General features: G+C 42.2%; 3 protein-coding genes across 5 annotated transcripts; 2 read left to right on the top strand and 1 right to left on the bottom strand.

The window, feature by feature from the left end:
• Positions 1-65885: 65885 nt before the first annotated feature.
• BTBD7 (BTB domain containing 7) lies at positions 65886-166315 on the top strand. 2 transcript variants are annotated; one of them, XM_061612011.1, is made up of 11 exons: positions 65887-66065; positions 100434-100622; positions 107785-108864; positions 136617-136825; positions 140249-140324; positions 142365-142525; positions 142802-142945; positions 144303-144492; positions 152139-152317; positions 155369-155797; positions 162709-166315. In XM_061612011.1, the coding sequence occupies exons 2-11, from the start codon at positions 100541-100543 to the stop codon at positions 163519-163521; spliced, it is 3363 nt and encodes a 1120-aa protein (XP_061467995.1). In that variant the 5' UTR covers positions 65887-66065; positions 100434-100540; the 3' UTR covers positions 163522-166315. The 2 variants fall into 2 exon arrangements, with proteins under 2 accessions (XP_061467996.1, XP_061467995.1); XM_061612012.1 differs by lacking the exons at positions 136617-136825; positions 140249-140324; positions 142365-142525; ... (3 more) ...; positions 155369-155797; positions 162709-166315 and adding an exon at positions 115771-115910 and having other exon boundaries at positions 65886-66065.
• Positions 166316-170784: 4469 nt separating this feature from the next.
• Positions 170785-194807, bottom strand: UBR7 (ubiquitin protein ligase E3 component n-recognin 7). Its single transcript, XM_061612005.1, has 11 exons — positions 194400-194807; positions 190777-190910; positions 190108-190168; positions 188403-188498; positions 182877-182930; positions 181997-182102; positions 179367-179539; positions 174527-174658; positions 173755-173917; positions 173385-173446; positions 170785-171808 (listed from the first exon to the last, which is right to left on the bottom strand). Exons 1-11 carry the CDS (start codon positions 194586-194588, stop codon positions 171716-171718), a joined length of 1263 nt encoding a protein of 420 aa, XP_061467989.1. The 5' UTR covers positions 194589-194807; the 3' UTR covers positions 170785-171715.
• Positions 194422-205751, top strand: GON7 (GON7 subunit of KEOPS complex). 2 transcript variants are annotated; one of them, XM_061612009.1, is made up of 2 exons: positions 194422-195183; positions 205438-205751. In XM_061612009.1, the coding sequence occupies exons 1-2, from the start codon at positions 194970-194972 to the stop codon at positions 205533-205535; spliced, it is 312 nt and encodes a 103-aa protein (XP_061467993.1). In that variant the 5' UTR covers positions 194422-194969; the 3' UTR covers positions 205536-205751. The 2 variants fall into 2 exon arrangements, with proteins under 2 accessions (XP_061467993.1, XP_061467994.1); XM_061612010.1 differs by having other exon boundaries at positions 194425-195156.
• The last annotated feature ends 3309 nt before the right edge of the window (positions 205752-209060 follow it).

The following is a 209060-nucleotide window of genomic DNA, read 5'->3' as shown; positions in this document are numbered from 1 at the left end:
TAGTATAATAACCTCAGTTTCATCATTTTGGCTTCTAGTGACAGTTCTGGTTTAATTTGTTCTGACACCCACTTATTTCTCTTTTTCGTGATCCATGGTATTGGCAAAGCTCTCCTCCAACACAATATTTCAAATGAGTTGATTTTTCTCTTATTCACTTTTTTCACTGTCCAGCTTTCACATCCATACATAGAGATCAGGGATATCATGGTCTGAATGATCCTGACTTTAGTGTTCAGTGATACATCTTTGCATTTCTAGTTTTCTCATAGCTGCCCTCCTCAGTCCTAGCCTTCTTCTAATTCTTGACTATTGTCTCCATTTTGGTTAATGATTGTGCCAAGGTATTGATAATCCTTGACAAGTTCAATGTCCTTGTTGTGAACTTTAAAGTTACATAAATCTTCTGTTGTCATTACTTTAGTCTTCTTGACGTTCAGCTGTAGTCCTGCTTTTGTGCTTTCCTCTTTAACTTTCATCAGCATTTGTTTCAAATCATAACTGGTTTCTGCTAGTAGTATGGTATTGTCTGCATATCTTAAATTATTGATATTTCTCCTTCCAATTTTCACACCTCCTTCATCTTGGTCCGATCCCGCTTTCCATATGATATGTTCTGCATATAGATTAAATAAATAGGGTGATAAAATACACCCCTGCCTCACACCCTTTCCGATTAGGAACCAATCGGTTTCTCCATATTCTGTCCTTACATTAGCCTCTTGTCCAGAGTATAGGTTGCATATCAGGACAATCAGATGCTGTGGCACCCCCATTTCTTTTAAAGCATCCCCTAGTTTTTCCTGATCTACACAATCAAAGGCTTTGTTGTACTCTATAAAGCAGAGGGTGATTTCCTTCTGAAATTTCTTGCTCCGTTATCTAGCGTATGTTTGTAGTATGATCTCTGGTGCCTCTTCCCTTTCTAAATCCAGCTTGGACGTCTGGCATTTCTTGCTCCATATATGGTAAGAGCCTTTGTTGCAGAATCTTAAGCATTACTTTACTTGCGTGGGATATTAAGGCAATAGTTTGATAACTACTGCATTCCCTCGGATCCCCTTTTTTTGGAATTGGGATGTATATAGAATGCTTCCAGTCTGTGGGCCGCTGATGTGTTTTCCATTTTTCTTGACAGATTCTTGTCAAAATTTGGACAGATTCAGTCTCAGTAGCTTGTAGCAACTCTATTAGTATGCCATCTATTCCTGGTGATTTGTTTCTTCCAAGTATTTTAAGAGCAGCTTTCACCTCGCATTCTAAAGATAGGAGAGGAGAGGAGAGGAGGAGGAGCTCTGGTGAGGTAAGCAGCTCATCTGCATACTTTCCTCCCCACCAGGCTCAGCGGCGCGGCGTGCAAATTAAACACACAGACACACAAACTACAATCCGTTCAACTAATTCCTGGTACTGACAACAGGAAAAACAAGACTGCCACTGACAACAGGAATAGTAAACAAAAAACAAAAAATGGAGGGGGATCAATCAGTTGTCACCTGCAAGGTGTGCGCTATGTTCATCTTCTTGACAGAAACCGTCCGCAATTACACTTGCAGCAAGTGCAGATAAGGAAGAAGAGGACTGCAACAGCAACAAATCCCCATGGAGGACTGTCATTGTAAGGGCAAGGAAAAACAGGAGGGATTCAGAACTGCTGCAACTAACAAATCGCTTTCAGCATCTCTCGGCAGACAGCACCTCTGAAGAGCCTCAACAAACTCACCTGTATCAAGAGCCGCTGGCTGCAAAGGAAGACTCCACACCCCATGCCAGCCGGAAAAAATGATTCGGGAAGTCTGTTGTCTCCCTGGGGCACGCATCCCGGATGTCACTGACAACCTGCCGAGGTTCATTGGGAACCAAGATAGGTACCCCTTTCTCCTCATCCATGTGGGCACAAACGACATGGCCAGAAACACCTTGGAACAGATCACCTCAGACTATGAGGCTCTGGGTAAGAAGGTCAAGGATTTGGGGGCGCAGGTGGTCTTCTCGTCAATTCTTCCCATGAAGGATGGAGGACTACAAAGGGAAAGGAAGATACTGCAGGTCAACGACTGGTTACCCAGATGGTGTCGACGGGACAGGTTTGGATTCTGGGACCATGGTCTAAGCTTCTTGGAGGGGGGACTGTTGGCAAGAGATGGGCTTCACCTCATGAGGACTGGGAAGAATCTCTTTGGCAGAAGTATGGCAAAACTCATCAAGAGGGCTTTAAACTAAAGCCTCTGGGGGATAGAGATGATAGCTTAAATACCAATCCAAAGACAGCGGGTTGTAAACACAAGGATTTGAAGGGTACAGGAGACACTGGGAGAGAGAAAGGGATGCATGGCAAAGCTCATGGTATATTAACGGAGGAATCCAATCAGGACAAAAGAGACTTCTGGTGTCTATATACCAACGTGCAGAGCTTGGGAAACAAGCAAGAGGAGCTTGAAGTCTTAGTGCATCAAGGCAAATATGACTTCATAGGGATAACAGAGACTTGGTGGGATGACTCCCATGATTGGAATATAGCCATTCAAGGATATAAACTCTACAGAAAGAATAGAAGCAACAGAAAAGGAGGGGGAGTAGCATTATACGTCAAAGACAAATACACCTCTATGGAAATCCAAGAGAGCGAACAAAGTGGTCCGATATAGACCATTTGGGTAAAAATAAATGGAGAAACAAATAAAACCAACATGATAGTAGGTGTCTACTACAGACCCCCTGGCCAAGAAGAGGTGGTAGACGAGGCCTTTCTCAAACAAATCTCTGAAATCTCAAGGAGGCAAGAAGTAGTAGTGATGGGGGACTTCAACTACCCGGATATCTGCTGGGAGACAAACTCTGCGAAGCACAAAGCCTCCAACAAATTCCTGATGGGCCTTGCTGATAATTTCCTCTTTCAAAAAGTAGAAGAAGGAACAAGGGGATCCGCAATCCTGGACCTGATCTTAACTAACAGGGACAAATTGGTCACGGGAATTAAAGCGGTCGGTACCCTGGGGGAAATTGACCACATAATGCTGGAATTCCTGATTCTGGGGAAAGCCAAAGAAGAATATAGTCAAATATGGACCTTGGATTTCAGGAAAGCTGATTTTAGCAAGCTCAGGGAAATGATGGGTAGGATCCCGTGGCTAGATAGACTAAAGAAAAAAGGAGCCCAAGAAGCGTGGGAGTTCATGAAGAACGTATTACAAAAAGCGCAATCGCAAACAATTCCAAAGAGGAAGAAAAACGGAAGACATCGGAAAAAGCCAATGTGGCTACACGGAAGACTGGTGGAGGAGGTAAAAATAAAAAAGAGCATGTATAAAGAATGGAAGGAAGGACGCATCACCAAGGAAGAGTACCGACAAGCGGCTCGGGCTTGAAGGAATAGCGTAAGGAAAGCTAAAACCCAGAATGAGCTGAGGCTGGCGAGGGAAGCGAGGAACAACAAAAAGGGGTTTTTCAGATATGTTTGAAGCAAGAGAAAGACCAAGGAAACGGTGGGACTGCTGCTCAGTGAGGATGGCAAAATGTTGACAGATAACAAGGAAAAGGCAGAAATGCTCCATGCCTATTTTGCCTCCGTTTTCTCCCAAAAAGGGAACAGTGTGCAACCTTGCATCGGTAGCAATCTCAGTAAGGGGTCGGGATTGCAGTTCAAGATTGATAAGGAGATAGTCAGGAAATACCTAGTTAACCTAAATGAGTTCAAATCTCCATGGCCTGATGAACTGCATCCCAGAGTATTGAAGGAACTTGCTGATGTACTCTCGGAACCTCTTGCCATCATCTTTGAGAAATCCTGGAGAACGGGAGAGGTGCCGGAGGATTGGAGACGGGCAAACGTCGTCCTGCTCTTTAAAAAGGGTAAAAAAGAAGATCCGGGGAATTACAGGCCGGTCAGTCTGACTTCAATACCGGGAAAGATATTAGAACAGATAATAAAAGAGTCCATTGGCAACTATCTAGATGACAAGGAGCCAGCATGGGTTTGTCAAGAAAAAATCCTGTCAAACTAATCTCATCTCTTTTTTGATCGAGTCACTAGCTTAGTAGATGGTGGAAATGCTGTAGATGTCATCTATCTAGATTTCAGCAAAGCGTTTGACAAAGTCCCCCACGACCTTTTGATTAGCAAACTGGTGAAATGCGGACTAGATGGAAATACTGTCAGGTGGATTCACAACTGGTTGGAAAACCGTACTCAAAGATTGGTCGTCGGTGGCTCTGCTTCGGACTGGAAGGAGGTTTCGAGTGGAGTGCACAGGGTTCTGTCCTGGGGCCGATACTCTTCAACATTTTTATCAGTGACTTAGATGACGGGGTGGAGGGAAGCCTTATGAAGTTTGCGGATGATACGAAACTGGGAGGGATAGCTAACACAATGGAAGACAGGAATAAAATCCCAAGGGACCTGGATAGACTAGAAAATTGGGCTGAAATTCATAAAATGAAATTCAATAAAGACAAATGCAAGATTCTGCATTTAGGCCACAAAAACAAAATGCACAGGTACAGGATGGGAAATACCCGGCTTAGCAGTAGTGCGTGTGAGAAGGACCTTGGAACTGTAGTGGATCGCAAGTTGAACATGACCCAGCAGTGTGATGCTGTGGCAAAAAAGGCAAATGCGGTTTTGGGCTGCATAAACAGAGCTATAGCTTCCAGGTCGAGGGAAGTAATAGTCCCACTGTATTCTGTATTAGTCAGGCTTCATCTGGAATACTGCATTCAGTTCTGGGCACCTCATTTTAAGAAAGATATAGACAAGTTGGAGCGGGTTCAGAAGAGGGCGGATGATAGCCGGTATGGAGAACAAGTCTTATGAGGAAAGGTTGAAGGAACTTGGCATGTTCAGTCTGGTGAAGAGAAGGCTGAAGGGCGACATGATTGCACTCTTTAAGTACCTGAAGGGCTGTCACATAGAGGAGGGTACAGATTTGTTCTCTGCTGCCCCAGAGAGTAGGACTAGGTCTAATGGTTTTAAGTTGCAGGAGCGTAGATTCAGACTGGACATTAGAAGGAACTTCTTGACAGTAAGGGCAGTTCGGCAATGGAACCGACTGCCTAGGGAGGTGGTGGGATCCCCTTCACTGGATGTCTTCAAGCAGAGGCTGGACAGCTATCTGCGGGAGATGCTCTAGCTGTGGATTTCCTGCTGTGAGTAGGGGGTTGGACTCAATGGCCTACAAGGCCCCTTCCAACTCTATGATTCTATGATTCTATGTTTCTTGAGCATTCATCCCTGATTTGTTTATACAAAGTTTGCTGGGAGGTTATACGATGGTGGGGAGGGAGGCAGAGCCCACTACTCAGATCTTTGCATGTCAAATGAAGTGCAATCCCCCCCTCTCAACCAGCAAGCATAATCTCTCTCACTTAACCACCTCCCGGACCCTGCCCTGCCACCAACTAAGGGACACTCACCCAAGTAAACATTTCCTCCTGAGATGCAGTGGAGAGACCACCATTGCTATCTTATGGATAAAAATAATTATTCTACTCCATTTGTATGTGTGTGTTTATTTTTAATGTTTTAGGCTACTTAGATGTGCAGCAGCCAAGGCCAGCACCTTGTAGGCATTTTTTTAAAAAAGTAACTGAGATGTAACTGTAGTGATTACTTTTGAGAAAAAGTAAAGTAATCAGTTACTTTCAGAGCAATTGTAGTTGTAATGGTTATTGCTACTTTTTTGGGCCATGTAACTGTAACTGTAATTTATTACTTTTTAAAAGCAATCTTCCAAGCTCTGTCTTCTCTCTTTAACCATTTTAAGAGTTTCGTCAGTCATCCATTGAGATCTTTCTTTTTAACGAGAGGTATTGTCTTTTTGCATTCTGCCCTGATAATGTCTCTGACTTCAATCCATAGTCTGGTTCTCTATCAGCTAGGTTTAAAGCCTCAAATCTGTTCCTTATTTGATCTTTATATTCTTCTGGGATATTATCTAAATTGTATTTTGAATTACCAGTTCATGATCCGTACCACAGTCTGCTCCTGGACTTGTTTTTGCAGAAAGTATGGAACTTCTCCATCTTCTGCTACCAATTATATAGTCAATTTGATTCCTATATTGACCATTTGGTGATGTCCACGTGTACAGTCATCTTTTTGGTTGCTCAAAAAATATGTTTGCAAGAAACAAATTATTGGCTTCACAGAATTCAATAAGCCTTTCTCCTGCTTCATTTCTATCTCCTAAGCCCCATTTTCCTACAATTCCTAGTTCTTCTCTGTTCCCTACTTTTGCATTCCAATCCCCCATGATTGTCAGCACATCTTGTTTTGGTGTGTGATCAATTTCTTCTGTACTTCTGCGTAAAATCTCTCCAATTCCTCTTCTTCTGCGTTTGCCATTGGAGCATTGACTTGGATGATAGTTATGTTAATAGGTTTCCTGTTAAATCTCACTGATATCAGTTGCTCAGACCTTGCATTACAGCTAATTGTTTTTGCTACGTCAATTCTCACTGTCTGCGCCATGGTCCAGACTTCAGCCATCTGGATTGAGTTCTCCTCAGCTGGCTCCTCCTTGATCCAACGCCATATCTCCTCCTACCCAACACCACGGAAACTGAACTCCCCGCTGCTACCCCAGCGCAGTCCAGAATTTGCTCTCCCAGGCAAATGATTGGCTATAATTACAGCTCCTGGCTGCCAAAGAAAAAAGAAAAGAATTCCTCGCCCACGCTCCAGCAGATAAAAATAAATAAAAATAAGCCATAAACAGCCCCCTCCCCAGCCCAAGGTCAGTTATGTTGTTTTGAGAATTTCCCACTTCTCCCCCCCCCCCAGTCAGGTGTCCTGGCCTTGAAGCCAGCTGCTGCAAATCAGTGGGGGAACAGGTCTTCCTCCTGAGGGCTCTCCTGTCCTGACTGGGAGGGCAGCAGCGAAGGCAGAGCAATAATAGTTTGCTCAGCAGATGTTCCAGCTACTGCACCTCTCCTGCTGCTTCAGGAATGTTTAGCAATATTCACTGCTCCACCCACTTTTGCCTCTGGCCCCATCCTCCACTGACATGCAGTTCCCGGACGGTTGTCCAGGCTGAAAAAGGTTCCCTCACCCACAATCTAGTGGCTCAAACATCACAGCAACAACCAATTAATGCAAAACTCCAAAGAGATAAATTCTCTTTGGTGAAAGCACCCATGCGAAAACCTCCACATAATGCAGACACTGAAAACAACAATTTAAAAGATTTTTTAAAGGCCTGGGGAAAATGTGAAGGTTTTTTCCTGGCATTAAGATAGGCACCAAGCAGGCTTCTCTGGGGAGGGCATTACTTCACAAGGGAGCCACCACTGAAAAGGCCCTTTCTCTCCTGGCCTCCTCCCTCCACATCTCTGATTGAAAGGGGCACTAGGAGATCATTGTTAGAAAATTGGACTAGGACTGGAGAGACCCAGATTCAAATCCCTACTCAGCCATGAAGCTTTCTGAATGAGCCTGGGCCAGTCATGGGTGTCAGGCTCCACATAAATCCCCCCCAAAAAAGAATATGGTGGTTTAAACATTTTGACTCAGGTCTGCTAATCCATCCAAGCTCTCAGACAGCTGCCATTGCCATTGGTAAGAAAGAATTCCTAATTATACTTACATGGATCCAAAAAGGAGAGTAATTCTATTCAGGCATCATGGAGATCAAACTGGGAGCGCTGCAGAGCAGGCACTGGTTTTCAGCTCCATACAATGCTGGTCGGAGGAGCTAACAGCAGAGGCTCAAACTGGGATGCTTCAATAGTAACCCAGAATCCTTTTGGCCTGGATAATCAGATGACACCAGAGGGCCAGTCGTCTGCCATTGTACTGGTATAAAGCTCCTAGCTCTGCTATACACCCTCACTTTAGGGTACATATTGTTGCAGGCCTCTGTGCCACCAGACTAAGCCTGCTTAGTTTTCCCAAGTTACTTAGGGCAGGGACCACAGCTCAGTGGTAAAGCAGAGGACCCAAGATCAAATCGTACCACTTCCAGTTAAAAGCATCAGGCAGCAGGTGAGGAGAAACATCTCTGCCTGGAACCAAGGGACATAGGAAGCTGCCTTATAGTGAGTCAGACCATTGGTCCATCTAGCTCAATATTGTCTATACTGTCCAGCAGCAACTCTCCAGTATTTCAAGTAGGGTCTGTCCCAGCACTACCTGGAGATGCTGGGGTTGAACCTAGAACCTTCTGCATACAAGCCCAATGCTCCACCACTGAGCTACAGCCACCAGACTAGAAAAGACTTGGCTATATAGACAAATTGTCTGATGTGGTAGAAGGCAGTGTCCTACATGCTTGCCCTTGGGACTCTGCTCCTGACGTTTATACCAGTCAGCCTGTTTTTAATGCCTGACTTAGAATGAAAGGATTCAGACTTGATATTAAGAATGGAAACATGCAGAAATGAATGAACACTCCATCTAGCCTAAGGACCACAGCCCTTTAAGAGAATGTTAAGATTGAAATGAGAGCCACAGGTGGTCCACCCACCACCACAAAAAGTAAATTAATATTTCATAAACATTATTAAGCTCAAAGTTTACAAATATCATCAAAGGAAAACATAAATTAATGACCCATCAACCTCTTTTACAAATACAATATTCATTATTTATTTATTTTATTGAATTTATTAGTTGCCCATCTGGCTGGCTGTCTAGCCACTCTGGGCGAAGTACAACATAGGCATACAATACGTAGGCATTAAAAATCTAAAAACAATAAAGATAAAATCTAACCCATAATAACTGCATTCTAACACCTCTTCCATAACTCCTTATATAATTCAGTTGTCTTTTGGCCATGCTTCCTGCGGCTCATGTGAGCTGCAGTTCAGTAACATCTGCAGGGCCAAATGTTCCCCGCACCTGGTTGGGTCCTGCCCTCTGGAGCAAGAGAAAACAAATTTGCTCCATTGTCTGTATGACAGCCCTTCCAATATTTGAAGATGGCTTGCTTGCTGGCTTGCTGGCTTGCTGGCTTGTTTGTTTGTTTGTTTGATTTATATCCCACCCTTCCTCCCAGCAGGAGCCCAGGGCAGCAAACAAAGCGCTACAAACACTTTAAAACATCATAAAAACAGATCTTAAAATACATTAAAACAAAACAGCGTTAAAAACATTTTTTAAAAAACAACTTTAAAAAAGGGTTAAAAACATTATTAAAAAAACATATTAAACAATTCTGACACAGATGCAGACTGGGATAGGTCTCAACTTAAAAGGCTTGTTGGAAGAGGAAAGTCTTGAAAAGATAGCAGAGATGGCGCATGCCTAATATTCAAAGGGAGGGAATTCCACAGAGTAGGTGCTGCCACACTAAAGGTCCGTTTCCTATATTGTGCAGAACGAACCTCCTGATAAGATGGTATCTGCAGGTGGCCCTCACCAGCAGAGCGCAGTGATCGACTGGCTATATAAGGGGTAATTATCATATTGCCTCTTCTTTACATCACAATTGCTAGACGGTCTAGGGTGCTTTTGTTTCATATATAAAGCAGCTTTGTGATTTTCAACAAACTAAACGTATGTGGTCATTAGATTTTCAACAAACTAAGTATGTGTGGTCATCATTAGATTTGTTCTATTTATCAGTATGTGAGATCATATAATTCTATCTATTCCTATGGCAACAAATTAAGCTGTGTGCTCCAGTAGCGTCTAATGAGATTTTTGCTGAGTACTAATTTGGGGAAAGTTGTATTTTTTCACAGATTGTAGATGAAAATAGTATCCCTCTGCAGACTAGTGAGTGTTCTCATCCAATTAGCTCTTTAAAAGTATACATGCAATACTACAGACTCTATCAATTATATTTTAATGCTATTCAATATAAATAGGTGCAAAGAAGAATATGAAGAAGTCCAGTTACATTTGCTACAGTTTATCTCAGGTGTCAAAACAACTTTATAATGTAAAACCAAGGCCTATTTAACCTTCAATGACATGGGTCAGTTCTGAGTACTATAAAACAGCAAAGGATGAATGATGTACTTCAGACCTTTGCAATCAATTCCATCTTCTTGCTATCTTGACGGCTAATCTACATGTTATAGTTGCCACATGGTGTAACTGCTATGTGGAGGTAAATTCAAGAAGTTATACAGGGCAATCCTATGCATGTTTACTCAAGAGTAAATCCCACTGTGCTCAATGTGGCTTACACCTCCTAGTTAAGTAAATAAGATTACAGCCACCTATGTGTTGGGCATAAGATGTATTAATCTTCAGAGCCTTTGTACACTACCTTCCCCCCCCCATGCAATGACAGTGTAATTGTTACTTATTACTCATTTGTTGCAGATAATCCAGGAAACTTTCCTCCCAGAAACCTGAAAGGAATATCACCTTCCCCGCAACTTTCAAACCACAATATTTTGCGGCTGAGGAAATGCAATACAGGCTCCTCCAGATGACCTGTTTATTGAGCATTCATCCTGATTTGTTTGTGCAAAGCTTACACTATATCTGGTATTTGCTGGATATTTATTCTGATTTGTTTGCAGGGAGATTATATGACAATGGGCATTCATCCTGCCTTTATCCCAATTTGCTTGTGGGGTGTTTATATGTCTTCCTATTAATCATTTGTTCATTCCACACTTTTCCAAACATTTCCCCATCACTTTCCTAACCGCAAAAAGTCTGTTTCTTTTTTAAAGTGGATTTGTTGTGCTAGGGTGATACAACACTACTTTTATTGTGCAAACCTAACTTTCCCAGTGTGCACTTGAATCCCTCCCACAAAATACTGACCATCTGGAGGCACCATTCATCTCCCAGCTAGCTAGCAGTTGTGTTGTGCTTGTGAGAGTTCTACAGAATGTTGCTGTGAGCACCCAGCCAATAGCACCTGCATGCTGGAACCCCTGGATGATCACATTGCAAAATGAGTTTATCCTCAGATGCATCCCTAATGCAGCCTCCTAGTGGCTCTTCTGATGACTGAGAGGCCAGTGGAGAGGGTGGACAAAAAATTACTGGTGTACTCTCACTTGAGGGAAGAGGAAGTTTCTTGTCTCTGAGAGAGTTGAGTAATTCAGGTCTCTTCCTAAAGGCTCTTCAGGCAAGAGAGCTCAATTACCCACCTCTCCCTGAAGTAACAGACCTACAAATATCGGAGCCAGGCCTATGAATCACAACAAATGATGAATGACACGGCTCCCCTTTTCCTACCATGTAATGGACATGCTTCATACTGTCAGACTGACCAAAAAAAATGCTCCCTGTTCTTTGATTCCAATCCACACTTCAAGCAACTGCTCAAGATCACAGTACAAGATCAATTTCAATGTACTTTCCCAAATATATTAATCATTCATCTCTTAAAAAAAAAGTTTCATTTCCTGCCATCCCCACTCCTCTAGTTTATATCCTTTGTTTACTTAATAATCAGCAGACAGGCTCATTGCTCATTATCATCACTTTAATGAAAGATAAATACTAGGCAATACTGACTAAGTCCCAGATGTTCTAAGCAATTAGGAATGCTTATTAACTCGAAGGGCATGAATGATTCCTTTGACCTCAAGGGATTGCAATGTGTGTCTCAATTCATGCATAATCACATTGGCAAGATCAGAGTTATGTACTTGTGCCTTGTCAAAATCTCTTTGATGTTAACTGATGAACACTAGTTTGTTTTGCAGTCTGCACTGAGGAGTACAGGCTTACAAGATAGGAATCTTACTAATTCTCACGACTTTTCTGCCTCCTTCATCCTCCTTGATGCATGACTGTTAATGACGACCACCCATCCGCCCAATGAGTTAGGCTAGAATTCCCATTTCAAAGAAGAAAAACTGAAGCTGCCCAATAGCTCCATAGCTGCAATGGACTTGAGCCCATGCATGCCAGAAACAATCCAACTGCGTAGAGAAGGGACATAATTCAGTAGGAGAGCATCTGCTTTGCATGCAGAAGGTCCCAGGTTCAATCTCAGACATCTCCAGGTAGGGCTGAGAATGTCCACAGTCTGACACCCTGGAATGGCACTGCCAGTCAGGGTCTACCATATCAAGCTTGATGGAACAATGGCCTGACTTGGTATAAAGCAGCTTCCTGTGTTCTTAACTGCTGGTCAGTTGGCTTTCTTTCAGACAGCTGAACCACCCTGCAATCTGAGGTGGTTTTGCTTGTGTTTGACAAATGTTTTGAAGGACGTTTCCTGCCTTTAAAGTATTTCATCTTCCCTTCTCTAATATGCAGGACACTGGAGAGTGGTGGCCCCAATGTCAGTGGGGCAGTGAATCTGCTCTGGGTTTTAGGCCAAACTTTCAAAGAGCTGTCCAAAGTGCTTTGGACAGCTCCTTTACAGTTTGGACTAAAACCTCCAGCGGATTCACTACCCTGCTGACATCAAGGCCACTAGTCTCCACTGTAAAGGGTAAAGTTTAAGAACACGCCTTTCACTCCACCCTCCATCAGCAGCAGCAGCACCATCTTGGAAATCTCAGTCTGAATATGGCTGGATACCTCCACGTCTCATGGCTTTAAGAGGTCAGCAAGGCAGTAGTGGTAGTAAACAGGGACCTGTAACCCAGATTGTCCAAATGTAAGCAGATATACATATTAGGATGCAATTCTGTCTCAGTTTATCTAGAAATCCCATTGAATTCAATAGGACCTATTTCTGATGAGACATGCATAGGATTAGGCTGTTACTGGGCTGCAATCCTAAGCACATTTACTAGCACAGCCTTGTCACTTAGCCTGCAAAAAGAATTATTTGCCCTGCTTAGAGGAGGAAGCCCCCACCTCCATGGTCTTCATGGAATTTCTGGTTAGTATGTAAATTACTTTCTAACAAAGAAAGGATAGCTTTTCATTTCTCTGCAACCTATACAGAAACCAAGTGGACCACTCACCTGCATGGAATTCTTGGTCACCTATGGTGACTAAGTGCATTGTTAAACACAAGGCTATGCTAAGGAGTAGGTCTCATTGAACTCAGTGGGACTTATTCCTGAAGAGACAGGCATTTTAATACTTTAATATTTAATATTTTAATACCTTTAATATTTAATATTGTAATTTTTAACACCTTAACATCTTCACATCCTAATATCTTAACTAATTTAATTTAATATTTATTATTTTGTACTGAGTTTTTTAGTTACTTCTGTGTTTAATTATGTTTGATTTATGATATAATGAATCTATTTTAAAGTTGTTTAACATACGGTTTTAATTGTATATTGGTTGTCTGTCTGTTGTGCACCACCCAGAGAGCTTCGGCTATGGGGAGGTATATAAATTTAATAAATAAATAAATAGGATTGTGCTGCTAGGCGGCAATTCTAAGCAGATTTACTAGGGAACAAATCTCATTTGACACAGTGGCATTTTTTACTTCTGAGTAAGCATGCTTTGGATTGCACCCAGGCTGTTAACAGCCACGAAAAGTACTGGCAGAGTATGGAATATTGACTTATCCTACTCTCTCTCCACTGTCTTGAAATGAGGCTCTGCCAGAGTGAAGCAAACCCTACTGATCTTTTTCTGTGGAATGTGCAACCACAGTTCTAATACACAGTTACAAGAGAATGTGGATAAGGGATGTACAGTGCAATCCTAACCGTGTCTACTCAGAAGTAAGCCCCACTGAATTCAATGGGACTGCAGCCTATGTTATGAATCTTGAAGTCCCCAATTGGCACTACCAGCTGGGGAATAATAAATCTGACCTAACTTGCAGGGTTGTTGTAATAATTACTGAGCTTTGAACACTCTAAAAGTGCTACAGCAATGCTAAACACATTTCAAAATACATTGTGATCTACTGTGTGAATTATTATATGAGAAAATACAATTAAAAGTTAAAAAGAAAAATAAATGCTAAACATGATTCTAAACAGTTCTTGTTTATAAGCATTTGCTTTTTTTTTTTACAAAGTAACAATAATGTAGCAATGATGCAGAACCTGGAGTCCCTTATTCTGTTTTTAGCTGATAGGTCTTCAAGGTGACTTTTTTCCAGGGCTGTTGATAGCTGCTCTGAAACCAATGCTTCATGCATCTCAGATTTGGAAGGATGTCTTCTACCTCATTTTACAGCTTGTAATGTGGGACAAGAACCATCCTATCAGTCTGAGTACATCCAATGAAGGGACCATTAAATCAATGATAGTTTCCAAAATCAAGGGAAAGGAGGGTCATGCAAGGCAAAATAGAAATACAGGGCTGCCAGAGAGAGGAGAAGCTTTTTGCATTACAGAATCACACAATACTACTGAACATTTAAAGCTGTAATCCCAGTAATGTGAGAGATGCAAGAGCCAGACACAGTGAAAGATGACCATAGAATCATGGAATAGTAGAGTTAGAAGGGCCCTATAAGCAGAGCTTGGAAAAGTTACTTTTTTAAACTATAACTCCCCATCAGCCCAATCCAGTACCATGCTGGCTGGGGCTGATGGGAGTTGTAGTTCAAAAAAGTAACTTTTCCAAGCTCTGCCTATAAGGCCATCAAGTCCAACCTCCTGCTTAATGCAGGGATCCAACTGAAAGCATGGTTACCTTACAAATCCAGTCACCAGCTGAAGTAGTCCACGTCAACTGAAAAAGCAAAGTGTGATTTGTCATTTTAGATCACTATGGGCAACAAAAGAGGGAAGATAATTACTTTCAAAGCCTTGCTAGAGCTTAGCATTTGTTGTTGTTGTTGTTGTTGTAAATAAAAGGATTTTGAGGGTACACTGCTGCAACTATTCAAATATAAAAACTATACAGAAACACATCCTTTTTCCTCTTGCACTGCCCAATAATTCACAGAACTTTTGCCTCAGAGTTCCATATGAATGGTGACTGACATGTAGGTTCTCTTACCGTTGCCAGAAAAAAGAGGAAATGCATTATCCCAGCCCCCACAAAAGAGATCACATATTTGCATAGAATTTGCATGTGCTAATTTATATTTTTAGAGGCAAATTAGAAATATCCGCTTTTTTCACTGTCCAACTTTCACATCCATACATAGAGATCGGGAATACCATGGTCTGAATGATCCTGACTTTAGTGTTCAGTGATACATCTTTGCATTTGAGGACCTTTTCTAGTTCTCTCACAGCTGCCCTCCCCAGTTCTAGCCTTCTTCTGATTTCTTGACTATTGTCCCCATTTTGGTTATTATCTGTGTCAAGGTATTGATAATCCTTGACAAGTTCAATGTCCTCATTGTCAAAATCAGCTTTAATTGCACAACCTGAATTTGCCAGGATGCAATTGAATCCCGCCTGAAAACAGCCTGGAAGCACCCTAGATCAGAAGGTAGCTAACATTGTGCCCTCCAACAGCTGCTGAACTACAGCTCTCATAATCCATGACCATTAGGCATGCTGGCTGGGGCTGATGGGAGTTGGAGTCTAACAACATCTGGAGGGCACTGAATTGGCTACACTTGCCCTAGATGATGATGTGATAAATAAGAAGCCAACTCACCATTGGACCCACATTGCCCTTTTCTGGCTTGTGGAGGAGATGGCAGCAGCTACTTACGGTCCTGAAGAAGAACAGCCCAGAATGGAGCAGGAGCTTTGGACTGTAGCTAAGACCGTCATCTAGATGAGCAGGATGAAGAGTTTGATCAACAGTCCTCTGTCAAGGTGGCAGTTCCAGCTATATTGAACAGGGTGCTTTCTTTAGCAGAATGCTAGTAGGAAGCCCAGGAACCCAAGAGCCAAGATCTTGCACATTCCAAATGTATGTGCCTACCACCACATCTACATAAGATGCTACCGGAAAGGGAGCCTTCTGTTCTGTGAGTCTGCTCTCCTCTCTGGCCTCCCGCAAGCTTACTTAACAAGGTCAGCTGTTTTGCCCAAGGGATGGGAGGAGCCAGTCTGTGCTGCTGAGGGAGATTCTAGGATGCCCAGGACAGCTAATAAAACCAAGAGATGGATGCAGGTTGCCACCTATGCAGTGTCAAAGGCATATTGTGAAGGGGAGGTAGCAAAAGGGGGGTTAAAGATTTGCTCCTTGAGTTGGAGCCCCCTTGCAGCACCCTCTGCTGTCCTTAGAGATGCCTCGTAACTTTTCCACAATACCAAGCACTGCTACATCAGGGGCATTTGGGGAAATGGCAGCTCCAAGTTGGAACCAGGCGAGCACAGCTATGAGAGGGTCCACCAGAAAGCACAAATCTGGAGCTGGTACAAGACTCCCCCTGTGCTTCCCCAAACAAAGAAAACTCTGTATCGTAATTTCCTTCCTGTTCTTTTCCTGCAATCAGGGCAGGCCAATCCTGCTGTCTGCCTCCAGCTTGAAGAGGCAAGACTGAGCAAAGGTGGTGCAAAGGACAGCTAGTACCCAACCAGCAGTCACCTATCAGTGGCTTCAGAGGCAGTGCCCCACCACCACCACCTCTCCCCTACCATAAAGTGGCAGGCAGGGGAGAACCCATTTGTTTTTGTTCTACACTAATGTAAGCAGTGGGGGTTGGTCCAAATGGGGCTCCACCCCACCAGCTTCAGCCTCCCCTCTGCCAGCCTTCACCCACCTGCCTTCTTACTTACAGCCAGTCCAATGGTGCCATTGTCAGACTCCTCCTCCTTAGTCTAAACATAAGAACACAAGAAGAGCCTGCAAGATTGGGCCAATGGCCCATCTAATCCAGCATCCTATTCTCACATGGCCAACCATTTGCCCATGGGAAACTCGCAAGCAAGACCTGAGCACAAGGGCACTCTCCCCCCCTGTGGTTTCCAGCCACTGGTGTTTGGAAGCATACTTCCTCCGCCTGTGGAGGCGGAGCATAGCCATCATGGCTAGTAGCCATTGATAGCCTTTTCTTCCATGAATTTGTCTAATCCTCTTTTAAAGCCTTCCAAGTCGGCGGTCGTCACTGCCTCTTGTGGGAACAAATTCCATAGCTTCACCATGCGCTATGTGAAGAAGTTATTTCTTTTGTCTGTCCTGAATCTCCCAACATTCGGCTTCAATGGATGTTTCCTTTGTAGAACTCAGCAGGATGAGGAAGATGGGACAAAACTAGAACAAGTTGGCTCTGCATGTCATTGGCTCTGGCTCCACCTACTGTTTGGGCTTCCTGCCTTCTGCCCTACTAGCCCCAGTGGGCACTGGCCAGCACTGGGTGCTTGAGCCCCAGGTCCTTTGAGAGCAAAAAAACCTAAAAACCCACAAAAGAACAGAAGGAATAGAAAGGGAGGTGGAGTTGCACTATGTGTTAAAAATACATATTGCTACACAGAAATACAAGAGAATGAGTTTGGTAGCTCCACTGAGAGTATCTGGATTAAAATTAATGGGGCAAGGAATAAAAGGAACATCTACCACCGACCACCCAATCAAGGAGAAGATGAAGATGAAACTTCTGGGGGGGAAATTGCCAGTGTTTCAAGGAGGTATGATGTAGTAATAATGGGAGACTTCAATTACCCCAATATCTGTTGTGAGACAAACACAGCTCCTCCAAGAAATTCCTGACTTGTGTAGGAGATAACTTTCTCCTACAGAAAGTGGAGGAAGCAACTACAGGATCAGCTATCCTTGATTTGAATCTAACCAATACAGATGACTTGGTGGATGACGTGGCAGTTATGGGAACTCTGGGAAAAGTGATCATGCTATACCTGAGTTCTTGATTTTAAAGGAAGCAAAAGCTGAGAGTAGCCATATGTGTACCCTGGACTTCAGAAAAAGCTAATTTTAATAAACCCAGAACAATGTTAAGGAAGGTTCCATGGCAAGCCACCCTAATGAGAAAAGGAGTCCAAGATGGGTGGGAGTTTCTCAAAAATGAAATTCTAAAGGCACAATGGCAAACAATTCCATCAAGGAAAAAATGGGGAAGAGAGAAGAAGAAGCTAATGTGGCTTCACAAAACACTTAGAGATGACCTGAAAACAAAAAAGGACACATACAGGTAGGAAGGCCAGGCCACAAAGGAAGAGTACAGACAGGTATCATGGAATTGCAGGTATGAAGTTAGGAAGGCTAAAGCTGAGAATGAGCTGAGGTTAGCAAGAGATGCTAAAAGCAGCAAAAAAGCTTTTTTCAGGTACATCCATAGTAAAAGACAGAGAAAAAAATGGTGGTTCAGCTACACAGTGAGGATGGCAAAAGGATAACAAATGACAAAGAAAAAGGCAGAAGTGCTCAGTTCTACCTTTGGCTCAGTCTTCTCCCAAAAGAGGGGCTATGACCCTCCTGGGAAACATGACGTTGGAGGGGCAGGATTGGAACTTTAGACTGATAGACAAACAGTCAAGGAATACCTAATCACTTTGAAAAAGTGCACCCAATGAACTACATCCTAGAGTATTGAAGGAACTGGCTGAAGAATTCTTGGAACCATGTTGTCCCAATCTTCAAAAAGGGCAAAAAGGAGGAACCTGGGGACTACAGACCAGTCAGCCTGATATCAATCCCTGGGAAATTTCTGGGGCAGATTATAAAGCAGTCCATCTGTAAACACCTTGAAACCAATGCAGTGATTATTAGAAGCCAACATGGATTTATCAAGAACAAATCTTGCCGACTATTTTTATCTCATTATTTTTTGATGGGGTAATCTTCCTGGTAGACTGTGGGAATGCTGTGGACATAATATATCTCGACTTCAGCAAAGCTTTCGACAAAGTGCCCCATGATATTCTGATTAACAAGCTAACTAAATGTGGTCTGGATGGAACAACTATCAGGTGGATCCACAGTTGGCTACAGAACTGTACTCAAAGAGTGCTTATCAATGGTTCCTTCTCAAACTGGGAGGAGGTGAAGAGCAGTGTACCGCAGGGCTCGATCCTGGGTCCAGTGGTCTTCAATATTTTTATTAATGACTTGGATGAGTAAGTGCAGGGCATGATTATCAAATCTGCAGATGATACAAAATTAGGAGGGATAGCTAATACCCTGGAAGGCAGAAACAAAATTTAAAGAGAATTTCACAGGCTGGAGCATAGGCTTTGCTGCTTACCTAAAAAGGGCTGGATCAGGGCAGACAGGCAGGACGGTTAGAGAGGCATTGGTGGGAGCACTGGATTGGCACCACCAGTGCACCTCCATAGCCCTGATCTCACCACCACCTGCTTTGCCCCCATCCCCATCCAGATAAGCTGCAGCCACACTGGTGTTAAGAGGGTAGCTCCACTCCACTCAGGGGCCGCTGCTGCCTTGGAGCAACAATCATTTACTTTCCTGCACTGGCCTTTGACACCCAAATAGTGTGTATGTAGTATGTGTGTATGTAAGAGCGCGCTTGTGTGCACATGCGTGTTAAGGGGAATGTAAGTTGAGCAATTAATGTACATAGTAACTGGCATTGTGGACATTCATGAGGCCTTATGGAGAATGTGGACATTAACCGTCCATGAAGAGGGAATTGTGCATGTTTCCAAGTCAATATATATAATCTCCAACAGGTTTGAGGAATGTGCATATATCAACCAAATGTTGTACATTCTCTGGCCATTATGTGTAATCATCAACAGACCTTGGGGAATGTACATATCTAGACTGTATTTTGTGCATTCTCCAGGCAACATGCATATTCCCCTTGGCAGTATGCTGCTCAACTGACATTGTCTTTAAAATATACATTATTAGGACCCACCCAATTCTCTTGATTGTAATCTGTTTTAACTTTTTTCTAAGGGTGGGATATAAATCAAATCAAATAATAAATAAATAATAATAATGCGTTTTTAAATTGTTCTAACCTGCCCTGGGACCTCGAGGTGAAGAAATCGGAAATCATCTTCATCTGCAACAACCAGCAGCTCCGCCATCCTAAGAGGCTTTCTCATTTAATACCAATATATACTATTAATGACTTGTGGCCTTCCAGTTTGTATGAGCCCCAGCTCCCCTGATACACTCTTGGTCCATTTGTACACTTTGCACAGAAGGAAAAAGGGCGAGGTGGTTTAAACCCTGTCTGGATTATTATATTTCCCGAGGAGCTTTATTCACAATTTCCTCCCACAATTATGGCAAGAACGCTGGGAAACGGTGACCTGTTAGCACAGCTGAAGCTTGAGAAACTGATTCTCAGGGCTCTGCATACTTGCATTTGGTGCCTGCCTACATGACTAGGGATGGCCAAGACTTTTGATTCATTTCGCATCTATCAAATTCGTACTTTCCAAAACAATATGAGGACTGAAACACAGCCATCCTTCAAAATTTGCACTTATTCAGATTCCGTGATGCAGTTCGTCAACCAATGTTTACAAAGATGTATATATTAGAGGAAAGAATGTATGGGTGAAAATAACATGCAAAAATGCATTATGATGAGAAATTGCAAAACGTGTCCAGTAGTCAAAACTGCCTACAAATACTGTGACAACAAGAGGTCTGTCGCTCTTCACACTGGGAAGTAGGGCTGGGGCTGATGGGAGTTGTAGTTTAAAAAAGTAACTTTTCCAGGCTCTGGGACAGAGGCAGAGCCCTTTGTGTGTGCTGCTGTGAGGCTGCATATCATATTTATCCAGGCACTTCTCTCCTCCTCCTCCCCCCCTTCTCATCTCACTTCATTTTTGGATTAACTCTTTTGGCCATGTAATCAAATTAAAAGACTGAAGTGAGTAGCATGTAAACAGTTGCTTAATGTTTATGTGGGATTTCCACGTAAACTATAATTGATAAATAAATGTCAAGGCAGTTACAATCAGGGTGATAATGCCAGAAGCCAGAAGGCACTATCTTTTAGCCCTTTTTCAAAGCCTTCCACTTCAACATAATGGATTTCCACTTCAGCCAGTCCCTTAATTATAAGGGCACATCCACACCATATCTTTAAAACACATGGCTTCTCCCCCCAAGAATCCTGGGGCTGCAGCATGCTAATGGTGCTGGGAATTGTAGCTCTGTGAGATGGTAAACTACAGTCTCCAGGATTCTTTGGGGGAAGCCATGTGGTTTATATATATTATGTGGGGGTGATCTAAGTTAAGAATGAAAGAAATTGAAGCTGAAAGTTGTTTGAGAGAGGATTTACTTCCCAAAAGCTAAAGAGATGGCTGGCACCAGGTTTAGGGGGACACTCCACTGGGACCCCTTCTACATCAGTGAGCCCCCAGCTATGGGCTGATCTGGTAGTAGTATTGTCTGAGGGCACTGCAGAAAATCTGGCAACACAGAAACTGAGCCATCCAGTGCAGGTGGGTCTAGGGCAGGGTTTAACACCAGTGGAGCTCTGCTGGGGCATTGGGCCCTTGACAGCTGCCCAAGGATGCCAAGTGTTAATGCCAGACCTGGGTATATGTACATTTATTTTATCCTACTCTTGCCTCTGGTCAACATGTTCTGAGCTACAAGGATCTGCAAAAAGCTGCTTACCAGGGAAAAGTGCAAAATGAATGTGCATGTCAAAAGAAGTGACCCCTTTTTCAAACTGCCTTCAACTGTCGGGGTGGGTGTGGGTGGGGATTTGTCTCTGGGACTGACAAATGGCCAGATTTTTTTTAAAAAGGGCTCTGACCATTAGCAGTAGATCAAATTACAGAAACCAGTAGGTGAAATTTTTCACAGCTTGGAGATAAACATTCAAATGAGATGCTATCAGCCTATCAAGGTGCTTTTAAGACACACTGATGTGGCTGTTTAAAAAGTTGGCATCCCTGTCAACCTCAAGCTTCATTCAGTCCCAGTATAGGCCGAAAGGCATATCCAGCTGTTGGAAACAGTGCCACCTACTGATCCCTACTTGTATTGCATAGGATTTGTACTCTACCCTTAAGGCCATCCCAATGATGGTTAGCCCTTATTTTGTTTATACATATATGAAGTTGGGAAAATTTGAAGCCACAAGCTTTTAAGAAGCACTAGATGCATGAGCAAGCAAGCTGTAAGCGCACTGAAGACACCATTTCCTGTTGACAGTGAGATCATTTGAATTGTCTGTTATTTTAGTCTCTGTGGTGTTTGCAGCCTTTCTTATGTGATCACTGGTTTTTGCAGGTGCTAATATATGTAGAGTTTTTTAATGTTAGGTTTCATTTGGTTGAAAAGGAGAAAAGCAGAAGCTCATGCCTTTTTATTTATCAGCTAGCAAAAATCTCACCTTTGACTTATATTTGCACACAGAGGGGGGGGGGGATGGTAGAAATGGCCAGACATCTTGAACACCTGTTTCCTAGGGTGGCCAGATGAAAAAGAGGACAGGGCCAGCCCTAACATTAGGTGACCACCTCAGGCAGCGGATGATGGAGACAAGAGTGGCATTCCCCTGTTCCTTCATGAGAGGCTACGGTCCTATATACATTTACCTGGGAGCAATGGGTCTTACTTCTGAGAAGTCATGTTTAGGATTGCACTTCAACATTTCTTTGAGTGACAGAGAGCCAGTGTGATGTAGTGGTTAAGGTGTTGGGACTACAACCTGGGAGACCAGGGTTCGAATCCCCACATAGCCATGAAGCTCACTGGGTGACCTTGGGCCAGTCACTGCCTCTCAGCCTCATGAAAACCCTATTCATAGGGTCACCATAAGTCAGAATCGACTTGAAGGCAGTACATTTACATTTACGACAAGTTAGACGGCTTATTAATTTCCAAGTGCTTTCACCACTGACGTTCATCAGTTCTTGGCTGGATTGCAGCTGCTCCAGGTTTTCCTCAGCTAGTTGATTCTATACCTAGTTGATTCACTACAATCCCTAACTGCACTCTAGACATTCTCTGCAACTTGTGAGGAAAGTTGACTCAGCGCCCACTTCCGGGCGCAGTAGCCTCAAACAGGAGAGGTCTTGGGGCGTAACTTCTCACTCCGTCGCACACACGCCCCCTTCTGCCCTGTCCGCTTCTCCCGACGTTGTGAGCGCAGTGAGGGGGGGGCGAGCCTCTGAGGGCTCATCGGAAAGCACAGGTTCCTGATCAGCAGGCGGCAGAATGGAGGGCGGGGAAACATCGGGTGTTTCTAAGATACTGCTTGGTGAAGGAGGAGTGTCTGCTCTCTCAGGAGCATCCCCCAACAGTCCTGTGGGAGTGTTGGGGGGCTGAGTGCTGTCCCATTGAGGGGCAGGACCAGCCATGGGAACTGGCGGGGCGGGCGACTCGCTTTCTTCCCCAAGGTCTGAGTTAGACTCAACAACAGCTGGATCGTCCATGCTCCCTAATGGCTGAGGCTTCTGAAACTCATGCCTTCCCCCTCCTTCCTCGGGAAGGAGGCTGGGTCTGTCACCCCTGGGCTCAACAGTGGATTGGAGATCCTCTCCTGTCAAGGTCAGCCAGTTCAGGTCTTTCAAGACCTGAGCCAGGAAATGCTGAGGAGGAGAAAAACATTTTGCCCCTTCAAGAGGTTCTACGAAAGGCAGGAATCCCATATCACTGGGGATTCCCTTTTCAATTGATTGTCCGCCACGCTGCATGGCTTTTGACAGCGTCCTTGCGATCTCAAGCCAAAGATACGTTTACTGAGTTACACCTGGACTTGCCGGGATCTGATAGTGCTGATAACAAGAAAGGAGAAAGCCGTGACTTTCTGAAGGTCCCAGAGAGTGGAAAGAAGAAAAAGAAGTGAAAGATTACACACCAATGGCTTGTCTTCCCTTTCAGGCTTTCTTTATTTCTACCAGTTTCTCATGACAGCCCGGTTAGGATCAGATGTTCCTACTGATTCTTCACACCCGCTCCTGCCTAATCACCACCAATTTCATTTGTAAGACCAGAGAATGGGAGTGCTGCCTTTTCTTCTAAGACTGACCAGTACCTTATCATTTCCTTTTTCTATAGCTAAATCTGCATTGCCCTTTCAAGTTGGGGAGGAGGATGAATTTATTTGGTAACTCAAAAATCATATACATTCATGCTCCTCTCCTTTTGCTTCCCTGGGGTGTGGGAAGTTTTAACTCCCTGACATGGGGTCCTGATACCTCAGGAATTCCTCCTGGGAGGTAACTGTTTATATGTTATGGTTCTATTGGTTTCCAGGGGTTGGTTGGTTTGTTCCTGTTCTTGGGGGGCTTCTCATTCTCCTATTTTGGGAAAGAGTCTTTGACAGGTTTACTTCCTCAGCTCTATTGATCTTGGATATCCATGGCTAGTGCTATGCTTAAAATAGTCTCATTTAATGTTAACAGCCTGGGATCTGTGGTCAAGAGGGCCAGAGTGGAGTATATTGTTAAAAAAATTAAGTCCAATATTCTTCTGTTACACACCATAAGAAGAGGGCAAGATCTGTGCTCAAAGGCTCCTGGCTAGACGAGCGATATTTAGCAGTGGGAAATTCAAAATCTAGGGGAGTGCCATTATTTTGTGATGCAATGACCCTTTGTTTCTGAGACATGGAGGTTTAGTGTGTGTCTGGTGTTACCCACAGCCCCTTTTAATCCTCATGGTTCACATGACGTTACTGGCAAACAGAAGCTATCACGCAGTTTCCCCCCTGTAAATCTGTACTAACCCAATCCTTTTAAAATCTGAAAAGGGAAGAGGGAAAGTCTCCACTTTGTACCTCTAGTGCATGCAGACACGGTGCTCTGATGTGTTTAGATGGGTGTGCCAATTGTTCCCCTGGCCACGCCCACTCCCTCCTCCTCCCTTCTTTCATTTCATTTGGTCTGGGCTCAACAGCAAAGTGTGGATGCTGGCTCCCATTCTGCAAGCCTGCTGCAAACGGTGCTTTATTTTTCTTTCCCCCCTAACTTATGCAAAAAAGCATAACACTGTTAAACCAAATATTTGTATTTCAGCTGGATGATGAAAATACAAATAATCACACTTCAGGGTTGTTGTTTTTACAAAACTTACTGTGGAATAAACTGAGCATGATTGGTTACCAAGGTAATCAGGGGAAGTGGAATTTTGACCTTAAGAGGGCTTGATCATTAGGAAGCTGCATGATTTATCCTTTCCCTTCAGTGTGAATAGAAAACAGTGGATTGGAAAGTAGGAAGTGTGAACCTTGCAAATCTATTGCGATGGCAAAAGCTTTGTGTTTAATAAAAAACTTCAGCTCCCATGTGAATCAGCCCACTGTTAGATGAAAAAGGGCACTATGTTTTGGTTAGACAACTGAGGAATGTTGGGGGGTCATTCGCTTGCTATATGATCCAAACGTTGCACAGACAAGCTTTTTGAATGAATTTCTTAAAATATTGGAAGAATTTAAAAGAGGCCAAGTCATAATCAGATGTGACTTAAATGCAACACTAGACAACCAGTTGGACAGGAGTCAGGGGGGCACTTACTGCATCTTCAGAGTTAATTGCCAACTTTATCCAGGATGTGGGTCTGGCATCTACAGCACACTTCAGTCTGCAATTTCTCTTTTTTCTTGGGAAGGTTTACCTCCTACTCCCGCATAGATTTTATCCTCACCTCAGATTCTTTAGCCAACAAGGCTTATGACGTGGATATTGGAAACATCACAGTCTCTGATCACACCCAGTGTCACTTTCCCTGGATCTTCAGGGTCAGTTGGCTCATTCTTGCTTACGACACCTGAACTTGCAGCTTCTATGCAACCCTCTGATAGTGACCAGATTAGAGCAGGTCCAGGACTATTGACCTACAAATTCTACTTCCAAAGTTTTCCAGGTCACAGTATGGAACTGCATTAAAGCAGTATTGAGGGCGCACTGTATTAGTGAACATACAGCCCTAAGGAAGGCTAAGGCATTGGATAAGGAGTCTATATCACTGGAGATTAAGTCACTTGAGCTTAAACATAAAACCACGGGGAGTGCCAGAGTACTTTGTTTGTTCCAAGGTAAATTAGCAGAACTCTGTTTACTTGAAATTTATAAAGTTACTACCCACCTGACTTACGTAAAATGTAATTACTATTAATTCAGCAATAAGAACTCAAGACTCCTTGCAAGAGCAGTTAGGAAAAAAGTGTCCAGGTCAAAAGAAGGGGGGCTATGGTTACTGATCCTATCAAGTTCTGCTTCTCATTTGGTTCTTTTCTTGAATGGCTTTACTCCTCCCAACAGCCTGCCCTGGGGAATGTTGCTTCCTATCTCTCTGACTTAAAAATACTCCCTTCTATCAGATGACCATAGGAAACTTCTTGACCGACCTGTTTCCACTGAGGAGGTCTACAGAGTGATTATAGATATGCAGACTGGCAAATCTCCTGGATTGGATGGACTTCCTGCAGAGTTCTATAAAACTCTTTCGGATCAGCTGGTGCCCAAATTAGTGGAATATACAATGGTATTCTGTCGAGGGCGGGAATTCCTGAATCTAAGAAGAGCTCCCGGATTATAGTGATTCCTAAGCAGGACAAGGATCCAACAGAACCCTCCTCCTACAGACCCATATCCCTAGTCAATCAAGATGCTAAAATTTTAACTTCCATCATGGCTACAAGACTTAACTGTTTCATAACTTATCCCGTCCAGAGCCGAAAGAATGAGGCTGGAGTGTGTGTGCAAGTAAATCTCATTTTATTAGAGTAATGGATACATCAAAGACATTGCGCTTCATAGAAAACCCTACGCTAACTCACTAGAGTCCCTAACTATACTCTAGACATGCTCTGCAGCACGTGAAGGAAGTTGACTCAACGACCCCCCACTGGGAGCGGCAGGCTTATATAGGAAATGTTTTCGAACATAATCTTTGACTCCGTCGTAATTCCTGTCTCTGCCCTGTCCATTTCTCGCGGCGACGGGAACGAGGAGACAGGGGACGCGCATCCAACGGCTCATGTGAAGACACCTGCTTCCGAGCAATGAGCTTGAGGTCAGTGGGCGGGGCCACACTGGAATCCTCCTGGGAACTGCTTGGCAAGGGAGGAGCTGGCACTGTCTCTGAAGCTTCCCCCCACAAGTCCTCTGCATCAACTGGGGGTGGTGCACTCGGCTCCTCGGAAAGGGCGTTACTCGTGTGAACTTACTGGAGAGCAGGCTGCCCCCCTCCCGCACGACCCTGCTCAGACACAACAATCCCCAACTCTACTTCTTCTGGCTGCGGAGGTGCCTGAAACTCATGCCTCCCCCTTTCCTGTTCCTTCTGAGTTGGCTGCAGCGCAACATCATCCCCCCCTCCATGCTTTAACCCTTCCCACCCCTGAGGTCTAGGTTTCTCTGGATAAGCCTCATGGAATTCTCTCACCAAAGTCGGAGCGTGCACATTCTCCTCTGTTTCCCAGGAACGTTCAGTTGCATCGTACCCCTTCCAATGAATCAGGTACTGAAGACGCCCTTGGCGTTTTCACGAGTCCAAAATCTGTTCTACTTCGTATTCCTCCTCCCCCTCTACCAACAATGGCGGTGCGGGCTCCACTCGTGGACGGTGAGGGTCGGGGGCAGCGTCCTTGGTCAACAATGCCCTGTGGAAGACTGGGTGCATCTTGAAGGTGGGCGGCAATTTTAGTCTGTAATCCACGGGGTTAATCTGTGCCTCCACCTCAAAGGGCCCTACACGCCGATCCTGCAGTTTACGACACCGGCCAGGCATAGCTAGGAAACGTGTAGAGATCCAGACCTGGTCTCCCACTCGTATGAGGTTCCCCTCTCTCCGATGCTGGTCAGCTGTGCGTTCGTAATCCGCTTTGGCCTGTTCTAGTTGCTCTTGGAGTAGCTGTTGCATAGCGTGAAGTTCCTGCAAGTAATCCTCAGCGGCTGGGACTGAGAGACTGTCTTTTGGGGCAGGGAAGGCTCGGGGGTGGTAGCCAAAATTGGCGAGGAAAGGAGTCTGTTGCGTGTACGAATGCACAGCATTATTATAGGCAAATTCTGCTAAATGCAGGTAGGACATCCAGTTGTCCTGCTGATACCCCACAAAACAACGTAAATATTGTTGCAACACTGCGTTGACCCTCTCGGACTGCCCATCCGTTTGGGGATGATGGGCAGACGACAGTCTCAGCTCACTTTGCAGCAACTTCCACAACGCTTGCCAAAAACGCGAGGTGAATTGTGTGCCCCGATCGGAAACCAGGCTGTCTGGCAGACCGTGCAGCTGATACACATTTTGCACGTACAACTTGGCAGTGTTTTGAGCGCTTGGGAGCCCTGCGCATGGAATGAAGTGAGCCATTTTCGAGAAGGCATCAATGACCACAAAAACTGTGGTTTTCCCCTGCGAAGGTGGAAGGTCTGTTATAAAATCCATAGTAATCATTCGCCAAGGTCCTCCTGGAGTAGGAAGGGGTTCCAGTAGCCCCGGTGGCTTCCCAGTGGCATGTTTAGCCCTCATGCAAGTGGGGCAAGAGCGAACGTAATGCTCTACGTCCTTCTTCACCTTGGGCCACCAGAACTCCCGAGTGACAGCTTGAATGGTCTTAAAAACCCCAAAGTGGCCTGCCATGGGGGCGTCATGGTACTGACTTAGTACCCTTACTCGCAGTTCTCCGGGCGGCACATAAACAGCTTCCTGATGGTGCAGTATGCCATCCTTCCATATAAGGTCCTTCTGTTGTGCCTGGGGTGACGCGCCCTCTTCGACCTGCTGCTTCTGTACGAAAGGGTCCTGTTGTTGTGCTTCACACACTTCAGCTTCCCAAGAATCTTGGCAGGCCCCTACTACTCCCCGCTCGGGAGGGATTATGTACTGTAATGGTCTTGGGGTGGGATCCCTCAGAAATTCTGGCTTCCTTGAGAGGGCATCAGCCTGCTTATTCTGTGCTTGGGAGATATAATGAATTTTGAAATGGAACCGTGCAAAGAACTGAGCCCAGCGCAATTGCCTCTGATTGAGTTTACGGGCAGTATGAAGACTCTCTAGATTACGATGGTCCGTGCACACCTCAATTTCATGCTGCGCCCCTTCCAGATGGTGTCTCCAGGCTTCAAAGGCATCTCTAATGGCTAATAGCTCCTTTTCCCACACAGTGTAGTTTTGTTCAGAGTCGGTTAACTTTCTGGAAAAGTAGGCACAAGGCATCAGTTCTCCCCCTTTCTGGGCCGGTTGCAAAAGAACCCCTCCGATCGCGACGTCCAACGCATCCGTCTCTACCACAAAAGGGAGCGCCGGGTCGGCATGCTGTAGTATGGGTTCGGTAGCAAACCTTCGCTTCAGGCTCTCGAAAGCCTCTTGTGCAGCTTCTGTCCATTGGAAAGGTCCTGAGCCCTTCAGACAATCCGTGAGCAGTGCGGTCTGATGGGAGTAGTTGGCTATGAAACGATGGTAGTAATTTGCAAAGCCCAAGAAGCGTTGCAAATCCTTCTTGGTCTTGGGGGGTTGCCACGTGAGTACACAATGAACTTTTTCTGGGTCCATTTCTACTCCTGCTGGAGAGATCCAATACCCCAGAAAGTCCAACGTGGTTAGGTCAAACCCACACTTTTCCAGCTTCGTGTAAAGACAGTGTTCCCGTAACTTCTGCAGCACTGCATGCACATGCGAGTTGTGTTCCTCGGGAGTATTCGAATAAATCAGGATATCATCCAAATACACTATCATAAAGCGGTCCACAAAGTCCCGAAAGATGTCATTCATAAAATTTTGGAAGACTCCAGGTGCTCCCGACAACCCGTATGGCATCACCAAATACTCAAACTGACCGTAACGGGTCTTAAATGCAGTCTTCCATTCATGACTTGCCTTAATCCTCACCAGGTTGTAAGCTCCTCTCAAATTTTGGCGGAACGCAACCTCTCCAACATTTCCCTAATGAGCGGCAGTGGGTAACTATTGGGGATAGTGAGCTGGTTTAGGGCTCAATAATCATTACAGGGACGGAGCTCCCCCCCTTTTTTCTTCACAAACAGCAGGGGTGCACCAGCTGGGGACTGTGAAGGGCAAATGAAGCCTTTCTTCAAATTGGTGTCCAGAAACTCCCTTAACGCTGCCAACTCTGGTTCAGATAGAGAGTAGATCCGCCCGGTGGGGATGCATGCCCCAGGCACCAAATCAATGGCACAATCATAGGGCCGGTGAGGAGGGAGTTGCTCCGCTTCCTTTTTATCAAAGTCATCCCGAAAACTCCCATACTTGGTGGGCAAAGTTATCTCCCTTGGGGGAGGCGCCCCTGCCAACACCTGTGGCTCCTCTTCAGGCTGGCAATGTTGATGGCAGTACTTGGAGGTAAAAACCACCACAGCTTCATCCCAAAAGATTGTGGGGTTGTGCCTAACCAGCCAAGGCATACCCAACACCACTGGGAAATGCGGCAAGGACGCCACATAGAACGACAGGTCTTCCCGATGCCCAGGGACCTTCACTTCCACAGACTCAGTCACCCGAGTCACCCCCCCAGACTTCAGAGGCCGGCCATATATAGTTTCCACTGCCAACGGCTGACTCAGTTCTCTTGTGGGAATAGCGTGGTGTAGCGCCAACTCTCGGTCTATGAAACAAGAGGATGCTCCGCTGTCGATCATAGCCTTGGCTGAGAAGCTCTTGCCTGAGGATAGGGTGATGCGAATGGGCAACAGAAGGGCCCCTTGGGAGGGAAGGGGTCGTAACGGAGGCTCAGTGTCTGTAGCACCCCCCAACTCTCTAGCCTCTACGAGAGCTGGGATGTGAAGTTTTCTGGCGGCTGGGATCTTCCGGTTTTGGCTGCACAATTTCTGGCGAGGTGTCCAGACTTTCCGCAATAGAGACACAGTCCTTCCCTCCAGCGTCTTTCCCTCTCCTCCTCTGTCAATCGCGGTCTAGCCCCCCCAATCTGCATGGGCTCCTTTCCCGAGACAGTAGGGATGCCAGGATTGGGCACGGGGTGCGCACGGGGCAGCGGAGCAGCAACCTGACTCCATGAAGGCTCCATTCTTCGCTCCAACTTTCTTCCTTCTAAGCGGCTGTCTATCTGCAAACTCAGTTGAATCAAACCCCTCAGTGAGTCGGGGTGTGTGGAGCGCGCCAGTTCATCCAACACTTCTGGACTCAGTCCATTTCTGTAGAAGTACATCAAGGCTGGGTCATTGTACTCCGTCTCCTGAGACAAAACACAAAAAGCATTCGTGTATTGCCCTACAGACCCCCTTCCCTGTCTCAGGGTCCCTAACTGGCGGGAAACCGTCTCCTTCCTCTGGGGGTCTCGGAACATGTCCCCCATCGCATTCTTGAAGGCGTCAAACTGGCGCAATATCTGGTCGTTGTGAATCAAATACGGGGTGGCCCATTTTGCCGCTTCCCCTTCCAATAAACTGATGATGAACGCCACCTTCGCGTCATCAGTTGGGAACTCAGCTCTGCGCACTTGAATGTACAACTCACATTGGGCTAGAAATGTGGCAAACTGTTCACTCTGGCCCCCGTATCGCACAGGGAGACCCACTGGAGACTTCAAAGGGGCTGCCACCCCGGGGGGCGCAGCCTGGACTTGGGTGACCAAGGCATGGAGATTCTGGTTATCCACTTGCAAGGCTTGCGTTGCGGCTCTGAGGTTTTGGTTCTCGGCTTGTAGGGCTTGCATAGTCACTCGGAGGTTCTGGATCTCGGTATACAAAGCTTCCATGGTGATAGGTACACCCCCTCTTGCTCCATTCTGGTCCATGTCATCCGCCATGGGAACAGGTTTGAGTAGGGATGGTGGTTGAGTCAATCAATCCCATCCAGAGCCGAAAGAATGAGGCTGGAGTGTGTGTGCAAGTAAATCTCATTTTATTAGAGTAATGGATACACCAAAGGCATTGCGCTTCATAGGAAACCCTACGCTAACTCACTAGAGTCCCTAACTATACTCTAGACATGCTCTGCAGCGTGTGAAGGAAGTTGACTCAACGACCCCCCACTGGGAGCGGCAGGCTTATATAGGAAATGTTTTTGAACGTAATCTCTGACTCCTTCGTAATTCCTGTCTTTGCCCTGTCCGTTTCTTGCGGTGACGGGAACGAGGAGACAGGGGACGCGCATCCAACGGCTCATCTGAAGACACCTGCTCCCGAGCAATGGGCTCGAGGTCAGGGGGTGGTGCCACACTGGAATCCTCCTGGGAGCTGCTTGGTAAAGGAGGAGCTGGCACTGACTCTGAAGCTTCCCCCCAGAAGTCCTCTGCATCAACTGGGGGCGGTGCGCTCAGCTCCTCGGAAAGGGCGTTACTCGTGGGAACTGGCTGGAGAGCAGGCTGCCCCCCTCCCGCACGATCCTGCTCAGACACAACAATCCCCAACTCTGCTTCTTCTGGCTGCGGAGGAGCCTGAAACTCATGCCTCCCCCCTTCCTGTCCCTTCTGATTTGGCTGCAGCGCAACATAATTAGGTATATCAACAAGGCCCAAGTAGGTTTCATTCCAGGTCGCCATACAGAGGATTCCTTTGGAAGAGTTTGAAATATTGCCCATCATTGCCATGCCTATGGATCCTCAGCGGCTTTACTCTCTCTTGACATATTGAAGGCATTTGATTCCCTTGAATTGCCCTTCCTCCTTGCTCAAATTAGGGGTGTCGGGGTGGGAGAACAGGAGCACACTATCAACCTTTTCGCAGATGACACCTTAATCTTCCTCTCTGATCCATGCACAAACCTCCCAGCACTTCAATTAGAGCTGTCTAGCTTCCACAAAGTAGCAGAATTAGAGGTCAACTACTCCAAATTCCAGTTGTTATGTCTGAACACAACAAAAGTGGAGCAGAACCATCTTACTACTGCAAGGGGCCTGTTCTTGCAGGGAACCTGGTTTAGATACTTAGGGGTCCTCATCACTAAAGATTTGATTCAATTGCGTAGACACAGCCATGGACCTGTCATCCTTAACCTCAAACGTAGCATCAAGTCATGCCACTCATTAAACCTCTTCTGGTTGGGCAGGATCACTGCAGTCAAGATGACAGTGCTCCCAAATATCTTGTTCTTGTTTCAGACACTTCCTACTGAGCTTCCCTTATCCTTATTGCAGCACTAGCAAAGATTTCTGGTGGCATTTTGCCATGGGGCAAATAAGCATGCCTAGGGAGCAAAGTCATGTACAAGCATTCACAGGAGGGGTGTGTGTCTAGGAATCCCAAAATTAAAACTCTATTGGTGTGTCAACTTAGGCAATAGCTTCCACTTATTAGCCGCAGGCTATGGTCTGAAGGCACATGAGGCCAGCACCCTACAGGGTCAGGTTTGGTCAGTGCCTGGATGGGAGACCACCTGGGAAGCATATGTAAGCTGCCTTGGGTTTCTAATATGAAAGAAAGGTGGGGTATAAATGTAATAAATAAATAATATACAATGTGGATTCGATCCATTGGGTTTCCATGGAATACTGTAGCACAATATCTCAGCTGATGGCTATCCACTTTGGAACATTATCTAATACCATTCTTAACTCTTTAACAAATCCTTTCTTATGCAACACCTTTAAAGTATGGAGATGCTGGAGAAAGCACTTCACTCCCTCCCTCTCCCCTCCCTCACCCCTCCCTCACCCAAACTTCACTCGCCCAGATCGTTATAAGCAATTTCAACACTGGGAGCAGGATAGAGTGCAGCGCCTTCAAGATCTTGTACAGGATGGGACCCCAAGTCCCAGGATCAGCTATTGGCACTCTCCCTTTAATCTGGATGGTTATGGCTTCAAGCTGCCCGGCTCTGTAGCTTCGCTCTGAAACGAGTAGATAGTGAAATACCAAACACCCTTTGAGAGGGACTATATGCAGTATATCCCAATAAATCCTAGAGGGACTATGGTACATGTACTTTTTGGAAGCTTAGGAGGCTTAAAAACTGCCTGGAAAGGGGACTTGGGAGCTACCATTCCAGAGACTGCTTGGAAATCAATCTGGCACAGACCTCCATTTAAAACCGTTTCAGCTTCAGTTCATGAAGCCACCCTGAAAGAGATCCATAGATGGCATTTAATCCCGGTTCGCCTGAGTTACATGAACCCAACTATGGTCCTGAATTGCTGGAGAGGTAGTGCTGGAGAGGTAGTACCTTAATGCATATGTGGTAGTATTGCGACCACATGGCAGACGTCTGGGATAAATTGTTTGATCATATCACTAGGATTACATCACAGTCGGTGCCCAATCCCCAGCCCTAGCCCTCATCTCTCTGCAATTGGGCCCTGCGTTGTTGCACATGGATCTCATCAATTTCCTTCTGGTAGCTGCCCGCTCAACAATTGCAGGGGGCTGGAAAACATCTGCAGAGTTTATCTTGGAAAACTGGTATGGGAGGATGTGGTCTCTTGCTCTTTCAGAAAAATTAACAGGTTCAGTCCACCGGGCAAGAGGCCTTCCAAATCTTCATGTGTTTGAAGAAGTACAGCTTCCCTTTTTTGCATTTATTAACAATTCGGCCAAAGGTACATCTCCCCCATAAACCCACAAACAATTTTAGAGAGGCTTTCTTCATTGAAGCCTTGTGGAATTATCTGTTCTATGTTCTTCTACGGTTCTTCCCTTTTTATTCTGTCCAAATTATTGTAAACGTGAGACCCGATTTCTGTATTATCATTTTTTGTATTTATGTCTTGTTCATTGTATTATGGAAAACAATAAAATACATTTTAAAAAATGTTTAGATATCCCCTGGTTGTTCCTGTTTTTAAAATACACACAGAAAGGGCACATCCTACTATTTGCGCAATGGATAGAGCAGTTTGAATCATTTCCATTATTTCTTTGTGAAGAAGTCTTTTGTTCCAGTGGTTCACCATACAAGGTCAAGGGCACACCAAAGTGGCACCAGGTAATTGTTTGAACATGATGTTGCTCTGGCAAGGAAGGAGGGATTCAAATATAGTTGATGGAAATTTGGGGAAAAGAAGACTCTTCACTGAGGCCAATTTTGGGAAAAGCCTATTCCTATCTCCCTACCTGTGGCCCTCTATGTGTTGTGGACTTCAACTCCCATTTTCCTTGACCATGCTTGCTGGGGTTGATGGGAGTTAGAGTTCAGCAACATCTGCAAGGTGCTGCATTGGCAACTCACGACCTATCCAACCCTGGGCTCTGTTTCTTCTTCATATTTTTATTTTATGCTAGTTTACAGAGTAACAGACAGAAGGGCAGGTCCCTGCTCCAAGAAGCTTACAATTTAAAATTTTAAACAGGGAAAATGAGTAACAAGGAAAGAATAAACTAGGGATAGGTGAAAATTTCAATTCAGTTCACATTTCAAGCTGCATTTATCAAATTTGCGCTTTTCAAAACAATGTGAGAACCAAAACACAATCCTTCAAAATTTGCATTTATTTGAATCTTGTGATGCAGTTCGCCAACCAAACAATGTCTACATAAATGCATATATTAGGGGGAAATATGCATAAAAATATGAGTGAAAATAACATGCAAAAATGCATTATATGACAAGAAATGACTAGCAAAAATGTGTACTTTGGTCAAAACTGCCTACAAAAATGTGTTTATTAGGAGAAATTTGCACTAAATTGTGGGATAATTTTCCATTCGGATTTTTTAAATAAAATACTGCTGCAGAAATGTGGAGAACTGAATTTAAGATTGAAAAAAAATGAGAAACTGAGAGAACCAAAATTGACAATCTTTCCATCCCTAGAATAAACACAGGCTGAATTTCAGGAGGGATAAGAAATATGGGACTAAGCCAAAGGCTTCACAGAAAGCATGCATTTTGAGTAGAGATGTGGAGCAAGAGAGTGTAATTTGTTCAATCTGTGGTGCCTCTAGGTAGGGCTAGGAAAGATTCCTATTTGAAGAGCTGCTGTCAGTCACTGGTGACCCTCAGGAATGGTGAGGGTGGTGCTGGGGTGCGCACACCAGCATTACTGCCACTTACCTGGACAGTATGGATGAGGGCAGGCACACCAGCTGAGACAATCCAGTGCTCCCACTGGGATATCCATCCTGCCCTGCCCTCGCACCATCCAGGTAAGTGGCAATGATGCCAAGTATCAAGAAGGCCGCTACATACTGAATAAGATGAACCAGTGGGCTGGCTGAATATAAGGCAGCTTCATATGTTCCTGTAAATGCAACAAGAAGACTGTGCAAGTCTTCCTTTTTCTTAAAATTAAATCAGTGTGGCTTGATCAAGAGTATCCAACACCACACAGAGAAAATTAAACAGAATTCTCTTGAAAGAAGGATGAACTCATTCATATCAAAGTAGGGATTACAAAAGATGAAGCTTATTAAATAACAGGAAACCCTTCTGTTTATTCTTTTAGAAATCTGCTACAGTGTTTTAATGTTCCTTTTGTCATTTCATCTGCCTTTTACAAATGGAGCTTCTGTTTCTGCTTTGGGTTGTTTTGTTTTTTAAAGTAAAAGTTTGGGCATTATACCCACTTTTCATGTCCTGACTGCAGATGGCGCTGAATTATCGCATACACAGAATACAATTGTGGGATCATAGCTACCAAGTAACTTGAGATGGATTGAAGGAAGGAGGAGGGATGATAAAAGAGTGAGAGAAGTACAGTGTTTTCATCTTGTCCTATTCATAGGTACAGTTGCCTTTGTCTAAGCAATGATACACAGATTTAATACACCACTCAGACATTAGGTACAAATAATTATGTTCCACCAAATGACATAATTTGGAAAGGTTCAGCTCCATTTAATCTGGTCAATTTGACTTTAGAGAGCAGTTTATTCCAGGGTGAACAGATCAGCTGCTAACTCTTGTCGACTTTCGATGCGCAGACTGATCTACCTGCCTAAAACACTTGGGGCCTATCTTCACAACATACATGCAGATCATGTTCATATTAACTCAGAAACAAGTCCTATACAGTCCCAAAGAAGAGTACATGTATTAGGCTTATAGGGTTGGGTTAATTTTGATAGTTGGGCCCTGTTCCTATGGAAGCCTGCGAATTTTACTTCTGTGAGAGTTTTAACAAGAATGCTCAACAATCTTGCCATACTACAACTCACAGAATTCGCTGGAGGAAGTCCAGATAATTAAATAAAACCCATATGAATTTGCAGTGTAGATATGGCCTTAGAACCCAGACTTAGGCCCCATCTGCACTATACATTTAAAGCAGTATTATACCACTTTGAAAAGTCATGGGTTCTCCCAAAGAATCCTGGCAAGGGTACTTTGTTAAGGGTGCTGAGAGGTGTAAAGAGATCCCTATTCCCGTCACAGAGCTACAATTCCCAGAGTTCCCTGGGAAGAGGGATTAGCTGTTAAAGAGAATGTTGTTGTTACGTGCCTCCAAGTCGACTGCAACTTATGGCGACCCTATGAATCAGCGACCTCCAAGAGCATCTGTCGTGAACCACACTGTTCAGATCTTGTAAGTTCAGGTCTGTGGCTTCCTTGATGGAATCAATCCATCTCTTGATTGGCCTTCCTCTTTTTCTACTCCCTTCTGGTTTTCCCAGCATTACTGTCTTTTCTAGTGAATCATGTCTTCTCATTATGTGTCCAAAGTATGATACCTCAGTTTCATCATTTTAGCTTCTAGTGACAGTTCTGGTTTAATTTGTTCTAACAGCCAATTATTGGTCTTTTTCGCACTCCATGGTTTCCGCAAAGCTCTCCTCCAACACCACATTTCAAATGAGTTGATTTTTCTCTTATCCGCTTTTTCACTGTCCAACTTTCACATCCATACATAGAGATCAGAAATACCATGGTCTGAATGATCCTGACTTTAGTGTTCAGTGATACCTCTTTGCGTTTGAGGATCTTTTCTAGCTCTCTCATAGCTGCCTTCATCAGCCCTAGCCTTCTAATTTCTTGACTGTTGTCTCCATTTTGGTTAATGACTGTGCCAAGGTATTGATACTCCTTGACAAGTTCAATGTTCTCATTGTCAACTGTAAAGTTACATAAATCTTCTGTTGTCATTACTTTAGTCTTTTTGACGTTCAGCTGTAGTCCTGCTTTTGTGCTTTCCTCTTTAACTTTCATCAGCATTCTTTTCGAGTTATTACTGGTTTCTGCTAGTAGTATGGTATCATCTGCGTATCTTAAATTATTGATATTTCTCCCTCCAGTTTTCACACCTCCTTCATCTTGGTCCAATCCCGCTTTCCGTATGAGATGTTCTGCGTATAGATTAAATAAATAGAGTGATAAAATACACCCCTGTCTCACACCCTTTCCGATGGAGAACCAGTCAGTTTGTCCATATTCTGTCCTTACAGTAGCCTCTTGTGCAGAGTACAGGTTGCACATCAGGACAATCAGATGGTGTGGCACCCCCATTTCTTTTAAAGCATTCCATAGTTTTTCCTGATCTACACAGTCAAAGGCTTTGCTGTAATCTATAAAGCACAGGGTGATTTTCTTCTGAAATTCCTTGCTCCGTTCCATTATCCAATGTATGTTTGCAATGTGATCTCTGGTGCCTCTTCCCTTTCTAAATCCAGCTTGGACGTCTGGCAGTTCTTGCTCCATAAGCTGGAACACCAGACTAAGATGCATCCAAACTCAGAGGAAGGCAATGGTAAACCACCTCTGAATACCTCTTTCCACGAAAACCCTGTGAACAGAGTATCCAAAATGCAACACAAGCTACTGGGGAAGAACAAAGGACAAGTATGAGTAGTGCTGTGACTAATGACAGAGCTGGGTCAAAGCCGAAAGAAAGCCGAGAGGCACAGATGCGAAAAGAGAGTCCAGAGTTGTACAACGCACACAATAGGAACATGGAATGTGAGAAGCATGAACCAGGGAAAGTTAGAAATTGTCAAGCAAGAAATGGAACACATCAACATTACAATACTTGGTGTGAGCGAACTAAAATGGACGGGAATGGGACATTTTCAATCAGGCAACTACAAAATATTTTATGCAGGAAATGAGAAATTAAGAAGAAACGGGGTTGCTTTAATAGTGAGAAGTGATGTAGCAAAAGCAATTAGGAGTTACAACGCAAGGTCTGAGCGAGTTATATCAATGAGATTAAATGGGAAACCTATCAACATAACCATCCTCCAAGTCTACACTCCAACAGCAAACGCAGAAAGAAAAGGAATTGGAGAGATTTTACGCAGAAGTACAGGAAGAAATTGAGCACACACCAAAACAAGATGTGCTGATAATCATGGGGGATTGGAATGCAAAAGTAGGGAACAGAGAAGAATTAGGAATTGTGGGGAAATGGGGCCTAGGAGACAGAAATGAAGCAGGAGAAAGACTTATTGAATACTGTGAAGCCAATAATTTGTTTCTTGCAAACACATTTTTTGTACAACCGAAAAGACGACTGTACACATAGACATCACCAAATGGTTAATATAGGAATCAAATTGATTATATAATTGGTAGCAGAAGATGGAGAAGTTTCATACTTTCTGCGAAAACAAGACCAGGAGCAGACTGTGGTACAGATCATGAACTGGTCATATTGAAAATCAGAGTAAAGCTAAAGAAGAACAACAAAACAATCATAATGCCAAAATACAATTTAAATAACATCCCAGAAGCATATAAAGATCAAACAAGGAAGAGGTTTGAGGCTTTAAACTTAGTTGACAGAGAACCAGAAGAACTGTGGAATGAAGTCAGAGACATTATCAGGGAAGAATGCAAAAAGACAATACCTCTAGTTAAAAAGAGAGAAAGACCTCAATGAATGACTGAAGAAACTCTTGAAATGGTTAAAGAGGGAAAGCAAAAGCAAAAGGAGACAGAAACACAGTCAGAACCCTAAAAAGAAACAATACAGCGATTAATATGTAGGGACAAAGAGAGCTATTACAATAGCTACTGTATAGAAATAGAAGAGGACGACAAAAGGGGTAGAACAAGAGCGCTATTCCAAAAGATTAGAGAAATGAAAAGGAAATTTAAACCACGAGTAGGGATGTTGAATAATCAACAGGAGAACACACTGACTGACCAAGATGAAATAAAAGGAAGATGGAAGCAATACACCGAAGAACTTTATAAAAGAGATGCCCGGATGACAGATTCATTCGTGGAGGAACCGTATGATGAAGAACCAGAAATTTTAGAATGCGAGGTGAAAGCTGCTCTTAAAATACTTGGAAGGAACAAATCACCAGGAATAGATGGCATACCAATAGAGTTGCTACAAGCTACTGAGACTGAATCTGTTCAAATTTTGACAAAACTTTGTCAAGAAATATGGAAAACTAAACAATGGCCCACAGACTGGAAGTGTTCCATATACTTCCCAATTCCAAAGAAAGGGGATCCCAGGGAATGCAGTAATTATCGAATAAGAAACAAAATAATTCCCAAGCCTAGAAAATAACTCAATTTATAACAATGAGAAATTTATTTTGCAAAAGTATAAAGGATTACCTCCCTTTCTTTTTGCAAACGAATTTCTCATCATTTATGATAAATTAAATCATTTTCTAGGGTTGGGAATCCAAGTGAACTTGATGCATAAAAAGATGCTCTGATCCATCAGTCAGTGGACTCACAGAGTTTCCAGTCCACATAGAGAGATATTATAAGACAAAGTAAGCTCTTTCTGGCTGCTGCAATAATAAGAAGGGTGTGTGTCTTCAGCTATTTATTTGTTTCTGCAAAACCTGCTCTCTGTTCTTGGCTCCACTGGACTATTACTTCTTTCTGCAAAAGCTGGGTCTTATATCTTCTCTACTAGATCTGAGTCTGCTCCATCAATGTTACATCCCAGATATGAAACAAGGGTTATTAGCTGCTATGAGTACTATGTGGAGAAGGATTTTGTTAGAGGTGATTGCGTTTCATGTAGCTATTTGGGCTTTAAATGGGAATCATTACATATTTTCATGGCTGGCGCCAGAGGGTGGCCAAGTTGGGCCTTGACCAAGGGCCCCTGCAGCCCAGAGGGGCCCCTGAAAGCCCCCTCTTTAGGGTGGGAGGGTGGCATTCCCATTCCATGATCTGCAGCAGTGTTGGGTCCTGCAACCTGACCCTAACACTGATTGTGGAGAGAGAGCTCTCAGGTAGTCCCCAATACAGACAGTGTGGGCTTCAATAAGCCCTCTCGCATGACCCATCTGCCTCTCCCCATCAGTGTGAATACTGTGTGCACATGCTTGCTATCACCCAGTATGGTGGCAGGGTCTTCCCTAAGGATGCCACCACCGTCATTTTGGTTGATGGCTATGCATGCATGTCATTCACAAAACATGAGAGGTAGGTGAGGCACATAGGTAGACTTATTATCCCTGTGCTGTCTGTATGGGGGGTGCTGGACTATGGCACTGTGGGCCTGGAGCAGGCTAGTAGTGCCCAAGGGCCTAGTCATGCCTGGTGCCGGCCCTGCATATTTTATTATTGCTTTTACGTTTGGGGTTGTAAGTCACCTTGAGTTTCTTTGAAAAATAGGTGGGGCATGCATTTTAATAAATAAATAACATGCAACATGATGGATCCTTCTCTTGTGAAGGTCTCCCCCACCCCTCATTTTGGTGTCCTTTTTTTAAATGGCACATTTTTTACTAGATTCTTCAGACAAATCCAGCACTCACTGTTCCTGTGGGAACAGGGGCTACAATTCCAATCACTTCCTCAAATGATTTGTCACTGTACTACCAAATAAAGATGGAGAAGATATACTGTTCAGTTTGCATTTTAATGCAAACTTATCTAAGTCGTTCTTCCTGAAACAAAACACACATAGAAACACCCTTTCTAAAGTCGGTTTGAACTTGAAGTTCATTGTCAGCTTGCTAAGTTATTACAAATCATTTTTATCCTCTTTGGCATCAATATTAGCTTCATTACCCAGCTTTTGCAGAAAGAATTTTGTGGTGCATTTTTCCAGCCAAAAAGTGTAAAATGCACATGTTAGAGGAAAGTGTGCATAAAAATGCATATATTCGTGAAAATAACATACAAAACTGTATTAAGGAAAAATTGCTTGCAAAAATGTGTATATGAGGCAAAATTGCATACAAAAATGCAAACATTAGGAGAAATGTGTATTAAAATGTTGACAAATGTTCGTAAGTTTTTTTTTAATCACAAACATGAGTTGGAAATATGCTGAACTGAACTTAAGATGGGGAAAATAAAAAACAGAAACCAAAATGGACACTATTTCTCTACTATCACATTTCTCCGTCAAATTCCTCTTAAACCATATAGTTTTTGAGCCACAAACATTCAGCAAGATTGCACATTTTCTGCTATCATCCTCAGTCATGATTATTTATTATTTTTCCATCCTGTGCTTCTTCGAAGACAGAGAAAGGTCTTCCCCATTACCTGCTGTCTGACCCTTTTTAACTGGAGACACCAGGGAGTGAACCTAGGGCTATCTGAGTGGAGAGCAAGTACTCTGAGCTATGGGCCTTCCCCAATGTTGTTTGCTTGTTAAACAAGAGCCTGTAACACTTCCAATCTAGCTCCTGTCTTGAATGACTTCAGACCTCAGTAGGCCCAAGCTAAAATTTGGTGTGCTGAGGAGGGTCAGTGCCATCCTACTTCAGCCTATGTTGGCATGCCTGGTCTTTGAGGAAATCTAGAGGCAAAGAAAAATGTGTGGGCAAGTTCTAGACCAGAGGCTCCCAAACTGTGATCCATGGACCACCACTAGTCCTTGAGCTTCATTCAGGTAGTCCATGGCATAGCCATGTAAGAAACGTGGTTTTTTGTGGTTTTCCTTAAGGGAAAAAAAACCCCCATGGGACCCCAAAATGGTCCCCTGTGGAAGACCCATGACAGAGACAATTGTGAATCAAAATTTAGAGCTTTATTTCGTACTTGCAAGGACGGGTGTCCTACCAGAAGGCAGACACACCCAAATGACATTGGTACAAATCTTTTATCCCCTAGCCCGACGCTTCATGCTCTCCCCTGTTTTCCCCATTGGTCAGGTACTTCCAGGGTTCACAGCCTATCAGATCCGCCTGTCCCTGTCACATGAAACTCCTCCCACTCCTCAGTTTTAGGCTACCTTATACCCTTATTTATTATTTCCCATATATGGTATTTTATTCCCCTCCCCTCCTCATTAACTAAGCATAAAAACTCCCTTTACATCAAATAAAGCAATGAAGGGCTAAAAACAGCAGCTGAATTAGTCAAGTGTAAATCCCCTGTCTATTTTAAAGTGGAACTTTGACCACAAACTGTCTGTTCTGGCTGCTTTGTTTGAACTTCAGACAGATGTCCTATTCTAAGAAAAAGCCCCTTTTCTCTATCTACGTTAACTCCAGCTTCTATAGAATTATCTACTGCAAACAGTCTGTTAACCTATTAACCATTTATTCTTAACAATCAAAATCACACATTTTATTTATCCTTAACATATTCTGAAAAAGCAACACAATATATACACTTCTCACAGCCATGTTAAATGTATCACGGAGACCTGGTTGGACGAAGCCTCAGCTCCCATTCTTGAGGCCATGTGTCCACCAGGTTTCCATTGCGTGCAGCAACCGAGGGTAGGAAGGCGGGGAGGGGGAGTGGCAGTCATCTATCGGGAGTCTCTGGTTTTCACCAGGCCTCTGCTCCCAAGGACCAAGTTCATTGATTGCATGTACTGGAGGTTGGGCCCGAAGGGCAGTTTGGGGATTCTGCTTGTGTACCGCCCACCCCGCTGCACGGCAGACTCCCTGACCAAGGTGCTTGAGGTGGTCTCGGATGTACGAACACTGACACCAGAACTGTTAGTGTTGGGGGACTTTAACGTGCATGCCGAGACCACTCTCATTGGAGCCCCTCGGGATTTCCTGGAAACCATGGCTTCCTGGGAACTGTGCCTTAGTAATATTGAGCCCACACATGTAGCCTGTCATGCTCTCGACCTTGTATTTGTCCTGGGAACGGAGGTGAGTGGTCTGAAGTTGGGGGCTATTTCTTCTACCCCCGTGTCATGGTCAGATCACTATCTGGTGAACTTTGATCTCTCGATGCCACACACCCTCCGCAGGGGTAAAGGACCTATTAGAATGGTCTGCCCCAGGCGCCTGATGGATCCGTTTGGATTCCTGACTGCGCTTGGGGACTTGGAACCTGCTGAAGGTCACCTGGTCGAAACACTGGTGATGGAATGGAATGAGGGAATCACCAGGGCATTAGACCGGGTGGCTCCGAAACGTCCTCTCCCCCTGAACAGAACCCAGACAGCACCGTGGTACACACCCCGGTTGCGCAGTCTGAGACAGGAGGTGAGATGACTAGAACGCCAGTGGCGGAAATCCCGTTCTGAGGATGTTCGAACACAGGTTAGAGCAGCAATAGCTGCCTACCAGGTGGCAATAAAGACAACAAAGAAGGATTTCTTTGCTGCCTCTATTGCATCCGCAGAGTGCTGTCCCAGGAAGCTGTTCCAAGTGGTCCGAAGCCTGGTCGGTCCAGTTGCCCAGGAACCCCTGGAACATTCTAAGGCTTCCTGTGACAAATTGGCAAGGCACTTTGCCGATAAAGTCGAACACCTAAAGAACTCGATTCCGTATGCCGTGGATGCAGTAGATGATCCAGAGTTGGCCAGCTGCAATCCGGTTCAATGGGATCGGTTCCGGCCTCTTCCTTCTGAGGATGTGGACAAGGTACTTTCAACTGTAAAGCCTACCACCTGTCTGATTGATCCTTGCCCTTCATGGTTCCTTATGTACTGCAAAGAGAAATTGGGTGAAGGGATCAGGGCGGTGGTAAATGCATCCTTGAAGGAGGGTGTAATGCCATCGGCCCTCAAGGAGGCAATTGTAAGACCTATCTTGAAAAAGTCCTCCTTGGATCCCCAAGATTTGAACAACTTTCGCCCTATTTCGAATTTGCCATTTTGGGGCAAGATCATTGAGCGAGTGGTGGCAAATCAACTGTCAGCACACTTGGAGGAAACGGATTATTTGGATCCATACCAATCGGGTTTCAGGACTGGACATGGTACTGAAACAGCCTTGGTCTCTCTGGTGGATGATATGATGAGGGCATTAGATAGGGGAGAATTCACCTTTCTTGTCCTCCTGGATCTCTCAGCGGCTTTTGATACCGTTGACCACGGTATCCTGATGGATCGCCTGGGAGGTTTGGGAATAGGAGGCACTGTTTTACAGTGGTTTAGTTCCTTTCTCTCTGACAGGCATCAACAGGTAGCATTGGGGGATGAGGTTTCAGACCCTTGGCCCCTCACTTGCGGAGTGCCACAGGGTTCTATCCTCTCCCCCATGCTATTTAACATCTATCTAAAACCGCTGGGAGCCATCATCAGGAGATTTGGGCTGTGATGTCACCAATATGCTGATGACACGCAGCTCTATCTCTCGTTTAAATCTTCACCAGAGTTGGCTGTGGAGACCTTGTCCAAGTGCCTGGAATCCGTGAGTGGACGGATGGGAAGGGACAGGCTGAAGCTCAATCCTGACAAAACCGAGGTGCTACTCGTGGGTCACAGGGGAAGGTTGGGTATTGTTGACCTGGAACTCAGTGGGATAAGATTACCCCTGAAGGATCAGGTCCGCAGCCTTGGGGTTGTTCTTGATTCCAAGCTGTCCATGGAGGCTCAGATTTCGGCAGTGAGCCGGGCAGCTTGGTATCAACTACATCTTATCCGGAGGCTGCAACCCTACCTCCCTATTCATCAGCTCCCACTGGTAGTACATGCCCTGGTCACCTCTCGATTGGACTACTGCAATGCGCTCTACGTGGGGTTACCCTTGAAAACAGTCCGGAAATTACAGCTGGTACAGAATGCGTCGGCTCGTCTGCTCACAAATACCCGCCGCCATGACCACATTACGCCGGTGTTAGTTCATCTACACTGGCTTCCAGTTGTTTTCCAGGCCCAATTCAAGGTGTTGGTATTAACCTTTAAATCCCTATATGGTCTCGGCCCAGTTTACCTGAAGGAACACCTCCAGTACCACCAATTAAGCCGCCTGACCAGATCAGCCACGCAGGGCCTTCTCTCAGTACCACCAACAAAAACAGCTAGGTTGGTGGGAACTAGGGAGAGGGCATTCTCAGTGGCGGCCCCCACTCTCTGGAACTCCCTCCCGTTCGATCTTCGACATGCCCCCTCCCTGGATGCATTTCGCCGAGCATTAAAAACTTGGCTTTTTGAACAGGCTTTCAGGACCTCCGGGGTGGGCTAATCTTTATCAATATTACTGAATGCCCGTTGTTTATACACTGTTTTATGATGTTGTATTGTATTTGCTCTGTATTTTAAATTGTAATTTTACTGGAATTTAATTGTGTACGTCGCCTAGAGTGACTTCGGCCAGATAGGCGACACAAAAATTAAATTATTATTATTAAATTATTATTATTAAATATTATTTTGATTTTTAAATGCATTTTATTGCTTTGTTTATTTCTTATCTTGTATTATATTACAATTTGTATTGCAATATAATAAATACAAAAAAATACAATATAAGAAGCAGTAAAAATACAATTAAAAATCATACAGTATCTACCTCTGGTGCTGGCCCTGCCCTCTGTAATTTTCAAGTGGTCTGTGGGGGGAAAAGGTTTGGGAACCACTGAACTAGATGGACCCCTAAATCTATGGAGACAAAAGACAGCAAAACTCTCCACTGGATTTTGGATATTTCAGGAAATTGTCACGAGCAAATCTAATGCCTGATAGATGTATTGATCATACTATCACAATGATATTCTAGCATTACTCTAATGTTTGTCATCTATAATTTTTGGGTTGAATCTAACAAAGTCACTGAGCAAGTAAAACAACTTCTGCTTAAGGTGCATGTGAATGCTAAATGTTCAGTTGGTGTTTGATACTTGAATGCTAGCCCCCCCCCCCATGTAACAAGATACTATTCAAGAAGATAGTGACTGGAATGTATTGCGTTGGGGGAGGTAGGCGCAGCACGGTTGAACGCTCAAGGCCAGGATGTTAGCTCAATGCAAGACAATGAAGAGACTTGGGAAGGTTACTAACAAGAAGGGAGGGGCTGTGTGAGGAGGCTTGAAAGCATATATCACTTGCATCTGTATAATCACGCTTTAGACTGGTTTTCAGGCAGGAGCCAAATACCTGGTCTCTCTTTTGCAAAAGATATTGGTAATCAATAAAGGTGTTGACTTATTTTCTGGTTTCCCATCTGGTGTGTTATTGGAGTTTCCTCCAGATGTAAAGAGCCATTTTTTGGTGTAACAATTCTGGCGAGCCAGCCACGAGGTCTGACTGACCTGCTGGCCTCCTGGGTCGCCCCAGGCAGGCCAAAGAGAGTGCTCCAGGTTGTTTGAACCCGCCTTGGGGCCAAGTGTGCGAAGAGCAGAAGGCACAGCAGTATCAACCAGAGCTCCAATAAGTGAGACCAGAAAGCCAACACCTCAGGGGAGTAACAGAAAGCTGTTGGTGACTGTGCAGTGGAGTCAGAAGGCCTATTGAGAAAGCCTGGTAAGATCTGCTTGCAGAATCAGGAGTAGGGGTGACTTCACAGGGGGGGGCTGTGAGACGAGAGCCTGCTGAAAAGCCCAGGGAACTGACCTATAGCAGGCAGTTGAAAAACCCAAGTAAAATGGGAGCAGGGGCGTCGCACGAGGAAAAACTGCAGAATCCGTTGGGATGTTTTTTGAGAAATTTTAAAGATTTTAAAAATGCATATGGTAGAGGTGTTATGACTAAATGGGGTTTGATTAAGTTTTGCAATAATGAATGGGTAATGTGGGGTTTGGAATGGCCTCAGGGAGGAACTTGGGATAAAAGTATTATAAATGCTGTACATGCAAAAGTCACAAGGGAGGGAAGATGGGATCAATTTCCCTACATTGATGTGTGGCAGGATTTGGTGGAAACAAACCCACTTTGGATAAAAAAATGTAAAGGTGCCTGTTGTAAAGCCATGATAGCCACAACCGTGGGGGTTAAAAAGTCCCAGCCCCAGCCTAAAAAGCCCGATCCTCCTGCAGTTTTAACTCAGCCAGAGGAGGATCTTTTTGTGGATGATTTATTGCCCACTGCTCCCCCTCCGTATAACCCCCCATGGAGGACCCCTTCGGGAAGTGGGTCTGGCATATTAGCCTCACCACAACAAGCCTCAACCCCCCCCCACATCTCCTCTGTTAGCCGAATACATCAAACAGCTGGAGACTCAGAAGCGGAGATTTCTGGCGGCTCAGAATCAACAACAGCTGATACAATTACATAGGCCACTTAGTGAAATGCAAACAAGTCTGAGAGAGGAAATGGGACAGGAATTAGCTTCAGGTGTGAGTGACAGTCCCATATGGCCAGGAGTGACGACGAGATTAGAGGCAGCGAGGAGGCAGGAAAGGGAAAGAGAAGATATGGCTGATCTGACATGCCCTATGAGAGAGGTGGCAAACCCGGCTGCCCCTGCTGTAGCCCCAAGATCATATGTATACACCCCTTTCTCCACCTCAGATTTGTTTAACTGGAAAAATCAGACCCCAACCCTGAGGGAAGACTCAACCAGAATGCAGGATTTGTTCCAATCAATATTTTTAAGTCACAACCCTACATGGGCTGATGTTCAGACCTTACTCCAAACACTTTTAAGCCCAGAAGAACGCACAATGGTGATAAGCCAGGCTAGGCAGCAGGCAGAGATAGATGCAGCCCAGCAGAATGGAGTCCCAGTGGTGCAAAGCTTTCCAGATGTAGACCCTGGGTGGAATTGCCGAACAGGAACCCCCCAGCCCCTTGAAAATTATAGGTGCCTGATACTCCATGGGCTTCAACACGCTGTTCCACGAACCTGCAATTTGAGTAAAATTTATGAGATTCGACAGGGTGCAGGGGAGGATCCAGCAGCATTCTTACAAAAGTTACAAAAGGCGTTCCGGCAGTATAGCACCATGGATCCAGACAGCCCCGATAACCCTCGTCTCCTTAACACTATGTATATTGCGCAGTCAGCCCCAGATATTAGAAGAAAGCTACAGAAGCTTGAGGGAGCCCCGGCAATGCCTATAGCCCAATTGGTGGAAATCGCCTTTAAGGTGTATGTGAATAGAGACCAAGTAGAGAAAAAGGAGGGAGAGAAGCGTTGGAGGAAAGAATATGCCATCATGGCAGCAGCAATGGCTACTGAACTGAGAGATAATACACAGAGAGGGAATACTCAAAGAGGGCCTAGACGTAAGTTGGAGAAAGATGAATGTGCAAGATGTCATGAAAAGGGCCACTGGGCCAAGGACTGTCCCTGAAATAGGGAAGGGCGCCAAGAGCGAACACCAGGCCCCCGTCAGCCTAAAAAGCAGGAGCCTGGAGCTCACCAAATTGAAAGGGAAATTGGCCAGCTTGAAAGGGAAATGATGGGGCATGAGGAGGATTCAGAATGAAGGTGGTCAGGCCTGTCCCCTAAGAGGCTAGAAGAACCAGTAGTGCCTCTTACAGTTAGGGGACAAAAGTACAATGCCCTTATTGACACCGGGGCAACTTATTTTATTTTGCCAGGGGCACAGCCTGACCAAATAAGCCCCCACGTTAAGAAGGTGGAAGGCATTGATGGGATAAAGCAAAATCTTCACTTCACATGGCCTCAGTTGGTCAAGATTGGAGATGGACATATACAACATGAATTTCTGGTATCCCCAAATTGCCCTGTTGCCTTACTGGGCAGAGACATTTTAACAAAACTGCAAGCTTTCATTTCCTTTGAAGGGAACCAGATGAGAGTTACTATTCCTAAATGTTGTAGCTCTTCATACCAGATGGCCCTGAGGGGGGTGATGCAACATAAACCTGCCTCAGTCTTGGAATGGGAGACAGAGGCAGAGAGCATCCCAGATATAATATGGGCACACAAGAATAACCCAGCCAGGGCTTTAGAAGCAGAACCTGTGAAAGTCACCTTAAAACCAGGAGCAAAGCCCCAACCAGTGAAACAATACCCCCTCAGGCTCGAGGTTTGAGAAGGTCTCCAACCCCTTATCCAACAGTTCTTGAAGGATGGATGGCTACATGAGACAACTTCACCCCACAATACACCCATAATGGGGGTCCCAAAGGCAGGCAAGCCAGGGGTCTATCGTTTGGTCCAAGACCTCCGAATTGTTAACTCTAAAGTGGCCAGAGACCATCCTGTAGTTCCGAATCCACACACCATTCTGACACAAATCCCAACCACAGCCTCCCATTTCACTGTTTTGGACTTAAAGGATGTGTTTTTCTCGATTCCCCTCCACAAGGACTGTCAGAATTTGTTTGATTTTGAATGGGAGAACCCCCAAACAGGTAGAATCTGCCAGTATACTTGGGGAGTCTTACCCCAAGGATTTCTGGGGTCCCCCTCAGAATTTACAAAGGCCCTGCAAAAAGACCTGGAAGCATGGAGAGAAAGGAACCCCCAAACCCTGATCTTGGTTTATGTGGATGATATTCTGGTCTGCGGGAAAAACCGGGGGGCCTGCCTAGAGGCTACTAGGTCTCTTCTGAAGGAATTGGCTAAAAAGGGATATAAAGTGTCTAAGGACAAGGTGCAGTGGTGTCAGAAAGAAGTCACGTTTCTGGGATACCAAATCAAGAAAGGCAAAAGGGCCTTGGGTCCTGAACAAAGGGAAGCAATATGTGGTATGCCAAGCCCCAGAACTCCAAAAGAACTGAGAGCTTTTTTGGGACTAGTGGGGTTCTGCAGGCAATGGATCCCTGAGTTTGGAGTAAAAGCGGCTGTTTTGTATGAGTCCCTGTATGTGAGCGAAAACAAGGGAGTAGCTTCAGGAGTCCTGACGCAGAAGTGGGGAGACAAATGGCGACCCATAGGATATTATTCTAAAGTACTAGATCCTGTTGCCAAAGGGTGGCCCACCTGCTTGAGAGCGGTAGTCGCAGCAGCGTGCTTATTGCAAAAGGCTGAGAAAATTGTCATGGGGGCACAGCTAGAAATAACAGGCCCACATGATGTAGCCAGAATATTGGGGACAAAGGCAGACAAAGTTCTCAATCCTTCAAGACAGTCTTCCTATGAGAATTTGCTAACTGGACGTAATAATCTGACCCTGTCAGTTTGCAATACCTTGAACCCAGCTACCTTAATCCCTAAACCAGGGGAGTTGTTACACGATTGCCTGGAAGTTCTGGATCAAGATACCTCCATAAGGCCAGGACTGAAAGACATACCGATAGAAGAGGCAGATAATGTCTTTGTAGATGGGTCCAGCCGAATAGTGGAAGGCAAGCGTTGTACAGGAGCTGCAGTTGTTAAAGGCAAAGAGATCTTATGGAAACAAGCTCTCTCTCCTAGCTGGTCAGCTCAGCAGGCAGAACTGTGGGCTGCAACCAAGGCTTTGGATTTATATGCAGACAAAGAGATTAATTTATACACTGAGTCTAAATATGTTTTTGGCACAACACATGCTTTTGGGGCATTGTGGAAGGAAAGAGGATTTTTAGGAAGTAATGGACAACCCATCCAGAATGGCAGTGAAATTAAAGCATTCCTGTCTGCATTATTAAAGTCCAGGAAAGTGGCTGTCATACATGTCCCAGCGCATGGCAAGTGCAAAGACCCCATCTTCCGCGCAGGCAACTGTTTGGCAGATCAAGCCTCAAAGGAAGCAGCGTTAGAGACAGGAGAGCAAGAGAAAGAGGGAGCATTAATTCCATCACTTGACTTATCCAGCTATCAGGCAATATATTCACCAGAGGAAATCCAAAGAACCCAAGAGGCAAATGCTAAACTTCTCCCAGGAGGATGGTGGAAAATACCAGGAGGCCAGATTATTATTCCCCGTCCTCTGTTAAGAAATGTAGTGCTCAATATGCACAAAGCCACGCATTTGGGAGGAAGCGCCTTGGGAGATTTGATGATTCGTTATGTTATTGCACCAGGATTGTATGTAGAGACTCAAAGGGCAGCCAGCCAATGTCCTACTTGTGCAGCCATTAATACAGCAGGGCCTAAGCCCCCAGCACCCATGGGAGGCCGCCCTTGGGCTTTCTATCCCTTCCAGCATATTCAAATAGACTTTGCTGAACTTCCAAGAACCATGGGGTGGCGTTATTTGTTAATTATTGTGGACCAACTTACTGGATGGGTGGAAGCTTTTCCTTGTCATCATGCTACAGCGCAAACTGTGGCAAAGATTTTACTAAAGGAGATAATACCACATTTCTTGTAGCCAGAATGTATTGAATCGGACCAAGGGCCACATTTTGTTTCCAAGGTTGTTCAACAAGTAAGTGACTTTTTAGGAATCCAGTGGAAACTACACACTCCATGGAGGCCACAATCATCTCGGCAGATCGAACGAATGGTTAGAACCACCAAACAGACTTTGACCAAGATCTGTAGAGAAACCAGATTGAAATAGCCAGAGGCACTACCGATTGCATTAACCAGAATTCGTTGTAGTCCCCGGGGAGAGACTAAATTGACACCATATGAGGTTTTGTATGGCAGACCACCACGGTTGGGGCAGGGAAAAGGTAGTTCTGTAAATACATTGTTAGGTGACAATGCTGTGGTTGAATATGTAACTGCCCTGCAGTCTGTTTTACATGATCTCCACAGGTACACAAGAGAGTTCCAGAGATTGCCGTTGGAGGGACAGATCCATTCCTATAAGCCTGGAGACTGGGTCCGAGTTCGAAAGTGGCAGCAGGAACCTCTTAAAGACAAGTGGAGTGAGCCGAAACAGGTCTTGTTGACAACCCATGTAGCGGTCAAGATCCAAGGAACATCCAAGTGGATCCACGTCAGCAGACTTAAGGCGGCATCATCACCAGTGGAGCCAAGGAAGGAAGTAGCGCAGGACCTCCCTGCTGTTGAGGGACAGGAGAAGGGTCCTGAAGAAAAGTGGCTGTCAGAGATTGTGCCAGGTCTCAGCCTGAAGATGAGATTCAAGAAGACAAAAGAGTAAAATGGATTTTCCTTCCTTAATTCCAGTGGCTTGGGAAATCAATTGGGAAGGAATAATAGGTGGACTTGTGGCAGTTGTGATTGTGTTCATATTCTTGTATTGCTTTTGCTGTAAAAGATTGCCTTAAACAGAAAAGGGAAGAGTACCGCTTTGAGGATGTATAATAAGATGTGGTTGTTATGGATATGGGGCCTTCTTCTATTTACAGGAGCAGAAGAACCAGAAAGCCCAGAAGGAGAGCCAGCAAATTCAGTTTTCCATTTGATGCAAAAAGTGGTGAAGGAATTCAATTTTTCCAGTTGCTGGGTGTGTGTGCATGCAGGAGGGAATAGCATAGATCCCCTCCCCTTTAGGCCTCTTCCCCTGACTGCATATGGACATGTGTATAATGAATCTGTCCTACATGTGCAGTATGAAAATGTAAATGACACATGGAAAACATATAATTTTACCACCAGAAGAGATTGGTATTGGGTAGTCCCCACGTTTGGAACTTGGTGTTTCCAAAGAACCCCACGTCAAGATGAAACAAGTGTTTCTGTTGGGACTTCTAAATGTTATATTACTCTCAAATGGCATCCAACTCCATATTGGGATAAAGGCCTCAATTGTACTCAGTACAAAGGATTATGGAATGAGACCCATATAAATGGCACCAGGATTTTTAAGACCCCCAAGGGGGACGACTGTTGGAACCATGACACGTATGAAATGACTTGCATATGTGTGTGTAGATATTTCAAGTCCACTACCATGTATTTTGATAATTCCCAAACTCTTCATTGGGTATGGTCAAATGGTACAGGGGTGGATGGGTTCAAAGAATCATGGTTCGAGGTGGGAGCAGCATATCGATCCCAACCATGAGAAGGAGTGTCATGCCAGGGAGACAAAGATCAGCCAGCGCTTTGTGTGAAAAATGATAATATGGTAGGATATGGTAGCCCTTTTTATGATGGATGGTATGATCCAAAAAGACACAGAGGATCTCCCATTTCACACCTTAATGGCTCTTGACCTTGGGATAAGGGACCTTTTCCCCATGGCATTATAGCCAGGTTGGGACATCATTTTGTCTGTGACTCATGAGCATATAAAGTGCTCCCAGCCAATTGGACTGGAACATGTTATGTGGCCCTATTGCTGCCCCCAATTTCAATTCATAATGGGACCAATGTAAAAATATATGGTCCAGTACTCCAAAGAATAGCCAGAGAGGCTGAAGGTGTTATCTCCAAAGTAGCACATTCAGGTCAACAAAAGTGGGGAAAAGAAATATGGACTGCTCAAAGGATAATAAATTGGGTTGGCCCTGCAACTTGGGAGTCCAATGTTGGTGGCAGAACTGCCCACTATTTGACCAATCGTGTTATTCGTCTACAAGCAGTGGTGGAAATTGTTGCTAACGAAACTGTGGCAGCTTTCAGACTGCTAGCTGAGGACATTAAAGCCCTGAAGCAAAGTATTCTCCAAATTAAACTTGGAATGGATTTTTTATTGGCACCGCAGGGTGGCCTCTGCGGATTTTTAAATGTTTCTGATTGTTGTGTATTTGTAGATGACAATGGGGAATTATTGGAGAAACATCTTAGGAGAATTGAGGAAGTGGCATATGTAGAACCCCAAAAGTGGGATGGTTGGAATTGGAACTGGCTAACGAACTGGCTTCCTAATTTTAGTTGGCTAAGAAGTGGATTTATGATATTGTGTGTAATCTTGCTGATTTTACTAATTTTGCCTTGCTTTATTCCATGTATTCGCTTGATCATACAGCGCATGGTTGAGAGTGTAACACATAAACAAATGCTTATGATGTATCATAGCCTTCCAAAAGAGGAAAATGATTAAGTTTCAACCCCCAAAATGCTTTTGAGGGGGGACTGTAATGAAATCAGGCATATATAGTTTGGGAATTGTAGTATGTAGTGTTAATTTGACACGGTACAGAATGTGTTAACTTGAGATAACATAGAAGCAGAAAAACAAAATTCCTAAGGTGCATGTGAATGCTAAATGTTCAGTTGGTGTTTGATACTTGAATGCTAGCCCCCTCCCCCATGTAACAAGATACTATTCAAGAAGATAGTGACTGGAATGTATTGCATTGGGGGAGGTAGGCACAGCACGGTTGAACGCTCAAGGCCAGGACGTTAGCTCAATGCAAGACAATGAAGAGACTTGGGAAAGTTACTAACAAGAAGGGAGGGGCTGTGTGAGGAGGCTTGAAAGCATATATCACTTGCATCTGTATAATCACGCTTTAGATTGGTTTTCAGGCAGGAGCTGAATACCTGGTCTCTCTTTTGCAAAAGATATTGGTAATCAATAAAGGTGTTGACTTATTTTCTGGTTTCCCATCTGGTGTGTTATTGGAGTTTCCTCCAGATGTAAAGAGCCATTTTTTGGTGTAACAGTTCCACTGCAAGTGCAAGTTGTTCCACTTGCACAATGACTTCACAGGATGCAACAAACTGTATTTAATTAGAGGTTTGTGATGATGTATGTAAAATTCAATTAGAAACATTAAGATACACACATGCACAGCTTGGTCCTCTGATCTCCTGACTTGAATTCTGATCTTATGCTCTGCTACACAGCAGTCCAAAAATAGACATGTCAGGCAGGTTGAGGGAGACAGAGCTTGCTGGGAGGCACATTCCTACTGCTATAGGAAGAGTTATTGACCAATGTTCAGCTTTGTGATATCTTTTGTATGGGCTGGCGCCAAGCAGGCCAGGCTCGGCAAATTAGCTGTAGTTTTATTTCACCCTTTTTTGGGCAGGGATAAGGAGTGGCTTTTAAGGTTACTTATTTACGTTAGAATTTAGAAACTGCTTCCCAGCAAATGAGCTAAAGTTTTCAATAGCTGACTGAAAGCAAAAATGCTAGACACTTGCCTAATTTTACGAGAGCTGGGGCCACAACGCTAAAGGCCCAGTCTCTAGTTGACATCAGCTGTATCTCTGGGGCATGCCTGGCAGAGGTATATGAGGCAAGGTGGTCCCTTGGGTAGCTGGCCTTTGTGTGATCCTTTCCTTCAGTCTCTGGCTATTTGCTCCTACCCTGGGTCCTTCATATACTTAGTGATTGTTGGTGTCTTCAGAGTTTTGGCTATCTTGCTGGAGAGCAGGTGGCTCACTGGGTGCGGGTGGAAGTGCTGTTCTCGCTTCCCAGCAGGTGGGTTGCTGTTGCTTACGAGGAAGGAGAGGATGAGGTGGTGAGCAATATTGGGAGGCAACAGCGAGGCACCTGCTGGGAAGCTAGGGTAGCAGTTCCACCCCACACAGCAAGCAGCTTCTGCTTGGATCACCCCTCCTCTTTTGCTTCTTTGGCTCAGGAGGACTCAGGTTTGGTGCCCAAGCTGCATCGTCAAGTCAAACGATGACAAAGCTAAGCTACATTGGGTTGCACTGAGGTGTGGTGTAAGCAGACGATGCATGACTCATGCTCCATGCAACAAATTTATTCCCCTTTGCTATAGTCAGCATTATGAAGCTGAACTGTAGGCATGGCAGCCACACCCAGCTGACGGGTGCTTCTGAGTCACTCCCCAATCATATTAAAGTAAATGAGTAACCAACAATCTGGCTTGCTCTGCTGCCTCTGCCATTCTCAAACAGATTTGTGTTGTATTTTTTACCACCTGAGTTTTCCCCACTTCTTCAGCCTATCGTTTAGGACCCTTAGGCACTGAGACAATATGTGGCCTTGTAGGCCTCTCCATCTGACCCTCAGGATTCTTCCCAGACCATACCCCTCACTGGCCCTGCTCTGCACCACCCTCAAGTAAGACAGAAGAATCCTTCTGGATCAGATCAAAGGCCCATCTAGTCCAGCACTGATATTATGAATATTTTAAAGTTTCAAATATATAGATTTTTAACTGTTATATTTATTGTTTGTTTGATATGTTCTGCGCTGTACAGTGCTGTCAAGACATGTTTGTCTTACTGCCACAGGGATCTAAAAAAAAGAACTGCTGACAGCCAGGAAAAAAAGCAATGTTAAATTAAACTAACATTCGTTGATCCATCACACAATAAAGTCACAACTTTGGTGACTGAGGAAAACCAAACTGGAGTGGGTAAAAGGCCAGTCCTATGAATGATTGTTGCATCAAGGCTACAGACTCCAAGTGGTCTGGGTATTTCCCCAGAATGGATATATTCATTCTTCACTCGGCGGTTACCTTGTGTTATATGCTGAATCGAGACCACAAACAACATATTTTTGAGAGAATGAGCCAACTTTTAGTTATGTCTCTGCAGCATACACCACAAAGGGACCCTAACGTTGACTCCAAACAGCTGGCATTACTTAGTTATGAAACTGTCCAACCATATCCTACCGATGCACTTGGAGAGGTCTGCATACAAAAAATGCAGAAGACAAGGTCCTCTCAGCTAATAAATTGCTATTAGTAAGAGTGCGGATTTGGAGGCTGAGTGTTTCCTGAATGTGTTTGGTAAAATGAATGCCAGCAGCTATACAGTCTGATTCTGTGTACATTTACTCAGATGTAAATGACTTACAGCACAGTCCTGAAATGAAATTAAGGCTGCAATCCTATGCACTCCTATGCAATCCTATGCACACTTCTCCAGGAGTAAGTCTTACTTTACAGTGCAACTTTATGCATGGCTACTCAGAAAGAAATTCCATTGAATTCAGTTAGGCTTACTCACAAGTAAGTGGGATTAGGATTGTAGTTTTCTGCTGCAGAGCTATGCACACTTATCTGGGGGAAATCTCCATTGAGCACAGTGGGAAGGAGAACTTACTTCTGAGTAGACCTGCATAGGTTTGCTCTGTAAAATAAGGTTTATTCTTGATGTGCATAGGACTGCAGCCTTAATTTTCTATTTCTTAGTGCTAATAAGCAATCTTTCTGGACTAGCGACAAAAAAATATTATTTTGGCTCGATATGGTCTCTGGATTTAGGAAGCAACAATGCAATTGCTAAACATGTGCAAAAATGTGTCTTGAAATGTTGCTATAAAGAACAGCTGGACATGGAATCGATCCATACTTGCTAGAAGACATTAAAAGTGTGCAAAATAAGGAACTCATTGCGCTTCTGTCAAAACATTTATTTATTTATTTATTACTTGATTTATATCACACCCTTCCTCCCAGCAGGAGCCCAAGGTGGCACCCTCCAATATTCAGGCGGAAAAACATTTACACCCTCCAATATTCAGGGGGGAAAACATGCATACTCATTTTGCCTTAAGTGCATGGGGAATGGAGGGGGGTGGGTCCAGAGTAAGATTGCAACAGTGAGTCACATCCAAAGAACGGATACCACCTTACAACAGGGATTATGCAGTCAGTAATGATGGTTGGGGAAGGTGGGAGGGCTAACCATAGGTGCCCCAGAGCCAATGACAGGTAGAACCAAGTAGTTTTAGTCGTCTTCCCCCCTGAGCTCTGCAGTGGCAGCACTGTGACTAAGGGGGAGGAAGTTGACAGGCAGGGCCATCCTCTGAAATGGTTATAAGTAAGACGGCAGGCAGGTAGGAACTGGCTGAGGGCAGACTACAGTTAGTGGGTCACTGTCCCATTTGACCTAATGGACCAGCCTAGTCTATGTTTTGGAATGTGCAACCATCACTGATCCTGGCAGGACCGGTCTGCAGTTTGGACTAGCCGTGAACATGGGAACTGGCACAGTTTCTGAGGGCTTGGAGGTGTCATGTGCCCGATTTTAAGAAAAACCTTAAGAGCAAGTCTGCTTCATTTAATATGATAGAATTACGTTTTCATTCATTCTCTTGGGTGTTACTCATAGGCAGCACAAGAGCAGGGGGGCGGGGGGGGAAACGGTCTCTCATTGTCCCTGCACCTTCCCCCCCCCCCCGGCCATCATTGCTAGAGCTGTGTGGTTAATTGAAGGAAAGGCACTTTCTATATACAAACTATAGATGAATCATAAACTGGCAATTAAAATTAGGTTGCAACCTTAAGCATGCTTATTTGAATGTCTGTCGATAGGACTTACTTCCATCAACACCTGGGATCCTCGGCAATGCCTGGGCCTCAGTACCCTGACACAGTCTACTGCTGAGACCAGGGCCTCCTTTCAAATGTTTTTTCTTCTAGCTCAGTCCTTTGAGCAGCCCTGGGTGACTGGCTCTTGGCCACCACTTTAACTTATCGCAATGCTCTGAACGGACACTTTAGTCACATTTGCCCCATATATTTAAAGCACATTGTTGTTGTTATGTGCCTCCAAGTCAACCACAACTTATGGTGACGCTATGAATCAACCACCTCCAAGAGCATCTGTCATGAACCACCCTGTTCAGATCTTGTAAGTTCAGGTCTGTGGCTTCCTTTATGGAATTAATCCATCTCTTGATTGGCCTTCCTCTTTTTCTACTCCCTTCTGTTTTCGCCAGCATTATTATCTTTTCTAATGAATCATGTCTTCTCATTATGTGTCCAAAGTAGGATAACCTCAGTTTCATCATTTTAGCTTCTAGTGATAGTTCTGGTTTAATTTGTTCTAACACCCAATTATTTGTTTTTTTTCCGCACTCCATGGTATCTGCAAACCTGTCCTCCAACACCACATTTCACATGAGTTGATTTTACTCTTATCCGCTTTTTTCCCCGTCCAACTTTCACATTCATACATAGAGATCAGAAATACCATGGTCTGAATGATCCTGACTTTAATGTTCAGTGATACATCTTTGCATTTGAGGACCTTTTCTAGTTCTCTCACAGCTGCCCTCCCCAGGACTAGCCTTCTTCTGATTTCTTGACTATTGTCTCCATTTTGGTTAATGACTGTGCTAAGGTATTGATAATCCGTGACAAGTTCAATGTCCTCATTGTCAACTGTAAAGTTACATAAATCTTCTGTTGTCATTACTTTAGTCTTTTTGACGTTCAGCTGTAGTCCTGCTTTTGCGCTTTCCTCTTTAACTTTCATCAGCATTCGTTTCAAATCATTACTGGTTTCTGCTAGTAGTATGGTATCGTCTGCATATCTTAAATTTTTAATATTTCTCCCTCCAATTTTCACACCTCCTTCATCTTGGTCCAATCCCGCTTTCCATATGATATGTTCTGCGTATATATTAAATAAATAGGGTGATAAAACACACCCCTGTCTCACACCCTTTCCGATGGGGAACCAATCAGTTTCTCCATATTCTGTCCTTACAGTAGCCTCTTGTCCAGAGTATAGGTTGCGCATCAGGACAATCAGATGCTGTGGCACCCCCATTTCTTTTAAAGCATTCCATAGTTTTTCCTGATCTACACAGTCAAAGGCTTTGCTGTAATCTATAAAGCACAGGGAGATTTTCTTCTGAAATTCCTTGGTCCGTTCCATTATCCAATGTATGTTTGTGATATGATCTCTGGTGCCTCTTCCCTTTCTAAATCCAGCTTGGACGTCTGGCATTTCTCGTTCCATATATGGTAAGAGCCTTTGTTGTAGAATCTTGAGCATTACTTTACTTGCATGGGATATGAAGACAATAGTTCGATAATTACTGCATTCCCTGCAATCCCCTTTCTTTGGAACTGGGATGTATATGGAACGCTTCCAGTCTGTGGGCCACTGACTAGTTTTCCATATTTCTCGACAGATTTTTGTAAAAATTTGGACAGATTCAGTCTCAGTAGCTTGTAGCAACTCTACTAGTATGCCATCTATTCCTGGCGATTTGTTTCTTCCAAGTATTTGAAGAGCAGCTTTCACCTCACATTCTAAAATTTCTGGTGCTGCATCATACGGTTCCTCTGTGAATGAATCTGTCATCCTTGCATCTCTTTTATAGAGTTCTTCAGTGTATTGCTTCCATCTTCCTTTTATTTCATCTCGGTCAGTCAGTGTGTTCCCCTGTTGATTATTCAACATCCCTACTCGTGGTTTAAATTTCCCTTTCGTTTCTCTAATCTTTTGAAACAGGGTTCTTGTTCTACCCTTTTTGTTGTCCTCTTCTATTTCTATACAATAACTATTGTAATAGTTCTCTTTGTCCCTATGTACTAGTCGCTGTATTTTTGCATTTAGGGTTCTGACTGTGTTTCTATCTCCTTTTGCTTTTCTTCTCTTCTTAACCATTTTAAGAGTTTCTTCAGTCATCCACTGAGGTCTTTCTCTCTTTTTAACTAGAGATATTGTCTTTTTGCATTCTTCCCTGATAACACCTCTGACTTCATTTCATAGTTCTTCTTGTTCTCTGTCAACTAAGTTTAAAGCCTCAAACCCTCAGTTGGCTGGCATGTGTGACGTGCAGTGGAGAGGCTGCGACGGCCTCAGTTACTTAAAGCCAAGTCCCTCAGTTGGCAAGCACGTGTGACATGCAACGGAGAGGCTACGACGGCCTCAGTTACTTAAAGCCAAGTCCCTCAGTTGGCAAGCATGTGTGACATGCAGCGGAGAGGCTACGACGGCCTCGGTTACTCAGGGCAAGGCCCTCAGTTGGTGAGCATGTGTGACATGCAACGGAGAGGCTACGACGGCCTCAGTTACTTAAAGCCAAGTCCCTCAGTTGGCAAGCATGTGTGACATGCAGCGGAGAGGCTACGACGGCCTCGGTTGCGCTGGGCAAGGCCCTCAGTTGGTGAGCATTTGTGACATGCAGCAGAGAGGCTACGATGGCCTCAGTTACTCAGGGCAAGGCCCTCAGTTGGTGAGCATGTGTGACATGCAGCGGAGAGGCTACGACGGCCTCAGTTACTTTTGGGCATGCTCCCACACAGGGTTTGGCGAACGAAGGCTAACCGGCAGATTCGGTTGGCTCTTCTTGGGCATGGGGGGTTAGCCATGTAGTTTACCCATCACAGAGCTACAGTTCCCAGCACCCTTAACAAACCACAGTTCCCAGGATTCTTTGGGGGAAGCCATGCACTTAAAATGTATGATGTGGATGTGACCTCTGGTCAGAGGCATTGGGGGAATTACATTGGCGGCCAGCCACACAGCGCTCCTAAGGGCACTCTTGCCCATCCCCCCTGCACCAGGTAAGTTTACCAAGGCTCACCCATGAAGGAGGAGCAGGAGGCACACCAGAAGACACTTTGCCCAGGGTCTCTTCATATGTAGAGCCAACATTATCTCAGAGAAAATACATTTAGTATGGGACTGTTAATGTACCATAGACTGTTACTTCTTTTTAAGAAATTTAACATGTGGGATAAAGACCTCTGCTAAAAGCAATTTGTCATTCTGTGCCACTTAGTCTTTTCAACTTTTCCCAACCTTCCAGAGTGCCTCTCTCAAATATGGGCATGTGATGAACTATTGAGATATGGCTGCATACTGAAGCAATTGCATTACGGAAGAACGCTGGCTTCCTATCCCCTTCCAAATCTGGCATAAACTCATTCTGACCTTCAGTCTACCCTCCTACCCTTGTTCTCCCCTCCCCCAGTAGCGTCTGTAGTGATTAGAATGTTCAACTAGGACTGGGAGACAAGGGTTCAAATCTCCCCACAGCCATGAAGCTGACCTTTGGCCAGTCGCTATCTCACTTCTTCACCTACCTCACAGGGTTGTTGTGAGGATCAAATGGTGAAAGGGAGAACCATGAATGCCACCTTGAGCTTCTTGGAAGATAGGTGAGTTATAAATGTAAGAACAATAACATATCTCTTCTCTTTTATCCCAATACATTCCTGCCTCTGATCTTCAGTTCTCAAGCCCCACCATCCTCCACTATCCGAAGGTCTCCAGCTCCCTTAGAAGACACTGTCCTTTCTTTCTTGCTGGCCATTTTGTCTGGATCTGCCTCCACAACATCTCTGTGGTGTCACTTCTCTGGCTTAAGAAGGGTGTCACAGTGGAGTGTCAGCAGCATATAGAGTGGAATAACTCCATACTGAAGTCGCTGAAATACCAGCTCCTTCCGTTCTTCAGCTGTCATCCGAACAGCAGTCATTCCAGCAGGCTATAGCAGTGGCAGAAATGGGAAGCAAGGCCCATTCCAGCTGTTTGCTACAACATTTAACTTTAAGAAGTGGTGCCTGAGTTTGTCGTCCCCCTCCCCTCCCCTTCTTCCTTTTGTGTGAACTCTCCCCCCCCCCTTTCTGTGTAATGATGTTTGCAGACAGGTATGTCTGCACATTTTTTTTTCTCCCAAAGAATCCTGGGAACTGTATTTTACCCCTCACAGAGCTAACATTCCCAGCACCCTTAACAAATGACAGTTCCCAGGATCCTTGGGGAGGGGTTGGTATGTGTTTTAAAGGTATGGTGTGTACGCAAGCTGCTCTGGGAACCTTTCCAGCTGAAGAGCAGAAGGGCATACTCTAAAGAAATAAATGGAATCATGGCATCGAAAATCCACTGGGTGCTCCGGAGCTGACTGACAGTGGAATGACAGGGGATCTGGGAAGGTATGACGAATGGAGTGGCAGCAGCTGGGGAGGAATGACAATGGGATGATGGTATCTACAATAGAATGGCAGAATAGATGGTGTCACGACAATCCAATGGGCATCTAGTTTTCCGGTTCTCGCTGATTAAATTTACATCCCACCCTTCCTCCTAGGGCAGCAAACAAACAATAGTTTTCTTCCCTCCTCTCTCCACCCTTGGATAACTCCTTCAAGGGGAGTCGTATAACACAAAGCAGGATCAGAAAGGGAAGGGCCCCAGCATGGAGGAAGCAGTAAGAACGAAACAGGGCAGGCAAACTCTGGCGACGAGTAATGGGGGGGAAGGCTGGAATTTGCTCCCATAAGAGGCAGTGATGGCCACCACCTTGGTTGGTGGCTTTAAAAGAGGATTAGACAAATTCATGGAGGATAAGGCTATCAGTGGCTATTAGCTATGATGGCTGTGCTCTGCCTCCGTAATTGGAGGCAGTATGCTTCCAAATACCAATTACAGTACTGGAAACTGCAGGAGGTGAGAGTGCTGTTTGCATTCAGGTCCTGCTTGTGGGCTTTCCATGGGCAACTGGTTGGATGCTGGACTAGATGGGCCACTGGCCTGATCCAGCAGGCTTTTCTTATGTTGCAGCCTGGAGCTCTTCGCCTGCCAGTGGTGATGATGCTGAAGTTGGTTCCTAGTTCACAGTTCCTTATTTGCTTGAAAGTTCAAAACACTAAAAAAGAAGAAAAGTTGACAGCTACTGTAACTTCAAGCCAAAGTTAACATGTCTCTGAACCCCAAAATATATGTTGGGGTACTCCATATCATATATTGCTTTGATCAGGGGACTCTCCCCATCTAGAATAACAATACATTTATTTAATCAAAGTCATCACACTTCTGAAATGGTCATAAATGCATAATGATCTCTTAAAACCATAAAAAATAAGTACCTGGGGGTGCTTGTTAACTTTGGCTTGAAGTTGCTGTAGCTGTCACCTTTTCTTCTTTTTTTAGTGTTTTTAAATGGAAATGGACTGCCTTCAAGTCGATCTTGACTTATGGTGACCCTATGAATAGGGTGTTCATGGTAAGCGGTATTCAGAGGGGGTTTACCATTGCCTTCCTCCGAGGCTGAGAGGCAGTGACTGGCCCAAGGTCACCCATTGCGCTTCATGGCTGTGTGGGGATTCAAACCCTGGTCTCCCAGGTATTCATGCAAATAAGGAACTGGGAACTAGGAACCAACTTCAGCATCATCCAGTGCTGGCCCATGGCACAAGCAACCCCATTCCTCCCTCCCAGTTTGCTCAGAAGTAACTCCCAATACGTTCAACAGGACTTGCCGTATGACTGGAGGAGGGCTAATGTTATCCCTATCTTCAAAAAGAGCAAAAAGGAGGAACCAGGGATCTACAGACCAGTCAGCCTAACATTAATCCCTGGAAAAACTCTGGAGCAGATTATAAAGCCGTCAGTCTGTAAGCACCTTGAAAACAATGCAGTGATTACCAGAAGCCAACAGGGATTTATGAAGAACAAATCCTGCCAAACTAATCTTATCTCATTTTTTGATTGGGTAACCTGCCTTGTAGACTGTGGTAATGCTGTGGACATAATATATCTCAACTTCAGCAAAGCTTTGACAAACTGCCCCATGATATTCTGATTAGAAAGTTAGCTAAATGTGGGCTGGATGGAATAACTATCAGGTGGATCCACAGTTGGCTCCAAAATCGTACTCAAAGAGTGCTTATCAATAGTTCCTTCTCAAACTGGGCGGAAGTAACGAGTGGGGTACTACAGGGCTCAGTCCTGGGCCCAGTGCTCTTTAACATTTTTATTAATGACTTGGATGAGGAGGTACAGAACATGCTTATCAAATTTGCAGATGATACAAAATTGGGGGGCTCAGCAATATGACATGTGAGGAGGATCTTGGAATTGTCGTTGATCACAAGCTGAATATGAGCCAACAGTGTAATGTGGCTGCAAAAAAGGCAAATGCTATATTAGGCTGCATTAACAGAAGTATAGTTTCCAAATCGCGTGAAGTATTAGTTCCCCTCTATTCAGCACCGGTTAGGCCTCATCTTGAGTACTGTGTCCAGTTCTGGTCTCCGCATTTCAGGAAGGATGCAGACAAACTGGAACAGGTTCAGAAGAGGGCAACAAGGATGATCAGGGGACTGGAAACCAAGCCCTATGAGGAGAGACTGAAAGAACTGGGCACGTTTAGCCTGGAGAAGACTGATGGGAGATATGATAGCACTCTTCAAGTACGTGAAAGATTGTCACACAGAGGAGGGCCGGGATCTCTTCTCGATCGTCCCAGAGTGCAGGACACGGAATAATGGGCTCAAGTTGCAGGAAGGCAGATTTCTACTGGACATCAGGAAAAACTTCCTGTTAGAGCCATACAACAATGGAACCAATTACCTAGAGAGGTAGTGGGCTCTCTGACACTGTAGGCATTCAAGAGGCAGCTGGACAGCCATCTATTGGGAATGCTTTGATTTGGATTCCTGCATTGCGCAGGGGGTTGGACTTGATGGCCTTTTAGGCACTTCCAACTCTACTATTCTATGATTCTGTGATTCCATGCTCCAAGTAAGGCCACGGATCCTAACACCACTTCTGAGCAAGACGCGATTAGGCTTGCACTGTAAACGCGTCAACGTGCGCTGCAATCCCTATAGAAAGCCTTATGCCTTACACCGCAGCAAAACGTGCACAGGATTGGGCTACCGCAAGCCTATGCACATTTACTGGCGACTAAGGACCGGAGCTGAGTAGTGGAGCACCTGCTTTACATGCAGAAGGTCCCAGGTTGTCCCCGGCATCTCCAGGCAGGGCTGGGAGAGACTCCTTCCTGAAACCCTGCAAAGCTACTGCAGGTCAGTGTACACAATACTGAGCATGTCCCTAAGTCTGTAGGATTTCCCCGCCACTCAGCTGTAACCGTGCCTAAGGGGGTGGCGAGCTTCCCCAGCTCTCCCCAGGCAACTTTTTGTTGTTGTCGTTGTTGCTGTTCTTCATCCCCACCATCCTCGTTATTCGTTGCCTCCCTTCGCCAGCAGACCACGTGTCAAGGGCGCTGCTGCGCAGGCTCTACACTCGCTCTTCTTCCCCCTCCCTTCCTTTCCCCCTCCTCCTCCTGAACGAGTCTGGCCGGAGCTGTGGATCAAAATGGCGGCTGCCGTGGCGGCCGGAGCAGACCGAGGAGGGGGTACCGAGAGCCGCTGAGTCGGGCCGGCGTCTGGAGCCCAGCCGGGGATCATGGAGGCTCCGGGCTGCGGTTAGAGACGCGCGCGGTGAGTGGGGAGGAGGGAAGGGAAACGGGGGAGGGGGTCGAAAGTGGCACCTATTGGGGGGGCATGTAGCCCCCTCCTCCGCCTCCCCATCTCTCTTTCCCATACCCGGCGCTGTGTTGGGCTGCAGGAGTGGCCCCCAGTTAGTCTTCCTTCTCCCTCCTTCCCTCCGTGCCTACAAGCAGCCCCGAGTTGCTGCCCGAGCGCTCCTGTCCCTGTAGGGTTTGGGTTGCAAGATCCCTCCCTGCCTCCTCGCCTCAAGACCCAAACAAGGTTTGGGAGGGAGGCAAGCGACCCCAATGCTTAAGGCTCCAGGCAGCGCTCGCCTCCCTTCTTTTGATGGTCACTTTACTTTCCCAGATACACTTTGGCGCCTTGGTGGTGCGCTTCTGAACAGCCCTTTGCTGTGCACTTGTGGCGAACACCCACCCTTTTATCTCTCTTCCCCCTTTTCTTTTCATGCCTCTTATCCCACGGGGTGACACACAAGCAAGCTCATCCCTTCTCTCTTCTTCCTTTCACATTTTTCTTCAGCCTTTGTTTTTTGCCCGGTTCCCATTCCCTACTTTTAAGGAAGGATACCCGATGCTTCTTAAGCATTTGCCATCCTAAACTGGGTTTTGGTATGCTACTTTTTCTCTCCCCCCTTCGTTAACCTTTGCAATCATTTGGGATGCAGGGGGTTTGAATATGGACCTGGGCTCACTTTTTCCTTAAGTTTTGTACTTACACAGGCACTTCTTCCTTTAAGTTGGCGTTAAAGTGCCAAAGCAGAAATCTGCCCGAAAATGACATGATTTGTAAGGGGCCTTTAAATAATAAGCATTTGTACACTTGGAGAGCCAGCAACATTCCTTCCTCTGTCTGAAGACATTGGACTCAGCCCTGTTGAACACAGTAGGATTGACTTCTAAATAAATGCACAGGATTGTGGTGTAAGTCAGCAAAGAACCAGCACAGGGCTCATTGTATGGTGTGTCATTTGTGTGTGCTGCATGAGTGTATCCAAAGTGCACCCCTCCCCAAGTTTTATTCATGTGTTTTGCTTCTTGTGGATTTCAACTCAGAAGATTTGAACAGTTCATTACTTCCCAGTTCTAGGGTAAACCAAAACTTAACACTGGTCTACTTTTTAGAGTTGTGAGAATGAGTAATGAATTCTAAAGCATGTTTACTTGGGGCAGGTTTATTCTTTAACATGCCTGGTAATTGTGGCTTTCCCCAATGAATCTCCATGGCTTTGTTGTTTGTAGGGGGTAATGGTTTTGCTTAACAGTTTTGTGGTAATAACAACCATTCTCTCCCCAGAGAGGCCTACAGGTATACTTGTCTGGGAAAATTTAGAGAACAAGACTGGTGGGATAGCTTCAGTATCCCTGAAAGTTGCGGGTGGAGGTTTGTGGGGAACGGCTATGGAATACATGGATCTCTTAGTTTATGCAACATGTGGCAGTTTTTAGGTTTGTTAGCTGCCTTGGGCATCACTAATTAAAAGCTGGGATAGAGATTGAATCAATAAACCATGCAGTGGAGAGGAGCCACTGAGTTAAGTAGCTAGTACATTTAGTCTGTACCATGTAGTAATCAATTACAGTCCAAAGTATAATCTGGATAGGGAGAATCTTCCTGACAGTTTGTCAGCAGGACATCTACCACTCCTTTTCTGCCTCATGTGGACTTCAGGGTGAAGTCCCCTCCCAGGAAACCTACCTTATTGAAGGCTAAGAGGGTTTGCCTTACAGGGCCTGGCATTTTTTACATCCTTTCACTGGTGAGGTACAGCATACATGAATATGTAGTGTTACAATTACAGCTGTTTCAGGATCTCTGGGATCAGCTCATTTTTCACATAGGACGCACTGTAGCCCACATGTCCAAGGATCCTATGAGCATATCTTTATTTACAAGAACTCTTAAGTCTGTGCATTAATCCTGTATTCATCTATACGGAGAGCTTTCCTGTTCAGTGATCACATCATCGTGTTTTCTTCCGTGAACCAAAGTTCTAGGGTAACTTTTCTCATTTTGTGCAAAGTTTCTCATCTGTATCTGAGGCAGGCTCTCTATGGACTCTTGAGATTCTCAAGCATGAAAGGCAATACAGAAAAGCAGCCTATTATCCTGTTAGCATCCAGAAGAGTCATCAGCCTTATAGATGCAGACTAGATATAGACACCTTTGGAACAGAATGATGATGATACAGTTCATTTCTCTTGTACTGGATATTTTGGCACAACTGGATTTTTTTGGGGGGGTGTTCTGTTTGGAATAGTTTTATGTATTTTATAATTGTAATGATTTTATCTTTTGATAATTGTATTTTCTGTTGCTGTAACCTGCCCTGGGACCTTATGGTGAAGGGTGGGTAAGAAATCTTATAAAGAAACAAACATTATACTGAATAACACAGTCGCAGTAGCATTTTTCATTGCCATCTATTGGAAGTAGTTAAAATATTTTGTTTGGTATAAACAACTGTGCTTTGTATGCCTGTAATTCTTACTTACCGCCCAGAGAGCTTCAGCTGTGGGGCGGTATACAAATGTAATAAATAATAATAATATATTGTTTTAAGGTGTTTTTATATTGTAGTGCTTTGAGATATTTAGGGTGCAATCCAACTCATTTACACCGGGCTGAGGGGAGTTGGATATGGCAGACTCCCGGCTGAGCCAGCAGGATCCTGGCTCCGCCAGCAGAAGCCCCTCCACCTTTTTTTTTTTTTTTTTTTTTCAATAATTTTTATTCAGATTTTCATAAAACATACAAGACGAAATCATAAAACATTCAAAGACAAAAAACAAAATCAAAAATAGTTAAACAAAAAAAAAAAAGAAAAAAAAACAAAAATAAAAAATAAAGAGTAAAATATTGACTTCCCATTTGTCAAAGATCAAATCAGTTATAAGTCTATAATATATAACAATCCTGTCTCTTAAGTCATATTATAAAATCACTTTCCTCCAGTAGTTATCTTACTTAATCATCAAATCTCATAAACATTACTTTATTCTTTCCACAAAAAGTCAAAGAGAGGTTTCAATTCTTTAAGAAATATATCTATCAATTTTTTTTTCCAGATAAGCATATCGATTAATCCATCTCATTACTAATTATGATAATCTTATTGTCATAACCATAGTCAAAATAAACATTTCAATTAATCCATCACATCAGAATCTGTTAGGTTCAGTAATTTCAGTAGCCATTGTTCTATTATCCCTATTAGTTCCATTTTCCATCTTCCATCTTCAGTAGTCTTGTTAAGTCCAGTAATTTCAATATCCAATCTTCCATTATCAGTATTCCATAATAATCTTGCTGTCAAAGCCATAGTCATATAGTAAGAGTCTGATGGGAATTACCTCTATCCCAAATATTTTCTTGCCATCCATTCTGAATAGGTTGCTGAAATACTGCTGTAAAATCATATCTCTGTTCTTTTTTTCAAAATACACTGGGTCATCTCTTAAAAGTTTTTCCATTGTCACATGGCTGCAGTTAATTCCATAGATTTTCTCTATATTGGGCTCCATCACATCATTCCAGTCCAGAAGATTATCCATGCCATTGATAACTTTATCTCTAGAATCTTCATTAATTTCTTCAGAGATAACATTGAGTTCCAAACAATAGATTTTATTTCTAAAGTCCATAGACTCCAAATCTTGTTCCTGTTCCACGTTTGTTCCAATCTCCGGGATCTCCTCTCTCACAGGGACCCCTGTTCCAGTCTCCAGGGTCTCCTCTCTCACAAGGACCCCTATGTCTTTAATCTCCTGTGTCTCCAAACAATAGATTTTGTTTCTAAAGTCCATAGACTCCAAATCTTTTTCCTGTTCCACGTTTGTTCCAATCTCCGGGGTCTCCTCTCTCACAGGGACCCCTTCCAGGGTCACCTCTCTCACAGGGACCCCTATATCTTTAATCTCCTGCTTCATTTTACTCAATTCAATTTTCAGCTCCTTACAACCCTGTCGCAGGTTTTGTTTCGTTATCTCAATCTCATCCATTATTTTCTGAAACATAGTTATTTCCAGATTCTCAGCCACTTTCTTAATTGCCATTTTAAAAGAAAAATATAGGAAAACCACTTCTTATTTCAGCAACAATTGGGTTAATACTCCAAACTTGGTGACATCACAGTATAAACAGAGCAGACAGCCTTATCTCTCCATGCTTAAGTAAACAAAATGCAGTTCCCAGGATCGAAACAATTAATGGCGGTCGTCAGGAAACAGATTCGTCAAAATAAAATAGACCAAAAAGAGAGTAGTCTCAGACAATATAATATTCTTCAAAATAAAAATCTGGAATAGAAATCCCTCTTCTGTGTATATCTTTAGAATGCAAATCCAGGACAGCTTTTTGCAACAAAAACAGAGATAAGCTATTAATTAGTGAGTAGCAGAGAGAAGTTATGGCTCCCCAGTGAGATGTCAAAAACCGATCAATCTGGCAAATCTCTTTTAAACAGCAACAATTTAAGTCAAGTAAAAGAAAAATATAGAAAGAAGGGTGCTTGCCTGTTAGTGCGTTCTCTCTTAGAAGATAAGATGAACGTTCGCTTTATCAGATAGAGCTTGTTGTTGAAAATCCGTCCCACCTTCGTCGGCTGGACCTCGTCCCATAAATTAATGAGATCTGGTCGTCCCAACAAAAATAGGCTTTGAGGTTAATCTCTTCGTTTCTCCCTACCCGGGAGAAGTTTAATCAGTCAAAAAAAAAAAAAAACCTGACTGATATATCTGAATAAGCTTCTTTTGAGGCAGGAGCCCGTCTCAAAAGCAGGCACAGGCTAAGTCACCCTTCCCGGAAGTCAGAAGCCCCTCCACCTTGATGCAGCTGGGACCCTGCTGGCTCAGCTGGAGGCCAACTGGGAAAGTCCAGCCTGGCAGAATGGGTACCAGCAGAAGCTAGCATAAGGCCTTGAAAAGGGGCATTCTGGGGGTATGTAGGAGGAGGAGCCGTGAGGTGGACATGCAACATCCAACTCTCATTTGGAGCACTCCCGCAGGTCCCAATCCGGACTAAAGTTACACCAAGAAAAAGGTTGGCCTAAGAAAATAATTCTAATGGAAGTTAAGGGGGAGCACTTCCTCACTGGTGGAGGTATTCGTAAGAGCTGGCTTTTTCTTTTTCACTTGTGAACTCAGCTCCCAGCAGAGCTGATGTTCCGCTGGCCTGGAGGTTCCTGAATGGGAAATGGATGTTGCGGAACTTCCCACAGGCTCCTCCTCCGCCGGCACCCCTTCCTCCGGATTCCCATGAGTTGGATTGCTCTGTTAGTGAAGATCTCATAGCTCTGTGCAAATGTTAGTTTGTTCTCTCACCTTCCATGTGACTGGGCATTTGAGTCCATTTTGAGAGCTACTGTGGTGTAGTGGTTAAGGTGTTGAACTACCACCTGGGAGACCCGGGTTTGAATCCCCACACAGCCATGAAGCTCACTGAGTGACCTTGGGCCAGTCACTGCCTCTCAGCCTCAGAGGAAGGCAATGGTAAACCCCCTCTGAATACTGCTTACCATGAAAACCCTATTCATAGGGTCACCATAAGTCAGAATCGACTTGAAGGCAGTCCATACATACATAAATGGTGAGGGATATTTTTTCATACCTAGTAACTTTTTCCTACTTACCAAGTTCTGGTTTGTTGAACTAGAGTCTATTTGTTTTGTAGTTAGGAATTGTTGCAAAGAAATTATTTGTAACAGTAAGTTATAAACCTTGAGAAGAGTGTGTCCTAAGAGCATTTTAACAAACTCAGCATATTAACACAGTTCAGAGATAGTGCCAACCCAGGGTTTGGTGATAGGGAGCAGTCTTCTGGGCTTCCATGCTCCTTCATCTCTGATTTGCCAATTTGGGTTTCATGACAAATAATGGTTAGAGTTTGCCTCCAAACCACAATTTGAAATCATGATTTGCAATAGGTTTACAAAAAATGGCTGTAGAGGTTAACACTAACCATAGTTTGCCCATTAGGATGTCATGTTAAACTGTAGTTAAAGCAAACTGGGACAGGGAGGTGGGAGAGGAGTAAGTATACGGTATTATGATGTGCTTAGTTGCCAGATGCAGTTTGGCATTACCTCTGGATAAAGCTGGATAAAGAAGAGTAGTAGTTCCTGCATAAAGAAGGGTAACATACACCCAAACCATTTAGATGATTAGATAAATTGTGATGAAACAACAAAGGTCTAAATCTAACTATTGCAACGCTGCATGGTATAACAGGAATGGGAAGCTAGTTCAATGGCAGATTGCATCAGCAAATTATGCCATTGTATATTAATAACTTTTCCTCTGCAATTTTGAGGGCTAGACATTTTTTGGAAACACATCTGGGAGTATAAGAGACTGCAGGTTACCCATCACTTGCTTAGCCAAGTACAAAACAATTGGTCTTGCAAGTAGAAAAAAACCCAGCTATCTATCCGTTCTGTGAATAGCATTTCTGATAATCTGATTAAAGTGTTGATCTCACGGAATTTCACAGGGTGCAATTCAAAATATTGTAAGCAATCATTTGCTTGGCTAATACCATAGATTTACAAAGTTCATTTATATTGTACGATACCTTATCTTGTAATGCAGTGGCATTTTTAGCTGCTATCATTTTATTATTTTTCTCTGTGTACAAATTACTTCAAAAAATTCTTCTTTCTGGGATATAGGTTAAGCTGAAAGGTAGCATGCGTTATGCTATGGAAAATTAGCATTTGCACGTATTTTTAGTACCCTATTGATTGCACAACATTGTTTCCTTGGTGAGTTTGTCTCTACATGATGATGTATCTGTGGTATTTGCTCTTTGGTTTTCAAGTGTACGTGTAAAACCATGATATGTGAAGTGGACCAGAATTTTTGTGGCAATGGAAAATCTGACAAGGAGACTCGTGTATCTAAATAATTATTCTGGTTTACCTTAATGTCCCCTATTTTTATTTTGTCTATTCCCTCTTTCTCTGCTTAAGAGAACTTTCCCTTTCTCTACTTAATGTCATTGGAACAATCGGGTTTTTTGATGGTGCTGGGCATTTATTTCAAATAAGTTGCATTATATATTCAGATTTTGTTACTGAGCCATAAATATGTTTCTGTTGTAATTGGATATGTTGTTCAGTGTTGGTTGATCTTAAAGTTTGATAGTGATACATGAAATGCAAGATTTGCTTTCACAAATGATCCTAGCATACATGCACAGACACGCTACAGCATGGGTTTGCCAGCCTGTTTAGGAGACTTTCTGAATTTTTTTCTGTAGTAGAAGGGAAAGTATTTTGTTTGAGACAGCAATAGGTTCTCCAAGTTAAATTTAATAACTATATTAGGGGCCAGAAGACAAGTGTGAATAAATAAGCATCATTCTGGAGAAGAGAAACACCTGAATTCCTATCCTTGTCATGACTTTAGCATCTATTTATTTTTTAAAAAGTATATCCCGTTCTTCTCCTGTAATGCAGTTCTTGGGGCAGGTTGAAACAATTTAAACATCATTTTTTTTAAAAAAAACCCCACAGATAAATATTATTGCATAATAAAAATGGTAAAAACAGATAGGTATTGCTGCCAAAAAAAATTAAGTAAAATAAATAAAAACAGAACAATCCTCTAAAATAAATGTTCTACTGGAGTCTAAACACCCCACCGCAAATTGGTTGGGTTTCACCAGCATTTTGCTGTTGGATTCTTCCAGCTCTGTCCATACCATCTGTGGGGGATATCCAACCTGCAGGCCTAGAATATAGATGTACCAGGCCATTTTGGGGGAAACCAGACTCCTTTCTTGGGTCTGACATCATGTGGGAAAGTTATAGGGTGGTATTCAATGCCAGTTCTACTCAGAGTTGAACCACTGAAGTTAATGGATATGACTAACTCAGGTTCATTAATTTCAGTGGGTCTTCTCTGAATAGGACTTAGTTGAATATAACCCAAAGTACCAAATTTTGACTGCGAAGGAAGAATCAGCAGTGCTCTTGGAATGTTCCTTTGCAGCTGTGGCTTGAACTTCCAATGACCTGTCATCCAATGACATCAGGTGATTGACAGGTAAGCCACGCCGCCCACCTGTCAAAATGGCCCCTGGAGGGTTGTCTTGCTTCTGGAGCTGACCCTCTGGCCAGATCCAATTCCCCACCCCTGGTTTACACACACCATCATCTTATGTTTTCAATGCCACCTGTGTTACACTCTTTGTTTTGTATGTATCTTCTGGAATCTAATTTTGTATCTCTAGCTGTCTCTGTTTCTTCCTAGGTATTTTATCACTATCTCAAACTCAGTCCATCCAGGACATTCCTCTTAAGCCTTCCTTTCTGCTCTGTATCCATTGACATTTTTCCTTGTTCTGGCACAAAGGATTGACTTTACTCTTGAGCCTTCCTTCTCTTTTGCTGCCGGTACTCAGTCTGTTGCCAAATCATGTTTCTTCTCCCTATACAGCACTGCAAAAATCTGCCACTTCTTTTTTTGTTCTCTCTGTTCAAACTCTGGGCCATGCTATGGTTATTTCTCACTGTGACTGTGAGGAAACCACCTTTTACTTCTTTCTTCTGTCCCAAATTCTGCTGCCCAAGGCCACCTTTCTCACTGTTGAGACCATTTTGAATTGTGACCTTTATTTCAGTATTTTCAGTCCCACCTTCCTACATGAAAATGTACTCAAGACATATACCACATTGTAACTAACATGCAGTAACCCTGTTCAAATCCCTATACAGGTTCCCTGTCCCATTCTGAATCCAGCACAAACTCCTTGCCTTTTACCTTCAGAGCTCTGCACTACCTTTGCCCCCACCCTTGCTCTTTGTTCTTATTTTCCATCTTGTTACCTTCACTCTTCCAATTCCACCGCTGCAAATTCTTCTGCCTTTGCAATGGACTCTGGCTATTCTGTTACTTCCCCTCTTGCCTAGCCCTCCCTCCCATATCACTTACTTTTGTCACCTCCCTTCCTTCAACCCTGTCTCAAAATTCACCTCTTCTGTTAAATGTTTGACTATAGCCCCTTCTCACCACCATGTAAAACTGAAACTGAATAATCCCCTTCAGTTCCATTTTGCTGTTGGAAGTTACCTTGTCAGCAACTCATGCTAGAGGCCAGTCTTTTGTTGTAAAGTGCCATGTACATTAATAGCACTATAAAAATAATGAAAGGGAATCTGCTCTCATACTGTGCCACAAATTATTAAATGCCCATTTTGGAAGAGCATAGTTTAATCGCATGGGGTTGTAGTCATTGTTGGTTTTGCAGTAGTGCTCTTGGAAGGCAGGGCACCAACTTTTTCCAATCCCCTTACCTGCTCTCTTACTGTGTTTGGAGAAGGGCTGTACCTCAGTGGTAGAAAACCTGTTTTGCCTGCAGAAGGTCCCAGGTTCAATCTCCAGGTAGGACTGCGGGAGACTCTCTGTCTGAAGTCCTCAAGAGATGCTGCCAGTCAGTGCAATCATTACTGAGTTAAATGGACCAATGGTCAGACTTGGTATAAGGCAGTTTCCTATGTTGCCTATGCTGCAGCCCTCTGCATCGTATTCCATGCTATTTGGCAGGGTCCCTCCCAAATCCTCAGAAGTAGCTCTTTGTAGGACATGGGAGGAGGCTGCAGTGGATCGGAGGGTTGGGTGAAAAGCAGTTGACTGGCCTTACACAAGTAGAAATGCTTTCTTTTAGCACAAAAAATATGGAACCCATGATGATGGATGTGATGTATGTCCAGCTAGGTTTGTGTTATTTTGGGTATGATTGTGGAAGTGGCAGTTCTTTAGATGTTTCTGAAAACAGCTATTAATTTCAGTTCACTGAAATATAATCAAACTAGTTGAGCTAAAATTAATGTTTTAGGGAGGCTTAATGACTGTAAAATGTCAGCTGATAATTACATACACTTGAAGTGAAAGTTCACTTTTCACCAAGCTTGAATATTGGAATGTTGCCAAAAGTCAGGTAGAATTCTAGCAAATTAGGTATTTTTCTTCTTTTTAAGGTATTTTTTCAGCACTTCAAGCAGTAGTGCATGTCTATTAATTCTGCTGAAAGCTATGATCCAGTGTTAATCAGTTGGAATGAATAAAAGACTTGGCACTGCCAAGCTCCAATGTTCAAAATAATGGGTTGTTTCCAACAAAGTTGGCCTGTTAGCACAAAGATGTCTGATTGTTGTGCAGTGGAACATCCCCTTTCTTCCCCCCCCCCCCCCAATGTACCTGCAAATCTGTATTGGGTTTCCACCAACCCTGCATAGCAGATTTGGGTGTTGGGAGAGGAGGAGGAGGCAAAATTCCTTTACGCAAGCAGAAGTCCTTGAGCTAAGTGGATGACTATACAACCCAGTGAATCAGACCTCATCAGATAAATGAGTTGAAACTATGACATTTGTGCACTATTCTATTTAGAATATGTTTATGCTACTTTTCAACAAAAAATATCAAGGCAGTTTCTTTTAATAATGTTAGGCACAGTGAAAACATCCTGAAACATCTTTACTATATCTTTTGCTCTCTTCCTTATAGGGGCTGTTTGTGGATTTCTGTGCTTTATAGATAAGATTTTCTTGATTTTGTTACTTTGTTACTGAGACAATAAGGGAGAGCTAGTTGAAGCAGGTGATGGAAAGCCCCTAGACCCTGGAGAGCTACTGTGAGTCAGTAAACAATGCAGGGCTAGACGGATCAATACTCTAAAGCAGCCCTACTGTAAAGCAGCTTCCTGTGTTTCTAGCAGACGTGGGCATGTGGTGACAAAACACAAAAATGATCCTTGTTCTGCATGGGTTTCACCTCTGATGCATTTTCATGTGAATTATACTTCCCAACTCTGCGACTTGTATCTTAATTAACTAGATAACATAGACACTTGTCAAAGAATGACTGGTGGATCTGCAGGTTTACCAGTATGGGCCATAATATGGAGAATCTGTTCTATATATATATAACACATCTTAAGTGTGTGGAAAATATAGTTTGCCAACGCTACCTGGGGCATGGGGAAAATGTGTGGCAATCCAGATTAATAGTAAGGTATGTTATGTGGGATGGGCTGTTTGCTTCAGAGGTAGAAAACCCTTGTAACAGGATGCTGTTTCTTTCCCTGTTGTTGTGATCCATGCAGGGAGGGGGCGGATAGATGAAGATGAAACAGATAATGAGGACTTGGACTGGGAACCTGGGGAGAGGGCAGGCAGCGGGGTGGACTGACAGGGTGCCCCAGCCCCCACCTTTGACAGCTCAGCCCCCACAGCTCCTGACCCACCTGTGGAAGCACCACCTGGCCCATCAGACACTCTTCAGTTGGACACGCCCCCATGCCAGAGGCTCAGCCTTGCACACCAGATGTTTCCCAGCTGAGTGCTGCCCAGCTTCCCACGCCCAGACTGACTGTTAGCAGCCCCCCTTCATCGGTGGGGGAAGTTGAGATCAAACCACCTTCACCAGGCGCTTGAGGCGGGAAGTTCAACAGTCAGAGCTGAGGCGGAGTCTGCGTTTGTGCATGTGATCCCAGCCTACTTAAGCTGACTTGGGGGGGGGGAAACCCGGTTGCTGAGTCAATGTCTTAGAGTCGTGAAGTCTGTAGGGGGCCTTAAACACACATAGATGTATGTGTAGATTCCCTCAGACTGGCACCAATTGTATGTTGGCCAAGGGGCATGGCTGGCATGCACATTGCTTAGGCTTATATCCAAAGTAGTGGTAAGGCTCTCAGTTCTTGTAGTGCAAGGATTTATGATTTATGCTTGTGCAACATGACTTCCCCCTTCCCCTCGTGCACCCCTTAAATCCAGAGCAGATTTAGGGAGAATGGGGGGAGGAAAGTTCTGTTGTGCAAACATAAATCCTTGCACTAATGAAATGAGGGCATTTGAAACCACCCTTAGTATCTAGGGACAAGGCTAGCTGAGCGTGTTATCAGAAGCACCGTCGTGTAGTTGGTACATGCCTGAAACTAATTTCCATTTATGTGCTTTATATGTGTGTGTGTGTGTGTGTGTGTAATATATTTTAAAGTCTCTTTTTATGATGTTTTAGAGTGCTTTCAGTGCTTTTGTTTGCCTCCCTAGGCTCCTACTGGGAGGAAGGGCAGGATAAATAACTACTTAGAATTATTATAAAGTTAGAAGTTGGCCGTTCTGAGTCCCATTTTTTCAATACTTGGATACTAGTATTTCTGTGACTTATGTTTGATTACAAAATCCATGGCCAGAACAAAATTAAAGACTTGCTATTTATTTAATATTGTTTAACTGTGGGATCAGAAATGTGTAGTAAAGACCCCTATGATTAAGTGCTCAATTGTGCATGTAAGTTACATACAACAGTAGTATCAAATTACTGAGAACTTGTCTGCCTCTTTTCCCTGCTTTGAAAACTTCCTGAAATATTCATATTTTAAAGTCATATCCGTAAATAAGAGTTGATATTTATATACCACCCAGAGGCTTGTAAGGTAGGTTGGTATGCGATCCATATTGCTGATGGGAAGTTGACACTGAGATAAAGTTTTACTTAAGAGTTCCCAGGTAGCCATTTGAGGTGGGGACTTCTTGACTTGCATCTCACACTCTTGGCCACTGTAATGCACTACTCTCTAAACTCCTGTCTTGATAAAACAATGTTTGGTTTCTTCTGTTGATTACTGTTTACCTATTCATGATTCCTCCCACTTCCAAGGCTGAGTATTCAAATTAGTGGTCCCCAGTTCCCGACAGGCCTTGACAAGACAAAAATTACAGCCAGAAGCCCCTCCCCTTATTGGCTTGGCTTCATGGTTCAGGCACTTGAGCTGGGAAAAAGAGCTATGGAGTCTGCCTATGTGGCTGCTACTTGGCCGAGGTGCTCTGGCCACCTGTCACACAGTAGCACCCCCCCCCCAAACACACTTCCATCTTCTATGAACCAGGCAAGGATAGCATAGGGGCTTGCCAGTTTGTTGCTGTACAAAGGGGGTTTTCCAAGCATCTCAGCAGGCAAAATACTCTCAGCGTTCCTCCCAGCCTTGGAGCTGGGGAGGAGGCAGCTATTACTGCACAGCTGCCAGGATAATCCCTGCCTACCTCTGCAACTCAAAGGCTGGAAGCAAGGACTCGGACTTATCATGCTTGCAAAATGGCAGCAGCACACTTCCCATAGCAAGTGAAAGTGTAGAATTTTGCCAGGACATTTCTAACTGCAATGTCTCCTCCACCTGTCTAAGTTCTTGCTTCCTTTTAGCTGTTTTAAGTCTGCTGGTTAAAGTTCTTCTATTTTTGTGTGTGACTAAAACTCTAGCAAGCTTTGAGCTTTTATATTAATTATAGTGTTTTCAACCTCAAAACATGAGTTGTCTGTATAGTACATGTGTACTTATGTCTCTCTCTTTGCCTTGGTTATTTAAAATAAACCAGTTGGTTGAATTTCAAAATTTGCTCTAATGTAAGTGCCTGCATAAAAGTTGCAATGTATTGTAATGTTGGCATAGCTGAAAACATTTTCCATCAAAAGGACATGGCTGACAGAGAACTCAACAAGGGACCCTCCCCTGCCAAATTGTGTCCCATATTTTTTCAGTCAACTTGTTAATTATATAGCATTTATCACAAATATGTTGTAGATGCAGCCAAGATGTTTCATAAAGCTGCTTACACAGTATGTAGAATATGAGAAGCAGTTCCTGCATTATTAGGAAGACCTGCTGCTGCATTTCCAATAATACATTACATTGCTCATTTTAAAAAAATATTTACAACAAGCTGCCCTGCAGCCATATTGGGCATGGAGCGTTGTCAGTTCCTTCTCTCTGCTTGTTGCAGGCATACTTTGGTATGTTGGTTTTATGTGATCGCTTTCTCATTCCGTCCAGTCCTGTGGGCTGCTGAAAATCAACCACATGTGTGCTCAGACAAATTTTCCAAAAGGCTAAATCTGCCAAGTTTTCTAAAGAGGAATAATTAAGCTTTCTCAGCTTTGATCACTTGACTACTAAAACTGTCACAACTTCTCCCTGCTCCAGCCACAAAGAGTTTGAAACACCTTGTATGTTGGAGAAGGGGGTCGGGATTCTGACAGTTGTGACAAGTGACATGTTCATGTCTACTGCCATGGGTTGCTTTTCTACAAAACGGGGACAGAGTTATGCCTGCTGACGTGAGCTTATTATCTTCAGCAGAAGTCCTGCTCCCCCAACGTAATATGTTTGCAGTTTTGCTGATACTTGCTTTGGTCTCTTCGCTGCTTATGGCATGGTCGCTCTGTCCCCAAGTGCGACCTGCTTTTCCTCTCCCAACAGCAGTTGCTACTGGCAGCTGCCAAAGAGTATCCCATCCTAAGAGTATTGATGGGTTTTTTTTCTGAATTCCACCTTAAAATCTTTGAGAAGAAGAGTTCACTGTCAAAATGCTGCTAAGTTCATACTTCTTGGAAGGGCTTATTCCTTAATGAACTGGTAACTGGGAGTGAGCCTTACTCATCTCAGTGAGATTTTCAATTGAGTAGGCATGTTTAGGATTGTGCTGTAAGTGCTTCAGAATCTGACCCCTTCCTGGCAAGGTCTTTTGCAAGTGTCACAGGATTTTGTCACAGTAGCCCTCAAAGCTGACAAATATAATTTTCAGAACTTGCTTAACTCCTCCAGTCATTTGTGTTTGACTTTCAGAAAACGGCATATTTATGTCAGTTTTAAACTTAATATGTTAAAGGTCTGCAGTTGGTTTCCATGCTTTAAAATCATTAAAAGAGTATGCAGACAGACAGAATGAGATGTTTGTCAAAATAGTCTAGTCTCTCAGCTATGTGCTTCTAAAACAATTCTGACAGATTGTTGTAGAACTGTACGTTGTTTGATTGTAATTTGCTATGTTTAGTTAGTAGGCTGGGAGTTCTTGGTGTCTCTAGGGATGTTATCAGTTGAGTTTTTTCCCCTCAAAGTGCCCTTTATTTGTCTATAAAGTTGCATATCTGTACTGAGAATTATTTTTCAAAGTGACAGGGTCTGTGCTAGTAGACTGTGCTTTACACCAAGATAGAACAAAATGAGATGCTTGGTATGCTAATAGCAAACGGCCTATTTGTTAAGTTTTTCCTCCCTATCCCATTAAGAAAATAATTTCTAGATTGCTCTTTGAACTTGGATAAGTGCAGTATTAAGGTAAGATTAGTGAGCACCTCCTTACTGTTTTCTTGTCACTTGTAGCACCAGCTATGTAAATGATGCTTTATGCAACATAAACAAAAGACAGGTCCTTGCCTTGAAGGCTAAATACAGGTGTTGTGAGAGGCAGAGAACAGAAGAAGAAGAAAAGTCCAAGCCAAGGATAATATTGCAGTTACTTGTAGTAAGTAACCTTCAATTTTTGGAGGCAAGAAACTATACCTGGCTGGATCCCTTTACTGTGACCCATAGTAACCCATTGGCCATGCTCATAAGATAGTGCTAGACCAGTGTCTGGAGGCAGTAATGGGCTACCAAACTGAATCTGAATCTGAATCCTGACAAGAAGGAGATATTGGAGATTGGCGGTTCTCATCTTTGGAAATTGGGTATAAGCCCTGTTCTTGAAGAGGTGGCATTCCTCCTGAAATATCGGGTCCATAGTCTGGAGGTATTCCTAAATTCCACCTTGTCACTGGAGCCCTAGCTATCTTCACTTCTCTTCAGTGGTATGGAGTACCTATTTATAGCTATGACTAGTTCACCAGCTACAGCTATTACTGGACAGTGACAGCCTGGCCGCTGTGATCCACCCTCTAGTAGCTTTCCATTTGGACTATTTCAGTGCCCTCTACTTGGGGTTGTCCGTGAAGATTGTTTGGAAGCTGTACCCAGTGCAAAATACAGCTGTGAGAGTTTTATTAGGCTTATTGTCTAGGCACCATAAAGCTTTGGCCCTTAGATATTTTCACTGGCTGTCATTTGGCTACTGAGCCCAATTCAAGGTTTTAGTTTTGACTCACAAAATCCTACACAGCCTGGGACCCACTTACCTGAGAGGACGCCTCTCCCCTTACCAACCAACCTGTTACTTGAGATTTACTGGGAAGGCTGTGCTGGTAGCACCATCCATGAGGAAAGCTCAAAGAACTACAACATGTCAATGGGCCTCCTTAAGTAAGGCATGCTAGCTATACAACACACATCCCTTGGAGATTTGGTTCAGCCAACCAACCTTTGTTTCGCACACTAACTGAAAGCCTCCACCCCAATAAGGCCTTTTGATATAAGATATGCCTGTGGATGTCTTTTATTGTAACTGATTTTAATATTTTGACTGCTGATTGTTGTGTATCATATTATTCTAACCTGTATGGGGGTCTATGGATGAAGGGAAGAATGTAACTTTTAAAAAAGAGTAAAATAAATAAAATAGTTGTTTCCTTTTCATTCCAATCCAGACAGATCTTCACTGGCTTTTTCTGCCTATCCATTTAACATATAGATTAAACAGACTTTGATCTGGCAACTTTCTGGCAGTTGCATAACTAAATTGGTTGGGATGAGTGATACTTTTTTTAAAAAAAACTTGGAGCAGGTTCAGATTAGTTTAATAGCAAATCGTTAAGGCAAGTGAGAAATAGAAAATGGAAAATAAAGCACTTTTGTTCGAAGTTTATCATATCTAGCACCAGTTCAGCTAGGATTAATGTACCTGTGATAAGTATCTTTAAAGGCAAGATGATGAGCTTTCAAACAAACAAAAGTCCCTGAAGTGTCCGTTTGCATATCCTGGGAATTGGATGTTGCTGCTGTGTGTCATGTTGTGCAGCCTATGCTCCATATTTTGGTAAGAGATGTAGTTGTTTTAAGGTGGATACTCATTTCCAAATCTCATGAACCTGACATTTAATAGGCCTTTCTGCAATCTCTAGCTATAAAGGAGTAAAGTGATGGCATTCAGAAAATGATTAACAAATGGAGTCAAACTGTGGAGTACCAAAGGATCTATATTGTCCCCAAGGTCTGCTCTGCTCCCTCCCTGATGGTTTTCTGGAGACTTCTGAAAACGATCTTGTTCTGGAGAGCCTTTGGGAGGGACTGAAGGTAGAGCCTGACACTGATTTTATGATGTTATGCCTTCTACGTTGAATTTTACCCTTGTAGTCCCCTTTAGTACCACTCCCTATATATATGTGTGTGTGTGTGTATGTATATGTGTATATATATATGTATGTATATGTGTATATATAGTATTTTATCCCCACCCAGTCATGAAGCTCACTGGGTGACCTTGGGCCAGTCACTGCCTCTCAGCCTCAGAGGAAGGCAATGGTAAAACCACCTCTGAATACCGTTTACCATGAAAACCCTATTCATAGGGTCGCCATAAGTCGGGATCCACTTGAAGGCAGCCCATTTCCATTTTCAATCCCAAACAGACTGTGAAGAGCTCTAAAATGATTTCTGCAAACTAGATGAATGGGCAACAGAATAATAAATAAGATTGACTGTGAAAAAAAGCTAAAAGACGCTCTGGTTTTTGTAGCTTAGACCACAAACCTTAAGTGAGGTTGGGATTGTTCAGAATCCTTTAACCTCTGTGGGGGAAAGAAGTTTCCCCATCTTATGACAACAGATCTTGGGGGTTGCCTTGTAAAATCAGTTTAGGTGAAAATACTTCACAGAACGCATAATTGATGTATGGAATACACTTGTAGAGCATGTGGTGATAGCTTTAAAAAGATTAGAAAAGCAATATAGGGTAAGCATATTGGTGACTCCTAGCCATGCCGACTAAATAGAGCCACCACTTTCAGAATCGGCTTTGTTCTGGTGATTTAAGAGCTGGGAGCAATAGGTGAAAGTCATCTCCTTTGTCTTTCTGCTTGTGAGCTCCCAGAAGCATTTAACTAGCCACTTTTGGAAAAAAATAGTGTTGGATGAGATGGATCATGGTCTCTCTACCCTCAATACCAGCCTATAAACCTCATGGAATATATTTGTCTCGCACCAACTTGCAAGCCTACACAATTTCTAATCTGCTGCACCTTTTAAAATACCGCTTCATCTCTACTCTTGATGGTTGTATCCAACATTAGTCAAATTCAGAGTAGACCCATTAAAATTAATACGATTATGCTAGTCATGTCCCTTAATTTTAATGGGCCTACTCCGAGTTTGACTAATGTTGGATACACCTCTGAGAATATTGGGCTTGCAGCGTTTGCATAATCACAGTTACAGTGTAGTTGTGACCCACAGTCTAAGAATTCCTGAACTTTGTTTATACTCCTGTTTTTCCAGTAAGGCTTGCAAATCAGTTTTCCCCTTGCTGCTTCTAAGGGGTCTCCCTATCAGCTTGAGAAGTAGTGCTTTACACTGATAGGATGCACCAAGTGGCCAGTGTCTTAAGTGTTTATTTAGAAGGGTTTAGCAGCTCCCAAGCCTAATTCAGTGAACATGTAAGCAAGACAGTTGAAATGACTTGGTATTTGAGGAGTACAAGCATACATAGACTAGAGGTTCTTTTCATTTCACAAAATGGAAGAAAACCTTATCTCAAGTAGGAAAGATAAAGAAGGTAAACAGAACCTTTTTAAAAAAGATGTTTTTAAAGCTTTTAAAAATGTTTTTAAAGATGCTTTGTTTTAATATATTTTCAAGTCTGTTTTTATGATGTTTTTAAGTGTTTTTAGTGCTTTTGTTTGCCGCCCTGGGCGCCTACTGAGTGGAAGGGCAGGATATAAATAAAATAATAAATAAATACATAAAATAAAAACTGGGAAGCTTAACTTGTGATCAAGTATCAGCAAATGTTAACTGAAACAAAGTTTATCCATTTAAAGATCAGAGTAGTGCTGCAAAAGACAAACCAAATAACCCTAATAACTAGGATGAGATTACCTGTGATAGCCGATGAGCAATTCAGGTGCAATAAAACCCTGCAGTGCCTATAGCGAACTTAAAACAGGATATATAAATGTCCAATCTATAGAAAATGCATGTGGGGAAATCATGAAAGGTCTAACATTGAAGGGACCATGTGCTGGCAACATGTGAACTAGTCTGGCATTTTGAACTTTAAAAAACATAATTTGAGTTACATTCATTTTCTGATCATAATACTTTACAATTTTGCAGTATTGAAAGGCAAGAAAATTAGCTTGGGCTTAAATCTTGCAAACCTTTTTAGTGAAAGTGACAAACTAGTCCCATTATGTACAGTAGGGTCCCACTGCGGCGATCTCAGTTAGACGCAATTAGACTAAAGCGCCACTCATACGGCGCTTGTTCTGCTTTTATGGCGGTTTTCGAGCATCGTGCGCCATTCTATTCAGTGAGTTCCGCTTTTCAGTGTTTTTTGCTTTTCGGCGGGGGTCTGGAACGTAACCTGCCATATGAGTGGGGCCGTACTGTACTGTAAATTTATTTGAGACTTCCAGGAGCTTTTTTCCCCCTTGATGCTTCCCCTACCTATATATTTTATTGTATATAGTTTCTCTCTCGGTGTGCATGCACATATGCTTACACTGTGTCAGATTAAGTAATATATAAATAAATGTAATGTGAAAATACGTTATTCTTATAAGTTTAAATGTTAAGTGAGTAACAAACTCAGAATGGCACTCCTTGTGAATCCTGCACTGCTTGCAGCAGTTTGTAGTGTGGATGTAGAGAAGGAGAGCAAAGTATCGTCTCATTGCCAGTTTGGGGTGTGTTCACACATGTTTTGAGCTATGTAGTTCCTATAACAGTTAGAATGTGTGATGGTATCTTTAGCTAAGCAGTCTTCAAACAGTCAAAATAAAGATGAGAGGCCAATGGCTATGAATTAGACCTAAAACTTTTTTTAGAAGTCAGGAATATAGAAGTTGATGTCCAGGAAACAATGCATTAATACTACGAGATCTGTTTAGTTCTGATTCTACCCAGTACACAACTTGAACCTGATTGAGGCATTGTTGATTTATTATGTAACTGCTTCGGAGCATTTTTGAGTGCTCACTCAACATGAGCAAACTTGCTAAGCGTACAGGGCAATCATGATTAACTGTCAGCAGCTCTTGTGATTTTTGAGACTGGGAGTCCAAATATGAAATTGCAGAATCTGCTCTTGGCCCATACCTGTGATGTCCTGTTCTCATGTTGCTTGTATATGCATATGGGTATCAAGGGTGGTCAAGAGAACTAATGACTAGGAAAGGTAATATCTGAATGGAACTTTAGATGCCTAACAAAGACCAATAAAATGTAAATAGAAATGGGCTGTAAAGAGGACTCCCTTTCTTCAAGTGTTAATAGGATGGTGTAAAAAGATATTTGGGTGATTAAAAAGTGAAATATATAATGGAGATAAATGCAAGAATGAGCATTGCTACGCACCTATGGATAGGTTCCTGGTTGCTCATCTGCTGTGCCCACTGGCCTGTGTGTGTTGTTGTTTAACGCCAGATCGGTACACAGTAAGACCACACTCATCCATGATTTGATCGTGAATGAAGGTGCCGATTTGGTGTGCGTTACCGAGACCTGGGTGGGTGAGCTGGGAGGAGTTGATCTGACCCAGCTTTGCCCACCTGGATACTTGGTGCAACACCAGCACAGGCTGCGGCAGGAGTTGCTGTTGTCTACAGAACTTCCATCTCTGCCACCAGGAAACCTCTCTTGTCTTGGAGTTGGCTGTGAGGGCCTGCACCTGGTGTTTTGGCCAAGGAGACAGTAAAATAGGGTTGCTGCTGGTGTACCATCCACCCTGCTGCCCAACAGCTTCTCTTACTGAGCTGGCAGAGGCCATCTGGGCTGTGGTGTTGGAGGAGTCCAGAATGATAGTGCTGGGTGATTTCAGTGTCCACGCTGAAGCTGCCTCTAGTGTTCTGGCTCGGGACTTCATGGCCTCCATGATGACCCTGGGGCTCTCTCAAGTTGTCACCAGCCCGACACATAGGGCAGGGCACACCCTTGCCTTGGTTTTTGCTCCAGATGGAGGAAGGGGTGGTCTGGAGATGGGGGGTGGATGTCACCCCATTATGGTCAGACCACTTCCTAGTGAAGTTTACACTTATGGTTCCGATCCTTCCCTGCAGGGATGGTGAACAGGTTAAGATGGTCCGCTCCCAGAGACTAATGGAATCCACTGGATTCCTGAATGCCCTGGGGGAGTTCCCAGTAGATAGAGCAGGTGACCCTGTTGAAGCCCTTGTCACACTGTGGAACAGCGAGGTGCATCAGGCTCTTGACACTGTTGTCCCTGAGCGCCCTCTCCAGCATCGTGGAGCCTGGTTTACACCTTAGTACACCTGTGAGCTAAGGGCAATGAAACAGGCTGGACAACAGCTAGAGCGCAACTGGCAAAAGACATGCTGTGAGGCTGATCAGGCACGAGTAAAACATAACTGTGGTGGTGAGGGCAGTGAAGAAGGCCCACTTCTGTGCCTCTATCGCATCCTCAAGTAGCCGCCCAGTGGAGCTTTTCCATATTGTCAGGAGTCTGTTGACATTAACTCCAGGAAATGGAGTTTTAGACCCTTTGGAGGCCCACTGTGAATTGTTTGCAAGGCACTTTGAGAGTACAGTTGCTCGCTGCCATAGCAGTCTTGATGCTCCATCCATATCTACTGTGGCCCTCAGTGAGGTGTCCAGTGCAACGTCTGCTTCAACTTCTTGGGAACGGTTTCAGTTGATGTGGCCTGATGATGTAGACAAGGTGCTTGCGATGATGCGGCTAGCAACCTGTTGACCCTTGCCCTTCTTGGCTTATTAAAGCTTGCCGAGGAGGTTTGACTGAGTGGATCCAGGGTATGGTCAATGCATCATTGTGGGAGGGAGTGATTCCAGCCACCCTGAAAGAGGCGGTGATCCGACTGCTGCTGAAAAAGCCCACCCTGGACCCATTGGTCTGCGACAATTACCGACCAGTCGCAAATACCCCCTTCTTAGGGAAGGTGATTGAGAGGGTTGTGGTGCAGCAATTGCAAGTACTCTTGGATGAAACAGATTATCTTGACCCATTCCAATCTGGGTTTGGGCCTGGTTATGGAACTGAATCAGCCTTGGTTGCCCTGATGGATGACCTTTATTGGGAGAAGGACAGGGGGAGTGCGACCCTGTTACTCTTACTTGATCTCTCAGCGGCTTTTGATACATTAACCATGGTATCCTTCTGGGACGACTTGGTGAGATGGGTATCGGAGGCATTGTTTTACAGTGGTTCCGATCCTATTTCCAAGGTCGTTTTCAGATAATAGCATTGGGTGATTGTCTTTTGGCCCCCTGGAAGTTGTGCTGCGTGGTGCTGCAGGGTACCATGTTGTCCCCCATGCTGTTTAACATCTATATGAAGCCCTTGGGAGCGCTCATCAGGAGATTTGGGGTGAGGCGTCAGCAGTATGCTGATGATACCTAGCTCTGTTTCTCCATAACATCTGAATTGGGAGAGGCCGTACAACCCTAAACCAGGGTCTGGACTCAGTGGTGGGTTGGATGAGGGCCAGTAAACTGAGTCTGAATCCTAGCAAAATGGAAGCGCTGTGGGTTGGTGGTTCCGGAGTTCAGATAATTGGTCAGTTGCCTGCTTTGGATGGGGTTGTACTCCCTCTGAAAGAACAGATCCATGTCTGAGGGTGCTCTTGGATCCATCTTTGTTGCTAGAGGCCCAGGTGACCTCAGTGACTACGAGTGCCTTTTACCAGCTTTGGCTGGTAAGACAGCTACAGCCATTTGTGGACTGGAATAGCCTGACCACTGTTGTCCACACACTGGTTACCTCCAGGCTGGATTACTGTAATGTGCTCTATGTGGGGCTGCCCTTGAGGTTGGTCCGATAGCTGCAGTTGGTGCAAAATGTGGCGGCGAGACTGCTCACTGGGGCATGGTATCGCCAACATGTCACCCCGCTGCTGAAAGAATTGCATTGACTGCCCATTTGCTACCGGGCCAAGTTCAAGGTTCTAGTTTTGGTGTACAAAGCCCTATACAGCTTGGAAGCAAGATATCTGATAAGACCATCTTATCACTTATATACCCAATCGATCACTGCACTCTGCAGGTGAGGGCCTCCTGCAGATACCATCTTATCACGAGGTCCGTTCCACACAACATAGGAAACAGACCTTTAGTGTGGCGGCACCTACCCTGTGGAATTCTCTTCCTTTAAATATTAGACAGGCTCCATCTCTGCTATATTTTCGGTGCCTTTTGAAGACCTTCCTCTTTCAACAAGTGTTTTAAGTTGAGACCTTATCCCAGTCTGCTTCTGTGTTGGAATTGCTTTTTAATATGTTTTTAAACCTTTTTCAATCTAGACAATATGTTTTAAACCTTTTTTTAAAGATGTCTTGAAAGCTTTTAAAAATGTTTTTAAAGATGTTTTGTTTGAATGTATTTTAAAGTCTGTTTTTATGATGTTTTAAAGTGCTTTTGTTTACCGCCCTGGGCTCCTGCTGGGAGGAAGTGCAGGATATCAATAAATAAATAAAGGAGGGCACCATCTCTGTTATCTTTTCAGCGCCTGCTGAAGACCTTCCTCTTTCAACAAGCCTTTTAAGTAGAGACCTTATCCCAGTCTGCGTCTGTGTTGGAATTGCTTGTTAAGATGCTTTTAAATATGTTTTGTTAATATGTTGTAAAGTTTTTTGTTTTTAAGATGTTTTAGAATATTTTTAGTATTTTCATTTGCTGCCCTGGGCTCCTTTTGAGAAGAAGGGCAGGACATACATTTAATAAATAAATAAATAGTAAATCAAGTTGAAGAACATTTAGATTTTTAAGCATAGAAATGGTACCCAGGCATCTTCTATTTGAGGAAACTTGTATTGTCTATATTGGGGACATAATGTGGCGTGCAACAGTAGGAGAAGTAGTAAAAACTAGTGTATTTTATTCTTTTTAGTAGGACATAGTTGGGGGGGAGGAAGGATGTCATTGCTTCATCCTAGCATTAATGAAGTGTTAAAACATGTTCACCCATATGAAATGGATGGAGATTTTACCCATTGTTTGTCAACCCAATTTGATATGCTACTATTTCTGTGCATGTGGTTATGCTAAAAATGCTTCTACTATCAGTTGATGGGGTGCTATAGAAATAAGTTCTGCTTTGATATAACATAGTACAGACTTAATGACATTTAATTTTTGAGGCAGATAATTTTATCTGACATGAACAGTTAGCAGGACACATGTATTCATGCATGTAATTGGAACAAAGTTATAAAAGGTAAAGATGCCTTTTGGCTGGTCTTGCAAGGAGGAAGTAGTTGATACTATTTTATAGATCTTATCGAATAAAATAGGAAGTTTTGTATTTCTGTGTCTTCTTTTCATTCCCACCAATAACTCATAGTTCTTGTATTTTCTAAATTCCCAGAATTAAAAAGTGGATGCCAGAAAATAATAATGCAATTGTAGTTGAGTAGATGCAGAGTTTCCTCTAGCCTTCTTATTCGCTGCAGTGTGAATTATGCCCTAGCTCCTTCTTTGCCTTTAGAAATATGAATTTCCTAAATGTCAGCTGAGCTGTAGTGGAATTAGAGGGACAGGAAAGTTCCTGAGACTGCTGAGATGATCTGTGATCCAGAGGGGTATGAATGTATCTGATATATTCCCCAAGCTTCTCGCCCAGTTTCCAAAATAGTTGGGTCAAACTAGAAAAACAGCATCTTTTGTCTAGTTTGCAGCTGTCTGATTTATGCTCAACTCCTTGATCATACTATATAGACAGCTAGAGTTCAACTGAAAAGCTTAATTGGGCAACATATATTTTATTCAGATTTTCATTAGATAGTCCCAATTCAGGGCTTTAAAATAGATTTTTACATAGAGAAAAATGTTGCCTAAGAAAGAAGTGAGATGTTTGCTTTACCTGAAGGCTCACCAGGGGATGCCTGCGACATTGAAAAGAGGTTTAGGTTGCTACTCTGCTGAATTTGGCATTCTTGAAACATCTAAGCAGCTGGGGAAACCTGTTTGAATTTATTACAAGCTATTGAGGGGCAAATCCTCCCTTCCACTAGATGTGCTGTACAGAATTTGGAGTGAGGAGGCACAAATTATCATCCAGTGGAAGAGATTACTGGCATCAGTTCAAAACATCCAGTATAAGCTAAATTTTAATTCAAATCCACTGGGGGAGAGAAGGGAATAATACAGCCCTGGAAATGTCATATGGCCAGTGGTCACCTAGCACATTGTCTGGAAATGTAATGTAATAGCCGCTGTTTTGGAAGTTGTAGCTTCTTCTGTTTCCAATTGTATTTGCACATTCTAAAATATACTGTCAAAATGTGGAGCTGTATTGAGGGGGGGAGGGATATTGCCAAGAAGCATGTCCTGAGCTGTTCAAATGATATACTAAGGCTTGGTCACATGTTATACTGAATTCAGGGACAAACCATCTCTATACATGCACAAGTGTTTGTGTGAAAAAGTGTAGGCTTTTTAAGTAGCTCAACTACTGTATACAGAAAATTGAAAATGGACTGCCTTCAAGTTGATCCCGACTTATGGTGACCCTATGAAATAGGGATTTCATGGTAAGCGGTATTCAGAGGGGGTTTACCATTGCCTCCCTCTGAGGCTAGTCCTCCCCAGCTGACTGGGGCCTGCTCAGCTTGCCACAGCTGCACAAGCCAGCCCCTTCCTTGTCTGCAACTGCCAGCTGGGGGGGGCAACTGGGCTCCTTGGGACAATGCAGCTTGCCCACGGCTGCACAGGTGGCCGAGTATGTAACCTTTGAGCCGCTCACTGTGGGGGTGATCTTTAGCTGGCCCTTGACACCCAGGAGACACGAGCAGGGATTTGAACTCACAGACACTAGACTCCCAGCCAGGCGCTCCTCCCCACTGTGCTATACCAGCTGTATTACTGTATACAGGGGTAGACAAAATGTACACTCATTGAATATAATGTCTGAACATCCCTCTGGCATCTTGGAATTCTGGGTGTTTGCCTGGGTGTAATCAGAAATTCAGTCAGGTCATGAAAGAGGCTTGCAAATGGTGGCCAGTGCTATTTGGTTTATACTTAGAAATTTTCATTAAAAAATAATACTTCTCTGATTCTTCTTGATTTGCTCAATTCAAAAGTCTACTGCAGTAGTCACCAACTTTTTGGGAACATGTGTCTAAAGTTCCAAGAATATACAATCTATTTGCAGCTTCCCATATCCTTGGGTGGCTAGTCGGCCTTATCATAACCAGGCTCATGGGCTTCATCCTATTAATATTATTAATATTATTATTATTAATAATAATAATAATAATAATTTAATTTGTGTGTCGCCTATCTGGCCGATGGCCACTCTAGGCGACGTACAATGCAATTGCAATGATGCATCACAATAAAATACAAATAGAATACAACATGACAGTAAAATAGTAACAGTTCACAGTAATAGGCAATTTGTCCTAAAAATTAGCCCTCCCCGGAAGTCCCAAAGGCCTGTCTGAAGAGCCAGGTCTTCAAGGCTTTGCGGAATACGTTCAGGGAAGGGGCATGCCGAAGATCATATGGGAGGGAATTCCAGAGAGTGGGGGCCGCCACTGAAAATGCCCTCTCTCTAGTCCCCACCAACCTAGCTGTTTTAGTTGGTGGGACTGAGAGAAGGTCCTGAGTGGCTGATCTTGTCGGGCGGCATAATTGGTGGCGCTGGAGGCGCTCCATCAGGTAAACTGGGCCGAAACCGTATAGGGATTTAAAGGTTAATACCAACACCTTGAATTGAGCCCGGAAAATAACTGGAAGCCAGTGCAGATCGAACAACACTGGGGTGATGTGTTCTCGGCGGCGACAATTTGTGAGTAGTCGAGCCGCAGCATTTTGTATAAGTTGCAATTTCTGGACCGTTTTCAAGGGTAACCCCACGTAGAGCGCATTACAGTAGTCTAAATGAGAGGTGACCAGGGCATGTACTACCAGTGGGAGCTGATGAACAGGGAGGTGGGGTTGCAGCCAACGAATGAGGTGTAATTGATACCAAGCTGCCCGGCTCACTGCCGAAATCTGAGCCTCCATGGACAGCTTGGAATCAAGAACAACCCCAAGGCTGTGGACCTGGTCCTTTAGGGGTAATCTCACCCCATTGAACATCAGGTCAACATCTCCCAACCTTCCCTTGTCTCCCACAAGTAGCACCTCAGTCTTACCGGGATTCAGCTTCAACCTGTTCTTTCCCATCCATCCACTCACAGATTCCAGGCACTTGGACATGGTCTCCACAGCCAACTCTGGCGAAGATTTAAATGAGAGATAGAGCTGAGTGTCATCCGCATATTGGTGACACTGCAGCCCAAATCTCCTAATGATTGTCCCCAGCGGCTTCATATAGATATTAAATAGCATGAGAGAGAGGATAGAGCCCTGTGGCACACCACAATTGAGAGGGCAAGGTGATATCTAGTGGCCCCCACCTTGGCAGATTTGTGTTTTACCATATTTACATTGCAAGGGAGTGGGGGCAGGTATGGTGGAAAGGTAGTAAGATTTTAAACGATTATAATTTATTTAATTTTTTTTATTTAATTTAATTTATATACCGCCCTAAGCCCGAAGGCTCTCTGGGCGGTGTACAAAAGATAAAACAAGCACAGTGTATAAATACAATAAATACAATAAATCAAGAAACAAAAACAAACAAACAATAAAAGAACCAAACAACGTCCAAAATATCCAAGGAGGGCTTCTTTAAGATTGGTTTTATTACCTCCTTGAGAGTTGATGGCATCATGCCCTCTTCCAAGGATTTTAATATTTCTACCCCTCCTTCCGGCCAAAAGGCCCTCAAGGCGGCTTACAAAAATATAAAAATACACCAATAAAACATCAATAATACATCAATAAAACAATAAACAATAAAAACAATACAATTTGTAATACAATTCAATGTTAACACAAACTACCTGCCCCCTCACTTTGGCAAAATAGGTGTTATAGGCATTGGGCTACTTTGCAAGGCTAGCCACACTCTCTCAGTCATAGTCCTATCCCCATAGTTCTGGGTGTGGCGCGGCCCTCTTAGCCCGCGGAAGCCAGGGCTCCTCCTTATGATGGCGGTGGGATGGCAGTTCTGGCCCTGGAGCCGCCGGTTTGCCTTGCGATGGTCCCAAAGGTGGAGCCCGATGGGGGGGGAGGGAGAGTGAGAAGCCTCCGGACATACTCTTTTAGAAGAACATGATACAAACATGTTTTGTAATTTATTAAGAAGTTAATAAACAGTTCATAACAGAAAAAAAACCTTTGCAATATATGATCTAGTATAGTGCATCTGGATTGCTTTTCACTTCCTTTGACTTCCACATTATTGTAACATTGAAAATCCATCTATCTAAATAACATTAATTCACACATTAAAAATCCTTGCATATTCTGAAGATTTTGGCTACTTCAGTCTTCTGCTGAGAATGCCCAGTTTCTTTCCGGAAGAAGGAAAAGTTTGAAGTATTTGGCTGCATTTTTTTGTTTTGCACCTTGTCATTTAATCTCTTTAAGTCCTCCAGTAGAAAATGGTATGAAAATGCTGGGCGTTGAGAAGAAACTCGTACACAAAACCATGGCTTTTACTCAAAGCCCAGTTTGCTCACAGAGTTTTTGTTAAATTAAAGACTCCTGGCTATAAGCCCAGATGCCTCAGATTAATGCTAGTTTTCTTAGATGTTCTAAAGTTGTGAGGAGTGGTGGGAACTATTGAGATGTTTCTTGTACTGCAGACCTAGGTGTAGACTGCTTACAGTTTGTCTCCCCTACTTAAGTTCATATTTCCCAAATGAGGTTTCCTGTTGTTTGGCTTACAACTAATTTTTAAAATACCAAATTCAAAGACTGTTAAGAATTTGGAAAGAGTCATTTGCATGTTTATTGTTGCGCAAGCATGTACATTTGTTTTCCGCTGAGTATTGTATTTGTTTGGGAGGAGCTGCCACATCCTCATACTTTAATTAGCAGTAAAAGTGAGTATCTATGAATATATAACCATAATCTTAGAAGTCAGTGGAAAAATATTAGCTGAGGTTTGTTCTTTTTCCAAAAACTGAAGGAGGATAACTTTTAAACATGACTGCTAGGGCTGGATAAATACTTCAGATTCCTCAGCATCAGTACTGTTTGGGTTTTTTTATGCTGCCGATTTTACAATACTGAGAGAATGGTCTAAATTTCTGGGTGCTGCCATTGCATTTTTAGAGGATCAAGCACATTTGACTTTACCAGACATGGTGTGTGGTAAATGATAACTTTGAAATAAGGGTTTCGGATCTGGAGCTGAAGGAAATCTTGCAGATAAGCAGATACATTTTTATGTGTATGCTTCCCTCCATTTAGTTTCTTCAAAAGCTGCGTTACCTAAATGCTGGCTGGCCTTCGTAGCCAAGCCAGAAATTGTCATCAGGCCCCCGCCCTTCCCTATCAGCACATACTTACATGGAATTAAGCCCCATTGTGTTCAGTGAGGCTTACTCCCAGATAAGCGTACATAGGGTTGCTGCCTTAATCCCTTAATTTGAGGAGGGAAGTGTGAGCTGCCCAACCAAGGTGATTGCAGAGGAAAGGTCTGGGGCTTAATTGCGTTGAAGAGGCATGAAGATTTTCTTTGTTACGTTGTGCACCCCCCAAGCCAACCTTCCTTCTTAGGTGGGGCAGCCACATTTCTAGTTGAGGCATTGGGGGGAGTTGTTGTTATGTGCCTCCAAGTCAACTGCGACTTATAGCGACCCTATGAATCTGTGACCTCCAAGAGCATCTATCATGAACCACCCTGTTCAGATCTTGTAAGTTCAGGTCTGTGGCTTCCTTTATAGAATCAATCCATCTCTTGATTGGCCTTCCTCTTTTTCTACTCCCTGCTGTTTTTCCCAGCATTATTATCTTTTCTAATGAATCATGTCTTCTCTTATGTGTCCAAAGTAAGATAACCTCAGTTTCATCGTTTTATCTTCTAGTGATAGTTCTAGTTTAATTTGTTCTAACACCCAATTATTTTTCTTTTTCACAGTCCATGGTATGCGCAAAGCTCTCCTCCAACACCCCATTTCAAATGAGTTGATTTTTCTCTTACCTGTTTTTTTCACTGTCTAACTTTCACATCCATGCATAGAGATTGGGAATACCATGGTCTGAATGATCCTGACTTTAGTGTTCAGGGATACATCTTTGCATTTGAGGACCTTTTCTAGTTGTCTCATAGCTGCGCTCCCTAGTCCTAGCCTTCTTCTGATTTCTTGACTATTGCCTTCATTTTGGTTAATGATTGTGCCAAGGTATTGATAATTCCTGACAAGTTCAATGTCCTCATTGTCAACTTTAAAGTTACATAAATCTTCTGTTGTCATTACTTTAGTCTTCTTGACATTCAGCTGTAGTCCTGCTTTTGTGTTTTCCTCTTTAACTTTCATCAGCATTCGTTTCAAATCATTACTGGTTTCTGCTAGTAGTATGGTATCGTCCGCATATCGTAATTTTTTAATATTTCTCCCTCCAATTTTCACACCTCTTTCATCTTGGTCGAATCCCACTTTCCGTATGATATGTTCTGCGTATAGTTTAAATAAATAGGGTGATAAAATACACCCGTCTCACACCCTTTACGATTGGGAACCAATCAGTTTCTCCATATTCTGTCCTTACAGTAGCCCCCTTGTGCAGAGTATAGGTGTGCATCAGGACAGTCAGATGCTGTGGCACCCCCACTTTTTTTAAAGCATTCCATAGTTTTTCCTGATCTACACAGTCAAAGGCTTTGCTGTAATCTATAAAGCACAGGGTGATTTTCTTCTGAAATTCCTTGGTCCGTTCCATTATCCAATGTATGTTTGCGATATGATCTCTGGTGCCTCTTCCCTTTCTAAATCCAGCTTGGACGTCTGGCATTTCTCGCTCCATATATGGTAAGAGCCTTTGTTGTAGAATCTTCCAGGGCACAATAGTACTCAACATCAGAGCTTGGAAAAGTTACTTTTTTGAACTACAACTCCCATCAGCCCCAGCCAGCATGGCCACTGGATTGGGAGTTGTAGTTCAAAAAAGTAACTTTTCCAAGCTCTGCTCTACATATTTGTAGTTCTAGCTTTCTCCTAGTTTGTGAGTTTGGTCATATAAGCATTCCTAAAACTCTGGAAAACCAGAAATTTATTGATGGCGGAAGAGGATTTTTAAAGTCTTTCCAATTTAATATTTTTGCTGCTATTAATAAGTTATAATCTCTTGGTTGTCTTCTGAAATTATGCTCTTGAGATACCTAAATATTGTTTCAAAACAGTATCTAGGGAGGTCCTGACCAAGGATGGTGTTTATTTCTGTCAATACAGACTCCCAAAATATTTTAATTAATGGGTAAACCCAACTTATATGAAATATTGCAGTTGGGGTTTTCAGTGTAGCTGGGGTCAAATACCCCCTCCTAAATTATAGAGTTTTTTTACATGTATGCAGACCTTTTTTAAATAATTTGTTTCATCTCAGCCAAATACAGCCCAAAATTAAGAAGAAAGGCTAATTGGCATGATTGTGGAGGCAAGGTGGGAAACAGATCAAATAAGAAGTCCACATGTAACAGATTTACTTACGGGGAAAAAAAGAATAATTTCAAACATTTGGTGTTAGCATATAAGAATATTTACATTTCCTCCCAATTGTTTACCTTTCAGACTATTGTAAGTTTTAAAAAACATTTTCTCATGGAACATTGAGGTGGCTGGAAAGATCCTATGTAGTATGAGAAACACACTGATTTGTAGCATTGTCCCCCAGCCACCCAGCCCAGCCAATGTGTAGAGGTGGATCATAAGTACTTTTCTCCCCCCCAGCCCTGATAATTGACAAACTCTTGTAAATATAGAAAGCAGCTTATGATGCGATATGGTATATTGCCTTTGGGAAAACATAAAGTTGTGCTTTCCTGGAAGAGGGTGAAATGATCATGTCTATATCACAGCATTGGTGTCAGTAGTCCATTTTAATAGAACCTCAGTGAATTACTTTAATCAATGTTTTTCTGTAGGCAGGAAAGGCCCAGCATCCAACAAAAAGTGATGACTCATTGCCAGAGAGATTTCTTACTTGCTCATGTGCATGGCTTGGGGTAGGGTCTTGTGCCCAGAACTGCACGATATCTCAAGATCTCTGCCAATTTACTCACCCTGTCATGCACCCAACTCCCTAGACTCAGTGTTACAGGGAAGGGAGTACCTTCATCGCTTCATGTACAAGATCCTACATGCTGCACAACACATATTGCAGCTATGTTACGTTGATTCCCAACCACATGCATCTCTATTTTTTCTTTATTTTATTTATAAAATAATTTCCATGCTGCTTTTTATGTGGGTACCAAAGTATTGTGCAGCTTTATTAAAACAATATTATGTTAAAGCAAATTGGAATATACAAAATAAGTCGCATAATAAGCACAGTAAACACAGTAAGCAAGCCAATCATCAGGAATCCACAAATGCCTGGGGGAACAAATATTTTTTTAATTGCTGGTGGAACTCAGTACTGAGTATGCCTGCCAGATCTCTGACAGGAGATTGTTCCACAGCCCAGGTGCCACTGCAGAGAGACCCCTTTTGCTGGTTATTGCCAGATGAAGAAGATTAGGCTGAGGCACCACAAGGACTCCTCTAAAGATACTATTGCTTTGGTAGGTTCCTGTGGAAGAAGGCATTATCTTAGATAACTTAAAGCCCTTAACAACTTAGGTCAAGTTGTTTAAAGGCCTTAAGTCAATAACAGAACTTTAAACTTAGCTCAATAACAAATTGGCAACCAGTGCAGTTTCTTCGAGGTACTAGATGCGTGATGTAAGGTGCACCTGTAAATTGCTTAGCCGTAGCATTCTGCACCAGTTGCAGCTTCTGAACAAAGCCCAAGGGTAGCCACACATAGAACACGGTACAGTAGTCTCATCTTTGCAGTGTAAGTAGATTTAAACAGCACCTTTTGTGCATATAACCACTGAACCTGCATAATTTATAGGAATTGAAATTTCCTCAAACATTTCCTTAACCATTGTGTATCAATTTTTTTTTTTAGTGTTTGAAAAAGTGATGCACTTCTTTACCCTGGCCTTTGACACTTGAGTGTTGTTTTTAGGACCCACCCTAGTTTTTGTGATGTGATTTTAGGTTGCTCATAATGATGTATTTTAAATCTGTTGTGACCAGCCCTGGGACCTTGGGTGACGGGCAGGCAATAATAATAAATAATAATAATAATGCAAAATTAATTAGCAGACAAGTCAACCTATTTACCAACAACTTTGTTTTTATGGTAAAAGTGGTTTAATGATTGAAGACTCACTAACAGAAAACTCATAGTGAATGTGTTGATTAGAAACATTTTTGTCCTGCTCTTGTACTGAAAACTGCTCCCATAATGGCTTACAAAGATCAGTAATAAGACAATCCCATCCCCGCCCTCAGGCTTACCATCTAAAAGTTACAACACAAAAAGAAGAGCCATTGGGAAGGAGGAAAAAAACAATCAGAGTCAAGCAGTAGTTCTTAGTTTTGTTGTTGTTATGTGCCTCCAAGTCAACTACGACTTATGGCGACCCTATGAATCAGTGACCTCCAAGAGCATCTGTCATGAACCACCCTGTTCAGATCCTAAATTCTTAAGATGACCAGCTGGAATGGAAGCCTTTCAGGAAGAGGAGCCAGAACTCGCTTAGTTTCTCAACCTAGCCAGTGGAGTGGCCCTGCCTCTCTCCTGTCCCTGTACTTTAGCCTGGTGGAATGGCTGCTGCCAGGTGATGGTTGAGGGAGGGAAGGGCCAGGTGCAGCTGATCTCCCAGCAAAATTGATGGTCGCCTTATTTCTCTTCTTTCCTTGGCCATTGCACAAGGGAATGGCTGCCCTCTCATAATGATTTTTTTATTAAAACCCAAATACATCCTTTAAAACAGAAGTTAACCAAGGTAGTGTACCGCATAATAGCTTAAGACAATGTACAAAAACTCATTACTATAAACATTTATATGTGCTGTATTTAAAGAACAATTAAAACTGGGGTTATGACACCAAAGGCCTAGGAAGGCCTGAGTTGAATAGAATAGCTCTTACTCGCTGATGAAATATTTTCAGCATACGGACTCTGAGTTAGAGCTGTTCCCTCTACAGCACTTCATTACATTTATAACCTGACTTTTTCTCCAAGTATCTTAAGGTGGTGAACATAGCTTTTTCCTCCATAGCAATCTCATAAGATAGCTTAGGCTGACAGATATAGTGACCGACGGACGGACAGACACACAGCCCCATTAAATACAATAAGACTTAGTTCTGAGCAAATATTCATAGGATTGGACTTCCAGCCTGTTAAGTGCAGCAGCATTGGTGACTTTGTTTTTCTGTTCTAAATAAGTTTTTTCCCCCCTGGCATCTGTCATAATGGATGTTCTCTTCCTGAATTAAGCTAAGTACAGCTCTGTACCTGGGAAGATAGTAATGATTATGATTATTATTTTTTGTGCAGAAATGAAGGCAAAGGACCCGTTTGAACCATGCCTTGAAGTTGTATAATGGATTATGGAACTGTGCGCTGATGAGCCAGCAAGTGGAATGCCTGAGTGACTGAAGAAAATGGGTGCTAATGCTTCAAACTACCCTCATTCGTGTTCCCCAAGGATAGGGGGAAATTCTCAGGCTCAACAGACATTCATAGGTAAGCTTTGATATTTCCCTCCTGTCTTTAAGTTTTAGTTTGCACATTTCCAAGGATAGGTCTTTTTTCAGTATCTGTATTGAAGACTGGCATGTTAAATAGATCTGAAATAGTTGGGTGCTATGGCTTTTGTGGATTCACAGAATTTCCATTTATTATATTTCTGAGTTCTATAACAATGTTCTCTGAGCAATGAACAAATAAAATGGCTTAAGAGAGTCATAAAATAGACTCAAACACTAAAAGCAAGGCAGCACAATGTAACTCAAAACATATTTGCTGATGTAAAACCATGAGAGCAATCTCATAAGGTTAAAACACGAATCCAACCAGCAGAGGTTAAAATTCTTTCAGCACTAAATTAAGAATATTTCATCAGCAAACAACAAAATCTTATGAAGACTGGGCAAACAAGGTATTTGGTACTGAAAAGTTATTAATGTTTGTATCGGGAAAGCATTCCATAATTGGGGGCCACAGCTGTGATGGCCCTCTCCTTGTGTACTCAGTCTCTAAACCTCATGAAGAGAAGCTTTGTTTTTATAAAAAAGCATTTATGTACCACTTAATATTTCAAAAATCTCTAAGCAGTGTACAGTCTAAAAAACCCGACAACATTAAAACAAAAACACAGCCGAAAACCTGTGAAACAGCAATGTAAAAGCCTAAAAGTGAATAAAAGGTAATTTTTGACAATCTCTCAATTACCTGTGTTCACAGTATTCACTATGTTGTTAAATAGAATAATTTTTCAAGGGAATACTTTCACCTTCATCAATATATTATGCCAAAGTTTTCATTTTAAAATAAACACTGGTACAAAATTATATTTTTTGCTAACACAAGATGTGTCAAAAACAAAGAGTAATATTTTACTAAAAGGTTTGCTACTTAAGCTGATAGTTGCTATTCAGTGTTTCCCTCTTTACTTGTAGTAAGACAGACATTCTGACATTGTAAGTAAAGTATATGTGAATTAGAAATAGAAGTGAACGGGGCTCAATTTAGCTTTATTGGGCAGTCATCTCCCCTTTAAAGATGATTTGCTCAGCAGCATATATAGGCTGTTGTACATGGAAGTTGTTCTAAAGTTCACAGCGTTCTGCTAGTTTCTCTGCTGCCACAAAAGAAAAAGGCAAATCAGATAAGAGACATTTAACCAAAATAAGTTTTTTTCCTCCTGCGTGATTGGAAGCTGGTAAAAGACTGAAAATTTCAGAATTAGAAACGAAGCTTGCTGAAAGTTTGGTGTTAGAACTCCATGATTTTGTCATTTTGCTTCTGACAGTACATTATCAATGTAATGTCTCATTGTCAGCCCACCAGACTTCCTCAGCAAGATTGTTCTTGCTCAAGGTGAATCTTGGGGATTAACCCTAAAGCCTGTGGAGGCTCCCCTTGAAGCCTCATTTGCTACCTGAATACTTTGTAACTTCCAGCAAGCCTATTTTTTTGTTCATTGTTCTCTGGAGCATTTTTTGAAAGAATCTAACATGCCTTTTAGAGTCATGGCCTCAGGATGAAGCAGTTGGACTTTTATGTATATATTTTTCATGCTTTCCCTTAGACAGTTATAACCCACTTGTGGGATTAAACTGGATACAAATCCATCTAAAGTGGGAAATGAACTATGAATTAATTTGTGCTTGCAGGGTAGCTTTAAAATGGATGTCAGGACAGATCAAAAAGTTTTGTTGTATGGAAATGTAAGACGCCATAGAGTTATTTTCTTGGTTCTTAATTTGTGTAAAAGTTTTATATGTAAACAAATCAGATTTGTTTAAAGCTTGTGTGAGACATGAACAGATTACAACTAGAGATTAGTTTTCTACTACAACATAACATAATGTGATGGAGTGGCCTTTTTGGCCATGTTGAGAGCCATCCCTGATAAAATCCCTAACTCAGCAAAACTAGCAAATTAGTGTAATTTAGTAATCTAATCCTGTTTGTCACACAGTTGCCCTATCCTCCTGGACCGCCCAGGTTGAAATGTTAATTTGTTTTGTTACCTAGCATGGTATGTGGTAGACATTCTGTTCTGTCCTGGACTCCCCAATGTGAATGATAATAGCTGCTGCCAGACTGACTTCAGGAGATTTGACTTAGTATGACGTTATTATAGGCCACACTTTAAATATATCATTAATATTTTATTCAGAGTTAGATGCAACATGTGCAGTTGGCTGGACAACACACATAGGTGAAGCTGGCAGCTCCTCTTCATTGGATGTCTCAGTGGTCAAAATCTAATTGATTATGCTTTCCTCATTATCTTCTTGTTGTGCAAACACATCTCATGGAACTATGATGTCCTCCCATTGTAATAAATGTCATCAGTGTAACAGTGACAAATGTAACAGTGTCATCCCTGACTTGCCTTGATTGGCCTTTCACATGACCTCCCTCTAGCAATAATTATTGGTTCACTTTATAGAGGTGGAGCAACGCTTTTGCCAAATTTTGTAGTTTGTTTTAAACAGGAGGTAGATCAAGGGTGTGTATCTTGCTTTTTTATCCATTCTCCTTGGGCTATATAGTGTGGCATTTTGTTGTTGATTCTATATTTGAAATAGTTTAGAAAAAAATGGCTTTTTGGCACTTATAAGTTTGAGTTCCTGCTCCATATTAGTATCCAATCCACCATAGAACGGATTTTGCGTAAGTGAGATTTGTCTATTTTTGTTGTTTCTATCTGCTTCTATCTAACATTCCTTTATTTTTGAAAGAGTTCTTACCAGCTAGATGTCAGTATTAGATTTCACTCATGTTGTTAAGACAGTTATCTTAACACTGCTTGATTATACACCTGACTTCATGCCTAAATAAGCAAGAAGGTCCAGAATCTTGGCTAAGTCAAATAGCGGTTTAAGCCTTGCATCCCGCAACTTGTGTTTCTGTTTTGGGGCTATCCAGGACACCTTAAGGTGGTGGCAGCTATGAAAAATAGTCTTGGCTAGTGGATTAGAACTTTGTGGAGTCAGGAGCTAGGCATTTAATACTTATGCAAAAGCACACAGGAGTGTAAAAGCAGTACAGAAGTTGAAGGAAACCGTCACATGAGGAATAGAAGAATCATAGAATCATAGAGTTGGAAGGGGCCTATAAGGCCATTAAGAACATAAGAACATAAGAAGAGCCTTCTGGATCAGGCCAGTGGCCCATCTAGTCCAGCATCCTGTTCTCACAGTGGCCAACCAGGTGCCTGGGGGAAGCCCGCAAGCAGGACCCGAGTGCAAGAACACTCTCCCCTCCTGAGGCTTCTGGCAACTGGTTTTCAGAAGCATGCTGCCTCTGACTAGGGTGGCAGAGCACAGCCATCATGGCTAGTAGCCATTGATAGCCCTGTCCTCCATGAATTTGTCTAATCTTCTTTTAAAGCCATCCAAGCTGGTGGCCATTACTGCATCTTGTGGGAGCAAATTCCATAGTTTAACTATGCGCTGAGTAAAGAAGTACTTCCTTTTGTCTGTCCTGAATCTTCCAACATTCAGCTTCTTTGAATGTCCACGAGTTCTAGTATTATGAGAGAGGGAAAAGAACTTTTCTCTATCCACTTTCTCAATGCCATGCATAATTTTATACACTTCTATCATGTCTCCTCTGACCCGCCTTTTCTCTAAACTAAAAAGCCCCAAATGCTGCAACCTTTCCTTGTAAGGGGGTCGCTCCATCCCCTTGATCATTCTGGTTGCCCTCTTCTGAACCTTTTCCAACTCTATAATATTATTTTTGAGATGAGGCGACCAGAACTGTACACAGTATTCCAAATGCGGCCGCACCATAGATTTATACAACGGCATTATGATATCGGCTGTTTTATTTTCAATACCTTTCCTAATTATCGCTAGCATGGAATTTGCCTTTTTCACAGCTGCCGCACACTGGGTCGACATTTTCATCGTGCTGTCCACTACAACCCCGAGGTCTCTCTCCTGGTCGGTCACCGCCAGTTCAGACCCCATGAGCGTATATGTGAAATTAAGATTTTTTGCTCCAATATGCATAATTTTACACTTGTTTATATTGAATTGCATTTGCCATTTTTCTACCCATTCACTCAGTTTGGAGAGGTCTTTTTGGAGCTCTTCGCAATCCCTTTTTGTTTTAACAACCCTGAACAATTTAGTGTCGTCAGCAAACTTGGCCACTTCACTGCTCACTCCTAATTCTAGGTCATTAATGAACAAGTTGAAAAGTACAGGTCCCAATACCGATCCTTGAGGGACTCCACTTTCTACAGCCCTCCATTGGGAGAACTGTCCGTTTATTCCTACTCTCTGCTTTCTGCTTCTTAACCAATTCCTTATCCGCAAGAGGACCTCTCCTCTTATTCCATGACTGCTAAGCTTCCTCAGAAGCCTTTGGTGAGGTACCTTGTCAAACGCTTTTTGAAAGTCTAAGTACACTATGTCCACTGGATCACCTCTATCTATATGCTTGTTGACACTCTCAAAGAATTCTAATAGGTTACTGAGACAGGACTTTCCCTTGCAGAAGCCATGCTGGCTCTGCTTCAGCAAGACTTGTTCTTCTATGTGCTTAGTTAATCTAGCTTTAATCATACTTTCTACCAGTTTTCCAGGGACAGAAGTTAAGCTAACTGGCCTGTAATTTCCGGGATCCCCTCTGGATCCCTTTTTGAAGATTGGTGTTACATTTGCCACTTTCCAGTCCTCAGGCACGGAGGAGGACCCGAGGGACAAGTTACATATTTTAGTTAGCAGATCAGCAATTTCACCTTTGAGTTCTTTGAGAACTCTCGGGTGGATGCCATCCGGGCCCGGTGATTTGTCAGTTTTTATATTGTCCATTAAGCTTAGAACTTCCTCTCTCGTTACCACTATTTGTCTTAGTTCCTCAGAATCCCTTCCTGCAAATGTTAGTTCAGGTTCAGGGATCTGCCCTATATCTTCCACTGTGAAGACAGATGCAAAGAATTCATTTAGCTTCTCTGCAATCTCCTTATCGTTCTTTAGTACACCTTTGACTCCCTTCTCATCCAAGGGTCCAATTGTCTCCCTAGATGGTCTCCTGCTTTGAATGTATTTATAGAATTTTTTGTTGTTGGTTTTTATGTTCTTAGCAATGTGCTCCTCAAATTCTTTTTTAGCATCCCTTATTGTCTTCTTGCATTTCTTTTGCCAGAGTTTGTGTTCTTTTTTATTTTCTTCATTCGGACAAGACTTCCATTTTCTGAAGGAAGACTTTTTGCCTCTAAGAGCTTCCTTGACTTTGCTCGTTAACCATGCTGGCATCTTCTTGGCCCTGGCGGTACCTTTTCTGATCTGCGGTATGCACTCCAGTTGAGCTTCTAATATAGTGTTTTTAAACAACTTCCAAGCATTTTCGAGTGATGTGACCCTCTGGACTTTGTTTTTCAGCTTTCTTTTTACCAATCCGCTCATTTTTGTGAAGTTTCCTCTTTTGAAGTCAAATGTGACCGTGTTGGATTTTCTTGGCAATTGGCCATTTACATGTATGTTTAATTTAATAGCACTGTGGTCACTGCTCCCAATCGGTTCAACAACACTTACATCTCGCACCAGGTCCCGGTCCCCACTGAGGATTAAGTCCAGGGTTGCCGTCCCTCTGGTCGGTTCCATGACCAACTGGTCTAGGGAATAGTCATTTAGAATATCTAGAAACTTTGCTTCTTTGTCATGACTGGAACACATATGCAGCCAGTCTATGTCCGGGTAGTTGAAGTCACCCATTACTACCACATTTCCTAGTTTGGATGCTTCCTCAATTTCATATCTCATCTCAAGGTCTCCCTGAGCATTTTGATCAGGGGGACGATAGATCGTTCCCAGTATTAAGTCCCTCCTGGGGCATGGTATCACCACCCACAACGATTCTGTGGAGGAGTCTGCCTCTTTTGAGTCCAACCCCCTGCTGAATGCAGGAATCCGAATTAAAGGATACCCAACAGGTGCCTGTCCATCTGCCTCTTAAATGCCTCCAGTGTTGGAGAGGCCATGGCACTGATTTAACCAGTTACGGTATATTTATGTAAACAGTAAACACACTTCATTTTGTTTCAAGCTACAAAAAGTTTGACAGAAGTGCTTTCTAGGTCTGTCATGGGGCTATAAATACTTGAAAATTTTAGGTGTTAGCATGATGTTTTAGGAATTAGCCTCAAGTTTTTGATGCCAGGCTTACACAGAAGGTCATGTGCATAGAAGAAAAGAAGGGCTTCTGAATTGTTCAGAAAGTTGCTAAGTGGTGCCAGCAGAACACAGTAATTATGTTTTTAAAATTCATCTTTTGTAAGATAGCTCACTGTGTTTACTTTCCACAAGATATTGCATGACTGGCAACCATGGCTAATCCCCAGAAATGGGAGAATGAAAAGACATAAAATTGATACAAATAGTAAAACCACAGGACGACTAGGATTTTTCCACTTAGTCACATATTCCAGATAAACTATTACAGTTTCAGGTCAATTCTCTTTTTCATAGCTGATGCAAAAAGGAGGGGACTAAACTTTGTTCTTTTTAAAGAGAGATTCCTATCATCTAAGGCAGCCTTTCCCAACCTTTGTGTCCCCAGATGTTGTTGGACTGCAACTCCCATCAGTCCCAGCCAGCATGACCAATTGCTCAGGAATGATGGGAAGTGTAGCCCAGCCATATCTGGGGACCCAAAGGTTGGGAAAGGCTGGTCTTAGGCACTGGTCTTCAATTGATGGCTTGGTACCGCTCTGGTCTAAGATAGTCCTGATGGCTGGCAACAGCAGCACTAGTGCTGTTTCCTTTCTAAAAGAATTGGAAAAAGGAGAGGGGGGTCTGATGAGAAAGAAATGGAAACATTCAATGTTTTTTTAAAAAATGATATCTGTGTTGCAGGTTTGGGCTAAATGTGGGTCCAAGATCTGAAAAAGTTGAAGTCTACCAACCTAAAGTTATTTCCGTGTGTGTTACCACTTTTGAGTCCAGGATAGTTGACTTCTTTAGGTTTTCTACTGCTTATGCCCTACTTTGTGCTTTTATAGAAGTCTTTCTTTTTGGCAGTGTGTTATTAAGTCACTTGGATATGTTCAGGATAATTGTTTTGAAAAAGTGCTAGCATAATAATGGAACACTCGTGCATTTCATACTTTTCCATATTAGATTCATGCTTTAATTACACACAACTCTCCTTTCTCTTTCAGGAACATCCTCCTATTCCCATCAAGGCTATGGCTGTGAATCCAAACTGTATAGCCTCGACCATGGCCACGAGAAACCTCAAGATAAGAAAAAGAAAAGTTCTGGCCTTGCCACTCTCAAAAAGAAGTTTATTAAGCGCCGAAAGTCTAGCCGGTCTGCCGATCATGCCAAGCAGATGCGTGAGCTTCTCTCAGGCTGGGATGTTAGAGATGTCAATGCGTTAGTGGAAGAGTATGAAGGAACGTTAGCCTTAAAAGAGCTTTCTCTGCAAGCTAGTTTGGCAAGACCAGAAGCAAGAACGTTGCAGAAAGACATGGCTGAACTGTATGAGTTTAAATACTGTACGGATGTAGATTTAATATTTCAAGAGACTTGCTTTCCTGTGCATTGTGCAATTTTGGCTGCAAGGTGCCCGTTTTTTAAGACCCTGCTTTCTTCTTCACCAGAATATGGTGCAGAGATTATAATGGATATCAACACAGCTGGCATAGACCTGCCCATGTTCTCTGCTTTGTTGCACTATCTGTACACAGGAGAATTTGGAATGGAGGACTCAAGATTTCAAAATGTTGACATCCTCATGCAGCTTAGTGAGGAATTTGGAACACCAAATTCTTTAGATGTTGATATGCGAGGGCTGTTGGACTATATGTGTTATTATGACGTGGTTCTCAGCTTTTCATCTGACTCTGAACTAGTTGAAGCTTATGGTGGAAGTCAGAACTGCTTAGATGAGGAGCTCAGAGCACACAAAGCTGTAATTTCATCACGGTCCCCTTTTTTCCGCCATCTACTGCAGCGAAGGATACGGACTGGTGAAGAAATCACAGATAGAACGCTAAGGACTCCAACAAGGATTATACTGGATGAGTCAATCATACCAAAAAAATATGTGAGAGTAATTTTAAACTGTATGTATACAGATTTGGTGGACCTCTCTATTTTGCACAGCAGCCCCTCAGTGGGGAGTTTAAGTGAAGTTCAGGCTCTTGTAGCAGGAAAGCCAAACATGACGAGGGCTGAAGAAGCTATGGAACTTTACCACATTGCGCTTTTCTTGGAGTTCAGTATGCTTGCGCAAGGTATGTAGTAATTTTATTTCTTTCAGAACATGTTCCCCTACTTAAATCTAAATGCAGTTTTTATGGTCCTCCCCCCCCCCCTTGTTGAGAGAATTTTCTTGACTATAATTTCACACATTGAAGGCTGTGCTATAGCCATCTTTCAGTAGGGGTGTCAACATTGGAATTGTCAGTTGATTAAAACAATCCTCAATAAAACTTGTACAGTTAATTGATTAAGTTCTCTCTTAGGCATATATTACTCAGAAGCAGTTTGCACTGTGTTCAGTGAAACTTGCTCCCAGATAAATGTTCATAGGATTGCAGCCTTAATTTGTATAAAGCTGAGTAAAAACAGTACATCTGAAGGAAAAGGATAATTCCTTTGCTTTTATATCACGCATGTATGTGTTGCAACAGGCACAATTCTCCCAGGTGTGTGTGCATGTGTGTATGAAAGAAAGAAGGATAATGCCTCTTGTAAGATGGCACCAGTCACTTGTGGCTTTTGTAAGTAATTGCATGGATATATATTAGAGGTACCTGCTTCCTGACAGGAGCTCTTCAACTGACAAGACTAATCAACTAAACATTTCCTAAAGAATATACAATAACATCCATTGGAACATGGAAAGCTGCCCTTTGCCAAGTTAGCCCATGAGTCCATTTAACTCTGGATTGTTCACACTAACTGGCAGCTGCTTTGTGGGGTTTCAGGCAGGAGCCTTTCCCATCCCTACCTAGACATAGCAGGAATTAACCTGGGGCGTTCTGCACTGAAAGTAGATACTCTACCACTAAGCTGCAGCCACTCTCAAAAAAGTGAGCATGTGATTCAGCAGCTCTCTTGGAAGCACAGTACCTCCAAAACATCTTTAATTTCAAGAGGTTTGATAGAATCGTACTTGGCCATCTGCTTTTTGAACAAAATGGAGGTGTTTTTCACACTGTAAAAATGGCTTTGTTTTGACTTCAGAAAACCAACTAATGAGATCTGTTCTTCACATAAGAAACTGCATTTCAAGATAGCTTATGTAAATCAAGAGAATTTATTTTATATGAATTGGATCCATAGTTCCTTTCACACGCACATGACCTTGTGTTAGAATGTTGAACAAGAAATGTGAAACTAAGGCTGCAATCCTAAACGTGTGTCTGTGAGTAAGCCCCACTGAATACTGCAGGACTTGCTTCCAAATAAACATGTATAGGATTCCACTGTAAAAGTTTTTTCTACTTGTGAAAGAATTTGTACATACCTAATGTCTGTGTAGAAACAGCACTACTGGATATGTTCCTTTCGCTGGTCTTTTGCATCCAACCAAATGTTTTGCTAAATTACTTTATTTTGTAATAGGAGTTTAGAAACTCCCCCACATACACATTACTTGGGGCACAAAACATTGTGTTAGGGAAAAATCAAGGCTAGTTGTTTTATTTTTTTTAAAAAATGAGCCTTTCACAGAAATCCTTGCATGTTTTTAAATATTGTCTACCAACTTCACTGGAGGTTCTCAAGAATGCAAATTCGATGCCAGTTATGCAAATTTAAAACCACAGAAGACTTTTTTTATTAAGCTTATGTGAGATGACCCTGTGGGAAGCATGCTGTGCTGAGAGACCATTTTATAGTCCTAGGGAAGATTTGGAAGCAAACATTTGCTGTCTAGCGCTTGTGAATTGTAGTGTTAATTGCTGTTCCATTTTCCTAGGGTTCTTGGGTTTAACAGTACCGCAACATGTTCCTCATCAGATTGCAGAGTTTTCTGAAGTAGAGCTGCTGCTGTAGCACAGAGTGAAGTAGGGAGTGGATCTTCATCATTTTAGTTGCAGAGATTACAGTGTTATGCCATGACTTTAGGGTTCTTTGATGATAGAATGTTACTGTGTGAAGATTTAGGTACACAGCACTCAGATTAGGAATTAGGCCCATCCTTCATGCATTTTACAATTGACCAATGCTTGGGAATTCAACACAAAACCTAGTAGCAACAGCTCAAATCCTACTTGAATGACGGTATTCTATGCTGTGGGTAGAATGAGTGTTGGTAGTGAAAAGCTTGGGCACCATCTTCATAATGTTTGTTTTTTAGTAGATGCTAGTCCATGGAGGCTTATGCGTTATTTGTTCATCTTTAGGGTGCCACAATATTGTTTGTTTCTGATGCAACAGGCTAACCCTTTGGAAATTATACCAGCGAGGAAGCATTTACAAAGCTATAGAACTGGTTGCAGCGCTTCAGGGGAAAGGCTAGTGAGAATAAAATGCTATGTTTGAAACATGCAAGGAAGTGCTATTTTTAAATTGAATGTTGAACAGCTCGCTAGAATTTGATCACTTTGGACACATCACTGGCCAACCAGGTTTTGTTCTTGTTTTGAGCATCCAATTTGGTGAACAAAAGAATTCTGTGCAATAGAACAGGGATACTCATCATTTAAAAAGATGCATCTTTTTCTTTAAAAAAATGCAGTTTTCTGTATGAAGGAACAGATCTCACTAAAGGGTTTTCTGAATCTGGGGCGGATGTGAATGTACTTGCACTGGGAGAGTGTGTGACTACCTGGAGTCCTGTTTCAGGGGCTGATTTAAGGAATCCCTGGCGTCACTCTAATGTGGACTGCATGCTGCCAACTGACTATTTCTCTTCTGAATGATGGTCATCTATTAGTGGAAACACCAAAGCAGGGGGAAATTTTAGTTGTTATGGGAATGTCTGAAATGTCCCTACTTTTGAACCTGTAATTCGTCATCTATAACATCAGCATACATTTCATTTGAGTTTTATTTCAAATAACATTTTGCCCCATAATTCATGGAAGCTATTAAATGATTTTTTTATATTTTTTCCCCTCCTTAAAAAAAAAATCTCTAAATGATGTAGTACTTTTATCATAGGGGAAGCCACTAAACTGTTGTTTCGTTTCTGCCTGTCTGTGTGTGTGTTGTATGATTTCTGAGAAACTTTCAGGTGTTTGGCACAACAAATAATAATAATGATAAGATTTATTGAATTTATATCCTGCCCTTCCTCAAAAAGGACCCCAGGTTGGCAAATAAGTGATAAAACAATATAAATGTCTTGACGTCATTAGGTGGCTGAGGAGTACATATGTGTTAACTTTTTTTAAAAAAATCCCCAGGTGAGCCTTGAGGTGGCTCCCCACAGCCTCACTGGCTATCAATACTTCATGGACTGAATTTCCCAATGGGAGGACCCATGGGCAGTTGGAGAGGCTGCCTTTTGGAGTGCCTGAGAGCAGCTTGAAGTCTCCCCCTGTCCAGCCCAGAGTCCGAGAGACAAGATAAAGGCGAGACTGGAATTAATTCTTGTTTTATTAGAGTAACAGTTGCATCGAAAGCAGTGCGCTTCGTAGACCTCTCTATGCTGACTCACTACTTACCTAAGCATGCTCTGCAGCATGTGGAGTAAGTTGACTCAGCACCCCAATCAGGGGGGCGCCGCCTTAAATAAGAAAGGTCTTTACCCGTAATCTCTGACTCCTTTGAAGTTCCACCTTCTGAGCATCTTGCACAGAGCGAGGGGGGTCGAGCCTCCGCCTGCTCATCTGACAGTGCAGGCTTGCTAGGTGCCGGCTCAACTTCAGGAGGCGGGGAAGCATTTGAAGTGCCAGGTGGGGTGTCCTGGGGGTGGTGGAGTTGGCACGCATGTGAGGTCATCCCCCAACGGCTCTGTTGGGGCGCTTGTATGTTGAGTGAGCTCTGCGTTGACCGGAGGACTGTCCGTGGGAACTGGCGGGCTGTCAACTTCACCCCCTCCTTCAGTGCCCTTGAAAACCTCATCCATCCTCTGGCTCCTCTCCCTGATCTATCGGGAAGGTGGGGCTCGACCGACTCCTCTCTCTGCTCCTCCTGGGGGAGTTGGGGCTTGACACCCCCTTCCTTGAACTAAGCTCTTTGCTAAGTCTAGATGCTTTCAGTGTAGTATTGGTATTCCCCCACTCCCCCTAATAGTATGTATTAAATGCTTGTTGTGAACTCTTTGGGCACAGTATTACAGGTCTTCCCTTTGGAGAATGTTATGCAGAAAGTGTGGGCAGCTGGTGAGGCTACAGAGAGCCACACAAGGATTATGGGATTATTTTAGTTAAAGGGTGCACACACAGAGAGAGGTGACCTTGTAACAATATGTTTAAGTTTTGGAATTATTTTAAAGTGCGCGCACACACACACTGGTGACCTTGTAACATTACGTTTAAGTTTTGTTATATTCCACTTTTCCACAGTAAACTATGCCCAAAATGGTTCACAATAAAACATTTCACGCTATCAAAACACATACCATTGGGAGATAGGGGAACAATAAAACGAAACCAACAATCAGTAAACATAGGGTAACATTCAATATTACATTAAAATAATCTGGACTTAATATATACTAAATCAAAAGTAATAGACAAATAAATAAAGCTAACTGTGTGCTGCGTGAAGAAATTATTTTCTTTTCTCTATTCTGAATCTTCCAACATTCAGCTTCAGAGGATGTCCACAAGTTCTAGCATTATGAGAGAGGGAGAAAAGATTTTCTCTACCCACTTTCTCTATACCATGCATAATTTTATACACTTCTGTCATGTAACTTCTTACTCATATTTTCTTTAAACTAAAAAGCCCCCAAATGCTGCAACCTTTCCTCATAAGGGAGTTGCTTCATCCCCTTGATAATTCTGCTTACCCTTTTTCTGAACCTTTGAACTTTGCCTGTTGTCACCATTATTTGCTTTGGTTCCTCAGACTCCCTTCCTGAAAATGTTCTTTGTAACTCAGGTATTGGCCCTACATTTTCCATAGTGACGACAGAAATTATTTAGCTTCTTTGCAGGCTCTTTATTCTCCTTTAGCATGCCTTTGACAATGGTCATCCAACGGTCCATCCATCTTCCTATCAGGTTTCCTGCTTTGATGTATTTGTATAATTTCTTTCTTAGTCTTAATATTTTTAGCAATGTATTCCTCAAATTGTTTTTTCCCCATCCTTTATTTTCTGCTTGCATTATTTTGCCAAAGTTTGTGTTTTCCTCATTTGGGCAAGAAGACCTCATTTTCTGATAGAAACCTTCTATCCTCTTAATAGATTCCTTGACTCTGCTCATTAACCATGCTGGCATCCTTTTGGACTTGGTGGTCCCATTCCTTATCTTTAGTAAACATTCTAGCTGAGCTGCTGCTATTGTGGTTGGCAGTTCAGGGCTGATGTAATGCTGAACTATGGTTAGGGCAAGCAAGGAAAAAGTGGAAATATCAGCTGGGGAGGGGCAAATGGGAGACTACAGTCTACTCCCTGTCTTGACTAGGTTGAGAAGTAGTACTAAATCTGCACCAAACCTCTATCAGAAAAATGAAGATATTAAGCATTCTTTTGAAATCAGTAAATGAACTTTGCGTGAACCACTCTTCTCCTCCTCCTCCCTCCCCCCATCGCAGAAGAGCTGGGTGCTTTTAAATGCCCCATTCTCTGAATTTCCATATGGAGGCACTGCGATTTCTTAAAAAAGACTGAAGTTTTTAAAAGGGTGATTGGCTCTGCAGATTATGCAAAAGAGCTGACATAATTTTCTTGTCATATTGAGGGCATATTTGAGAAACTTGAGAGTGGTAAGAGGCATTTAAATTAACAGAGAAAGGCTGTTGCTCAAAATGCAGTGCAGGAAGAACAGTGCTCTGGCATCTCAAAACTCCAGATGTCAATATCACATTAGACTGGGGTGGGAAATCAATAAATAATTAGATTTGGGTGAATAAACCCTTGCTTTTGCTGGCTGTGTCTCCTGAGCACTTCATGGATACATCAGACTGGGGCTGCTGATATTCATCAAGGTGGGCACATTACATCATGAAACAGTCACTGTTGTATGCTTCCACTGGGAAAAAGTGATCTGCAAAATCTAGTGTCTTCTTAGAGGTTCAGTGGTTGGTTGAACAGAAGTGTTGCGCTATCCTTCTTTCTGGCTTTTGCCTTGCCATAGGTCCATCTAGGCCAGTATTGCCTCCCCTGACTGGCAGCAGTTCTGCTGTATCCCTGGTGCTGGTCTTTCCCATCACCTGACCATTTAACTGGAGGATTGAATGCGAGACCTTCTGCATGTACAATATCTGCTCTGCCACTGACCTGGCCTTTCCCAGTTACTGTTGGATCATCTACGTGGCAATTTATGTTGTGTTTCTGGTCTTTCTTCCCAGTTTCCCCCAACTTGAGTATTTAGCAAAGACAAGTGTTCTTAACTGCTTGCTTGCTTGCTCAGAAGTAAGCCCCTCAGACTTCAGTGGCAGATACTGCCAAATAACTGAACAGGATGGAGCAACTTCTCAGGCTGATAATTGTAACCCTTTCCAGTAAATTCCCAAGTGCTGCCTACTCGACGTGGCCAATGAAAGGTGGCGGGGGAGACCAGGTGTTTGTATTGCACAGAGTGTCTTGAAAGACAGCTATATTAAAATAAGGTGTACTTACCTGCACAGCTTCTCATGAAGCCCCTGAGAGAAGTTCATGTAATCTCTGTTCCTAAAATCATGAGGAGAAAGGAGTCACTCCCATCATCTCTCAAAGAAGTAGCAATGTTTGCACTCCGTGGCTATACAACAGTAAATACATGACCCAACCAAAAGCCTATCCAATAAGAAAAAAAAAGACATTGTTGTTTGGCTTGCTATGAAGGCATTTTACTCATTCACTTTGCCTTTGTATTTTAACTTTTCCAGTAAAAGCTAAATTAATTCTGTGATCCTTGCTGCTTTCTGTGCCCAGAAGGCTATGGAACAAACAAAAGCAGAACAGAAACAGTTTGCAAGCACATGCTTGTGTCTTAGATTGCTATAAAGATGGGACTGGAAATAAGGTGGAAGAAAATGTGACAGTACAAAAAAACAGGTTCTTGGTTTAAATATTTTACTGCATTCTTCTTTAGAGAGCTGAAATTGGAACTGTTATGGAAACTGCGGTAGCAAACAAACTTGAAAGGCTTGAAACATGACCTCAGTTGCGGAAGATCAGATAAACACTGCTGAAATATTATGGTACATTTCTCTAGCTCTGCTTTTGAACTTCTTTGCTGTTACCACTCCTAGGCACACTGTCAAACTCCTGCCTTCCTCTCCACCCCCAACTGTTCCATCAACTGGTCATCAAAACCCTTCTTGGAAGCCTACTGTTGGAGGATAAAGGCTGTATTTTTTTGGTCTGTATTAAACATATTTGAGAGATGTGTGTTTGTGTGTGTATCATATTCTATCCTAGATTAGTAGCTTTACATACTACTTTGCTGGCTGGGTCCTTGCCACAAGAAGGATGCATAAACAAGCCACAGCAGGCTCTATTTCATAGAGCTAATCTTTCTAGAAAGTAGTTATTTGGCACAGTAATGGGTACAAGATGCCAACTTACTGTAGAGATCCAGTCTTTTCAAGGCAGGGTTTCTGTTGGGGGTATTTCACTTCTCCAGCCCTCCAACTATAATACTTTGAGTACCAAGCAAACCTGATTCCACTCTCTCCTCCCTCTTTCTGCTTGAGCAATGGTATAGGGCAGTTTGCTGTTGGTACTACTTTATCATATGGATAAAACATTAATAGTAGTGAACATTCTGTCTCTTCCACCGCACAAGGCTGTCCCAGTTCCCCCACCTTCTGCCTTTTTCAGTTCCATGGAGCTGAGAGGACATACTTCTCCCTTTGAAAGAGACTTGCAGGGGTTTTGCAAATGACACCCAGCTTTATCTCTGTTCTATTTGAATTGGGAGAGCCAGCTGAAGAGTTAGACCAGTGCTTGGACGTGGTGATGGGCTGGATGTGGGCCAATAAATTGAAGAAAGCAGTGTTATGTGCCCAATTTCTCAAGTCGAGAAAGTGGGAAGATGACTGTCCCAAATGGGGTGGCACTTCCCTGGACAAGGCTATGGCCTCTTTTGAACAGAAATGTGTTGGCCACTGTACTCCATGCTCTGGTAACTTCCAGACTTGATTATTGCAATGCACCCTGTGTGGGGCTGCCCTTGAAGATAACCAACTAGCCCCCAAAGTAAAGGCTTGATTACTGGCTTGGGGTTCCATTTAGAACTTGTATAACCCGTGTTTTAAAACAACTACATTGATTGTCAGTTTGTTTCCAGGCCTAATTTAAGCTCCTCACAGTAGTGTTTAAAGTACAAAATGATTTGGGCCCTGAATATCTGAAATCCTACAGATTCTGTCAGATATTGGATCAGCCGAAAGGACCTTCTGAGTAGTTCTACCATCCATCTTCAGCGCAGGGGGTGGTGTCCCCAAGTTGTGGAATTCCCTCCCCACAAAAAATTTAATTGTGGGTGCGTGTTTAGTGAAGTCTCTTCCACTAGAAGAAATAGAGAATCCCAGATTTTGCTGTGGCCAGTATCTTAATTCAGATGCTATACATTGATATCTGGAAAAAAACACCCATTCATCATCTCCCAAGTGTCTTGACTTAAAGAAGTCAAAATAACTTAACATGCCTTTAGAGAAGCACATTCAGGTAGCAGTGAGGGAAGCCTCAAAAACAATAATTTAAATTAGTGACATTTCACTTTGGTAACTTAGCTCAGAATAATTCTTTCACTTCCTTCACACTCCTGCAGATGCTCTGAACTTTTAAATATCCATCCAATTAATAGTTTTATCAAGAGTAATTCCCAAATTAGCAGCTTTAGTACTTCAGTGATTGGAAGTAAAATGCATTAGGCTGACCATAAATCCAACAATTTTGGAATATTGAAAGTTACAGAATTAATACTAACTGTCTTCATATGGTGATACAGCAATCAGTCTGTTTTGATTACATGCCATGAATAGTCTTTGTAGAAACAATACACAAAACACCTCTATTCATGCATGCTGTCTATTCACATGGGCAGTATAGTATTTGAGCTACAAGATCATGGTATGTGTTCCATAATACAAACATCTCAACTTGCAATTTCCCTAGTTCCCTGAAGAGATGGGGTCATCCTGGGTAAGCTAGTTGTTCCAGTGTTAACACTGGTCATGTGAGTAGATAATTGATTTGTTGTGCAGTGGGTAGAATTCATTGTGGGCGCCGTAGTGGGCTTCCACTCACACCTTTTCTCTGCAGACCTCATGGGCTACCAGGCTTATTCAGGGAGCCTGTAGCTTCTAGGTAGAGTCTAAAGTACTTCTAAAAACCAGCGCTTAAAAAGCTATGGTGTTTAGGTATTTAACTATTCATTTGTTTCAACAATGGTAATTTCAAAGATGAAAATAGTATGGATAGCAGTCATTTTGAATTGCTGTCATAGTCAGTGATGACGTGAGTTCACTAAGAAGGCTGCTGCTTAGGCTATTAGGAGCAGAAGCATAGGTCCACACCGTCTCCAAAGTCACTTGTTTTGTTACTGTGTAGCAACCCTTTTACTGAGTACAGTAGGGCCCCGCTTTACGGCTCTTCACTTTACAGCGCTTCACTAATGTAGCGGTCTCAATTAGACGCAATTAGACTAAAGCCCCACTCATACAGCGCTTGTTCCGCTTTTACGGCAGTTTTCGGGCATTGCACTCCATTCTATTCAATGGGTTCCACTTTACAGCGGGGGTCCGGAATGTAACCCGCCATATGAATGGGGCCATACTGTACAAAAAATAGGAGGAAAAATAGGTGTTCTAGTTGTTGCTGAAGACAGCTGATATAGCACAGTGGGGAGAAGGGCTTGGCTGGGAGTCCAGTGTCTGTGAATTCAAATCCCCACTCGGGTCTCCTGGGCATCAAGGGCCAGCTAAAGATCACCCCCACAGTGAGTGGCTTAGGGGTTACGTGCCCTGCCACCTGTGCAGCCGTCGGCAAGCTGCATAGTCCCAAGTTGCCCCCTAGCTGGCAATTGCAGACAAGGAAGGGGCTGGCTTGCGCAGCTGTGGCAAGCCAGCTGGGGAGGACTAGCCTCAGAGGGAGGCAATGGTAAACCTCCTCTGAATACCACTTACCATGAAAACCCTATTCATAGGGTCACCATAAGTTGGGATCGACTTGAAGGCAGTCCATTTCCATTTCCAGTTGTTGCTGAAATGCAAGATTCACCCCTTTGTCTCCCTCCCCCCTTGGAACAGGGAACACAGCAAACTCAAACATGCTGAAGTATGCATTCAGCAAGGCGAGGCGCTCTTGGTAGCTGGCTGCAGACATAAGAAGAGCCCTTCTGGATCAGACCAAAGGTTCATCTAGTCCAGCCTTTTCCAACTAGTGGGCCACCAGATGTTGTTGGACCACAACTCCCATCAGCCTCAGCCAGCATTGCCAATGGTCAGGAAAGATGGGAATTGTGATCCAACAACATCTGGTGGCCCACTAGTTGGGAAACGCTGATCTAGTCCATCATCCTGTTCTTACAGTGGTCCACCAGATGCCTATAGGACATCCACAAGTAGAACATACTGCCTTTTGGAGTTGAGCCAGTTTGACCATATTGAGTAAATAGTGGCTTGAAATTGCATGGTAAAGTTGTTCTGAATTTTTGTGTAAACAATTGTATGTGTGTCACCAGATTGCCACTTGATTTCTGAAATTATCTGTAATATCTTTCCTAGTAGCCCATGCGCTTGGCCAGTTGGGATGCAGTGTGCAGGAAAGATTGCTAGGTCATAAGACCAAATGGCGCAAAACCAAGGTGTATGTGACTTTCCATTCAAAAACTGATAAATGTATTTACACAATATGAATTAAGTAGGGGTATGTAATTAATTCAACAAAAATAATAGAGTAGCTTGCTAAAACTTATTATAGCAGAAGCTTTCATGAACTAGAGTCCACTTCATCAGCTGTTGCAGGTATATGTACCGACAGTGGGGCAGGAGGGATTATAGATTAGAGAGAGAGAAAGAGAGGTTTTAACCTGTGAAATTTCTTGTATGCCACCTTGTGACGGCAATGTGTCCCGAAAGTGGTTTAAAAATGCTTTAATAAAGAAACTTTAGTTGGCAGGTATATCATATCATCGACAACAACATATATATTGGTATGGAGGAAAAAATTAAATAGACAGATATTTTTGCTGCAACTGATAACCTGAAGAATGTGACCAGTTAAAACCTCTCTCTTTCTCTTTAAATATATAGTAGTCACTGAAGGTATCTAATTTATTAGACAATATATAGTCCTGTTTTCTTAAGTCTCTACTTTTGTGGCAAATAGAAGTGCAGGATGCTGACAAACAGGTAACATGTTTTGGACCATGAAAGCATCACTTCTTGCTGCACTAAGGAGAGGGTAAAATTACTCACCACTGACAGACTACCACTCACAGCACTAGTAAATTGTCATGGCAAACAAAAGCCTTTTTGAATGTCCCCATTTTGTATATTCTCCCTTCTTAAATTGCACACATGAAGCAGTGCTTGTTCCATAGGGGTACTTTGCCTTTTCTTGGGGTAGAGAAACACTCACTGTTCTGCCAGTTTTAGTGCATCTCCACCTCTCTTCTCTGAAAATGGAGGCGCACAACTCTAGTGAAACCCGGTCCCTTTTTACTGTAAAACCTGACAGGATCAGCTTGAGTGTGCCCCCCCCCACAATTCACTTAAAAGAGATCTCGCAACTGATCGGCAGATCAACCTGTTCCCCCTCCAGGTGTGGCTAAAACACTTTGCTATAAGTGGCTAGTGTGCTCACAGCCTTGGTCAACCTTTTCCCGTCAATATTTTTGTACTGCTACCATAGGCTTGTCCTGGGTGGTCCTGCAATGATCCCCATTTATGTTGGGAAAGAGCAGGGATAGCACACTCAGGTGATGAGTGCCAAAACAGGGCCACTGGGAAACAAGAGGAAGTGATGAAGTATGAAATATCTTTAAGGAAAAAGCCTCCCCAAAACAGCCCAATTAGGACTGACCATGTGCAGCAGCTATAGGATGTAGAGCATCAGTCAGAAAAGGAAAATGGAAAAGGGGTGGTGGTAGAATACCATGTCTGAGCTCCCTATAGCAGGGGTAGCCAATGTAGGCAGTGTCCACCCTAGGGTGTTAATACGAATATGGCTTACTGTTTCTGTGTGTGCGTTTGCACACCATGGTCCACAGACACAAGCACTTTCAATTTAATGCCTTCAAAATCTGTATAGTTGTTGCCAATCCACATAAGGGGGTGGTGCTTGATGGGACGCATTCACACTGTGTGTTATTTCATCCTCCCCTCAATTAGTGCTTCCACACAGCTCTGGAAACCAGCAAATGTCTTACAAAACAAAGTTTAAAATGCCATTTAAAAAAATCTTTTAAATGCAGAATATCTGATCTCTCAGATTTGCACAAAGTAGCAGGTTAAAAAGTAAATAACATGTATGTGTGTGTTTGTGTGCCCTCTAAATGTTGTTGGCCTGTAACTCCCATATACTCTGACTACTGGCCATGCTGGCTGAGGCCGATGGGAGCTGGAGTTCAATATCATCTAGAGGGCACTCCTTACCGTATCCTGCAGAAGGTCATAGCTGGCTGGCAGGAATCCTGAAAAGGAACGCTTCTGCTAGCAGGTGAAGATACACTACAATATGTAGCCGATCCCACTTGTATACTTCTACCATTGAAGCAGTGATAAGAAAGTTTACCATAAACACATGTGTTATAAAAAACATAAATGAGCAACACATAGAAAAAGGGTGATCTGCAGGGCAGTCATAAGTCTAAGAAGTCAGAAGAACTAACCTGGGAAGGCAAAGGATCTGCTACATTTACAGTTCCAGTCTTGGTCTGAGCATATAGAATTTCATAGTCATTTACGTATTGTGCTTGATGTGGTTTTCAGTGTTTTTGCATTTCCCATATTTCACAAAACCAGTATAAATTAGCACACTTTTGACTATGATCTGCCAAAACTACATGGATGTATAAAGGAAAACCACACTAGCTCCCACTGCAGTTGCTTGAACAGCTAAACAGGCAAGCCACATTTCAGTGTAAAGCCAGAGCAGGGAACCTCTGACCCAATCTGCCCTGCCAGCCTCTCCTCCTACGCCCTGTGCACTCCCCTCAACCCTGTGTCACCTTTGCCAACTCTTCCCCCCCCCACTTCTCAGCTGTTCCTATCAACCAGCTGTAATAAAAAATATGATTAATTGGGTTCACAAATAATTCCCCTTTATTACAGTTCTCACAAACACTGCAGTTCCCACAGGGAAATTTACCTCTTACTGCTGTACCAATCAATGTTTGATCCCTACTGGTTGACCTGGGTCTACACATACTGTGGACCAGTGTATCTCTTGGGTTCCTCTATCTTCTATATGTAAAATGGCTCCTTATTTGCATATGGAAGATAGAGGAGCCTGGGAGAGGTACTGGCTCGTGGTATGTGTGGACCTGGGTCGACCAGTGGGGATCAAACATTGATGGGCCTATCAATTAGCTGAACATGAGTGTGACCAGGAGGGGCTTGCCCATTGGGTTGGAGCCACAGCAATAGCCTCTAAGCAGCAGCGTTGCTGCCACTTACCAGGAGAGGAGGGTTATGGTGACAGTAAGGTTGCAGCTGTGTGGGTCTACCAGTAGAATCCAGTGCTTCTGCTGATGCACCCACATAGCCCCTCCTGGTGAGTGGCAGTCATGCCCATGCTGTGAGGTTATGAAAGTATGCAACTCCACCACACTGGGCTAGCTGGCTCCTAAGTATGAAAAGGGTGTGTTTGTGACTTTGGCTCCGCTCACTACTGGCATATAGCCCCTGGGTTAACTACAAGGGAATGCAGCCCTTGAGCTAAAAACAGCTTCAGATTTATGGTTTAATATATTTTATTCATTTATTTATTATTTAATTTGTATCCCGCCCTTCCTCCCAGCAGGAGCCCAGGGCAGCACACAAAGCGCTAAAAACACTTTAAAAATCATAAAAACAGATCTTAAAATACATTAAGACAAAACAGCATTAAAACATTAAAGAAAACCAACTTTAAAAAAGGGTTAAAAGCATTATTAAAAAACAATTAAGCAATTCTAACACAGACGCAGACTGGGATAGGTTTCAACCTAAAAGGCTTGTTGAAAGAGGAAAGTCTTCAAAAGGCACCGAAAAGATAGCAGAGATAGCGCCTGCCTAATATTCAAAGGGAGGAATTCCGCAGGGTGGGAATTCCACAGGGTAGGTGCTGCCACACTAAAGGTCCGTTTCCTATATTGTGCAGAACGAACCTCCTGATAAGATGGTATCTGCAGGAGGCCCTCACCTGCAGAGCGCAGTGATCGACTGGGTACATAAGGGATAAGACAGTCTTTCAGGTATCCTGGTCCCGAGCTGTATAGGGCTTTGTACACCAAAACTAGAACCTTGAACTTGGCCCGGTTGCAAATAGGCAGCCAGTACAATTCTTTCAGCAGCAGGGTGACCTTAATTTTATGAAGTATACTAAGGTTTCAGGGGATTTTTGCTGCTAAATATCTAAAGTTGGTATAACAATTACATATTTGAAATTCTTTAACTATTTCTTGCTGGATTCATGGGGGAATATTTGTTGTTGTTACGTGCCTTCAAGTCGATTACAACGTATGGCGACCCTATGAATCAGCGACCTCCAAGAGCATCAGTTGTGAACCACCCAGTTCAGATCTTGTACGCTCAGGTCAGTGGCTTCTTTTATGGAATCAATCCATCTCTTGTTTGGCCATCCTCTTTTTCTACTCCCTTCTGTTTTCCCCAGCATTATGGTTATGGTCTTTTCTAGTGAATCCTGTCTTCTCATTACGTGTCCAAAGTATGATAACCTCAGTTTCATCATTTTAGCTTCTAGTGACAGTTCTGGTTTAATTTGTTCTAACACCCAATTATTTGTCTTTTTTGCAGTCCATGGTATGCACAAAGCTCTCCTTCAACACCACATTTCAAATGAGTTGATTTTTCTCTTATCCGCTTTTTTCACTGTCCAACTTTCACATCCATACATAGAGATCGGGAATACCATGGTCTGAATTATCCTGACTTTGGTGTTCAGTGATACATCTTTGCATTTGAGGGCCTTTTCTAGTTCTCTCATAGCTGCCCTCCCCAGTCCTAGCCTTCTTCTGATTTCTTGATTATTGTCTCCATTTTGGTTAATGACTGTGATGAGCTATTGATAACCTTGACAAGTTCAATGTCCTCACTGTCAACTTTAAAGTTACATAAATCTGTTGTCATTACTTTAGCATTTTTGACATTCAGCTGTAGTCCTGCTTTTGTGTTTTCCTCTTTAACTTTCATCTGTATTCGTTTCAAATCATTACTGGTTTCTGCTAGTAGTATGGTATCATCTGCATATCTTAAATTATTGATATTTCTCCCTCCAATTTTCACACCTCCTTCATCTTGGTCCAATCCTGCTTTCCGTATGTATAGATTAAACAAATAGGGTGATAAAATACACACCTGTCTCACACCTTTCCTATTGGGAGCCAATCGGTTTCTCCATATTCTGTCCTTACAGTAGCCTCTTGTGCAGAGTATAGGTTGCGCATCAGGACAATCAGATGCTGTGGTATCCCCATTTCTTTTAAAGCATTCCATAGTTTTTCATGATCTACATAGTCAAAGGCTTTGCTGTAATCTATAAAGCACAGAGTGATTTTCTTCTGAAATTCCTTGGTCGGTTCCATTATCCAATGTATGTTTGCGTATGATCTCTGGTACCTCTTCCCTTTCTAAATCCAGTTTGGACATCTGGCATTTCTCGCTCCATATATGGTAAGAGCCTTTGTTGTAGAATCTTGAGCATTACTTTACTTGCATGGGATATTAAGGCAATAGTTCGATAATTACTGCATTCCCTGGGATCCCCTTTCTTTGAAATTGGGATATATATTGAATGCTTCCAGTCCGTGGGCCATTGTTTAGTTTTCCATATTTCTTGACAAATTTTTGTCAAACTTTGGACAGATTCAGTCTCAGTAGCTTGTAGCAACTCTATTGTCATCTGTTCCCAGTGATTTGTTTCTTCCAAGTATTTTAAGAGCAGCTTTCACCTCACATTCTAAAATTTCTGGTGCTGCATCATACGGTTCCTCCGTGAATGAATCTGTCATCCTGGCTTCTCTATAGAGTTCTTCAGTGTATTGCTTCCATCTTCCTTTTATTTCATCTAGGTCTGTCAGTGTGTTCCCCTGTTGATTATTCAACATCCCTGCTTGTGGTTTAAATTTCCCTTTAATTTCTCTAATCTTTTGGAATAGGACTCTTGTTCTTCCCTTTTTGTTGACCTCTTCTATTTCTATGCAATAACTATTGTAATAGTTCTCTTTGTCCCTATGTACTAGTCGCTGTATTTTTGCGTTTAGGGTTCTGACTGTGTTTCTATCTCCTTTTGCTTTTCTTCTCTCCTTAACCATTTTAAGAGTTTCTTCAGTCATCCACTGAGGTCTTTCTCTCTTTTTAACTAGAGATATTGTCTTTTTGCATTCTTCCCTGATAATGTCTCTGACTTCAGTCCATAGTTCTTCTGGTTCTCTGTCAACTAAGTTTAAAGCCTCAAATCTGTTCCTTATTTGATCTTTATATTCTTCTGGGATGTTATTTAAATTGTATTTTGGCATTATGATTGCTTTGTTGTTGTTCTTTAGATTTACTCTGATTTTCGATACAACCAGTTCACGATCTGTACCACAGTCTGCTTCTGGTCTTGTTCTTGCAGAACGTATGGAACTTCTCCATCTTCTGCTACCAATTATGTAATCAATTTGATTCCTATATTGACTATTTGGTGATGTCCACGTGTACAGTCTTCCTTTCGGTTGTTCAAAAAATGTGTTGGCAAGAAACAAATTATTGGCTTCACAGAATTCAATACAGTAGGGCCCCGCTTCCCGGCACTCCGCTTCCCGGTCTTCCGCTAATGCGGCGGCTTTTCTCCCCTTTTAAAGCCGCTTTTGTGACATTTTGCAGCATTTTCGACCGATGCGCCCCATTAAACTGAATGGGGTTCTGCTTTACGGCAATTTCCACTTTACGGCGGGCCCCTACTTTCTCCTGCTTCGTCTCTTAAGCCCCATTTCCCCACAATTCCTAGTTCTTCTCTGTTCCCTACTTTTGCATTCCAATCCCTCATGATTATCAGCACATCTTGTTTTGGTGTGTAATCAATTTCCTCCTGTACTTCTGTGTAAAATCTCTCCAATTCCGATTCTTCTCTGTTTGCCTTTGGAGCATAGACTTGGATGATGGTTATGTTAATAGGTTTCCCATTTAATCTCATTGATATCGCTCGCTCAGGCCTTGCGTTGTAGCTCCTAATTGCTTTTGCTACATCGCTTCTCACTATTAAAGCAATCCCATTTCTTCTTAATTTCTCATTTCCTGCATAAAATATTTTGTAGTTGTCTGATTGAAAATGCCCCATTCCTGTCCATTTTAATTTAGTCATGCCAAGTGTTGTAATGTATATGTAACAGGGGAATATTACTAAACATTATTTCAGATTTGCCACATTTTACTCTTAAACCAGCAACCCTATAATACTCCTCCAATTCTTCCTTTATTGCTCCTACTGCTTCCTCTGGGTTTTTTAATGTAATAAATATATAATCTGTGTGCATAATCCCAATTTACCTTCATTCTTGTTTGTTTCTATTGCTTTGACCTGAATATTTGTTCTTATTTTAGTTGCTAGGGGTTCCATTATAAGGGCAAATAGAAGGGGAGATAAAGGGCATCCTTACTTGATACCTCACAGGAGCTGAAGTTGTTTAGAATCTAGATTACTGATTGTTACATGGCATGGGACCACAATACCTGATTGAACGCCTCTCCCGATATGAACCTACCCGTTCACTATGTTCATCATCGAAGGCCCTCCTCCAGGTGCCTACTCAGAGGGAAGCTCGGAGGATGGTAACTAGAAAAAGGGCTTTCTCAGTGGTGGCCCCCGAATTGCGGAATGATCTCCCTGTTGAGGTACGCCTGGCGCCAGCACTATTATCTTTTTGGCACCAGGTTAAAACCTTCCTCTTCTCCCAGGCATTTTAACATTTTAACATTTTGACACTTAATATCTTACATCTTAACTTTTTAATATTTAATATTAGCAGGTTAGTATACTAGTCTTTTAGTATTTAAGTGCGCTTAAATTGTTTATATTTGGTTTATTGTATATTGATGTTTTGTTGTTGTGAACTGCCCAGAGAGCTTCGGCTATGGGGCGGTATAGAAATCTAATAAATAAATAAATAAATAAAATAAGTTACCAGAGAGGATGTTGGTGATAACACAAACATTGCATTGTGAAGAGTAACTGTTAAGCTAAGTGGTTGTCACTGCTGTCTGTACTTCTTCCATTTCATTTTCATCTGACCTCACTGCTTATAGTGTAATATGTATAATGTGTGTGTGTATATATGTGTGTGTGTGTGTGCAACTTTGCACTTCACACATCTGATAAAATAGGCTCTAGTTCACAGAAGCTTCTGCCAAAATAAATGTGTTAGTGCTTAAGATGCCACATGACACAATCAAGTCATACTTGGACTTGACCGATTGAAATCAGTGGTCAAGTTACTTAACTCCATTTATTTCAGTGAGTCTGCTACGATAATGACTCGTGTTGGATATCACTGTCTGTTGTGTTTGCTACAAAAGACTAACACAGCTATCCCTCTGGAAATGGTTGTGAGTAATTCAGAAACCATAGCTTTTAATTTCAGAGCTATTTTTGTCTTTAAAAGTCAGAGCCACCTAATTTTGCTTGCTAGGAACCTGTTCCAACTTCAGTTTCAGTGAAGTCTTTCTGGTGACATAGATTCTAATAGGGAAATTGTATTTCTGGTCTATAAGAACTTAAGAAAAGCCCTACTGGATCAGGCCAAAGGTCCATCTAGTCCAGCATCTTGTTCTCACAGTGACCAGCCAGATGTCTACATGATGTCAACAAGCAGGACCTGAGTGCAAGCATGCTCTCCCCACTTGTAATTTCCAGCAACTGGTATTCAAATGCATACTGCTTCATATAGAGTCCTCCAAGTGCATTTTAATTGAACTGTCTAATAACACTAATATTTGCACAAAGTATGTTAATTTCAATTGTTTCCAGATGAGTGTATTTAGAATTTCAGCTTTCTTTTTTTTTTTTCCAATAATTTTTATTCAGATTTTCATAAAACATACAAGACAAAATCATAAAACATTCAAAGACAAAAAACAAAATCAAAAATAGTTAAACAAAAAGAAAAAAAGAAAAAAAAACAAAAATAAAAAATAAAGAGTAAAATATTGACTTCCCATTTGTCAAAGATCAAATCAGTTATAAGTCTATAATATATAGCAATCCTGTCTCTTAAGTCATATTATAAAATCACTTTCCTCCAGTAGTTATCTTACTTAATCATCAAATCTCATAAACATTACTTTATTCTTTCCACAAAAAGTCAAAGAGAGGTTTCAATTCTTTAAGAAATATATCTATCAATTTTTTTTTTCCAGATAAGCATATCGATTAATCCATCTCATTACTAATTATGATAATCTTATTGTCATAACCATAGTCAAAATAAACATTTCAATTAATCCATCACATCAGAATCTGTTAGGTTCAGTAATTTCAGTAGCCATTGTTCTATTATCTCTATTAGTTCCATTTTCCATCTTCCATCTTCAGTAGTCTTGTTAAGTCCAGTAATTTCAATATCCAATCTTCCATTATCAGTATTCCATAATAATCTTGCTGTCAAAGCCATAGTCATATAGTAAGAGTCTGATGGGAATTACCTCTATCCCAAATATTTTCTTGCCATCCATTCTGAATAAGTTGCTGAAATACTGCTGTAAAATCATATCTCTGTTCTTTTTTTCAAAATACACTGAGTCATCTCTTAAAAGTTTTTCCATTGTCACATGGCTGCAGTTAATTCCATAGATTTTCTCTATATTGGGCTCCATCACATCATTCCAGTCCAGAAGATAATCCATGCCATTGATAACTTTATCTCTAGAATCTTCATTAATTTCTTCAGAGATAACATTGAGTTCCAAACAATAGATTTTATTTCTAAAGTCCATAGACTCCAAATCTTGTTCCTGTTCCACGTTTGTTCCAATCTCCGGGATCTCCTCTCTCACAGGGACCCCTATTCCAGTCTCCAGGGTCTCCTCTCTCACAGGGACCCCTGTTCCAATCTCCGGGGTCTCCTCTCTCACAGGGACCCCTTCCAGGGTCACCTCTCTCACAGGGACCCTTATATCTTTAATCTCCTGCTTCATTTTACTCAATTCAATTTTCGTTATCTCAATCTCATCCATTATTTTCTGAAACATAGTTATTTCCAGATTCTCAGCCACTTTCTTAATTGCCATTTTAAAAGAAAAATATAGGAAAACCACTTCTTATTTCAGCAACAATTGGGTTAATACTCCAAACTTGGTGACATCACAGTATAAACAGAGCAGACAGCCTTATCTCTCCAATAGTTAAGTAAACAAAATGCAGTTCCCAGGATCGAAACAATTAATGGCAATCGTCAAGAAACAGATTCGTCAAAATAAAATAGACCAAAAAGAGAGTAGTCTCAAAACAGTATAATATTTTTCAAAATAAAAATCTGGAATAGAGATCCCTCTTCTGTGTGTATCTTTAGAATGCAAATCCAGGACAGCTTTTTGCAACAAAAACAGAGATAAGCTATTAATTAGTGCGTAGCAGAGAGAAGTTACGGCTCCCCAGTGAGATGTCAAAAACCGATCAATCTGGCAAATCTCTTTTAAACAGCAACAATTTAAGTCAAGTAAAAGAAAAATATAGAAAGAAGGGTGCTTGCCTGTTAGTGCGTTCTCTCTTAGAAGATAAGATGAACGTTCGCTTTAACAGATAGAGCTTGCTGTTGAAAATCCGTCCCACCTTCGTCGGCTGGACCTCGTCCCATAAATTAATGAGATCTGGTCGTCCCAACAAAAATAGGCTTTGAGGTTAATCTCTTCGTTTCTCCCTACCCGGGAGAAGTTTAATCAGTCAAAAAAAAAAGAAAAAACTGACTGATATATCTGAATAAGCTTCTTTTGAGGCAGGAGCCCGTCTCAAAAGCAGGCACAGGCTAAGTCACCCTTCCCGGAAGTCTAGAATTTCAGCTTTCAATTGATTGTGTACATTTGAGGAGTTTCTTCAAGTGAATTTTGAGTACGTTCAGAGCACACATAACTTAGTTGCCGTGGCTGTAGCTTTGTCTAAGCTGCAATATATTTGCATTGTGCAATGTTAGTGGAATTTCTTTCAACTATGAGCAAGGTTTTGTCTGCACTGACTTGGCAGAGCCTTGTATGTGTTTGCATTGCTAAAAGTAGGAGAGCACAGCAAGAAATTCTGCCCATGATTCAACGTTGACATATAATGTGAACAGTATGTCAAGAGTAAGTATAGCTGCTGAAAAATCTGTGTCATGTGATTATTATGTTCCAGAGTTGGCAGCAATAACTTCTGCATTGTTCGCTTCAGTGCCAAAATTCCAACCTCGCACTGCATATAAAGTGTTTCTTTTACAGTACCTACTTGCATAAGTAGCTTATGCCTCATCATGTATGACACTAAGGAAAATATTTATAACATAGTCCTTATAAATGTTTGAAGAATTTACATTAAATTATTTGCAAGCAGTAAAGTTTTCTCTTAATATTCTGAACATTTAAAATATTCCAAATTGGTATTTAAGTATTGTTTATGTGAATTTTCCTTCATGATTTTCCTGCTGTATCTGTTTTCTGTTCATTTGCATGCATTAGATATCCCAGAGAAATGGCCAATACCCTGAATCATAGAACTGCCTTCACAACAGTTGATATATGCCAAAGTTGTAGTTCCGTGGAGCGGGAATACTGAAAGAGTCAAATACACATATCATCACATATCCTCCTGCTGGGAGGAAGGGCGGGCTATAAATCAATAAATCACAAGGCACTTTGCTTATTCCTTTTATTCAGTTAGTCTCAAGCTGGCTTTAATTGTTTGGTTATCTTTTGAGATGCAGAAATAAATATGGTATACAGTAAATACACTCATGCAATGAGACTGGAAGATCTGACCTGTGACATAGCCAAGTTATAATTGACATCTCAGAGAAATTGAGCTCTAGCAGGGAAGCCATTTGAAAGCAATGACCTATTTTTTTCTCCCTCCAGCAGCCTGTTTGTGTTCTAGGAATGCAGGGCTTCAAACAAATACTCATGATCATTGACAGACTGCGTCCCTGTTTGCTAATTCCGCTGCTGCCCTGCTGCCATTCTTCCCATATTGAAGCTCTTTCTTCTGTTTCACTTTGACTTAGCAGTGCTGGCTCCTGCCCCACATACCCTCCCCCAGCAATGCAGATTCATTGTGTGGTGATCATTGTGATGTTAGAAAGTAAGGACAGGCTCTACCCCACCCTTTCCTCCACAGGGATGCTTTTACAGTGATTCCTGGAGAACAATACAGTAGGGCCCTGCTTATACGGCGGGTTAGGGACCAGGCCCCCGCCATAAAGTGGAAATTGCTGTAAAGCAGAACCCATTGACTATAATGAGTTGCGTCGTGCGAAAATGCAGCAAAATGCAGCAAAAGCGCAAAATCGGCTTTAAAACGGGGAATTTCCCCTAATTGAAAGCCACCGCATCAGTGGAATGCCAGAAGACGGAACGCCATAAAGTGGGGCCCTACTGTACATGTGGAAGCTGGATGGATTTCTTAGAAAGGGGCTCCTATTCTTACAAAGTACATTAGTACAGTTTTTAGACTAAGGCTTAGTTCAGGCATAACTTCAGGCCAATAAATCATGGTTTATTGGCTCAAGAATGAGCCATTTGCCTCTGATCCTGGTTTCATATATGGCTTTTAACTAACAAATAATAGTTTCCAGGTTCAGATGTCTTGGGAAACGGTCTTAACAAACCAGGGTGGAAGTGTCAATGCCAAGAGGGGTGAAGAGGGAGTACTTGGAGATATGGCTTGTTCTTGAACTGATAAACCATGGTTTTAGGAGCCTGAGATTGTTATATTTGAATCTGGCCTAAACAGGTACATTTTTTTAAAAAAAATCACACACCCTTTTAACTCAAGGGCCCCTAACCTAAGGCAGTTAACAAGTTAAAAATAATAGCATGTCATAGTAGAATAGCAGAGTAACAAAAGCAGAATGGAGCTGTGACTGGACTTAGGTGAGAACACCTTCAGTCTCTCTTCATAGATCTTTCCTAGAATAACCTTAGCAGCTCTCTGGACCACAGCCAGTGGCCGGGTTTGCATGACACAGTAAGTTAACCCATTGCCTAGTGAGACTGCACAAATGTCTGGGCTCCTGGTGGGGAGCTCACAGCTGCTTTGCTTCTCCCCGGTTCTTTTTGCTAAGCCAAGGTTTGGCTTAGCATGTTGTCTGAGCCCAGGCTTGTGGTTAAGTTCTCTCCTTGCTAACCACGAGCTGTAGCCAGAGTTTGTGATTAGCATCTATAGCGCTTTGGCTTAGTGTGTCATGTGGACCAGCACAGTGACTTGCAGGTTGTCTTCCATCTTGAATTATTCACCAATCTTGTCTGTGGGGACTGTGTTCTGCTGACAGAACAAGGATCAGAGCCCTTGTGGATCTTGCTGATGACTTTAAAGGGAAAGCTATGTTGTAGAGCTATATATAGGGGTGCAACTTTTTTATCCACAATTTTTTTATGCTTTTTGACTGTCATTACTGCATGCATAGCTGACAAATGTAGCATGTTAGAGACTGGCTGCTGAAGTCTTCAGTAACTAGAATTCTGAACAAGCCTGCTCTGTTTTGAATTTGCCACAATGTGTGATATTTCAGGATTATCCGTAAATGCAGGATACTGTCCTGATCGATTATTTAAAATGGGTCCCTTTGCTTTTGACTTGAGAGTTGTAGATTGCACATTGTTCAAAGCAGTGTTCATTGAGTTAGTGATTGGATAATGGTGGCTCCTATTAACAAAGCAAATGCCAAGTTTCAGTTTGTCAGCGCTGTGTAAAATATATGTGAGAAATATTAACATTCTGTGACAGTATAAATTACAAAAATGAAATAAATCCCCCCCCCATCTTGCATAATCTGCCTTGTTTCCTCTGGCTGTTGAGAGAAAGGAGGAACCATGAAGGACACTTGATACGGTAAGGCCCTGCCTAGTTTCCCCTCACACAGCCATGAGATCTAGAAATGTATGCTTTAAAAAGAAAAATGCTAAGGTTCTCAGGATGCTGTTATATGAATCTTTATTTTTCAGTGTGAGCCCTGCCAAACATCTTTGGTCACTAAGAACCTATCAGGGTTATCAGTTGGTTACCAGCTTTCATTTCTGTTTGAGTGCTTGGCTTTTGAGACCTGGACAAAATGTTTTATCCCTTAGCTTTGCACAAGTGCAGATTTCTCCCTCTTAGGAACAGATTTTGGCCAAAGGCTTTTTCTACAGCAGCTGTTTAGAAAGTGTGGTGTGGTGGATGAAAAATTGCCACTCCATATTAATCACTTTGAAACAAACATATTTAGAACAATTGAGAGATGTCTTGTTTTGAGTGCTGTTTCAACCAGCTGCCTGTTCCATTCCATATGTGCAATTTTTAAATCTGCCTTCTAGAAAATCTTGGGAGCTGTTTGCCTGTATGCATGAAATGTTTACAACCAGCTTGTACACAGTTGCAGTGGAATTAAGCAAAGAGAGAATCCTTGTGCAAGATTAGATGCAGCATCATGTCTTTGATGAAAATTCAAGTCCCTTGTTTAGAAACATTAACCTGTTCTTTGAATATACTAGAACAGATCTCCATCTGGGCCTTGTTGATCTCATATCACATTTGCCAGTAGTGTTTTTCTGATTCCCCCTGTAGCCGAAAGGAAGTTTACAGTAGATCAGCAGTTTAGATATGGTTTAGATATGGTTTAGATATGGTTCTGTAGCTGTCATAGTTGTTCTTGTGTGTCATGCATCACTGGACTGCCATGGTTGGGATTAAGCAGCCTGTGAAACATGTTTGAATATTTCAGGACAGGGATGAGGAACCTTTTTGGCCCAGTGAGCCAGATTGTCTTCTCTCCCTATCCCTGTGGACCAACTTTGGCAGATGGGCAGGACAGACCACCTGTTGGTCACCTGATGTCACTTAGCAGTCCCTTGTGTGACACTTCCCAAGAGCCCAGCATCCAGCTGGTTGTCAGGCACTTGGGAACTGCAGTGCAGAGGACTTTGCTCGGCAACGCATTGAGCATAGGGCTGGCAAAACTGCTTTCTTCAGGGACCAGCTGCATGACCAAGTTCCCTACAGAACTTGGATGCACAGCCGATCCAGCAGGTTTAAAGTCACTGCTCATAAGCTGATTTAGAACTTAGGGGGAGCTGAGTTGCCTTCTATAGATCGCAAAGGGGAAGTACTTTAATTAGTTAAGGAGTAGTAAGGCAGATGCAACTATTGTTTTTAATTACACACACACACACACACACACACACAGAGAGAGAGAGAGAGAGAGAGAGAGAGAGAGAGAGAGAGAGTATTTAATGTTGAAGGAATTTCTTGTTAATGGAACTAATGCTGATCTACCGAACTTCACAGTCAGGAGAAACTCCCTTGTCAAGTGAAATTAGTGCATCTAATGTTCCTGCGTTCTAGTGTGCTCAGGGCATCAGTTCATGCTTCGGCCCAGCCATGGATTGATAGTGCAGCCTTCCCCAAAGTTGTCATCTACATATTTCTGTCCATCATCTGCAAGATTTTTAGAATGGGCTCTCCAATAGCTTTTTGAGAAGATAAATCATTCTGTATACATCATTAGGTGTGCTCAGTTTGGCAGCTTGTGCCCAGAAGTTGGATAGAGGACATAGGAAACAGCAGATAACCGGCGAAAGCATCAGTTGTCAACAAGCTTAATGCAGAAATGATCCAACTGTGAAATCAGCATTACTGCAGTTTGACTCGCTGTCACACAATTCTTCATTGTTGAAACCCTTCTGTTCTCTGTCAGATTTCTGTGTTTTGTGCAGTAGCTTAACTTGTCTAGAATATAACCTCTGTGACAAGGATGGATGGGACTTGAATTTGACTTTGAAGTCCAACGTGTTCCTAAGCATCTCTATACTTCCCTATTTTCAGTGATGTCCATAATAGTACACTGGCACAGTAACTGATTGTGTATATACTATATTGTTTTGGGGAGGAGTAAAATAATCTATTGCAATCAGTTGTGTTTGCAAGTTGCGTTGTGACTTTCTCTTTTGTAAAGCAAACTTGCCTGGATTGGCTTCATATGATCTGTCAGAATGTTTTTCAAATTGTGGTAGCTTGTAGGCTATTCAAGTGCCATTATGTGATTAACATAGATACTGATATGCTTGTGAATAATTTTAGAGGCTAGGGGCTGTATTCGAAGTAGCGCTATTGCAAATGTTCTGTCAGTGCAAGGATTTCTTCTTGCACAACAGGTTCTTCCCCTCTCCTCCCACCCCTCCATCTCCTCTAAATCTATTCTGGGGTTTCCCCCATCCTGTTCAAGCACATTTGGAGATGGTACAAGGCCCGCACAGGGAGAGGAGAGGGAACTTGTGTTGCACAAGTGGAAAAATCCTTGCGCTCATGCAGTTATTTACTTGAATACTGCCTAGAAGTTTATGTAGACTTTTTTGGGGGTGCTAATGTGTCTAAAATATTTGCACTAGCAGTACTTTGTTCTCCATGCAAAATCTGTGTACGAGAATTTTGCTGAAATAATATACTGTCTTTCCATTTTGCTTAATTAGCCATATGCCAGCCCAGACTCTTTCACAAATTGATTCAGTAAGACAGTGTATTGCCTGGTTCTCATAAAAATATTTAGTGTCTTTTGGACAATCTCCTGCTTTTCTCACAGTTGAGTCCTTTAGAATACTTCAGGGGCTAAGCTTTGATTTGCAAAACTATTGCTACTTTTCAAATATACAACTGAAGGAAACTGTGGTCTTCTGAATAGCATTCGGGGTTATCTAAAATATATGCATAATTGGTATATAGTAATCTTGTTGTTTAAAGTGTGAATTCTGAACAACAATTATCTGACAAACTATTGGTGGCTGAAGTATATGTTTTATTTAGTAAAAGCTTTGAAATACTTGACGTTTACTGCTAGAATACTGCACCACTGACAATAAACAATAAATAAATAACTTGGCATAATTTTAAGAAGGTTAACTGAAGCATGGATGGAAAAGGGCATTTAAAATGATTTGAGACAACCTAAATATTTAAGATTATTACAGGAAGTAATCTTACAAATTGCTTCTTGTAGCAAGTACCAGGCGTAATTGAAGCAGTAAGCTTTTACAAGAAACTTTTGAGATAGCACGTACTTGTGTACCGCTTTTGCACAAGAACTTCCTGGAGGTAACTGGATTTATGGTACAGCTTAATTCAGTGTAAAGTGAACTACAAAATCTTTTATTAAGAGATCAAGGGCATTTATACATGTATAGTTCTAAATTGTACGTGAAGGAGCCATAATTCAGTGTACATTCTCTGAATATATATAGCCTGGATTCAGTTTTGACATCTTCAGCAAAGGGATCTCTAGTAGTAGTGGGAAAGAGCTCTGGCCAACATGCCAGGGAGCTGCTGCTAACAGAATTGACACTATTGGATGACACATATACCATGAATCTGACTCTTGCGTTGAAATTCTGTACCCCATTCAAAACTGGGTTAAGCACTAAGTCAATATTGGTAGCCCGATCCTTTGTTAGTCTTGCTTAAAGATCAGGTGTAGTTTTATACATGAGATCCCCCAATTATGATACTTTGTCTGAACAGCGGTGCTTAGTGTTCACTCTAATCCTCGTTGAACAGTGTTTGGTGTTCTGCTCTTTGTAGGCTGTGAGGATATTATCGCAGAGAGCATCTCACTAGACACCTTAATTGCCATTCTCAAGTGGAGTTCTCAGCCTTATGGCTCCAAGTGGGTACACCGCCAAGCACTGCATTTCCTCTGTGAGGAATTTACCCAGGTCATGACTTCAGATGTCTTTTATGAACTCGGCAAAGACCACCTGCAAACTGCCATCCAGTCTGACTACTTACAGGTAATCATCTCTCTCTCTCTCTCTCTCTCTCTCTCTCTCTCTCTCTCTCTCTCTCTCTCTCTCTCCCTCCCTCTCTCCCCTCCCCTCTCTCTCCCCCCCCTCCCCCCTCTCAAATTGTACCCAATTATATCTTGAACCAGGTTTTGTGAATCATTTACTGGTAGTATAGCATTCTTAAATCTGAAGTGCAAAAGAAAAGGGGGACAGGAAAGGACCCTGCTTGAATATATGTGTGCAGAAAGGGCTCTTTCTCTCTTTTCTCTGGCATATGTACACACAAGCCTCTAGCAGAGGTAGTGATTAAGGAAAGTATTCTGCTTTCTTGGCACATAACCCAACCCAAACTGGCAGTATAAACTATTTTTTGAAAGCCTAATAATAGTCTGGAAGCAGTTGCAAATTATTTTAAGTGAAACTCTTCTAGGTTTAATTTTTGCCTTGCCTATTCAGAGGTTTATGGAAATTATATAGTAGTTCTCATGCTGAAAACATATGTCTTGGGGAAGAAAAAGGGAAATCCAACTCATCATTTAAACACTTTTCGTGTAGGAGCTGTATAAAATTCCTTTCAACTACTCAGTGCCCTCTTCCCCCTCCATCCACTACCCCCACCCCAATTCTGCAATTTAATCAATGGAGAAAACACCTTTGGTTTGTGTTACCACATCTGAAACAAACCTTACGTGGTTATTTAATTACCTTGATGCAGTTTTAATATATGCTTATATTATTTTGGTTCTAGATGCACAGTGAGGAAATGGGAAACTTTTTTTGGCCCATACAATTAGCTTCTTTTCCCATCATCAAAATATCAGAAGACGTAACTGAGCATTCTTAACTAGTGAGACAGACTCCTAGTCATATTTCCACACACATTGTTTTACGTTAAGTTAGGGGCCCACAAAAGTTAATTGGTCTTAGTAGACAGTCGTCATTTGTGGTCAGTTCTCGCTGTTCCTACCTCTGGCGCCCTTTGGCAAAAGATTAGGGAGGGTTCAGCCCAGGCCCGGTGCCAGTAGGTGGCCAGGTTGGGCACTGGTTGAGGGCCCCTGGTGCTGAGAAGAGCCCCTGCTGCTGGGGCTGGGTGGGTATAGCTCACACTCCACAATCCGCACTAGTACCAAGTTACAGAGCATGTGACCCAATGCTGGCACAGGTCACGGAGTGGCAGATTCCTCATTGCTAATGGTGATCTTGAAACAACCTTCTGAGTTAAGCTAAACGATTTAATTGGCCCTTCTCATATAAGCTTCAGCTCTTGTTCGCCCGTGTTCATATTTGCAGTTTCTATGTGTGAGCTTACTATAGAATCCAAGGTATTAGAGTGACACACTGTGAAAAAGAAAGTTAGGGCCCGTTTTTTTAATTCATCAAAGCAACTGCTAGTGTACTAACTTCTACAGACATAATGTGTAAACCACGCAATCATGGATTGACCAGCAATTCCCATGACTGTGATAGCACTGCATGCTTGTGCTTAGCATAAACAAAAAAAGGTATAAATCATCTCTTGACCAGCAATGTATTCAACATTTCTGTGTATTCATTCCCTTGACTAGCTGATTCTGTGGCCTTGTGCTATTTTTTTAGAGTATTCAAAAGGACATGCCTTTGTAGATATAGAGCTGTAGCCAACAAAGCTGTGCCATTCATGCAGGGACTTCTGCTTGTGCAGCAGACCTTTCTCTCTCTTTTCTCCCTCTGCATACCCCCCAGATCTGTTCTAGGTTTCCCCACAACCCTCTGGAGCACATTTAGGGTAGGGAAATTCTAATGTGCAAGCGGAAATCCTTATTTATTTTATTTATTATTTGATTTATATCCTGCCCTTCCTCTCAGTAGGAGCCCAGGGCAGCGAGTCCTTGCAGAAATGGGACAACTTTGTTGGGTACAACATAATACGTGCCATCTTGAGCACTTTTTTCCACTGTGAGATTTTTATAACTGCATTTCTTCCTCATGTAGCATTCAATGCTGTACCTTTAAAATCCCCCAAGGTACATGCACTAGATATTTTTATACTAAAGGTTAGAACTTATGCGCAATTCTCTCAGTTAATGGGACAATATTTAGGATTATGATCCCACTGTTTGAGGGGGAAATTGCTATAAAAAGTGGCCAGGCTGTAGTGTGCCCAGCATGTGAGCGGTTTGTAAGCTACATGCATCAAAGTTCTGATGTAAAGATTTCTTTGGAAAGAATCTGAATGAGTATTCAAGAATGAAAACCATTCTAGCCTGGTTGTTGTTAGTTGTTGTTTTTCCAGAAAAATAAAACTCAAAACGGCTTACAATAACAAACTAATTTGAACTTATTGCACTACTAGTATAATGTGATCATTCTTGATTATCACATTTTATCTATCACTTAGACACTTGAACATTTGACTATATTATGTAAGAAATTACAAAACTGTAAGAGTGGAAAGATACCATTATTTTATTTTATTTTATTCAGGTAATGAATAACAGAATGCTGTGCTCCAGGAAAGTTCCTTCATAGAAACAATGATGTCAGGATTAATTTTTGTTTAGGGTTACTTTAGTTTTTTTTTTAAGTGAAATAAATTACAAAAGAAATAAAATATTTTATCTATATATTTCAAATTTCATATATCCCTATACAAAAAGTGAATTATGGTTTAAGGAGTGTTACGTAATGTTATTACACTTCCTGGGTTGTTGTTATATTTTAAGTAGAATATCAGATTATATGAGTGAAAATTATATATAAAACTGAACATTGTCTTGGAATTTTACTTCCAATGATTAACTAACACACTCCATTTGTCTGTAAATTTGTTTACTGCTTATCCTTCAATATCTCTTCTATAATGCATAAATTTTGTGAATACTGCAGCCTATACATTTTTATATTATTGCAAGATGTCAACTGGTTTCCAGTTTCTTGTTATCGCTAGCTTCGCTGCAGTGATCATTGCTGTTGCAAGTTCCAAATCTTTCTTGTTTTCTGTGCCCTTCAGATATTTCAATAAATAATATTTTAGGTTTAAGATTATATTGCTACCAATAATTTAATTTATAATGTTCAACATCCTTTTGTCAAAAGTTTATAATCTTAGGATAAGTCCAAAGTATGTTTAGATATCTGCTCCTTTATTTTTGCATCTCCAACAATTGTCCCTTTGCAAATTATACATTTTAATTGATTTGATGTAAGATACCATTTATATATAAATTTGAAAGAAGCTTTCCTTCAGGAATAATATTTTTTGCCACATATTTATAGTATTTTCCCCAATGTTTGTCGTCTTGTGAGTAAAAGTAGATAAAAAATGCCCTTTGCATTGAGCAGCTTGGTTGGCTGTAATTTACTCTTGCTCCACAAACTGTCTGCTCAGTGATGTTATATAGCCCCAAAACTGAGTGTGTTCATCCATTGTCTTGAATGCCTCTTTGATAGGCGAGTGAGCAAGATGTCCTGAAGTACCTTGTTAAATGGGGCGAACATCAGTTGATGAAAAGAATAGCAGACCGAGGTAAGTACTTCTTAACATGCATATCTGATTTTAATCATTAATAGAGAAGCTGATATCCTTACGTTTAAAAGCTGAACAAACCCTAGATCCTCCTCTGTAAAGATGCATAGTATGTATGAAACTGCCTTATACTGAGTTGGTCTCGTCTTGTCCACCCTGACTGGCAGCACTTTTCCTGAGTCTGAGGCAGGTGTCTTTCTCAGTTGTGCCTTCTCCTTTACACTGGAGATGCCAGAGACTGAATCTGTTTGGATCCTTCTGCATGCAAAGTGTGTGCTCTACAACTGAGTTATGGCCATTCCCTTCTCTTGTTTTAGCATCTCTTTCCCATTTCAGCAGACGTTCCTGATGGATTATGCCTCAGTGCCATAGTTCATGACTTCACTCTTGCATCTTGGGCCTAAACTCGCTCACCCTGATCTCACAATTTCTTGCAGACGTAAGAATTCCTGTATTCACACAGAACTTTCCTGCCCAAAAGAATGTTATATTCACTTTGATGGATGGTGATGGGACAGCTTAGAGATAAGAGCACTGGGAGATCCCTGCTTCACTTTGATGAATGAGGATATTCACTGACCTGGGCTCATCAAAGGCCACATGAAGCTTTGGTTAAGGGTTGGATTTAGATGTGCATTTTCCTAACATTTCAGTATCCTACCTCTGCTTGGGACACACTGTGCTCTCAGTTGTGTTTGGTTAATCTTTAGAAGCTGATAGATGTTCCATCCTCACATCTGGGAGGTTGGATTAGATGGACTCTTTGTTCCTGGCAATTTTACAATTATTTTCTTGTGGCACATTTTATTTTCATTTTTATCTCTGCATTTTGACGATGGGGGGAGTTCTGATCTTTATATTCCCCAATATGTATTTCAACAAAATGTGTGTGTAGGCTGTCATGCCTTAAATCTCCTTCATCAATACCCTTCTTTATCTTCCAGTGCAAGGTAGAATCTCTGCAGATATTTTTTAACACTGAAACCTTTCAGAATGTGTTTCAATGCTATTAATTCTACCCATAAAAACATCAGAATTAAGCACTAGTCAAGGCTTAACCAGCTGCTAAATTTAACATGATTTAGTATTTGAATAAGAATGTTCTACTGCAAGCGTTATGGCTATTGCTGGCAGTCCTGTGTGCAAGCTGCTTAATATTTAAGTGCAACAGAACACATGTCCAGTGTTGGTGCAAGACATTGTGCCATCTGAGACAATGGATCACCATTGCCACCACCTCTCTTCCCCCTCCTTCCCACCACCCACCAGCTCAAACACCAACCTGCTGCTGACAAAAGCAGAAAGGGGAGTGCTCCAGGATTCACTCTCTGAGGAAGGGGTCATTCCCGAAAGCGAGATATCGTGGTCATGCAGTGCGCACCTGTACCACTGTTCCTTTGCTACAACAGTGGCAAACTATTTAAAATTACCAAAAAAATTATAATAAGTTTGTAAGGGATTTTAAACAGTAATTTACAGGAAACCCACAATGGCACAGGCACTATCTGAGTGACCTCACCCACAATACCTCACTTTGAGGAAGATTCATGCGTGGGAGCAGGAGTAAGTGGCGGCAGCAGTGGTGACCATCTGGCCAATTGTTTCCGGCAACTGATAGAGGAGTGGGGGCATACACTGCACTGTCCCTCCCAATCTGCCACTTGAGCCACATGGCTCATGGTAGGGCTGGCCCTACACACGACCAATACAGTGCTGACTTCATTGTTGACTTGCATGTGGCCAAAAACCTGAACCATACAATTTTTTTCCTGAGCACGTAAGATTTCCTTTCTAGAAAAGAGTCTCGTTTCTTAGGAGATCCTGGGATGATATGCATATTTAACTCCTGGAAGAAGCTCTAAATACTTGCAGCGTTAGTAATAATGCCAGTTGGGTAGAAAATAGTTTTGCTATAGATGACTTTGCATGAGACATGGGTGCTTGCTTTTTTTAAAATTTGGCTTTCATCCTTTGCTGTAGCAGAAATACAGATTTTTAAAAACACTCAGGTGAAACTGTCTGCCTATTTCCCCCCTGCAGAGCCCAATTTGCTGAGTGGCACAGCTCACAGTGTGAACAAGCGAGGTGTAAAGAGGCGAGATCTTGACATTGAAGAACTAAAAGAGATCCTTTCTCCTCTCCTACCATTTGTCCGCACTGAGCATATTTTGCCTATAAACAGTGAAGTGCTGACTGATTCTGTAAGTGTCTCTTTAAACTTACTTTAGGACATTATATCACACTGATAAATGTCTTGTCTTTGAGGACATTATAGAAGATTCTTACTTGTATATCTTCGACAGAGTTTTTTAAATTTTGTATAGAAAAAGCTTAGCTCTGGCATGGCTATTCTGCCTCAGAGTGGTTTCATCATGCGCCTGCCCATACCTGTTGCAAAATAGCTTACTGTTTTGTGTCTAAAATTAATTGAATCATGCCTGACTTGTTTCTTAAATTGTCACCGTTTTCTTTTAAAGATGAAGAGAGGTCTCATCAGTACCCCTCCTTCGGATATGTTGCCAACAGCAGAAGGTGGGAAATCCAATGCGTGGCTGCGACAAAAGAATGCAGGCATTTATGTGAGGCCAAGGCTGTTTTCACCATATGTGGAGGAGGCTAAGGTGATAAGACTTACTACTTAGCGTTTCTGATTGCTCCTGTCTTGTAATTCACCTGGCAGTTTGCAAATCTGCTTTGTAACACATCTGATTAAGGTGCTCTGGATTCACAACAGTGTTCAAGAAGAGGTTGGGTCACCCTGCTTTAGACTCTCAATGTGGTACCCTTCAGATATTTTGGATTGTGGACTGTCATCATCCCTGATCATTGGTCAACATCTGGAGGGCATCACATTGGCTACATCTTTCCTGCTTAAGATGACTTCAACATCCAGATCTGGTTTATAGACAAAGACAACCCTCTCCTTTTTCTTCTAAGTTCTCTGAGACTTACCACTTACTAGCCAAAGTGGTGCCCTGCAGGATGTTAGACTCCACCGCCCATCAGCCCGAGCCAGCATGGCGAGTTATCAGGGAATATGGGAGTCATAGTCCAACGACATCTGGAGAGCACCACAGTGGCTACACTGCATAGTGTGAGCATCTGGCCAAAAGGCACACAAGGTCTGTCCATCTCTGTAATTCACTGATACATTGGTGCAGTTATCCCCAGTAGAACGGGTTCTGCTGTCTTTTTCCATGGCTGTTCCCTCACCCCCTCGTATATATGTTGAAAGGGCTGGCTTGCTTTTTCCTTTCCTCTTCAGCTTTTTCCCTCCCAGGCTGAAAATGCAGGTTTGCATTCTAATTGAAACACACATTTGCTGTGACTCATGTTTGTAAGTAAGGAAGCTCTGGATGACCAGAATGCAAATCCAGAAACAATAGTGGGGCTTGGGCACTCAGCAGGCCACCCAATTCTTGGGCATAGAGAATGGAGTTAGGGTCCCTTTTACTGCAGCAGTTATGCAACAAGACAACCTATACTCATAAACGTGCTTCTTGTGATTTTATAGATAGATGAGTGTGCACCCCTCTTCCTTGAACAGAGAACTATTCAGATGTGTCAATGAGGGACTTTACAGCCTTCAGTAATCCTTATGTGTTAAGAATTGCTTCAGATTTTCTGCCGATTGGACTGAGGCATGATGTTTTTACAGCAGTAGATGAGGATTATTATAGTGGGTGGTGGTGGTGTTGAGTTGGAATGTATCTCATAATCTGATACGGTTATGAGCAGGGGCAACGATCAGTGAGTCAGAAGAGTAAAAGCAGCCTTCATTTAACTGTATACTCCTGAACCAAAGTAAGCTATTGCTTCTGTTAACTATCCTAATATTGTCAGGACATTTTATATACTTCATATCTGGAAAAGAAAGGTAATATCTGTTGTGTCATACTGAAGATATTTTTTTCTGGTATTTGGTAAATCGGAGTAAATGTTAAGTAAATTACCTTGTTTTAACTTATATTGTTTCAGTCCATTCTAGACGAGATGATGGTGGAACAGACTGACCTAGTTCGTTTACGAATGGTTAGAATGTCTAATGTACCAGATACCCTCTACATGGTAAACAATGCAGTTCCACAGTGCTGTCATATGATAAGCCACCAGCAAATAAACAGTAACCAGTCCAGCCCACCTTCAGTTGTGGCCAATGAAATCCCAGGTGAGTCTATAAGATGATACATAATAAATTGCTTATTGTTAACAATATCAAATGTTAAATATAGGAATCTCAGAATCTGCATGACCAGAGTTTTGCAACAGAGTGAGTAAATGCTATCTAGGACTTTTTGCAGAGCCTCGGGGTGCAATCCAACTGCTATTTATGCTGGGCTGAGGTGAGTTGGATATGGGAGACCTTCGGCTGAGCTGGCTGGGTCCCGGCTGAGCTGGGCTACACCAGCATAAGCCCCTCATCCCGGCTCAGCCAGAGGTCTGCCAGTGAAGCCCAGCCCGGTGTAAGGGAAGCCAGTGGAAGCAGACAGAAAGCCTGCAAAAAGGGCATTCCAGGGGTGTGTCGGAGGAGGAGCCGAAGGGGGAAACTTATGTGAAATCCAGGCTCCATTCGGCTTCCTCCTGCAGCGCTCTGTCATGGCAGCTGGTATGCCGGGAAAAGGGGTGGGGAAGGAAACGTGATTTTATTTCCTTCTGCCATGTCCTGCTGGCACAGCCAGCATCCTCCCTGCCAGGAAGCCTCCAAATGGCAGCTGGCTGTGGTGGCCCCTTCTGCCAGCTCTGGCTTCGCTGGCTTCGCTTCCGCTGACAACCTGCAAATTGGATTGCCCTCTTAGTTTTTTTAAACTTTTCAAAATAAGGTTTCTAGTCCTCATAGTTTCAAACGAGGAAACTGAGCATACTGGCTGTGATGTAGGTTTAGAAACCAACAGACCCCTGTTGGAACATGCTTTTGTTTCTAACTTCTAAACCAGGAAAGCAGTTCTGGGGCATGTGTTTTGAGAGGGACAGCAGCATGCTGGTTCATGTGGTCTTTGATGTGTAAATCTGTGAATTCTTGCTAGTCTGTCTAAGCTTCTGTTTTAAAAAGCAACAACAAATTAAGCCCGCATAAGTTGCACAGATAGATTTTGAAAATATAATAAAATAACTTAGCCCCATGATGTGCAGTAAACTCTGTTTCTTGTTCCATTTATAAAGATTTATCAATGACTGATTTAAGACTTTTGCTTTCAGGGGTATCAGTTTCTGAATAAGACTTTTGTAGAATGAGAAACATGAATACCAGTTGGATCTTGGCATCTGATCTGACACTATTGAAATGGATTGCAAATTGCTTTTAATCACACACAGCCAAAAAATATAGAAGAGTGAAAAAGACTAGTGGAAATGAAAGCAAAGAACTCTTCAGACTAAAAGTGCTGCAGAGACTGTTAATATAAAGAAATGAAGCTGTTGTTCTGGTTATTTGCTTCTGCTTTGATGTAGAAAGAAGCTTCTTCAAAATCAAGTTAAAGTTAAAAATCACTTAAAATCAGAGTTATGTCAAAAAAAAAAGTTAGACATTCTGTGGTCCATAGTTGATAATGTTCAATGGCTTTAGTGATGTAAAAATGCATAGAGAGACCTTCATTTGAAATTATTGTTGCTTTTGTGATATTTAATTGAAAAGAAAAATGAAAGATTATAAAGTAGTAAATCTGCGTAAATATGTATCTCTGACAGAAACGAAAAAAAGACAGACTTACAATGATTGACACCGTATGGCTGTATGTTATCTTGAAATTTATCAGTCTAATACATAACATTCATAGCCAATTTTTCCATAAACCTATTTGGCTTATTTTTCTTTGATTTCTTAAAATAAGTTAATTTAATCATTGTTACAGTAGACCAAGTTTTCTGGATCCATTCAGATAAAGATGGTGCATTCTTCCTTTTCCAGGTCTTTGCAATAACTTATTAACAGCTGCAGAAATTATTAGCTATTGCCTCTAAATCATATTCTGGGACTAAACCTTTCAAAAATCCCCAAAATACATCCCAGGTCCTGGTGGTGGTCCTCCCCCCCCTTCCTTATTATTCTTGTTCTTATTTGATTTAATACCTGCCCCTCACCACAAGGTCCCAGGGTGGGATTGCAACAATTTAAAATACAATGTTAAAAACAGTTCACAGCAAATAACAATCACAAGGAAGGGGTGGGTCCTAACAGTATATATCCCAAGTGTCAAAAGCCAGGGTAAAGAGGTGCATCGTCAGCATCTGATGAAAACTTTATAAGGAAGGTGCCAGACCCACTTTGTGGGGAAGGAATTCAACTACTTAATGTAAAGGCAAGGCACCAAATAATCCAGCAGTTTAACTTCATTAAACTGCCAAGGTAAATGGTTTCCAGAGACTGCCAGCACTCAAGGGATAGTCTTCATCTTGTCCAACGTTCACTTCCTGTGTGGTATTGTGAGCACAGGTGTTGGGTACTCTTCTGGCCTCTCATCTCTCAGCAATCCATTTCTGCCAAGTAAAAAGATGGTTTTGCCAGCTCTGAAGAAAACAGATAAGCTGCTTTTTCATGTGCGTTCTTTTTTTATGCAGATAAATTGTTGGGTGTTGTAAACTACATAGCAGTAAAAGCTGGTTATATGGATGTTTTGTCCGTGGTTGTTGTTGTTATGTGCCTTCAAGTCGATTACGACTTATGGCGACCCTATGAATCGGTGACCTCCAAGAGCATCTGTCGTGAACCGCCCTGTTCAGACCTTGTAAGTTCAGGTTTGTGGCTTCCTTTATGGAATCAATCCATCTCTTGTTTAGCCTTCCTCTTTTTCTACTCCCTTCTGTTTTTCTCATGTCTTCTCATGATGTGTCCAAAGTATAATAACCTCAGTTTCATCATTTTAGCTTCTAGTGACAGTTCTAGTTTAATTTGTTCCAACACCCAATTATTTGTCTTTTTCACAGTCCATGGTATGCAAAAAGCTCTCCTCCAACACCACATTTCAAATGAGTTTATTTTTCTCTTATCCACTTTTTTCACTGTCCAACTTTCACATCCATACATAGAGATCGGGAATACCATGGTCTGAATTGTATTGTTGCATTTAGGGTTCTGCCCGTGTTTCTGTCTCCTTTTGCTTTTGCTTTCCTTCTCTCTTTAACCATTTTAAGAGTTTCTTCAGTCATCCATTGAGCTCTCTTTTTAACTAGAGGTACTGTCTTTTTGCATTCTTCCCTGGTAATGTCTCTTGCTTCACTCCATAGTTCTTCCGGTTCTCTGTCAACTAAGTTTAAACCCTCAAATCTGTTCCTTATTTGATCTTTATATTCTTCTGGGATGTTATTTAAATTGTATTTTGGCATTATGATTGCTTTGTTGTTCTTCTTTAGCTTTACTCTGATTTTCGATACGACCAGTTCATGATCTGTACCACAGTCTGCTCCTGGTCTTGTTTTTGCAGAAAGTATGAAACGTCTCCATTTGCTGCTACCAATTATATAATCAATTTGATTCCTATATTGACCATCTGGTGATGTCTATGTGTACAGTCGTCTTTTCGGTTGCTCAAAAAATGTGTTTGCAAGAAACAAATTATTGACTTCACAGAATTCAATAAGTCTTTCTCCTGCTTCATTTCTGTCTCCTAAGCCCCATTTCCCCACAATTCCTAGTTCTTCTCTGTTCCCTGCTTTTGCATTCCAGTCCCTCATGATCAGAACATCTTGTTTTGGTGTGTGATCAACTTCCTCCTGTACTTCTGTGTAAAATCTTCCCAATTCTTCTTCTTCTGCATTTGCCGTTGGAGTGTAGACTTGGATGATGATTATGTTAATAGGTTTCCTGTTTAATCTCACTGATATAACTCGCTCAGACCTTGCGTTGTAGCTCCTCATTGCTTTTGCTACATCACTTCTCACTATTAAAGCAACCCCGTTTCTTCTTAATTTCTCATTTCCTGCATAAAATATTTTGTAGTTGACCGATTGAAAAGTCCCATTCCCATCCATTTTAATTCACTCACGCCAAGTATTGTAATATTGATACGTTCCATTTCTTGCTTGTCTATTTCTGGCTTTCCCTGGTTCATGCTTCTCACATTTCATGTTCCTATTGTGTGTGTCGTACAACTCCGGACTCTCCTTTCGCATCTGTGCACATCAGCCTCTGTGCTTCCTTTTGGCTTTGACCCAGCTCTGTCATTAGTCACGGCGCTACTCGTACTTGTCCTTTGTTCTTCCCCAGTAGCTTGGTGAGTGCCTTCTGACCTGGGGGTCTCATTTTCTAGCACTGTCTTGTGTTGCATTTTGGATACTCTGCTCATAGGGTTTTCGTTGTAAGAGGTATTCAGAGGTGGTTTACCATTGCCTTGCTCTGAGTTTGGATGCATCTTAGTCCGGTGTCTCAGCTTTGACCATTCCACCTTGGGTGCCCTGCTAGGAGTCTAGCCTCTTGGCCTAGACTCCTGATGGCTTTGCCTTCTTCAACACTCTCAGACCCTCTCACCATGTTAAGGTGTGCATCCTAGAGGTGCCAAATCCAAAAGTGCATATAACAGAATAGGACTGGGCACCCGAAGAGACAAATAGCATTCTCCAGTTGTTTCATTTACTTCATAAGCTTGCGTCCCCCGCACAGGAATATTTGAGCTAGTTCACAGAGCCAGCTTTCTCCCATAGTCACTGCAGTTATCAGGATTGTGTGGTTTAGTGGAATGGTGGTTGTATTTTATCGTATCAAGAAACACTAGTTACTACAAGCAAGCTTACCAAGTGGTTTCTCTGTTACATCTGAACCTGAGGTGGCTGTACACATTCTGAACCAGTTCCCGGATTCAATGATGGATTGAATGAAGGATAATAAATTGAACATAAATCCTGACAAGGTGGAAGACCTGTGGGTGAGTGGGTCCAAGATTTGGCAATATGCCTACCCTGTATGGGGTTGCACTCCATGTGCACTTTTGAGGTACTCAGCTGGTGCATCAGCTGCCACCGTTCCTGGACAGAGTGAACTTGGTCACTGTGACTGATGGACTGATAACCTCAGGGTTAGACTACTGTAATGCACTCTGTGTGGGGCTGCACCTGACATTGATCTGGAAGCTCTGGCTGATGCAGAATGTGGTGGCTAGGCTATTCTTTGGGGTGCCTTATCACATATACATTGCCCTACTCTTAAAAGAATTGTATTGGTTGCCAATAAGCTACCAAGCCGAATTCAAGGTTTTGGTTTTGATTTATAAAGCCTTAAATAACTTTGGATCAGGTTACCTACAGGAATGCCTTCTTCTCTTCATTGAATTCATCTGGTGAGACCCTCCATGTGTTATCATAGCCAATGGAGGCTTGATCAGTGGCAAGCAGTGAGGGAACCTTTTCTATTATGGTGCCCCTTATGTGGAGCCACCTTCCCACTGAATTGAGGCAGCTGCCTTCATTGTTCAGTGCCTCCTTAAAACTATGTATCCAGACCTTCGGTGGAAATTGGTTCCAATATCTGCTGGAGAGTTTCTCCCACAAGTTCCAAAGAGCTCAGAAACCTGCATCACAGTAACTTGGAACAGCTTTCCGTGTGGCTGCCCCTATTCTGTGGAACAGCATTCCTGTTGAGATATGACAGGCACCCACTGTTTGCCCTTTCTGGAAAGTATTGAAGACATTTTTGTTCTGGCAGGCTTTTCTGACTGGATGAATGGGTCTCTGCCATGGGTATTTACTTTGTGTTTTAAACTTTTTAAAACTGTTTTTATTGTACATCACTTTGAAACTATTGTAGAAGGCGATTAATTGATTATGATGTTGATGATAATCTGAGCTGTTTAATTCCTGTCACTGTTCAGAAGCATTTATTTTATTGCATTGTGTTTTTATTAATGTATTATATTTTAAAATTTTGTACACCAGCTCAAGACTTTTGTGAGAGGTGGCATAAAATTGTAGTAATAAGTAAACAAACTTACATAAATCTGTATTTATCTCCTGATTGGATCAATGGTCTCCCCACGTCACATGGGACCTAAAAGAATTGGTAAATTACCTGCCAGCCAAGCTGTGTAGCCTGGTGATTGCTTTGGGGCAACTTGGCTGGTCTTTACCTTGGGATATGTTTTTTAAACATTACAAAGATAGCTAAAGTCTCCAGTTTCAGCTGGGAACCTTTCTGTCTGTCCATGAATTAGCAACCGTTATTCATAGCTTTCATAACATTAAGGTTAGACTTTTGCAATGTGCCCTGTGGGAAACTGCCTTTGATGACCATCTGGAACTTTGCCCTTTTCATTGTGTTATCCCAAAGTCAGATTTTAATGGCAAGGGCATGTATGAGGTTCTCCAAAGTGGTGGGTCTCCCTGCCTCTGAAAGTTTGACATAGCCTAAACCTGATGATATTTTCTGGGACTGCTGTAAATCTGGGCTCAGTTTTCGTGACTAGGAAATATGAAGCAGTATGATAATTTTAATTAATTTCTTTCTCTGATATATTTTTAATTGAATATACAAGTCTTCAGTGTCTTACTGAGTTCTGTTACTCCCCTGTGGGGTTAAAATAAATAAAAATCTACATACGCAAATAGTTTACTTTTGATTTCTAATTCTGCAAGCATAAATATTTCCTGTCTTTGCTGGGTACATAAATGTTGCTCCTCAAAGTATCAATGAGAGGTTGGCAAGAGCTTTCTTGGGACATCTTGCAGTGGGTGTCTCTGAATAACTTTTCATGTGATTTCCTCTGAAGCAAGTCAAAATAAGATGAGCCCTCTATAAAGAATGGAATTTTTGCAAGCGTATGTTGGCTTAGAAGCTGTATTTTTGTTATTAATATATAATTTTCTGAAGTTGTTATTTGTGCTCTAATGGTTTTGTGATTTTATCCTTCAACTAGAATTATCAAATATGTGCCAAGAAAACCAAAGTCGAGTTGGCTGGTTCCATCCTGGAGGAAATGCAACATTGAGATATTAAAATATTCTGCATCAAGCCATTTGATAAGGGCATGATCAGGGATTTAAGGAGACAATTTAGTGAGATAGAATAAAAAAAATACTATTTTTGGTTGCTTTAGTAGAAACCTATAATGTAGCAAGAGGTTTTACTGCTAGTATTGTGTACATTTATTCCATTCTTATGTTTAAGGAAGAAGTTCTCAAGTGTGTGTTGATGGTGGGGGAGTTCACTTCTAGGAAACAAATGAGAGGATCTTAACAATCTCAGTTTCATTTGTTTCCTGGTCCTCCCAAAAATGTGTCTCAGTTAACATTGCAACCATCACATAACATTCTCATAGCCTCAGCAAGCTTTTGAAAGTAATACATGGAGGAGACAAAAACACTTTATGGCTGAAGGTATTAGCTGGGAGGTTGCTGAAGGAGAGGAGGTAACTTCCTAGATGTCTTCCACAAGATATCATAGAAGGACGTAGCTAGAAGTCTAGGAGCAAAGAGGCCTGTTGGAGAATGTTGGCAAGGAAAGGAAGGGGATGGGTTTTCATTGGATTCGTGTAGTTAACTTGAAAAGCCCTGTTGGATCAGACCAAAGGCTCATCTAGTCTAGCATCTGATTTCAACTTTTAGATGCCTTTCCTTTAGTATCAGTTGCTCATTGCCACATGCAGAACAAGAGATAGGGTCCTGATGCCTTGCCTTACCACCTCCTGCTGAACTCAGTAGCCCAAGGCCATTGCTGCACTTACCCTTCCTAACACACTTTTCTGTATGGCTTATTTAGCACAAGCAAGTCCAGACTCGGATCTTTAGAAGCATTATCTCAGTGGTCTGTGGAATATATTGTTGCTCGTTACAACAGTGCAGGAAATCAGTTCCATGTGGATTCTTTCCTAAATGTTCTTCTTTTTTTAACAGTTCCTTGTCTCTCAGTTGTTAAAGAGATGGTCAAACGGCTGCAGGAGCTTCGCCATACTGAACAAGTGCAAAGAGCTTATGCTCTTAACTGTGGAGAAGGGGCCACTGTCAGTTATGAGATTCAGATCCGCGTGTTGAGGGAATATGGACTTTCTGATTCTGCTGCTGAGCTCTTGCAGGTATGAAACCCTGACCATAAAGGCAGCAGACACTTACAGTGGTGAGAAGAAGTTTGTGAACCCTGATGTTTATTATGGAAATTCCATAGTTTTATCGTGATAGGCTTTGTGAATCAAAGCCAGTCCTTTTCTAAACATCCACTAGGGTTTATCTTAACCAGTTCTCTGTGTCTTATGAAATCAAATGCTGCGTAAATTAGGAGAACAATGAGTATGTAAGAGTCAGGGTAGATGCAAAAGTAAGTGAGCCTCTGGTTGCATCAGCTCGATTAAAGGGAATGATTGGAATCATGTGCTTAAGTAATTAGGTAGGTCTGCATGGGTGAGTTGTTTATGAGGCCCCACCCTACAAAAGGATCAGAAGCTTTGAGTTGAGTCTTCACTATACGGTTGTGTGGAAATATGTCATGCCACGATCAAAAGACATCTCTGAATTATTCTTGCTCATCAGTCTAGAAAGGGCTTCAAAACCATTGCTAAGGATTTGGGGCTGCACCTATCCACTACCAGACAGACCACAGTCACTCTACCCAGGAGCGGTCATCCTACCAAAACCTCTCCAAAAACAAATTGGTGCATCATCCAGGAAGTCACAAAGAACCCTAGAGTAACATTCAAGGATCTGCAGGCCACTTTCACCTAATGTGACTGCTTATGACTCAGTGGTCAGGAAAAGACTGAACAAGAATGGTGTTCATGGGAGGATAGCCAGGAGGAAACCACTACTCTTTAAAAAAAGAACATTGCTGCCCATCCCAAGTTCACTAAAGATCACATAGATGATCCCCAAGACTCCTGGAACAATGTTTTCTGGACAGACGAAGCAAAGGTAGAACTTTTTGGTCTCAATGAGAAATGTTATGTTTCGCAAAAAAAAAACCACACTGAATTTGAACAGAAGAACCTCATCCCCACCGTAAAGTATGTGATGGTTTGAGCCTGCTTTGCTGCTCTGGACCTGGACAGCTTGCCATCATTGACACAATCATGAATTCTCCAGTGTATCAGAAGATTGTAGAGCAGAATGTCAGACCATTAGTTTGAGAGCTGAAGCTGAACCGAAAGTGGGTCACGGAGCACAACAATTATCCTAAACATACAAGCAGATCTACCGAAGAATGGCTGTGGAAGAAGAAATTCCGTGTTTTAGAATGGCCTAGTCAAAGTCTGGACCTAAAACCCATTGAAATGTTGTGGCAGGATGTGAAGCGAGCGGTTCATGCAAGGAAGCCCTCAAATGTCACTGAGTTGGGGCAGTTCTGTAAGGAGGAATGGGCCAAAATTCCTCGAGACCCATGTAAGAGACTGACCAACAGTTACAGGAAATGCTTACTTGAAGTCATTGCTGCTCAAGGGGGTGCCACCCTATACTGAATCTAAAGGCTCACATGTTTTTTCACACATGGATAATGACAGTTGAATCAGTTGTGGATGCATAAATTTTGAAAATGCATCATGTTTGTGTGTCACTTGGTTAATCAGGTTATCGTTCAACCAGGATTATAGGGTTAGATTAAGATCTATTGTGACAATCCTAAAGGGTTCAGACTTTTTCTTGCCACTGTCACTGTCCCCAAGTTGACTAGTTTATAAATGATCATTTTTTTCCTGTACTTGAAAATGGGACTTTGCGTTTATGTGTATGTAAGTATCTTTTAAGGATACAACAAGGATGATCAGGGGACTGGAAACAAAGCCCTATGAGGAGAGACTGAAAGAACTGGGCATGTTTAGCCTGGAGAAGAGAAGACTGAGGGGAGATATGATAGCACTCTTCAAGTACGTGAAAGGTTGTCACCCAGAGGAGGGCCGGGATCTCTTCTCGGTCGTCCCAGAGTGCAGGACAAGGAATAATGGGCTCAAGTTGCAGGAAGCCAGATTTCGACTGGACATCAGTAAAACCTTCCTAACTGTTAGAGCCATACGACAATGGAACCAATTACCTAGAGAGGTAGTGGGCTCTCCGACACTGGAGGCCTTCAAGAGGCAGCTGGACAGCCATCTGTTGGGAATGCTTTGATTTGGATTCCTGCATTGCGCAGGGGGTTGGACTTGATGGCCTTATAGGCCCCTTCCAACTCTACTATTCTATGATTCTATGATGTGTAACAATTTTGGAGTGACCGGAGGAAGTGTAAATGGGAATGTTAGGGAGCATTCCTGCTATATTTTTAGGCAAGGAAAGAGGATGATGGATATGTCGGATGACGGAGGCGCATCAGATTTCCTCCTGTCTGACTGAATAGCAGGTTATTCCCACTACTCCTTTGTACTGCTCTGCCCTTAATGTTCCAACTGAGAGATCCTCAGAAAAATAATCCTGCACCCAACATACAAGTTGTTGTTGTTAATAAAGTGATACCAACTTGCGTGTCCCATCAGCACAAGGACTCCCACTTGTGCAATGAGACTTGCCCCCTCTCCTCCCCCCATGCCCACCCCAAATCCTAGTGTAAAGCCTACATTATCACGCAAATTTGTTCGGGGGAGGGGGAATAAACAAATCTGACAATTTCTGTTCTAAACAAGAAAGGCAGATAGCTTTTTAAAAAACAATGTACTTTCTAAAGAAATCATAGAAGGAGCCACCCAGTGGTGGTCTACAAAATAAAGATTTGCAAAGAATTTTTTTTTATGCTGTTTAAAAATGGAACAGGAGCACCATAGTTGAGTCTGTATTTTTGCACTGTCCAGAACTTTAGTCAGATGCTCCAAAATTATTGCAACTGTCATGTGCATTTTTGCTTGCAAAATAATTATTGTTCAAAACCTCCATTCCCTTACCTGCTTATTGATGTGGAAGAAATGTAGCTAGGAATTCAGCTGTGTTAGCAAAACTGGTCATGCATTAGGATGCCTTGCTTAACTTTTTGTGTTGTTGCAATATGGGCTGAAGACCAGGATTTCATGAACAGATTATTTAAAAAATGCACACAGGGTGGGGACAGATAATGCAGAAGGAGGCCTAAAACCAAACAGTGCCCTGGCCCCATAGCAGAAGTTCATACAGATTTCTCCATCTCTTTTGTATGTTTTGTCTTTCTCTTGCAGAATCCTCACAAGTTCTTTCCAGATGAGCACTTTGGAGATGAAAGCCCACTTTTGACCTTGAGGCAGCCAGGGCGGTGTCGTGTGAACAGCACACCCACAGCAGAAACCATGTTTACAGAATTAGACTCTTTTGTGTCCTTCCATCCACCGCTGCCCCCTCCTCCGCCTCCTTACCATCCACCTGCTACTCCAGTTCACAACCAGTTCAAAGTCGGATGGAAGCAAAGGGCACAGAGTCAGCATCCCTCGCGTTCCTTTTCTTACCCTTGTAACCATTCACTGTTCCACACCAGAACAGCACCTAAAGCTCCCCCTCCCATGTACTTAGCTGGTGTCAAAGCCACACCTCCTGATTGCACTAACACCACAGGACTGGGAAGACAAACAGTTGCTGCTGCAGCAGCAGTGATGGCTGCTGAAAAGCAAGCAGTAAGTATCCTCTACAGGCTCACATTATGCACATTCCAAATGTATGGATGTTAAGGAAGAGTGATGCTTTATCTTGGCGATGTGAACAGGACTTGATATTTACAAGAGCCATTTGGAACTTACCAATACAAAAAGCCTTCAGTTTCATCACAGAGCAACTGTATAGTTGTCTGGAAGTATACTTGTTACTCCAGAGCTTGGAAGATTACTTTTAAAAAATAATAAATTACAGTTACAATTACTTGGCCAAAAAAGTAGTAATTACAGTTACAATTGCTCTGAAAGTAACTGATTACTTTACTTTTTCTCAAAAGTAATCACTACAATTACATTTCAGTTACTTTTTTTAAAAAAATGCCTACAAGGTGCTGGCCTTGGCTGCTTCACATCTAAGTAGCCTAAAACAATATTAAAACTAAACACACACACACAGGGGGTAGTAGAAGGGTTTGAATCCCCACATAGCCATGAAGCTCACTGGGTGACCTTGGGCCAGTCACTGCCTCTCAGCCTCATGAAAACCCTGTTCATAGGGTCACCATAAGTCGGAATCAACTTGAAGGCAGTACATTTATTTTTTTTATTTTGAAGAAGATGATTATGATAATGCAGCATTTCAAATTAATTCTGTATGACAAGCATTCCATGCCAAGCTTGGAAAACCAAGGAGGAGGTATAAAATGTAGGCAAAAATACTTTTGACAAAATGCCATTTATCCTTTATATCTATATCTATAATTAACAATACAGCTGAATGATGTATGTAAAGTATTTTTTCTCTTTCCCTTTTTTATTAGTATTTTAGTACTACTGCTAAAGTTCTGATGAAAGAATAAAACATTCATTAGCCACATTCAATTGGTTAGAACACATCACATAAATTCCACTGAAGTTGGAGTTTTTGCCATAGAAAAGGCAAAAATACATACCCTATGATAGCCCAATAGACAATCAGAACTAATATAAAACCCTATTGCTTCTCATTTGCAAATGTTGCAAGATCTAAGGTAACTCTAGATCATGTGAGTTCAGGTGATGAATGTTATGTAAATTTGTATAGATATTAGCAGAGATTGTCAACAGTCTGAGATGTGTGAGTGCCAATGTGTGCGTTTACCTAAGTGGCAGGCTTTTACCCTGCACTGAGATCACTGAGACTTAAGACTTAGTAAAATAAGAAAAGCTATTTTATTTATAGAAATACATAGTAGATAGGAAAGGCATACCTAGTTCTAACTAACTTGGAGGCGCAACACTCAGGTTTGGGAGTTGCCCTCCTGGCTCAGGAGGGAGAGAGCAGAGACAAAGGTGTCTCCTCTCTCTTGGATTACTTTATTGCTTAACTGCATTCTGTGTTTGCCTCTGTAATTCTCACTTTTTTTTACCCACTGTTTGAATGTCTTTTGGGAATGCCTACTGATTATTTGTTATCATTTTGGGCTGATTACCTTCAGCTATTATCTCACCAAAGTTACATACACATGACAGATTTAAAGCACATTTCCACCACCACCCCAAAAAAGAATCCTGGGAACTGTAGTTTGTTACGGGTGCTGGGAATTGTAGCTCTGTGAGGAGTAAACTACAGTCCCCAAGATTCTTGGGAAAAAGCCATGTGCTTACATGTATGGTGTCTACTGGGAGACCCTTACGGATTGATTCTATACTCCCAGAAGTAAATCCTATTTACTGCTATGGGAATTACTTCCAAGTAAGTATGCTTGGAATTGCAGCTTTTAGGTCATGCTTAATAGCCACCTTGTATCAAATTGAACAGTTTCCAATCAGATTTAAATACTAACCACTTAAACTGGTCAGAGTGTCATTCCCTCTATTTCTGAAGCTCAGGCTGGAAGTGTTGTTGCTTATGTAGCCATGGTATCACCATCCATACCACACATAATAAGGAGTATTAGTGGGCAAGAGGGAACCCCAAGCATTGCAGAATACAAAAAAGTGAGAGAGAAAACAGAAAGGGGATGACTCCCAAAACAGCCCAAATGAGTACTGAGCATGCTCTGTTATGAAATGCTCAGTGGCTGTGTGAGTGAGTGTGTATGTGTGTGTGTGTGTGTGTGTGTGAGAGAGAGAGAGAGAGAGAGATCTCAGCTAACAGAAAATTATAGAATAGTAGAGTTGGAAGGAACCTTTAAGGTCATCGAGTCCACACCCCTGCTCAATGCAGGAATCCAAGTTAAAGCACACCTGACAGGCCAATTCCCCCCACAGAACTCCAGCCACAGAATTGTCTGAGAAGAGGGGCTGACTGTTAAACCACTCTGGACATTGGAGCTCTGTCGGGAGAATAGGAGTCTCCTGATAACACTCAGCACCCGTCACAAACTACACTTGCCAGGATTCTTTGGGGAAAGTCATGACTGTTTAAAGTGGCATAAATGTCTGGCGTGGGTGTGGCCAGAAGGTCATCCAGCGAGTTCATGGCTGTGGTAAGATATGAACTCAGAACGTCCCAGCTGCACCCAGCATGGAACTACACTTTCAGCAGCAAATACCAGAAAACCAACTAAATGTGTGCTGTCAATGTGCAAAGCATTTGCTGGGGTGCATTTGGGTAGGTGAAGCAGGAGATAGATGGAAGGGGCTGTTTTCCATGCCTGCCACTTTACCAGTGCAATGCTCCATGTTTTTCCTTATTGACCTCCATCAGCTAGGGAAAAGTGGCCAGGGAAGGGGTTGCAGATAAAAAGTTTCAGCAGCAAATTACCCCCTCTCATCACTTCTCCCTAACAAAATGTCCCCCACATCAGTAGCAGACACCAGCAAGAAAGTTCTTTTTTGAGTTGTAATTCAGCTCTCGTTCTGTTAATTCCCAAACTACACCAGTTGTCATTTTGACCTACATGCATAGGGAGAAAGACAGTGTAAAGGGTGTGCACAAGGGGGAGGGGATGACAAAGGATTTAGGACTTAAAGATTTAATATTCCATGAGTAGAAAAAAAATATCCTATGCAAATGTCTATATTATTGCAGAAAAGTTCAGTTCTACATATGTTTGCCATCTTTTCCTCAAGCACAACTGTTTTTGAGATAACAGTCTTATTCTCTCTTGCCCTTCACCAAAAAGCCATGTTAGTTGTCCAGTATGTGAAATGACTGCAAGCAGGTGCAGCCCAAGACATTTTGCTACTTGAAGCAGAAGAGCAAATGGTGCCCTGCCCCCAAGTCAAGGTACCATAGTACCATAGTACCATAGCTTGAAAAGTTATGTTGGCATTTGAGGCAGAAAATCTCACAAGTACCTTTTCCTGACAGTAAATATACAACAACCAAAAATTAAAGTAGCTAATAGTTTGTTGCATGGTGCCCCAAATTAGTTGCTTGGGGTAGTCATCTCTTGCTGCCTAGTGAGAGTCTCTCTATGAGAGGCACATAACTGAAGCAAAACACACAAACAGAAGTATGAGACTGCACCTACCTCCTAGTCTCTTGCCAGTTCCCAATTTTCACCCTCTCTGGAGGGGTGCAAGGACAAGTGGAGGGGATGCAAAGAGGGTGCAAGGACAAGCGGAGGGGATGCAAAAAGGATGCAAGGACAAGCGGAGGGGATGCAAAGGGTGCAAGGACAAGCGGAGGAGATGCAGAGAGGGTGCAAGGACAAGCGGAGGGGATGCAGAGAGGGTGCAAGGACAAGCGGAGGGGATGCAAGGACAAGCGGAGGGGGTGCAAACAGGGTGCAAGGACAAGCGGAGGGGGTGCAAACAGGGTGCAAGGACAAGCGGAGGGGGTGCAAACAGGGTGCAAGGACAAGCGGAGGGGATGCAAGGACAAGCAGAGGAGATGCGAGGACAAGCAGGGGGTGCCAGGAAGAGCAGAGGGGGTGGGCGAGCAGGCTGAGGGAGGCAGGATGAGCGGGGGGGCAGGGAGTGTAGGCTGGAAAGGGTAACACATACACTCACCTCCACAGCTCTTCACTTCCATTCTGCTGCTTCTGCCTTCTACTCCTCCTTGCCCTCCAGCTCTGTCTGACTCTCCACTTCCTCCCTCGTGCCTCCATAGAGCACGAGGGAAGAGCTAAGCAGCGCAGAAGCCCAGTTTGAGGCACATATCTTTCCTCCACCATTCCACCAATCACAGCAGCAGATGATTTCCCCTGCTTCCCCCCCCAGTAACATCCAAATGTAACGCAAAAAAGTTACATTTGCAGCTCAAAAGTAATGAAATTACCACACGTGCTGTTACATACAAAATGTAACGAAGTTACCCACTCGTTATGCAAAAAAGTAACAAATTACAAGTAACTCGTTATTTCTAACAAGTTACTTCCAAGCTCTGTGTTACTCCATAGTGGTCACATAGACAACCATTATATACCTTCTGTCTTGTTTTGTATGTAACAAAATAGCCCAACAGAACCATCCGATGAGGTGGATCTTTGTGATACACATAGGGACACTGGAAGCTGCCTTATGCAGAGTCTGTCCACTGGTCCATCTAGCTCAGCATTGTCTAGACAAATGGCCAGCAGCTCTCCAGGGTTTCAGATGGAGGTTTCTCCCAACCCTACCTAGAGAAGCTGGGGACTGAGCCTGGGACCTTCTGCATACAAAGCAGATGTTCTTCCACTTAGATGTGGTTCTTCCTCATGGCTTAATCCAGGTGTGGGGACCTTTGGCCCTGCAGATGTTGCTATACTCTACAACTCGCATCAGCCCCATCAAGCATGGTCAATGGCCAGGGATGATGGGAGTTGTAGTTCAGCAACATCTGGATGGCCAAAGGTTCCCCTCACCTGGCTTCTTGGATTTATTCAGGTACTTGCCATGTATGGTGCCAGGCTTGGCAGGGAGTACCACCTGCGTAAAATAAACGTATTTGTAAGTACAAGTGAAAAATCTACATTTGCTTTCATGGAGGGGGGGAAAGACTAGCATAGCTGGTAGCAAAATGAGTTCCTGCTCTCCTTTCAGTTTTTATTTTTGTTTTGTTTTAATCCCATCTTTAAGGGCTTTATTCTTTTCAAAACTCCTTAGAAGTTAAATGTCAAGGACCACATAAAAAATGGAAGAACTAAAAGAGTGGATTTTTGCTATAGCTATCATTGCACCACCATGTTTTACAAGCTTTAGAAAGTAGTATAGAAGGCATCCAAAGCTGAGGATTTTTGTTTCATGATTTCACTCATATCATCTTGTGTTCAGCTGAATAATGCATGGCAACATGCTGAAGAAGTGGGATAGGCTTAAAAGAAAATTCATGGCTTAAGGAATCAAGGCAAAGACCTATTTTTTGTACATACCAAACCTGATGATTCTCATGCAGGGAAAATACAGTGTCCAATATAAACATTTAAAAGTGGCTTGTTCTATAAACATAGAAAAGTGGCTTGGCCGCTGCTATATAAAACATGATGCAGACAGTGAGAAAGGCTGGCCTGGAACAAAGTAGAAAAAAATTGGTCACTGATGTATTAGCCAGGTGATTTTGGTAACATTTGGGTAAAATGTAAACTTGAACACTGGAAGTGCGTCCTCTTCAGTTAACAATTCCTCTCCCATAATAGGAATAGGTCAAATGCACTTCCCCTTCATTATTTTTGAAGAGTTGTCTACCCTTGTAATTATTCTTAAGAAAGTTGTGTTCAAGTCTAGATCATTTTCTCTTGCTAAATCCATATTGTTTGCTTGTCTGAGTAACAAGAAAAGTATTTTATTGGACAAAGCTGACTGTGGCTGCATGTGTGTGGTAGCTGGATTGGAATCCAGCAGCTTTTAAATCATTTGGAGCAGGAAATAATCTGCCATTGCATTTTTAGAACTTCTGGTTGTGCTGAGCACTCTGTCGCTGAAAACTATGCATTTCTTTTGGATATCTGCAGGTTTAAATCTTGCTTAACTCTGATAACTAAAGGTTTGTCAAATCAAAAGTAGCAGAGTTGATTGGGAGGTGGGGGTGGGGAATCAGGATTGTTTAAGTAGGTTTCCATGGATTTGTTTTGCAAATCAAAACTATACTTTGTTAAGTGTTCAGAAATGAAGTATGCAGAATTCAGACTGCCTGACCACTAAATTAACAGCCAGATGAGTGCTTGCTCAGTAGAGTTTGCTGACAGCTAGTTGTGTTTAAAAACAAATGCATTGTTTGACAGTGCAGTCCTGTGTGTCTCAGAAGCAAGCACCATTGAGTTCAGTGGGATTTACTCCCGGGTAAATATGTGTAGGATTGCAGCCTAAATTTCCAACAGATATTAAAGAATTCTTAATAGTACTTAATTCTTCATATCTGACTAATGAATTAACAAACCCAGTATGAACCTCATAATTACCAGTCCAAAATGCATCTTACAGGTGTTGCAAGCCATTCAGTACAACAAGCCTGCACATATGAAAACATTATCCCTCATACCATTCCTCCTACTGGAAGGAAGGGCAGGATATAAATCTAATAAAACAACAACAATAATAATACCATTGACTGTTGTCTGTGTATTACATGGCCTAATTGCAAAAGTACTTCATGGAGTTAAGTTCATCTAATGTTGAGTCTTGGCTTCACTTCACTTGCAATGATTTCTTACACTGATGTCAGTGTTTCTATGTTTGTTGTCAGTCGTTTCTGATGATAGCTGTTTTGGTTTTGGAAGTAGTAAACTGCTCTAAAACTGGTCACTGTAAGCTGCAAATGTATATAGACCTTTCTGAGCAGCCAACTCCTTTTTGGAGTTGGAAGAGCTTTTAAACCCATACGCTTTTGGTGTTAGGAAAAAAACTCAAATTGTGTTGTTTTTCTTAAATGGAGCTTGAGCTCTGAACTTGTAGCTGTTGCTTGTGGTAAGCTTGGACTTTCTTATGCTGAAATAGTTCTGGGGAAAGTGAAAATATGTTGCTTATAGCTAGAACACTCAAGGGAATAAATAGCACAAGGGAAATGGATGTTCTCTTCTCTTTTCTAGGGTACTCAACCTGTGCTCAATGAACTGATGCCAGATATTGCTCTGGGCGTGTCGACAATGTCTCTCAAGGACAGGAGGCTACCAGAGCTTACTGTTGACACAGAACTGAGCCAGCCTGTTCTGGAGGTTGGGCCAGGAGTACCCCAACATGTTTCATGCATTCAGACAAGGCACATACACAGTTCACGGAAAAAACATTCAGTTGAACAAAAATTGGATTCTAGAGAGAATCAGCAGGAATATCCAGATTTCTATGATTTCTCCAGTGCTGCATGCAGACCTTCTACTCCTGCCCCTGGCAGGCACACTCCTTCGCCTTCTCAATGTGTCTATTTTGGCCCAGATTTGTACAGCCACAAAGCATCATCCAGTGGTTTAAAGGCGTCCCACTTATCTAATCACATCTCTCCAAAAAAGCCTGAAGACTCTAGGAGAGAGTATGCACTTTCTCAAGAAGGGCATCCACATAGACAAAAGAATGAACCAATACACCTCGATGTCTTAGAACAACCTCCCCAGCGGTTGGACTTGGCATTGGCTGCTCAAGAGAATGCTGGGAATGGTCCAGTTCATGCAAGGGGGCGAGCAAAAATAGAAACTGACTTAACCTATGGGCTAACCTCTAGCCGGCCTTCTCTGCCTGCATACAGCTCAGAGATCCATGGAGAGCAATCCAGCCGGCGATTGGCAGACCTTGAGCCTTTGGAGTATGAAGCACAGAGAAATGCAGATTTGGAAAGGGAAGAAGCAGTAAGCAGAGGAAGGAGGTCTCCAAGCAAACCAGATTTCCTGTACAAAAAATCTGCCCTCTGAAAACCACCTCCACTTCTCTGTGCCTAAGAGTGGTGAAATATCCAGTCTTTCCCACCTTTGGCCTGACATTTGTTGGGCAATTTCATTTAATGCCAGCTGCCACATCAATTTTTTATTTTTGTATATATATGGCTTCATTAGAGATGGCATGCTATCAGTTTATTTGGAATGCTGCTCCAGGGTTTATGTTCAGAACATATTTTGTTAAGCCTCTTTTTAAAAAATATATTTTAGCTGGCACCTTTAGCAAAAATAAAAGGTAGCCTTTTGCACCTGTACATTAATTTTATTACTTTTGTACTAGTATGTTAAAACTTTTGTCATATTTTAAAGGATGTTCATACTCTTTTGGGGGGCTTTTTAAAAAAATCACCTTCTGGTTTCCTGTGTGCATTGGGTTGCACATTGAGATGTATTTTCTTATCAGATGGTGACAATGTCTGTCTTTATTTTTGAATGACTATAGGAATTCCAAAGAACAGCACATCTAAATAACTGCTCTGGTTTTGTCTGAAGCCTTCCTGGTCTACCACTAGTGCAAGAATCCAGCCTACTATGTATGCTCCGTTTACAGAGTCCATGGCAACTGGCCTTCATCTTGATGTAGCAAACCCCCGCTGATTATTGTGGCTGAGGTTTTCTGTGGAAATGATGAGTATAACTCCCTTAGGGTTCCTTGGAACCTCCCTCGTTTTTTTTTATGGGTTTTTTCTCATGCTGAGATAAAACCTCTGAGAAGCACTTAGTTATCTTCCTTGAGGACACACCTTATACTGCAGATTGTGACAGTATTGTAAACACTGTCATCAGGTAGGAGGGTTAGATGCTGCTACTTAACATCTAACACTGGTGTTATGCTCCATCTTAGAGGAAACTGCCTCTCCAGTAGACACCCCAGGAGTGCTTACTGCCTTCCTTGTTCTGCCTCTAATTAAGAAACCAAGGGCTTCAGTCTTAGTGATGTCATTGAGTACTCCTCGACCCTGTGAATCACTGGCTTGGTGAACAGAAAATATATTCAAGAGTCATGCCTATAGTTAATTAGCTGCAAGCAGTTTAGCACTTAATTTCATCCCAATTTTGTGTATGTTTTTGTCTTCTTAAAAAAGATTGTGGGGATTCCGTGATTTGATGAACACAAAGTAAAGAGATGGCTCTATTAGCTTAGAAATATCCATTGCTGCTAATGATGGCCATTTCATCATTCAGCAATTGCATGTACCTACCACGTCTTTTTGTTGCAAGTACTGGAAAAGCTCCCAATACCACTGTGTGGGTATCTCATAATAAACGCCTGACAATATGGTGGCCACCTCAAAGGTCCAGCTCTTCCATCACCTGAAAACCTCAGTCAGAATATTAACGAAAGGTTGTTCTAACCTTAAATCTGACTGTTTTTAGATACTTGACACTGTTTTAAATGTAAACCTTTTCAGTGTTTAATCACTTCTCTCAGCTCTAAAAAGAGCATCAGCTTTTGCCTTTTTGTTGTCACCTCCTGTTTCCTTTAGGGGAAAAACACTTAAAGGAAGTTCTGGAACCTTGATGTATAGATGAGAGAAACAGAAATCTGATCCAGAATTTTCACACTACATTAACTTCATTACAACTTAACCATGGTGTTATGTCTTTACAAAGCTTAAAGCATCTTATCCTATGCCTTTTTAATTTTGGTCACAAAGAGTGATGGGAATCCACTGTATTATCTAAGGCCTTTTATGGTATGTGAGGAGTTGGTAAGATTCTGTGAGATTGTCTTGTGGAGAACTTGGGATAAGATTGTCTTTGTTCTAATAGTTCCCACATACTCAAGCACCATGAATTATAATTTTAAGCCCTCTCGCCCAGATGAGCACACAGAAAAGCCAATGCCTATATTCTAGAATTTAGATGTTCTGTTACTTCGGGTAAGTCATTTTGTCTACCCCTAAATAGCAAATTTACTTCAGCAAATTGTTAGTGTAATGTGACTGGCTCTGTGCATGAGTGCCTCAAGCGGTAAATTCTCAATCTCAATAGCAGCTCTAGAGTTGGTTGAAATAATCCATCAGGATTTAGTTTACATGTGGTTTTTACTGTGGAGTAAGCTTGACAAGAAGCTTGTAAATGGATATTGGTTCCCAGCAAACAAAATGTAAAGCTTTTGAAGTCAAGTAGTATTTCAAACTCTGGATAAAAGCAAAGCCTGAAAAGGCACAGAATTTTGTAGCAGGCCTTAACTGAGCTATGTATAGACTTGCAGTAAGTCAGAAAGGGGGATGCATGCGTAAACAGTACTTATTCCCATAAGATTCTTCATCTTAATTAAACTAGATCCATTTCCCACCAGCTCTTACATTGGGTCTGATCACTTCAGTGCAGCTTTGGCAGGAGCTCTATTAGCTCTTTTTTGATCCAGTGTTGCCCTACTCCTTGTGCTCTTCCTTAAGAAAAGGCATATGTGTGTTGCCTGTGTTGGTATCTATGATTAAAAGCAACTTATGAGTAACTGGCCAAGTAAAGCCTAACTTTAGTATCCATGATACAGCTATTTTGTCAGGGGGTTAACTTGGCCAAAGAACAAACATGATTTGTGCCATAATTGAAATTATTTTTACATTCTGCTGGGCAGATTATTTATTTGGAACATCAATTACCTGGAACGTTTGTCCTCCAAAAAGCTGGTCTCATGAAGCAACAAGCAGGGCTGTGGAGTCAGAGTCGGGAGTAATTTTGGGTGAAGTCGGAGTCGGTAGAAATGTTCTGACTCCTTCATAAATGGCAAATGTATATTAACTAGTAATAACAAATTTACTGTAGTAAAATGGTAGCACAAGGCATTTTTTCATCACCACCACGTGAATCCAGAGCTTGGAAAAGTTACTTTTTTGAACTACAACTCCCACAAGCCCAATCCCTGGGGCTGATCGGAGTTGTAGTTTAAAAAAGTAACTTTTCCAAGCTCTGGATTCACGTGGTGGTGATGAAATGCCTTGTGCTACCATTTTACTACAGTAAATTTGTTATTACTAGTTAATATACATTTGCTATTTATGAAGGAGTTGGAGTCGGAATCGGGCAGTAGAAAAATAGAGGAGTCGGAGTCGAAGGTCTGGTGTACCGACTCCACAGCCCTGGCAACAAGCAAGTCCCAACTGTTCAATGTTGCAGTAATCGACAGCTATGCTTGTGTTTGGCATTTTCAATGCACAATACAATTTTAGCAGCTAAAAGAAATCTTTTGTTCCCATGAAGCACTTTTAAATAAATGTTAAGAAATTCCAAGTATTCAGTAACCATACAACTGGCTTTGAAAGAGAAATAATTGCTTACTGAACAATTGGTAAATGATGAAAGATGCTTCAGTATGGAAACTTAAAATTATCATCTCGGCTATTTCTGCTGCAACAGTACAACCTTGTCCAAAACTGGTTTGGTATGTATCCTGCTAGGAAAAAATGTGTGTTCTGATCCATAGCTGGGATCCAGAAGTGTGTGTGCTTCCATGCATATACTGTGTGTGTGGTGTTTTTTTTTTTAAATACCAGAGGTGCAAAGGGCTGTTGCCCCTGACCTGGGGTGTGGGTTGGGAGATGCAAGGGGCCTCTTACTAGAATGCAGATGTGCCGCTTTAGTTCTTGGCCAATGTGTTTACAATAAGTCTTCTAAAAGTATACTATTAGATCTAATTCTTCAACTATCCTTGTTGTTCTGTAAGACTACCATAACTGTCGTCTGTGACCTTCTGTTTCATGTTTTACTTCCTGTCTTTGATCTCTTTTTCTGCCTCTAAAAAGAGAGAATGAAGAGAATGGCCCTTTGCTGCTTGTTAGTTTTCGTTTAGACTTGGAATCTTACAAAATGTATTTTCGTCTCTTACGTAACTTATTTTGAAATGGGCTGCAGATGGCACTATTATTCTAGCTTCTCCTAATGACTGTATGTTTATGGTGGAGGGCTCTATGGAATGTTGGAGGAAGCTGAAAAGAGGAAAAAAGGTATTTCTATACTTGTTTGTATTTCTGGAAGGTGTTAAGTATCCATGATGTTACGTTCTTGTGCTTTTACTGATATAAAGTCAAGTGCCTTCAATACTAAAGGCTCAGAAATTTTCTTAAACCAACTTCATGTCCTATGCAAGTGTATTTTCTACAACCTGCATAACCAGTACTTTGTAAAACTTGTTTACGCTTCAATTGTACATATTGGTTTTTTAAGAAAATATAGTATTTTTTATTTAGGTACCTCTAGAATTGAATTCTAGTCTTGTGTGATGCATTGTAAAACAATACATTTCTCTTTTGAGTACCATTACAATTGTAAAAAGGTTTTCACTGGTTCTATTTTTCTACTGTTGCTGAGAAGCATGTTAACACTGACTTTATCCTACATATCGTTGGCATTTCAAATAAATGGCTTGTCTAGAAAAATGCATGTGTAAAGTTTCTTTGATTTAGTCATGGTAAAAGACAACAGTGTTCTACTTCTGTCCATATTATGTATAGAAATATTTTTTCTTATGGGAGACTAAAATACATTACCATGTCCAACTGCCAAGCACGGTCCATCTAATGATATTAATTTCCTGTTTTTTTAAAAAAGTACAAATTTAATAAAATTCATAGGCTATAATAGGGCAATACATTTTATTAGGACCAACTAAAATCTCACAAAGTAACTTTAGAACTCTTCTTGAGGCTGGGTATAAAACAGATCAACAAAGGGGTAGGAAAGGAAAGTTAGAAAAGGCTGGCTATGATGGGAAAACCCCAAGTATCTAATTTATAACAATTTGCAGAATTAGACTATGGTAGATATAGCACAGATACTTTAGTTGATTCTAATACAGCTATTATTGGCTTTTAGTTTTTTCCTATTAATGCACGAACATGGCTACCTCAATTGGTTTAACAATACCCATAAACCTATATACTCCATGGCTAATCTACATGTAAAGTGTGGGATTATCAAAATCTTTAGCTGCATTCTGCTGCCACAATAAACAATTACTTATCAGGATGGGAATTAGCCAATGTGAGCAAATCTGAGGCTCATACAGGTTTATTCCTGTTATGATAAACAATGGTTTATCGTTATCTAAATAGGTGATTGTGTGAGAACTAACCATACTAGGCTATGTGGTGCTAACTGGTATTCTTCCAGCAAACCATATAAAATGCAACATGCAATAGCTACTGTGGCATTCAGTGGACTGCACATATTGCATTACACTTTATGTCCTATGCTGTCTATTCCTGACGGGGTTCAATCTGGAGTGAAATCTTTGGTTTTAGAAACGATATCTAATACAATTCTACAAATATTGAAAAGCTTAAAGTGAAAAAAAATCTAAAACTAAGACATGGGCTGGGTGTAGTGAAAGGACATGCGCAAAGGGCATCGGACTGTAGATTTTTACTCCTACATCTGATGCTTCTGCTCTCAAGGGACTGTTCCCCTCGGAGAACTAAAGTTCCTGAAATCCTCATACAGGCTATTGCATCCTACCATCCAGAATATAGGAGTAGGACACTCAGCCTAGTTGTCATGGTAGTATTAAGCTTTGGGGAAAAAGTGGGAAAGGATTTGTTTATGGGGTTTTTTATGTAGAAAAGGAGACTAACTTCATTGCCATAAACTGACTACTGCAATGATACTGTGCAGTTTAACAATTCTGTTGTAGCAAAGACGAGGGGAGAGGGGACCACTTCTGCCAAAGCCATTCTTGTATTGTGCTTTGAATAGTGTATATGGAAAAATTTAGTATATCCATCTGCTCACCTACCTCTTTATGGTATTTTTCAAAATGTAAAATCACTTCCTGTTTGTGCATTAAGATAAGCTGTGTCATACTAGATATATATTCACTAATGGGCAAAAAACCCTTGTGGTTTAAAAATGTACCTATAGCCAACATATTTCTATCAAACTTTAAAAAGCAGTGAAATTGGGCAGCTATAGTGAATGCACCAGGGGAGCAGGAGACCTGAACTCCTCTCTGAGATGTTGTACTTTCACAATCCAATCCACTTCCTGTGTAGCTTGGAAGAATTTGGTAACGTGACTCTGAGCATATGGTGAGTGGACTGTGAAAGACCAACCCAAATTGTGTTTGCATTTTTACACATTTGTAGGGCAGTACAATATCTCAGGAAGGAGGTCAGGTCCCCTGCTCCCCTGGTGCATTCACTGGAAGTAGTTAAAGCAGGGGGAAGGTTGCATCCCATGATCAATCTGTAATGGGCCATATGCCAGGGGAAGGCATGGCTGCATCTAAAAGTGAGCAGGGCCATTGCCATTCCACTGTCACTACCATGCACCCATTCTCACATCCAAATTCATTTAAATTCTCCCACAATGTACTCCCAGCCATCCTTTCACACTACTCACTCAAATATGGGGATCTTAATGTAACCCCCAACTGCCTTCCCTCTTTGGCCTTGTACTCCTTCTGCTGCAATATGCTTAGAAAAAAGCTTCCACTGCTAACTGTGGAAAGGATCCCCTCAATGAGTAACATGCTATGCAGAGAACAGTGTTCGGGGGAGCTTCCCAGCTGCCATGTGTCTTACAGGAATTACTACGTAGGGGAGGGGGGCAGAGCCAAGGGAACGAGGCTACAGGCCAGATTCAAAATAACCACGAGCATGTTGTTCTTAATTCCTAATTCAAAGACAAGCGATGTTGGCATGAAACTAGCATTATCAACCATTATTGACACAAAGCAGACTGCAAGATCACATACTTCACGGCCAGCACAAATTTACTCTGCCTCCTCCCCCCCCCCCGCTCTAGGCTGTGGCAGTGACATTGTTAGGAGGTCTAGCCTGGCACAAATACTAGATGTTAAATGCCAACATGCCTGGGGGAAAATTCATTCCAGCAAAGTGGGGGCGGGAGGGGTACAGAACAATAGTTAGCTACAATTAAGAGAATCCTATATTATGTATATAGCAGCCCTTAACTGGTTTAACACTTAAAAGGGCAAGTCTTCCTTCCCTCATCCTGCTTCAAATAGGGTTTGATAGGAACGTACCCTCTTGCCCCTGCCAGACAGAAAATAGGGAAGCTATGAATAAACTGTACTTCAAGAGCTTTTGAACTAGCCCCATCACTCCAAAGTTCAGCATCATCACCACTGGCAACCACCTGTTTTATTATGTTTTCTGTCACTACTTGGCTTTTACAACATTTTAAGGGCTGTGAATAATATGCACATTTAAGAATCGTTATTTTAATAATTAGATGATTAAATTGAGCAATAATGAGATCTGCTTCTGAAAGTTGGTTTTAACATTCTTTACAATATTCTTGCCTTGGTTTTATTATCTAAAATTATTACAAAAAGATTACAACCTCATTATTTTTACAGTTTGGTAAATACCTTTATAGGCTATCCCTCTTAAACATATACAAACTAGAACAATTACATTATATAAGCTTCCAGAACAGATTCCTTGCAGTCTAAACATTAAAGTTATAACCACCTTGCAGAGAGCAATTTATATACATTCTGGAGGGTGGGCAGGAAATTAACATATTTGCAGTAATTTCACTGTTAAAAGCTGCTATACAATAGGGGTCATCAAGGAACTATTGTCTAGAATATGCATGTTTGTCTTGTGGGATAGTCCACTCATTTCTAAATTTAGCTAGAAGTTGTACTTCTTTCAGTAACAGGTTCAATCATCCACATTCTGATCCTGTAAAAGAGCGAATACAGGACAAACAGCCTGTAAATACAAATAAACAACCAAGAGAGCATGATTGTTCCAGAAATTAATAAGGAGATGCACTTAAACTGAACAGGTATGAACTCTTGTACTAAAAACTAAGATCTTTATGAAAAAGGGGTACGTTGATTCTAAACACTGATCTGCAAAGTACATTGATCTAGGTATTTAACCACCTGATGAATTCTTCATCATCTACACCATTTTAGGAGGGGGGTTAATCCCTTTCTAAGTGTATACCTTTCAGCACTACCTCCCTCCCCAATTCTTTCAACACAAGTAACAGTTCATGAAACCATGATCATGTTTTTTGCCGCACGGCTGCCATAAAGTTAGACCGCATGTTTAAGCTCCAAAGCATTAAGCATTGTCTTGAAAGACAAAAGCCAAAATGAACAAGTAGTTGGATTAAAGCGGGGGGGGGGGAGAATAAAGTTAGCAGAGATGACAAAAAAAAACTTGTCCTTTGATTTCAGGCCAGTCTAGCTACAGTAGTACTGCATCCGGTCTGTCCTCCTCCTCTTTCGAGACTGAAATTCTTCAAAGAACTCTTGAATGTCCTCTCTTTTAACAACCTGTTAGCAAATAAAAGTTGGAAGAAAATAACAGAACTGACACATTTTAAATGTAAAGTAAGGCCCAGAGTAAAGGCATGGGGGACACTAGTAGGATGGGAAAGCAAAAACAGTTTGTTCTACATATTGCAAAATACAAAGAAAGTCAAATTATCACATATTTTTAATAATTTCAAAGCAAGAGAAAATATTTAGAGAAGACCTTTCTTGCTGTCTGGATGGTACTGTCCATTAATATATGTACCCTCACTACTTATGAATTATGATAATGTCTGCTTAGGGCCAGTTACGCTGAGTCAGCAGGAGCCTACTTCCTCTGGCTGAGGGAGAATTCTTTTAGTTCTTAGGAGAGCATGAAAAAGCATTCATTTTATCTGGGGTCCTAAATAAGGCTTTGAAAGTCAAACTACTAAATGGCATTTTAGCATATTACAGTTTGAAATGCCTTCTTGAGCCCATCTCCCATTTTTATAAAATGACTTCATTCCTCCAAGGGGCTCAAGGTAGCACACATACATGAATTCCTCTCCCCTCCACTAACATCCTTACAACAGCTCCATGAAAAAGGTAAGGCTACGAAAGTGACTGCTCCAAGGTCAGTCACGGAGATTCATGGATGACCTGGGAAACTAAAGACCTAAAGCTTACTAGTCTCATGGTTCACCAAACCCTGTGAAGAAATGCCAAGTATATAAAAGCTCTTGATTGAGAAAAGTTAACTATAAAATGTTACTAAAGACAGTTAATTCTGCTTGCTATACTCCCATATCTGATAACATTCAATCTAAGGATTGTAATGAAAAAGGCAGCAATAATGCAGGTGCCCTGTAGCCACTGGCACTTAAGTTAGTTTAGCAATTGGGATACTTGAAGAAGGCCTACTTTCTGTCCTTTCCTACACTGGCTGCTGGTTATAGAATCTGACCCACCTCTTTCCAACTTTTTCCTTTCTATTTCACCCCTTCTCTGAAAGCACAGCTTAAATTTGAGTAAGGACTTTCCATAGCAATTCTAGGATTTCTCTGAATGGCTGAAGGCTTTGGAAAATAAATAGTAGCTGCACAGGTTCACTGTCATTCTTGCTGAATGAATGTATTTCTATCACCACTAAAAGAGTGCAACTGACAGCCAGTCTTTGAAGGAAGGGTCCCCCAACCAGAGACTAGAATGTCCAGATTGGCACCTCTCAACTGAGCACTGGCGAAAATGGAAGAAAGCAGTGGGGAGTTAAGCAGGAGAGGAACAAATCAGAACACACCGAATGAGAGCCCACCTATCACAGGTACATCCAGGTCTCCATTGCTCCCTTCTTATCTGGCACCTAGAAAATTTCAGTTGCTCTTAAATCTTAAAAGACGTGTGCATGCCAGGTGACAACATCCTTAGATAGCTTATGAATAGGATGAATGCCAGCACTACCTAATATTGCGTAGTGTGGAGATTGGCATATGTTGCAACTAAACTGTTATTTGTCAGTGATCAAAAGATCATTCTCCTCAATCTTGCTATAGCACAGTATGATTTAATCAGTAAAGATTCCAAGGGGAAAACTGTAAATATGGAGTTATATACTTACTGTCCCTTCATCTGCAAATCTTCTCAAATAGTCTGTCAGTTCTGTTTTCAAGTCATTGTATTCTGGATTTTAAAAAAAGTAAAACATTTTACTATGGTTGTGCATGTACTTCAGGGATTGAATTTTTCTCCAGTGTAGCTGCCTAACTGGTACCAAAGATGATCCACTAAAAGGACATTGCTTCAGTCATGCTAGTATTCCACTTCCCTACTCCTCCTGTCTGCTTTTCTGCTTGACATAAACTTAGTTTAGTTTATACTGTAAATTAATGAAATCTACACAAAGTTTTAATCTGAGATTCTCCAGGATGCCCCAAAGAACATTACACATTTCCATTTTAAATTCAATTGTAAAACATAATGTTACTTACCACAGATGAGCTCTACCTGCTGGACTCTATTCATGCTGCTGAGTGTGTCCATTAGAGGATCTCTTCTGTCTGCTTCCTGGTCACTTGTCCCTTTATTCTCATAAGCCAATACTGTATCACATTCATCTGTTAGGAATGGGACTTCCAGTTCAGAATACATTTGCTGAAAAATAAATGTTTATTTGCAATGCAGAAATAAATTGATCTGTACAGCAGTTTTCATCCAAACTTATATATTTGCCTTCTTAAAAAAAAAGATCCTAAATATTTTCAAATGCTCTAAAGGAAGAAGTAACAGTGCACAATTGGAGCCTGAAGTTGCAGCCCACGGTAACTAAGGATGTAGGTGACAAGGTGGGCAAGGAAACCTAAGCAGCTGGAGACAGAGCTAGCAAACTTGTTTGTGAAGGTCCACACAGTTGCAGGTTTAAACAGCAAGAGTAGAGGCAAAAGAAGCAAAGCGAGGGCCTCCTACAAAAAGGGTATATATCTCCCCACATGCACAGATCTTTTAAATTTTGATGACTAGAAAAGACACGACTCCATTAGTGAATTTAACAGAATATGCAAATTACAAGCAAGCAATACTTACTCTTTTTGCAATATATTCAATATATTCCTTAAGACAAAAGCAGTTTAAGTCTACCTATTACAGGCTAACACTTTCTCACTCCTTCCATTTTTATTCAGTCACTTGCAGGTTCATTGGTGAACTGCATTCTAGATAGTTCTAAAAGAAACATGAAAACTGAAGGTTTAAAAAAATACATACCATGCATTCTAGGCAGGTGCACAGTTTGCTCCGCCAGTTGTGTGGCCAAAAGGTGGCTATATTCTTCTGTAAGTATTGCTTGCCTTTAAGTTCTTGCAGCTTGCAGGTAGCTGCTCCATTCTTAACTGTTTGCTGCAAAATGAAATTCAGCTTATCTTTCCACAGATGTTCATTCTACTGCATTTGTTAGGTGTCTGAAATGTTATTACAACTCTGCAATCTGGTAGTGTTAGCAGTAATGCAGACAATGATGGTGCCATAACTGAAAAGTGAATGGGCTACTCACATGAAGCTCAGACTTGAATTGAGGCCCAGGGTACCAGGAAAGAAAATAAAGCAGCAAATACCTCAGGAAGCCTACCTTGCACCTATTCCTCCTGAGGTTCACAAAGGACATTAGCCTCAAATTCTTCCTAGATACCAAATTGATAAAAAACTCACCCAGATAAATCTTACTAACAAGGGGACTTCAGTTTTTTACCTTCTTAGCAAGAAAATGCAAAAATGCTTTATCAGATGAAATAAATCCTCCAAAATACATCTCTATATGGCACTACAGATTTATTAAAGTATCCAATAAAGTTCTACTGAGAGTAGATTCATTAAGATTAATGGACCTATTTTAGTCACGTCAATTAATTTAAATAGGTCTACTCTTAGTATTATTATTATTATTTCTATGCCGCCTTTTGGCCAAAAGGCCCTCACGGTGGCTTACAAAAAATAAACACAAATATAGAAATACGTATCAATAAAAACAATGCAATTTACAAAAATTAAATAACAAGATTATAACATTATTAAAAAGCAACTTTAACAACTTTCAATGAAAATACAGTAGCAAATGAAGCTTTCCTAACACTTTCCTAATCCATAATAATTAGATAATGTCTACTAGTTCTTACATCAATACAGTATATAGTATACGTTCATACTGCATTATTGAGGTTCTAGAGTTAAGCTCTGCATGAGGACTGTGAATTCTCTCATTTGCAATTTAACCCTGGATCAGATACAACAGTAGTCTTCTTGCTGTTCAGCCTGAAAGTCTTGGTCAAAGGGTGATTAAGGATATTCAATGTACAAAAAGAAAGTTTTCCTCCTATTCGTAGCCCAGCTCACTTAGACACCAGGGTGCACACACACACATAATACAGTAAGTTGCTGTCTGGCAGGTAGATAATTAGCTGAATCACATGGATGCCCATGCTTCACAAAGAGTTACATGCTCATGCAGGTTTGAGATTCTAGAGGCAGCGATGCCGCTAAGAAGGTCTTCGAGGCTGCTGCTAAAGAACACCAGCCAAAAAAGAAGGATATACCCAGTTTGCTTAGTACATGCAGACATCTCTGCAAACAGGACTGCTAGAGACCTGCATGTTTGCACACCACAAGTAAATGTAAATGTAAATTTAATTTTTAGGTCGCCTATCTGGCCGAAGCCACTCTAGGCGACGTACATATTAAATTTCAATAAAATACAATAATTACAATAAAATACAATATAATCAGCAGTAACAAAAATAACAACATATGCAGTACACAACAACGGGCATTCAGTATGTAATTAGCCCATCCCGGCGGTCCCAAAGGCCTGTCCAAACAGCCACGTTTTTAAGGCTCGGCGGAAGGTATCCTGGGAAGGGGCATGCCGAAGATCGAACGGGAGGGAATTCCAGAGAGTGGGGGCCGCCACCGAAAAAGCCCTCTCTCTAGTCCCCACCAACCTAGCTGCTTTTTTTGGTGGGATTGAGAGAAGGCCCTGCGTGGCTGATCTTGTCGGGCGGCATAATTGGTGATGCTGGAGGTGCTCCTTCAGATAAACCGGGCCGAAACCGTATAGGGATTTAAAGGTTAACACCAACACCTTGAATTGGGCCCAGAAAACTACTAGAAGCCAGTGTAGATTGAATAATACTGGCGTAATATGATCACGGCGACGACTGTTTGTAAGTAAACGAGCCGCAGCATTCTGTACCAGTTGAAGTTTCCGGACCGTTTTCAAGGGTAACCCCACGTAGAGCGCATTGCAGTAGTCTAATCGAGAGGTGACCAGGGCATGTACTACCAGTGGGAGCTGATGAACAAGGAGGTAGGGTTGCAGCCTACGTATGAGGTGTAATTGGTACCAGGCTGCCCGGCTCACTGCCGAAATCTGAGCCTCCATGGACAGCCTGGAATCAAGAACAACCCCAAGGCTGCGGACCTGGTCCTTCAGGGGTAATTGTACCCCATTAAACCTCAGGTCAACAGGACCCAACCTTCCTCTGTCTCCCACAAGCAGCACCTCGGTCTTGTCAGGATTTAGCTTCAGCCTGTTCCTTCCCATCCATCCACTCACGGATTCCAGGCACTTGGACATGGTCTCCACAGCCAACTCTGGTGAGGACTTAAACGAGAGATAGAGCTCAATGTCATCTGCATATTGGTGACACCGCAGCCCAAATCTCCTGATGATGGATCCCAGCGGCTTCATATAGATGTTGAATAGCATGGGAGAGAGGATAGAACCCTGTGGCACTCCACAAGTGAGAGGCCAAGGGTCTGAAACCTCATCCCCCAATGCTACCTGTTGATGCCTGTCAGAGAGAAAGGAACGGAACCACCGTAGAACAGTGCCTCCTATTCCCAGTCCTTTCAGGCGATCCAACAGGATACCGTGGTCAACGGTATCAAAAGCCGCTGAAAGATCCAGGAGAACAAGAAAGGTGAATTCTCCCCTATCTAATGCCCTCCTCATATCATCCACCAGAGCGACCAAGGCTGTTTCAGTTCCATGTCCAGTCCTGAAACCCGATTGGTATGGATCCAGATAATCCGTTTCATCCAAGTGTGCTGACAATTGGTCAGCCACCACTCGCTCAATGATCTTGCCCAAAAATGGCAAATTCGAAACTGGGCGAAAGTTGTTCAAAACTTGGGGATTTATAATTGCCTCCTTGAGGGCCAGTGGCATTACACCCTCCGCTAAGGATGCGTTTACCACCGCCCTAATCCCTTCGCCCAGTTTCTCCTTGCAATTCACAAGGAGCCATGATGGGCAAGGATCAATCAGACAAGTGGTAGGCTTCACAGATGAAAGCACGTTGTCCACTTCCTCAGAAGGGAGAGGCTGAAACCGATCCCACTGGACCGGATTGCAAGTGGTCAACTCTGGTTCATTCACTGCATCCACGGCGTACGGAATCGAGCTCCTTAGGTGTTCGATTTTATCAGCAAAGTGCTTTGCCAATTTGTCACAGGAGGTCTTAGAATGTTCCAAGGGTTCCTGAGCAACTGGACCGACCAGGCTTCAGACCACTTGGAACAGCCTCCTGGGACAGCACTCGGCGGATGCAATAGAGGCAGCAAAGAACTCCTTCTTTGTCGCCTTTACTGCCACCTGGTAGGCAGCTACTGCTGCTCTGACCTATGTCCGAGCACCTTCGGAGCGAGATTTCCGCCACCGGCGTTCTAGTCGTCTCACCTCCCGCCTCAGATTATGCAACTGGGGTGTATACCATGGTGCTATCTGAGTTCTGTTCAGGGGGAGAGGACATTTCGGGGCAACCTGGTCCAATGCCCTGGTGATCCCCTCATTCCACTCCATCACCAGGGTTTCAACCGAGCGACCTTCAGCAGGTTCCAATTCCCCAAGAGCAGTCAGGAATCCATCTGGAACCATCAAGCGCCTGGGGCGGACCATTCTAATAGGTCCTTTACCCCTGCGGAGGGCGTGTGGCATCGAGAAGTCTATATTCACCAGATAGTGATCTGACCATGACACAGGGGTAGAAGAAATAGCCCCCAACTTCAGAACACTTCCCTCCTCTCTCAGGACAAATACAAGGTCGAGAGCGTGGCTACGTGGGTGGGCTCAGTATTACTAAGGTGCAGTTCCCAGAAAGCCATGGTTTCCAGGAAATCCCGAGGGGCTCCAGTGAGAGTGGCCTCAGCATGTACGTTGAAGTCCCCAAGAATTAACAGCTCTGGGGACAACGCTCGCACATCCGAGACCACCTCGAGCACCTCGGCCAGGGAGCCTGCTGTGTTGCGGGGTGGGCGGTACACAAGCAGGATCCCTAAACTGCCCTTCGGGCCCAACCTCCAGTACATGCAATCAGCAAACTTGGTCCTCAGGAGCGGAGGTCTGGTAAAAACCAAAGATTCCCGATAAATGACTGCCACACCCCCTCCCCGCCTTCCCACCCTCAGCTGCTGTGCGTAGCGGAAACCTGGCGGACACATGGCCTCAAGAATGGGGGCTGAGGCCTCGTCCAGCCAAGTTTCCGTGACACACACCAGGTCTGCGCATTCATCCAAAATCATATCATGGATGATAGATGTTTTTTGTGACACAGACCTGGCATTACACAACAACAGTCGAAGGTCGGTAGGAATCCTGCGTCTCCCATTTGTCTTCTGGATTTGGGCAGACCCGGAACAAGGGATGGATATCACACATCTATCTCTTGTTCCTCTAAACTGACATGTTCTGCCCCCAGCATCAACCCAGCGCCTGCCACCTGTCTGTCCTAATCCACTTCCTCAACCATCTCTTGGCAGTGGAGCAGCCCGGAATACCATAGGCCACTGCTGGCAGCAGTAACTAGGCTTCCAAGACACTCTTGAAATTTTAATGCAAGTAATTGCTGGGCAGTTAACACTTACTTCTCATAGAATTTGGGTGGCAATTTATTTATTTCATTTGTATACCACCTCATAGCTGAAGCTCTCTGAGCAGTTTACAACAATGACCTTATTAAACATAGAAATACTTGAAAAATCTCTCACTCAGAGCTCAAACTAAAGAATGACAGCTTTGGGTCACAAACTGCAAGAGAATAAATGCAAAGCTTACCTCAGAACATTCAGAGCCAGAGCTGGTGGATGGCTCATTATTTTGTGTCGTTTTCTCTTCTTCAATCTTTGTTTGATTATCGATCCCATTTTCTTTTTTTGTTTCTTCAGTTTCTTCAACGTTCAGCACAACTCCATCTTCAGCTGTAGATGTAACTTTGGTCACAGTGGGAACTACAAGAGACAGACACCCACAGCAAATATTAGCATGCCTGCACTACAAATTGTTATTTCTGTCTCAGATATCAAAACTGCTATCCATAGCAAAAGGTCAGTTTACATATATAATCTCTAGCTTAAAAAAATAGTCTTACTGTTGTATGCAGTTTGTCACTTTAGCTTCTTTGTACCCCATTTCCAAGTGGCTACATTTCTATATGGCAATCACGTACTTTATTAAAATGTAGGTCACTATCCCTAGCTTTCTATGCCTTGCACTTAACAGGATGAAAAAAACAGAATCCATACTTCCTATGCTTTAATCCAAAAAGCCTCCGACAATTATGGCTAGAGGAAGAAAAAACATGCTACAAGATTTCAGCACCCAGGACACAATTTTATTCATGTTTTTGAAAGAATGACAAGGTGGGCAACATAGGATGCTAGGGTATCTCTTCCACATTTTTATTTTAGCAACAATACCCAGTACCACATCACCAGCTATTAATTATCTCAGGAAGACATATGGAAAAACTGAGTTACTTTTGGAAATGGACTTGGACTGCCTTCAAGTCGATCCCAACTTATGGCTACCCTATGACTAGGGTTTTCATGGTAAGCGGTATTCAGAGGGATTTACCATTGCCTCCCTCTGAGGCTAGTCCTCCCCAGCTGGCTAGGACCTGCTCAACCTGCCACAGTTGCACAAGCTATATGAAGACATTCAACTTCTACGTTGTCCTGCAGGTTACATGCAGCCTGTGACAAGTCTCCTGCCGTCTTCCCCTGCAATCCCTGTGGCATCTGGCAGGCTTGGCTAATGTATTACTTGAAGACAGGGAGTTCTTAATTTAGCAGGGCTTTCCTTTGGCAATATCAACTGATTGAATTTAAAAAAGAGAGGGAGAGATAAAGAGACTGACTCGCCTATTTGTTTATTCCCAAGATAACAGACCAAGCATCTAAATGAGAATAAGGAGCTTCATCTTTTCTCCTCCCTTATTGGCAATCGGTTTCAATATCTATAGCCTTAGATTAAGGATGACCAACTTCTGTATTCTTGGGAGACACTTTATTCTAGCTATCTTCACGTCAGTATTTCCCTACCCACTGAAGATATTCAGTAAAATGAGGCAGCTAAGGATAAAATCTTGCCCACCTACATATTCCTCTAAATAAAATGAGTGAGATACTGGACTTCAGAGCAGCTAAACAGAAACAGGTATAATAATTCCTGTAGCAAACAGTGTAATTTTGGGACTACTGTTTGCATGCATTATTCTCCCAAAAACTGGACTAGAAGAAACAACTGTGTTGAATATTTTACAGCTAGACAGCATGGCCTCAGGTGTACAAAAAAGTGCTTACTGCAGCACATATGCTAAAGCATATACAGCAGTGATCAACAATCAGGAGAGCAGGGGAAGGGAGAAAGGTCCGTGCAAGCAAAGTACGCTTACTACAACTATCAAGTGTGAAGGCTGTCTCAGTATGATCCCCCACACCTGATGCTCATATTTATTACATTTATATTCCACCTTTCTTCCAAGCAGCAGAAGTGGCATACGCAGTTCTTCCTCTCCCCATTTTATCCTCACAACCGCCCTGTGATGTTGGTTAGGCTGAGACACAGTGACTGTCCCAAGTTCACCCAGTAAGCTTCATGGCTGAGTGGGAATTAGCACCCTCTTCTCCCAGGTCATAGTCCAATACCGACTTTGTGAGGCTTAGTAATAAAGATCTCACAGCTGGCAAGCAGGGAAAAGGGCACTTCTTACAATACTGAACTGCTATTAGAGAGAACACAGACAGGCACCTCTTTCAATGGTTTGCCAGTTTCTCTCCCCACTCCCAATGCTCCCCTAAACTGCCTTTGCACACTTAGTACACCTGAATTCCATGCACAAATCACCCTCAATTTAGTGGTTAAAATCCAAGTGCATACCTTTATTCCCTAAGAATCCATTCTGACAAGCCAGTCATTCAATCCCACAAAGATTGCTTGTACAGGATAATGCAAAAACTGCAATATCACAGAAGATTGCCACTTCTTTCATTAAGTGAAAAACTGCAAATTTGGGGTGGGGGGCTTAAATAGATAACTTTGCAGGCCTGATGTTACACTTGAATGGAATGCTTTCTGAGCTTTTGTCATCATTTCCCCCTCTCCTCCAGCAGAAGCAAACAGCTTCCTATGCTGGCAGATTGTGAGAATCAACTCTCAGGCGAGAATCTCTATTCAAATGTGTATGTTTAATAGTATTTTTTGAATTGCGAGTGTAAGAGCACATGTACTTGATCCCAAACAATTCAATCAGCTAAAATTAAGAACACTATAACCTAAATAAGTCAATGTCGCATTCACTTTAATTGAACAAAAATGGCTTAAATCCAAACACTTTCATTTAACTGGGTTGAGATGCTGCTCCAGGTTAAGAATATTAGCACAACGGCTGCCATAATTCCTCTCACCTGCTAAATGTGAGGCATATGCCCACAGGAAAGGGCAACGATCCATGCAAGCCTGACACACCATTTCATGAAAGTCCCCACTATCTGGAGGGATTGCACCAAGATGCTGGAGAGGGAAAATGAGAAAACATGCCAAATGCATAATAGCTACAAATAATTATTCAAAAACAAAAGTAGAGCACAGCGATCCTCCATAGCTAAGCATGGGAACACATCTCTTTTTTTCTTTATTTTACATACTCTTTAGAACCCCTTTGTATTACAACTGGAGCCAGGTATAAAATAGTTTAGAGGAGCGGGCACACACTATAAATTAAAGAATAGGATGTCTCCAAGTACATGTTCAGCACAGGAATTCGTTTCAATACAAAACTTAACTCAGACCTTTGACACAAAAATCACCTAATTCCCTCCACACCGAAGGGATGGGGGAACAGACTTAATTTGGAATCCAGGAATTCAGTAACTGGAAATCAGAAATTATTTCAGATTCACTCCTTCTATCCACCCCTATTCTTTTACCTATTACATAGAGCAGGAGTAAGACCTCTGCACAGGTGAAGCACTAACTTTAGTTTACAATCTTCCATCCCAAGTAGAATGTGTAATTCCTAAACTCGAATTATCTAAATATTGGCTGTTCCAATAAGCAAGAGATTTAACTACCCAGTTGTAAACAGAATTAAGTGTATAGGTTTGGAACCTAAACTCAATTATTCCAGAGTAGTGCTTGAGGGATCTACACAATTATTTTGAATTAAGGAGGCTCAGGACTGTGAGCCCTGTATGAGTTAGAAATCTGGTCTGACAGGTTATATTTATCACTGTAGCATTTCCAATCCTTTCCGTTTAATGAAGTGATTTTATTAGATGGACTTACCCTTCCATGAAACCAGTCTTCACAAACTATGCACTGGATCATTTCATCTGGAATCTAAAAATAGAGCCAAAGTATTACAAAATCCTTTCAAATCTTTGTTAGGCTACCTTTGAAAATGGTTTAATGAGTGAAAAATGCTGTTGTTGCTTGCTTATTGAGAAACTTGAGCTAGCATTCTTCTCTGTTGTCTGTATTAAAACATCTGTCCCAGCTGCCAATTCATTTCCATGCCCAATTGCAAGTGCTGGTTTTGACTTTAAAACCTTGAATGGTCAGGGTCCCAATAATCCCAGGGGACATTTCCTCTCACGTGAACCTCCCTGGCAGTTAAGATAACAACACATCATAAAAGCCCTGTTGCATCAGATTAACGCACATTTAGTCTAGAATTTGTTCCCACAGCGGTCAGATCCCAATGGGGTGCCCACAAGCAGGACACAATGCAACAAGCACTCTTCTGATTTGTGCTCCCCAGCAACTAGTTTTCAGAGGCATACTGCTTCCAATACTGGAGGTGATGCATTGCCATCATGGCTAGTAGCCACTGATAGCCTCATCCTCCAGGTATCTGTCTAATCCTCTTTCAAAGCTGTCCAAGTTGATGGCCATCAGTACATCTTGTAATATTGAATTACATAATATGTCTTAGCACAGTATCAGAAGAACTTTTTTTGCCTGTCCTGAATCCTGAAAAACTTCTCCCTATGTACTTTCTCCACACCATGCATCATTATATACACTTCTATCATGCCTCCATTACTCACTTTTTTTCCTTAAAAGAAGTCCCTTTCACCACGCTGCTTCAGCCCCATTTTAATTTTGTTTGCCCTTTTCTGAACCTTTTCCTGCTCTACAATATCCTTATTGCGATGGGGCAACCAGAACTGTACACAGTATTCCAAGTGCAGTCACACCATAGCTTTGAATAATGCCATTATGATATTAGCAGTTTCATTTTCAGTCCCTTTCCCAAAGGCCCATAACATGGAATTTTCCTTTTTCACAGCTGCTGCACACTGGGATGACATCTTCATCAAGCTATCCACCACAACCCCATATCTCTTTCCTGATCAGTCACTGTCAGTTCAGGCATCATTACCACTTATATTAAATTTAGGATTCCCCGTTCCTACTTGATACACAGCAATTTACACTTGCTTACATAAAATCCTGTTTGTCATTATAATGTGTATTCACCCAGTTTAGGGAGATCCTTTTGGAGCTCCTTGCAATTGCTTTTTCTTTTTAAAAAAAACCTTTTATTATATTTTTATATTTCAGTAACAGCAACAGAGACTGCATACATTCAAAGTAGAATAAAATTCACTAACAGAAAAAACATTGTGGTTTAAGAATGTACCTATAGCCCACAGATATTTCTATCTATCAAACTTTAAAAAGCAAGGAAATTGGGCAGCTAGAGTGAATGCACCAGGGGAGCAGGAGAGCTGACCTCCTCTCTGAGATATTGTAGTGCCCTACAAATTTGTCAAAATGCAAACACAATTTAGGTTGGTCTTTCACAGTCCAGTCCACTTGCTGTGCAGCTTGGAAGAATTTGGTAACATGTGCTTCTGAGTTTATGGTGAGTGGTGGCAGCACCTGCCATCTCCAAAGATGGAGAATTATATTTTTGTATGTTTGTTGGTGTTCTTCTTACTTTGCTTCTTTCCTGTGTTACTAATGTTTCTACAGAGAATCTAATCTAGAAAATTTTATTTCCCTCATTATTCATCCTATAAATCTGTGTCAAATTTATTTTTATTAATTTCAAAGCCTTTTTATTGGTCAATGTCATATGATGGTAAAGACAGCCTTTTGTGTTTCAAATTGGAGGCTATGTTGCTACTTCAACTTCAAGGATGCATGTTTTCAGCCTGCTAAAGAAATTATAATAATAATAATTATTATTATTATTAATTACATTTGTATAACACCCCATAGCCGAAGCTCTCTGGGCAATTTACAACAATTTAAAAACTTTAAAAACAAATATACAAATATAAAAACACATTTTTAAAAAATGGGGGTGCCACAGCATCTGATTGTCCTGATGCGCAACCTATACCCTGGAAAAGAGGCTACTGTAAGGACAGAATATGGAGAAACCTACTGGTTCCCAATCACAAAGGGTGTGAGACAGGGGTGTATTTTATCACTCTGTTTGTTTAATCTGTATGCAGAACATATCAAACAGAAAGCAGGATTGGACCAAGATGAAGGAGGTGTGAAAATTGGAGGGAGAAATATCAATAATTTAAGATATGCAGACGATACCATACTACTAGCAGAAACCAGTAATGATTTGAAACGAATGCTGATGAAAGTTAAAGAGGAAAGCACAAAAGCAGGACTACAGCTGAACGTCAGAAGACTAAAGTAATGACAACAGAAGATTTATGTAACTTTAAAGTTTTTTAGTGTAAATTTTAAAAAATTGGTGCTGTATTTCACATATTCACAGAAAGAGAAACAAAAGAAAATCATTTCCTATAGGAAACTACACTAAAATTGCAAAACAGATTATGAGAACTCTGACAGAAAAAAGTCCAAAAGGGTTCTGGGGTTTTTCTCTCTCTTTTTATTTATTTATTTAAAATATTTCTATCCCGCCCTTCTACCCTACAATAGGGCACTCAGGGCGGCTACAATAAAATTGCACACATATATTAATATTAATAAAATACACAATAAAATACATAATAAAACATAACATTACAGTAAATTAAAATGTATAAAACACTATTAAAATACATAAAATGCATTATTTTTAAACTTTGAACTCTCTATTCTTTCTGACTGTTCTGTGTATCGCCATGAAAATTGAGAGGGTTGTTAGCAAGCGTTTCTGAGTTCAGGACTGTAAGTTTTTTAAGGCTTTGTTTTGAAATGAGCTTATGGGACGCATCAGAAGGCACAGGGGGGTATTTTCAATTTAACATTGCGGAATGTGAAAAATCCACGCTGGCTATAGTATACGGCCACTCTCGTGGCTGTATAATAAAACAAAAATTAAACATCATATAGTCCTCCCAGGACTCCAGGTACATACAATTCAGTGAGCTAAATCATTCTAGACAAAAAGCGTATTTTAAAAATAAAACTAAATGTATCAGTTTCCACCATGTCACTACTTAAATTTCGGGGAAGTGACTATTTCTTGCTCATAACACACTAAAGCACCATACGGTGAAGGGACAATCTTTCTCTGCAAACATGTTATACTAAAAGTTTTGTATTCTTGCTTCCATAGGTGTGAATGAGTTCCTTATATAAGCACAGAAGAACATATCGTGAAGGAGGAGGTTTGGCTTTTGTTGTTCACTTTTGTATCTAATAAAATCATACCAAATGGGAACAAACAAGTCTCTCTTTTTATGGTCACTTACCAGTTTCCTTTTTTCCATCTATAACTTGGGAATACCAAACCTCCAGATTGAGACCTTTCAGTTCCAAGCAATAACAGCTCTAGCAGCTGTTAACAGGTGGCTAATCAGGTCTTTATTTTTTAAATTCTTATTTTGATTTGTAGATCAGTTGAGGAGCGCTAGTTGTAGGACTTACTCCTGGTCCTGGTGAAGTTTTGTTGTTTCTCAAGGTCAAAACTCCTGCACCTTATGGCCTGATCAGCACATATGAAGGTAAGATCCCGTCCCACAACAACCCCTCCAGTACAGATTATAAATTGTACTATTAATACGAGAAAGTTTCTGGGGGGTCATGTACTATCTCTAGACTAAACTTAAGTTTTGATTCCTAGTTTGAGTGGAAATGGTTTGAAATGTAGGTTGAATCCCTAAAGACTGGCATTGTTCTTCCTCAAACAGAGTCCAAGTCTTTCTCCCAGTATGATTTTATCTTATTTGAAGTGGCTGTATCTATGATAATTTTACACAGCTGGGAGACCTGTCCTTTATAATCTGCCCTGCTCTAACAAATTATGTTCCCAAGCGGTCAAATCTCATGGTGCCATCTGTTTGGTATCATTCTTACTCAGAAAAGAAGAATGTTTTCTCCATAATAACTATGGCAATGTGATAAGTTGCAATTTATCACTGACTTCCAGTTCAGTCAAGGGCCTACCCCTGTTGTAAAAGTCTCTGAGTACATACAAGCCTGTACTTTTGTTTGTCTGCTGCCCTGGGCTCCTTCTGGGAGGAAGGGCAGGATAGAAATTAATTAATTAATTAAAATAAAAATGCTTGTCCAACTGTCTAGCCCATAAGTCTTACAGGAATTTTAAAATGCTGGATGCCCTAAACTTGGTATCAACAGAAGAACTGCAGGAGGGGCCAACTTTTTCTTTACTTTCCACACTTTTGAGCATTGTTCTTGTGAACACACTGTCCACCTTTTGGAGATGGTATAATTTAGCCACAATAAAGGGGAAAACTGAGAGGGGATGGCCATGTATCACTCTATCCTCAATCTGAACCCACATGGCAGTTTTATCTCCTTGGAGAAAATATGTCAGTTGCCAAGTCTGGTAACCCCCATCCTCCATCAACAACTGCCAATAACATAATTTCCTTGGGATCCATACTGGTAGTCTTTGAAATAAAGTGCTAATATTGCATTTTTTCAAATTTTCCAAAAAATTCTGGGGTTTTTTCTGAAAAAACTGGAAAAAAGCCAGTTTATTTCCATGGCTTCAAAATTTCCAGAAATTTTACATCTCTAGTCTTTGGTGAGGTACTTCTGTCAAAAGCTTTTTGAAAATTTAAGTATACAATGTCTACTATATCACCCCTATACTATATATTATGTGTTTATTAATTTGGGAATCACCTTCCACATATCTGTTGACACAACACAAAATGAACATCTAAGGCAGAGACCTTTTCATCTAGCTAGAAAAACTTGTAAAAACAAAAATGTCTTAAATTGTTTCCAGAAAGTACAGATAGTAGGCAACTGTCATATTTCAGAAACCCTGTTCCAAGTTACTGTGGAGCAGGCTTTTGATATTTTGGAGGCTTTACTGAGAAAATATCGTACAGAATGCAGTGACTCACTGGGTATATAAAGGATAAGGCAGTCTTTCAAGTAACCCGGTCCTGAGCAGTATAGGGCCTTAGTACCAAAACCATGAACTTGGCCCAACAGCAGATTGGCAACCAGTACAAATCCTATAAACATGCTGGTGGTGGTAGCTTGCCTCTTCAAACAACCTTGCCACCATGTTCTGCATCAGCCACAGCCAGACCAACCTGAAAGGCAGCCCCACATAAAGCACACTGCAGTAATCCAACCTTGAGGTGATCAATCCATGGACAACTGAATAAGCTATCTCGATCCACAAATGCCAACTTCCCAGCTTACCATATGCTTAGTGACATTCACGAAAAAGTCCACAGAAGCCATTGCGCTTCTGCAATGCAATATTTATTTTTTCCAATTGCATATGTACCTCTCCTCATTTTGAAAAAGGGTAACAAAAACATAGTAAATTTACTAAAAGGTTATATGCATCCTTATAAAAAGTATTTGTATCTCATGTAGGACTATGAGACATGAGTGCCTTACCTCATCATCAGGATCTGGGTAAGGCCTTTTACAAACACAATATAATCCATAGAAGTTGTCATTATATTTATTTGCTGGATTCATCATTGCCTTTTCCTAGAAATAAATTATGACATGTCTCTTAAAAACACAACATGAAAAGAAAAGGAAGTGATCATAAACAATAGTCTCCTTAAATAATATATATCTTACTTTTAACCATCCCAGAAAGCTAAACTTTACTATGATGTCCTGCCATACTGAATGCAGATCAGCAAGTCTCACTTCAGCTCTAAAAACTCTATACAGAGAAAGCTTGTTATAACTCAGGGGTCAGGGGACAAAGGATACACACACGTTATAGGGCTTCCGCGTTATAACTGCACTGAAAAGGTTGAAGTCAGTGAGTACTACTGGTTCCTAAAGAGGCAAAAAACCCACCAGCCAAGGAACAGAGTGGAAAGGGAGAAACAGAAAGGGTAACAGAAAGGTAAAAACAAATTAACACAAATAAAGCTCCACAGACAGTAATGAATGAACTTGGAGAAGTCTTGAGATAAGCTTCCCTTGGGGGGGGGGAGAAAAGATGCCCAGAAAGGGTGGGTGGGAGAAGGACATCAGGAAAGACTTTTTAAAAGAACACTGAGAGGAACAAAGACTCAGAAACATTCAGGGAAAACAAACAGAGGACTCTCCAGGAACAAGGAGACAAAAAATGAGGTATAACAAACAAAAAAACAGTGTATGCACTGTTTTTACTCAGGGGACATGGTTATATCTGCAGTATATCCATATGTGCAGTACAGTGAGACACTTTATAGCGAGCTTCCACTGTATATACATATAATTTTGAGATTCCAGAAGTGAAAGAAATACAAGGTAATCAGAAAAGAAAGAGGAAGAATTGGTTTTACCTTAAAGGCAGTATCAAATTACCAAAAAAAAAAAAAAAAGCCTCTCAACTGACGTTAATGGGAACACAATGGTCCCAATTGAGGTCACATCGACACATTGAAAGCACTCTTATACCACTTTAACAGTCATGGTTTCCATCAAGGAATCCTGGGAATTACAGTTTGTTAATGTCTCCTAACAACTCTCAGCCCCCTTAACAAACTACAGTTCCCAGGATTCTTGAGGGGAAGCCATGACTGCTAAAGTGAAAGAAGAGTGCTTGAAATGTATGGTATGGATGTAACCTCAGATTCCGTCTCTGGATTACAGCACTTGCCTTGCATACAACAAACTGTGACCCAAATTAAGAAACACACTTAGATTCCTCCAATTACTTGAATTTAGCAGGTTAATCAAAAGCATGTTAATGCCATGTTTACAGACATCAAGTGTATATAGCATCTCTCTAATCCAGCAAAAAAAAAAGTGTTTCCATGCATACAGCCAATCCAGATGTGAACAGGAATCTGGATGTCATTCCAAATTTGCAGTGTGGCATTCCCCCAATTCTCACTGAACTGGCTGGATACATGTTTATGTAGATGGGCATATGTGTACCCACAAGGGTCACTAGTTACTAAGTGCACGTAAAGCTAATCAGGACCAACAGCTATAAATAACTTTGCAAATTTCAATAAATTTATTTTAATCTTTCCTTTGAAATACTATATTGAAGAGAAAAATTATTACAAGTAAATGTTCTCACAAAGGATAAACAGTAGTTTGGCTGCCACTTCTCTATAAAAAGTAAATATAGTATTGTTAAACTTACTGGAAGTAATTTGCATTGCAAATTTTTGAATTTGCTGTTTCCACAATCACAACGAAAGTTTCTAAAAGGAAAAAAAGCAGAGTTCTGTTTTGTTTTTTAAGAAAAGCTTTCTGAGCATCTGCTACTTCTCAAGCAAGCTGTGTTCATCACTGGATGAAACCCTCTATTCCTGATTATTCAGTCCTACAAAAAAAAACCCTCTTTTTATCAAAGCATACATAGCTCTAGTTTACAAGTTTGATGATGATTATACTGTCATGAACAAGAGAACAGCCCATGGCACGATTTATTTTGGTTGTGTCTCACTGAAGGCTCACAAGCCACACATACAGCTGCAGCCGACCAACAGAGGAATTTGCCTGGAGTTATGCAAACTTCATGCTCTTCTCTATTCACAAGAATGGAACTTGCAAAGTACCCTTATCTAGCCAAAAGTTTATCTTTTAAACCTCACATGTGCAATAGTTTTCTATGTCTGGCCACCCTCAGCAACATTTTTCTCTATTACAATCCTGAGTTTCCAAACATTCATTAGACATGTCCTTGTGTACAAAGTTAAAATGACAATAAAATAGCAAGTCAATTCTAGTTTAGATACTTTAATGTTGAACAGTACTGGAAATAAATTCATTTCAGTTATAGTTATTATTTCTTTTTTCCTAATGTTACCTTTTTGTATACAGCTCAAACAACTTGTGGGTGCCATGACATTCATAACTACATGCTAAACAGATCCCTGCTGGCTCTTCTCCTGGAGGTGTACATGTACTGCAGGCATACAAGGCTTGCCTCTTTACAGCTCCCTGGAAAGACAACAGCAGCATAAAAATGGAGATACCTGGGATAATACCATGCTGGAAATTTGCTGTTAGCAAAATAGCAAAAGCAACAAACTGAGTACAAAAACCACATCCAGCTTTCCTTCTCACAAGAGATTCTACAATGGTTCCCACATTCATATATAGCTGTGTCTTATTGCAAATTCAACCAAGAATAAGTGGTCACAACACCCAAAGGCCCCATCTCTGTCCAAAAGGGCCCCAAAGCTGGCAAACGAGCCAGAGCTGGAAAAAGGCACTCCTAGCCACTGAGGCCACTTGAGCCTCCAGTAACACTGTTGATCCAGAAGTACCCCCAAGCTGCAGAACTGTTCCTTCCAGGGGAGTGCAACCCCATCCAGAACAGGATGTCTCCTTACCTCCCGGAGATGAGAACTCATACCTCTGTCTTTTCAAGATTTAGTCTCAATTTTATTGGCCCACATCCAGCCCATAACCACCTGCTGTTCTACTATCAGAAAGAGTACAGAAATGCCATAGGAAGTACCAGCAGACAATCAAAGAACATTCTGAAAGATGATCACTGCCTATACGAGGCCAGGCAAAGGAGGCACTAGCAATTTGGAAATTAAATATCTTCCAATAGTCATTTAGAAGGAACTCATGGATTCCAGCGATCATTCCATGCCATTCATTTGCCAAAATACAATTTAAATAACATCCCAGAAGCATATAAAGATCAAATAAGGAACAGGTTTGAGGCTTTAAACTTAGTTGATAGAGAAGCAGAAGAACTATGAAATGAAGTCAGAAACATTATCAGGGAAGAATGCAAAAAGACAATACCTCTAGTTAAAAAGAGAGAAAGACCTCAATGGATGACTGAAGAAACTCTTAAAATGGTTAAAGAGAGAAGGAAAGCAAAGGCAAAAGGAAACAGAAACACAGTTAGAACCCTAAGTGCAACAATACAGCGACTAGTACGTAGGCACAAAGAGAACTATTACAATAGTTACTGTATAGAAATAGAAGACGACAACAAAAAGGGTAGAACAAGAGCCCTGTTCCAAAAGATTAGAGAAATGAAAGGGAAATTTAAACCAAGAGTAGGGATGTTGAATAATCAACAGGGGAACACACTGACTGACTGAGATAAAATAAAAGGAAGAAGGAAGTAATCACTGAAGAACTCTATAAAAGAGATGCCAGGATGACAGATTCATTCACGAAGGAACCGTAAGATGAACTAGAAATTTTAGAATGTGAGGTGAAAGCTGCTCTTAAAATACTTGGAAGAAACAAATCACCAGGAATAGATGGCATACCAATAGAGTTGCTACAAACTACTGAGACTGAATCTGTCCACTTTTTGACAAAAATCTGCCAATATGGAAAACTAAACAATGGCCCAGACTGGAAGCGTTCCATATACATCCCACTTTGAAAGAAAGGAGATCCCAGGGAATGCAGTAATTATCAAACTATTGCCTTAATATTCCATGCAAGTAAAGTAATGCTCAAGATTCTACAACAAAGGCTCTTACCATATATGGAGCGAGAAACGCCAGAAGTCCATGCTGGATTTAGAAAGGGAAGAGGCACCAGAGATCATATCGCAAACATATGTTGGATAATGGAACGGACCAAGGAATTTCAGAAGAAAATCACCCTGTGCTTTACAGATTACAGCAAAGTCTTTGATTGTGTAGATCAGGAAAAACTATGGAATGCTTTAAAAGAAATGGAGGTGCCACAGCATCTGATTGTCCTGATGCGCAACCTATACTCTGCACAAGAGGCTACTATAAGGACAGAATATGGAGAAACCGATTGGTTCCCCATGGGAAAGGGTGTGAGACGGGTGTATTTTATCACCCTATTTATTTAATCTATACGTAGAACATATCATATGGAAAGCAGGATTGGACCAAGATGAAGGAGGTGTGAAAATTGGAGGGAGAAATATTAATAATTTAAGATATGCAGACGATACCATACAACTAGCAGAAACCAGTAATGATTTGAATTGAATGCTGATGAAAGTTAAAGAGGAAAGCACAAAAGCAGGACTACAGCTGGACGTCAAGAAGACTAAAGTAATGACAACAGAAGATTCATGTAACTTTAAAGTTGACAATGAAGACATTGAACTCGTCAAGGATTATCAATGCCTTGGCATAGTCATTAACCAAAATGGAGACAATAGTCAAGAAATCATAAGAAGGCTAGGACTGGGGAGGGCAGCTGTGAGAGAAGTAGAAAAGGTCCTCAAATGCAAAGATGTATCACTGAACACTAAAGTCAGGAGCATTCAGAACATGGTATTCCCGATCTCTATGTATGGATGTGAAAGTTGGACAGGGAAAAAAGCAGATAAGAAAAAATCAACTCATTTGAAATGTGGTGTCGGAGGAGAACTTTGCGGATACCATGGAGTGCAAAAAAGACAAATAATTAGGTGTTAGAACAGATTAAACCAGAACTACCACTAGAAGATAAAATAATGAAACTGAGGTTGTCATACTTTGGACACATAATAAGAAGACATGATTCATTAGAAAAGATAATAATGCTGGGAAAAACAGAAGGGAGTAGAAAAAGAGGAAGGCCAAACAAGAGATGGATTGATTCCATAAATGAAGCCGCAGACCTGAACTTACAAGATCTGAACAGGGTGGTTCATGACAGATGTTCTTGGAGGTCGCTGATTCATAGGGTCACCATAAATCATAGTTGACTTGGAGGCACATAACAACAAGTGATCCAAACATCCAAATATGCTATTGAGGCAGTCCATTCTCAGTAACGCTTGGCTAATAATGATCGGACCACAAGAAATAAACCAAAGAATGTAAAAGATGTCAAGATCCCCTAGACTAGCTGCCCTGTTAGAAAATGTTGTTTGGGGAAAGTTTGGGAATGTTTGGGGGAAATGCAGTTACTTCCCACCCCGTTTATATTATGCTGTTCTATTGCTGTTCTGGTGATTTTACAATGGACATATCCCACCCTTCCAAAAGCAGTTAACAAGTCAACTAATATAACTCAAAATCAGCCAGTTAGCAAGCTAAAACCAACAAAGATGTTGGGCTGCTGTTGAATTGTGCCTGTTTTATCCTGTTGCTTTGCCATCATATGGATCCTCAGCAGTTGAAGGGGCGGGTGACAAATAATTTAAATAACGAAAAAAGAAATGAATGAGAAAGCCCACACGAGTCTGAGCATTCCTCTTCCCTCCTCCCCCTCAGCCCAACGGTGTTCGCGCCCCCCCCCAATGCACATTTCACGCATTTAGAATTTTAAACGTAATGGTGGATGGAAGTGGGTTGCCAATAGCCTGTAGTAATAATTCCTAGACCTTGCGGGCATTCTTGCCTCAGCCGTCTTTACCCTTCAAGCTAACCCCCACCCCACCCCAAACTAGGGAGCAGGGAAGAGAGCCTTCATCCTTCCGCCGCTGTTGCCGCCACCTGGCGCCACGCCCATCTCCCCCCACGCGCGACCCCCCCCCACCTGAGAGTAACTGCAGCGCTCGTGGTCGCTGCCGCCCAGCACGGCGCGCGCCTCCTTCTCGAGCTCTTCGTTCTCGGCCAGCACCTCGGCGAGCGACACCACAGGCTCCTCCGCGCTCCTTTCCCCTTCTTCGCCGCCCACGTCGTCGCTAGGTAGGCCAGAGCTAGACGTAGCTGTCTCTTTGTCCATTCTTACTGACGCAGTCAGTTTCTTCCACCCGCCGTATAGACGACGACGAGAAAGGAAGAGGAAGAAAAGGCGGGAAAACGCTAAACAGCCACCAGGGAGCGCCCCGCGCGCGCCGGAAGCGGAAAAGAGGATCGGCGTTTATCTAGACGTAAAAAGGGCCGCGGGTGGGGGAAGCGGGAGACGCACGACATCAATAGGGCTCACGTGGGCGTTGGAGACCAATCACAAGAGGAAGGAGGGAATTGAAGACAATACTACTTCATACGTAAAAAAAAGGTGGTTAGGAGCGTGAACCAAGTGGGAAGAGCTAGAAGGGTCGTTACCAGGATCTTTCTGTAATGATTGGCTGCCTATTTCCCGCGGGAACTGCGCGAGCGAGTGATGGAGTTGCGGGCAGAATTGACCAACCGGGATGGGCTGAAGCGGCCTTTGCGGGTTCGCTGCGAACCTCAGGGAGAGCTGCGGGGCCTGATCAGTGGTCTCGCTCAGCTCCGGGAACAAGTCTCCGCGCTCCTTGGCCCTCTGGTGCAGCAGGAGAGCGGCGCCGGCGACCAACCTGGGCCTGAAAGTAAGGAGAGTGTGAGGGGCTCCACAGGTCCGTAGTTAGCAATGAATTCCAGCCTCGCATGGGAGCAATGAAAGTGGCGGGCTGGGTGGGGCCTAAAAGTTCATCTCCAACAACCTCCCGCCTTTTATGTGTGTCCCCGGCATAAGGTATGCTGCCTCTGGACTAGGAGGCTCCATTTAGCTGCCCTAGGTCACAGCCGTTGGTGGACCTCCATGTGTTTGGTCAACCTTCCTTATAGGCTCTCTCAGGCCTGGCCTCTATTCGCCGCAGAACGAGGTTGTAGTAGAATCGCCTGTACCACTTCAGAGGCAAACGGAGGATACCATATTTGGGTGCTCTTTCATGTAAAATAATTGTCTGCAAGTGGTTTTTAAACGCAGATTAGGCAGAATACTTTTATATTGCCTCAGTTCTGACTGTAGTACTTTTCTGCTTAGTTTTTTAAAAACATTGGGAGCAGTCAGGAATGTCTGGATTGATATAGTGCACCGCTGTTTCAGGTAGGCTGATGAAGTCATTTCCATCCAAGTCCTGCTGTTCCCATTGCCCTGCATGCTGCCCAGGATCCCTAGCCTTCTTGTAATATCACTGACAACCTTCTCTGTGTTGTGCACACAGCCACAGAGCTTTCTAGTTCCAAAGCAGACACAGCAGCAGCTGCACATGAACGATGGAGGAGGGCAGATCGTGAAGAGCCACATGTGCCTGCACCAGTTTGTATATGTATGTGCCTGTTCCTCCAAATTTGCCTGTGGTGGTGCTTGCCTGTTGGACCTAACAACAGCGCCACACTAAGCAGAGCATGCCCAGACAGGTGGAGTGGAGCCCATGAGAGAAGTGAGGTGGTTGTCTCCTGAGCAGCATTCTTATTATAAATGTAAGAGTGTAAAGCCTCCATGCTTTAAATCTAGAGAATTTATTTTCAGAATGTATTTTATTACCTAGATTTTATGTATTTGCAACTCTGCCTCCCCCCACCTCTGAGAAGATATTATCAAATACAAAATACAAGAAATACAAAATAAAAAGGTTCAATGATGCATAACAATATTTTTCCCCATTTAAATCTTATCTTCCCATTTAAATTTGATAGATTTCTACACTTTGATATTTCAGCTTTATGAATTCTCATAATATGGAGAAGTGCCTTCACACTGGAAAAGAAGATATTGTAAATAGCTGTAGTAAAACGGTTTGTGAAAGTGTCACCAGACTTGTTAAAGCTAAAAATATCAGAAATGTGAAAATTACTTATTTACACTGAGGACAGAAATCAGCCCAAGACAATGTGTTTTATACTGCATGGTTTTATCTAATGCATGTTGGCAGCCCATGAAGGTATGTCAACACTTGGAAAACAAACAGCCAGGTATCATAACAAAGCCTGTAGAATCCATTAAAAAATTACATGAGTTAAGAAGAAAAATGTTGACTCAGTTAAAAAGATGACACTGGAAGCATGTACAGTAGGGCCCCGCTTTACAGTGTTCCGTTTTCTGGCGTTCTGCTAATGCGGCGGCTTTCAATTAGGGGAAATTCCCCGTTTTAAAGCCTCTTTTGCGGCATTTTCGCGTGACACGACCCATTATAGTCAATGGGTTCCACTTTACCACGATTTCCGCTTTACGGCAGGGGCCTGGTCCCTAACCCGCTGTATAAGTGGGGCCCTACTGTATATGGTTAGTCTATGTATTGCTAAAAGAGGAAAGTCACATATTGTTGAGGAAAAGCTAATGCTTCCAACTGCAAATCATACGCTTAAGATTTGGGGTGAGGTGTCAGCAGTATGTTGATGACACCCAGCTCTACTTCTCTGTAACATCTGAATCGGAAGAGGCTGTGCAAGCCCTGGACCAGTGCCTGGACTCAGTGGTGGGCTCGATGACAGCCAATAAACTGGGTCTGAAACCTAGTAAGACAGACAGTGAGGGTTGGTGGTTCCTAAGTTTGGAAAATTGGTCAGTCTCCTGCTTTGGATGGTGTCATACTCCCTCTGAAAGAGCAGGTTTGTGGTCTGGGGGAGCTCCTGGATCCATCTTTAGATCCATCTTTGTCACTAGAGGTCCAGGTGACCTCAGTGGCTAGGAGTGCCTTTTACCAGCTTTGGCTGGTAAGACAGCTGCAGCCATTTCTGGACCGGGATAGCCTAATATAGATTGGTAACCTCCAAGCTGGTTTACTGTAATACATGCTATATGGAGCTGTCCTTGGAAGTTGGTCCAGAAGCTGCAGTTGGTGCAAAATGCAGCACTGGGGCAAGGTAACATGTCACCCCACTGCTGAAGAATTGCACTGGCTGCCCATTACCTACTGGGCTAAGTTCAAGGTTCTTGTTTTGGTATACAAAGCCCTATACAGCTTGGGACCAGGATACCTGAAAGATCATCTCGGCCCTTATATACCCAGTCGATCACTACACTCTGCAGGTGAGGGCCTCCTGAAGATACCATCAGGAGGTCCATTCTGCACCATATAGGAAGCAGACCTTTAATGTCGAATGCCTTCCCCCTTAAATATTAGACAGGCACCATCTTTGTTATCTTTTCAGCACCTACTGAAGACCTTCTTTCAACAAGCCTTTAAGTAGAGACCTCAGCCCAGTCTGCATCCATGTTGGAATGGCTTTGTAACATGTTTTTAAAGATATTTTGTTGTAATATACTTTAATGACTGTGTTTATGATGTTTTAGAGTGTTTTTGTTTGCCGCCCTGGGCTCCTACTGGGACAAAGGGCGGAATATAAATGTAATAAACAATGATAATGTTAGGTGGAAAGCCAGCAAAAGAACTAGATTTTATTGCTGTTTCAGGTGATAACAATCCCCTTTCATATGAATATTGTGGCCAACTATGTGGAAAGGCATTAGATAAACAATGTGAACACCAGATGGTTTTTCTGTCTACAATTCAATGAGACAACTGATAAAACAAGTGAGATGCTCAGAGGAGAGAGCCCCAATAAAGTCCATTCTACCACTTTATTTCCACCAATACCCTTACTGTATAATCAGGAGTGGGGGAATTGTGATCTTCCATATTGTTAAAAAAAAAAAAAAAAACTACAACTCCCATCATTCCTGACTGTTGACAATGGTGGCTGGGGCTGATGGGAGTTGTAGTCCAACAACATCTGGAGGACCACCAGTTCCCCCACCTGTTGTATAAGAATACTTTGCATATACCTTCTTTACTCTTATATGCATCTTACACAGATACAGGCTTCTGCTACTGTCTTGCCACTCTCTTGACTTTGAAAACCCTTATTCTACCTATCATGAACTGCTGCCAGTTCACACCAGAACTCAATTCCCAAGCCCAGGGCATGTTTGGTTTAAATGAAATAGGAACCGTTTGTAGTCTATTTCTTAGCAAAGTATATATGCAGCAGCGGAATTGAGAATAACCAGTCCCACCTTCCCCTCATGCACACTAGTTAATTGAAATAAACAACAGTCTTCTTAGGTAAAAAGTATAAAGAAGGTTACTCAAGACCTTTCACATGTTCAGGCTCTACCTTGGATAGAAAAATAGAAGTCTAAGTCCATGGTAATGGTCATTTTGGAAGAGAAGCATGTGTATGTTTCTCATGCCCTCAAGCTTAATGGAGAATATGCAAAAGTATCAATATCCCTTTAACAAAGAAGGAGGAAGAGAAGGTAAATAACCCCACCCTTTAGGAAGTTACATCATGGTAAATAAGCATAGAGATGTCCTCCAATTCTAGCTAGAGGGGGACATCTCCCTATCAAAGGTGGCGGCATGCAAGCTTGCTTAAACCCAACACTCCTCCTCAAGCTGGCATGTAAGAACCCACGAGTCCCATCTTGACCCGAAGTCTCTGGAAACAGTCTCTTGGCAATGGTTTCATCAAGATGGCCGCTGTCATCACTGTAGTTAGACAGTAGTTCATCTTGATGAATCCTTTCTCTGTCAGTCCATGCATGATGTGGTACTTAATCCCTATATTAGCCTTTCCCAACCAGTGTGCCTCCAGATGTTGTTGGACCACAATTCCCATCTTTCCTGACCATTGGCAATGCTGGCTGAGGCTGATGGGAGTTGTGGTCCAACAACATCTGGAGGCACACTGGTTGGGAAAGGCTGCCCTATATGCTTAATGTGTGGTGAGATCCTCTCAGTCTGAGAAAGTCTAATACAACTGGTTGTCTTCCATCGTCTGAATTGGCCTTTGTACTCATTCCAAAGTGTTTTAGCAGTCTGTTAAGCCAAGTGGAATCTTTGCATGCTTCTACAGCAGCTATGTATTCAGATTATGTGGAAGAAAATGCTATTCTATCTTGCTTCTGACTAGCCCAGGAAATAGGTCCATCTCCATACGTAAACAGGAAGCTACTAGTTGATTTGGAGTCTGAACTGTCTCCCGCCCAGTCTGCATCAGTGTAACATACGAGTTTTGGATCACTATTAGGTGGCAATCTCAGCTTAAAGTCCATAGTCCCTTTCAAGTATCTGTTGGGTTTAAGCAAGCTTGCATGCTGCCCCCTTTGATAGAGAGATGTTTCCTCTAACCAGTATTGGGGATATCTCTATATGTTTGTTTACCATAATGCAACTTCCTTAAAGAGTACAGTTATTTACCTTCTCTTCCTCCTCCTTTGTTAGGGGATATTGATCCTTTTTGCATATTCTCCATTAAGCAGAGGGAGCAGGCAGACACTCCTTCCAGGAGCATCCTCACCAATGACTGAAAATGGACTGAGACTACAGATTATTTTCTGTCCAAGCTAGAGCCTATGTTTTTCTTAAACATATGAAGGTCACGAGTAAACATTATTTTTTTTACCTAACAAGATTGTCTTCATAAGTTAGTTGATTAACTAGTGTGTCTGAGGGAAGGTGGGACTGGTTATTCTCATTCCACTGTTGCATATATATATATACACTTTGCTAAGAAATAGGACTACATATTGTTCCTATTTCATTTAAACCAAACAGTATCTAGTCACCCTTTTGACAGCAATCCAGTCCTTTTGTGTGAGTGCACTAGTTTTCCTACATAAAATCCCCACTGCACTTGCTATGTCAGGTCTAGTGTTGGTGGTTAAGTACAGAAGCTTTCCTATTGCTGTTCTGTACTGGTTGTTATTTGGTAAAAGTTCACCTACATCATTGTCTTTAAGAAGGTCTGTCGCCATGGGCGTTGCTACAGGATAGGCATGTTTGAGTTCTAGAGTCTCTAAAAGATCAACAGTCTTTGCCTTTGGTTGAGAAAGTAGGAGCCATCTCTTTCCCTTTAAATCTGAATGCCTAGGTAGTATGTTGCAGTGGCTAATTCCTTAATCTCGACTTCCTTGTTTAAATGATGTACAATTTCTGTGTAGTCTTGATCTCGTTGAGTCGCCACAATCAAGTCAACAACATCAATCAAAATATAAGTCAAATGTCCATCTTTGCTTCTGGTGTACAGGCATTGGTCTACCTTGCCTTGCTCCTTGAGCATTTTATCCAGTTTCTCATTCCAGGCCCTTGCAGGTTGTTTGAGTCCATACAAGCCCTTTTTAAGTTTACAAACAAGATGTGCTTGCTTCTGATTCACGAAGCCTGGGGGTTGCTGCCTATACAAGTCCTCTGTTACGTCTCCAGGCAGAAAAGCAATCTTCACATCAAGGTGTCCGACGTGCATCTGTTTGAAGGCTGCCACACTTAGTAGCATTCTTACCGAGCTGTGTTTGACAACAGGAGCAAAAATAGCATCATAGTCCTCTCTGTATTTCTGTAGGAAACCTTTGGCAACTAGTCTTCCTTTGTAGCGTTCAATTTCTCCTCCTGTATCTTGCTTCACCTTGAATACCCATCTGCACCCATGACTTTCTTGCCTGGTGGAAGCTCTGTCAGGGTCCATGTTTTATTTTTGTGCAGTGCATCCATCTCCTCCTGAGCAGCTTTTCTCCACTGAGCAGTCTCAGTTGCTGCAGCTGCTTAATCTCCTCCAAAGTTGATGGTTCACTAGGTAGTGCAACTTTGTGAGGTAGGACAGTCATGGAGGTGGTACACCTTTGTTAGTTCGCAGTGAACATCTAGGAGCCTGTTCTGGGATCTGATCTGGTTCTGTAGCATCTTCCAGCCCAGTCATCTCAACATCCTCATCTGTGTCTGTACCGGTCTCAGCCTCATTTGCTGCAGTCTCTGCCTCTTCATTCTGCTCAAGGCTTGGGTCAGGTTGTGCAAATGTATGTGGTGTCCCAGATGTGGGTACTGGCATATCTGTGAGGGATTAGACGTGGTATCCTTGCTGTTCTGAGAAATCTAGCACAGTCTCTCTTGTCAGCTCTGTGTTGTTCATCAAAGTAGACAATGTGTCTCGTGCTGACTTCACCAGTTCTCAGGTTCATAACTCTGTAGCCTTTGCTACCAGGAGCATAGCAAATTAAAATAGTCTGTTCTGTCCTGGCATCTAGTTTCTGCCTCTTTTGTTTTGCTATGTAAGCAAAAGTGATGCTTCCAAACACTCAAATATGTGCCAGGTTTGGAATTCTGCCATGCCACAACTGGAATGGTGCTTGTGTGGTGCCTTTCGTTGGCAATCTGTTCTGGATGTACGTTGCAGCGACTATTGCATCACCCCACAGTCTGCTGGGTAGATCAGCGTCAGCCAGCATGCATTTAGTCATTTCCAGAAGAGATCCACATTTCCTTTCAGAACTTCCATTCTGCTCCGGAGTATGGCTGACAGTCCTCCTGTGCAAAATGCCTTGTTCCTCCAGGACATTCTGTGTTTGGTGCAATATAAACTCACCGCCATTGTCCGTTTGTAGAGTTTTTGGTTTTCTCTCAAACTTTGTGCTCACCATCAAGATATTTCTTCAGCATCTCATGCGTTTCACTCTTCTTTTAGTAGGTAAATGACACAGTACCTTGAAAAATCCACAAAAATTACAACATATCTATTCTTCCCAAGTGAGGGTACATTAAATGGTCCACAGAGGTCACTGTGTATGAGATCTAGCACCTTGGTGCTTCTCCTTTCTGTTCTTGGTGGAAATGAGGCCTAACTCTTTTTTCTTCAATATAGTTTGCGCACCTATTTGTGCTGTCATGGTACTCTTGGTTTACCTTGATACCTGTTGCAAGGTTCTGGTTTTGTAGTTGCAGGATTGCCTTTGGATCACAATGTCAAAACCACTGGTGCCACAGCTCCAAGCCGGTCTCATCCTTATCCACTATGGCTGCATTTGCTTGTTCAGCTGAAAGACTCAGTTCATAAACACCATTATTTTTCAAAAGCTTGTACAAACAAAATTATCTTTGGTTACTGTACACTTTCCATCCTGGAAATGTATTGCAAATTCTTCTCTAATGCAGAAACACTTAGCATGTTGCAACTCAATTCAGGTACAAACAAAATATGATCTGCTATGTTTTGCATGATTTCATTAGGTAATTTGCATTTTAGGACTACACTGCCAGCTCCATGAATTTTCATGTGTTGCCCATTAGCAGTTTGAATTTTTCCTTGAATATTTCTGTTTATTTCATCAAATAAAGCCTCATTAAATGAACTGAGTTGTACAGCCACTGTTGAGAATCCAATTGTTTGATTTTGGCTTATAGTTATTTGCCATCAGACCCTTATGCACTAAAAGGAAATTGCTTTCTTTGGGTCCTGCTCTCTGAGGCCTTTTGTTGTTCTCATGCAAAACATGCTATCTGTGTTCTCTCTGTTTGAAATTGAAGAGCTACCATTGGTTGAGAAGCTCTTGGGTGAGTCACAGTGCTTGGCTAGGTGACCACACCTCCCACAGGTAAAACAGCATTGTGATTGGTTCTTGGGAGGGGCTTTCGCCTTCCCTTTGTCCTTCCCACTGGCCAGGTAATTTGAGCCACTTGTAGAAGAACTCTGAGTAATGCATTCCTCTCTTAGCCTTGAAATGGCTTGTTCAAACTTAATCCCATGTTTGTTGTTTAAAAGAGAAATGGTTCAAATTTCTCTCCTAATGTGCCCATAAGGAAACCCAACTTCTATTGGTCATTAAACTCAGGTCCAGTTAATTTCAACTTGCCAAATATAGTAATCAAAGAATTTGTGCCTTTCAAAGTCTTTCTTTGTTTCCAGTTTCAGCTTCACCATCTCTTTAATCAGCATGGTTTGAGATTTAAAGCTTATAAAGCCAAATGAGGCTTGGAGACTATCCAGCATTTCCTTAGCTATGCTGCATTCACTTACATGAACCACCTTATCATCTTGAAGGGAATCAAAACCAATGGTATTGGTATTTTTCTTTTCCCAATCCCTTATCTTTTGGGCATCTTCCTGTGGCTCTGGTTTTTCAACACAGGAAAAATCTTCATCTATTTCTAGAGGAATGCTTATCCTGCTCTTCCATTGTTCAAAGTTAAGAGCACTCAGTTTTGGCATCCTTCTGGTAAAGGCTTTATTATCTTGCAAATGTATTCTATTTTGCTGGTCTAAGAAGAGCTTGGGTTTGCAAATTGGCTCAGAAAAACAGCAGCCAAAAGTCTCTTTTTAAAACTAGTGTCTGATACAGAGCAAAAGGGAAAACAAGCACATCAGAAATACACAAAATAAAATCCCAAAAAATCTGGTTTAATTCTCAACTTACTCTGGGCCACCATGACCTGTTTGGTTTAAATGAAATAGGAACTGTTTGTAGTCCTATTTCTTAGCAAAGTATATATGGAGCAGCAGAATTGAGAATAACCAGTCACACCTTCCCCTCTCATGCACACTAGTTAATTGAAAAAAACAGGGCTTTGGAGTCGGAAGCAATTTTGGGTGGAGTCAGAGTCAGTAGAAACGTACTGACTCTGACTTCAAAATAAAATTAATATTTTAATATTAATGTATTAATGTTAATACATTAATATACATTTGCCGAGTCGGACAGTAGAAAAATAGAGGAGTCGGAGTCGAAGGTTTGACATACCGAGTCCACAGCCCTGGAAATAAACAACAATCTTCTTAAATATAAAGAAGGTTTACTCACGGGCTTTCATGTGTTCAGGAAACATAGGCCCTAGCTTGTATAGAAAAATAGAAGTCCATGGTAATGGTCATCTTGGAAACAAAGCATGTGTATGCTCCTCACTCCCTCAAGCTCAATAGGGAATATACAAAAGTATCTATCCCTTTAACAAAAGAGGAGGAAGAGAAAGTAAATAACCCCACCCTTTAGGAAGTTACACCATGTAAACAAGCATAGAGATATTCCCTCTAGCTAGAATTGGAGGACATCTCCCTATCAAAGGTGGCAGCATGCAAGCTTGCTTAAACCCAACAGGGCAATTGATTCTGGTCAGGCACAACCTGTGCCTCCCTTACCAGGGCTGAGTAAGCCAACAACAATCCTGAACAGTAGGTAGACTGCCAGCACCCCTTAAAACTGGTCACCCACTCTGGACCAAGGGAAACCCCAAAGTGCCAGAAAAGGACCTGCCAAAGATCCCAGAAGACAAGAGCCAAAGACGCACTCCATGTCTTGGAGCCTTAGGCAAAATACCCAAATATATGGTAGTCCACTGCTAACTGGCCAAGGTACTGGATTCAGAGCTAAGTTCCCCCTGAAATGAATACACTGGTAAATATGAGGTAACTTTATTAAAATAAAATGCAAGTACAAAAGATATAGCAGCAAAATAGTTCCTTAAACCAAACACCCAAGGGCTAGGTAAAACACAGAGAGAGTTCAAATTACAAATAAAAATAACAAAGCTGTCTAGCCTAATCTATACTCACAATAGAGGTAAACCAGCAGAGAAACATCATGGTTCCACATTTCCCCAGAGATGTATAGCCTGGATAGCAGATGGGAGATGGAACCCCATCAGGCAGCACCAAAGAACATTAGGGAACAAAACCCTAAGATCTGGGTCCTATTCTTATGGGAAAATGCCCAGCAACAGCCAGGAATTAGCCAATCAGGGGCTTTCTGACGATGAAATATTCTGGAACTTTCATGCCTAACGGTTACACACTCGCCAACCTTCCTAGGCTGATTAGCCTTGAAGTACTAGTCTCAAGCTGATAAGCAGGTGTTCTTGCTTACAGCTTAATTAACTGAGTTCAGCCATGAGAACTATCTCATGGGCTCTCAGAGACCCTAATTCAGGCAAGATGTTCTCCCCCAACAATTCCTTGCCACAGAACCATTTTAAAAGCCAAGCATTCTTGATACTACCCAAGAAAGAATAACAAAGTATTTGACTACACCAAAAAAAAAAAAACCCTCAAATAATGGAAATGTTAAGCAAGCAGAATAAGTGTATGAAATCTGCTAAGGTGACTGATTTTGGTTTTTTTAGGTGATGAAGATGAACAGGATGAGGATGATGAAAATCATGTTAATGCCAAAGCATGTTCTGATGGACCACCATTAAAACGGGCAAAAATACAGTCCTGATGAAAACTACACACTTTTTTTTTACTTTTTTTTTTTTTAGTTTTATCCGAGACACTTTTCTCCCCAGGAAAAATCCTGGGCTAATTTGGTAACTAGAAACATACAGTACTGTCCTTTTTATTGCTTACTATTACTAAGAACAAAAGAGAAGTTCATTTGTGAATATTAAGTGAAATGATGAAACAACCAAATAAAATAGCTTGTCTATGAGATGGCCATGATGTTTTTAAAATTTTTGTTTGTGAAAAAACTGAGTTTGTCCTCTCCACCTTCGCATTCAGCATCTCAAGTGACTTTGTGGCATTAAGTTAAACTTAATGACTATTGGAAGTAATGAGTAAAAAAATCCTTAATTTAAAAACAGTTGCCCCAAACTAAAGTTCCTGGAACAAGCACATAGAGGCTTATTGTATGCCAGGAAGCTATCACTTTCCCAGCCCTACATTCCATTGTTTGTTCTTAAAAACCACTTGAACAACTCAGGCAAGAGCAATACAACTAATTTACAGTGTGGTGTGGAGAGGAAGGGTTGCTGGTCAGAAAAGAATCTAATTGCCCATGCCAGTCTCCCCATGTGCATCTCTAGATCATAGTAATTAGCAACAGGTTGTGACATATAATGGTCTGAACCATACAGGAGTTGCTGTGGGCTAAAGACTTTTATCCTTTCATTCTTCCAATGAGATTGGGGCAGTATGTATGCAATTATTCTAATTTTGTCCTCATAACAACCCTGTGATTGGGCTAGAATGAAAGATAAGCCTCAGATCACACAGTGATCTTGTATGCATAATTTGAAACAGATATTTAATATGTTTAAAAGAGGTTAATATCCTTAGCAATCCTCCATTTAGTTTAAAAGTTTCTACAATAGTTATTTTTTTCTTCATAGACTGGGGAGGGATAAGAGACTGCAGCTGCTAGAATGGACTCTGATCCTCCCAAAGTACTAGCAAAATCTGTTTCCATTTAAGTTATAGCCCAACTAAGTTAAATTGTAGTTCATCCTATCTATGTAGGCCTAGGATTACAGTTTGAGAATTAAGGTTTCAAAAAGGCAATTGCCGTTGAAAAAGTGGCAATTACTTCCAGGTAACTGCATAGAATAAGGTGATACTCTAAGTAAGGTGATATTGATGCTTTGTTCTTGTTCAGATTTTAGAAGTTGAGCAAAATTATGTTTATAATAATTCAAGAATTAGCAGCTTAATCTTACATGCACTTTCTAATCAGCAAGTTAGAATGAGTTCAGTGGGATTTAGTCCCAGATACAGTAAAATTCCTTGCACTGTTGAGTTGAGGAACAAAGGGTGCACCTGTAATATAGGGCTTCTGCATTATAATGAAAACTGCACTGAAAGGCACTTAGAATGATTTTTTAAATAAAATGGACAAGAGGTTCAGGGCACAAGCAGAAGATGCAAACAAAATGAACAAACACAGAAACTGGGAAAAGAAAGAGGAAACCAGGAACAGATATAGGGTGGTGGAGGAAAAAAGAAAAAATCCTTGAAAAAGGCAAACTGCCATGGCTGAGGCAAAGGCACCACTGCTGCGGCTGAGGGACAACAGGAAAGGAAGAAACGGGAAGGATAATACTGAGAGAAGAGTAAGTTACACTCCCAGACAATAACAAAAGGGATTGAGAGCCTGCTCCACGAGCTAGAGGGAGCCCCAGCTGACGAAGCGTCAAGGCGAGGAGGCCAGGGCCCCCCACTCTGCCCGTCTGTTCCCTGACCTCAACTAAACCGCAGTCTCCAACCTATTGACGTAATAAACCTTAAAACTATGCAGGTAAGAAGCCAGCAGGGGTGTGGGGGCTTTCCAGTGTTTTGCACCGCCTGCAGCATGTACGACTATCTGCTTGTTGGACAGAAGTCGTGGGTGTGCTCTCGGTGCAATGAGCTCCTGGCTCTCCGGGAACGACTTCATTTCCTTGAGGCCAAGGTGGCGGACCTGGAAAAGCTGAGAGAGGCAGAGAGGTGTGTGGAGGAGGCCTTCAGGGACGTTATAGCTGTGTCCCACTCCAACGATGATAGCTCTCCTGCTATCATGGACAACGATGGTCTTGGGGAAGGAGAGCATCCAGCTGAGGAAGAGGGAAACGATCCCTTAGAAGGGACCCATTCCTTGGGGGATGAGCAGCTATCCTCTCGTGCCGAGGATATATCTCCAGGGGGTGGAGGGATCCTTGTAGTGGGTGATTCGATCATTAGGAACATAGACAGTGGGGTGTGTGATGGGCGTGTAGACCGCAAGGTGTTTTGCCTGCCTGGTGCGAAGGTTGCGGATATCGCCCGTCGTTTAGATAGTTTGGTAGACAGTGCTGGGAAGGAGTCAGTGGTCGTGGTGCACGTTGGCACCAACGACATGGGGAAATGCAGCCGTGAGGTCCTGGAAGCAAAATTTAGGTTGCTAGGTAGGATGCTGAAAGCCAGGACCTCCAAGGTGGCTTTCTCTGAAATGCTACCAGTTCCACGCGCAGGACCAGCCAGACAGGACCAGCTTCGCAGTCTCAATGCGTGGATGTGACGATGGTGTCGGGTGGAAGGGTTTGGATTTGTTAGGCACTGGGGAACATTTTGGGATAAGCCGGGCCTGTACAAAAGGGACGGGCTCCACTTGAACCAGAATGGGACCAGACTGCTGGCACTTAAAAAGGTGGCAGAGCAGCTTTTAAACTGACTGAGGGGGGAAACCCGACAGGAGCTGAGAAAGGTCCGGTTCGGAATAAACCTCCCCCCTGGGATAAAAACCAAAGAAATGATGAAATTTTAAAAGGGGTAGGCCTAGAAGTAGGCATTGTGAGAGCAGGGGCACAGGATATAAATTCAGAAGAGCAAAATTACCACAGGCCTAACCACAAGTGCCAAAGACACTTGAAGAGAGACACTGCTTACAAGTGCCTGTACGCTAATGCTAGGAGCCTGCGAACCAAGATGGGAGAACTGGAGTGCTTGGTCTTAGAGGAGAGCATTGATATAGTGAGCATAAACGAGACCTGGTGGAATGGAGAAAACCAGTAGCATACGGTTATCCCTGGATATAAACTATATCGGAAGGACAGGGAAGGACGTATTGGTGGCGGAGTCACTCTATACGTGAAAGAAGGCATTGAATCCAGCAAGCTCGAAACCCCAAAAGAGGCAGACTCCTCCACAGAATCGTTGTGGGTGGTGATACCATGCCCCAGGAGGGACTTAATACTGGGAACGATCTATCGTCCCCCTGATCAAAATGCTCAGGGAGACCTTGAGATGAGATATGAAATTGAGGAAGCATCCAAACTAGGAAATGTGGTAGTAATGGGTGACTTCAACTACCCGGACATAGACTGGCTGCATATGTGTTCCAGTCATGACAAAGAAGCAAAGTTTCTAGATATTCTAAATGACTATTCCCTAGACCAGTTGGTCATGGAACCGACAAGAGGGACGGCAACCCTGGACTTAATCCTTAGTGGGGACCGGGACCTGGTGCGAGATGTAAGTGTTGTTGAACCGATTGGGAGCAGTGACCACAGTG

Source organism: Rhineura floridana, chromosome 2, assembly GCF_030035675.1.
Source record: "Rhineura floridana isolate rRhiFlo1 chromosome 2, rRhiFlo1.hap2, whole genome shotgun sequence".
In the NCBI taxonomy this organism is placed as follows: domain Eukaryota; kingdom Metazoa; phylum Chordata; class Lepidosauria; order Squamata; family Rhineuridae; genus Rhineura; species Rhineura floridana.
This window is presented reverse-complemented; position numbering and strand designations above follow the sequence as displayed.

Excerpts from the sequence above, each read along its gene's own strand:
- UBR7 (XM_061612005.1), bottom strand. The coding sequence starts at position 194,588 with ATGGACAAAGAGACAGCTACGTCTAGCTCTGGCCTACCTAGCGACGAC. Across the intron at positions 173,447-173,754 it reads GCAGGTAGAGCTCATCTGTG|AATACAATGACTTGAAAACA; the intron begins GTAAGTAACATT and ends TTTAAAATCCAG. Across the intron at positions 171,809-173,384 it reads GATTTGCAGATGAAGGGACA|GTTGTTAAAAGAGAGGACAT; the intron begins GTAAGTATATAA and ends ATTTGCTAACAG.
- BTBD7 (XM_061612011.1), top strand. The coding sequence starts at position 100,541 with ATGGGTGCTAATGCTTCAAACTACCCTCATTCGTGTTCCCCAAGGATA. Across the intron at positions 108,865-136,616 it reads GTTCAGTATGCTTGCGCAAG|GCTGTGAGGATATTATCGCA; the intron begins GTATGTAGTAAT and ends TGCTCTTTGTAG. Across the intron at positions 152,318-155,368 it reads CTGCTGCTGAGCTCTTGCAG|AATCCTCACAAGTTCTTTCC; the intron begins GTATGAAACCCT and ends TTTCTCTTGCAG.
- GON7 (XM_061612009.1), top strand. The coding sequence starts at position 194,970 with ATGGAGTTGCGGGCAGAATTGACCAACCGGGATGGGCTGAAGCGGCCT. Across the intron at positions 195,184-205,437 it reads GAGTGTGAGGGGCTCCACAG|GTGATGAAGATGAACAGGAT; the intron begins GTCCGTAGTTAG and ends TGGTTTTTTTAG.